General features: G+C 43.0%; 4 protein-coding genes across 10 annotated transcripts; 2 read left to right on the forward strand and 2 right to left on the reverse strand.

Annotated features, from left to right (window-relative positions):
• On the forward strand, positions 23767-46420 carry SIRT5 (sirtuin 5). 7 transcript variants are annotated; one of them, XM_018039215.1, is made up of 9 exons: positions 23767-23859; positions 28707-28856; positions 30495-30628; positions 31844-32069; positions 33780-33867; positions 34646-34699; positions 35997-36120; positions 36645-36760; positions 45908-46420. In XM_018039215.1, exons 2-9 carry the CDS (start codon positions 28742-28744, stop codon positions 45981-45983), a joined length of 933 nt encoding a protein of 310 aa, XP_017894704.1. In that variant the 5' UTR covers positions 23767-23859; positions 28707-28741; the 3' UTR covers positions 45984-46420. The 7 variants fall into 7 exon arrangements, with proteins under 7 accessions (XP_017894704.1, XP_017894710.1, XP_017894707.1 ...); XM_018039221.1 differs by having other exon boundaries at positions 23808-23859; positions 28724-28856; XM_018039218.1 differs by lacking the exon at positions 23767-23859 and adding an exon at positions 23870-23939.
• Positions 49919-54164, forward strand: NOL7 (nucleolar protein 7). The gene is made up of 8 exons (XM_018039010.1): positions 49919-50239; positions 50337-50397; positions 50997-51055; positions 52439-52470; positions 52854-52935; positions 53238-53359; positions 53441-53518; positions 53983-54164. The coding sequence occupies exons 1-8, from the start codon at positions 49977-49979 to the stop codon at positions 54057-54059; spliced, it is 774 nt and encodes a 257-aa protein (XP_017894499.1). The 5' UTR covers positions 49919-49976; the 3' UTR covers positions 54060-54164.
• On the reverse strand, positions 54857-126312 carry RANBP9 (RAN binding protein 9). The gene is made up of 14 exons (XM_018039009.1): positions 125613-126312; positions 112096-112207; positions 87663-87715; positions 86603-86770; positions 82494-82516; positions 77256-77440; positions 74659-74771; positions 73249-73357; positions 71332-71522; positions 70102-70246; positions 67028-67152; positions 65240-65391; positions 58156-58267; positions 54857-55851 (listed from the first exon to the last, which is right to left on the reverse strand). The coding sequence occupies exons 1-14, from the start codon at positions 126205-126207 to the stop codon at positions 55721-55723; spliced, it is 2214 nt and encodes a 737-aa protein (XP_017894498.1). The 5' UTR covers positions 126208-126312; the 3' UTR covers positions 54857-55720.
• Positions 181991-206690, reverse strand: MCUR1 (mitochondrial calcium uniporter regulator 1). The gene is made up of 9 exons (XM_018039134.1): positions 206134-206690; positions 198771-198890; positions 195272-195375; positions 194620-194721; positions 193624-193665; positions 191411-191482; positions 188801-188854; positions 186553-186667; positions 181991-185444 (listed from the first exon to the last, which is right to left on the reverse strand). The coding sequence occupies exons 1-9, from the start codon at positions 206570-206572 to the stop codon at positions 185389-185391; spliced, it is 1104 nt and encodes a 367-aa protein (XP_017894623.1). The 5' UTR covers positions 206573-206690; the 3' UTR covers positions 181991-185388.

Below are 235669 nucleotides of genomic sequence, written 5' to 3' on the forward strand. Positions count from 1 at the left end.
TCCATCCATCCATCCATTCAGTCTCCGTTTTAATTAACAACTTACAGTTAAATCTTTTGAGAATAACCTTTTCTTATTGAATAGTGAAATATTTCCAGAGTGACTGGCTGGACACTGGGCTTTGATCAGAAAGTCCATCATTTGTAGCTTTAAATTGGTGTTCACTTTGTATTATCTTTCTTGCTTTAGTAGCAACCGATTCATGCAAAACAGGTAGATTTTCAACACGGTTTTGAACCTTTGAACACGGTTTCAGGTCTTGGAAAGTTCAAGCGAAAACTTGTGGCTGATTTCATATATTCATTTGCTGCTTGTTGGACATCCGCAACGCATTGGCACTTTCCCAGAATTAGATCTATTTCCGATAAAGCAGAAGAGTGTGAACTTCTACTAAAGCAGTGTTTTCAAATTAAAGTTGGATGACTGAGGAAGGCTTTTCCTTAGTAATGAGGCTCTAAGAGTGGATGATGAATTTGGCCATGAACAGTGTGTTCTCCCTTCCACATAACTCAATTTCCTCTAGAATGATAACCTTTGCCTTCCCTAAAGTAAGCTAATAAAACTCACAGGAGTGGTTTCCTTCTACTGTACCTAATATTTTTTAGATTAGACTTCCAATATTCTCAAAGATTTATTAGAAAAGCATCACCATTCTAATAATTCTTGACATAGAAATTCTTGAACTCCACATAACCACTCAGAATTCTGGAAGAACAGTGTGTTTGTTTCATCTTTCCCTTTTTCCCTTTTAGAACTTGAAACTATTGTGCAAAACAGAAGTAACCCTAGCTACCATGCATTTGTTTTGTGATTAACTGAATTTTATTATTTCAGGAAATTATAAAATTGTTTTTCCATAAATGTGTTCTTTAAAAACTTGTTTCAATCTTAAGTGATTTTATTATGCCTCCAGTTCAATCGCTCAGTCGTGTCCGACTCTTTGCGACCCCATGAATCGCAGCATGCCAGGCCTCCCTGTCCATCACCAACTCCCACAGTTCACTCAGACTCATGTCCATCGAGTCAGTGATGCCATCCAGCCATCTCATCCTCGGTCGTCCCCTTCTCCTCCTGCCTCCAATCCCTCCCAGCATCAGAGTCTTTTCCAATGAGTCAGCTCTTCGCATGAGGTGGCCTAAGTACTGGAGTTTCAGCTTTAGCATCAGTCCTTCCAAAGAAATCCCAGGGCTGATCTCCTTCAGAATGGACTGGTTGGATCTCCTTGCAGTCCAAGGGACTCTCAAGAGTCTTCTCCAACACCACAGTTCAAAAGCATCAATTCTTCGGCGCTCAGCCTTCTTCACAGTCCAACTCTCACATCCATGCATGACTACTGGAAAAACCATAGCCTTGACTAGACGGACCTTAGTTGGCAAAGTAATGTCTCTGCTTTTGAATATGCTATCTAGGTTGGTCATAAGTTTTCTTTCAAGGAGTAAGCATCTTTTAATTTCATGGCTGCAATCACCATCTGCAGTGATTTTGGAGCCCCCAAAAATAAAGTATGACACTTTCCCCCCATCTATTTCCCATGAAGTGATGAGACCGGATGCCATGATCTTCGTTTTCTGAATGTTGAACTTTAAACCAACATTTTCACTCTCCTCTTTCAGTTTTATCAAGAGGCTTTTTAGTTCCTCTTCACTTTCTGCCATAAGGGTGGTGTCATCTGCATATCTGAGGTTATTGATATTTCTCCCGGCAATCTTGATTCCAGGAAATGAAAATATCCCGATAATAAAGTCTAGTGGGGGAAAAGATTATCTATTAAAAAATTCAGTACAGGCAACTTTGAACAAATTTATTCTTAAAAATAATAAGTGCCTTATGCTGGGGTGACTTGCCCTTCAATGTGGTCTGCTATTCAGTACTATTTTAACAAAGCTCCCCCTGGTGTTTAATAAAGTCCAGTTTTCCCCAATTCTTTTAGGACTCCAAGTGCTTCCAATTATCTTTCAGAGCTATCCATTGATGCCTCACAGATTATTACCAAAGCTCGAACATTTGGCCAGATTTTGAAAAATGCTGAGTAGGTAGTAATTCCTCAACAGATGCTTGTTGAATAGACTGGGATAGTCTTACCAACCTCACAAGATAAACCAGACAACCAAGGCAAAAACGCAACGGTTCTAAGCCTTCATCTCCTGGTTACGTGACCTTGGTCAAATTGCAACACTTCTTTATTCAACAAAATTCATTGATTGTTAGTCCATGCACAGTACCATCGCCCTGCCCTTCTTGGTGCAGGGACACAATAGTGGGGAGACAAGTGTGGTTCTCGCCTTCACAGAATATTTTTACTTGCTGTGTAACAGAATCACCCAGGGGAAATGCAAATTACCAGATGCCCCTCCCTGGACCTACTGGGGGTTAGAGGGCAAGAAGGGGAAATAGGGAGGTGATAGCTAAAGACTACAAGATTTCCATTTAGTCTAAAACTGACTCACAGACATAGAAAACATGCTTATGATTGCCAAAGAGGAAGGAGGGAGGGATAAATTAGGAGTTTGGGATTCACACATACACACTGCTATATATAAAAATAAGATAACAAACAAGGACCTACTCTATAGCACAGGGAACTATAATCAATATTTTGTTATAATCTATAAGGGAAAAGAACCTGAAAAAGAAAAATATATATTTATATTTATTTTTATTATATATATATATATATATGTATTTCTTTCTCAGATTCTTTTCCCTTATAGTGAAAGAGAAAGTCACTCAGTTGTGTCTGACTCTTTGTGACCCCATGGACTCTAGTCCATGGAATTCTCCAGGCCAGAATACTGGAATGGGTAGCCTTTCCCTTCTCCAGGGGATCTCCTGCATTGCAGGCAGACGCTTTACCAACTGAGCTATCAGGGAAGATCTTTTTCCCTTATAGGTTATAACTTATAACCTATAGGTAATAGGTTATAACATTTTCCCTTATAGGTTGTATGTATTTCAGGTATATATATAACTGAATCACTGTACTATATATCTGAAACTAACACAATATTATAAATCGACTATAGTTCAGTAAAAAAGAAATGTTATCAGGACTTTAGGGACTCCTTTGCGTCCATTAGGATCACATTCTCATACTTTCTCAGAAGTGTCATTATTCTGACTTTTATGATAATAATTTTTGGTTTTTTATTCTTTTATTTTGTATTTTGTAATTGTCATGCAGTAAAATGGATGCTTCTACTGTTAAAAAATAATTAAACACTCTCCGACATAAATCACAGCAGAATCTGCTATGATCCACCTCCCAGAATACTGGAAATAAAAGCAAAAATAAACAAATGCGATCTAATTAAAACTAAAAGCTTCTGCACAACAAAGGAAACTATAAGCAAGGTGAAAAGACAGCCTTCTGAATGGGAGAAAATAATAGCAAATGAAGCAACTGACAAACAACTAATCTCAAAAATATACAAGCAACTTATGCAGCTCAATTCCAAAAAAATAAATGACCCAATCAAAAAACAGGCCAAAGAATTAAATAGACATTTCTCCAAAGAAGACATATGGATGGCTAACAAACACATGAAAAGATGCTCAACATCACTTGTTATCAGAGAAATGCAAATCAAGACCACAATAAGGTACCATTTCACACCAGTCAGAATGGCTGCGATCCAAAAGTCTGCAAACAATAAATGCTGGAGAGGGTGTGGAGAAAAGGGAACTCTCTTACACTGTTGGTGGGAATGCAAACTAGTACAGCCACTATGGAGAACAGTGTGGAGATTCCTTAAAAAATTGCAAATAGAACTGCCTTATGACCCAGCAATCCCACTGCTGGGCATACACACCGAGGAAACCAGAATTGAAAGAGACACATGTACTCCAATGTTCATTGCAGCACTGTTTATAATAGCCAGGACATGGAAACAACCTAGATGTCTATCAGCAGATGAATGGATAAGAAAGCTGTGGTACATATACACAATGGAGTATTACTCAGCCAGTAAAAAGAATACATTCGAATCAGTTCTAATGAGATGGATGAAACTGGAGCCGATTATACAGAGTGAAGTAAGCCAGAAAGAAAAACACCAATACAGTATACTAACACATATATATGGAATTTAGAAAGATGGTAATGATAACCCTGTATGTGAGACAGCAAAAGAGACACAGATGTATAGAATGGACTTTTGGGCTCTGTGGGAGAAGGAGAGGGTGGGATGGATGATGTGGGAGAATGGCATTGAAACATATATACTATCATGTAAGAAATGAATCGCCAGTCTATGTTCGATACAGGATACAGGATGCTTGGGGCTGGTGCACGGGGATGATCCAGAGAGATGATATGGGGTGGGAGGTGGGAGGGGGGTTCAGGATTGGGAACTCATGTACACCTGTGGTGGATTCATGTCAATGTATGGCAAAACCAATACAGTATTGTAAAATAAAATAAAGTAAAAATAAAAATTAAAAAAATTTAAATTTTTTAAATTAAATAAATGAAATTGACTGAGGTAATAGCATATTCAAAAACAGAGACATTACTTTGCCGACTAAGGTCCGTCTAGTCAAGGCTATGGTTTTTCCAGGTAGTCATGCATCAATGTGAGAGTTGGATTGTGAAGAAGGCTGAGCGCTGAAGAATTGATGCTTTTGAACTGTGGTGTTGGAGAAGACTCTTGAGAGTCCCTTGGACTGCAAGGAGATCCAACCAGTCCATTCTGAAGGAGATCAACCCTGGGATTTCTTTGGAAGGAATGATGCTAAAGCTGAAACTCCAGTACTTTGGCCACCTCATGCGAAGGGTTGACTCATTGGAAAAGACTCTGATGCTGGGAGGGATTGGGGGCAGGAGGAGAAGGGGACGACAGAGGATGAGATGGCTGGATGGCATCACTGACTTGATGGATGTGAGTCTGAGTGAACTCTGGGAGTTGGTGTTGGACAGGGAGGCCTGGCGTGCTGCGATTCATGGGGTCGCAAAGAGTCGGACACGACTGAACGACTGAACTGAACTGAATAGTTGCACATATCTGTGACTATACTAAAATCTGATAAACTGTGTGTGTTAAGTGGGTGAACTAGATAATATGTGAATTATATTTCAAAGTTGCTTTTTTTTTTTAAAGGCACACACATTGTATAAGCAGATTCTTGAAAGATGGATGATGGTTAACCAGGCAGAAAGTGGGAGTACAGAGAGAAAGGAAAGGGGAGAAAAGGAAGAATGCTCCAGGCAGATGGGACTGTGAGAATGAAGTCCTGAACTCGAGGCATCTAAGAAAATAGAAGAATTTCCGTAAGTTGTCTCTTGGAGGGAGAGTAGGGCCAGGCCACAGAGAGCTTTGTTCTCCCTGCTTTGTTCACTCCAGGCCGGGGGCTCCCAAAATATGTTCCCTGGTTTGCAATCAACCAGAAGCAACTTGATCAGAGCATCACCTGGGAGCTTATTAGAGATGCAGATTCCTCACCCTAGCCTGGGATGCCCCACGCCAGACCTACTGAATCAGAACCCTGGGACCCAGCTATCTGAGTATTAACAAGTCCTCCAGCTGATGACCCTGAAGTTTGAGAACCTCTTCTCTTGAATTCTTACAAATCCAGCTTCCCTGCCACAGAAGCCAGTATTTTTTTTAACAGTATAAATGTAGGTATGGTACCCCTTTGCTTGAAATCCTCCAACCTTCCTCCGTGTGCTGGCTTAGTAGGCAGGGGGCTGACCCAGTTGGGTGTATACTTTGGAAGGCCCCTCTGGCAACCTGCTTCAGTATTCTTGTCTGGGAAATCCCAAGGACAGTGGTGCCTGGCAGACTACAGTCCATGGGGTTGCAGAAGAGTCAGACCCAACTTAGCGAGTGAATGACAAACAATAGGTGGCTCTCCTTGGAGAACAGATTAGAAAGAGTAAGGATGAACATCTGGCGAAAGACAAGGAGGCTACTACAATAATCTAGGTAAACACGATGGGGAGCTGGACTTTCCCAGCAGCCTTAAGGAAGGCAAAAGCACATCTACTTGAGAGAGGCGTAAATAGAACCAACAGGATTGGATTTTTGTTTCCAGGTGGCTTCCTGAATCTTTTTTATTTTTCATTTTTAAATTGTGGCATAATATACATAACATGGGCTTCCCAGGTGGCTCAGGGGTAAATAACTTGTTTGCTAATTCCGGAGACGTTAAGAGATGCCGGTTCGATTCCTGGGCCGGGAAGATCCCCTGGAGGAGGGCACGGCTATCCACTCCAGTATTCTTGCCTGGAGAATCCCCTGGACAGAGAAGCCTGATGGACTATAATTCATGGGGTCGCAAAGAGTCGGACATGACTGAAATGACTTAGCATGCACACACGCACGCACGCATACATAACATAAAATTTACCACTAACCATTTTAAGAGGGTAGTTCTCTGGCATTAAGTACACTCACATTGTTGTCAAATCATCACTGCTGTCCATCTCCAGAACTTTATCATCACCAGACAGGAAGTCCACATCCATGGCACAAGTTCCCGTTGCCCCCTTCCTCAGCTTTCTGTCTCTAGGAATTTCTCTGTTCTGGATAACTCCTATCAGTGGATTCAGGCAGTATTTGTCCTTTGCGTTTCTGGTTTGTTTCACTTAGCATAATATATTCAAGGTTCATCCAAACTGTAACATGTGCCAGAATTTCCTAATTATGGATGAATAATATTCCATGGTATGTTTACACCACCGTGTTATGTATCCATTCCTCTGTGGATGAACACTTGACTTGCCTCGATCTTTCGGATATTGTGAATGATGCTCTAATGAACATTGGTATAATAATATCTATTTGAGTCACTTCTTTCCCCCTTTTTTTTTTTTTGGTATCTACCCAGAAGTGGATTGCTGGGTCCTGTGATTATTCTGTGTTTAACTCTTTGAAGACCTGCAAACTTGTTTTCCCCAGTACTCCACCATCTCACATTCCCATTAGCACTGTATGAGTGCTCTAATAGCGCCACACCACACTAAGATTTGTTATTTTGCGTTTTGATAACAGTCACCATGATGGCTGTAATGTCTCACTGCAGTTTTGACTTGTGTTTCCCTAATGGCTAATGATGTTGAGGATTTTTGCATTGCTCGTTAGCCATTTCTGTATCTTCTTTAGGGCCTTTTTGAGTCTTTTGCCAATTTTTTTTTCTTTTAGAGATTTTTTGATGTGGACCATTTTTTAAAAAATCCTAACTGAATTTGTTACAACACTGCTTCTGTTTTATGTTTTGGTTTTTTGGTTCAGAGGCAGGTGGGATCTCAGCTCCTGACCAGGAGCTGAACCCGAACTCCCTGTATTGGAAGGTCCTGGACCGCCAAGGAATTCCCTCTTTGCCCGTTTTTTAACTGAGTTATTCGCAAGTTTTTCCTTTTGCTTTTGCTTTTGTGTTGTGAACATTATTTATACACATTATTCTGATGTCCATCCCTTATCAGATACATGATTTGCGAATATTTCCTCCTGTTCTGTGGGTACTCTTTTCCTTCTCTTGATAGTATCCTTTGACGCTCAATTGCACTCTGAGTGCCAGCGGTACCTCAGGACCTAAGGAAGCATTAGGAATTTAGCAGGAAGAAGACATAGGATGAGGGGAGAGGGTGGTGGATAAAGGCACTGAGAAAGTCACCCGTTAAGACCCTAGCCTGCTTCCCAGGGCTGAAATCTTGAAGCATAATCCTACTTGGCACATCAGAAGCATTGTCTATTATTTCTGTAAAATCTTCCAACTTCCCCAAAGCAAAAAGATACCTTGGGTAATGCGAAGGCCAGATTTTTGTTAGTTTTTGAGAAGGCAAATAAAGATCCCACTGCAGGCGCCACAGAATACGCGAGACCCCAGAGAGACCTGCACAGCTGATGGACCCTGGAGCTTAGATCTTGTTAGTTTCAAGGTCAGTCCGCCTCTGGCCTTCTGAGCCACTTGGGAACTTTTCCGAGGACAAAATCAAGGCTGCTCATCAGCATTGCCCAGAGGAGCTACAGAAGAGGAGGGATGGGTTTGGAAGGAGGGTGGGAGCAGGTCTTCTCTGATCAGTTGGGTCTCCTTCCTGAAAGGGGCCAGCCCCACTCTTTGTGATCATAGACCGAATGGTTAAGCCCTCCAGGTTACAGGAGTAAAAAGTTGAGGCAGGTAGGGGACAATGCTCATTACACTGCTGTTGGTCTGGTTCTAAGAGGACGGATTTTTCCATAAACAGTCTTCTCCCACCACCCGTTCATCCTCAGGGGAGGAGCAGACACTCATCAGACCGGTGACTCCAAAAGTCATCCCTTTGCCTTTTTCTTAGGGAAACCGAGTTCCTGCAGAAAGCACTCTCCTTTTCAGATATGATTCAAGGTCAAGCTCCACGTCTCCAAATGATGCTTCACTGCTGAGGGAAAATGTGCAACTGAGGAAAATTTAATTAACCATGCCAGAAGACGGGATTACTTTTCTATTCTTGCTACACAAAATATTAGAAAACATAGTTGTAAGGAGATAACAAAGAGTAGGTAGCTATATATATATACAGGATCAAACAATTGATTAAAAATAATGTTAATGTTGGTTTCTGGATTTGTGTTATTTGAGGTATATGTAAGCTTTTTAAAATTGTAATTTTTTATGATTTATTTTCTCATTCCAAATACAGAGATACTTTCACATATAATTTCATATTCACAATTTTGTTCTTTTTCTTAAAAGAGTCACATATTATATAAGTATGAAAAAACCTAGAGTTTGAATCTAGAATTGCATAAAACCTAGATTCATTTCTGGTTCCCCTCTCCAGTTAACTCCAAGATTCTGGAAAGCTAAAAACTCCTTTTCCTGGTCTATTTCCCATCCTAAGTCATCAGTCAGGTCATTCAGTGTCATTTATTAGAGGCTCCATCATGAGCTCAAACGGTATCATAATGATAAAAACATGCCAATAACACATTCCTCCTATCATAATGTCCACCATGGATCTGAAATCTGAAGGTTAAAATCTCAAAGAAGTTGAAGTCTAAAATTTTAAAATTCAAGTTCAAATGAATTAATCAAATATTTTTGCCCTTTCAAGTTAAGCCTGAAATTCAAATTCGTTAGGTTAATTTTAAAATGAGTGACAGTCTTTCCTCAGTTTCTTCTACTCGGTTCCAATTGGAGGGAATCTTGGTGCCTTGGGTAGATGGACAGACTACCCAAGGAATGGTATGGCTATTCTGTAAAGAAAGTAGGGATGTCTTTAATGTTACTTCTTGAAAAGAAAGAGTGGAATTCTCCCCTACCCCCTAGGATAGTAAACAGAGTGCCATGGTAATTAATTTCTATTCCCTTCTCAGGCTCTCAGATTGATCAAGTAATCAGTTCCCCAGTGAAAACTCCAAGCCTCAAGACTATGCCTCCAGTTTCTGGTATCTTCTGGAGAAGGCAATGGCACCCCACTCCAGTACTCTTGCCTGGAAAATCCCATGGACGGAGGGGCCTGGTAGGCTGCAGTCCATGGAGTCGCTAGGAGTCGGACACGACTGAGCAACTTCACTTTGACTTTTGACTTTCATGCATTGGAGAAGGAAATGGCAAACCACTCCAGTATTCTTGCCTAGAGAATCCCAGGGATGGGGGAGTCTGTTGGGCTGCCATCTATGGGGTCGCACAGAGTGGGACATGATTGAAATGACTTAGCAGCAGCAGCAGCAGCAGCTGGTATCTTCAAGGCAGTGGTTTTCAACTGGGAGTGGTATTTGTTCCCTGGAAATGCCAGCCTGGAGTGATTATGTTCCTACAGGATATCTGGAACGTCATCCATCACAGCACTTTTCAGAAGCGTTCACAAGAGGCAAGACTGTGGGTGGCCCTGGCCCCACACCTACTCATTGGCAAAGCAAAAATAAACACACACAAAAATCCAAGCAAAACTGTGGTCCTTAGGGCAGTTATCCAGGAAAAAATTATGTTCAAGAAACCATCGTGTTGATGTTGCCAATGACATCGACAGCTGAGTGTTGAAAGAGGGCAAAGAAAGTCGTCTTGTCAACCTGATCAGGGGAGAGAACCAGTTAATCCCAAGAATCTATGAGTTGTGTGCATGTTTCTTTGGGAAACTACTTCTACTGAGAAATTAATTTTGCAAGAAAGTAGGGGTGTTTTTAATGCTACTTCTTGAAAAGAAAGAGTGGAATTCTCCCCTATCCTTTGACGTAGTAAACAGAGTGCCATGGTAATTGATTTCTATTTCCTTCTCAGGTGCTCAGATTGATCAAGTAATCAGTTCCTGATGAAAACCCCAAGCCTCAAGACTATGCCTCCAGTTGCTGGTATCTTCAAGGCAGTGGTTTTCAACTGGGCATGATTTTTGTTCCCCAGGTAGGGTTGCCAGATTTAGTGAATAAAACATACAGGGTGCCCAGTCAAATGTGAACTTTGGGATAAACAACAAATAATTTGTCAGTATAAGTCAGTTCCAAATACTGCATTATTTATCTGAAATTCACATTTCACTGGGCATTCTATATTTTATCTGGTAACCTGGTGGCACCCAGGGGATGGTGCTGGCAAGGTCTAGAGACATTTTTGGTTGTGACAACTCCTGGGATGGGTAGAGGCCAGGGATGCTGTTAAACATCCTACAGTGCCCGGGAAAGTCTCCCACCACAAAGAATTATCTGGTCCAAAGGGTCAGTGGTGCCAAGGCTAAGAAATCCTGCTCTAAGGCAAACCTTTTCCTTTCAGCTTCCCCAGAAAATAAGGCTCAAAACTCCTGCCTGACATCCTGTGCCCGGAGCGGGAACACATTCATTTATTTTTAACATCTCAGCATGACCCACGTTCACAGCAGAGACGCAAGCATTCTTTCCTCTTCACTTTCTTCTATAGCTCACAAGCAGACCAAGGACATGCCAGCCAAGATAAGATAGCATTTATGTTCAGTTCAGGGGTATGTGAGGGCCTGGCTGTGCCTTGAGTCTCTTTTTGGGAAAGCCCCAGTGCAGAGCAGCCTCACAAAGCAGCCCCGAGGAGCTGGGAGTGGGGATGCAGAGGGCCCTGATCCATCTCATTCAGGCCAGACTTGCACCTTCCTGCCTGGGAGCCACGCAGCTGCACGTCTCATGAAGAGACTCTTTCTTTGCAGGGCCCAGGGCTGGGGGTGGGAGGGAGCCGACAGCAGAAGGTGGGGATGGTGTGACGCGGCTGTTAATCAAACAGCTTTTAAAAGAGCAGGAGAGGAAGGAAGCACACGGGTGGGGGAGGTTTTGGTTATGAGATGTGTATAAATTCACGGGAGGTTATCTGAGGATATTTATCCCGAGCCCTATTCACAGTTGTCCCTGAAATGAATACCAGAGCATTAGCATTCAGGGGTCATCGCTCCTTCTGCAGCAACCAGCCCTCATTCCCTTCCCTCCCCAGGGACCCGTGTGTCACACGTGTTGGCGTGTGTACAAAAGAATGAACACGCAACTTAGCCATACAAATTACAGACTTTCATGTCCCTAGGGAAAAAACTGCTTGTAGGTTCTTTTCCTTTCTTTGATTAACTTTTAACCTAAGGAATAAAAAAACTTTTTTTTTTTTTTAAGCCACTAATTGCTGACTCAAGGAGAAAGAACAGGGTTTTTTGAGAATTTAAAAATAAAACTCCATTTGGGTATTCATGAAGTCAAGCAAGATGAATCAGACTTTTGGTTGTATAAAAACTTGGCTCTTTATGGAAAATCTGTCTTTGCAGTTCTTTGATTGCTGGAGAAAAGAATGCAAGAAACCAAACATAAGAAGAGGGGCCGGGTAGACAGTTTGATAAACACCCGGTTAGCTTCAGACGTGGCCTAGCATGGTCTCAACAACAAAATGGGGAGACCGAGGACTCAGGGCTGGGTGGGAGGCAATGGCAACCTGATGTTCTCACTGGCCATTCATGCAGTTTGGGTCCAGTAAAGCCAAATTTAATGTCTGTAAATTCTCTCCAAGTTTTAGGGATTTACTGTATTTCTTCCTGGAAAGTATTACAAACTAAATTATTTATTTAATTGAAGTATAGTTGATTAACAATACTGCATTAGCTTCAGGTGACCAGCAAAGGAGATTCAGTTATATATGGTATATACATATACATTTTAGAATATTTTTCATTGTGCGTTATAATAAGACGGTGAATATAGTTCCCTGTGCTACACAGTAAATCCTTGTTGCTGATCTGTTTTATATATGGTAGTTTGTATCTGTTAATCCTATACTCCCAATTTATCCCACCCCTGTCCCTTTCCCCTTTGGTGACCAGAAGTCTGTTTTCTATATCTGTGAGTCTGTTTCTGTTTTGTATATAGATTCATTTGTATTATTTTTAGATTCCACATACAAGTGATAGTGTTAATATTTGTCTTTGTCTGATTCACTTCACCTAGTATAATATTCTTTAGGCCCATCCATGTTGCTGCAAATGGCAATATTACATTCTTTTTTATGACTGAGTAATAGTCCATTAAACTAAATTATTAGTTAAAAAAAAAAAAAAACTGGCCTCTTCATCCATTATAAAAGTAGTAGCATAACCAAGGGGAGAAACTCCAAAACATAAAAAACGTAAAAAGGAGAGAAAATAATAGTTGAATCATATTTGACTCATAATTGAATACTTACAGAGATGACCTTTGCTTTTGACCTATTTCTTTGCAAGTTTCATTCTAAGCTTAGATTTTGGCTTAAAATCTTGTGATGATGACTCTTTAAATCCAAGGTTATATCTCGTGTTCAAAAAATAAAAACTATAATTTATGGAACATTTACTATTTGCTAGTCACTTGGGTGAGCACTTTATGTACATAATTCCACTTAACGGTCAAAACCTGATAAAGAAGATAACTGTTGTTACTTACTCTTATGGATGAGAACCTGAGTCTGTTACTCACCATATAGTAAGCAGCCGAACAGGTATATCCTACTTTTTCCACTTAACATTGAGCATGATCTTTTCTGTATTAAAGTGAAAGGAAAGTGAAAGTGAAGTCGCTCAGTCGTGTCTGACTCTGTGCTACCCCATAGACAGCAGCCCACCAGGCTCCCCCATCCCTGGGATTCTCCAGGCAAGAACACTGGAGTGGGTTGCCATTTCCTTTTCCAATGCATGAAAGTGAAAAGTGAAAGTGAAGTCGTTCAGTCATGTCCGACTCTTTGAGACCCCATGGACTGCAGCCTACCAGGATCCTCTGTCCATGGGATTTTCCAGGCAAGAGTACTGGAGTGGGGTGCCATTGCCTTCTCCATTCCATATTAAAACTCTACTTAAAATTTCTTTTTAACTGTTGTCCAGTATTATGAGTTGCTATATCCCATTTTACAAAACAGTCACCTGCCACTGGACATTTGGGTTATGTCCAGTTTCTTGTGGTTATGGGTAATGTTGAACTTCTTTTATTTGTGACTATGGATAAGGCAGTGAATATTTTTGAGCAAAGCTATTTTTGGATTTAGATGTTTTTAAGGATAGATTTCCAAAAATGGAAATAGAACTACTAAAAATGTTTTGAAAGGAGCTCTTGCCTATAAGAGTCACCTTGATGTCCAAATGGGCAACTTAATTTCTTATCACCAATGGAAATTTTTATTGAAAAAATAGTTGATTTTTTATAGTACATTGACATTTTACAGTTGACTTATAGTACATTATTTATATTGAATTTTGCTTTATAAGGAATCAGGTCAAAAAATTTTTTTCATTCATTTGTTGGCCAGATATAAACCTTTTTAATGAATTTTTAATCCAATTATCTATTGGGGTTGTAATGTTTTTCTAACCAATTGCAATGAACAATTAGCAAATACTTTGTCATTGGTCATAGTCTCAGTATTGTCCTCAGATTGCTATTTCTTTTAACATTTGAATACCTTTTTCATAACACTTGAAAATGTTTATTTAAACCTCTGGGTGTTTTCCATTGTAACATCCTTCATGTAAAGTTTAGCTACTCACTTCTCTTTTCTCCAAGTAACCTGTTTTTAACTCTTCTGAGAGGTTTCTTGGTAGTATTTATAAAAATGAAGTTTCAAAATAACACAGAGAGAAAAACAACACCATCCTATCTTAACCCTAGCCTTACTTGGATAATTGGTTACTGTAAACTTCGCATCTCAAACCAGCCAGAACTGATTCGTGCAGGCCAGCCCCAGGCATGCTTCAGGCTTTGCCATCCCCCTGGCAAGCCAGCCTGGGATTAATGGATGCTCATTATGTGATGTCAAAAAATCTCCATTACAGCTACTTTGAAACTCTTCTTCCACGCAGATCCGTTTCCTTTGTTCCATCCTCAGTGGAGACAGAACAAGCGGGACATTGTTTCAGGCAAGGATTCCTCGTGAGTAGCACCAGCCCAGTTGTGCGGTGGGCTCTTGATAAATATTTCTGGGTTGAAGCTGATATTTAACATCACAAATCAGAACTATTCTCAGGCTTCCTTTCTCCAAGTTAAATGAGCTAATAACTTTTTTTTTTTTAACCCCTTGTATCATCTCTGCATCTCTTTCTTCTGGGAGCTCCCAGCCCTCTTGAAGCTTAGTCTCCAAGCTGAGACAGAAAAGTCTGTGTCCTTGGGTCACTCCTGCCCCACAGCTCTTAGGGGTGGGCTGAGAACCACTAGCACTTTCGCTGGCAGTTTGGCTCACCCAGCGATGTGGTGTAGACAGTCCTTAAGCACCTTTTCCTCCCTGTCATAGTTGCAGGCTGAGTCACAGATGTAAGGCTAGAAGGAACAGGGCTGCCTGGGGACAGAGCTGAGCCCTCAAGTCCAAGAAAGCCAGGCATGAACAATCACTAACTGTGGCTCACAGTTCAGCTCAGTCACTCAGTTGTGTCTGACTCTTTGCAACTCCATGGATGGCACCACACCAGGCCTCCCTTTCCATCACCAATTCCCGGAGTTTACCCAAACTCATGTTCATTGAGTTGGTGATACCATCCAACATCTCATCCTCTGTCGTCCCCTTCTCTACCTGCCTTCAATCTTTCCCAGCATCAGGGTCTTTTCAAATGAGTCAGCTCTTTGCATCAGGTGACCAAAGTATTGGAGTTTCAGCTTCAACATCAGTCCTTCCAATGAACACCCAGGACTGATCTCCTTTAGGATGGACTGGTTGGATCTCCTTGCAATCCAAGGGACTCTCAAGAGTCTTCTCCAACACCACAGTTCAAAAGCATCAATTATTCGGTGCTCAGCTTTCTTTATAGTTCAACTCTCACATCCATACATGACGACTGCAAAAATCATAGCCTTGACTAGGTGGACCTTTGTTGGCAAAGTAGTGTCTCTGCTTTTTAATATGCTGTCTAGGTTAGTCATAACTTTCCTTCCAAGGAGCAAGCGTCTTTTAATGTCATGGCTGCAATCACCATCTGCAGTGATTTTGGAGCCCAGAAAAACAAAGTCAGCCACTGTTTCCACTGTTTCCCCATCTATTTCCCAAGAAGTGATGGGACCAGATGCCATGATCTTCGTTTTCTGGATGTTGAGCTTTAAGCCAACTTTTTCACTCTCCTTTTTCACTTTCCTCAAGAGGCTCTTTAGTTCTTCTTCACTTTCTGCCATAAGGGTGGTGTCATCTGCATATCTGAGGTTATTGAGATTTCTCCCGGCAATCTTGATTCCAGCTTGTTCTTCTTCTAGCCCAGCGTTTCTCATTATGTACTCTGCATATAAGTTAAATAAGCAGGGTGACAATATATAGCCTTGACGTACTCCTTTTCCTATTTGGAACCAGTCTGTTGTTCCATGTCCAGTTCTAACTGTTGCTTCCTGAAATGCATACAGGTTTCTCAAGAGGCAGGTCAGGTGGTCTGGTATTCCCACCTCTTGAAGAATTTTCCACAGTTTGTGGTGATCCACACAGTCAAAGGCTTTGGCAGTCAATAAAGCAGAAGTAGATGTTTTTCTGGAACTCTCTTGCTTTTTTGATGATCTAACAGATGTTGGCAATTTGATCTCTGGTTCCTCTGCCTTTTCTGAAACCAGCTTGAACATCTGGAAGTTCACAGTTCATGTATTGCTGAAGCCTGGCTTGGAGAATTTTGAGCTTTACTCTACTAGCATGTAAGATGAGTGCAATTGTGCGGTAGTTTGAGCGTTCTTTGGCATTGCTTTTCTATGGGATTGGAATGAAACTGACCTTTTCCAGTCCTGTGGCCACTGCTAAGTTTTCCAAATTTGTTGGCATATTGTGTGCAGGACTTTCACAGCATCATCTTTTAGGATTTGAAATAGCTCAACTGGAATTCCTTCACCTTTACTAGCTTTGTTCGTAGTGATGCTTCCTAAGGCCCATTTGACTTCACATTCCAGGATGTCTGGCTCACAAGTTGGCATTACATTGAATTTTAGCCAGTTTCAACAATAACAGATTGTCATAGGCAGTGAAAATATTTGTCATAGATGCAAGATGATATAGTAAAGAGTGTCCTAGTGACTCTATGTAACTCTCAAAATGATTAAAATATATTCTGAGACTGGCATGCATTCCCCTTCCTTAAAATATCCTCAAGAGAAAAAAATCATATTAATAAAAATGATCATGTCATGAGCTTTGTCTCTGTGTCACTTTATATTTGAATAGTAAGATGGGCTTCCTTGTGGCTCAGATGGTAAAGAACCCACCCACAACGTGGGAGACCTGGGTTTGATCACTGCATGGGGAAGATCCCTTGGAGGGAGGCATGGCAACTCACTTCAGTATTCTTGCCTGGAGAATCCTCATGGACAGAGGAGCTTCACTACAGTTCTTGCAGTCACAAAGAGTCAGACACGACTGACCAACTAAGCACAGCACAGCACAGCCAGGTGGTGGAGGTTATCACTACTATTTTGCAATAAAAGAGCTACAGATTGGAAAAGAGATGGGTCTTAACTGACATCCGATGTTTTACTTCAAAACGGATGGTATGTGGTTTGAATTTTAAATCATCAGAAGTTTCTCTTTACAATGTTTCAAAACCTTGTTGTTGTTTAGTCGCTCAGTAACATCCAACTTTTCATGACCCCATGGACTGTAGCCTGCCAGGCTCCTCTGTCCATGGAATTTTCCTGGCAAGAACACTGGATTGGGTTGCCATTTCCTTCTCTAGGGGATCTTCCAGACCCAGGGATCCAACCCACATTTCCAACATTGGCAAGCAGATTCTTGGGCAGACTAAACGAGCTTAGAAGCTGTGCAGAAATCTTGGTCACAGGTGAAAGGGATCCCCAACAGAAGCCAAAAAGAGATTGGTGCCTTCAGTCTGGGGTTATGGCTGCTTATGAACGGCGTAGTAAGATCCTAGTTTTTAAGAGGTTTCAAAGTGGAATCAGGAAAAAGATATGCACTATTTTCACCAGAAGATGGTCACAAGAAAACAGCAGAAAGCATGCAATCGGAATTAAACTTCTGACATTTATTTTAAAAGTCTTGGAATCCTAAAACATTAGTGGTTACACATTTCCAAGTTTACTAATGACTCTTGTCAAACTTTACTCATATTTTGTGATAGTTAGAGGCTCTGAAGATAGGCCAAAATTAATACTAGTAATAACATTCTCACCACCTTTCTCTGTACAAAGTGCCCTAACAAATTCTTCATGTGTTATTTAATTTTATGAAACATGTATTATTATTCCCACTTTACTGATGAAAAAACCAAGGCTCAGAGAAATTCAGTAACTTAACCAAGATCACATAGCCAACATGTCTGATTCCAAAGCTTAGACTCTTAACCTTTAATCAGAGCTGTTTGAAGCCCGGATGAACCACTACCTACATGGCCTTAACTAAGTTTCTTAAACATTCTGAGCCTTATTTTCCTCATATATAACATGGATTTCTGTAGTGCCACCTGTTGTTTTTGTCTGCCCAGCATCTAATTCTCCTTTGATTTCCAGTAGCGTTTTAAATTTCTCCTGGTGGTCACCCTCTTCTATTCTTGTGTAGTACCTGTGACTCAGATGGGCTGATCTACCCCTCTGGGCCATAGGAGGACATGTGGCCCAAGTCTGCCTGACTACCCTCTTCCAGCCTCCTGGTCGCTGTTTCCACCTGCTCGGGGTCAAATAGCCACATACTTGCTTTCTCTAGAAAAACTGCTTCATGCTGCTTTGCAAAGAACTCACAGCGAAGAGCTGAGACCATCCATAGCTACCTACGAGGACAGAGGCAAGAGTGAACAAAGAAGTTAGTTTAGGCAGAAGCTTTTTCTACTCAGACTGAAGAATGAATCCATTTTCTTAGATTCTCTCACTAAATCACAATTGCTTAATTATAGGGATCTCTGGAAAGTCAAGGAAACTGAGTTTGAACTCGCTTCTAGAGCTTTCCTTCGGCCTTTCAGAGGAATGTAAGAAGGGAAATTGGAAGACAGGAAATCCTCTGATGCTGAAGCCTAGAAGAAGCAACTATTGATTTTACCTGGCAACGCCTGAGGATTCCTTTTAGTGCTTTTAACCTTCCCTTGCTGAAAAGTCCTACAAAACAGTAGAGCGTTCTTGCCAGATATATTTTAAATTGACCCTACTAGTAAGAAAAAATAAATAGAATATCAGCTACCCATAGCCTTTAAGAAATGACTACTACGTAAAGCTAAAATTCCTTCTTTTATTGTCAATTTTAGTGACCTTGGATCTAAATCACCTCTTCCATCAGTCCCTCAGAAGCTCATTTTTAGAACATGACTGTGAATATATAAAAATACAGGGAGAGACATCACAAGTGACAGTTTTAGTGTCTGTGGTCAAGGTGCTGAACTGGATTGATTTACAAGTCCTATCACAGCAAAGTAACTGACCCTTCCCTGGCTGGTACCCCTCTAAGCAAGGTTTGAAACAAACCAGCTCAGCATTTAATTCGTCTCTCCTTTGACTGTTAAAGTGGCCTGGGTTAAGTGTAGCCTTCTTCTGATGAATGATATAATGTTGGATTCTTTTCCTATTAAATTACACAGTCCCAGGTTTGACAGTGCCTCACCCCCTGACCTTGGGCCAGGCACTTAATCTCTACATCCAGGTGGCTGCTCTTAAAACGGAAGATGTTAACATTGACCTGAAGATTCAGGAAGGAATAACTTATTAATGATTGGAGAGCACTTAGGACGTATAAAACACTATAAAAATCCCTTCTGCAGTAATATACATATAGCATAAGCTAAGCACGTTGCCAGAGTAGAAATGAACCACTTAGGTGCCATTTTGGCATTCTGTAACATTTAAACAAAAGAAGATAGCCCTTTTCCACCAGAAAGTTTTTGCCAAAGGGAAATTAGTTCAAAGTAATGGCCACTTGTAAACTTTGCTTCTACGCATCCCCCTGTGGCTGTTCTGTAAGGATCTGGCGTGACCCAAAGCCTTTTTTCTGTGCCACACAGTCTGGGGCCTCCTCATTGCCTTTGGTTGTTTAGGTAGAACGCAAAGCTTTTATTCTCAAACATGTCAAAGCAGAAAATGCTAACAGGTTTGGAGCATACAAAGGTTTGCTCCACTGTAGTGGAGCATGTGGAAGAAGAGGTGGACAGACAAGTGAATATCTTGTCAAGCATCTTAGTGTTTTGATGTGTATTAAACACTTGCGAAGTAAATGTGGACAATTTCCTGTACTGGAATGTGAAGCATCTCTAGACCAAAAGAGGCCAGTTTAAGACAACACTTGAAAGAGATGGTACCCACTGTCACAGCGGACGTGTCATTCTTTTTGGCCACTCAGCATCTGTTCCCCATTCCAATGTTAGGGGAATCCTCCTGCCTTAGAGGTTTTGGTGGGAGGTAGAGTTTGCCTTTGCTCTAGAAGGTGAAAATGCAAAGCTACTTGGTTTCCCAAAGGACGACTACAGGACGGAGGCATGGCAGGCAGAGGCACCTACACCAGACTTTGAAAATTGAAGAAGTGATAAAAAGAACGAATCAGAAGGCCAAGAAGCAATGTGGAGGGGTCTCAGAAGAGACAGGTCCTCAAGCGCGGACCTTCTCCACTCAACTCTCTCCTCCCCCTACTCAACAAGTGTGAACAGCCTTCCATTCGCCACTGCTGCTGCTGCTAAGTCACTTCAGTCGTGTCCAACTCTGTGCGACCCCATGGACGGCAGCCCACCAGGCTCCCCCATCCCTGGGATTCTCCAGGCAAGAACACTGGAGTGGGTTGCCATTTCCTTCTCCAATGCATGAAAGTGAAAAGTGAAAGTGAAGTCGCTCAGTCGTGTCAGCGACCCCATGGACTGCAGCCTTCCAGGCTCCTCCGTCCATGGGATTTTCCAGGCAAGACTACTGGAGTGGGGTGCCATTGCCTTCTCCATCCATTCGCCACTAAACACTCATAAGTATGGAGAATTCAGACATCTAATTGAGGTTGGATGGAGGCATGAAAGGAGAGCTATATCTTAAGATAAAGATAGAAAGGAAAAGACACAATGGGGAAATTCTCATTGCATGAGTGTGGTCACTCTTTCAATTTCTTTAGAAAGATAAAAGTTATTGCACCCACCAAAAAAATCAACAATACGTTGGATGTTTTAAACATGAAAAGAAAGGACGAGACTCTCGGGTGTTAAGAATTCAGGGATGAGCTCCTCCACAGCCCATCCTCCAGCCCTGAAAGACTGTCCTTCTCATTGCTCCAGACTGTCTGATGCAGCCTTGGTCTCACTACCTTGTGTTCCTTACCGCAGAGCCTGCAAACACCTGCCACCCCATTTCCTGTCCACCACCACTCAGTTCAGCTCCTCCTGTCAATGTTACTTCTTCAGCCTGAGCTGTGTGCTTGGTTGCTGTAATATATGCAGTCACATCCTGTGCAGACGCACTGACCAGCTGCAGAGGGTAAAAGCCACAAGCCACAGTGCTGTGTGCATGGATCCCTCTTAGGGCAGGATCACATTTGGGGTTAGCTACCCGCTCAGAACTCATACTGAAACCCAAAGAACCTGAGGGCCTGCGCAGAGAGGGCCTTGGTCTCTTGCCTTCCTCCAAGAAGGACCCAACATGTTGTTGGGAGTGGCCATGTGGCAATGATGTTACCTTGGCATGGTCTTGTGGAAACAAGTTGGAGCTGGGAAATATAATAGAACCGAGTGGGGCTGGGCTTTTGCACAATTTCTGGATTGTGTTGTGTCTTTTGCAGTTTTGTGATCTTGATTCTTTTTTTCTTCTTATTCTCCCTTAGAAAGTTTTAGCCTTCTCCTAGTGTGTCAAAATCAATCAATCAATGAAAGACATCAAGCCTAGGGGTTTATGTCCAAGTTTATATTTGTATCAGAGGCTTAAAGAGGACAGTCCACCCCCGAGGGGCAGCATGACAGCCAGCAAAGCGAGTGGCCCCATGAGGATGGGAAAAGTCAGGGTGGGGGGAGACTGTCTTTCCAGAGGTATAGCTCGGCCTGTCTGCATTTCACTAGAGGAAGGAGGCAGTACCAACTCCCAGTATATGTGCTCCTAAACTCTTATATCACCTACCTGATGATGCCAGGAGACTCTCTGAAGATAGGGTGAGTTATTAATAAACTTACTTGCTTCTTTATTTTTTCAATTGTTTTGTCCTGCTAGGGACCCATAAGCAGCATGGAATAAAGTTGATTTGCTTTGCCTTCATTTTGGTAAAGATAGCCAAGCTGTTATCCTCTCAGTTCTGGGCTGCTTTTCCCGTGAGGCTGCTCATTCTTTTATTGAATACATATTAAATGAATTCATAAATTGAGCATCTCCTATCAGGCACCATGAGGGACTGGAAATATCATTGTGAGCACATGGGTCATCTTCAGGGAAACTCACAGCCTGGTGGGCAGATAAAATTTAATCAAATGAACAGAAATACATTTGAAGTCTTCATTGGGATAACTGCTATGGTGCTTTAAGAGCCTGCATCAGGACAAGGGATCTACCTAGTGGATGCTGGGGGAGATGGGGGTCAGAGAAGGCTCCTTGAGGAAGTGACGACTGAACTGAGACTGGAAGGACGAGAAAGGAGTTACTGTTACCGAGTCCAAGGTTGCTCTGCCTGCTGCACAACAGGCCAATGGACTGGAGAGGAGGTGTTGAGGCAAGGAATTACAACTTTATTCAGCTGACTGAGAAAGTGGTAGACTAATATTTCAAAGTAATCATCTTTATGGGGTCTGGATGCCAGGTATTTTTATGGATCACAGATGAGGGGAGATGAATGAACAAAGTAAAAAGGCCATTAATCTAGCAAATATCTCCTAGAATGGCAAACCTCAGGCAGGGGATGTGTTAATTTCTTCCATCCTGCAGTCTACAGGTGGACAGGGTTCTGAACAAAGGCACTTTAGTTTACAGTCAGATAGAGGGGCAGGATTCCCTGAGGCAGGCCATTATGTACAATTACAATTACAAAAGCAACGAAAAGCAAATCAAAGAAACAGTCTCAGCATGGAGTATGAAATAACTTTTCCCTGCAGCATTACTACTGAGGGAATGAAAAACAAATATTCCAGAAAGAGGGACCAGCCTCTGGTTTGTAAGGACAAGACCATCAAGAAATTAAGCTCGAGTTGCTCTAAGGATGGAAAGGATAGTGGTTGATGTTTCAAGAAGACAAAGTAGCCTGATAGCGGCAGAAGAGTCAGCTTTTCTAAGCCTGGAAGAAGGTATGTGGTTAAGGGATATATAACGGGTAGCTGTGGGCGGTGACTCCTGGGCCTTGATAGAATGTGATGTCCCAGAAGGGATCCAACCTGTGGCTGGTGCCATGGAAGTTTGCAGTGACTGGCACAGGGCCTCCCCCACACTGTGCCCTCCCTCCCCCCAGTGTCTGAATGAAGACAAGGATTGACACCTGATGACTAACATCAAAACCACAAAAAGCAGCTTAACATGTTAAGGAGAGGCAGTACAGGCAGTGGCGCAGACCCCTGTGGCTGGAGCCAAAGCATTTAGGCGGAAACCCCAGCTCTGCTATTCAACAGCCTATCTTGAGTAGTTACTTGACCGCCTTGTGCCTCAGTTTCCCTGTCTGTAAAGTGGGAATAACTGTATATCTTTTATTGGATGGGGAAGATTTTAACTGGTTAAGACACGTGAAGTTCTTAGAGGTGTCTGGTACAAAGTGCCATATATATGTTACAGAAAAAGTAGCAGCCAGACATAAGACCCTTCTCCAATTTTCCTGGGCCCCATAGGGCCCCCGGAGACTGATATAACCTGCGGGAGCAAGAGGGGTTCCAAAGCGGGTGGGACTTCCAGCCAAACTGAGGGGGGCGGTTGAGGTCAGAGTTGGAAAAACAAATGCTAACATCACATTCTATGCACCCAAGTTCTCAGACCACCTCCCTTTAGGATTACTGGTCAGTCCAGAAACAATTCTATTCTCGGAAAATTAGTTCTGGCTGTAAGACTGAATCAAAGACAAAGAAAGAGGACTGCTTTTAAGGGCGATCAGACGCGGGGAGTCACGGAGATCACAGAGTACTCGAGGCCTGGAAACTGGTCCCTTCCGACGCAGGGTAAGGCTCTCAGCACCAGCGCTCGTCATTGGTAGGCAGGCCTGGGAACCCCCGCTAACCTTCACTGGAAATAGCGTTTCGGGGAAAGCCACCCCAATATTTCACATGCTCTGTGGCTAAGTAGTGCGGTCCAGCTAGCTGCAGACTCAAAGAAGAAAGCAGCTCATCCGTCTTTCACGACACGTCTAGGAAGCTCACAAAGACGAGGCAACAGCCGGTCCCTTCCCCCGCCGGGACCCCCTCCCCCCGCCCCGCCCCAAGAAAGAAATGCAAAGAAACAATCTTGTGCGACAAGCAGGCCCAGGGACCAGCCTCCAGGGCTCGGGAGCCGGATCAGCTGTGGGCCTCCGGCAGGGGCCGCTGCAGCCCTGGGTAGGCGGCTCGAGCCGCTCCGCCCCCAGGCTCGTTGTCCAGCCCCCGCGCCCGGGATCCGCCGCGGTCCCCGCCTCCTACAGGTGCGTGGGCGCCGGGGCCGGGTCGTGCTCTCCGCCGCCTCCCTGGACTCCGAGGGTCGCGATCGAGCACAGGGGGCCGGGTGGGCGCCGTGGAGCGGGGCTCCCGGGGAGGGCGCGGGGTTGTGAGGGGCGGCCCACTGGGGCGCGCATGCGCGGATCAATTGCCTCGGCCGGTTCCGGGGTCCGCGAGGGTTGGAGGGGAGGCGAAAGGGCACAGGGGAAGTGGGGAAGGGGAGAGAGTGGAGGTGGGGTGGGGAACGGGGAGGGCGAGGCGGGGAAGGGGAGGGCGAGGAAGGGAATGGGGCGCGGACCCCGTTTCTTCGGGTGAATTCAGCTGGCAGTCCCCCACACCGCCGGCAGACACGCGTGCGGAGGCCGGAGATCGGGGGTCTTCCCGGCACGGCGCGGGGTGCTAGCTGCGGCCGGAGAGGCGAGGGAGGGGACCAGAAACGAGGTTGTAAAGTCAGGTGCCCGGGGCGGGTGGGCCTGGTAGGTCGCCGTGAAGGAGGGGTGGCCCTGGGGACTCGGGGTAGGGTGTCCCCGTTGAGTAGAGGCCCTCCGGGCCCTGCTGCAGGCCGAGTGGCACATGGGGAGGCCTGGACCGGATGGTGGGCGTGGGAGGCGCGGCCGGGTTGGGACACAGTTGTAAAGCTGCAGTTGCTGGGGGTATATCGGGTTGTGTGAGTGTGAGACTTGAGCCAAAGGGAGAAGTGGGGGCCAAGGAGGATGGCTACCTAAGGCTTTTGGGGGGACGTTCAAGAGTTGAGGCTTGACTGTGAGCTGGGAGCCTTGTGTTGGACATCCGAGGCGGGCACTGGTGAAGCCCCGGGAGGGTGAGCGATCCAGCGAGGTAGGAGGAAAACCAGGAGCAGCGAGAGGTTCCCCAAGATGTGATCAAAGGGGTCAGAGGCTGGACCTGATCCCGGTGGACCGCTGGGTTTAGCAAGGTGGAGCGGGCTGGTGACCTAGATAAGAGCCAGCGGTGAACTGGGGAGAGGAAGTGAGTCTCCCAGAGCTGATAGCTGGGGCCTGGTACTTCGCATTTGTTTGACTCATAGGTGTTCAAAAAGTATTTATTGAACACCCTTGGGAGTTTTTGTAGTTCCCTCTCGATGTACTTTCATGTTTTGTAAATGCTTTTTCTCTCAAATTCCTCATATAACCTTACATTTATTGTATTATTGTATTTTTAAGAATTGAGGTGCCCCCTTTCTCAACAGGGAACACAGAGACATTTTTCTGATTTTCTAATTGAGTAGGTGAGTTCCAGGTTTCCCAAAAAAGCCTGGTTAAGTGAGGATTGCCATTCACCGAGACTAATGTCAGTGTTTGAGAACCTATCCTGCACTCAGAAAGCTCCCAATGATTGGGATGAATGAGTTTATTTTCTTCCCTGAAGCCTTACTTGCCACCTGAAAGTCAAATCAGGGCCGGATAATTGGAGGCTTTACCCAGGGCAGTTTTCACCCTGAGGGCTTTTGGACCAGACAAACTGATGTCTTCCTCCTCTGACTCAGCATAGTGGGGGCCTTCTTACCCTCCCGATATTTGCTTTGGAGATATTTGCTTTGGCGTTTGAATTGGGTTGAGTTTGTGGCAGCTAGAACTACTGTCCATTCTGATCCCCCAGAAAAGCACATAAATATTGACACAGAGGATTCTTCTGATGAATACTTTGCAGTAGCATCTTGAAAATGTTTCTCAGGTGGCACAGTGGTAAAGAATCCGCCTGCCAATGCGGGAGACGCTGGCTGTATCCCTGGGTTGGGAAGATCGCCTGGAGAAAGAAATGGCAGCCTATTGCAGTACTCTTGGCTGGAGAATTCCATGGACAGAGGAGCCCAGCTGGCTATATATAGTCCATGGGGTTGCAATTGAGCGACTAAACAGCAACAACAAAGCATATTGAAAATAGACTTCTGTTCTGAGCATTTACAAATTGTGGAGATAAAATTCAGGTGGCACTGTTCTAAAACAGTGTTTATTAAAAAAATTTAAGTTTTTTTTTTAAGACCTTTCCTTTGTTTTCACATTTACTGAGAGACTTGGAGAATATCTTGTAAATTAATGGAAAATTTAGCAAAACAGTTCCCACATTCATTAAAAAAAACTCATTTTTTTTGTCTTGTAAATGTTTTTTATTTAACATTACAATTTCGACTTTCATCTAATTTCCAGTTGACAATCAGCAGCAGTTTGAAATACTCTAGCTTTTTAGTACCTTTTTAAGTTTTAACTATGAAACTAAAACTTACTGTTTTAGTTAAACTAAACTTGTAGTTTTTAACTACAAGGCTGAATAGTATTTCCCTGGATGAAATACAGCCAGTGATGAGCTATATCTGTTAATGGATGAACCACAGTTTATTTATCCATTCATAACTTGATAGGCCTTTGACATGCTACTATCTGATAGGCCTGTTGAACGTAACTAATTTCACAGGACACCAACATCAAACAAGGCTACACTGTAATCATGATGAATCAGGACAAAATAAGACTTCATAATTAGGTGTGACGTGAAATGAAGTTGCTCAGTCGTGTCCAACTCTTTGCGACCCCATGGACACCAGGCTCCTCCGTCCATGGGATTTTCTAGGCGAGAGTACTGGAGTGGGTTGCCATTTCCTTCTCCAGGGAACTTCCTGACCCAGGGATCGAACCCAGGTCTCCCACATTGTAGACAGACGCTTTCCGTCTAAATAAGAACTTTCTCTAAACCACGAAAATGACAAGACACCCTCCTATCCTGGCTAGTAGGAGGGCCTGTTGCCTCTTGACCAATCCCAGCTCAAGCTTTACTTCACTCCCTCCTCTTCAGATCATGTTCCTTGAAATATCCAATAAAAGGAAACTTTTCCCAGACAACATCCAGTGTAGATCAGAGCCTCCTTCCATGACTCTCCCTGCTGCTGCTGCTGCTAAGTCGCTTCAGTCGTGTCCAACTCTGTGGGACCCCACAGACGGCAGCACACCAGGCTCCTCCATCCCTGGGATTCTCCAGGCAAGAACGCTGGAGTGGGTTGCCATTTCCTTCTCCCACCCAGCACAAGCCCAAATCCTGTTCTGAGTCCTGACTTCATCGAGACGGGCTTCCCTGGTGACTCACTGGTAAAGAATCTGCCTGCAAGGCAGGAGATTCGGGTTCGATCCCTACGTTGGAAAGATCCCCTGGAGGAGGAAATGGCAACCCACTCTAGTATTCTTGCCAGGAAGTCCCATGGAGAGAGGGGCCTGGCAGACTACAGTCCATGGGGTTGCAAGAGACACACTACTTATCAACTAAGCCACCACCACCAAAGTCACCAATATGTCACCAATATGCCTGCAGCCCCTCACCGTGAGCTTCTCCCTCCTTGCACTTGCTCAGCTGCCCGTGTGTTCCTGGACTTTCCCCGGAGAGCTCTCACAATGCATAGAAACACATCTACTGAAAATCCTTGCTTCCACTCTCGTCTCCATACATCCTGATTCTCATCCTCATTCTTGTTACTAATGTCTTGGGACCATATTTTTTTTTTTTTAAACACATGCAAATAAGTACTCTTTGCACTCTAGAATGTCATACAGGAAGAATCATACACGCATTCTTTGTTTATAGCAACCATGCTGCGTATTGTGAATGTGTCCTTGTTTATTGAACTCATCCCCTGCAGATGGTCATGTAGGTTGTTCTAGACTCTTCCAAACAACAACTCTGTAGATACGTCATGTTGAAGGTGTGTGAGTCTCACTGTCGTAAAAATGTCCAGACGGGATTGCTAGGTCAAAGGGCAAGTGGATTTGTAATTTTGGTAAGTTGTCCTCCAAAGGGATTGTAAAATGTTGGCAAATGTGTTCTTTTTCTATTTTTCCTGTACCTACAAAACTTTAATCCTGAGTTCTTCCAACAATTTGCGTTCTTCCACTAGGTAAAAGTCAGATATGTCAGCTACCCTTTTGATGTCATGGATGTGAATATTGCCTTTCTCTGTGTCTTTGTCTTTCTCCGTTATCCCTGTCTAACTCCTCAGGGATAGATAAAGATTTAGTCAGTGTGCTTTAAGACTCACAGATTTCTTTGACATGATCTCATCTTAATCCCATTTGTTGTTACGGTACATATCTTTCCGGCCTCGTTCAGTTCTCAGTTAGAATTTACATCCTCATAGAAACTGTATTTTGACTCGAAGTCAAGCCAATGGCTCTCATACCTTTTTAAAAGTATCAGAACCTGTTTTTCAAATGAATTTTCCCATCTAACTCCTTCCTAAACCTCTAAGGCTGTGGTTCTCAAACTTGAGTGTTCATCAAAATCACCTGGAGCCAGATGGGGGCCCTGCCTGAAGAGTTCCTGGTTCAGTGGGTCTGGAGTGGAGCCTATGACTTTACATTTCTGATGAGATCTCGGGATGATGCTGGTCTGGGAACCATACTTTGTAAACCACTCTTCTAGGCACCTCAGAGCACTTAAGAGTCAGTCAATCAGTTCAGTCGCTCATTCATGTCCAACTCTTTGCAACCCCATGAATCGCAGCATGCGAGGCCTCCCTGTCCATCACCAACTCCCGGAATTCACTCAAACTCATGTCCATCCATGACTGGACTGCAGCCCACCAGTCTCCTCTGTCCATGGGGATTCTCCAGGCAAGAATACTGGAGTGGGTTGCTATGCCCTCCTCTAGGGGATCTTCCGGACCCAGGGATTGAACCCACACCTCTTTATAGCTCCCGAATTGGCAGGCCCGTTCTTTACCACTTGTGCTACGTGGGAAGCCCATATGGGTGTGTGTGTGTGTGTGTGTATATATTTGTAGAAATATGAACGTTTTCTGATTGTTTCTGTTTGTTTTGTGATTTTTCTAAAGTCCATCTCAATTGTTAGCGCAACACAGAAAACCTGATGCCACCTCTCTGGATCGTCCCAAACCGATTGTTTTCCCAGCTGTACTGTGGACTGAAGTCTCCAATCTCCACACAAACCAAGATTTGCCTAACAATGGCTCGGCCAAGTTCAAGTAGGTCTTTCATACACGGTGCCATCACCTCCCTCTGCAGCCCACTCTCTTCCTTCCTTCTCTCCATCACTGGTTTCATGTCTGAGGGGCGCTTGATTGGTCCAAGAGTTAGTTAGCCTTGGTCGCCACTGCCTCCCGGGGAGACCAGAGAGCCCACTCCGTCAACCGAGGAGCCTGCTTCTGGTCTTGCTCAAACCTTTAGTGCCTTAGCACCGATTGGCTACACTTGGAAGGTGGCCTGTGCCCAGCAGACCCTGACTGGGTGGCCTGGGCCAGCCAGAGGCAATGCGGGCCCACACTGGCTTCTCCCAGCGTGGGCATGGAGGGAGCTCCCACAGCTTGTGAACCACTCAGGCCCGGCCGGTTGGGATACAACCTTTCCTTATCCCGCATGCGAGGGCTGCAGAGCTGCAGCGCCCAGGACAGCGGGAGCCAGAGGCGGTGCCAGGACCAAGTCTCCGCTGCAGGAGAGAAAACGGCAGTTCCCAGTCTGGCTCTTGATCCTTATCCTGGGATGATGCTATTTGGCTCAGGCCACCTTGTGATGCCCAAGTGCTCGGCGCAGAGCCTGGACACAGGAAGCCCTCACGGAAGGCGAGCTGCTGCCCCCGTGGGTCTGAGCTTGGGCAGGAGGATGCCTGGAGATGGAGGGCCAGCCCTTGTGTCCTGGGGTGCACGCTGTGGGCAGTGACTATGACTCCCTGCTGCCGAGTCATTCTGTGCGTTCAGTCCCCTTCCGTTACCCCAGGTCTCTGGGGCCGTCTTGTTAAGAAGACCAAGTCTCCCTGGAGCTGTAGAGAAGAGTGTGTCCAGAGTGGGACGGAGCATTTGTTCATGGGGAGGGGCCCTTGTCCTCACCCTGGTAGTGATGCTGAGGGAAGCTGGAATTAGCAGGATCCTCCAAGGGAAGTGAATTTGGGGAGGAAGGGACGGCTTTTGGGGTCCAGTGGGCCTGAGGTCAGCCCTCACACCATACAAGCTTGCTTTTACTTTTAAGAAGGAAGATGCATTCCCACTCTGTGTGTGTGTGTGTGTGTGTGTGTGTGTGTGTGTGTGTGTGTGTGTGTGCTTAGTCAGTTTCAACTCTGCGACCCCATGGACTATAGCCTGCCAGGCTCCTCTGTCCATGGGATTTCCCAGCCAAGAAGACTGAAGCAGGCTGCCATTTCCTTCTCCAGGGGATCTTCCCAACCCAGGGGTTGAACCCACGCCTCTTGCGTCTCCTGTATGGCAGGCAGGTTCTCTACCTCTGCGCCACCTGGGAAGCCTTTTTTAATCCTCCCAGCAGCCCCGCTCTCAGGAAAGCACGCTTGTGCACATGAAACAGCTAAGGAGACCCAGACAGCAGAGGGTCAGCAGTTCACATAGGATCCCACTCGTGGGAGATGGTGGGGGTGGGGAGTGGGCAGATTGGGGCTCAGAGCTCGGGCAGTTCACCCCAGACCCCCGCCCCTTTCTGCAGACGTCGTTCTCTCACACAAGGTGCATAGGGCCATCTTCATCGCATCGGAAGATTTTTATTTGGTTATCTTAAAAGTATAATTTCATGCAAGGTCAAGTTTCAAAATATAAGCAATTGAACCGGGACGTAAATGTCCAAATGAAACACTGGATTGACCAAGATTTTCCTCTCTTTAGATATGGCTGACTTCCGGAAGTGTTTTGCAAAAGCCAAGCACATAGTTGTCATTTCCGGGGCTGGCATCAGTGCTGAGAGTGGGGTTCCGACGTTCAGAGGAGAGGGAGGTTACTGGAGAAAATGGAAAGCCCAGGTTGGTAATGTTTCCAGAACTCTGAAAGGCTCTTTCTGAATGAAGCCGTTTAACAGTTTGACTCAGAATCTCTATCAGAGGGGAATGTTTTGAAATTTTCTGTGACCCTTTTATCCTGTTCTTTTTGGCATTGACACAAAGTCCATAGGGTTATAACCTCAGCAAACCCGCCTCTTTTCTTTCTTTCTTGTTGTGTATTGATTATCCTTATTCAGATAGCAATTGGATTTCCTCTAGTAACCAAAGTGGAACCGGGAAACTTTGGTTAGCATAATTCATTACTTTTCTATTCATGTTGAAATTAAGAATTACACATTTTTAAAAAGTTCCTGTGAACTTTACAAATGAAAACCAGTGTTGAGTTGTTAAAGGCTTAGGCCTTGATGCTCAAAACTTTGTACAAAGGTCATTAGAATATAAGTTCTCTGGGGGCACGGAGTTTTTAAAATTCAGTTTTTATTAAGATATAATATACATGCAATAAAAATCACCAATTTTGAGTGTACAGTTCAGTGAGTTTTGACAGATGTATATATAGTGGTACAACTGCCACCACAGTCAAGGTGTATAACATTTCTTTTTTTTTTTTTACTGTATTTATTTTTATTTATTTATCTTGGCTACACTGTGCACAGGTGGGATCTTTGTTCCTTCATCAGGGATCAAACCCTGCATTGGCAGGTGGATTCTTATCCACTGTACCACCAGGGAAGTTTGGAGGAATCATACTTTTAAAAATATGTATTTTATATATCCTATTACTATAATGTATACAGCTTTTTTTTTTTTTTAATGTGTAGTTGTATGTGTGTGTGGACCTATAAAAACCGAGTTTTCCCACTATGGCCATTATAGCTCAGTTGGGCGTTTTGCATTTTACTTTTCCTGGATAAATGAGATAGCCATCATGTCATGTGGAGCTCCATGAAAACGTGGCTTCCAGCCTAAGTTACCTTCCCACGTGTTGCTCTATGTTCGTAGCTCACCTGAGTAGAAGATGGGACAGGTTACGATCTTGCTGGGGAAATTAAACCTAATTTCTCCAGGGCCCCATGTGAACCTTCCCAGGACACCCCCCGGAACTGTGTGCCTGCCGCCCACAGCCAAGGGCGCCTGGGAGTGTCCTCCCACCTAAGTCCAGTACCCCCTCGGCCCGGCTTCCAGAACATCAGCCCTTCTTTCCCCCCTAACCCCCGCCTCCTGCCTGCCCCCCAGGACCTGGCCACGCCGCAGGCCTTCGCCCGGAACCCGTCCCAGGTGTGGGAGTTCTACCACTACCGGCGGGAGGTGGTGCAGAGCAAGGAGCCCAACGCCGGGCACCTGGCCATTGCCGAGTGCCAGGCCCGGCTGCACAGGCAGGGCCGACAGGTGGTGGTCATAACTCAGAACATCGACGAGCTGCACCGCAAGGCTGGCACCAGGAATCTTCTGGAAATCCATGGTGAGAGGCCCTTGGTCTTCATGGGAGGGGAAACCAGACCAGAAAACACCTGTGCTGCTGGGGCCCAGCTGGGTCCACCGAGTCAGAGCAGCATGGTGCCAGGACCCCAGGGTCTGGCACGCAGACTGCCTGGCCTGGAGAAGCCGGTCTGCGTCCCTGCGTGCTCTCCCCTCCCCGGGGGTCCTGTTGTGGGGACCCTGTGCTCCCAGATGGTCCCCACCCCACCCCCACCTGGGCGCCAGGAAGCGGGAGGTTTGGGCCATTGAACAGCTAGGGCTCTAGCAGGATTCAGGCTGCGAAGGCCTGGCATCCCTGGGAGGTCCATTTACTCTCCCTGCCCTGCCCTGCCCCTGCACCGTGGGCACTGTCCGCTCCGGCTGTGTTCCTTCTCCACCCTGGAGCCTTAAGGGGGCTGCCAGCTCAGTGACCTTCCCTCCTGGGAGCCCACCGGGTCTGTGACACCGAGGAGCTTGTCTGGGGTCCCTCTGGTTTCTCTTCTCTGCTTTCACTGACACCCTCTTCTTCCCTCTTCTCACTGAAAATCTAATGAATTTGTTCACACGAGAGCATAAATGGGTATGCCAGAATTTCTTCCCAAGGGCATTGGATAGTCTGTGATGCTGTGTTGAGCCGCTCAGTCGTGTCCAACTCTTTGCTACCATTTGGACTGTAGCCCGCCAGGCTCCTCTGTCTGTGGGATTTCCCAGGAAAGAATACTGGAATGGGTTGCCATTTCCTCCTCTAGAGGACTGTCCTGACCCAGGGACTGAACCTGCATCTCCTGCATTGCAGGTAAATTCTTTACTGCTGAGCCATCCATAGAAGCCCTTTAATAGTCTACAAAAATTCAGTCCAAATAAATGCATTTCAAATTGCAGAATTTCCAGAAGCAGTGACCCAGTGGGGCTCCACGCTCCCTTCCTCCAGTTTAACCATCTCCTCAGAAAATAAATCTCTGGATGGCCTGACCCTCATTGTCCTTTTTGACCAAACACTACTGCTGGAGGGACAGTATGCCACAATTGGACCAGTCTGGAACTTGTGCCCCAGCTTGTATTTGGGGAATGTGACTGACAGCTCCATCAGCTTGGCGTGGGACAGAGGAGGGGGTTGGTTTCTCAAAGAAGGAGGCCTGGAGAGAATGGACCAGCGTGTGTCCCCTGCTGTGTGACCTGCTCAACGCTGACTATGTAGCGAACTGAGGTCACCTTCTATGGGTTAAGCTCAGTAAGTCTTTGCCAGTTTTAATGATTATTTTCTTCATTTATTATTTGATTATTTATTGAGCTGCTTTTGTAGAAAAGATTCAAGCTTTACTAAGTCAATATTAAGATTTTGTAAAACATCCCAAGCTACTGAGCCTCCATCAGGCGTATTCTCAGTAAATCCTGCCCTTAGGGTTAGGTTGTCTTCTTCTACCCTGTTGCACATTTGGATTCCACCTGAACACCTGGGTGATCAGAGAGCTCCTTGGTTATGCAGTAACTTACTTCCTGTCCCTCTCTCCTCTCCTGATTACGAAGTCCAGGAGGGCATGTGTTCTGGCTTTTTCCATCTTGCTACATGCCTTGAGGTTTCCCATGAAAGCTGGGATGGGTGCATTTGTTAAAGTGATGTATAGAAACTAAATCATTTTGTACTCGTTTAGACGTGGAGTCCGTTGCTCCCGATTATACTAAATTCCGGTCTTGTTCGACTTGGGTTTTTCAGGCAGCTTATTTAAGACTCGATGTACCTCTTGTGGAGTTGTGGCTGAGAACTATAAGAGTCCAATTTGTCCGGCTTTATCAGGAAAAGGGTGAGTATACTGCACTCTGGAATAGGTGTGTGCTGTTTTGCCTCTTCAGTTGACTATAAACATGAAGAAATTGAACATTCATCTATGACTCCCATGGATATTTATGAGACATAAAGCTAGAGACAGTACAGCTATATTGTAAGGGAAATATTTTGCTCACAGGTTACAGTAAGTGAAAATAACAGGCTCTAACTCTATACATTATGATCCCAGCTTTGTATTTAGAGACACATCCACCCTCACCATGTTGACGTATCTGTATGTAGATAAACGTCCAGAAGAAAATCAACAACATATTAACAGGGACAGTAGGATTATGGCAATTTTGATTTATATCTTTCTGAACCTTCCAACATGTCTATGATGAACATTTACTATTGTAAACAGTATAATTGGGGGAAAAATTAAGAGTAGACTCAAAATATTGAGAAAAATTCTACCTAGTCATTGGTATAAGTTGTACAAGTAACTTATTAATATAATATCATTGCAGGTGATTGAAATTGCAGTGACATACATGATGCAAATCATGAAACTCTCCTTAGCGCAACAGTACTACACCCCCTCTCCCGTACATATTCCCTCGCTTGAGGTAGAACCACTGATAATCAATTGTTTGTGTCTACCCTCCTCATCCTCCTATAAGCCAGTGTGTATTCATCAGAGGTTTTGTGCCATAGATGGCCAGGCAAAGAGACAATCTTACTGGGTTATCTTATTTCTTTGTTCTTTGATTACATCAGTAACATTCTTCCTTTTCTAATATTATTTACTTCAGGGCTCCAGACCCCCAAACTCAAGATGCCGGAATTCCAGTGGAGAAACTGCCCCGGTGAGTAAAAAGACTTTGATCTGTGTTTGGAAAAAAAAAATTAGTAGGAGTCCAAATCTAAGTTCACTTGGTGAGATGCCTCTGAAATATGCCAATGCAGAAACCAGCCCTGACCCATGAGGTCAAGGGTGAAAGGACAAAGGGTGAACCAAACCAGGCTTAAGAGAAGTACATCTGTCCTGTCCCTTTCTCCTCTGTGTAGTGGTGGGATCATTTGAGGTCTGGAACGTCTCAGAAGCTGCTGGTTGTAGACATTCCCCCGATGTGTGTGAAGCGTGGCTGGCATCCCGGACCTAACTGGTCAGGAAGCCTCAGCTACTGCCCTCCCCACTGTCTCCTCCTCATCAGTGTCACTAATCCAGGGCTATGGAGGCCGTAAGAGGTCTCACAGGGGTAAAGTTATGGGTCCGAGCAGAATTTGTGCAGATTAACAATAGCAAAAAAACTTGGAAAGATTTTTATGTCAGTGTTTCAAAACTTGACCTTAAAATGGCCTTTCCCAAAGCGTTTCATAGGGCAGTAGATCCGTGTGACGTTGGTAGGCACTACTCGGAGGAAAAAGATGTCACATGCCCAAATGAATATGGAACCACGAGAGTGAACCAAGTTTGAAGCATCTTGCTTTGCTGCAGAGCTACTCAGAGCACTGAATGTGTGAAAGTGCCTTGTTACTGCCTAATGACCAATTACACTAACATTTCCCTGGTTTACTGAACCTTCTGAATTTTTCTTAATAAGGATTTTCATTACTAAAATCAGAGTTTTGACCTAAAAGAGTAAGTTTTCATGACTAAATTCTAAAGTTTTGATCTAAAATAAACTTGATTAGGCAATTAATATGATCAAAATGGAGTTTGAGGGAGATTATTTTAGAACGTAAATAAATACGTTGACTAGAGATGACCTAGGTTAGTAGCTCGTGAAAGATGAGCGATTTTGGGAAATTGACACAGGAGAACTTGGCTACCAACAAGGCAAGAGAGAGGTGAATTTGAGAGAAGATGAGGGAAGTCATTGATGACATTAGCAAGTGGTTTGTGTGTTGAAGGAAAATCTGAGTTCAGTAGTCCTCCTGGGTCCAGCTAACCATGAGCATGTCTGTGCCTGAGTGGAAGGAAGTAGCTGGGAAAGAGAAAGCTATTTAGAAAGAGAAGGTCAAGGTTGGCTGAGACACATTCGCCAGCAAATCACCCCAGTGCATCCGGACACAATAGAGGCTACGATTTCTGCCGATCCACCTAGGCAGGCCTTCCCAAGAGTAGGTCTTGGGAGTGGGTTAAGGACGTCACTCTTACAGGTGTGAAGAGGCAGGATGCGGGGGCCTGCTGCGACCTCACGTGGTGTGGTTTGGAGAAAACCTGGACCCTGCCATTCTGGAGGAGGTGGACAAAGAGCTGGCCCTCTGTGACCTGTGTCTAGTGGTAAGTCACGGCCTTCCCTGATCTTTTCAAAGAGCAGAAACAATTAAAACTAATTTGGGTGATGATCAGATCATTTCTTTGCCACTCTTGCCACAAGCCCAGCTCTCTTTTTCATACCAGGTAACTGGTGGTAAAGAACCTGCCTGCCAAGGCAGGAGACATGGGTTTGATCCCTGGGTCTGGAAGATCCCCTGAGAAGGAAATGGCAACCCACTCCAGTGTTCTTGCTGGGAAATTCCATGGACAAGGGGAGACACGAGGGCTGCAGTCCATGGGGTTCTAAACAATCAGACATGACTTGGTGACTAAACATGAAAAATATCCTTCCTAAATTCTAGGGATCAGCCAAAGGGGAGCCTCCCCATGCCCTCTTGTCCCCCAGACATTCTCCATTTATCCCGCCCAGCTTACCTTCCCTCACACCAGCAGCCGCAGACTGGCCCAAGTTTCCGTAAGGTTTTCTGCAAAGACGCTGCTTCTCCACCGTGTGGTCACTTGTGCACGTCCGTTTGTCTGCTCTGCAGGTCGGGACTTCCTCCGTGGTCTATCCCGCGGCCATGTTTGCCCCCCAGGTGTCAGCCCGCGGCGTGCCAGTGGCCGAATTCAACACGGAAACCACCCCGGCCACCAACAGATTCAGGTACGGGGTCCCCGGGGTGGGAGGTGGACAGCGCTGAGCAGGTTTGGACGTGGTCATCCAAGCAGATTTTACCTGCTGTCCTGGTTTTGTAACAGAGTTCATGTTTTCTTATTTGGTCTGTAGTTGCATTGATGGAAGAAAACAACGTGCTATTTGTAGATTGATGGAAGAAAGCATTAACTGTAGATTGAGGTGGCCATGTCTTTTTACAGGGAGTTTGCCGTAGGGTTTTTGTTTTTCACATTTTGAAAGTTCTTCTTTGATGCTTTAGACTTTACTTTTATTCATGCGTTGAAGCTAAGTATAGTAATGGCTTTTCGATGCCGGTCAGCTGAAGACTCAGCACATAAGCCAGGGAGATACCCACATACAACTCCGTCACCCACTGTTCTCCGTGGGGCTCCCTGGGCAAATTCCTCTCTGGTCTTATTGCCAAGAATGCTTGTACTTGTGGCCATTTAATGATATTGATCCTGCCCCCCCAAATCTGTGTGGAAAGTATAGATTATTGTAGGATATTCACATGTCTGTCTAGGCTCCAGTTTACATCTCCTTTGTTTTGCTTTCTTTTTTTCACCCCTGCTTTTCTGTCTTCCCTTTTAATGTACTTTATATATTCTTAAGAGTCTAATTTCCTTTCCAGAATTAGGTAGACTATGAACTAATACATCAATATGAATAAGTAAAATGTAAAACGTTACTGAAGCATCTTGTCAATATTTTAGTCGGTGACTTTTACCTCAACTATGTATTTTTAAAAATGATGACTGGGAACTTCCCTGGTGATCCAGAGGTTAAGATTTGGCCTCCCAGTGCAGTGGGTGTGGGTTCCACCCCTGGTCGGGGAGCTAAGATCACACATGCCTCTTGGCCATAAAACCAGAACATAACAGAAGCAGTATTGTAACAAATTCAATGAAGACTTTAAGAATGGTCCACATTAAAAAAAAAAAATCTTAAAAATTTTTTTTTCTAAAATCTGATGACTGGGTACCACTCAGGAGATTCTAATGTAACTGGTGTGAGGTATAGCCTGGGCCCCCCCTTTTATATGCTTCCTGGGTGATTCTGATATGCATCCAGTGTGTACATCTTTACATGAAAGGAAAATGAACTTGGCAGTTTTCCCTGCAAGTTCAGACGAAATTCTTGGAGTGTAATGATATCACTTCATAAGTTGGGCCTCCCAAAACCAAAAACCTGCATCAGCTGCTACTCATCCTCAACAAAAATTCTTCAGCTTCCTATCCTGAAAACCTGCAGTGTTTCTGTTCAAATAAACAGGCCTCTCGCTGGTCTGAGACTTTGATCAGATCTGAACAGCACCAACTGTGAAGAAGGCTGAGCGCCGAAGAATTGATGTTTTTGAACTGTGGTGTTGGAGAAGACTCTTGAGAGTTCCTTGGACTGCAAGGAGATCCAACCAGTCCATTCTGAAGGAGATCAGCCCTGGGATTTCTTTGGAAGGAATGATGCTAAAGCTGAAGCTCCAGTACTTAGGCCACCTCAAGTGAAGAGTTGACTCATTGGAAAAGACTCTGATGCTGGGAGGGATTGGGGGCAGGAGAAGAAGGGGACGACCGAGGATGAGATGGCTGGATGGCATCACAGACTCGATGGACGTGAGTCTGAGTGAACTCCGGGAGATGGTGATGGACAGGGAGGCCTGGCGTGCTGCGATTCATGGGGTCGCAAAGAGTCGGACATGACTGAGCGACTGAACTGAACTGAACTGAATAGCACCAACCGCAGGAACCACAACAGATGCTCAGTGGACCTTTTCAGAAGCCAAGACTCTTTGTACCACAACATCTTGGAATTTTCCCAGATGAGTATAACTGATCAGTGAAGCCAGCGATGCTTTTATCTGGGCGTCATCAAAGCTGACATTTAGAAGAGGCGTGCGTGGTCATCTTCTCATCCTACTTGGGTTTTCAAACAGGGACCAAACCCAGAGTGACTGAGAAGCTGGTTTAAACATGCATCTTAACAAAGGCCGAAATTCCTCACATCTCACATGTAACAGATGTTGGCTGAACTCTAGCCTAGGTCAGATGTCAGCAAACTACTGCCTGCAGGCCAAATTCACCTACTGCTGCTGCTGCTGCTAAGTTGCTTCAGTCGTGTCCGACTCTGTGCGACCCCATAGATGGCAGCCCACCCAGACTCTACCGTCTCTGGGATTCTCCAGGCAAGAACACTGGAGTGGGTTGCCATTTCCTTCTCCAATGCATGAACGTGAAAAGTGAAAGTGAAGTGTCTCAGTCATGTCCGACTCTTTGCAACGTCATGGACTGCAGCTGACCAGGCTCCTCCATCCATCGGATTTTCCTGTCAAGAGTAGAGTGGGGTGGCATTGCCTTCTCCGAATTCACCCACTACGTTTTTGTAAATAAAGTTTTATTGGCACCCAGCCACAGCCACATGTTCCTATATTGTCTGTGGCTGCTTTTGCACTTAAACAATGGAAGTAAAGAGTTGCAGCAGAGACTGTCTGGCCTGCAAAGATGAAACAGTAAGTCTCTGACTGTTTACAGAAAACATTTTGCCAGCCCCAGCTCTAGGTTAGTAGGAAAAATGAAAATTGAAATGATACTGCCTTTTCACCTGATTTGTTACCTAAATAGGTTGTAGGAAATGATGCCTGCATTTTATGTATTTATTTATTTCTGCTTACATTTTAAATTTGGATTTCACAAGACTCCTTCGACCTTGCACAAATCCAATCCTTGTTTGGATTCTTTGCCCCAATTCTAATTTAGAAACAGAGTCATGGTATTTGCCTCCCATCGAAATGTATTAATATTTTCAAGGTGTTAATTGGTTCCTGTTTTGTTTTTTGTCATTTCCCCTGTCCCAGATGGTTATCTTGGATGATTTTCTGAGAAACCATTAGACTAGGTATTTGGGGATTTAAGCATCAGGGATTTGACTGTTTCTCAACCCCAGGGGTCTTTGGCATGTAAGGATCTGTATATTTGTTGAAGCAGAAATGGGATTAGTGCACCCAAGGGACTGGGGTGCAAGGCCTTCCAAGGACAGTGGGCCCCCCACGCCTTGTACCCCGAGTCGGGCAGCTTTCCATTTCTCTAAACTTTGGAATTTAGTCCAAGTCCACGAGTGTTTATTTAGCACCTACTATGTCCTAGACTCAGATATGCAGATGACACCACCCTTATGGCAGAAAGTGAAGAGGAACTAAAAAGCCTCTTGATGAAAGTGGAAGAGGAGAGTGAAAAAGTTGGCTTAAAGCTCAACATTCAGAAAACTCAGCTCATGGCATCCGGTCCCATCACTTCATGTCAAATAGATGGGGAAACAGTGGAAACAGTGTCAGACTTTATTTTGGGGGGCTCCAAAATCACTGCAGATGGTGACTGCAGCCATGAAATTAAAAGACACTTGCTCCTTGGAAGAAAAGTTATGATCAACCTAGATAGCATATTCAAAAGCAGAGACATTAGTTTCCGACTAAGGTCCATCTAGTCAAGGCTATGGTTTTTCCAGTAGTCATGTATGGATGTGAGAGTTGGACTGTAAAGAAGGCTGAGTGCCGAAGAATTGATGCTTTTGAACTGTGGTGTTGGAGAAGACTCTTGAGAGTCCCTTGGACTGCAAGGAGATCCAACCAGTCCTCTCTGAAGGAGATCAGCCCTGGGTGTTCTTTGGAAGGAATGATGCTAAAGCTGAAACTCCGGTACTTTGGCCACCTCATGCGAAGAGTTGACTCATTGGAAAAGACTCTGATGCTGGGAGGGATTGGGGGCAGGAGGAGAAGGGGATGACAGAGGATGAGATGGCTGGATGGCATCACGGACTCGATGGACGTGAGTCTGAGTGAACTCCGGGAGTTGGTGATGGACAGGGAGGCCTGGCGTGCTGAGATTCACGGGGTCACAAAGAGTTGGACACGACCGAGTGACTGAACTGAACTGAACTGATGTCCTAGACCTTGTTGTTGTTTAGTGACTCAGATGTGTCCAACTCTTTTGTGACCCCATGAACTTTTACCCACCAGGCTCCTCTGTTCATGAAATTTTCCAGGCAGGAATACTGGAGTGGGTTGCCATTTCCTTCTCCAAGGGATCTTCCCCACCCAGGGATCGACCCTGAGTCTCCTGCATTGGCAGGAAGAATCTTTACCACTGATACTGTTCTGAGTGCTTGGGATAGGATATTTTCGTAAACAAAATAAAAATCCTACCACGTGAAGATGGCCTCCTAGAAGCTTCAGAGGGCAAACAGTGAACAGTAAGATAATAAATGTGCATATTGCATGGCCCATGAGGAGTGGGATCAGGCCGTGGGAAAAAGCAGAGGTAGAAAGAGGCGGGGGGAGCAGGCGGGCCTGGGATCCAGTGGGTGGTGGGGGGCATCAGAGAGAAGAGGTCTGACCACCCTGGAGGAGGAGAAACGGTTCGCTAGGAGACCTCTGGGCCAAGAGCCTGCCAGGTGCGAGGACCACCTGGGCAAAGGCCCCAAGGTGGCAGCCAGCCCGGGAGGCCCAAGGGACAGCAAGGAGGCCAGTGTGTGTGGAGAGGGGGCGAGGAGGGGCGCTCCAGGAGGTGGAGGTGGTCAGTAGTGTGTGGAGGGCTCGTAACGTGTGTGCGGGGGACGTGTCCCCAGAGAAAGCGCCCTGCAGGCGGAGTTTGGACGTCTCAGGAACTCTTAGCTAGAAAACAGCTTCATAGATGGTTTCTTGTTTATGTTTGTACCCCTCAGGAGGGTGAAGAGGTTACTTGTAATTTATGGTTGGCCCATTTGATTGGGAAGGGCAATGCTCTGCCTGCCAAGATCATCAGGTAGCTGGTAGGACCCTGTTAGTCCATGCAGTGGGGCCCTAGTGGCCCCTTAACCAAAAAAGTCACTTAAAGCAAGAATAGTAAAAAAACGACACGTCAGCATCTCATTTTCATTTAAAGCATAAATGGGCATTCGTTTACTTTTTTTTTTTTTTTAATAGAGCCAAAGGCCTTTTCTTTGAGTAGGAATCTGCAGATTGGGGCTCACCTTTGTTGCATAAATCATACTCATAATCCTCCTGGCGGTGGTGGTTTCGTCGCTCAGTTGTGTCTGACTCTTGCGACCCCATGGACTGTAGCCCACCAGGCTCCTCTGTCCATGGGATTCTCCAGGCAAGAATACTGGAGTGGGTTGCCATGCCCTCCTCCAGGGGATCTTCCTGGCCCAAAGATCTATCCTGAGTCTCCTGCATTAGCAGGCGGATTCTTTACCTCTAAGCCACTGAGGAAGCCCTAGAAATAAGAGACCGACATTTAAAAGCAAAGCTGCCGTTGTCCTGGTTTTAATTGTATCCTGTGGAGTCTGAATGACACAGCAACTTGACACCCACCGTCATTATTTACAAAACAAATATGTAAGCGGGTTTTTCACAGTGAGAACCTTCACATTTTTTTCTTTTTCTCTTTGAACTTGTATCCCCATCCATCCTATTTCTATCACAGAAATTTATACTATATGTATTTTAATGCTTGAAAATCTTTTGACTATCATTTTATACTTCTGCTTCAAAGTATACGAATTATTTATTCTCAGTTTCCTTAAAAATTGTTCCACAGAAAAGCTCTTCTAGATGGAATTATCACCACAGTAATTTATCCTATGTAGTTGTTGAAAACAACAAATGATACATTTTGGTTAATAATTCTGTAAAAGTCAAACTATGGGAAATGCATCTCTTAGTAGATACGTGGAGCGTGAGGTTTTTGAATTAGTTCAAGTGTCCACTGGCTTCCCTGTTGGCTCAGACGGTAAAGAATCTGCCTGGTAATGCAGGAGACCCGGGTTCGATTCCTGGGTTGCGAAGATCCCCTGGAGAACGGAATGGCAACCCACTCCAGTATCCCTGCCTGGGAAATCTCGTGGACAGAGGAGCCTGGTGACTTACAGTCCATGGGGTCGCAAAGAGTTGGACACGATTGAATGACTAACAGAGACACACACACATCTACGCCAAGTATTTCGTACCATTAGGAGGAGGCAAAGTTCATGGTGCTGCAGCCCTAATACGCCTGTGGTCACAGGAAACAAACCTGCATCCTAAGAAGATCAGGTTTCCTGACTCACCGCAGCACAGGGGACCCCAGAGAGCCCTGCTGCGTGTCCCCAAACAGAGGAAAAGATGGAGTTACTGTAGCATGTGGAAGGAGGGTTGAGTTTCGGTGAAATTTCAGTGAAGCCGTTTTTTATCAACTCAGCAGCTAGCTGGACTGTGTGTGTGGAGAGGGGTTAGATCCGCTTTGGCTGCAACGTGGTCGCAGGGTCCTGTGACCTTGGAGGTGGGCGTGAAACACTGGGCCCAGACACCTCTCAGCTGTTTGCACCTGGAGCTCCACGCCTGGGCTGGAAGTCAGGGTGCTTCTCTGTGGCCACGTGACTGAGGTTCTCCAGGCACAGGAGTCTTTCATTTTTTACTGCCGTCATTTCCAACAGTGAAGTGTCTGATAGTGTATGATTTGAGAGGACAGACTTCCTTGGTGAGCATCAGAGCAGTGGTCGTTCGAAGAAGGGAGCTGCTGTGACCGTGTGCAGCTTGTCTTGGAGTGGGGCGGGGGGAATTGTGTTTCGAGTATCTGTGTCTCTAATTCCAGTCTGGGGGGTGGCAGGCCAGATTTTCCAAGCTAAACACTTACCTTTTCAATGTCAACTGTAATTCTTAGTTTTTGCTTTTTATAGAGAAAAGCAAAAACTAAGTAGTCATGTACAGATGTGAGAGTTGGACCATAAAGAGGACAGAGCACCTAAGGATTGATCCTTTCAAACTGTGGTGCTGGAGAAGACTCTTGAGAGTCCCTTGGACTGCCAGGGGATCAAACTAGTCAATGTTAAAGGAAATCAGTCCTAAATATCAATGCTAAAGCTGAAACTCCAGTGCTCCGGCCACCTGATGCAAACAGCTGACTCATTGGAAAAGACCCTGATGCTGGGAAAGATTGAAGGCAGGAGGAGAAGGGGACGACAGAGGACCAGATGATCGGATGGCATCACCGACCCAATGGACATGAGTTTGAGCAAGCTCTGGGAGATGGTGAAGGACAGGGAAGCCTGGCAGGCTGCAGTCCATGGTGTCGCAGAGTGGGACACGACTTGGCAAGTGAACAGCAACAATACCATACATAAAATACTCAGAAACCAGGGCCACATAAACCCCGGGCATGAAAGAACTTTGTTCTGGCCACTCAGATTTTGGACCACCTTCCATCTTAATATGCTGAAATATCCAGAGTACTCCTGAATCGACTTTAGTGATCTGTTTGGCAATTCTGTAAGAGCATCTTTCAATTTTAACTGAAAGCAAGAATGAAATGGCCCTGTTTGTATATATCACCCAGTCTTTAGAAACCGTTTGTTTTCTCAGATCCACAGCAGTGTTTCAAACATCCCTTGGTTTGGCAGCCCGTTAAGTTTTCACATTCTGGGGTAAGAGGCACCATGTAAGATTTGGGATGGGTGAGGTCAGGTGCAACTTGCTTTGGTAAATGGGAGGAGGATGAATGTGGAAAGGGGCACACGAAAGAACAGGTGCAAGTCGAGGGAAGTCCCTGAGTGCTCTCTGCCTGGCTGTGCTTCCTGGGAAGTCCTCAAGGGACTGTGCTGGGAGGAGCTTTCTAGTGGGCAGCCTTCCTCGTGCTGGGAGTGGTGGGGATGGGGTGGGGCTGTGGGAGGGGAGGCAGAAGGATCCGAAATGCCAGTTGGTCAGGGGCGTCCATTCATGGCACAGAGGGAACATTCTTGATCTGTGTTGTATCAAGAATAAGTAATATGACCAGATGCTTTTTTTTTTTTAATTTTAAATTGTCCTCGGTTGGTTTTCATTTATTAATAACACAGTAGAATTAGTTGGTTTCTTTTTTTCCTCCTGTCATAACTGGTTTCCCTTGAAGGAAGCAGAAATCATTGTTTTTTCTTCTTTTCTCTCTCTCTTCTTTCTTTGATCTTTCTCTTTTTCCTACTTTTTAACTACAGGTCAGGGCTAGTTGTGAATTTCAGTGATTGGTGTGGGCAAGCTGACTCAGTTAGGATCCTTATGGTCTGCATGGTGTATGAGGTTCATTTTCTCTTGTCCTTAGTACCAGTGAAGGCGGTTTTATGTAGTTGTATAAGAGTTTATAAAACTTACAATTATGAGTTTGGCAAAGCAGTCACAAAATACAATCATGTCTCTCCTTCCTCCTTAAAATAAAATTCTCATTTATAGGCACCTGAATTCTAAACGCAACATTAAAGAAACTAAGATCATGGCATCTGGTCCTGTTACTTCATGGGAAATAGATGGGGAAACAGTGGAAACAGTGGCCGATTTTATTTTTGTGGGCTTCAAAATCACTGCAGATGGTGACTGCACCCATGAAATTAAAAGACATTTACTCCTTGGAAGGAAAGTTATTACCAACCTAGACAGCATATTAAAAAGCAGAGATGTTACTGTGCCAACAAAGGTCGTCTAGTCAAGGCTGTGGTTTTTCCAGCAGTCATGTATGGATGTGAGAGTTGGACTGTGAAGAAAGCTGAGTGCCAAAGAATTGATGTTTTTGAACTGTGGTGTTGGAGAAGACTCTTGAGAGTCCCTTGGACTGCAAGGAGATCCAACCAGTTCATCCTAAAGGAGATCAGTCCTGGGTGTTCATTGGAAGGACTGATATTGAAGCTGAAACTCCAATACTTTGGCCACCTGATACAAAGAACTGATTTACTGGAAAAGACCCTGATGCTGGGAAAGATTGAGGGCAGGAGGAGAAGGGGACGACAGAGGATGAGATGTTGGATGGTATCACCGACTCAATGAACATGAGTTTGGGTAAACTCTGGGAGTTGGTGATGGACAGGGAAGCCTGGAGTGTTGTAGTCCATTGGGTCGCAAAGAGTCAGACACAACTGAGCAACCGAACTGAACTGAAATTCTAAGCAACTGCTTTCCCAAATTCCCTTGGGAATGAGGGTGCCAACCCATACTGAAGTATCTGCATTTGGCCTTGTCAGAAACTCGATGAAAGAACTGGGCTCCAAGATGCCTAGGACTCCTATGGGAATCGGGATTTTATTCTGGCTGTGACTAAGAAAGTTGACTTGCTGAAGCAGAATTCTCACTTTGCTCATAAGTTTGCTGTGTTCGTCCTCCTTTTTCAGGTTTCATTTCCAGGGGCCGTGTGGGACTACTCTTCCCGAAGCCCTCGCTCCTCATGAAACTGAAACTGTTTCATAGCCATCCTGGGGAAGGAAGAAATCTCAGCGCATCTACGTACCAAGCCACCAGCATGGGAGGCAGTCTTGTGGATGGTGAGCCAAATACTGGAAAGTCTGAAAATATCTTTTGATTGCTGGGCTGGAATCCAAACTGCTGATGGTTGATGGGGACTTGGAAGCAACAGTAGTAACCGTGTTTAGAAGGAGAAGTCACAGGACTTCTGAAGTCAGTTCCTGTTATTTGGTTTGATCCTGAACATAAGTCTGATGTGTTTGGTTGGTTACTGGGTAACTTTGTGATTAGATTGTCTAAAACAAAGTGATTCTCCTGATTGTGTTTCTGCTATTCGGGCAAAGATAGACATAGAGGGGTAAAACTCAGGTATTTCTGATTGTTGTGCAAGGTTTGGTGGGAAATAAAATCACTCCCTATGCAGGTAATTTATTGTATAAAAATGTTAGCCCAAGAGTTGTCTTTGTTTGGGACATTTTCTTTTCAGTGTTTACCTGTTTGACTGCCTTAACCTCAAGTTCGGGGTGGGGATAGCTTACAATAAGAACTCATGCAAGGATGGAAGAGAAAATTAGCAGCAAGGTAGAAAATCAGGATGAGAAAAAAGAATGATGCAAATGTAGGTTAAACAAAGCTTCCTAAAACTGAACACAGCCGAAGAAGAAAGGGAGAGGCTACCGTGGGCTGCTTCTCAGTGTCATATACACGGAAGGACATTTCTCACTGTTATAAACACACACCCTGCGGGCTCTGCCAAGCTTCCCCAGACATGGAACCTGGAAGGGAGTTTTTCCCATGGGACTTAAAAAGTGTATGCTCAGAGTACCTTTTTTGTAAAGCAGGAAGAAGACAGCTCCCCCTTCAACTCCCCCTACCTAATGCAGACCCAGGGCTGCCCGCTGTCAGCGAGCACCAGAGACCAACTCGGGGAGTGGCCGTCAGCACCCAGCGCTGGAAGATTGGACAGATCTAACTCCCTTAGACCAGGTGGGCTCCCCGGGGGTTATGCAGCTGGGTGACATCACTTCCGGCCCTTACAAAAGTGCATTTACTCTCACACCCTTGGCTTTCGGAGAAGCCACATGGTGACATAAAGCTTTGTGCTGCCTTTGCACGTCACGCCTTTTAATAAACGCCAAGGATCCTTTGCATCGGTAGGAGGGGATTTATAATACTTACAGTGTAGTTTCGGTATGAAAACGGGGCTTCTCTGGTGACTCCGATGGTAGAGAAGTGAAGTGAAGTGAAGTCGCTCAGTCGTGTGACCCCAGGGACTGCAACCTACCAGGCTCCTCCATCCATGGGATTTTCCAGGCAAGAGTGGGTTGACTGGAGTGGGTTGCCATCTGCCAGTAATGCAGGAGACACAAGGGACCCGGGTTCGATCCCTACGTTGGGGAGATTCCCTGGAGAAGGGAATGGCAACCCACTGCAGCATTCTTGCCAGGAGAATCCCATGGACAGAGGAGCTTGGCAGGCTACAGTCCATGGGGTCACAAAGAGTTGGACATGACTTAGCGACTAACAGTTAACACTTCTTTGTACATAATATACCATCATTCCCTTCTAAGAGGTTTGTTCTCGAGCTTTTCAACAGAGCACTCTATATACATTGCCCTGGTGTTAGCAGTGGTGGAAGCCAGTACGCTGGCGGAGGAAGCCTGACTATATTTTTAATTTGTAATTTCTATCTGACCAAGGCCCAGATATTTCAGAACTGTCCTTTGTAAACCCCTTCCTACTAGGCCATTGGTTCCTGTAGCTTTTTTTGGTTCCATTTCATACTTTTTGTTTGTGTTTTGGACTTCTTGTTTTTAAGCTAGGAGATGCTTCCACGAGAAAAGGAAAAGCTAATTGAAAATACTGCAGAATTTATGTGAGGAGGGATTATTCAATTTAATATTTATCGAATATCTACTCTATGATAGACATTAGAAATACAGTGATTAAGAGGGCTGTACCTTCCTTCAAGGAGTTCACAAGAATTTGGTTGGGACCACTGGCACAGAAAGTGTTACACATCACGGAAGCTACAGTAACAGAAAAAGATTCATAGGAGAGTGCAACTAGAGATGAGCAGGGTGGGGATGGGGTGGACATTAGGGTGTCTGAAAGGCTTTGAGAGGAACTCAGCCTGGGTGCGGGTTTTCAGTTATAAATAGGAGTTCCAAGTGAGGACTGTGTACAAGAGCATGTCCAACTGCAAGGTAAGCATGAAGTAGCTTGGTTTCTTCAGAGAATACAGAGAAGGCAATGGCACCCCACTCCAAGACGGAGAATCCCAGGGACAGAGAAGCCTGGTGGGCTGCCGTCTATGGGGTCACACAGAGTCAGACACAACTGAAGTGACTTAGCAGCAGCAGCAGTTCAGAGAATGATGAATCATTTGCTGTTGTATAATGGGTGTGTGCTTAGTCGCTCTGTCCTGTCCGACTCTTTGTGACCCCATGGACTGTAGGCCACCAGGCTTCTCTGTCCATGGGATTCTCCAGGCAAGAACACTGGAGTGGGTTGCCATGCCCTCTTCCAGGGGATCTTCCCAATCCAGGGATCAAACCAGGGTTTCCTGCATTGCAGGCGTTTTCTTTACTGGCTGAGCAGGTGGGAGAAAACACAAAGATCACTGAATGGCCACCTACACTAAGAGATGAAATAGGTGTAGTAGGGGCGGAGCGGGACATAAAAATACCCTGTACCCGGGTTTCAATCACTTAGTGGAGGTGCGATGGGCAGTCACTGGGCAAGGTCCCTGGGTCACAGCTGGGAAGTGGGGGTCCCTGCTCTCACTGAGCTCACGTTCTAAAGGTTGGGGGGGGGGAGGGGCAGTCTGGAGCGAGAGTCTGTGCGGACAAAGAACAGGCAGCGGCCAAGGGCTGGGCAGGGATGCCTGCGAGAGGGCGGCAGAGGTTGCCACACCGCACGCTTGGTGCCGAGATCGATGTAACTGTGGGTCTGTCCACCTTGTTTCTCCTCAGTGCCAACAGGGCTGCAAGGCATGGGGTCCCGCTGCTATGGCGCGCTCCCGCCTTTTGAAGCGGCACTTTTATGGGGAGTGTGGAGTAGAGGAAGCCGAATCTATATACTGATTTAGATCGACCCAGCGGCTCTCTGGGTCGTGTATGGATGAGAGAGTTGGACCATAAAGAAAGCTGAGCGCTGAAGAATTGATGCTTTTGAACTGTGGTGTTGGAGAAGACACCTGAGAGTCCCTTGGACTGCAAGGAAATCTAACCAGTCCATCCTAAAGGAGATCAGTCCTGGGTGTTCATTAAGGACTGATTCTGAAGCGGAAACTTCAATACTTTGGCCACCTGATTCGAAGAACTGACTCCCTGGAAGAGACCCTGATGCTGGGAAAGATTGAAGGCCGGAGGAGAAGGGGACGACAGAGGATGAGATGGTTAGATGGCATCACCAACTCGATGGACATGAGTTTGAGTAAACTCCAGGAGTTGGTGATGGACAGGGAGGCCTGGCATGCTGCGGTCCATGGGGTCGCAAAGTCGGACACGACTGAGCGACTGAACTGAACTGAGAGTCTCTCTGAGCGGAAAGAGGCGGCGACAGGGCGACCGGGGCTCGAGGTCCCCGGTTTCTTGGGCACCGGGCGGCGTGACCTGCACCAGCCCGCCCCGAGGAGCTCAGGGATCCAAGCAACAACGCTCTCGGCATCCCCGCTAAGGCGGCAGCAGCACGGATCGGCCCTGCCTGGACACAAGCCCCCAAGTCCACCGGGTCTCGTAACCGTGGGCGGGGACCCGGCACCCCGGCCCGCCGCGCGCAGGCTCCGGGTGGGGAGGAAGGGAACTGCCGGCGCTTTCCTTAGGCCACGCCCCCGTCCCGGCTCTGCGCATGCGCCTCCGTACCGCGCGGTGGGGCCTCCGAACCTGCAGAGGGCGGCAGAGCCCCGGCCGCCCCTGCCTTTTGCGTCACTCACCTTGTGCGTGCGGCTTCCGGGTCAGAGGTCAAGGCGGCCGCCGAGTCCCCGCAGCTCGGGTCATGGTGCAGCTCCGTCCGCGCGCGTCCCGCGCCCCGGCATCGGCCTCGGCGATGGTGGACGAGGGCCAGCCCGCCTCCGAAGAGGAGGCGGGGCACGGGCTGCTGCTCGGGCAGCCCAGCAGCGGCGCGGCCGCCGAGCCGCTGGAGGAAGACGAGGAGGGGGACGACGAAATCGACGACGAGGCCCCGGAGGAGCTGACTTTCGCCAGCGCCCAGGCCGAAGCGAAGGAGGAGGAGCGGCGAGTTCGGGAGACGGTGCGCAGGTTCGGAGCCCCGGGGGCCGGGCCGGGGGCGGGAAGCGCCACCTAACCGTCCCCCTTCTCTTTTCCGCCCACCCTGACTCGTCGCGGTCTCTTCCAGGGACAGAGCGCTTCTGAAGGAGAAGAGGAAACGGCGCGAGGAACTGTTCATTGAACAGAAGGTTAGAGGTTTGCAAAGAGGGGGGCGTTTCACGGGCCGGCTCGGGGCAGAGTTCAAGGCTGCTGGGGTCCGGGGCGGAGGACAGCCGCCGGTGGTCTCTTCCGACAGCACTAACATCCGCGTACTAGTGCTCCTCGCTGTCCACCGATTCAGAATAGGGTCGGGAAGAGGTGAAGTAGAGCCAGACCCACCTCTGACGCGCGGCGGAGGTGGTTTATGTGAACCTGGGTCGCTGTGTGGAGGCAGCGCTGCGTAAACGGAGGGCTGTGCAGAGGATGCTTGGTTCGCGCTCTGCTGTTCCGGAGATTGGCCGCAGGTGGACGTGCCTGTGAATTGCCCTCGGTGTATAACGTGACCCGAGGGTTAGAATAAACCGGGCACCTTTTCCAGCCTTCACGTCTTCCAAGTGAAGTGGGAGTAGGCTCTGAGTTGCTTGGTCCCCAGTTCTTCCCACAGCTCACAGGTAGTGGAGGGCAGTGTTCGGATCATTTATTTGCCTAGAGGTAGGGCTATCCTTAAAATGGTAACTTCAAAAGCACTTAAGGGCATGTTGTTACTCAGTTGCTTACTTTTTATGATTTTTTTTTTAACGTCTTTAAGAAAAGAAAACTCCTTCCAGATACTATTTTAGAGAAGTTAACTACAGCTTCACAAACTAGGTAAGTGGTGGATCTCGTTTTATTATTTGTTTACATACAGTGTTTCAATGCTGTCTTGGTACATTTGTCTGAACTCAAGTTTTCTAAATTAAAAAGCTACCCAGGAGATACTTGAATTTGGTGGGACAGGTGGAGGGAAATGTTCCACTTATTTTCCATCTGTGGCGGTTTCTTATTTTTGTTGTTCGCATGGGTAGCTCTAGCTTCTGAGTTGCTGATCTCAGTGAGTTCCTACAGTATGTCAGTGTACTAGGGGCAGGATAGATGGTGTGAATAAAACAGTGTTTTGAAGTTCATCCTTTAGTGGGGTGTGGAGTACTATTCTATTATCCATAGGCTCCTAAAACTCAGCTTGTCCCGTGCTTGCCTTACCTACTTCTCCCTCCTTGTTAAAGTGAAGTCAGTCAGTCCTGTCCAACTCTTTGTGCCCCTGTGGACTGTTTCCATGGGGTTTTCCAGGCAAGAGTACTGGAGTGGGTTGCCGTTTCCTTCTCCGGGGTATCTTCCCGACCCAGGGATCGACCCTGGGACTCCCGCATTGTAGGCAGACGCTTTACCATCTGAGCCACAGAATTTTTCCCTCCTTGTTCCCCTTTTCATTTAGTAGCTTTGCCATCCACCGTATGTTTAAAGTTCCCTTCTCCTCTGTGCTATGGCATCAGGTTCTGTACTGTACTAAATTTAGATTAAATATTTGCTTTTTTTTTTCCTGTTCCCCTTTGTCTCCTTTTTGCTTTCAATTTAGCTTAGCCCTGCTAGAACAGTGGTTCTTTTTCCGTAGAACTTTTCCAAAGTTACTCAGTTTCTGAATACATCATGGTGGCAAAGTCCCTTTCATCTTTGAAAACCAAGTTGTCACCTGTCCCTTCTTATTCCCTCTACCTCATCACTGCTCCCGCCGATTAGCTTTTCCACTTCTGTATAGACATCTCATTGTGTTCTGGCCTTTGACTCTCCATTAGACCACACTTCTTGAGACTACCATTGTTTGTCTCCATTCTTGTGTCTGAAGTGTTCAATTAATCCTTTCAGCTCTCTCCACATAAAGCGAGGCAGGCCTACCACCTTTCACTTCATGTTTCAAATACTGTATTACATAATTCTTAAATACTTTTTACTCCATCAACCGCAACAATCTGCTTCTTTGGAAGCCTGCTAATATACTTTCAGATTTTAAATTCTGATCCTACAAGCCTAGTATAGTTTGTTGATTGGGAGTTGTTGACAGTGCATTGGGGAGTGACTTTAAGGATGCTCAGTAAAAATTGAGAATGGTGGTAGTTAAAGAGGGTTATCTTATTTGTAAAACCAGCTGAAACTGTGTGGTAACCTGAGTCGTCGTTGCTCTCTATCCCAATCAGTGTTTTGCTTGTCCTTCCTTAGTGTGAAGAAATCACCGGGAAAGTTGAAAGAAGGTATGAACTATTTACGTAACCTCTCATTAAGTGTCAAGGGCATTTGCTGGTATTTGCAAATGTTGTTGACCCTGAGAAGGAGCATGGGAACAGGCCTGGTGGGCTTTAGCTTGTTTCTTTTTTCAAAAAAATAATTTATTTGGCTCTGCTGGGTCTTAGTTGTGGCATGCACATCTGTTAGTCTTGGCCTGTGGGATCTAGTTCTCCCAGTAGGGACTGAACCTAAGCCCCCTGCACTGGGAGCACAGAGTCTTAAATTTTAGCTTATTTTGTACTGTCACATACTAATTGGTGTGTAGTGGTTATTTAAAGTAAACTCCAGCATATAGTCTTGATTTATTTGTGCACAAATGCTAATGAGAAATATTAACTCAATTTTTTAGTTAATTTGCAAAAGAAAAATGAAGAACGAGAGAAAGGAAGTGACTCTAAGAAAGCTAAAGTGCAGAAAGTACAGACTGTTGGGTAAGGCGTCGTCTTTCTGTGTAGGATGTAGAGGTGACCTTTGAGGGGGGTATTACCTCAATTAGTAGCGGTTTCAGATTGGATCCTCTGTGGGAAATTTTGGGTATTTATATTTAAAAGTATTTGCTCTACTGAAATGTAAACGTTAGTTGTAAAATAGCCCTGTAATTTTATCATCTAACCTGTGCTTACACAAAATTAGGGATTTGGGGATTTTTCTCCACTATTTGAATCAACTAACAGAAATACTTTACTTTGAAAATAAGTATGGCCTCATTTTTACCTTTTGTATTGATCACCAGCCAGAATAAAAGCTACGTGGCTGTAAGGCTAAAAGATCAAGATTTGAGAGATTCAAGGCAAGAAGCTGCCAAAGCCTTCATACAAAATTGTTTATATGGTCCTGGAACCAACAGAACTACTGGTAATTTCCTTACAGACTGTTTTTTCTTCCTTTTCTAACTGTGAATTAAACCAAAAAATGACAAATAATCCTCTTTCCTAGTAAACAAGTTCCTGTCTCTTGAAAACAAGAGGTTACCGATGAAAAAGGCTGCAGCCCAGTTTTTGAATAATACTTGGGGTAAGACTTGGCTTTATTCTCTTGAATCTGAGTTTTATATATTGAACAATGTTTCTTGTTAAGGAGCTGGTAAATACTCATGAAGTATCTTTTTTTCTTAAGTGGCTTCTGTTACTGTTTTAAAGTTGCTTAGAGAGCAGGTCAGTGTAGTATATATGTGCATGTGTGCTCAGCTGTGTCCACCTCTTGTGACCCCAGGGCCTGTAGCCCGCCAGGCTCCTCTGTCCATGGGATTCTCCAGGCAAGAACACTGGAGTGGGTTGCCATGCCCTCCACCAGGGGATCTTCCCAACCCAGGGATTGAACTCATGTCTCTGGCATTGCAGTGAGATTCTTCTACCATTGAGCCACCAGCAAAGCCCAGTATATGTGTACATATAGCAAATTTTAGTTATGTAGAAAATTTGTGAATTGTTTCTTGGGAATTTTATTTATTCTTAACTGCACAAAACTTTTTATTCTAGGATCTCAGAGAAAACAAAATGCCAAGAGGTTTACCAAACGTTGGATGGTCAGAAAGATGAAAACTCCTAAGACATAAATCAAAGCTAGATGAAGAACGAGTACTTTGTATGTATAGAACTTAGTTATTTAAAGAATGTAATTTTTCTGGGAAAAAAATAAATCACTTATAAATCCTTCTGAAGAGTCATTTTAAAAATCTCAAGTCTCTCAGGGGCAGTACCTAGTCAACACTTCATCCACCTGGCGTGTAACTGTGCCTCCTAGTCTTTGAGCATCCTGGAAGCAGCAGTTTAAAAGGACTTGTCTTCCCTGTTTTTTCCTGTTTCTCCATCTTATTGACCACAAGCAGTACCCACACCAGGAGGGCACCTCTGCTACCGCCCGTCCCCGGTATGGCAGTAAAAGTCTCTCGCTGAAGCTCCCACATGTGTTTGTCTCGGGTATTTTGGTGCCACTGATGAGACTCTCAGAATATGTGGAAGAGTGCAGTATCCAAGCGTAGATGATCTGTTCTTTTAAAAGAAGGTTTAAGACTCAGTGTACAGCCAGCAGACACCTTTGCCAAACCAAAGGATATGGTCATTCTGTTGAAGAGCTTGTTTATATTTTACTTTTAACCAGTTTGGGGGTTTGCTATAAAACTGGCAAGTCACACGCCATACAATGATCATGAAAATAAGATCGACTCCCTGCTTTCTGCATCATCTATAGCATCAGGTTTGGCCCTGATCCAGGGAGGCCAGTAAATGCAAGGCAGTCTTGGGTTGCAGAGCTCAGATTTATAGTAGCAACCACTCATTTTACTTGTTCTAACTTTATATTAATCATAAGTATGCAAGTACCTAATGTATAAATTCAATTGACACTCTGGTATCTGTAGAAGTAAATTTTTAATGGCTGGTTAATTATATCACTACATTTTTATTGCAATATAGTACTCATTTTAAGCACTTAAAAATGGAAGGTGTACAAAGATTAAATTAAGACACAGTAAATTGACTAAATATTTGGTTTTTATATAAATAAAGGTCATAACCACACTGTTGACATGTAATACTGTTATAATACAACAGTTCAACTTGTGAGTCTACAACAGAAGTCATCTGTAGTTAAACAGGAAACAAAGTTGAGAAAGACCATGTTAAAACAAAACTACTGGGACTAACAGGTCGGGATTGTAAGTAGCAACAAACATATTCACTCAGCTCCTGAGTATTTCAAGTTTTACAGTACACATTAAAAATGATTTCTTCCATCAACACTATAAATTCAAACCGTCAGATGTTTATGCATTTTGCAAGTTACACTGATTGAATGCTTATATGGGAGCGGGGGTCAGAATACCTCCCAATTTGAAGTTTACATCACCCACATGCTAACACAAACACAACTTGTTCCGTTTCCTTCCCCCCTCTCTCCCCCCAACAACGAAGGCAGGACTTTTTGGTTTCTTTTAGGTAATTGTTTTAGAGGATTTGTGACGATCAATTTGAATGTCTGGAATTCAGTAATATTTAACTCTTAGACAACTAAGAGGCTAAAGATGGAAAATAATTGCTCCTAACACTAAGTTAGAAAATCATTTGCATCATGCTGTAAACTAGGAAGCAATGTAAAGCGACAAAAACCTGTCCCCAGTACATAATTAAAAAAATCTAAGTTTCAGATCAGCAGAGCTGGTCTACTTCCATGTCGTCTATATGCCGCAATGTAAGTGTGAGCTCCGAAAATGCATAGCTAATGTAGGTAGTCGTCCACTGTGGCAAAAGCACAGGATCCGATTCCTGATCGAGACATCAGTCCCAGACACTGGGTGGCCTGTCCCATGGCTAGGGCGAGTGGAGGTTGCTTTGGCAGATTGTGGGTTTCTGAGGAAAAATGATTAAAAGTGGAAACGCCAATTAGCAAGACATTTTAAACAGCATCTCTCAATCAGGAAAATACTGCATTGCTTACAAAATTACCAATGCCTGTACTGCACTTAACGAGCTAAGTAGCAAAGGTGGTTTTTAAGCAAACAATACCTTGGACATTACTTTGACAAGGTACTATATGGTCACTGGGTTTTCAAGTAGTAGTAAGTTCTTGCAGAACTAAGACTGTTAGATATTCAAAAACTTTTACTTCCATATTTACTATGATGGGAATGATGTAATTTCTTATCTAATGTTTATCTAATCTTGACATTACCAGAGAAAGAGGCACCAGGCTTTCAGTAAAGTTTTACTGATGGATTCTTCATCTTTCTGGGGATACGGCCCAACAGAGGCCACCTACTCCTCTCCAGGGCACAGTGGTGAATGCTATTTGGGTTGGTAAGCACATTGTTACACTTTTATTTTGGCCAAGGGAGGCACATCAGTTATAATTGTCCTTTAGATTTTTTTTGGAATACAAAACTTGCAGGCATCACATACAGTAATGTAACCTGAAGCCCCATTGAGACATGAAGCTCTACAATACAGCACAGTATACAAATACGCACACACACCCCCACGGCAGTTTAAGTCTGGTCATTCCTTTTGCAGGAATTATATATAGTTAATAAATTTAAGCACTATTTATAGTTGAACTACATAATTTAGGGCACAATATATAAGACTATATATATATCCCCTGGATAATGGTCCTAAGCAATTGACTACTTGAAATTTTAATTCCCCTGGAGAACATAAGATTCTTAACTGTCACATGAAAACTGGTCACTTTTCTTCAAAAATTCTGAATCTGAGCATTACCCAGATACAAAGCAATTAGGACTTCATGATTACCTATAATGTAGTCATTTCAAAAAGACAGTTACAGTAAACTATAATTTGCCCTACAATTCTAGCACTGCTACTGAGTATACTTATTTTTTATCAGTAGAACTAAATTAATTTTGAATAACCAAAGCAACACATTAACCAAAGAAAGTTCACATCATTATATACAAATTCTAAATGTGAGAAAATTATAACAATACCAATTCCTATGCCAAAACTTCACTATTAAGCCACAATGCAATTAATTAATTAATGAACTTTATCAGAGAAAAGAAGCAGATTAAGGCCCCAATGTCAGAACTCTAAATCGCTTCCCCTGGCTTTGGCTCGAGACTGTGTGCACGGCCCTCATCTAAGAGTGTCTCACATGTTCCTCAAAGCTCCCAAGCCTAATGGCCAAACAGCACACAACAGACTTTAAACTGGTAGCTCCCATTTTTCTTGAGGAATTACATTCTAAAATGGAAGGTGAAAGTCACTCTCATCCAAATTCCCTTTGAAAAAAAATGCCCAGGTGTTAAAATGTTATTTTATGTAAATAATCAACCCTATGTAGTTTATATTGGAGAAGGCAATGACACCCCACTCCAGTACTCTTGCCTGGAAAATCCTATGGACGGAGGAGCCTGGTGGGCTGCAGTCCATGGGGTCACTAAGAGTTGGATACAACTGAGCGACTCCACTTGCACTTTTCATTTTCATGCATTGGAGAAGGAAATGGCAACCCATTCCAGTGTTCTTGCCTGGAGAATCCCAGGGATGGGGGAGCCTGGTGGACTGCCGTCTATGGGGTTGCAGAGTCGGACATGACTGAAGTGACTTAGCAGCAGCAGCAGCATGTAGTTTATATATAAATGCATAAAACATGCAGTTACTGAATTCATTTAAAGAGCATCTGTTCAGTTTATAAGCACTGCACTCTGCTCCCAAGGAATGGTCACCAGTCGGGACAGCAAGTCCCGTTTCCCACTTTGGGCTCCCCTGGCTAAGCCTACGTACTGCTGCCCCGCCCCCCCCGCCCCCCTTTCACTTGCTAAGGCAAGTAGTTAAATCTTTAATGCAAACAGCCTGCGTCTCCAAGAGCTGGGGCTGACAGCACTCAAGAGCCCCCTGGAGGCCCCGAGTGATTCAGGCCAGGAATGCTGTGTCCACATTCACACAGACACTTGTTTTCCAGACTTGTTTTCTTATATCACAAGATACACCCCAATGTACTGTTTTTATTCCATTGGAATCCATTTAATCTGGGACTGAGATAACAGGAATTTTTCTATACTGTGAGGTAATTTTTTTTTTTAATGTAGAAAACATTTTCCTCAAGATTTTACCAAAGGATAAATGCCAGCACAAATACTGTCTCAAATACTCAAGAGACTAGTTGAAGCTGTGCTTTCTGGCTTCACTTACCTAATATTGCACTGTTAAGAGCTGAGCACACAGGTTCTCTCTGAATTGGGTCAAGCTGATTTCCAACTGGGCTGTTCCAAGGATCTGAATAGGCTAGTAAACTGAATGCATCCTGTTGAAAACAGCAATTTGATTAAGTCAGATAGTTCAGTGTCTGCTCACTATGGCTTCAACTTGAGAGACAGGTAAAATACAACCTTAAGGCACTGAATTAACACTTCAACTCATTTACCCCTGTGATCTGAGACTGTTTTTTAACAACTAGATTATGCAGCAAAGTCTAATCTGTTTTCCTATTTTTTACAAACAGCCATTTTCACCATCCACCACTTATACCTACAAAACATACAGGACAGAAATAAAATGGAAAAAACTCATTCTTGTGGAATGGGCTACTACTGTTTAAGTTAAAGACAAAACATTCAGATGCTCTATAATTAATGACCACTGATAGGAATGTGACATTAAAAGGATATGACCTGCCATATATTTAAAAAAAAAAAAAAAAGATGGGGGAAACTGGACACATCTTACTGGACGTCTTCTCAAACTCAGCGATCAAAACAACTAGCTCCCCTTCAGGAACACTCAGGCGTCCCAACCACCTTCAGACTGCCCCTCCTGAAGCAACTGACATCCAGCATTCTTTTCAGGTGATGGCTCTTGTCTTTCTGTGGGAGGATAGAACTACGGATGGAACTACGACGGTTTCAGACGTTGGCCTCAAGTGGAGCTGCATCACCAGTGTAGCCTTTGGCAAGAACAACCTTCCTAAGTATCAGTTTCATCATCTGTATAATGGGGATTGGGCTTCCCAGGTGGCTCAGTGGTAAAGAATCTGCTTGCCAGCGCAGGAGCCACAGAAGCTGCAGGTTCAATCCCTGGGTCAGGAAGATCCCCTAGAGGAGGAAATGGCAACCTGTATACTTGCTGGGATAATTTCAAGGACAGAGGAGCCTGGAGGGATACAGTCCATGGAGTTGCAAAGAGTCAGACACGACTGAGCACAACCCCTCCTCCCCCAACATCACAGGGATTGTAAGAGGTCCTATTTCAGTTTATGAGGACTCACTGAGCTAAAGAAATTAGCCATGTCAGTTCACGCTAATCTTTCAATGAATGATAAATTACTGTTTTGCCAGAAATCAACACCCCAATCCAGAATAATATGATGATGCAGATAGACATAGGACACCTTCCTAGTTCACATGGGGTACGTGGAGAAGTGCTGAGGGAGTGAAATCAGTGAATTCAGTAACAACACTCAGAATGCCGGTCACTGAAATGTGGAAGCCACATTCCTGAAGAATACTACTATCTTCCCAGGTAAACTGCTCCAGCATCCCTTGAGTCATCTTGCTAGTGGGAAAAGGCTTCCTGGTCAAGTCTGACCTTGTCCTTTCTCATCTGAATTGGCCTCTGTGTTGTGGCGACTAGAGAAGAGCTGCCCATTAAGCAGAGCTGTGCAGTCTGGGGTTGACAACAGGAATACATTAGGGTCCCCCATCCACTGTCCTACACGGCTGAGCATTTCATTCACATTAGACCTCTTGCCCCACCTATTAATGAAAGTTCTTTGAAGAACTTATACTATTGTTCCCCTGCAGTCCTCAAGATGCTGGATACAAAGGGGTGAAAAAAAAAAGGCTCATATACCTGTTGATTGCAAGACCTGCTGAACAGTACTTAAGATATCTTTTGCATCCCACAAAGCTACTAGATTCTGGTTCTCTCCCAATCCAAATTTATTCATGGAGAAAGTACTAATATCCTGTGAAGCTAACTGATCAATCACTATTTCTAAGGACTGAGCTTCGCTCAAGACTTAATTCACCCACATCCATCTCATGACGTGCCACCCCTATAGCGCACTTCAGCTCCGTTCAGTTGCTCAGTTGTGTCTAAGTCTTTGTGATCCCTATAGTGCAGATAAATTTTAAAAGACTGAAGAATCTGTCCAAGGAATAATCGCTACATAAAACTTTAAGCACAAGACTATGCTCCTGAATCTACATCCTGACTTGCTCCCCGAAAGGTGGGATGCTGCAGTTCCAAATCTCCCATCAAGACCATTCTGTCTACACCTCCTGGCATTTAAAATATTAACAGAAAAAGATCGTGATGGTAGTAACTTATTGTGCGCTAACACTGTGCAAGGAAGTGTTTCAAGGGCTAACGTGAACCATCTTATTTAATCCTCACAATAACCTTAGGAGCCAGATGTTTATGCCCATCTTAGAAGCAAACTGAGGCCGTGAGAGGTTACCACCACAGCTAGTACTTCCTGTACTTCTTTTAGTAAAAACAGTTTCTTTCAATTACCAATCTAAATATTACAAGCAAAAAAGTCTTAAGATCTTGGCCCAGTATTTTCAGTACGGTTGAACAAGTATTTATTGGACGAAGACGGGGATCACCAGGGCCTCGTAACTGTTGCAAGGACTCACAGTCCTGGGAGGAAGGCAGACGTGTGAGCGGTGGCGCGCCGGGTACTGCTTGCTAACAGTGTACTGTGTCACAAGCAGCAGCCGGAGACACAGGCTGAGAGGAGAGAAAAGCCCTGGATGGTGGGAGCCATGGGTATGAGCTTAGATCCTGAAACACCCTAGAAAACTCCCATTTTTTCCAGTGCAGCTATAGGAGCTGTTAGTCACTCGGCCGAGTCCCGACTCTCTGGGGCCCCAAGGGCTGTAGCCCGCCAGGCTCCCCTGTCCCTGGGAGTCTCCAGGCAAGAGGACTGGAGTGGGTTGCCATGCCCTCCTCCAGGGCCTCTTCCTGACCCCAGGACTGAACCCGTGACTCCTGCACTGGCAGTCTGGTTTTTTACCACTAGCACCACCTGGGAGCTGGAAATACATTTTTATGACAGTGAGGACAACACAAAATAGGATAACCACAATTACCAACCAGATAAAATATTAATATATGCCCATGCATTTAAGACAGAAAACTGAAAATACCTGTAAAAGAGCGTGGTATTATGGGTTACTTTTTATTTTAGAAAAAATTTACCTCAGTGGAAATAATTTCTGAGGGAAATACGACATTTAGGTAGGATTCTCAAACCGTACTTATATTTGGCTTAAAATCAGTAGCAGTTTCTAAGTAGGATGCGCCTAAATGATTCAATTTCTGCTTCCGTTACTAGATTAAGAGCCACTTGCAGACTGGGCCTGCATATTCTAACCTGACCCACCCAGCCCTCCAGCTTGACCCTCCGCTCTGCAAGGTTCAATACACAGCTGTTGAACAATTTAGGGCGCTCTCTCGGGAGCCACTGGCAGACTCAGGCAGGTCAGCAAGAAAAACAAAGACAACAGGAAGACAGGAAAGGACTGAGAAAATGAGAAAAAGGTCAAGCGAGCCCGGGTGCAGCAGGGACCCCCAACCTGTTTTCAGCCCAGCGGGGTGGCTACTCCAGGGGTCCACCGTGTGCCTGCTACTCCATGACTGAGGAGAAGCAGAACACCCAGGGGCCCTATGATCACTTAGGTAAACCTCACCTCAGCTTTTACTAATTCCGTCTCTCTCTACATACGTATATATGCTTCAGAAGCTTGTGCAAATTAAAAAAAAAAAAAAAAGATAAAAAAGCCCACTTCAGCTACCCATGACCTGAAGTGAAGAATAAAAAAAAGCACTAATTTCTAATCCTTCTTAACCAAGGCAAACCAAAGTCCTCTCTGTGTCCCCCTCCAACACAAATCCCTCAGCACTGTTCCCAGGTGCTGAGACACCCCTGGGCCAGTCACTTGGATCTACCTGGGAGGAGATTAAGCCTGGGGAGGGTGAGAAGCAGCTCAGAACGCTGAGACAGTAGTCAGCATCTGCACAAAAGTCAGAGGTGCAAAATCAAAGCCATCCGCGTTCCTTAGATGATAAATTACCTCTTCACTTCATTCAACATATAATCCAGGAGTATCTCTGAGAACAGGCCATGTAATGCCCTTTTCTGTGCTTCACACAAATTACAATCATAGAATAAGCCACGGAGTGAAATGTTAAATTTTCAAAGGGACTACATAAAATGATACTCAATTAGCATAAAGTTTTAACAAGAAAACACATTATCTAGTGTAAAAAGGTTTACGAGTTCTTTTTAAAAAAACATTCCCTATCTCCAAAATATCTCCTAAAACATCAGTTCTCTCCAGGGACAACTGTGGTCCAAGACCCTTTCATGGGCTCTTGTGAGGTCCACACTATTTTCATGATACTAAATTAAGATAGTCCTGGCTCTTTTCTCACTCCTATTCCCTCACAGCTCTCCCAGTGGGGCTTTCCAGAGGCGACATGATGTGTGAGTTCATGAAAGACTGAATGCAGAAGCAGGGACGAGAATCCAGCTTTCCTTTTATTAAACCTGGCATTAAAGATTTACAAAAATGTAAAGCAATGCCACTCTCTTCTCATTGTTTTATTTTAGAAAGATTAAGTAACACTTTTATGAAAAATACCCATGTAACGATTTGTTAGAGTGAATCAATAATTTCAGTATTAACTTCTAGTAGAGTAAAATCAATAAATATAACTCATACAAACAAAAGCCCTTTGGGAATCTTTAATCGGTTTCAAAGGGTTTAGATACCAAAAAGGATGAGAACCACTGCCCTAAAACAACCCAGTACCTAGTAAGGAAGTTTCCCAGATGGATAGCTCTGGAAACAGGAAGTAATAATAAAGCCTGAGAAGCAAGCTTCTTAGCACTGTTGATAGCTAAAAAGATTTTACAAAGTTGTAATAGGTTGATACAAAAGTAACTGCTGGTTCGGATGGTGTATTTTAAATCATTATAACGAGGCTCAAACACATCTTTATTAATCAAAATAGGAACCATTACAATCAACACATTTTTGCCATCGAGAATTAAGCCTGTTTATTCCTGTAGCATAAAAATCCATGCTTTGGGATTCGACTAATTCTTGGAAAGCATTTTCTGCCTCCTGCTGGTTGTGGAAGCATTTTCCCTGCAAAAAGTTGTTGCGGTGCTTGATGCGGTAGCTTGCTGGCAAGAGGTCAGGTGAATATGGCAGATGAGGCAAAACTTTGTATCCAAACTTGTTCAACTTTTGAAGTGTAAGCTGTGCAACGTGGTCAGGCCTTGTCACAGAGAAGAATTGGGCCCATTCTGCTGACCAATGTCAGCTGCAGGCGTGGCAGTTTTTGGTGCATCTCATTGATTTGCTGAGCATACTTCTCAGATGTAACAGTTTCACCAGGACTCAGAAAGCTGCAGTGGATCAGATGGGCAGCAACCACCGAACAGTGACCAGGACCTTTATTTGGGGCAAGTTGGCTTTCGGAAGTGCTTTGGAGCTTCTTCTTGGTCCAAGCACTGAACTGGTTGTCACCAGCTGTCTATATAAAATCCACTTTTTGTCACATGTCACAATTTGATCGAGAAATGGTTCGTTGTTGTTTAGTACAGTAAGAGAAGACGACAGTTCAAAATGACAATTTTTTTGATTATCGGTCAGCTCAAGAGGCACCTGCTTTTCAAGCTTTTTCACCTTTCCAATCTGCTCCATATGCCAAATGAACACAGAATGATCAACGCCGAGTTCTTTGGCAACTTCTCATGTAGTTTAAGAGGAACAGCTTCAGTGATGGCTCTCAACTGGTCGTTGTCAGCTTCCAGAGGCCCACTGCTCTCCTCACCTTCAAGGCTGCTGTCGTCTTTGCAAGGCTTCTTGAACCGCCACTGCACTGTGTTGGTTAGCAGTTCCTGGGCCAAATGCGGCTGCTGGTTTTGCAAGTTGCCTCCACTGCTTTACGACCCATTTTGAACTCAAAGAAAAAATCACTCGAATTTTCCTTTTATCTAACATTTCTATAGTCTAAAATAAGTCATTAGCAAAAAAACCAAAGTGAGAAATGCACATTAAAATGATGTATAACATAATCACAGTTATTTAAGAATGTATTCCAATATTATATGGCAAAGTTCAACAATGAAAAACTCCAATTACTTTTGCACCAACCTGATAGAATGATGAACATTTGCAATCTGGAAAAATCCAGTTATGCGTGCCTTTTTATCTGGAAGTGTCAAAGTGGCTTCTTGAACCTTCTTAGACAGGTACATTCTGCCTACTCAGGTGCTGTACTAAAGCTCTCAGTGCAGGTAGCTGGGGTGGTTATTTCCCCCTGATTTTACACATAGTTAGTGCTAGTCGCTGCTGCTCACTGGCCCTCTCTCAGTTCAGCTCGGGAAGGGGTGGCGATAGTCCTGAGGCTCACCCTCTCCTTTAGTACCCAAGGTCTCAGTGTCAAGGCCACTACGTGCCATTTCTCCTTCACTTTTTGGACTTATTTCAAAACACTGAGAAGAAAATGTTTCAACAACCTGACACCGAGGCCCAACCTGATGCAGGGCACACAAAACACAGCACACCAGCACAGTGGCTAGGTGCCTGTTTCACAGGCCTACAGGGCTGGTGGGACTTCTGGGACTACGAAAACAAATCCCGTCCCTAGCCGACTGCAGTGCTGAGTTAAGGGAGCCAAAACTCCATCTTCAGCTGCTACACAGAGCTGCGGCCAACTGACTGAAGTGTTTCCATTCTGCCTGTTATCACCACCCGGCACAGGCATCAATCCAGAGGAGGCCTGAGAACATGTCTTCATTCTTCTGCGGAAGACGACCCAACCCTTCGCCAACCACCATCAAAATAAAGGCCACATGTCGCACATTCAGTTGGCTGCAACCCTAAGCAATGTTTACTAAAATCAAAGTATCCCACATTTATAGTTTGATCAGCATACTCACATTTCTCCTAATGACTCTGCCAATTTTATAGCTGAGAAAATAAAACTAAGAAAGCAAGTTGGTAAGAGGCACACGACACTGGGAAGTGCAGAACTGGGGGCTAACCTACGTGTTTTACTGAAATCCAGCGCTTTCTCCAGCAGAGCCTGGCTGCCTCACCCCGTCGCACGTTTTCACCCTCGACTGGGCAGGAAGTCAGGGAGGAGCTCGTGTCCAGGTTTCCCAACATGAACTCCAGTACTGCTCAGTGCTTTACAAAACGACGTTCTAGTTTCATCCGCACATTTATAATTTTTCAAGGGAAAACAAATTTACCTTCAACATTTTTTTATTTGCTGTGTTCTTGCCACATTCTCTCCTTAGCTGTTCACTCATCGCTTGCAGCTCTCTTCCAAAGTGAATCATTCTTTCTATGGCAGCTTGACTTCCTCCACACAACTGGCGCCTTAACTGGCTTGAATCAACTTCTGTAAGCAAAACAAACAGGTATTTTACTACCGTACAGTTGGGATACAATGGAGAAACAAACATACATTGCTTACAACATTTTGGACATTTCATTTAGTAACTACTTCCTAATATTTTACCTAAATATGTGGTTTCTTTTTAATTTATTATAATATGGAACCTTGTAGCTACAAGGAATACTTTCTCTAGGGCTCATGAGTCTAGGATCCAATATCTGTCTAGCTTGGAGTTGAAAGTCAGGTGACAAGCTTTCAGTGTTATGATGTACATGTCTCAAGGAAAATGTTATGAAAAATTAAGCACAATTTTCTAAAAATATAGCAACACTGCAAAAAAAAAAAAAATAGAAAAGGAAAAAGTAACTACTTCCCAGGCTACTTTAACTGACATAGAACAGTTAGAAGGTAAGATAGTCTAAATGACTCCAATAAAAACACAGACGATACCACACCTAATCAAAAGGGTTAATTACACTACTTTTAGGAAAAAATTTTACAGTTTATATATCTTGACTGACAATAATCACTGATCAACAATGCAAAAAGTATACATCACTAGTTAACAATATATAAATCACCAATCATGACGGTAACAGTTAATGTTTATGAAGCACTTACAGGCAGTTATCATTACACCCATTTTACAGATGAAGAAACTGAGGCAAAGAGCTCCTAAGTAATTCACCCAAGGTTACACAGCTAGTAAGTGGCAGTTGCAGAATTCAAATCCAGGTGATCCAGCTCTAGAACTCCTGCTTTTTATCCCTAGGCACAAATTATTCTTGGAATATTGAGGCTGCTTGCTAATATTTGATAGCGTAAAACTAGGCTGCCTTTCAGTCATACTCCTTGCTTGACAAAGTGAATTATACATTGGAAGACATGATCCTAAACAAGAAGGTGGTTGTGTAAGTAATATTAAGTTTGCATTTATAAAATAGTTTCTAGCAATTTTAATAAATTCCCTTTAATATCAAAATATTATAAAATCAAATAAAAATTTATAAGCTTCAGTAATTTTCACTCTCCAATTGATGGGAAAGTTTGCTGCTTGTTTAACTTTATGGCACAATTTACTATACAAGTTGTCCACAAAGTAAAATTATGCATGCTAATACATTTTTCAGCCACATAATTTTGAGGGGGAAGGAACCAAGGGAGGGTGTCTAAACAGGCACCTACTACCTGCCAGGCACTGAACTATGAACAGTCGCATATATTCAGGTTAAATGAATTAAAGAAAATCTGATTAGAATTTATAAAATCATCTCTACCCATGGGGCCTATCTATCTTGGCTATATTGAAATAGGTACACAAACTTTTTGTATCTCCAGCCTTACCAATCCTTTCAAAGGATAGTGAACACTAGTAAGTTGGCACTGCTGCATGACTGAAAGCACTGCAGTTGTGCAGAAACAGTTCAGCAAAGAAAACTCCACAAGATGCTAAAAAATTAAGCTCTACTCTCTCTAGCAAGCCACTCTCAGAGACTTCTAAAATATGTTACTATCAAATCCAATGGCACACACATCTTTAAATTTGATTTATGTTCATCAGCTGTGAATCAGTACAAGTAAAAACATAACCTTGTAGTCATCAGTTTTTATTAAAAATGTAAGAAATATCACTGCAGACCCATTTCGGTGTCACAGTCCTCCATTTCGTGGTCATGTTTAGAGCTACCGTTTAGGAAGCCATTGGACGAAGCTTCTCCAACTCCATTGGAGTGGTGATCTGCTTCCATCATGTCTACATCATTACTGGAAATGAAAAAACAAACCTGATTTTAGAGACAGCACAGGTGCAGCTTAGTGTAATATCAATCAGTACTCGACTACAGAGCCTACTTATAAAACTGACTTCATAAGGCAACAGCAATCTGGAAAAAAGGTATTCAGTTAAATCTTGAATGTATTCAAAGCCAAAGATGTAGCTAACTTTTAACGAATTTGTAGTCCTGGAGATAAGGAAGGAAAAAGATACATGTACTAATATGTAGTGGCTTTAAGACTTCCTATCACTATGGAGAAATCATTTTTCAGCACATATTTCCCATTAACTTTCAAAATTAGATCTGCACTTCATTTAATCAACTCCTGCCCTAAAATAACACCCCCCTGCCCCAAGCATGTAAGGGTAAAACCTCCCTGACAAAAAACTGCTCCAGGGACCCACCTCATTTCACCTGTTTCCCTGCCCTCATACTCAGCTTGCTTCTAGACTACTTTTTCTCTAACAGTCTTGGCATTTGGACCTTTGTCCTTACTACTCAAAATTATACTCTTTCTCAAAGGTATTAAGTGATGCCATGAAAAACGACTACTCAGTCTCATCCCCTCAGCCCTTTTCAGAACCCAACACTACTTTTCTCTGACAGGCTTTCTTATCCTCAGCCCTTTTCAGAACCCAACACTACTTTTCTCTGACAGGCTTTCTTACTGGCTGAAGATTCTAAATATACTGCAGAGTCTTAATTTCTGAAATGCTGTTTTGGATCCCTAAGGCGTTTCCAACTCGCCCATTTCACACGGACTGGATGAACAGCATGTGCCAACAGCTCTAAGTTGGCCACGCTGAGGTTGCCAACATTTGCCCTTCATTCCATCCACACCCTGAGCAACAATATCTAACCTTCCAGATTTCTCCTATGAAGATCTAGGTAATGATTATACAGTCCAGAAGGAAACACTTGATGAAACTTTAGAAAATATTTATGTAAATAAAAACGATCATTTCTCGTTAAAAAAGCAATGCATATTCATTTGTAGTAAAACAACAACAACATCGAATGCAGAGAAGCAGAAAGCACTTTGTGCACAGTGCCAGCAAAGGCAACCACAGGTTTCCAGCCTGGGGAGCGGGTGCACACACTCTCTGTCCGTAAGACCATCAGGGCACATGGACACGCAGAGACCTAGAAGCACAGGGCGTGGCCCCAGCACATCTCCGCCAGTTAGAAAAGCTTGTGCAGCATCTTCATGAAATGTGAGAATTGGTAAGAAATCATCCTGGAAGAGGTTAACAACCGAAGTGGAATTCTACAGCTTGAGTAGAATCTGGGATGGAGGAGAAGGTGGCGGGGAGAAGAGCATTTCTCACGGGGAGTCTAAGGGAGAAGGCGCGAGTCTAGAGGTCAGACATCCTGGGAAGTAGTCACCGTTCTGCAACTTACTAGTGTTACTAATTATTCACCTTTTTTAAAAAGCCACTTGCTTCTCTGGTACTCAGCTCTACATCTGTAAAATGGTTTTCGTGGTTGGTTAATACCATCTTTGCCTACTTCACCACACTGGCACAAGGAAAGCCGTTACCAACTAGAAAATCACTGTTACTGCTTAACAGTTTAATGCAGTTTAAGAGCTTACTTTCTTCTATGCTGCACACAAAAGAGGATGCTGTGTCATCAACCCCTTCCGTTCAGCTTGGTTCCCTCAACTCAGGTAATTACAGGTCTCTTTAGCAACTTCCTGCCATGAGCATAATATTGAAGTGAAAAACTCAACAAAGTAACTGCAATCCTACCTTCAAACTATGGTAGAACCATCTAATAATCATAAAGTACCATTAATAAATACTATAAAGTATGATGATGCACTAAAGGCTTGTTTACATCGCCATACAAAATTTTTATTATGATATTCTAATTTCATATTTTAGTGTGTCATCTCCACTGCCTACCCTGACCTCCCCAGCAAGACAATCCCTTTTCCTGCTGCTGTTTTTGGATCATTTTTGTGGATTTCACAGCTGTACCACATAACGCCATTATTTCAGTACATATTTGTCATTTATAATAGATAACCTGGAAATTCTGATTAATCTCCAAATTGCTAAATACAGAGTTTTTACATGTACTTCTCCAGGAGCATATTTACACTGAGAGTCACTGTAAACATTAGGTGCTGTCTCCTTCAATGGGAGAATTTTGCACTGATGCATATTCCCCCAAAATGCAATGTGACCCATCAATTCATGTTCTAAGACCAAACCAACATCAATCAAATTGATAAAAATCCATAAGAACTTGCCCTCACACACTAGCATTTAATTCAAATGGTTGTATTTCACGATCCTTTAGGTTTCATGAATAGAAACTTGAGCATGTCAGAGCACCATGGCGGGACCACCTCTCCTCTCAAAGCTCTTCGAGTGGAGACCATACCAGCAGCACAGTGTCTGACACCCAGCAAGTCTCCAATCCCCTCCTTGCGCTGTATGTTTACTAAATGACTTAATTATATGCTTTATGCAAGCTGTTCAAATTAAAGGTAGGTTCTCATCAACAAATATTTTTTATAAAGTTAGTTATTTGTAACTCAGGAAACACTTATCACACTGAAAAACCCACACACAGAGAAAAAATACTTGAGAAAAAAATAGTTGTATATGTATCATATGTCAACTCCAGAGCTTAAATACACTACAGTGACTTAACTTGGAAACATTAACAAATAGCATTTCTGTGGCCACCGTAGGGGTCTGCGGTGGCAGGAAGGCAATAGAGAGCCTGGATCCGCCCCCGTCACCCTCCAGAGGGAGAGGGGTGCAGAGGAAGAGGACGGGACGCCACTGGGGAACTGACTCCTCACCCTTTCATTCTCGCAGACCCCCACAGTGGCCACCTAACTCCATTTTTCCAAACTATTTCAGACGATGCCACCCATAACGGAGGTTGCTCACAGTGATGCCGGTGCTGGGGGCCTCGTTACCTGGTGAAGCTGCTGGCCTGCTGCGACCTGGACGTGTTGATGCTGTTCAGCTCTGGTACGTTCAGACCACACAGCTGGTGCTTACTGTGGCAGTACGCCTGATGCGCTTTGTTAGATATCACACCGTTACTACAGCTTTCAAAACCTGGGGAGAAAAAGAAAAGACACTTTATAAACACAGAAACAAATCAGGCTGCGACAGATCTACCATGTTCTGATGATGTACTTAAACCTTTCATAATGTAGGAAAGTCAGTGGACTACTTAAATAGGAAACAAGTGGATAACTTCTCCGAAAGAACATCAGGATACTTAATTGTGAGCTGTAATCTCCTCCTGCATTTACTGAAGGCTTAGTTATGCATCTCATTTAATCCCTGCCATGAGGCCCAGCGTCACCATAACCCCATTTCACTAAGTACACAGCGAGACCAAGATCTGCCCCAGCCTGACAGGACACATGGTGTCCGAGGGGCGCCAACGAAGAACACAAGCGTGAGACCCCCACACACTGTGCAGGATGGTGATGGGAACAACCTGAGAGGCAGCAATGCAGAAAGGTGTTGCGTTGAGGAAGAAACAGCAAACATGAAACCACAGGAAACAGTATCTGAGTTGGGTTTTAGAAAGTTAAACGTCCAGAGGAAAGGTAAGACCTTGGGAAAAACAGAAAGAGACAAGCAGAGCAAAAAGACTGAGAAGGACCAGAAATAAATCTGTAGAAGAAAGAAAGGAGAGAACTTTAATTAAACCTCACCAAAAGCCTCCGTGAGTCCAGGAGGAAGCAGACAGGCAGACCTGACTTGTCAGTGGCTGAGGTGGGAAGGGAGGAGGGAGAGGCAGCCCCGCTAGGAGCCGTGCGTGGGGCCGGGGGCTTCCGACACCACGGCCACGTCACTGCCTTTACACGCAGACTTGACTAAAACACACCACTGCCTTCTCATTACCAGAGACCTCTGATTTGACTTCTAGAGACAAAACTCGAAAGTTGCCCTTCATTTATAGAGATCTGTTAGTAACCCATTCTTAGAAACAGCTCATCTTGAAGTTACTTTCTGGTACTAAAAACACACGAATCTGACTCGCCCACAATTTTTCTTCCAGAATCTCTTGAGATCTAATTACAAATGTGCAAAATGGCTGGCAGAAATGTCTACATTTTTTTTGTTGTTGTTGTTCAAAATCATGAAGAAGGGTAAAAACTGTAAGATAACGTAAGACTGAATCTCACCAGAAAAATGTGCAGTACTTCCTTTGCCCGATGCTAAACTGTGGATATTCATCCCATGGCTGGGGCTCATACTTGGACTACTAAACGGTCGAGGACTAACAGGATAACTGTCTTGAGACTTTGGACTTCGGCCTCCCAAACACCGTACTTCACTATCTGTACCATTCACCATTTCTATAAACTGACGGACTCTAAAAAGAGAAAACAAAAATTTATTTACATCATCTCCAGATTACTGTTCAGTTACCTAATAGCAGCGGATTTCTACCAGGAAACACTTTAATAGTCTGCATTTATCAGAAACTCTGGCCTTTAGATGGAATACTAAAAACACGAAATATGGCTCCATATACTGTACTGCCTAGAATATTATTTAAAAGTTTCCCGAAAAATGAGAGTATAATGCAAAGACATTGTATCACCTTTAATCAAGATTTACTAAGAAACTGAAAATCTGTCTGTAGCTACAGTAAACCAAAACGGACCTCATTTTTTTTTTAACCTAAAATAATCAAAATAATATTTGCATTTGGACGCAAATCAAATAGTACCTAAGAAGGACCTGATGTAGTTTTATGTACATATCTACCTTCACACAAAATAAGGGCTTACTCCCCACATTTCCTCACCCCTAGTCCCATCTGCGACCTCTTAATCAAACGGGCCACATTTAAACTTTTATTCTAAATCAAAGTAGTTGTCATCAGGTTTAGCATTTCTGATCTTTTTATGATCATTTCTGATCATTTTTTATCATTCCTGATGCTTAAAAGTTTAAATCTTAAACTTAATAACAGCTGAATTTAAGATAACAAAGATTCATACAACCAACAAAAAAGTCAAACAGCTATTATTTATTTAGAAAAAAAATGAAAGAAACAGAAAACAGTAAGTGTAAGTCAGGATGAAAAACTAGAATCTTGTCACTGTTGGCAGGAATGTAAAATTGTACAGGGCTATGGAACTGTGAGGACTAATTTTCAAAAAATTAAACACAGAATTATCCTATCTTCCACAATCCCCCTTCTGAGCATATATGCAAAAGAATGAAAGCAGAACTCCGACACAGACGTGCACACCCATTATGCTGAGGGAAGTAAGGCAGTGACAAAGGACATTCTATGATTCCATTTACATGAAGTGCTCAGAGTACCCAAACTCAAGTGTACAGAGACAGAGAGGAGAATGGCTGCCAGGAGCTGAGGGGAGAGAGAGAAATGCCGAGTCAGTGTTTAACAGGTACCAAGTTTTAGACTGAGATCATGAAACAGGTTCTAGAAACAGATGGCTGGTGGTGGCTGGAAACAATGTGAGTGTACCAGAAACCAGGTGACTATCAGAAAGCTGTGCACGAAGAAACGGCAGATTTTATGATGTGCGTATGTTTACCGGGCATCCCTGATGGCTCAGTTGGTAAAGAATCCCCCTGCGATGCAGGAGACCCCGTTTCGATTCCTGGGTTGGGAAGATCCCCTGGAGAAGGGAAAGGCTACCCACTCTGGTATTCTGGCCTGGAGAATTCAGGACTATACAATCCATGGGGTCACAAAGAGTCAGACACAACTGAGCGACTTTCACATATATTTTTACTGCAATTTTTAAAAATGCTGCAAACTTACTATAAGGTATTTTACAAGAGAAAAAATAGATAACCCATCTTCTAAGTAAGAGTTTCACATTTTTAAAATACAGGGATAGAATGACAGAAGAGCAAACACAAAGTAGAAAAATGCCTTCTACTTAAGAGTCCTCAACACAAAAGTGTATTCCCAACCTGGTACTTGAATGTGCCACATTACACAATTATGTCTAAATACCTGAAGCAAGGTGAAACAAAAATTAAAGCTATTAAAGCAAGAAAATAACTGTGGTTATGTAACACATATATATAATTAATATCACATTTATTAAACTCACTTTAATGTGAAAAGGAGATTGGGATTTCTTTCAAGTAAACTTGGATATAACTGTTGTGTCGTTTCAATGGCTTCTCCCATTCTTCCTGCTAACACCAATTTCTGAATTCCTATTTAGAAAAGGAAAGCAAAAGATAAATTTTATAAGACTAGAAAAGGAAACTTAGTAGACCCTCAAAAAATTAGTAAAAAATAATCTTTAAATTGTGACTGAGTCTGCACTTATTTTCTAACTCAGTTTCTATTTTAAGGAGTATTTTCAGACAAAATAACCAATTAGAAAAACAAATACTTTAATAAACTACTAAAAAAATTCAAACATATAAGTAATATAGGAAAAACAGCTGTTAAGCAATACTAATGTATTAAACACTGAGATGAAAAAGATGGGTATATTATGCCATATACTGTGGTGATGGTCTCACGGATATATACAAACTCATCAGGCTGTGTAGCCTAAATAGGCATCGTTTTTCATGTCAACCATATCTCAATAAAGTGGCTTTTAAAGAAAAGACCACAGGAGATATTAAAGAAGTAATATTCAAAATGTCTTATCAAATACTATATAGCCTTTTGAACCCAGTACTAAATGAAAATTAGCCTTTGAGTAAGACCTGAATTCACAGCCACTGAATGAGCATGCCCTGAGGTTAGAAGATGAGGATAGGGAAAGATTAAGCAGACACCGCCTGCTTGCTACAGCCTATACAACGCGGTGAGAAAGACAAGCATACCATCAGCTACAACACAACGTCATCCGTGTTTTCTAACAATCTCATCTATGAAAGTTCTGTTTGCGTCCCTCTTGTCTCGTTTTTTGTCTCGACACCCTCATCAAGCCACACTCTCCCTGAGGGACTGACAGCACCGATTTGAGGACGGCTAACTGCGGATCAGTTGTCATGCTGATTTGCCCCTGTTGGAACAGGCCCCACAGCACTGGCCACTAGCATTGGGACCTAAGCAATAAATACTTGAAACCAATACTATCTTAAATTTACATAGCAATTTAAGTGCAAACATCTCACACATTATCTCCACTAACATCTAATAATCATGGGACTACTTTACCTGTTGAAAAACACACACACACATACACACACACACATTCTTATTAAATGTTTACTTTCTGAAAGCTCAAGAAAACATTTTTAAAGAAAAAGTGGCAAACATTTTAACAAAAATTTCACCACAATTCTATCCTTCTACATCCAGAATACTACTACAGTCCTGTGAATTTTTTAAGGTAACCTTCAAAAATGTCAGTAAAAGACAATTTCAGAGGCATAATTTCAAATTAATAAATTTGAAAAAAAACTTTCATGAAAAAAATCAGGTTTCTAAAAGTCAATGTAACCAAAAACTGTAATCTGAAAACACATGTTAGCCATGCACCACAGGTCCTTACTTTGTCTATTTTTAATGGAAGCTAATTCTTCTAGAACGGTCTGGTCTGTAGATCTGGCAAAGGCCTCTGCTGTGGCACAGTACCCATGGTGGACTAAATAAGATGAAACCATTCTTAAAATAAAAAGAAGAAACACACAGCTTTTAGTCAAGAGAATACATGCTTCATACTACAATTTACATACACAAGGTCTACCCTGGTGTTACAAAACCAGTCTATGCCCTGGAACAATGAAGGCTTTAATTACCTCAGGTTCAAAATCAGTTCAAAATATCATTTTGTCTTATTCACAGAATTATTTCCAAAAAGAACTGCAAATGCTACAGTCAGTCTACTCTGCCTAAAAGTAAGTATTACCAGACGATCAAGGACAAGAAATAACTTTGATTCTTAGCACTCCACTATCCCCAAGTCCTTTCCTATTATTTCCCACCCTTACTCAATCGTACTAACCATAATTTCTATTTTACCATTATCATATGACTTACCCTAGTAAAGTGCTGGCATTTTGTAAAATAAAAAACAATAGATTAACTCTTCCTGTTCTGTAGTTTAACTCTTTGCAGTTCTGTCCACCAATTACATAAAACGGGTCACAAGGTGTGAAAACAAAAAATACGAAGGTGACCCCACAGACAGAATCTTCCGGAACAAAGTCTATGAGGGTGATCATATTAATCAGTGAGGAGTCAGCCTTCTAATCTAAATCAGGTGGTATGTTCGTGCACAGGAGACGAAGTCCTTAAACATGACTGATGAGTGAGTGACACTTCCAAAGAGCAAAACTGATTTTTTAAAAGCCAAGTGGTGTTTACAAGCATGGTATTTGGATCTAATGACAAAATGTTAGAAAAACCGCTGACTAAACAATATTAACTGAAATATCCAATATACCTATAAATATTCAACTCTTGAACCTGCCTCCATCTGGCGCTACTAAGGGCCCAGTAGAAAACGATATGAAGCAGTGGTTCGGGAAAGGGACCGAGCTGGCACGGGGAAATTTCTAACAAACGGATTTTTTTCATTCTATTTCATCTAAATGTCAGATTAATTTAAGAGGGTAGGGGAGAACGTTTTAACATGAACTTCCCCCAGTGAGGATATATCTTGTGAGGAATGGGGCAGGGGAGGGCGCTCTCCCCGAACCCTGGCTGCAGGACTAAGGTAGGTGATGCTTCCTCTGTAGCCACCCGCGATGCTCAGCGGGAACCACTGGAGAGCATGAAGAGACGGGACCCCAGAGAGCAGTCCAGCCCAGCTCACACTGTTAACTCACTGTGACCAGGGGATTCTGAGTCAGGGCCACTAGCTTTCCAACTGTGCAGGACAGAAACAGTGGTGTCGAGACCCTAGGTATCAGCTCCGGGGAAGAAGCTCGTTTTCGGAACCATCATCCTACCCCAAATTATCTCCTCCAAAAAACATGACAAGTTTTACGAGATTTGCAAATTTAAGATTGTTCAATTATATAGACATTTAAGATGAGCTGTGTCAGATTGAGGCTATTTTGAATTTTCTCAGGTTAGATTATGATAGTGAAAATAACTACTGAAACGTAACAGTATTTATTTTGAAGTCTGCACTATTTGGAGTTTTAAGAGCTACTGCTATTCAGTACGACTGACATTCACATGTCATCTCGAGCCTTTCAAACAAAGGCATAGTCTGAAATAGATGACTGTCACAGGGCTTCTATTTTCTTGCTGACTCCCATATCGAAATTCTACTTTTTCATAAAAAGCTGCCTAATAAAACGAATTGTAAACTGGGGGTAAAGAGTGAGCTGAGACAAAGGCCATTCATGTACAGTGCTCTCACTAACGCCCACTATCTGCGCTGCTGCTGCCTGTCCACCCTGTTACACTGACTTGCAAGCATTTAAACTGCACTGAGGAATCTAAGCTCCACACTCACGGTCTCTTGATTTGTATTCCCTTTCCCTCCTCTTAAATGTCTAATAGAATATACAGTAAGTAAATGGAGTTCTGAAAATTCTTTAGGCTGGAGATTTTTTGTCAGACAAAAAAAAGGGATCCAAGTAAACAAAAATAGCTGATAGCATTCTTACATAGTTACCCATTCACTGGAAAAATTAAGCCAAATCCTGAAAGGTGCAATGAGCACATCATGTCTGTACTGCACGATGTAAAATACACCATTATTGTGATGTTTATTCTCTCTGAGCAGTAATTATTTTTTCCCCTAAGTGTTTATACCACTGCTGAACAACACAGCCAAGTTCCTGCCCCAAAACCACAATGTGAATTCTACAGTCTAAATTATATTTCTAAATGTATCTTCTGCACTGGCACTATTAATAGCTGAGTCATGTTAACTTATGGAAACTGTTAAATCCCATTACTAAGGACAGCAAATGAATTAACCTACGCGATCTAGTGTCACTTTATTTCCTCCAGCAAATTAATAAATCAGATGAAATACAATTCGGGACGTGTGTCACCAAATCAAGCATTATTAACACATTAAGATCATTAGGACACATATGAAGAGATACACAGTCTTTCACACCGAAGGCTGAAATGTTTTACAAGAAACGTACTCTTGAAGACGTCCCTGCGCACCTCCCCACTCACTTCTGTATCATGGTCTGCCACTCCCCTTCCCGGTCTCCGATAGGAAAGCGGTCTATCTGTGCCTGCGTCTTCGTTCTCCACTCGCGCATGTAATCTTCTATATCGAACACGAAAGGGTGCTGCCCAAAATTAGCATCGACAACTTCTCCTGGTGTCTGGAGCCCCACGGTTGGATATAAATTTGGCTGTAAGACAACACAGTTCACTAAATATCCATCCCTTTTATGTTAAAAAAAAATTCATTCTTTCAAATGCTACCTTTAAAATTACAGAATTGCAAATCTGCTCCACAAAATATTTTAAGATCTCAATCAGAAACTAGTCGAGGAAAAACTAAAGCAAATGATCAAGAAAAATACACAGCAACCTAAGCTACGTGTTTATTCAGACCATAGGGCATTATACTTCTAGTAAATGGAGGTGCTTCTAATAAATAAATTCTTGCTCTTAAGAATGTGTCATACAGACTCAGGGAACTGAAACAGGGGCTCTGTGACAGGCTGAAGAGTGGGCTAGAGGGAGACAGGTGAAGGTCTGGGAGGGAGGGGACACGGGGATACCTATGGCTGACACTTGTTGATGTATGACAGAAAACCACACAATTCTGTAAAGCAATTATCCTTCAGTTAAAAAATTGGGAAAAAAAAAGTATGTCATACAATAGAGAGATTCAAGCATAACTCATGTTTATCCTCTTACGTACGATACTGTGATGCGCTTCTAGAAAGTACACGTGGAAGCTGATTCCCACAGAAGAACATCCTAACTGGGCATACACTATTTTAAGTTTACTAATTTCTATTCTCTCTACATCTGGAATGCCTTTATTAAGGAATGGTATAAGAACTTAATTATAAGCCAAACAGTGCCTTTAAGAATAGAGATTCTTTACATAAAAATAAAATGCACACATTGCCTAAAAGGATTTAAACATTCAAATTCATAAAGAAATGCATTTCCTCCCAAGATATACTCCAAGACTTGAGGGTGAAACAAGTTCAACAGCTTCAAAAATTTGTACAGGAAATACAGAAGTCCTTCTATTGGCCCTATCACTAGTTGTCACATCTGAAGGGAGAATAAGTTACTGAATGTCTACTAAATGCCCAGGTTTAATCATTATAATTACCCTGTTAAGTCATCATCATTGTTATTATTTGCATTGTGAGGATAGAGGAACTGAGGACTGGGGTAAATTAACGTGCTCACAGCTGTCCTATACTATGGCAGAGCTGGGACTGGAACACAGGCTTATTTAACACCGAAATCTAAGTTCAGTGTACCTTTCCGTAACTCCAAACCCTACTTCATCTTCAGCCTCTATATTTATGCCTATTTCGTTGCTTTAATGATTATCACAGGTATCTTCAGTACAAAATCAGGTAAAGATTAAGAGAATATCATGTGCGGAAATATAAGATGCTTAGATAGAATTTCACTGCAAAAAGCTTAGAAGGTATTTTTAAACTCCGGTGACCAATCAAGCAACCCAAATCAGAAACAGAAGGAGTACTGTGGTAATATATTGAGAAAGACAGTCACACTGGGTTAGGGAAATAAATGGTAACACAACACACACATATGTATTGATTCTTAATAATCAACAAAACTCACAAGTTAATAGAATTTTACGGTGAAGACAAGTGAGATACTCATTATAACCTTCTCATTTCACCAATGAGAAATGGAGATTTAAAGAGCTTGCACGGTGTCTCCAAAAGCACCAGTTTGTTAATGACACGCAGAAAGGGAAACTCATGGCTCCACTCCGAACACAGTATTTTCATTAAAGCCCGTTACAAAATTGTGACATAGTTTAAAACAAAAGTATTTTAAGCCAAAAACTCTATGTCAAGAAAAATGAAATTTATAGAAAAAAAAATCTGCCACACATTATAAGGACCAATATTCTAAATACAAAAAAATAATCTCAGAATATAGGAAAACAAAGACTACTAGTTCGTCTGCTCAATGTTGTGTGGCAGCCTGGATTTGAGGGGAGTTTGGGGGGAGAATGGATACATGTATATGTATGGCTGAGTCCCTTTTGCTGTGTACCTGACACTATCACAACATTGTTAATTGGCTATACCCCAGTACAAAACAAAAAATTAAAAAACAAACAAAATTACTAGTTAAAAATAATTTAACTGGCAATAGATACATAGGCAATTTGAAGAAACAAGATGATTAAAAATATAAAGAGATACAAATTGAATTTCTTAAATGCAAATTAAAATAAGCAGATTATTTTGCACAACAGATTAAGATTTTAAAAGCTGAGAATACCCAGTGTTGATGAAGGCTGAGAAAATAAGCCCTCTCATTCACTGTATACAGAAATAGGAATCAATATAACCTTGTAAGAAAGATATTTGGCAAAATCTATTAAAACTGACAAGACAATTTTACTTTACTTCTTTCTTTCCAATTTGAATTGCTTTTATTTCTTTTTCTTGTCTGATTTTGAAATTATAGATTCAATCTCCTTGCTGGTAATTAGTCTTTTTCTTGTAAGAAATTAATCCTACAGAAAAACAAACATGTGCAAAGATATATGTCCTGCAGCATTATTTTTAATAGCAAATAAAAAATTAAAAAGAATGTCCATTCACAGGTGGTATGATACACCACGATCAGGGAAGCTCAGCCCCCACTGACTATAAGATCTACCATCATTTTATGTGTAAGCAGAAACACTGTCCATTAAACTGGGACAGGCCATGGATTTCTAGGATACACCCCATTTCATAAATGTCAAATATGCAAAAACATACATCTTTAAATCCTTGCAGTGCATCTTACAGTAAGATATTATAAAAACAAGCAAAAAGAAAGCATTAAAAATGTGTATACTGACGCAGAAAGAGGCGCAATACACATTACTAAATGAAGAAAGCAAGCTATCAGAACAGTGCCTCAACTATGGCCCACCCTCTTCCAGCCGACAGTCACGGACGTCCTGGCTAACATAAGTTTAGAACAGATCTCAAAGGGCATATACTCAACACAATCATCACATCTAAAGATGGTGAGGTGAGTTGGGGAAGAGTGATCACTTTGACAAACATCTCCAGTTTTCAGAGATGTAAAGCACCCTCTGGTTCCATAAAAGGTAAGCCTTTTTTCTGTAAACATCCCCTCCACGGAGGCTGACTGCCATGACTGGCTAGTGAAGGATCACAGGTGGTGGGGACTCTAAGAGAAAGACTAACTTTTTCTTTCCTTTTTAAGTAGAAGAGTGATATTTTGTGTGTGGAAGTCCCAGAAGATCTCACAGTCACAAAAATGAGCTCTCAGAACCACTGTGTTATTAACAGAAAACTTACAACCACTACCCTAACCACCACTTTACCCACTGAGGCAGAAATGAACATCCCCCTTGGCTAATTACAGACAAGGCGAAAAATATAACTGGTGATTCTAAATGGGACAAAAAATGATCAGAAGGCAACCCCAAACATTCAACGTATCTACAACGAGCTACACCTTTTTCAAATGATCATCACTGTCTATCAGTGAGGAACAAAATCTGCTAACTGACAAGTTGATTTTACTTGCTTAGTGCTACAAAAACTGGGGGAAGAAAAAAAAAGAAAAATCAAACCAGCTACATATGCCCTTTCTCCAAATCCATGTGACACGGAGAGTTTGAGCAAAACGTCTGCAACAAGGCTGGGCTACGTGGGCCCTCGTACCCGCACCAACACCCAGCCGCCCCCACCAGACGCTCCTCTCCAAAGCCTCTCCTTTCCACTCACCCACGGGATCACCCCCTGTCCATTCAAGGGCAGGACCACGGCCACTTTCCCTCTGGATATACAACATCCCCTATTTCTCTTGCTACTGTATCATTCCCAACAGAAGGCAAACACCCTGCTAACCCTAACAAGGAACCCGCCGGTCAGTCCTCAGCCCCTGTGTCGCGATACATCTCAGTGGCATCTGACATGCTGACTTCTCCTTCCTTCTGGGTAGATCTTCTTCAGTTGGCTCTGAAGAAGGACACCCCATTCTTAGCCCTCCTCCTGCCCCACTCACTGGTCGCTGCTTCTTAATGTCCTGTTTCAGGCGTACAATAAGTGATACCGATCAAAAGTCTATTAATAGATTTACATATCTGAAGAGATCAGTGAATATAAACTGTCAGTCCTAAATGATAAGAAAGCGCTGTATCAGAGTTTATTAGTCCCCACGCCCTTTAGGGCTAGGTACGATGCATAGGACAACTGATCGAGGCTTAGATTTGGGGCGTAAGGGGTCTAGAATCGAGCCGCTCCTCCTGTCTCTAGATGCCGGGTCACCGGCATCTCCTGCCGGAGTTTCTGCAACAGCCCCTCGCAGTCGGCTTGTCTCTGTCTTTACTCCCCCCAGCTGCCGCCTGTTGGTCATCCCGGGGTGTCATGACAGCTAGCACTCTGCACTGCCAGTGTACTTCGTTCAGAGTAAACGCCCAGGTGCCCACCGTGGGCCCCACCCTCGGCTCTGACTCCCACCGCCTCAGCCTCTCTACCTCCCTTCGCGCTCTTCAGGCGCGCCCCCTGCGCTCCCGCCTGAGCGCCCGCCCCCTAACCGCTCCCTCTGCCTGGAATGTTCTCCGTGCCCTCGCTTCCTCCAAAGTGCCCTCGCTTCCTCCAAAGATTTTGCTCAGCAATTACCTTGAACAGTGGTGAGCAAACTGTACCACCTGGGTTCTGTCTTTGGTCCTCTCAAGTGCTACTGTTTTTCCTCCTTTAAAAAGTATTTAAAATTTTAAAAATATTTTTAACGCATTATTTATTAAGGTCCTCAACTTGAGTAGTCCGAAAGGACAGAAACCTCCATCGGTTTTGTTGAATAAAAGCAAGCACAGAACTCGCCACACAGTGGCATCAATAGACGCTGAATTAGTAAATGACTGTCATACAGCCGTTTACTAAAAAGCCCAACAATAAAAGAGAAACATATTTCAAATGAATCCACAGTGATACTAAAACGTGTCTTCTAAATAAACATTTCCGATTTGGTTCTCAGCCACAGCTAAGTTCCCCTGGGCAACAGTGCCCAGTGCAATTTTGGGCTTACTTTCTGATGGTCCACACCAATGGCAGCTCAAGAAAGGCATTCTGGTCTATGTGCAGCATGGCTTATAAACTTAATTATCAATAAGACTGCATTTTAAATGTGAGTAGTACTAGTTTCGATATACTTCTTTTAATTAAAAATACAAAACTACTTTTACAAGAAATTATGTCTTACCGGTAAGTCGGTGAAAGCGATACCTAAAAGGAAACGAAAACGGCATTAGAAGTCGTTTTTCAAAGGCAGAGTGTGGTGACAAGCTGAATTTCTCACCAAAAAGAAGGGAAGACATAGCAAAGGACGAAAAAAATTAAAAAGCTAAATATAAAATAACAAGACCAGTTTTTCTCTCAATAACACTTATACAGGTCTGAGTGAATGCCATCCTGTTTCAAGCTCATGACCCTTGTGTTAGGGACACGCCAATTTTATTTCTGGGGTACGGTTGTTGCCTCCAGGATTTCTGAAATGGTTTCAGATATATATTCAAAGCTATGTGAGGAACCACAAAAGAAAACTGGTTGCAAAATAATTACATTTAATTTCTGACTGACACCTAAGCTGCTTTATGCAGCCTTGTCATTTAAATCTTCCTTACCTAGATTTAGCTTTTAAATAATTTTAAGGGAAAAGGAGACTTTCTGTTACAAAAAGGGGTGAAGAGAAAATATAGTAGCCTTGTTTACTTTAAAAAATTCTCATAAAAATACATTCTCAAAGTTTTGATCACTCTAGAAAACAAAATTAATTCCTCCTTCAAAGGACAAAGATACAGTTGAGACTCTTAAATGCCCTCTGACAGTAATTTCAACAGTTATGTACCAAATACATTTGAACAATGGCAACATCACTGGAATAAATCTACTGACATCCCAAAGTGATGATGTAATCACCCTTTAAATATGCAAATAAATTACTTAGCTGAAAATAAGATAATAAACAAACCAGATATTTCTACAGGACCTCAGTCATATGTTTAAAAAGACTGAGCTCTATAATAATGGGAGGGGTGGTACTGTTGAGCTGGCTAATCGCAATTCTTCAGTTTAAACACACATTAAGACAAAATGAAACCATGCCAGCATCCCTCCCTCTATGGTGATGATCACCACCTAAAAGAATGAGGGCCCTTCTGTTGAAACATTATCTTTAAGGTCTCTTCCCAGTTGAGAGTCTGTGGCTCTAGAGCTGTGCTGTGCCACCAGAAAATACAACTACTTGACTATTCATTAAAGTGATAAAGTTAAAAGGCAAACTGACTATAAATCTCTACTGTATACGCCTTGAAATAAATGTAAAAATAGTGCTTTGTAATTAAAACACTGTTTTTATGACTGCTAAAAACCAGTAAACTCATACGTTAACTTGTCAAAAGTGAAAACGTTCAGATTACCTTTAGTTTCATTAATAAACAGAAAGTAAAGCGATTGTGGGCCAAACAAATTTGAGAATTTATCCTAAAAATTTCAGAAAACTAAAAAGAACAAAGAAAATAGCAAGAACAAATAAAACATGACCATACATAATTTTACCACCTTTCATAAAACAGCAGCCTAATCACTTTTCTTCAAAAATGTCTATCGATGAAGACTGTGTAAATTTATATCGTTTAAGCAAAAATTTACTTTTGTCAGTAATTAATGAGATCCTTCCTCACTTTACCAAAATCTCTAATGAAATATCCAACTTTATTCTATAGAATAACACTTTTGAACACTGTCAAATATATTAAACACAACCTATACATACTCAGACCACAAAAATGGCACTTTAACAAGCTGAACAATTATTTAAGTTTTACACAGAAAACAATTTTTTCCCAACTTCCTAATCTGATTATCAACAGACTTGCAGAAAAGTAACCGTCAACTGAAGAATGATAACAAAATTTAAAAATACAAATAAATTAACTTGCATACTGAAATACTTCTCCTTTAATTATTTCCTCAAAACCCTTTTTATTTCTCTCTATATGGTAAGTAAATATACATTTTGAAAACCTCCATGAGACAGAAACTAAGGATGTACCAAGCTTTGGGGCACAAATTATCCACTTTGTGAAATACGAAGGAAAAGTAGCTGAGCAATATTTTATCTTCTACATGCTAGAATCTGGTCCAGAGAGAAACACATTACTCTGTAGAGGGTCAGCTCTCTAGGCTTGTTTCAACTACTTAATTCTGCTCCAGTAGCAGGACAGCAGCCATATACAGAAAATAAATGAACAGGGGGTGGGGGTGGGGTGGGGGTGACTGTGTTTCAATGAAACTTTACTTAGAAAGCAGACCCAAGACTGATCTGGCCCATGGGCCATCACAGCTTGCTGACCTCTGCTCCAGAGGAATAATTTTTGCTCACTGCATCCCCAGCACCTGGGCCAGAGTCTGGCAAATGACAATAAACAACATTTACTGAGCACTCACTAAGTGTATGGCAATCACTTAACTTCACACACATCACTTCAGTTTGCCCTAGCAACCTCAATAAGGCACATGTTATAGTGATCTGGTTTTATGATCTGAGGCACAGAGATGTTTAAGTAACTCACCTAAGGTCACAAGCCCAAGCCAGGAGATAAACCCAGACAACTGAACTCTCATACTGACCACCGTCATCCTGACTCTCCATGTGTTTGATAAACACATATTAGGTTTATGAATGAATAATACCAAGTGTTTCAAACTGACAATTTTAGAACGTGATTCCATGAGTACCCTTGTTCTTAAACAGCATCTCATGTGCTGCAGTTCATGGGGTCACAAAGAGTCACACACAACTTAGGAACTGAACGACAACAACATATTTCTTCTCTGAAATAAAGTTTTTGTAAACTATAAAAAGACTCGTTTTGGTTTTAAAAATGTCATCTTTGCATTACTGAACCAAAGGACCTACCTAAAGGCAGACTTCTGGTTTAAGATCTTAAATACCTTAAGCAGCCAAGCCAATGAAGACTATCCCAGTTAACTGCTTTGACAAGTCAGACAGAGCCTGAAGAGCAACAACAAACTAAAAGGGCTGCCTCCTCCTGGAAGCCAGTCTGCCAATAACAATCAGATCACAAATACACACACTATATATACATGGCATCCTTTATCAACGGTCTTGTACTGAGAAGAATGTTAAGAATCTCTGTGGACTTGTGAGAGCTTTTAAGTTAGCCAGCACAGAACTTCAGAATCAACAGTAATAATCAGAAGGAAAAGTTTTTAGCCAAATGTAACTAACTATGACTAAGACAGTAACATTATATGAGGAGTATGTCGAGACACTAAAAAACCCAAATAACTATTACCAACGTAGCCCAAAATTTAGAATTCTCTACTATTAAATTACAGAATAGTGTTTGCATTATATTAAAGAGTATTTATTATATGTCTAAGCATACTATCTGCAGTTTAATTTTTAAATACTGTTTACAAGGAAACTGAATTTTCTGCCTTTGGGGATTAGTTTATGCCTTCTTTCACTTTATCTCATCAGAAATAACCTGCTATAAATCAAGAATGTTTTAAACAGTTAACCTGAAACTTTTTTAAAAAGCATCAACCTTGCTACCCTTTATACTTACTTTAATACAAAACAAAGACAAAAAAAAAATCTAAGAAAAGGGAGCATAAAAGTATTAAATCTGAAGTAGTATAGATATTCGACCAAAACCCCTAATTTCCTTGTTAGCCTTACAGCAGAGTGATTTTCTCATCCTTTCGCTAATCTGTTTATTTGCCAGCTGTCTTTTAGTTTTGTTATCATTTGCTCACTTTAGTTCTGCTCCTGTTTGCAGAACTAGCTTGTAGTTACAATCTTTATTAATTTTTGTTAGCAGGCCTGATTTTTCAGTATGTCAATGCCCTTCATTTGGCTGGGAGCATAAGCTTTTCCAGGCTCTCTCATTACCCTCATATTATACTAAAAACTGACGGCTTTTTTCTCAGCACCCAGTATCTAGAAAACTGGATCATACTGTAAAGGGCTTTATGCAAAGCAAAGCAGAAAACATGTAGCATTTCCATTACTAGAATAAATATCTGACCATGCAGTTCTTTCTAGTTAGTCCCACAGGTGTGATACGATGTGGCCTTCAATGTAAAAAATTAAGATTTTTAATTGAATATGTGCCCATTACATAATGCTTCAGATTTAAATTTTCACCGTTTTCTCAATTTCTACCTAGAAAGAACAAAGAAATAATTTCCAGAGGCATCTACTCATAAAGGAGGATTACATAATAAACATTACTACCATGTTGTAAGTACAATAACCATAACATCTGGTTATTTTAGTACCTAAACTATGTCCATTCTTGGTGTAGAAGCAGGTGTTGTTGATAAGGTTAACACAACAGCCAATGACATCACCAGTTGTAAAAGTTGGTCCATAAGGTTGTCCCGTTCCAGAAGAACAAAATGAATGTCCATCATCACCATGGTAACCATATGAATGTTTATCCCAGCCTAAAAGAGAAAGTTTCAGTGTATTTACAGTGAAAAGTAAGGTTCCCCCATACTAGAACTATTCAGTAAATTTATAACAAGACAAGCAAGAATAGTACAATCTCTGTAAATTTCACCTTTGCAGAGGTAAAATTCCCAAGAGTACATAAATTGTATTAAAACACTGCTTACATTAACAAAAATAAATCTGCCACACAGAACGCTAAACTATGTCATAAACAGAGAGGACTCTTAACAGAAAAAGCAAACAAACAGTAAGACGCAGTCTCCATGCATTTTTCCTTTGCTAATAGACCAAAGGAATTTTGCTTTGAATTGGTTTAAGCACACACGGAGTTTAAAATAACATACAAGATTTTTCTTTCAATTTTCAAGCAGTTTCCTCTAAAGTTAATTTTTAACATTAGTAAACAGAACATCAGAAAATATAATTGAAGAATCACTTTGGTACAATTAATGGTTTTAGGAAAACAGTCTACCATTGTGTTTCACACCTTCCTTACTTTGCCTTTTTTCTCCTTAGTTTACTTTTAATATCAGCCTAGATACCCAGAGTATTAAACAACTGAAAATGGGGAATTCCTAAAGTCAGGAATGTGTTGGGTAGGAGACAGAACCAACCACACTAAAACATCTAACCTAGTTGATATCACTATGTACTAGAAGTTCAAAATACCAACAAACAAAACAGAAACAAGCAAAACAAAACAAGGCATGGCATATTTTGCAAAATAGCATAAAATTTATTAGAAACATTTAGCTTCAACTCTGAACTCATAAAGAGATCAAAAATATAGAAGATTAATGTACTTAACTATCTCAAGTTATTATTACTCAACATTTTTAGCCAGAATTAGCACAAGACCGTACTGTAATTCAATTACAAGTGTACCTGGCAGTCTGTTCATGTTCACACCTTGAGCAGAAAGGCCAATTCCCATGTAACTGTTTAAAAAAAAAAAGGAAAAAAGAAAAGCTGGTGATTATAGTTATATATAAGTATAAATTACCAAACACTCTCAAACATTACCAGAATTAAGCCCAAGATGAAATGCACAGGGTAGCTACAAAAAAATTCTTCGAATTCATGAAAAAGCAAAAAGGGCAATATTAAGCAAACAACAAAACCCAAACTCACAGTAAATACCTATAGCTATCATTCATAAACATACCCAAAGAATTACTTATGTATTCTTACAATTATAAAAATCTTTCCAACTTATCTACACATACATATTTGGAATTAAGAATTCTAACAAAAAGTACAGAGGGGCATGTGGCTTTTAAAAGGACACAGTAAAAATCTAGTTCCTCTCCTCCCCTAAACAAAGACATGGAGACATATTTGAAAAAAATTCGATTCAGATAAAAGCATCTGCAATACCTAAATATCCTAAAAAGTATGCGGTACAGGGTAACTATGTATTGGTTTTCCGGAAGTATTTAGGCAAATTGACGATATGGACTTCAACATGAAAGCCTTAATTATTAATGTATAAAACATGAGAACAAAATTATCTCTACAAAAGAAATACTAGAGCAAAAGGTAATCATTAAAGTATGCGATTCATTTAAAAAAATTTTTAAATATTAATAAAGTCTGATAAAGGGAGTTCAAAATATAATGTAAGAGAAATATTTTTTAAGTATAAAGTACAAAAAAGTATAAAAAGTATAAAGAAATTCATTTACAAATATTGATGCAAAAAAGAAAACCTAAAAAAGCAAACTGAGTCCATTAGATAACAATTAAATCGCTAACTGTGCAAGATTTAAAATGGTATTTGATGAATTCAGCTACCACTCCTAATAAAAACTCAAATAAAAGGAAGTACCTAAATAAGACACACTTTTTGCCAGATCTAATACAACAAGCAAGGTATTCAACAGTGAAACACTTAAGTCATTTCCAGTAAAATCAGGCACAGAGATGCCTACAACTGTTAAACATTGTTTTAAAGGTGTTAGTTTAATAATAGAACTAGATAACAAGTATAAATATTATAAGATATAAAATTATATTAATTGTAGTTGCTCCGATTATATACCTTGGAAACTATGGAATATACTATAAGTTTTTAGAATTAACTAGGTATTTTCGGAAAATTTAAGATCCCCTGGAGAAGGTAATAGACACCCACTCCAGTATTCTTGCCTGGAGAATTTCATGAATAGAGGAACCTGACCAGCTACAGTCCAAGAGGTCGCAAAGAGTTAGGCACAACTGAGCAACTAACACACTTTTGGAAATTGACTGAATGTAAGAAAAATATTTTAATTTCTTTTCTAGTAATAATCAGCTAGAGAAAGGAAGTAGAATCTATAGTTACCAATCATAATAACTACAGACACTATAAAACAGGGGTATCATTAAGGATGGAGGCTTCCCAGGTGACTTAAGAGACACGGGATCGATCCCCGGGTCGGGAATATTCCCTGGAGAAGGAAATGGCAACCCACTCTAGTATTCTTGCCTGGAGAATCCAATGGACAAAGGAGCCTAGCGGGCCACAGTCCATAGGGTTGCAAAGAGTCGGACACAACTGAAGTGACTCAGCATGCACGTATACAAAATAGGAGTAAAGAGCTCAAGCAAAGCTCAAAAACGGTATCTTAAAAGTGATAATAAATGAGTATTTTAGTATCTGGATAACATAACAGCATAAGAATAGCAATCTTTCTAAAATCAATATATATGTGTACTGAGGTTCAAGATAAGGCTCCAAATGAGCCTATCTCTTTAAAACTAGAAAAGGTGATTTTAAAGTTCACATGTAAAAATAGAGAATTTTGGTCAAGACAAAGTTAAATAAAAAATAACTTGTGTCTGTCCTACTAGATATTAACATTCACAGATATTAGAATTCGCAAGCGCAATATGCCCAACAAGAGTTATGGGTCAAGGGACACAACAATGACATACCAAGAAGAAACATGTTGGATGTCCAGTCAAGACTCATTAAGTTGGTGTTCTGATTCAGCCCCTTTGTCCCAAATACAGCACACAATGTAATTATTTATGTTTAAAGAAAGTAGTGAGTTACAAGAGAACCTCCGAGAAGAAACACAAAGCAAGCAGGGACAGCTCTGGGCCTGAGGACACCCATGAGCGGGGAGGAGTTCCTCCTGAGGCACCAAGGGCTAACAGGCTTCCACAGTGGATCATCAGCTCTGCTCACTGCTTAAAGCCCACAGGGAAGAGGCTCCCCCTCCTGAAGGGAAGAAAACACAGATACCACCCGCGGCCTTGGCTAAAGCTCATCTGAGACTATGGCCTAGTTAAGCGGGAGGGAGAAGAACAGCCTCTTAGCTAAGAGCTGGACAAAGTTCCTGACTCCATCTGTGACGCAGCCTGTAACACTCACCCTGAACAGAGAACCTGGCAGCCCTAATGTAGACTGGCTTTTGACTGGGGGCCCAGGAGTTAGAAAGCAACTATAAACTGTAACCAAGAGAAAGTAGACAACTAGATAACAAAATGAAGAAAAATGTTTACCTTCCTAATTAAAATAATGCCACAAAAACAGAATTCTAAAATACACCAAAAATGTGCCATGTTTAATTGTGGCCAACTCTTTGTGACCCCATGGACTATAGCCCGCCAGGCTCCTCTGTCCATGGGAATTCTCCAGGCAAGCATACTGGAGTGGGTTGTCATGCCCTCCTCCAGGGGATCTTTCCAACCCAGGGATTGAACCCAGGTCTCCCACACTGCAGGCAAATTCTTTTTTTAAAAAATTTATTTAATTGGAGGCTAATTACTTTATAATACTGTAGTGATTTTTGCCATATATTCACATGAATCAGCCATGGAGTCCCCATCCTGAACTCCCCTCCCCCATCCCTCCCCATCTCATCCCTCCGGGTCATCCCAGTGCACTGGCCCTGAGTGCCCTGTTTCATGCATCAAACCTGGACTGGCGATCTGTTTCACATAAGGTAATATACATATTTCAATGCTATTCTCCCAAATCATCCCACCCTCTCCTTCTCCCACAGAGTCCAAAAGTCTGTTCTTTACATCTGTGTCTCTTTTGATGTCCCACATATAGGGTCATCATTACCATCTTTCTAATATATGCGTTAGTATACTATATTGGTGTTTTTCTTTCTGGCTTACTTCACTCTGTATAATAGGCTCCAGTTTCATCCACCTCATTAGAACTGATTCAAATGCCTTCTTTTTAATAGCTGAGTAATATTTCATTGTGTATATGTACCACAGCTTTCTTATCCATTCATCTGCTGATGGACATCTAGGTTGCTTCCACGTCCTGGCTATTATAAACAGTGCTGCGATGAACATTGGGGTACACGTGTCTCTTTCAATTCCGCTTTCCTTGGTGTGTATGCCCAGCAGTGGGATTGCTGGGTTGTACAGCAGTACTATTTCCAGTTTTTAAAGGAGTCTCCACATTGTTCTCCATAGTGGCTGTACTAGTTTGCATTCCCACCAACAGTTTAAGAGGGTTCCATTTTCTCCGTACCCTCTCCAGCATTTACTGTTTGTAGACTTTTTGACAGTAACCATTCTGACCCGCATGAGATGGTACCTCATTGTGGTTTTGATTTGCATTTCTCTGATAATGAGTGATGTTGAGCATCTTTTCATGTGTTTGTTAGCCATCTGTATGTCTTCTTTGGAGAAATGTCTGTTTAGTTCTTTGGCCCATTTTTTGACTGGGTCGTTTATTTTTCTGGAACTGAGCTGCATGAGCTGCTTGTATATTTTTGAGATTAATTCTTTGTCAGTTGCTTCGTTTGCTATTATTTTCTCCCATTCTGAAGGCTGTCTTTTCACCTTGCTTATAGTTTCCTTCGTTGTGCAAAGTTTTTAAGTTTAATTAAGTCGCATTTATTTTTGCTTTCATTTCCATTACTTTGGGAGGTGGGTCATAGAGGATCCTGCTGTGATTTATGTCAGAGAGTGTTTTGCCCATGTTTTCCTCTAGGAGTTTTATAGTTTCTGGTCTTACATTCAGATCTTTAATCCATTTTGAGTTTATTTGTGTGTATGGTGTTAGAAAGTGTTCTAGTTTCATTCTTTTACAAGTGGTTGACCAGTTTTCCCAGCACCACTTGTTAAAGAGACTGTATTTTCTCCATTGTATATTCTTGTGCAGGCAGACTCTTTACTGTCTGAGCCACCAGGGAAGCCCAAGAACACTGGAGTGGGCAGCCTATCCCTTCTCCAAGGGAACTTCCCCACCCAGGAATCGAACAGAGTCCCCTGCATTGCCGGCAGGTTCTTCACCAGCTGAGCTACACAGGAAGCCCCCCGCAAAAGGTGCATAAGACCAATGAAATACACAACTGGAACATGAATTCATTCTAGAAGAAATCAATGGAGAGTACGATTAAAAAAAAAAAAAAGCATTTAAAAAATACATACATTTAGGATTATGTTAAAAAAAATGGAATCATCATTATTAAAAAGGACAGTGGAACACCAATATTTACTGAGATAGTTTAGCGAGTGATTTCCCACAATTAAAAAATATTTTGGTTAAGTTGAAAGTGCACATCACACACACTGAGGAAGATAAAAATAGACTCACACACAAACACACTATAGACTGTCGATACAAACAAACTCCTAAAAGCTTCCAAAGAGAAAGGCAGATCAAGTCAGAAGGAATGACAATTAAAACGAAAGCTGACTCCTCTCCAGCAGCAGCTGATGACAGTAAACGATGGCACAAAGCATTGAGAGTAAAGAACTGTCAACCCAGCACTTAATCCCAGGTAAAGCCTCATCCAAGAATGAGAGCAAAACAAGGCATTCTATGGCATAATAAAGCTAATACTCTGCTATCCACAAATGCTCACGAAAGAACTATTTGAGAATAGACTTCAATAGAAAGTCCAGTGAAACCAGAAGGAAATGCATGAGACAGAGAAATGACAATTAGCAAAGAAAATTAAGAAATGTCATTAAACTCACTGAAAAATATTGTTAATTTAAAAAATTATAATCCAGTTACAATATGCAATTCAAAATTACCTGACATATAAAGACACAGTATAACATGATCCCTCACTGGCTTTCACACGCAAGGAACAACTCAGAGGTGTGCCAAATTTATAGCAAGGACTGTGTCACTGTGACTATTAGCATTCCGTTCTCTGTGCAGAGGGGCGGACTGGCACAGAGGAGGTGCTCAATGCACATTTTCGAATGAAGGGTTAGTTTGACTAAAAAATATTGCATAAATTAATGGTAGGACATTTTTAGAGTTCAGCATAGCTTATTGCTAAAAGCTAAATACAGACAGATAAATATATTCATCTAATAAAAACATCCTATTCAAGAAAAAGGGGAAGAAATAAATCTGACTTTATTTGTAAATAACAGCACTTTAACAAAAGATAAACACAAAATAATCAGTAAAGTTAATAAGTGAATTTAAATACAGTTGCATGATACAGAATTACTATATAAAAGTATCTATTGTATTTGTATATGCTGGCAGCAAACACTAAGAAAATAAAAATTTAAAAACAATTACATCTACGAAAGGACCAGAAAGCATAAAGTATTTAAGAACTGAACAAAAGACATGTAGAATTTCTCAGCTGAAAATTACTAAACAATGATGGGGAAATTAAAGAAGATGTAAATAAATAGAGAGATACATCACATTTATGGACTAGAAGACTCAATATTATTAAGGCTACAATTCTCTCCAAATTGATCTCTAGTCAATGCAATCCAAATTATACTCATGCTAGGAGGTTTCTATAAAACTGACAGGCTGATTCTAACATCTGAAATAAACAGGATCTAAAATATCCAAAAGAAAGTATAAGAAAGAATACAGATGTAGGACTTACATCATTTGACCTCAAGATTCACCTAGCATAAACCTGAGTAATCAGGACAGTGTGGTACTGGCACGAAGGATCAACAAACAAATCAACGCAATGGATTCAGAAAAAGACCCAAAAGAGTTCCACACTTATCCAATCATTTTTACAAGGGTGCCAAAACGGCCCAAAAGAGTAAGGAAGGTTTTTCTATCAACAGTGATAGAACTGATATCCATTTGCAAAAGTAAACATTAATCTCTACCTCACACGATATATAAAACTCAACTGAAAATGGATCACAGTCCTAAACACAAAGATTAAATGTATAAAGCTTCTAAAAGAAAACACATAAAAGTATCTTACTTACATGGGGATAAAGCAAATACCTATTAGGACACAGAAAGCAAGAACCATTAAATAACAAACTCATGAGTCAGACATCAACAAAATTAAACTCTGCCCCAAAGACATAAGACAATCTAATTTTTATAAATGAACAAAAGATCTGAATAGACACTTCACAAAATATCATAGAACACTGCAAATAAACAAGAAGCACACGAAACGCTGCACTGCAGTGACGAGTAGTCACTAAAAAGGGAAATTAAAGCCACACTGAGGTACCTCTATACACCCAGCAGAATGGTCACGATTTCAGGCTGACCACACCAGTACTGCCAAGAATCTGGTACAGTAAGAACTTTCGCACGCTGTTGGTGGGAACGTAAAATGGTACAACCCCTTTGGAACATGGCTGGCAGTCTCTCCTAAGTCTGAGTGTATGCTTACCCCAAAACCCTGCGGTTCCACTCAGAAAAGAAATGAAGGCAACATGTGCACCTAGAAACTTGCATAACCATGCTCCTGAGAACTTCCTTCACAAAAGAGAAAAAGCTGAAACAGCCCACGTGTCTATCAACAAGTGAACGGATTCACAAACTGTGGTATGTTCTACTCAGAAATAAAATGGAAAGTGAAGTACTGATACACACAACACGGATGACCTAAAAAATGTAATCCTGAATCAAAGAAATCTGCAAAAGAGTCTATGCTGTGTGATGCCTTTTGCAGACATACCTCATTTTACCCAGCTTCACAGATACAGCTTTAAAGCAACCAACTGAAGGTCTGTGGCAACCCTGCACTCACAAGGTCCATCAGCACCGATTTGCAAGCAGCAACTGCTCACTTTGCGTCTCTATCACGTTTTGGGAATTCTTGTAATATTTCAACCATTTCCTAGCATTTTTAGCAATTAAGTACTTTTAAATTAAGGGATATACTTTTTTTTTGACATAATGCTATTGCACAATGAACAGATGATAGTATAATGTTAACATAACTCATCTGTACTGGGAAACCAAAAAAACTCATGTGACTTGCTTTATTGTGATTATTTGCTTCACTGTGGTGGTATGAAACTGAACCTGCAATTTCTCCAAAGTATGCCTGTATATGAAGTTCTGGAACAGGCAAAATGAAAACAATGGCACTTCTGAGACCGTGAGGACAGGGCCTAACTGGGAAAGAGGAGGAGGAAACACTTCTACTCATCAAATGGTACACTGCAGACTTCACGGTACGTAACTTTTATAATTTTTAAAAGAGCAGTAAGCAAGTATCAAACTCTAGTTAACGCTATGCATGCCATAATCTTTAGGACTTAAGTCTGTTTACTTGGAAATACATTAATAAGATCGATGGCTGGGTGGACAGGAATGGGCAGATATGGGATAGAGCAATTACAGTCAGTTCTGCTATTATCATGATGTCTGAGTTCCTTAAAATCATTGCAGTTACAACATCATGCAATAAAAACCACAGAGCTTAAGGAGAAAATGGGTTTAAGAGCACAACATTCAAAAACTTCATCATATCTTTTTTTAAAAGGGTAAAAATCCAATTAAAAACAACCAAAATTCAATAACAATGGTTTTACACATGTGCAATTGTCAAGAAATACATAAATACTATAATAAATACGGCACCTTACACTGAGAAAGACCTAAAGGTTACTTGGGGAAGTTGGTGAAATAGAACTGCAGCTTGCGAGTTGCAAAGTGGTAGAAGGAGTGATTGGACAGGGGAGATTTGCAACACCAGATGTGCAGGGCTGTGGCTCACAATCAAGAGTGAACCAAGACAGCTGGCAGCTGTCTGAGGTGTTGCATGACATACAAAAACAAGCTCACACTCAACAGCAGTGAGGGAGTGAGAAGATTCGATGGACAAGAAGCTTATTGTGGTAGTATGTGCAGTAAGCCCCCTACATATGAATCTTCAAGCTGCGAACTCTAACAGATGCAAACGTGCGTTCACATGTCCAATCACGTAAGTTAGTCCACGCGTCTGGCGTATGTGGTCATGTGCGTGCATCTTCTACAAGTGGTCGGGCTTTTGCGCACAGTATCGTTATTTCAAGGGTGCTCAGAAGCAAGCGGAAAAGCAGCGGCGACGTAGCTGGTACTGCTGGGAAGAGCGACTGGTTATAATCTGTCAGAAAGCATCTGCATCACCTGTAAAGCAGTGAAGGGTTACTTGAAAATGGACTTAAGAGTGCTTGAAAACGTCTACTGCAACTCTACCAATAAAATTTTCTAAAGAACTATACATGCTATCTCAAGATAGAAGAGAAAATGCAATCATTTTAAAAAATGAACACTGAAGCGGGGAAAAGATTTTTAAAAAGCCAACAGGGAACAAATGCAATGGATAAAATAGTTAAAATCAAGGCTGATATCACGCCAGCTATAACAATAGTCATTTTCAATGTGAGAGGTCTAAACACAACAATCAAAAGAAACTGAAAGACTACTGAGAGAACAAGACCCACAGATGCTGTCTACAAGAAACCTATTTTACATTATAAAGACGCAGACAGGTGAACATGAAGGGATGGAGAGAGGTACACTATGCTAATACTATGCTAATACTAATCAAAAGAAGCTGGACCAGTTATATTAGTTTCAAACAAAGCAGATTTCAGAACAATTCTTAATGTTGATGCACCTAGTAACAAAATGTCAAAAGATGTGAGGCAAAAACTGATAGAATTACACAGAAAAGTAGTCAAATCCACTATTATAACTGGAGACATCTGTAACTGGCAGACAGAGCAGGAGGAAAACCAGTAAGGATATAGAGAACACCATCCATCAACTGGATTTCACTGACATTCACATCTAAAAACATCAGAATATACATTCTTTTCAAGTTCACAAAAACAGTCACCAGGAAAGATCAGATTCATATTTTTAAAAACTGAAATAATACAAGGGACACTCTGAAACCAATAATGAAGTTGAACAAGAACTCAAAAGCTGAAAAATCTCAAATTATTTAGTGATTAAGCATCACACTGCTAAATAACAAAAAGGTCACAAAGATTTCTCAAAAGAAATTTTAAAATATCTTAGACTAAATAAAAATGAAAATATAACATCAAAATTTGTGGGATGCAGCTTAAAAAAGGTACTTAGAGGAAAATTTATAGTACTGAACATTATAATAATCTAAAATCAATAATTTATGCTTCTATCTTAGGGAATCAGTAATTAAGAAAAATATAAGTCTAGGAAGAGAATAAATAATAAAAATCAGAGCAGAAATCAATGAAATTGAAAACAGGAAACCTGAGAAAATAAAAAAAATCAAACGCTGGTTCTTCACACTGTTAGTCATCAGGGAAAAGCAATCGAAACCAGAGTGAGCTATCACATCACACCTGTCAGAACAGCCCTCATCAGAAAGACCCCAAATAAATAATGGCAAAGATGTGGAGCAAAGGGAACCTTTGTACACTGTTCATGGGAATGTAAATTGGTGCAGTCAATTAAAAAATAGTTCTAAAAACAGACTACCATATGATAAAGCAATTCCACTCCTGAAGACAATGAAAACACTAATTTTAAAAGATACATGCACCCTAATGTTCACATCAGCATTATTTCCAACAGCCAAGATATGGGAGCAACTTAAGTGTCACATAAATAGATAAAGAAGATGTGATGTCACACACACACAGAGTGCTATGCAGCCAAGAATTCTGCCACTTGCAACGACATGGAGGACCTGGAGAGTATTAAGCTCAGCGAAATAAGTCAGACAAAGAAAAACAGATACTATATGTTATCACTTATATATGGAATCTAAAATATAAAAGGGATAAATATAACAAAACATAAACAGACTCACAGATACAGAAAACAAGATAAAGGACAGAGGATGAAGAGGTATAAACTACTATGTATGCACTAAATAAGCTACATGGGCATACTGTATAGCATAGGGAATATAGCCAGTATTTCATAATAACTTTAACTGGAGTAAAACCTAGAAAAAATACTCACTATGCTGTACACCTGAAACTAATATAATACTGTAAAGCAACTATACTTCAATCAATAAAGAGGAGGACTGGAAAGAGTCCCACCCCGCTCCCCCAGCAAAGAAATCTAGAGGCTGGCTATCCGAAAAACTCAATAAAAAGATTCTAGGAAAGCGGGAAGGGAAGGTCCAAAAGAGGTTAGTAATTAATTCCATCACTGCTCACAACAGAGAATATCTTTAAAGAGGAGACTACAGGTATTACTATAAACTAATTTTCTAAGCGTAAAAATACACTGATGCCCCACCTTTAAAAAAAAAAAACAAAAACAAAAAGAAAAGGCAAACAGACCACATCATAATAAAAAAAAACAAAATTCAAACGTGACGAAAATGTTCAAAGCTTCCTTTCTCTCCCATTTCCACATAACCACTTCCCCATATCTACAGGCAATTAGTGTCACCAGTGATTGTGAGATCCGTTCATAGTCTTCTCTGGCATATTCGCTTGTAAGTTCAAAAGGAAATAGTAGAAAAAAAACAAGAATCAGTGAAAATGGTTACCTATGGGGGAAGACCAGGGTAAAGGGGGGCCTTCTGTGAAGGGCCTTCTTGTACAGTTTTAATTTGTGAACAATGTAAATGTTCAGAAGTGTTATTTAAACAAAAATCAAAAAGAAAAAAGCAATCCCTATAAACGAAGGTAAATTTTAACAAGTGAAACTAATAAAATGTCAATTGGTGTGAAACTGTAAAAAAAAAAACCATGTGGTATTCAACATTCTTTTAGTAATAGTATTGGTATGTTCATTCAGAAATGTATAGTTATGTTCTAGGACAAAGCAAATAAAATCATGTCAATAGGATTACAAACAAGATTTTCAGACTAAGAAAAGAGATTCAAGTGTAAAACTGGAGAATTAAAACTGGTTTGGAAACTCTGACCTTGAAATGCATTTAGAAAAAAAAATAAAAAAAGTATTCCTGGATGGACAGATCTGGGATAAAGCAAATAGAGCAAAACCCTAACTCTAAACTTAAGGTGGTATGTGGGTGTTCACTGCATTAACTTTTCTTGGCACGAGGAAGGCTGCTGAGGTCCCGCACCACCTAAATCACAGAGCGGGCAGCCCTAGGATGAGGGGCAACTCCACGCCAGCCTGTGCTTCTTTCCCAGTTACTACTCTGTCATCACTTTAAACAACTCAACCAGCCCTCCTGAATGACCGCTCTAAGTGCCAAATCACCCAGAAAAAATCAGAAGGTCCAGGACTAACAGATCACATCTCTCTATTCTGGAACATTTACTTTTATGTAAGTGCTTTCAGCAGTAGGCAAATAGCAAGCATGCAATATATCTGAAATAAACATAAACGGACTGGTTACAAACTGTTTTCTGATTCTGTATAACTGAAATATGACTAAGTAACAATATATTCATTACGATGGTGATTGCAGCCATGAAATTAAATGACGCTTACTCCTTGAAAGAAAAGTTATGACCAACCTAGATAGCATATTCAAAAGCAGAGACATTACTTTGCCAACAAAGGTCCGTCTAGTCAAGGCTATGGTTTTTCCAGTGGTCATGTGTGGATGTGAGAGTTGGACTGTGAAGAAAGCCGAGCACTGAAGAATTGATCCTTTTGAACTGTGGTGCTGGAGAAGACTCTTGAGAGTCCCTTGGACTGCAGGGATATCCAACCAGTCCATTCTAAAGGAGATCAGCCCTTTGGAAGGACTGATGATAAAGCTGAAACTCCAGTACTTTGGCCACCTCATGGGAAGAGCTGACTCACTGGAAAAGACTCTGATGCTGGGAGGGATTGTGGGCAGGAGGAGAAGGGGACAACAGAGGATGAGATGGCTGGATGGCATCACTGACTCAACGGACGTGAGTCTGAGTGAACTCCAGGAGATGGTGATGGACAGGGAGGCCTGGCATGCTGTGATTCATGGGGTCGCAAAGAGTCGGACACGACTGAGCGACTGAACTGAACTGATTCATTACGACAAAGCTATACAAGCTTAACAGGCTTCCCTGGTGGCTCTGTGCTCAAGAATCCGCCTGTTAATGCAGGCGACTTGGGTTTGGTCGCCTGGGTAGGGAAGATTCCCTGCACAAGGAAATGGCAACCCAGTATTCTTGCCTGGAGAGCTAGAGTTATGGAGCCACAGAGTCAGACACGATTCAGGGACCAAACATGAACAACAAATACAACCTTAATGCTGTATTGAAAGACTGTGGGTGTCTTCAAGACATTATTAAAATGGGATTGTCTCTCAATTTTTAATTAAACTCATATTAAGTATAGGTAGTGATACACATGATTCGCATATATCTTAAACCAAATTTTCATTCTTAGACTAATGTTAAAATCTGTTTAAATAGAAGGAAAAAAGGCAGAATATACCCCAAAATATCAACTGTAGTTTAGTATGAGTGGTAGGACTGCAAACGCTATTTAAAATAGTTATGCTTTTTTCTACTTCACAGGATTTGTCTGATTTTCTCTTTTGCATAAGAATACACTACCAGGGGACTTCCTTGGTGGTCCACTGGTTAAGACTCCAATAGGCTTCCAATGCAAGGGGAAGAAGTTTGATTCCTGATCAGGGAATTAAGATCCCACATGCTGCATGCAATGAGATATATATATATACACACACACACACATATATATATGTATATATATATATATATATATACACACACACACACACACATATATATTCCTTGGAAGAATACATTACCTTACAACTGGAGAAAATGTTCTTTAAAAAAATCCACATGCATTTGCTGGGCATAAAATAAGTGATGGAGCAGACGTAGAGGTGACTTGGGATTTCAACAACACTGAAGACAGATAACCAACTCAAGAATAATTGAAGAAACGTGGTGGTTATTTATCTCTAGGGCACCTTTCCCACATTCACTAGGCAGTTGTTAAATAACACATTCCTCCTCACCATCAAAAATGCAGCTCCCAAGCATCTTTGGTGGTTTCAAAACGTAGGGAAAGAAGTATCTAAAACCCAAGCTTCCCCTTGTCCATTTTGTAAACACCAACACCTATACTTGGCGCGTGCCACAGGGCTGGGGTTTGCCGAGGAAAAGCTGTTCTTCTCGCCACCTGCACCCAGGCCCCTGTTCTGTGCCCGACATTGTTCTGTGCACTGAGGACACATTAGTGAAAAAAACTGTCCCCAAAGCCCTCCTCCTCCTCCTCACGTAGGCTCTCTGTCACTGGCGCACCCTGCCTGGCAGCTCTAGGAACGCCACCGCAGAAATGCCACCACACCTCCTCTCAAACCTCACGAGAAGCAGCAATCCTCAAATGTCTCCATTCTGCCTATTTTTTTGCTGGCTCTTTACTGATTTCATTTCTCCTTCACCCAGCCTGAACTAAAATTGTCTGTTTGAAAGTTCCTTCACCAGTAAACCTCAACTACTACAACTGTTCTTCTTACTTCCTAAACTGTAATTTTCCATTCTGCATCAATCATGCAATTCAACTTTCCTCCCCAGCCAGCTGAGTACATAGTGAAAAATAATGTTACATATGTAAATTGCTGTCACAACAAATTCATGGTTTTAGATCTCACAGTTCAACATTTTTACTTCTCTGATCAAGGTATATTTACTAAGTAACTATGAGTGGGACAACAGAGATTAAGTTGTAAAGAAGACAAAAGTCTGTGCTCTAGTGGAGCTCACACTCTAACAAGGAAGACAGATCTTACATAAATAATTATGAATATGATGAAATGCTATGACGGGGAGTAGAAGTGCTATGAAAGCAGATAAAAGGAGTCTAACCTAGTTTGGAGGTGCAAAGGCTGTCAAGACAGGCTCCCCAAAGCAGAGATGTTTCTCTTCTAATCAACTGCATATTCCAGCCCACATTCCTAACATATTTAACCCCTCGACCCCACTCTGTCAGTAAAGGAGCTTGTTTCCTCAACTTGCCTTGGATTCCCCAGTGACTCCCTCTCCTTAATTTACATATATGACCAAGCTTCTCCTACCCAAGCAGAAGTTGAACTCATTTTTCTAGAGAGTAATTTGGCCATTGCATCATGTATCTAAAAGTGTACATACTCCTTCTTTTGATACATTAATTCTACTTCAAGAAATCTTTCCTAAGAAAGATTTAAAAAAAAATCATTGAACACGAATACGCAAATGCAAAACATTTTTTAGAATATCGAAAAATTAGAGAAACAACTTAAATAACAAGAGGAGAACAGCTATGGATGGGCCTTAATACACATACAATAGATGATACTGCAGGAAAAAAATAAAGTGAAAAGAAGAAAGATGACCAAAGCTTTTAATCTTAAAGCAAAAGGCTTACACCTGTAAGCAGGTTAAAAAATACATAGTAAGTAAATCAATAATAAAAATAGGCTATAAAACTGTTTAAGGAAGAGTAGAGCTGTGTAATAAAAGTGTATATATAAACACTGGAAGGAAACAAGTCGAATCATTAATAGAATTTATACAAGATGTAATTTTCTTCCTATTTTTCTGAAGGGACAGAAAATGACTATTTCCCATAACAGCCACACAGCGAGGCAGCTCCATTAACTCCGTCCCATACTCTTAACTCTCTAACACAACGCACTCCCTCTCACCCCAACTTTAAGGAATTTGCTAGAACAAGGATTAACCACCTCCCCAGTGACCAACCAGCAGACACTTCAGTTCTCCTTTAAACTGACCTCCCTGGCTTCTAACACCCAGGACTCTTCACAACCTTCCTTCTGACTCTGACCATCCCTGCTCAGAATTCTTAGCTATTAACACTCTTCTACATTTCCTATAAATGAGGTGTTTCAGATGTCCATCCTCTGGCCTCCTCTTTTTTACCCCACATACTTGGACGATCATATCAATCCTCATGGCTTCAACAACTTACATTCTGAGGACTCTAAAATCCACTGACAGCTTTTCTCTCTCCTAAATCCCATTTATTTTTAGTCAAAGCCCTACTATTAATTCATCATCTGGATGTCTCACACTGTTCCCATTATCTGCAATTTCAAAGCTCCACTTCCCTCCAGTATTCTTTATCATGTTCAGTCACAGCACCATCTATCTGACTGACTGTCCCAGTCACCACACTTCATTCTTTGCTTTTGAACAGCTACCCTTACTATCCCCACTTCCTAATCAAGCCTCTTCGTTTTCTTTAAAGTCCTAAAGAGCTAACAAATCCATCTATTTTTGTCACTAACTCCACTACACAGATTAAGCCAATTCAAAATCATAATGGCCCAACTGGTCCTCTTGTGTCTCACAGACCTCTCTTTTCTGTAACAGAGTAACCGTCCCAACATGCAAATCCAATCGTTATCATTCCCCATTAAAACTAGCACCTAATAGGTAGAGATTATCCATTAGAGGTCCCTTCATGATAAACCCTAGACACATTCCTGCCACAAACCTTTGCGTTTCTCTTTCTCCATCGGCAACAGCAGCATCAAGGATTCGCAGCAGGCACTGCAATAGCTGCTTTACCCGAACTATTTCCAACCCTATGAGGTTGGCACTGTTTCCATTTTACAGAAAAGGGAAAAAAAAAGTTTGTCAAAAAGTATAAGGACACAGAACTAGTAAGTAGCAGAAAAGTGAAAGTGATGTAGTCGCTCAGTCAAATCCAACTCTCTGTACCCCATTAACTATGGGGTCCCAGTCCCAGCAGGCTCCTCTGTCCATGGGATTCTCCAGGCCAGAATACTGGAGTGGGTTGCCATGCCCTCCTCCACGGGATCTTTCCTACCCAGGGATCGAACCCAGGCCTCCCACACTGCGGGCATTCTTTACTGTCTGAGCCACCAGGGAAGCTCCGATTAGTGGCAGAGCCAATATCCAAATCTCCATCTTTCTAATCCCAAAGTACTTAACTGTATTTTAGCAAAAGTAACTAAATCAGCTTCTAAAGCAGCTATTTGTCTTTGAAAACTCTGCTCAGGGACGAACTCTGGAGGGATTCCTAGGAAACCGGTCTAAGGAGGGTGAGCAGGTGGCTGAAGGACAGGGAAGTGAGAGAGACTTGTGTTCGGCTTTCTTCCTCTTCCACAACTACATGCACTTTCTAGAGGCTTCCCTGATTGCCACCCCATCTTCCAACAGAGCTGGTCACTTTCTCCACCACACTTCTCTACTTTGTCCATACAGCTATTATTATACATGTTATAATGTGTTGCCATGCTCACTTCTCATCTTACCGACACACATCTGGAAGGCAGGGACCCAGTCTCAGCCAACACATCCTTGTAAACCCTGGGTTCCTAGCATAGCAGCTGGTACGTAAGAGGCGCCCAACAAGGGGAACTACCTCTTCTTCCTCTCTTCTTTTTAACCTCTATCACAATTCAATCCTAGGCAACACCCTCAGAGCCTCACTCCCGTCTCTGGCTCTCTTCCACACTGTATCCCCTCCCCACCCGGTACTGTTTTTCTAAACAGATAAAATATCACTGCCTGATTCAAGAAGACTGAAGGCCCTCTTCTGCCTACAGAGTATCCGCCCACAGAACTATCATCAAGGCTCTCCAAGATCCGATTCCAACTCCGCTCATACTTCTGTAAACTCTTCACTATAAGCCCTCAAGTCGCCACCAGTACTGGGTCAGGTACCTCAGCCAAAGACACCAGACGGTTCCATTCCTCCCACTTGGCACAGTCTGGAATATTCTTCCCCAACAAGGTGTCTCAAATTCTAACTCATTTTCTAAGGCCTATCAAATACTATTTCCCTTATAAATCTGTTTCCTGGAGCTAGAATCATCATCTCCTCAGTTTTCCCATATAGTCGCTCATTCTTTACACACTTAGTATGTCTTCACCTAGAGTTATTCGCACATACCTCTCCCTGCCCTGCACCACTGTCCCCTCCATATACTGAACTCTGTATTCCTTGAGGACACGAATCCACATTTGGCTCACTCAATGCATTTACTGGGCTGCTGCTGCCTGGTTCTCTACTAGAATCTAGGAAGAATGCAGAAACAAATAAGTTCTTATTTAAACTCACTCAGTTGCTGAGAGTGCCTGGTACACCATATATCACTCTTGTTCAGTTCATTAAATTCACTATGTTAATAAATATATTGCTCATTTGATTTCCGTCTGTGTTTCCCTTCACTGCTATCACCAACAGAAACTAGAAGGAAAGACTTTTTAAGGCTAGGTGGGGGAAAAGACCTTTGATTTCTTTTCTATTACCCCAGGAAATTATCCAGAAAAGTCAGGAAGCATAGAAGGAATGTTCTGAAGACTACATTTTATTATCAGCAGAATCTAGGAACAGAACAGAGACTGGATTACTTGCTGATTTCTCCTGAATCACACTGGCAGAATGGCATCAATATTTTGTTTGAAGAGCTAAAAATATCACACTCATAATAAATTATTCTAAAAATTTCCAAATAAAAATTTTATTATCTCTCACATTTATAATTAAATCTCCACTGCCTCTATTAGTATGCATAATTTAAAACCTGAATGAAATTCCTGAACTGAAAGTACATTCATGAGACAAAGTCTATTAGAAATTCATCCTATCAATAAGAATTAACAAGAACATAAAGTAAATATATACCCTTTAAATATGTCTCCTAAAAAATGATTTTATGCAGATAATGTGACTTAATTTTCTGGTTGCAAAGTGTGTTAGAAATTCATTTTAAATTAAAAAATCTAGACTGGTGATTCTGCCCTAATAAAGTAAGCTTATTTTGCTGAACATACAAAAAAATTACATTTAAATGAAAATAAACATTTAAATGAAATTGAAAATAAATGAAACTCCAAGGCAAGAAGCAAAACATATTGTTTTATTCAACAAGAGGAGCTTCCTTCAAGCCTCACTTCTTATGGAATGAAGAAATACAAGTAATAATCATCACAGTCATATTCCTAATTTTCCAAGGCAACCTAGAAATCATGCATTTTACAAATAAACTGAAGAGCAATTCATACCCAACTCCTGCCACTTTATGAAAAAGCCTCCTACAATGACAATTTCTCTTAAGAAAACTGCCGTCTTGGATCCAAATACTTATTTACCTTGGATAAACACATTGCTTAAAAAAAATTCAATTTTAAATTAAATATAATAAACTCTCAGATGAACATATATCACCGCAAATCAAAGAAAACTGACAGCAGCTCTTTCTGGTTAAATCTTCACAACAATGTTAGGATTTTAGGAAGGAATTCTTGTATCTCTTGATAACAGTTCAATGTATCTCCAGAAAGACCTTCAGTTCAGTTCAGTCGCTTAGTCGTGTCCGACTCTTTGCCACACTATGAATCGCACCACGCTAGGCCTCCCTGTCCATCACCATCTCCCGGAGTTCACTCAGACTCACATCCATCGAGTCGGTGATGCCATCCAGCCATCTCATCCTCTGTCCTCCCCTTCTCCTCCTGCCCCTAATCCCTCCCAGCATCAGAGTCTTTTCCAATGAGTCAACTCTTCCCATGAGGTGGCCAAAGTACTGGAGTTTCAGCTTTATCATCAGTCCTTCCAAAGGGCTGATCTCCTTTAGAATGGACTGGCTGGATATCCCTGAAGTCCAAGGGACTCTCAAGAGTCTTCTCCAACACCACAGTTCAAAAGGATCAATTCTTCAGTGCTCGGCTTTCTTCACAGTCCAACTCTCACATCCATACATGACCACTGGAAAAACCATAGCCTTGACTAGACGGACATTTGTTGGCAAAGTAATGTCTCTGCTTTTGAATATGCTATCTAGGTTGGTCATAACTTTTCTTTCAAGGAGTAAGCGTCATTTAATTTCATGGCTGTAGTCACCATCTGCAGTGATTTTGGAGCCCCCAAAAATAAAGTCTGACACTGTTTCCACTGTTTCCCCATCTATTTCCCATGAAGTGATGGGACCAGATGCCATGATCTTCGTTTTCTGAATGTTGAGCTTTAAGCCAACTTTTTCACTCTCTTCTTTCACTCTCAAAAGGCTTTTTAGTTCCTCTTCACTTTCTGCCATAAGGGTGGTGTCACCTGCATAGCTGAGGTTACTGATATTTCTCCTGGCAATCTTGATTCCAGCTTGTGCTTCTTCCAGCCCAGCGTTTCTCATGATGTACTCTGCATAGAAGTTAAATAAGCAGGGTGACAATATACAGCCTTGACGCACTCCTTTTCCTATCTGGAACCAGTCTGTTGTCCCATGTCCAGTTCTAACTGTTGCTTCCTGACCTGCATACAGGTTTCTCAAGAGGCAGGTCAGGTGGTCTGCGATTCCCATCTCTTTCAGAATTTTCCACAGTTTAATGTGATCCACACAGTCAAAGGCTTTGGCATAGTTAATAAAGCAGAAATAGATGTTTTTCTGGAACTCTCTTGCTTTTTCCATGATCCAGCGGATGTTGGTAATTTGATCTCTGGCTCCTCTGCCTTTTCTAAAACCAGCTTGAACATCTGGAAGATCATGGTTCACATATTGCTGAAGCCTGGCTTGGAGAATTTTGAGCATTACTTTACTAGCATGTGAGATGAGTGCAATTGTGCGGTAGTTTGAGTATTCTTTGGCATTGCCTTTCTTTGTGATTGGAATGAAAACTGACCTTTTCCAGCCCTGTGGCCACTGCTGAGTTTTCCAAATTTGCTGGCATATTGAATGCAGCACTTTCACAGCATCATCTTTCAGGATTTGAAAGAGCTCAACTGGAATTCCATCAACTCCACTAGCTTTGTTCATAGTGATGCTTTCTAAGGCCCACTTGACCTTACTTGGCCAAAATAAGCTACATGACTTGCTTTTGTTCCAAAAATGAACTGTTTGTTCTTCGCTTCCAAAAGCATTGGGTTGGACCTAAAACTGCACTAAGAAAGATCACCAGAAATAAACAAAATCAGACCAAAAAACAGGCGGTAGGTACTGTTTCCCGTCTATCCATTTGTTCATTCATATGAGGGCCAGCTAAAAATAAAGCCCTGGAATACAGAAATATAAGAGTCCCTTATCCTTGGATCAATAAGTGACAATTACAGCAGTATAGGTACTATAATTTGTCTGCCCTCAAAGGAAAGGAAGCATGATAAAGGCACGATCTTATTTCGGGAAGGAGAAAGTGCCACCAAAAAAAAAGTACCTGTCAACCAGACTGGAAGAGTATTAAGTTAGCTAATAAGCTTGGCAAATGGGGAAAGGGACAAGAGAAATTCATTTTTTAATTTCTTGCCAGGTTGACGGTTAACCGCTCTATCCAAAACTTGATTCCCTTTCTGTTCTCACCCCTCTTCCCCTCCAGAATGAGACGTATCAGAAAAAGGGAGACTGAAACCCAGGAGGTCCCTGTGAGGCCTTCCCGGGCACGAAAGCCCTTCCATGTTTCCTGAGTTCCGAAGAGCAGATTCAAGCAGTTACTAACTAGGGACGTGAGGGAATGCAGAAACAAATGAAAAGCGGTCATTCAGAAAAAGTAATGACAGCTTGCTAGTTCAGTGACAAAACAGAGCCCCAGTCTCCCTCAAGGGATGCACGTAACAATCTGACGAGTATCTCTGAGGTGTTCTGAGGCAACTGAGACCCCCCACCCCTCCCAGGAGGTGGATGGTGACTATGTGCTGACCCGGGACAGGCTGGAACCAGAAGGCTGATGATTAAGATTCCCAAAGCATCACCCTGTTATCTCACCACACCTGAGGAAAGCCCACAGGCTGAGCATACACCCTGCAGCCCTCGCCTCTAATGCTGCCTTTAGAAAACCTCCCCGGAAGCCACTGGGGAGTTTGGGTCTTGGGGCGTAAGCCGCCCATCCTCCTGGCTTTGTGCTCAAACTAAACACTGCTCTTCACCACAACCCGGTGTCAGAAGACTGGCACCGCTGGGTGCTGGGCAAGTGGACCCCAGTTTGGTTAGGTAACATTTTCTAACCTCCAGTGTGTCCCATCCCTCTCCTGTCGGGTCACTTTATATTGGCTTGGCTCTGTTCAACAGCCTCCTCTCTGTCTTCTGGGGCTTGCCCCTCCAAGCCCACACTGGCAGGCAAGTGGGAATGGAGAGTAACTGGGTGCCTCACTCTGAGGCCCTCCAGCTCAGGAAAGAGAGGAGAAATAAGGACCTTAAATTTAATCAGGGTGAAGGCTAAAATGAGACTTGCCCTAAGAAGCACTCCATTCAACTGTGCTCGCCAGTTCAGTGTCCTTTAGTGTATCTGTTACATCCTTTCTTAACCATGTCCATAGTTGTTGACAAGAAATTAATTTAAAATTAAGTGAAAGAATTATTAAGTTTGTTTAAAAAAAAAACAGGACAGATGAGAATTAATGATTCTTCAGCATCATTGGTCATTAGGGAAATGTCAGTTAAAATCACAAGAAACCACTAGGTATCTATTAGAATGGTAGCAAATTAAAGACAGACAAACAAAACGACCCTGACAATACCAAGGGCTTCTGCGGAGGCATGGCCCCCGGGACCCCACACGCTGCTGGTGGGAATGGAAGCCAGCACAGCCACACTGCAAAACAGCTCGGCAGTTTGTTATACAGTTAAAAAGACACTTAACGAACGAACGACCCAGCCATCCCATTCCTGTGTATTTACCCAAGTTAAGTGAAAACTCACGTTTATGCAAAAACCTATACATAAATGTTTCTAGCGCCTATATTCCTAGTTGCCAAAAAAACTGGAAATAATCTGATGTCCTTCAACTGAAGAGTGAGTAAGGACACTGGTTGGTTCCTCCATACAACCAGCGGTAACAAGAACTGATCTACCAATACATACAACAGTAGGGATGAATTTCACAAGCATTATACTAAGTGAAAGATGCCGGGCTTAAAAGGCTACTATACTCTTTACACTACATGACTCCATGTATATACCATCCTAGAAACAGCAAACTATAAAGGAAGAAAACAAATCAGTGCTTGCCAGGGGCTGGAGATAGGCAAAGGTTGCCTGAAAAGGGATATGGAGGAATCTGGGTGTTGGTGGGTGATGGAAATGTTTTATATATTGATTGTGGTGATGGTTACAAGACTGTACACATCTGTCAAAACTCACAGACCTGCACGCTAAAACAGTTTAAGATTTACTACATATAAAATATACCTAGTTTTAAAAAATGAAAGAAATTCTGGCCACAAAAAGATGAGACTAAAAACATCAGCAAGGCATTAGTCATACATCGTGAAGGATCCTGCTAAGAAGTTTTAGATTTTATTCTCCAAGTAACCAGTGTATTAAATAATCTAAAGAGAAGGACGGACACTTCAGTTCTGTATCAGGTGGAAGATGGACAACAGTTATAGACTGGAGTGAGAGCAAAACAGGGAGCACCTGGGAGGTCTCAGTCACTAAGGGCACAAACGACCGACACCTGATGGGCAGAAACTGTAGACGTGGACAGAGAAAGTTAAAGGCAGGAAATCTGCAAGTTTCTAGCTATAGTGAAACCATGAGCCAGGCTACGGTTGAGAAAAAGATTTTAAATAAGCTAAATTTAAATGCCTATGGGACATTCAAATACAAACACCTGGTCCAGAGCTCAAGGGAATATCCTGAGATGCAGTTTCAGATTTGAGACTCGTCAGGGTACCGGCAGCCATGAAAATGTAAGGTCAAGCTCATGCGGAGTATGTAGAATTAAAGGTAAAGAGAATTCTGGGAATTATCCTGAGCAACGCCAGCCTTATGGAGCTAATGATGTAATCTGAAGTATAAAGGAACTGGGTGAGTGTGCAGCAGAGCTAGAAATGGTTCCAGTTACGCGCCACTTCACTCTGGGGTCTCTCAACCACGTAACTCTTGGCTTCTCTGATTTTATCTTTGGCCTGATCACCCTGGGAAAACTGAAGCAGTGAAAAAGTTACTGTGGAATCCAAGGCTTCACTTTGTACTTTCCATACTGCTGACGTAGATAGTGTTCAGCAAATAAAGTAAGAAAAATAATCTACTGAACACACTTATTTAGTCAATTAAACCCATAAGAAGCACTAAAAGGGGTGAAATGACTCACTTCAAATACAGGTAGTTACACATTTTAGTAACCTCACCTTGGGAACTGGACAAACAACTCTAGAGATGCTTTAAAGGATCTCTGATACCACAATGAATTTATCAGGAAATACCACAGGACCAATCCAATGAGTCTATATAATCAGCTCTCATTCAGAGAGAGGTATGCACCGAAATTCCCTGTGGAGTGTCCTCAAAATGTCCATCATGTCCAAAGTCTACACCTGAAAATACTGATTAAGGAACTCGGGGGGTAAGACCCAAACTACTATATTTTTATTAGTCCCCTAAGTGACTCTGACGTGTATACACACAAAGAGTGGTGTGTATACTGTGTGTATACATCACAGGTGTGTACTCTGCTGTGTACACACCACACATCACTGATCCCAAATTGAAAAGCAATGATACAAAAGTTAGTTCCAGCAGCCACACGAAGTTGTCAATTGGAAGGCAATGGCACCCCACTCCAGTACTCTTGCCTGGAAAATCCCATGGATGGAGGAGCCTGGTAGGCTGCAGTCCATGGGGTTGCTAAGAGTCGGACACGACTGAGTGACTTCACTTTCAATTTTCACTTTCATGCGTTGGAGAAGGAAATGGCAACCCACTCCAGTGTTCTTGCCTGGAGAATCCCAGGGACGGGGGAGCCTGGTGGGCTGCCGTCTATGGGGTCGCAGAGTCAGACACGACTGAAGCGACTTAGTAGTAGTAGTAGTAAACTATATCCTAATCCTTGCAAACAGCTGAGAGTGTACTAACATACATTCCCTGACCTAAACCTAAAATTCTGAGTCTCCAATCCTATAAAATATCTGTGAATCACCTTTTGGTTTTGGTTAACTATCTTTGAGAGGATTTAACTTCTAGTGGAATTCAGAAAATGGCAGTGGAAGAAAGGCACGGAAAATAAGTCATTATCTCTCTATTGTTTTATTCCAATTCTCCGTTTTAACAAGAAACCTACCAGAAAAATCTGGTAATTTTATCAACTCAAGTGTTAACTTCAACGAGTATTTAAGCAGAACCAGATAAAACCTGCTATACTAGAATACTCAGATTCCACTCTTTCAATTATCAAAATTTTCCAAAAAATTCCGATCTCCCAATTATATCATAAACGGTTATGAATGAAAACAAAAATAATTATCCATAAACAAATTTTTCCCACCAAAATTTACACTTACCCATCTCTTCCCTTACTGACAATTTTTACTTCAAAATAATAAATCCCACAGGCTGCTGGTATTGGATGCGTGGCACGAACTGACGCCGCATCTTTTGGGGTTTTGCCATGACCTGCATGAGGAACAGGAAGAAAGACGATCAAGACAGATATTCAAACGAAAATCTTAACTCAGGAACGAACACAGCTTTTGAATGATATATACATTTCTACTCTCATCAGTACAAATAATCAAAGATTTAGTAACACACTTCTCACAATTAATCCAATATGCAAAATAGCACAAGTTAAACATGGAACTCTTCACACAGTTACTAGTTTGAGTGAAATTTCCGAATCTAATAAGCACGTTGAACCCAGTAATCCTTTTTGCAAATTAAATAAAATATTTTAAGGTAGACAATATTTTTAAGAGACAAAAGGACACACTTTAAGAAGATGATGAGAATGAGATTCATTTTATTAGATCTAAATTTGCATATAATTTGTAAAATTCCTAAACAACACATTTTTGCCAAATGACCTTTTTAAACCAGAAGCATCTCTATCATTGACTATTTTTTATACAATTAGATTGAATTGGTGAAACAGCTTTCTTACTTTAAGAATTTACAAAGCCGTTCTTTGACATACTTTGATCATTAATTCTATACAGAGGCTGATCCATAAGAGCTCTGTGGCCCATCACGGCCCACCGAGAAGCCTGTCTGCCCTCCAGCTGTCTTTTCTTGTCTAAGAAAGGAAATGAATAAGCCATACTATTGCTGACAAAACCAGGCAACGGCTTTTAAACTTTTACATATCAGATTTTCCTCAATCTAATCGCAGAGAATTTTATTCACTAGTATCACATTCCCCACTATGTCTATCACCCAAGACACAATTATCTTGAAAGCTAGCGTTGTGAACAAACCCATGTGAGCAAGAGAAAATATGCCCAAATATGCCCATTAAACCACCAGGAGAATAAAGACAGAAGCTGAAGCAGCATGTCAGAAAGTACTCAGAGTGAATGAGACAAGCCCCACAATCCCCAAAAGGGCTGATGAGAAATAAAGCTCTAAGTCATTACTCAGGTGTTCCAGTTAGATATGCTTCACCCAGTACAGTCATCAATCTTCCAGTCAGACTATACCACTACCTTCGTGGGTAGCAGAATTCCACTTCTTAAATTTAACATGATTGTTTTAAAATTAAACCTCTCTTTTAAGTCAAAAATTATATTGGCTATACAATAACCATCACACATCAATGAGATCGTATCTTTTCTTACCATATGCTCTGTCAAATTATCAATGCATATCCTATCATTAAACAGTTGAGTGTACACTTGCAGTGCAAATTAGCACATGGTCACATGGCCTAAAAGAAACAGAATGAACTCAGCCACTCTAGTCTACAACCATTCATAGGTGTCTGAAGTATACATATTATGTACACAAGTTTTCAGCCCAGGGGACAACTGAGAGGTGATCAACTTAGCTAGGAAGATAACAATGGAAGTGGCAATGTACAGATGCTGATAAAAATGCTTTAACATAAGTAGGTAATATTTACACTGAGCTAAGCGGAAGAAAAATATAACAGCACAAATCTCAAGAATGATATGCTAATCACTTTTTAAAAACTGAAATTTTATAAATTATCGTTTCAGCAAAACATCTTCCACAGTAAAATTATGTTCAAATAATTGAGCTGCCTGGGAAAAGGTCATGTAAAGAAAAAGCTTTTTTAGAATTTAGACAGCTAAAAATAAATCTAAGGGAAACCCCAATTAACCCAGGAGTCCTAAATCAACCAGCCTTTATTTTAGTTTTGGCTTTTCTGAAGAGGCGTGCTCAATAAGGGAATCTGAAACTATACTTAATAACAGTATGTGATAATAGATGACATATATTTAATACTATGTGAAAGGCACCATTCTAAAAGCACTGTATTGACATAGAAAACAAACTTACAGTTACCAAAAGGGATGGGGCTGGGGTAGATGTATTAGGAGTTTGAGATTAACATATACACACTACCATACATCAAACAGATAAACAAGGACCTATCGCATAGCACAGAGAACTATATTCAATATCTTGTAATAACTTACAATGGAAAAGAATCTAAAAAATTTATATGAACGTATAACTGAATTACATGCTGCGCATCTAACACACACACACAATGTAAATTAACTGTACTTCAATTTTGAAAATGGTGAATAAGCAAATAAAAGCACTGTGTTTATTAGCTCATTTCATATTCAAAACAACCCATGAAGTAGGTACTATTTATTACCATTTCACACTTGAGGAAGCCAAAGGAAGAAACTCAGGTCTCACTGCTGAGTGAGAGTCCCAAACCAGGATCTGCGCTGGGATTTTAATTCAAGAAGCCTGATCCAGAGTGAGCTCTGAACTCACAGGAAGGATTTAGTTACCATGGCATTCTGGGATCACTTCAGAAGTACTCCCACCTCCTATTTAAGCTACTTCTATGAGAAAAGAAAAAGAAAACTAATACTTGAGCATAAACAATCTCTCAAAGCATTAGGTGCTTTTGTATAGATTTTTCTCATTCAACATCTGTGAAATAGGTATAATTTAGGGCTGCCATCTATGGGGTCGCACAGAGTCGGACACGACTGAAGCGACTTAGCAGCAGCAGCAATCTCATTTTTAAAAATGAAGAAATTCTTACAGAGGTAATGTAACTTGCCCCGAATTGGTAGAATCATGCATTAAATCCATGTCTGAATTAAAATCCCCTACATTTTACTACTGTGCAAAAATAACTGTAAAGAATTATACAATCTTAAATCTCCAAGACTAGTATATTCATTATGTTTTACCAAGACACTATAGAAAAATTCTGTAAAGGTGAAAAGGATTTGCTTCATTTTAAAATTAACTTTAAAAGGTAAAGATCCAGGAGAAAGGCGCGATGTAAGATTAAAAGGATGCATACTATTTTTAGGTGAGACTAGTAATATCATAGGGCCTATTTCTAATAACATTTGTCGGCAGGAAATATATTACCTTAAATTTTGTGGTGACCAAAGTACAACCTCACACTACCGAAGTGCACATTTTAAAAACCACAGTCTTCAAGGTTAAGTGTTTTCTAGATGGTTCAAGAAGAAAATACATGTGTTGCTTCAGGATTCTAAGGCTAGCAAGGTCAGTTTCTCCCTTGCACACCACCTGCTGACTGCATTTAACTGGACCGTTCTGAATAAAGCCCCCACGCCTAGAATCCGCCACTCTCCAAAGAGCAGCTAAGTGCCGTTCTGAAAACATACCTAGCCTTCCTTGTACCACTAGCCTTCAGCACAACTAACGTCCTCCCCTTCCAGCCAAGAAAAAGATAAACTTCCTGAAAACCCTGTCTGACCTCTCCCTCCCTCTGCGTTTCCCACCTCTTCCTTTCAGCTCCAGCCACGCTGGCCAGGCCAGGCGGTGCCCACACAACTCCCTCGAGCTGCAGAGCGGTGCCCTTCCTTCTCAGCCTTTCTATCTCAGCTCAAGCTTTACTTCCTCAACTGTTCTGTCTCTAATCTCTCTGACTCAGTCTAACCTTGTTTATAGGCCCTCCATACAACATTCATACACATAACACTCATATGTGATTATTTTATTGTTTCTGCACTTCAACTCCTGGACCTCTCTTTTCCCCATGGACTTCCACTCTAATTTTGACCATTCTTCCTGGAGCCACGCTCTGGATTCAGACATCACCTGAAACTACTCCACGGCAGAAACATTAAATTCTAATAAAGTCTGTCTTGCTACTAAACACATTTCTTGAATACAAATTAGCTCACATGCACTTGATAAATATGGGAATGATGTCAGCATAATAAAGAAGTCATTCAGTTCATAACAGCTTTTCCCAGTACATTAATGAATTAAAGGGAAAATTTTAGCAATGTACAAAAGGCCCATAAAATCAAAAGAGCTGGGATTCCTCCAGAAGTGTATTCCTATTGTCCCTGGTGTTTGGTGGCTTCAGAAACTGCTATACTAACCACCATATTAAGCCATCTGGGAAAAATTCGACAGCAGCACAGACCGAAAGTGCCACAGTACCCCTTCTCTGTTTATATCCGCCTGGATTCCCGCATCTCACGCCTGCTTATTTTACACTTCGGGTCACAGTTCGAGGCCAGCTCATGCCCTCTGCTGCTCCACTAAGCCCCATTCAGCCACGGGGCGCCTCTCCAGTTGGCTGCTCTGGCACTCTGATACACCTCCATTTGTGTTTTGTTCTTGTTTGTTCCTTTCTGGCAATGCAAGATGCTGGAAGCTCATCTGGCTTATTTCCTGCCCCAGTCCCAGAATCAGTCATTTCTCTAAGGAGCCCTGGCTCCTCTTATGGACAAATGGCAGTAGAATCCAAGATCTAGGTACCAGGTATGCTCACTGCTGGGCTTCCCAGGCACAGCTGTAAAGAATCCACCTGCCAACGCAGCAGACACGAGACATGGGTTTGATCCCTGGGTTGGGAAGACTCCCTGAAGAAGGAAATGGCAACCACCCTGGTATCCTTGCCTGGAGAACCCCATGAACCGAGGTGCCTGGTGGGCTACAGTCCATAGAGTCGCAGAGTCGGACACTAACACTTCCATTTCACTATACACATCCATACTTTTTATGTAACTATCTGTGTAAATATTAAACTAGACAACCAACTCTAATCCATGACCACATCGATCACTCCAACCACTTCAATGCTGAGAAACCTAGCTCCCACTGTCCACCATCCATTGATTAATCGTTGAATTCCAGTTTACGTGGATAATAGTATCAGAACTGTTTTATCCCCCTGAGGTACAGCTTATCAACAAGAATTTGGCGCTTATCTACTTTCATTTACCTTTTTCAGTTTTACAGACTCCACTGATTTCCAGTAACTTGTTTATTCAGGTCAGCGCCTTTTCCCTCCTTTCCTGAGACTGTTCCATATATTTGCAATATAGCTAGATTGCTTTGTTACATTTCACATTCTATACTGGGATCCCCCAACCTTCCTCCCAAGTAATTTTTTAAAAATATGTACTAAACCAAAACGACAATGAGACATCACTTCACACTGCTCAGAATGGCTATCATCAAAAAAGCCACAAATAACAAATGCTGGAGAGGGTGTGGAGAGAAGGGAACCCTCCTGCAACTGTTGGTGGGAATGTAAATCGGTATCGCCACTATGGAGAATAACATGGAAGCTCTTTAAATAGAGCTACCATTTGACCTGCAATCCTATTCGGGGGCACGTATCTAGAGAAAAACATGATCCAAAAGAAAAACACGCACCCCAATATTCACTGCAGCACTGTTTACAACAGCCAAGACACGGAAGCAACCTAAACGTCCAGCGACAGAGGAAAGGATAAAGACGACGTGGAACAGATATACAATGGAGTATTACTCTGCCATTAAAAAGAACGAAACAATGCCATTTGCAGCAGCATGGTTGGACAAAGAGCGTCATACCAAGCGAAGTCAGTCAAACAGAGAAGGAGAAACACTGACTGACATCCCTTATATGTGGAATCTAAAAAGAAATGATACAAATGAACTTACAACACAGAAAGACTCAGAAAACAAACTTTTATGGTTGCAGCATGGGGGCTAGGAGAGTAAGGGACTTTGGGAAGCTCCTGTACACACTGCTATCCTTAACATGGATAACCAACAAGAACCTCCTATACAGCACGTGGAACTCTGCTCAACTTTATCTGCCAGCCTGGACGGGAGGGGGGTGTGGGAGAGAATTGATACATGTGTATGGATGGCTGAGTCCCTTTGCTAGTCACCTGAAACTATCACAACATTGTCAATTGGCTATAGCCCAATACAAAAGAAAACGCTTAAAGTCTGGGGGGGAATGCACGTATTAAGGTTCACCTTAAAAATAATACTGATTTTATTTATTATGTATTTATTTTCGGCTGTGCCGGGTCCGCACTGCTGCGCAGGCTTTCTCCAGCTGCGGAGAGCGGGGGCCACTCCTCAGGGCAGTGTGAGGGCCTCCCACCACAGTGGCTTCTCTTGCTGCTGCGCACAGGCTCCAGAGCATTCCGCCTCCAGTAGCTGCAGCTCCCGGGCTCCGGAGCACAGGCTCGGGAGTCGCGGCGCACAGGCTTAGTTACTTCAAGGCACGTGGGGTCTTCCCGGATCAGGGATCGAACCCCTGTCTCTGGCATTGGCAGGCAGATTCCTTACCACTGAGCCACCAAGGAAACCCCCAGATGCTTGCTTCTGATTAAACAGAAACTTACATCGCTAACAGGGAAGACCAAGCCTGCGGGTTGAACGCTAGGAGGGCTCAGCAGCCTGTGATATCAGGCACACACGGGAGTGGGAATTTAACCAGGCTTGTATTTTATTAGAACTGTTATTTCTGTAGTGCTCTGATTACAAAGTTCCACAGGTTTTAAATGGTCTGCCCCAGCCCTATTTTCCCCAAAAGCCCTGTTACTTTTAGTGTGTGACTCTGTGGAAAACATGAGGTTTTCCCAGCAACTCAATTCTGGCATTACAGCAGCAAGGTCGATGTCTTCCCCAGGACACACCCTCCTATCCTCTCCCCTTCCTAAAGAACTCACTTCTGCACTTCAAAATCCAGGGAACTTGAGCTCACTGAACTCTTTCTTGTTTGTTTTCCCTCTTTCAGGACGATATACGTGGTAATTATTTTAAAGCGCTCAAATGCCTTGATTTCCCTCATATGCCTACCCTTCCATCACAGGCAGCAAAACCACAGCCTAAATCAACGTTACAAGCCATCTTCCCCACTCCTGCCCCGGGCAGCTGGCCTTTGCCGAATACACGTCCAAACATCTTGCAAACAGTCACCTCTGTGAACAAATAACGTCAGCAGGGACCCCCACCGATATCCACACCACATAGACATCTTCAGAATGAGGGACATGGCTCACACCCTCACCGTTCACTTCAGGCTCTAAGTCCTCTATCTGAATTCAGTGAGCAAACTGCCTCGCCTCCTGTCTCACAAGACGGGACTCAAATGGGACTCCACCGTTATACGCGGTTATGTCCTCTCCACTCCCTTACTGCTAACTGGGGGCCTCTTTCACTGTTATCGAAGGGCCAGTGCGTATTTCTCCCTTCTTCAAGGCCAAGCATCTTCCGCTTCTGCACTACTTTCCTCCCTCCACATCCTCACTCTGCCAGCCTCCCAAGCTTGTATTTTCATCTTTCTCCTCTTTACTCTCCTTCCCTTCAAGCTCTAAGGGCACAGTGTCCCCCAAATGCATACATGTTTCATAAAACTACATGCCTCTGTGTTATAAGCCATTGTCAGTGACGCACTGGGGTTGGTGGTGAGTATTACGAACTTTCCCCCTAACTTTAGGGTAATAAAACCAGGTATCATTACTATTTATCTTATTTGTTAAAACACGTTAAATCCTGTAGACATTTACTGGGACTCCATACCTCGCACTAACATCATACTGTCACCTAACTTACGTCACTTCAGTTTTATACCCACAATCAGATTAAAATGAGACCTACTTAGAAATGACACAGTACTGTCCAAAGGACTCTTAGGGATAATTTTAATTATGTGGATTGTCATCGTATATGCTGATGTTAGAAGCTGATTTTCAGATATCAGTGAGCCACAATATCAGCCACAACAAAGAAAAAACAAAAAATCGGCCCTATCCTCCATTCCCCTCCAGGTACTGCCTAATCTCTTTCCTCGTCTACATTCCTCGAGAATAATTTGTATTCACCATACTTTCTGCTTGGTCCCTTCTATTCACCCTGATTTCTGCCCCCGTCACCCAATTCACACTGCTCTGCCTAAGGTCACAGTGATCTAACTTCCAAATCCAGTGGACACTTTCCTGTGCCTACTTCACTAAGCCTGTCTGTTGTCTTTGACGCCAAAGTTCACTTCCTCATTTCTGACACTCCACTTCTTTGCTCAGCTACTGTGACACAACCCTCCCCTCTGTGCAGGTGCCTCTTAACTACTTCTCCTTGGGCTCCCTCCAGCCTTCAATGTTGCTCTTGGCTCAGGATTCCAACTTCGGCCCACTGCTCTTCTCACTTTACTTTCTCTCTCAGACACTTGAGCTTCAACCACCGGCTAGCGGTGACTCCCAAGTCAGTCATGACCTCGACCTCTCCCCCAGGATCCCGTCCACGGTGGTACGTGCCAGCCCTTCCAAGGAGAAACTGGCCCCCACGCTGTCCCTACTGAAACAAGGGGGGCCACACGCCCCTTGTGCCAGGAGGACATCTCGTAACAACCATCACACCCCTACAGTTGACTCAACACAGACCAGCACCCACGAGAAGGCCACCAATTCGCACCACAGCATATAACGAAAAGATCTGTCCAACTGAGAATGATGGCCATTAGCTAGGCCAATCTGAAAAGGCTCTTGGGAATTTAAAATAGGAAAAAGGATAAACCAGCTAGTAGGGAAGAGAAGAAAACAACCAGAAACCAGCACTGTCGCTGAGTCACCTTAACATCACAATCAAGGGGAAAATCACGAGCTCCAGCTGTGCGCTGACACTGCACCTCCCTGACTCCAGAAGACCACTGGCTGTTCTTCTAATGCTATTTCTTTGCCTTCTTCTGGATTACACGAAGTCAGAGCACATGGCTGAGATTCACATTTTTACTTATCTCTAAATATACTGTAATATTTCCCTGCCATCATCATTTACACCACGATTCACTGCAAAAAACTGATAGGGCTAGACACCCAGCATTGGCCTTGATTTCTTTTTTTTAATCAATCCATCATATCCTGTTAGGGTGACTTCAATACAGATCACAGATATGTCTTTTTTTTTCTCTACACCCAACACTGACCAACCAATTCAGGTCCTTATTTCTTCTATGTATGCAACAGCCTTCTGAATGAGTCTGCTACCTTCCAGTCTTATGGCCCCTGAATCCATCTTCCAATTAGCTGTGTAATCTGACAAAGATGAAAATGAGCTAGTCCCCTCCTATTTAAAATCCTCTGATGATTCTTCATCTCCTACAGAATAAGATCCAAGCTCAATGAAATATTCTGTAAGGCCCTGCTGGATCTTTTCCCAGCTGTTCCTTGTCACACACTTACATTCCAACAACCTCATATTGCTTGCAGATCCAAACATTTAGAATCATTCTCGCCTCTACACTGTTGTTTATGCCTTTTCCCTTGTAATGTCCAGCCCCTCCTCCTCCCCTGTATCATATCCATCTTTTAAGACTGACCATTGGCCTCATCCCCTTCAAGAGGCTGTCCCTCACCCACCAGCTTCACCCCTGCCCACGCAGCCTGCAGTGGACACCCCTCCCATCTTCCTCAGCACTCGGTAACACACCTCCCCACTATATATACTGCACAAAGTCCTTTGAGCGCTTTGAATTCAAAGACAGTGTCTTACTCACCTTTGAATGCTCAGAACCTGGCACAAAGTAAATACTCACTAAAAGCTTGCTAAATAAATAGACAGTTGGGCTTCCCAGGTGGGTCGGTGGTAAAGAATCTGCCTGCAATACAGGAGATGTGGGTTCAATCTCTGGGTTGGGTAGTTCTGGAGAACAAAATGACAATCCACTCCATATTCTTGCCTCGGAAATCTTGTGGACAGAGAAGCCTAGTGGGCTACAGTCCATGGGGTCGCAAAAGAGTCGGACATGACTCAGGGACTAAACACAGCAAGCACTGCTGCTGCTGCTAAGTCACTTCAGTCCTGTCTGACTCTTAGTGACCCCATGGACTGCAGCCCACCAGGCTCCTCCATCCGTGGGATTTTCCAGGCAAGAGTACTGGAGTGGGTTGCCATTTCCTTCTCCACAACAAGCACTATATACATCAATTGCTTAATAAATCATCATTACAAAAAAAAATCGTATGATTATTAGAATCACTTAATTCTTGCAGTTATCAACAAGTACTCCTTAAAAAAAAAAAAAACAGATGTTCTTTGATGTGGACCATTTTTAAAGTCTTCATTGAATTTGTTACAATGTTGCTTCTGTTTATGTTTTGGCTTTTTGGCCCTGAGGCATCTGGGATCTTAGCTCCCAGATTAGGGATCCAACTCTGCATTGGAAAGGGAAGTCCTCTCAACTAGCATTCTTGAAGCAAAATTTTGGCAAAAAAGTTTTTGTGTGTGTGGAAAAACTTTTTAAATTCCTTGATTTTTAAAGAACATTTCCTGTATCACCTCCCATAAATCTCAAAAGACATTTGTATTGGTATGCAAGCAAATATGTGTTGAGATATTTGTTCTACCTAAAGTGCAAGAAACTGATAGGCAATTAAATTTAGGAAGTGTTAAAGGTCTAATGACTGGTGATACTGAGTGGGAGGGGAGTTGGGCATAAAAGTTCAACCTATTTGGTTACTGTTAATAATGCTTCAATTAGAAGGTGACACTCACTGTTTACTTCTTCCTATCATTCCCAACTTTCACATTTCTTCTAAGCTGCCCTAAATCAGTATAATCCGGGTATCTGGACTTTTCCACGGCATTAGTGTGCTCCAGGCAGCACTTTCCCCAGAGGGAGTACTTTCAACATCAACTACTCTTCAAAGTCAACTGTTCTCCAGAAAGTTCTAAATGTGATCACTGGATTTTATCTAGTTGAGACAATTACGTCTCATACACTCTGAAGAACAGTAAGCTCAGAGTGTGCGACCGTGAGTTTCCATTCCTGGCCTGCCTGTGGTGGGGGAGCTGTGCCTCCAGGTGCCCCCACTTCCTCGAGTCTTAAAGGAGAGCTCTACCACCCTATTCAAAACCAGTAACGTGCTCTTGGTGTATGTAGCTGAAAGCTTTGCAAAGTATCCAGACTGTGGTAACGCCACAAATACAAAACTCCAACCTGCAACCGAAACATCCAGAACAGTCAAACTTACTGTCATATTTGTTAAAATGCTTTAAACTGGAATAAATGTATCATTATGACTAAGTCTAAACTTGTCATATTTATTCAAAGCTAACAAGAATTTTAAAAATAAAAGGGGCCATGATTAAGGATTTCAACAGTTGGTGTATGACTGCTAAGCAAGAAGTCTTTTTAAAAATTTTAACAGAGTAAACACACCCAATTCCCCTGCAATCTAATCAACTTTGTCTGCATGGCTGGCATTGTTTAACATCAATTCCCTCAAACACTTAAGGAACCCCACAGCTTCCAAAAAGAGTTAATTCCTATTGAGAAGAACTACATCTTCAAACCAGAATACATTCAGAGCAAAAGAAATCTCTTTTTCAAAGGTAGGGAAAATCCTCACCATTCTGGAAAATAATTACCTTCAATTTTTTGAAATTTTACAGCATGCAAAAAATACTTTATGAACAGTAGTTTTCAATGTTATTTTGTGCCTTGAAGTTTGATTACCACTGCCTATGACACCTCTCCTTTGCTCAGATGCCCAGTAACTTCTCGCGTGGTCCACTCAGAAGCACACAGAAAAACAAGAGGAAAAACACACATGCACACATTAAAATCACAGGGCATGGGGGGGGGGCCTGTACATGTGACAAGGGGGGAGAGAGAGAGACAAAGGAGAGAAAGGGAAAGGGGGAGCAAAGGATGACAAACAGCAAAATCTTTTTTCCCAAAAATAATGGTTTATGTTTACAAAACAGTGGTTTCCAGAAAGTGAATCTTAGTATTACACAACAGAGTAATAAAGAGGCCAACAGGAAAAATAATTGAGACAGCAGTGTCATAAATATTCCAAACTCCAACCAATTTCACATAAGCTGTACTTTTCCCTGACCCAAATCAACAATTTTATGTCAAAGGAGTTAGTAAAACTAGTCAAGGCATGTTACAGTGCTAAATAAACTATAATCACAAATCTCAGATACCATGGAAATTCAGAGCTGGAAATTTCCTTACCAACCAACCACCTAGTTCAACTCTCTCATCACTCAGAGGAAGAAACTGAGGCCCTATCTGGTAATATGCCTAAAATCACAAACGATGGCAGGATTCAGAAAGCTAGAATTCTTTGTTCAATAATACCCTGTAACTTCTGTCTCTGATTTTACAACCTAACTATCAACCATAACATTTCAAGTTCTGTCGAGTCTAACAAAAAGCATTCTGGTGGTCTGATCAGAAGTGAACACTTCATTAGAGCACTGTTCACACAAAACACAAAATTAAGTAACAGCCTTCAGAGGAGGGTATTAACAAAATATCCTAACATAAAAAAACCAAAGGTCTGATATTTTGAAATTTTCAGTCACTTAGACCAAGAGCCATAGCATTTAAAATTGAAAGTTCTTCTCTGGATCTATGGATAAAAGGAAGAAATATTCAACAAGGCCTATTTTTGTGCATATTCTTTGCTGCCAAATCATTTGGAAGATTTCTGTGGCTATTCTCCTTTCTGATTAAATAGTAACTTATTTATCAAGGTTCTTCTCAAATTTCAGTCCGGTAAACTTTTAAGAATTTCACCACAATGGTTGTTTATACCCTCTATATCCATGTCACTAGGATCTGAGTAAGACCGTCCCTTTGAAGCCAATCAAAAATGAGACTGCTTTGAATGTAAAAGCAGCAGGTTTGGGGCCTAAAAAAATGGATTTGTTTTCAGATTGACTGATATAATGGATTGATTCCCTCCCCCCACCCAGACATGTAAACTTGATGCATGCTATTAATTTGGGCTACATTTCAAAAATTCCCATGGCAATTAATAATTTTATATACAATTAATCTGCTTAAAGCTTTGTTTTACATAGGAGAGATAGGTGAGGGGAGGAGGGACACAAGAGCAATAGCCTAAGGCCTTTTTTTTTTAAAACTGCAGGTGGAAAACAGAAGCCAATTTTATTTAAAACACTAAAAACCGTGTTTTTTTTTTAAAAAAACAAATTCCTGTTTTCCACGAGACTTTACGTAACGCCAACAACAAATATAGGGCATTTCCAATCGGTAGTGGTACGTTTCTGCTCCCCCAAGACAACACGTCTTCCTGAGGTTTCAACCTCTCTCACCCTCCAGTTGCTTTTATGGAGATAACACGGACGACAAACTTCGGTCGCCGGTCCTTTTGTCGTACCCCCTAGACAATCTCTGGCCTAATTTGGGGCAAACCCCACCACGGATCACTCCTCCCCCCCCCCATACATCCCTGCTCTCCCTTGATTAGAAATTAATACCCCAGAATCTTGCCTCTCTTCCCATTCCTCCCGCCGCCCCCCACGTAAGAGGAGAGCGCCTGACCCACCACCACCTGGAGAACAATGTAAACCCAACTGAGAACCCACAGATTTCCTCTATCTCGGCCCGACGATTTATCTCAAAAGGCAATCAGAAAGCGAGTTACGTCCTGTCATCCTGGATTCCCCCGAGGTGTCCTGCTCCCGGCCTGGGATTACCAGCTCCCACTCTACACGCAGGGAGCCTTAACGCTCACCACCCCCTCCCGCGATCGCCCCCCGTGGACCCCGAGCCCGGCCCCGGAGCAGCGGGCGGGCCGCGGGCCCCGGTTCCCTGCGCACGCCGCACGCCCCGCACCTTTGTAATGCACCCGCAGGTTGTTCTGAGACAGGCCGATGTAGCTGAACTTGTCCTTTGGGCTCCAGGACCGCGGCAGCGGCGTCTCCTGCTCGTCCACGGCAGGGTAGAGGCGCTTCAGCCGTCGCTGCAGCTCCTTCTCCTGCTCGTTCAGGGCCGAGTCCCCGTGCGGGAAAGGCGCCGCGGCGCTGCCGCCTGACGCCGGGGCCGGGGCCGGGGCGCCTCCGGCCGGGCCGGGGCCCGCGGAGAGGCCCGGGGGAGCGGGGGGCGCGCCGCCGGGGGCGGCCGCCGAAGCTGGCGGCGGCGGCGGCGGGGGCGGCGGCGGCGGCGGGGCCGCGGTGGCCGGGGGCGGCGGCGGCGGTGGCGGCGGCGGCGGGTGCAGGAGCAGGGCGGCCGCCGCGGCCCCCAAGCCGCCGCCCGCGCCGCCGCCGCCGCCGCCGCCGCCGGGCGAGCCGGCCGGAGACGAGCCGGCGCTGACGGCCGGGGGCGCCGGCAGGACTCCGGGCACCGGGGCCGCAGCCGCCGGCGGGGGCGGCGGGAGCTGCTGCTGCTGCTGTTGTTGTGGCGGCGGCGGCGGCGGCGGCTGCCCGGACATCCCGGCCGCGACTCAGCCTGCGGCCGCCTCCGCCTCCTCTCTCCTTCCTCCTCGGCTTCCCGGGGGCGCTGTGGCGGCGGCCGCCGGCACCAGGCGCCCAGTCCGCCCGCCCCGGAAGCAGGCGGCCGGCCGCGCGCCCAGACGGAGGGAGCGCGACGGTTGGGGGCTCGCAGCCGGGGCAGTGGGTGAGCGGCGGGCCCCGGGCTCCCGAGAGAACGTTAGCCGGAGCGCGGGCCCGGAACAAGGCGCCGAGGCCGCAGCGAGGCGGGGCGGGGGGTGAGAGCGCGGTGCCGGCCGCCGCGGCCGCTCTTCTCGCGGCTGTTTCCCTGCGGGCGGGCCGGGCCGGCGCGAGACGCTGCGCGCAGGCGGTGCTGCGAGGGGGCGGGGCCGGAGCGCGAGCGCGGCGCGGAGGGCGGGGCCGGGCGAGGGGGCAGGACCGGAGCGCGAGACGAAGTGCGCGGGCGGTGCAGCGAGGAGGCGGGACCGGAGCTCGAGGGGGCGGGGCCGGGAGAGGGGGCGGAGCCGCGCGGGCGGCGGAGGGCGGGCCCGTGCGGGTCCAGCCGCCGGGTCCAGGCTGCTAGTGGGACGCGCGCGGTCGGAGGAGGATCGCCGGCTGCCGGAGGGCCGGCCGCTGGCGTCCCCGCCTCTGCCGGGAGCTCGCCGTATCGCCCCGCCCGCCCGGCTGGCAGACTCTCCTCCTACCTGACTTCTTTTTGTTGCCGTCGCCCCGCCCCCGCCACCGTAGGGTCGCCGCTGGCGCGGCCGGGCCGTTTCCCATCCAGGCGAAAGCAATCGAGCCCCGCTGGGAAAGCCGCGAGCCCGGTCGGCGGACCCCCAAGACCAGCGGGACCGCCCCGGCTCCCTGAGCCCAAATCGGGTCCGTGAGTGAGCCGTCCGGGGCTTGCCCGGGTTCTGCTCGAGCTCGTGCCCCTGGACAGGGCCCTGTTTGCCGCCTCCCGCTTGATGACCCAACTGTTCCGCATCCTTCACAGTTATGTTAATATCTGTTTCTAAAGGGAAGGTCTCCCACTTAAACCAGAGAGCGTCTTATTAATTGATTTTATGAGGCCTTAAAAGTGAACCTCTGGTGGCAGAAAGTGTCACTAATTTATTAGGAGTGCTAATAAAGAGTGGCATGTCATCGGAGAGCAGGGACACGAAATTACAAGTTGTATTTAGGAAGGGCTTATGCTGCTGCTGCTGCTAAGTCGCTTCAGTCGTGTCCTACTCTGTGCGACCCCATAGATGGCAGCCCAGCACGCTCTTCTGTCCCTGGGATTCTCCAGGCGAGAATACTAGAGTGGGTTGCCATTTCCTTCCCCAATGCTAAGTCGCTTCAGTCATGTCCGACTCTGCGACCCTATGGACTGCAGCCCACCAGGCTCCCCCCTCCACAGGATTCTCCAGGCAAGAATACTGGAGTGGGTTGCCATTTCCTTCTCCAGGAAGGGCTTCTAGAGGCGTCCAAACACTTTGCAGACTCGTTAATTTTCATAACAAACATCTTTATTAGGTAGCAATGAATTATGCCCATTTTCAAAACAAGGAACTATTCACTGAGGTCAGCAGAGTCAAAAATAGGACTTCCTACTTTGCAATTCCCAACAGTGCTTTGCTTGGTCGACTGATTGGCACAACTGGTCAAGCGTTGCTCTCCGACCCCTCCCAAAGTTACTATTTTGTTTCCACCACTTCTCCTTAAGTTATCCTTTACTTAGCTGGCAAAATCGAGTTTTACAGCGTGTAATCTACACGATATAAATTCTAGTGTTTTGTTTACTTCCAAAGGTATTATGATGGTAATTGTTTGGCCAAATAAGCAAAGAACATTCCTTGCTGAATAGAGAATTATTTGTCTTGGAGAGAGTAGGTAGGTAAATGGTGACTTAATTGAAGGCCCTCAAGGGCTGGCCAGAACTAACAGTCATTCAGTCTAATTTCTCTCTCAATTACCCAGCCACTAGATGCCCTGTTGCTCTTTAATAAAAATACCCGAAAATTCTAACCTAGCACTCGATGACTTTTTTCAAGCCACTGCACTTTAAATTACATGAAGTCATTGTGTTTAAATTGTTCTAAGATTGTCATTTATATTACAGTAAGGAGTTAATTGTAAGCCAAGCTTTATTTAAATATTGGCTAGCCAAGGTAGAATAAGTGAGCTCCAAGTCTCATCCAACTTACTTAAAGTAGTCACCAAAGTTTTATTTACAAAGGTGTATTTTCTTCTGTCAGTACACTGAGAAACCATTTATAATTTTACATATGCTTAGGACATGGCATCCAGTCCCATCACTTCATGGGAAATAGATGGGGAAACAGTGTCAGACTTTATTTTGGGGGGCTCCAAAATCGCTGCAGATGGTGACTGCAGCCATGAAATTAAAAGATGCTATTCCTTGGAAGAAAAGTTATGACCAACCTAGATACCATATTCAAAAGCAGAGACATTACTTTGCCAACTAAGGTCCGTCTAGTCAAGGCTATGGTTTTTCCTATGGTCGTGTATGGATGTGAGAGTTGGACTGTGAAGAAGGCTGAGCGCCGAAGAATTGATGCATTTGAACTGTGGTGTTGGAGAAGACTCTTGAGAGTCCCTTGGACTGCAAGGAGATCCAACCAGTCCATTCTGAAGGAGATCAGCCCTGGGATTTCTTTGGAAGGAATGATGCTAAAGCTGAAACTCCAGTACTTTGGCCACCTCATGCCAAGAGTTGACTCATTGGAAAAGACTCTGATGCTGGGAGGGATTGGGGGCAGGAGGAGAAGGGGACAACAGAGGATGAGATGGCTGGATGGTATCACTGACTCGATGGACGTGAATCTGAGTGAACTCCGGGAGTTGGTGATGGACAGGGAGGCCTGGTGTGCTGCGATTCATGGGGTCGCAAAGAGTCAGACACGACTGAGCGACTGGACTGAACTGAACTGAACTGAACTAGGACAACTGAGAGAAGAAAAGTAGCTGATATTTTGTTGGAAGCTTTTTATAGGGATGACTAGTTACTTACCAAACAGGCAGCCTCAAGAAATTAATGATTTCAGTTGTGTAAATTTCAGGATTCTGTAAAGCAGGCCCTTCCTTATCCTGAAAGTTTCCAAAAACAGCAACATCGTTTTAGACAGCCACAAATTTATCATGTTTATGTGCTGTCCTTAGTTGCTTGAGTCGTCTCCAACTCTTTGCGACCCCATGAACTGCAACCCGCCAGGCTTCTCCGTCCTTAGAATTCTCCAGGCAAGAAGCCATTTCCTTCTCCAGGGGATCTTCCCAACCCAGGGATCAAGCCCAGGTCTCCCACATTTCAGGGGAATTCTTTACCAGCTGAGCCACCAGGGAAGCATCATCATATTTATAAAGAGACATAAAGGTGTTCATGCCTTTTGACATACTCCCACCAAAAAATTAGAACCAAGTAGCAAAATATGAAGTCTTGAAAAAATTAAGGCCTAAAAATGTTCAACAGGAAATACTGATAGATCAAACATGGAAGCAAACCAAATGCCCAACATGAAGGGACTAGTTGAAGAGATTCCACTCAAGGGAATCAGAAGCATATTTAGCAAATTTGTTAAAAAAAATTTTTTTAATGCATCCCCCCTGGGCAGTGCAATCTCCAAAAGAAGGTGGACAACTAGCGAGAGAACAGGCACGCCTTCCTCTTGAATCAGTCAGTAGACACAGGGCACAGTTCGTACCCAGTCCTTCCAGGCCTCTTGCATAAGCACAGCCTGAAGTAGGTATATACATTATTAAAGATGAAGACACAGAAAAGTGATTCTGACGTTCTAAATGGAAAAAGGCTATACAATAATTTGCCAAAATTATTACCAGAAAGACATGAGGAAAAAAAATCACAAAATTCTTCTACCATACACAATTATAATACAGTGAAAGTGAAGTCGCTCAGTCATGTCCGACTCTTTGCCACCGCATGGACTGCAGCCTACCAGGCTCCTCAGTCCATGGAATTTTCCAGGCAAGAGTACTGGAGCGGGTTGCCATTTCCCACTTCAGTGAGAGGTTGCCATACCCTTCTCCAGGGAATCTTTCCAAACCCAGGGATCGAACCTGGGTCTCCCGCATTGTAGGCAGACGCTTTTCTGTCTGAGCCACCAGGGAAGCCATAATTTAAAGTAAAGTTTTATTACAAAAATATGAGACTTTCATTTAGAGACCTAGATGGTAAAAACCTATTAGCCTTGAACCTGTCCACAATCATTTTACACCTATATTTTCAATCCTTCCCATGCATTGCTATGATACTGATACACACATGTGTGCTGAAGTTTTCAGTAGTAAACAATTAGGAGCCAATTCTGACTGTCTTAAGTGGAAGGAACTCATTGGAAGCATATTGGGTGGCTCTCAGGATTAACCAGAAGCCTAGACAACCAGGCCTAAAACAAGACCAAAAGGGGCCAGGCAACATAAGTAGAGTAGCCCCACCACTGGTTCCATCAGCCACCATCAGATGCTCCCTCTGCCACCTTTCTGACCCCCAATCTTTTCATCACTCACTCAAGCTTCAAAGTTGGCCAAACCTAAGTTGCAACCTCCTGCCAAGGGCTACCAATGAGTAGAGATTTCCAGGTTATAGAGGTGCTAAGTTACTGAAACCTTCAACTCGGGGTGGGACTGAAGTGGCTAGGGCCTGTGGCACCTTCTGGCAATGAGCAGTCACGTGAGTTCATAGAGAACTTAACACCTGTAATTCGTTTTCTTTGCTTGGCATGACATGGAGAGGTTAGAACACACTGCCCTAATGGGACCAGGACCACTGATATCCACAGTTAAGGATTTTCCAGTACCAAGAAAGAGGTTCAGACCCTGGCCCATCAGTTTCAGTAAATGTCCATGACCGTATCCTTCTAGGCCCTGGAAAATGGGATGGCAGACTGCGCCATCTGTCGTGTGGTGTTAGGGTCTGTATTAGTTTTCCATTGCTGCTGAACAAATTATCCCCCAACTAAGTGGCTTAAAATATGTATTATCATACAGTTTCTGTGGGTCAGAAAGCTCTTTGGGCGGGGGTAGGGGGAGGTGGAGGAGCTTCTCTGGAGATCCAGTGGTTAAGCTTCCATCACAGGGGCATGCCTTCTATCCCTGATCTGGGAACTAACATCCCACATACCAAGAGGTGCAGCAGAGGGGAAAAAAAAGAAGGCTCATGGGGATTCATGGTGCCAGCTGGGGCTGAAGGATTGATGGGGAAGCATCTAAGCTCACTCACACAGCTGTCTCAGGATTGGACTCTGTTCTAGAGACCGTTGGTCTAAGGGCTTGGTTACCTGCTGGGTATTGGCCCTCTATTCTTTGCCGCATGGGGCTTGCTTCATTGAAATATGCCTGCCAAGGAAGCACTAACCGAGGGACAGAAGTCACAGCCTTTAGTAACTGCATCACAGAAATGACATCCATTACCTTGGCCACAATCTGTTTGTTCAGAGTAAGTCACTAGGTCCAGCCTACTTTTAAGGGGAGGGTTTGACACAACAGCATGGATACCAGACAGCAGGGAATTTCCTTGCAGGGTGTCTGAAAACTGCCTCTTACAGGGTTGTTACAACTTCCAGTGACCCAGGGAGACTGCACTTGCCACACACACATCAACTATGTCTTCTCAGACCCGGAATTGGCCAACTTTTTCTGTAACGGGTTATGTAGTAAATATTTTAGATTCCATGCACCTGTTGAAACTATTCAACTTTGCCCTTGTGGATGAAAAGAAGCCACAGACAATACATAAACCAATGGACGTGGCTGTGTTCCAATAAAACTTCACTTACAAAAAACAGGCAGCAGGCTGAACTTGGTCTACAGACTGTGATCCCAGTTCTAGAAAACACCTCTTATAAACCATCCTCAGTACCAAATGGCAAGACCAAGCCACTAGCAATGAAATCCCAGAAGGCAGCAAGTTGACTTTATGACCAATGACATGCGCTTCACCCTAGGGTCCTGGACATGCCTGATGCCATACATGAACAGAGTCGGGATATTTCTGCCACAAACGTGTGGCAAATTGAACTGGATGGCAGATGGCAGAACAATGCTAGGAAGCTGCTGCAGGAAGGGGTTTGGAGTAATGCTCAGTCAGCATTTATTAAGCACCTATTACGTTTGGAACCCTGTGTTAGTTTCTGGGCACAGAGTCAGGGAAAGAATGAAGAAGGATTACAAAGACAAACACGGCAATATAGAATCTAAGCCTTCAGTGAACTGAATCTAGTTGGAGAGGCTGGAGTAGTACCCATGACTAACAACAGGGCTTCCCAGATCTGCAGGTAGGCATTTGCTGAGCGGCACCCTAGAAGCTACATTTCTAACAGGCTTCCGGGGAATGTCACTGCTGCTGGTCCATGGACCATCTTTTGAATAACAAGAAGTTAGAGAAACAGAGGAAGCTCTTTAGAGACAGAGGCTATAACTCACCTTCCTTCTGCGAGTTAGCCACCTATTTCCTGACATGTGGGCTGTACATCAGTCATCATTTATTTAGTGCCTACTCTATGAAATACACAGTGCCAGGCAGCATGTTGAAATTAAAAAGAGAGAAAGAGGGAAAGAGAGAAAGAACTTAAGCTCCTTAAGTTTTGTGGGAAAAAACATTACATCCACAGCCAGTTTTTCCAGGGTGGAGTATGAAAAGAGCCACAGTAGAGACAAAGAGCACCAGGGCTATTTTTCTAATATCCCAGGAGAAGGAAAAGTAATTCTCCAACCGAACCCATTATCACTAAAATGAATTTTCCAACGTGAGTTTCTTTGTATCTGGTATAGCATGGAGATAACTATATGTATATATGGGCTTCCCTGATGGCTAAGGCAGTAAAGCATCTACCTGCCATGCAGGAGACCTGAGTTCGAACCCTGGGTCAGGAAGATCCCCTAGAGGAGGGCATGACAACCCACTCCAGTATTTTTGCCTGGAGAATCCCATGGACAAAAGCTACATGGACTGGCAGGCTATAGCTCATAGACTCACAAAGAGTTGGACATGACTGAGCGACTAACACTTTTTACTGTATATATATATTTTTTTTCATACGTATGTATTATATATATTCAGTTCGGTTCAGTTCAGTCGCTCAGTCATGTCCGACCTTTTGCGACCCCATGAATTGCAGCCCCCCAGGCCTCCCTGTCCATCACGAACTCCCGGAGTTCACTCAGACTCACGTCCATCGAGTCCGTGATGCCATCCAGCCATCTCATCCTCTGTCGTCCCCTTCTCTTTCTGCCCCCAATCCCTCCCAGCATTAGAGTCTTTTCCAATGAGATAACTCTTTGCATGAGGTGGCCAAAGTATTACACATATATATATTTCATCATTATGGTCCTCAAAGAAGGTACAAATCCTAATTTGCAGTCTCAGTAAATATAGGAAGAAAGTAATTTAGTGAAGTAATTTATTTCACAATTCACTGTCTTTCATCATGATTCTATGTCATTTTATGCCTCATAATTAATTTTTAAGCATTTTTGCTAGTTTTTTCCTTAACTGCCTTTAAAGACATGCAAGGAAAAATATGCCCAGCAATATGTGAAGCTTTTAAAAATTTTACTATTTCAAAGATATCAGAACATCTGTATCTTAAAAACTGTTTCAAAGACTTCTTTAGTCTTTCTCTGCTTCAACTGCAATTATCCTAAGAATAGTCAAATTAGAAACAGATATCAATTGTTTAAAGAGGAGTCACGTTTGCTGTGGAATTACTTGTCTGTCTCCTAATGTTATCAACAGTCTCAGTCCCTCAAATATGCTTTATGCTACTGCCCACCTGAAATTCGCACATAGGTAATTGATCTTTGGCTATTCTTAAGAGGCCCAAGACCTTTCCAAAATCCTCAAACTCCTAATTCTACCATAGTGTATTATGCCACCCCATAAAACTCAATACATATAATGAGACTAATCTACATGATTAGAGAACACCAAAGTCACATGACATGGAGGCACTGAGTGGTGTTGGCTAAATCACTCAGTGACCAAGTGTGTACTTCCAAGTCACACTAATCTCATCACACAATCACACATGTGATGCACTTTGTGCTTGGGCACAATTATGAACCTGAATTACATAAAGAACTTTCTGGACTGCTTCTAAAGACTGTGGGTGTTCAATATAGTATGTAAGTACTTATACATAAGAGTGCAAGTTCTGCCCTGATCAGATACTTTCAATGTACGTGTCTCTCTTTATCTCGGTGTGATTGTGTCTGCACACACGTACACACTGTGACAGGCCCAAAAACGCCCCTTCAAGAGATTTACCTGCGAATCTGTGCACATGACCTTCTTGGGAGTGGGGGTCTTTGCAAATGTGATCAAGGATTTTGAAATGAGATAATCCTGGATTATCTCAGTTCAGTTCAGTTCAGTCTCTTAGTCGTGTCCAACTCTTTGTGACCCCTATGGACCGCAGAATGCCAGGCCTCCCTGCCCTCACCAATGCCTGGAGTTTACCCAAACTCACGTCCATTGAGTCGGTGATGCCATCCAACCATCTCATCCTCTATCGTCCTCTTCTCCTCGTACCTTCAATCTTTCCCAGCATCAGGGTCTTTTCAAATGAGTCAGCTCTTTGCATCAGGTGGCCAAAATATTGGAGTTTCAGCTTCAACATGACTCCTTCTAATGAACACCTAGGACTGATCTCCTTTAGAATGAACTGGCTGGAGCTCCTTGCAGTCCAAGTGGCTCTCAAGAGTCTTCTCCAACACCACAGTTCAAAAGCATCAATTCTTTGGCACTCAGCTTTCTTTATAGCCCAACTTTCACATCCATACGTTACTACTGGAAAAACCATAGCCTTGACTAGACAGACATCTGTTGGCAAAGTAATGTCTCTGCTTTTTAATATGCTGTCTAGGTTGGTCATAACTTTCCTTCCAAGGAGTAACATCTTTTAATTTCATGGCTACAGTCACCAAATGTAATGATTTTGGAGCTACCCAAAATAAAGCCAGCCACTGTTTCCACTGTTTCCCCATCTATTTGCCGTGAAGTGATGGGACCAGATGCCATGATCTTCGTTTTCTGAATGTTGAGCTTTAAGCCAACTTTTTCAACTGCTTGTTCACTTTCATCAAGAGGCTCTTTAGTTCTTCTTTGCTTTCTGCCATAAGAGTGGTGTTATCTGCATATCTGAGGTTATTGATATTTTTCACGGCAATCTTGATTCCAGCTTGTGCTTCTTCCAGCCCAGCATTTCTCATGATGTACTCTGCATATAAGTTAAATAAGCAGGGTGACAATATACAGCCTTGATGTACTCCTTTTCCTATTTGGAACCAGTCTGTTGTTCCATGTCCAGTTCTAACTGTTGCTTCCTGACCTGCATACAGATTTCTCAAGAGGCAGGTCAGGTGGTCTGGTGTTCTCATCTCTTTCAGAATTTTCCACAGTTTATTGTGACCCACACAGTCAAAGGCTTTGGCATAGTTAATAAAGCAGAAGTAGATGTTTTTCTGGAACTTTCTTGCTTTTTCGATGATCCAGCGGATGTTGGCAATTTGATCTCTGGCTCCTCTGCCTTTCCTAAAATCAGCTTGAACATCTGGAAGTTCATGATTCACATACTGTTGAAGCCTAGCTTGGAGAATTTTGAGCATTACTCTACTAGCATGTGAGATGAGTCCAATTGTGCAGTAGTTTGAGTATTCTTTGGCATTGCCTTTCTTTGGGATTGGAATGAAACTGACCTTTTCCAGTCCTGTGGCCACTGCTGAGTTTTCCAAATTTGCTGGCATACTGAGTGCAGCACTTTCACAGCATCATTTTTTAGAATTTGAAATAGCTCAACTGGAATTCCATCACCTCCACTAGCTTTGTTCATAGTGATGTTTCCTAAGGCCCACTTGACTTTGCATTCTAGGATGTCTGGCTCTAGGTGAGTGATCACACCATCATGATTATCTGGGTTGTGAAGATCTTTTTGTATAGTTCTGTGTATTCTCGCTACTTCTTCTTAATATCTTCTGCTTCTGTTAGGTTGAGACCATTTCTGTCCTTTATCGAGCATATTTTTGCATGAAATGTTACCATGGTATCTCTAATTTTCTTGAAGAGATCTTTAGACTTTCCCATTCTATTGTTTTCCTCTATTTCTTTGCATTGATTACTGAGGGAGAGTTTCTTGTCTCTCCTTGCTATTCTTTGGAACTCTGCATTCAAATGGGTGTATCTTTCCTTTTCTCTTTTGCCTTTTGCTTCTCTTCTATTCACAGCTATTTGTAAGGCCTCCTCAGACAGGCATTTTGCTTTTTTGCGTTTCTTTTCCATGGGGTGGTCTTGATCCCTGTCTCCTGTACAATGTCACGAACCTCTGTCCATAGTTCTCAGGCACTCTGTCTATCAGATATAGTCCCTTAAATCTATTTCTCAATTCCACTGTACAATCATAAGGGATTTGATTTAGGTCATACTTAAATGGTCTAGTGGTTTTCCCTACATTCTTCAATCAAGTCTGAATTTGGCAATAAAGAGTTCATAATCTGAGCCATAGTCAGCTTCCTGTCTTGTTTTTGCTGACTATATAGAGCTTCTCCATCTTTGGCTGCAAAAAATAAAATCAATCTGATTTTGGTGTTGACCATCTGGTGATGTCCATGTGTAGAATCTTCTCTTGTGTTGTTGGAACAGGGTGTTTGCTATGACCAGTGTGTTCTCTTGGCAAAACTCTATTAGCCTTTGCCCTGCTTCATTCTGTATTCCAAGGCCAAATTTGCCTGTTACTCCAGCTGTTTCTTGACTTCCTACTTTAGCATTTCAGTCCCCTATAATGAAAAGCACATCTATTTTGGATATTAGTTCTAAAAGGTCTTGTAGGTCTTCATAGAACCATTCAACTTCAGCTTCTACATAACTGGTTGGGACACAGACTTGGATTACCGTGATACTGAATGGTTTGCCTTGGAAATGAACAGAGATCATTCTGTCGTTCTTGAAATTGGATCCAAGTACTGCATTTTGGACTCTTCTGTTGACTGTGATGGCTACTCCATTTCTTCTAAGAGACTCTTGCCCACAGTAGTGGATATAATGGATTATCTCAGTGTGCTCTGAATCCAGGGGCTTATGAAAGGAAGAATAAGGGGATTTGAGACAGCCAGATAAGGAGGAAGCTGTGTGAAAATGGAGCAGAGAGATGGAACCGCAAGCCGAGGAACGCCAACAGCCACAAGATGCTGGGAGAGACAAAGACTGGAACCTCCCCCTGCAGAACTGAGGGGGAGTCCACCTTGATTTTGGACTTCTGACCTCCAGGACTTGAGAGAACAAGCTTCTGTTGTCTTAAGCCACCAAGACTGTGGTCATTTCTTATAGCAGTTGTAGGAAACTATTACACACACGCTGCTCAGATCTTTCGGGTCTTGGGGAGAAGAGTTGTACAAAGTTGTTAAAAAGATCAAGGGTACCAGTGGATTGTGGAAGCTACAGTGATACAGCACTGTATCTCTCCCCCATCAGAACTGCAATGCTTTTTATTGGAATGTACTTTTTTATAAGAGGCAGAGCTCATATGTTATATAAATTTTATGCATCAATAAAAGCAAATCTAAATTCACTGCTTGTCTTCATAATTTTATGGTTTTCTCTCTCTCTCTCTCTCCCTCTGGGTTCTGACCACTTTTCAGTAAAAAGGGGGTTATAAGCACTCTGGTTTGATGGAAAAGTAATTTTTTGATTAGGATATGAGCTGAAATTACTCTTCCACTGAGCAGAAACATAAATACCATAATGCTGCCTTAGCAACACTGCTAGTGGGTCACCACGGCTGCCAAGTTCAGGGCTGTTCCTTTTTATTTTCATTTTTTTGAGATTTACCTGTTTGTTTTATTTTTAGCTGTGCTGGGTCTTCATCGCTGCACGTGGGTTTTCTCCAGTTGCTGCGAGAAGGGGCTCCTCTTTGTCACAGTGCTCAGGCTCCTTATCACGGTGGCTTGTCTTGTAGTGGAGCACAGGTATGAGGTGCCTGGGCTCAGTAGCTGGGTCACATGGGTTCAGTTGTCTTATGGCGTGTGGAATCTTCCTGCACCAGGGATCAAACCGGCATCCCTTGCATTGCAAGGAAGATTCTTAACCAGTGGACCACCAGGGAAGCAGGGCTGTTACCTTTTAACCATTACCTGCCTAAATATCATCTGTGTTGTGCTTTAACTACCATTTAAACATCTGACTTTATAGGATAGGTCTTGTATCAGGTTTCCCGCAACAGACTCTGAGACGGAGTTTCTGATGCAAGTGACTTTGGGAGGATCATGCTCGCAAGTGAAATATGTTAGGGAATAAGGGGAGCAGGAGAGCCCAGGGGGAAAAGTCAGGCAAAAATCAAAGTTTAAGGAAGTCTGGCTTCAGTCTAAGGAGCTGGAGTGGGTGTAGCACTGCAGAATTCCCGGCCCCGCCCCCGGCAAGAGTCCAGGACTTTTGTAACCTGGATTAATCACTCATTAGCTTCCTCTGGGGAAAGCATAGCATCTTGAGCATCTCTGGGCAAGGAGGCTCCTTCTGGAGAGGACGTGGTGTGAGTCATTGGTAACCAGTGCTCATGGCAGCCTGAGACGGGCACACCAGCAGGTAAAGGGGAACTGATCAGGGTATCAGCTGCATCGAAGAATGCAGATTGTGCACGTGTTAAGTTGCTTCAGTCATGTCCAACTCTTTGTAACCCCATGGACTATAGCTCGCCAGGCTCCTCTGTCCGTGGGATTCTCCAGGCAAGAATACTGGAGTGGGTTACGATGCCCTCCTCCAGGGATCTTCCTGACCCAGGGATTGAACTCGAGTCTCTTAAGTCTCCTGTATTGGCAGTGAGGTATTTACCACTAGCACCACCTGGGACGTCCAAGGGTGCAGGGACTTTGCTTCAGATTGCGTCTCTAATCACACGGTTGATCATATTAGTGGCCACATCAGCTATCAGAGAACTCACTGAAAGAAAAAAAAATGCTTGCATTACGAAAGATTATTGGAATTTCATGAGTCTTTCGAATCATGTCATGGAGACATGATCAGCAAATATTTTCAAATCTTAATGGGAATAATGTGGGAAGAACGTCTTTTGTAAAGAAGTCGGTTGTTAGATTGCAGGAGCCCAGTCACAAGTCTGGCAGTGCTGCTATGGCCAGGGCTGAGTTGCATCATGTTTATTTTCATGATCTGTCAGCCACATGAATGTCTGTCTGTGTCAGTGTAGATTATTTCAGTCTGAAGACTCTTGAGAGTCCCTTGGACTGCAAGGAGATCCAACCAGTCCATTCTGAAGGAGATCAGCCCTGGGATTTCTTTGGAAGGAATGATGCTAAAGCTGAAACTCCAGTACTTTGGCCACTTCATGTGAAGAGTTGACTCACTGGAAAAGACCCTGATGCTGGGAGGGATTGGGGACAGGAGGAGAAGGGGACGACAGAGGATGAGATGGCTGGATGGCATCACCGACTCAATGGACATGAGTTTGTGTTAACTCCAGGCGTTGGTGATGGACAGGGAGGCCTGGCGTGGTGTGATGCATGGGACTACAAAGAGTTGGACACGACTGAACAACTGAACTGAACTGAAGGTTCTAGTGGGGACAGGTCCCAATGTATGTATTGTTCTCTAATGTTGCACAATTATCTGCTTAATTACTGCTTCTTCTTGTATTAAGTGTAGGTGTGTGACTATTTGCTTTGGTGGTGGTTCTTTAGTCACTAAGTCGTGTCTGACTCATGTGACTCCCATGGACTGTAGCCCGCCAGGCTCCTCTGTCCATAGTGTTCTCCAGGCAAGAATACTGGAGTGGGTTGCCGTTTCCCTCTCCAGGGAGTCTTCCTGACCCAGGGATTGAACCCGGGTCTCCTGCACTGCAGGCAGTTTCTTTACCCTCTGAGCTACCGGGGAAGCCCTATTTGCTTTGGGAAACAATGTTCTACTTAATAATTGCCCAGGTTTTAACCATGTGATTAAGACAGCCTCCGAAGCAGGATGCGCACACTCAAACAATTCCAGGAACCAGACAGACAGTGTAAAAGAGTGAAGCTGATGGTGCATAGAGCGGTGGAGATCAGTGGGAGCTGTCACAGACTAGAGACTGCAAAGGAATTCGAATCAGAAAGCGTGAAACACGACACGGGCCAAACAAAACACTTCTGTGGCTCAGACCTGGTTAAAATGTTACCGGTTAGTGGCCTAAAGGCTGATCGGAGCTCAGAGCTGGAAAATCAGGCCAATTACAGATGACCTGGATGGGCTCTGCTGTCTTACATTTGTCTGGCTCCCCGAAGAGTCAAAAACTATTATTATTTCAAAACTACCATGAGATATCACCCCACCCCTGTCAGAATGGCTATCATCAAAAAGTCCACAAATGACAAACGTTGACAAAGATGTGGAGGAAAGTGAACCCACGTGAATGGTTGGTGGAACTGCAAATTGATGCCCCCACGGTGGAAAACAGTATGGAGGTTTCTTTTAAAAAATGAAAAGAGAACTACCATCTGACCTAGAAATTCCATTCCTATGTATATAAACAGAAAAAACAACAATATTAGTTCCAAAAGATACATGCACCCCCATGTTCATAGCAGCATTATTTACAATTGCCAAGACACGAAAGCAACCTAAGCGTCCATCGGCAGCTGAAAGGTAAAAAAAGACATGGTACATATATATGATGGGATACTATTCAGCTATAAAAAAGAATAAGATGTTGCCATTTGGAGCAACATGAGTGGACCTGGAGGGCATTATGCTTAGCGAAATAAGTCAGAAACAGAAAGAGAAATACTGTATGATATCATTTATGTGTGGAATCTAAAAAATGCAACAAACTAGTGGATATAACATAAAAGAAGCTGACTCACAGATACAGAGAACAAACTAGTGGTTACCAGAGGGGAGGGGGCAATATAGGGCCGGGGAGGGGGTAGTACAAACTCTTGGCTGTAAGTCAGGCTCAAGGATGTATTATTGTACCATAGGTTGAATATAGTCAGTATTTTATACAACTCTAAACGGAAAGTAACCTTTACAATTGTATGAAAGTTAAACATTTTTTGGGAAACTGTTTCATTTGCCTCTGCCCACTGCCCCATGGGTGATTGGAAGAACCAGCGTTTTCAGTCACGCTTCTCTGCCTGTAAAACCAGATGTAGAGGTGATCTTGAGATACTTCCTGGCTTGCCAGGGAAATCTGAGTCATAGGTGTCCCATTTACCTAACAAGCCGCGAGAAACACCTCAAAAGAGCCATTTCCTATTACAGTGCCCTACATCTAGTAAGCCCTCCTTAAAAACTTCCTGATGCTCGAACAAACTAGTTTCATAACACTTGCTTCCACGTCTTTAATCCAGCGTACGGCTTTTATTTTAAGCATGAATTTTTTCAGTCTATTATGACGCAAAGATCACACGTACCGGTAGCGTATTGGTGAGGATGTGGAAAGTTGGAACGCTCATGCACTGCTGGTGGAAATGCAAAATGAGGCAGTCACTCTGAAAAAGAGTACAGTGGGTAAACATGGAGTCATCATATGACCCAGAAATCCCACTCCTGTTCCCAAAAGGAGTGAAGACGCATGTCCAGATGTTGCTGCCTTTATGTGCCATACGGTCTTGACCAATCACAGTGGTGTGTATTAAGGGGAGAGTTTTTTAAAGAAAGAGTCTGACTCAATCTTCGCAACTGTATTTACTGAAAAAAATAAGGTCAAATGTGAAATTCACTATAAGGTTTGTTCAACAGTATCTTTTAATATGGGGAAATCGTACTTAAAAGTATGTTTGTTTTACTATAAAATTTAAAATATACACTTATGCCCAGAAGGATCTGAATTGATGTTTGCTCTTTTAATTAACACATAATATACGGTTTTTCAATAGCCCACGGAACTTATGATGAAGCCATGCTTTTATGAATGATGAGACTAATGACAAGGACAAGGACATGTCCAGAGAATTTCCCGATGGCCCAGTGTTTAGGACTTCATGTTTCCGTGGGAACTATGATCCTGCAAGCCAAGCACTGTGGCGAAAACAACAACAAGATTTGTTCACAGATATCATAGCAGCATCATTCATAATAGTCAAAAGGTGGAAACAAGCCCAGTGCCCATCAACGGAAGAATGAGTAAAGTAGTGGTGGTGCCATGGTTTAGGCACTAAGCCGCGTCTGACTTTTGCAACCCCGAGGACTAAAGTAGTATATCCATTCAATGGAACATCCATGCAATGGAAGTCCATCCATACAATGGAACAGCATTCAACAATAAAAAGAAATGAAATCCTAACACATGCCACACCATGGATAAACCTTGAAAACAATCTGCTAAGTGATGAAGCCAGTCACAAAAGACCGCATATTTTATGATTCTATATGAAATGTCCAAAGTAGGCCAATCCATAGGGATAGAAAGTAGATGAGTGGTTGCCAGGAGCTGAGGGGAGGAGAGATGGGGGAGTGACTGCTAATAGTATAAGGTTTCTTTCTGAGATGATGAAAATGTTCTCAAGTTGATTGTGGTTGTACAACTTTTGAATATACCGAAAACCATTGAACTGTACACTTTCAATAGATGAATTCTGTGGTATGTGAAATATATCTCAATAAAGCTGTGATTTAAAAGAAGATTATATGTATTAGGGAGGGTTTTGTCCTAGCCACCAAATCCTGTGTATAGCAATGAACTACAATACAACTTCAAATGCTTTGCTCACTATGAGGTATATGGTAGGTGATCAAAAGATGCTTAACGAATAAATCTTGAATAGACTCCTGGAAACCTAGAATATTCAGTAAATTGGGTTAGGAGATTCTGATCAATTTTCAAAATTTCTGGAGGCTATCCTGAAAAATATGGATTTTCTTTCCTACTGGAAAGAACCTAGCATGAAACCTGGCATGTGGCATCCTCCCAGTAGAGAGCACTTCCTTTCTTCCATTTCCAAAACAGTTTTAAAATCTATTCGCAGTATTCCTCTTTCCTTACTTAGTACCAAGTTTGTCAGCTTCATAATGGATCATTAACAGAAAGAGAGGTTAGTTAGTGTTAGTTGCTCAGTCATGTCCAACTCTTTGTACGTAGCCCACCAGGCTCTGCTGTCCACGGAATTCTCCAGGCAAGAATACTGGAGTGAGTTGCCTTTCCCTTCCCCAGACCTTCTTGACCCAAGGATCCAACCCAGATCTCCCACATTGCAGACAGATTCTTTATCACCTGAGCCACAGGGCGGCCCAGAAAGAGAGGAAGGAATTTAAAAAGACCAATCTTACTTGTAGTCAACAGTTCGTGTATATTCAGCTAAAAACTGGCTTTTTGAATGCTATTTAGTACAGTGGTTCTCAAACTTTAAGAGTGCTTCAGAATCACCTAAAGGGTGGGGCTCAACAATTTGCATTTCCAACAAGTTCCCAGGTAGCCTTGCTGCTTCTGTTCTGGGGAACACATTCTAGGAATCCCTGGACTGGAATTTTTCTTTTTTAAAGAATTAAAAAAAAAAATTTGAAACAATCACAAAGTTACGAAGAAGTTACATTTATTGGAAGGACTGAAGCTGAAACTCCAATACTGTGGCCACCTGATGCGAAGAGCCAACTCATTAAAAAAGATCTTGTTGCTGGGAAAGATTGAAGGCAAGAGGCGAAGGGGACGACAGAGGATGAGATGGTTGGATAGCATCACTGAGTCAATGGACATGAGTTTGAGCAAACTCCAGGAGATGCTGAGGACAGGGAAGCCTGGCACGCTGCAGTCCATGGGGTCACGAAGAGTCGGACACAACTTAGTGACTGAACAACAACAAAGAAGCTGGAAATAAAGGACACAAATTTTTTTTTAAAAACTGATCTATTTGAAAATAAGTTACTGACATCACAGCCTATCACCTTCTAGAACTTTAGTGTGGAATTCCTACAAACCAAGATATTCTGCTACATCAGCTAAGTATGACCGTTGTGATCAGGAAAGGAACACTGATGCATTGCTACCACCCAATCTTTCCATACTACTCAAATTTTGCAAACTGCTCGAATAACATTGTTTACAGCCAAAGGATCCAGTTCAAAATCGTGCATTTCAGTGACTTGTCATGTTCTCACAGTCATGAACAGTTCCTAGGCTCTCCTCGACTTTCATGACCCTGACGCTTTTGAAGGTCACAGACTCGTTATTCTTGGAGCAACCCCCAGTTTGGATTGATCTGCTATTTCCTCGCGAGTAGGTTCAAGTTATATATCTTGAGCAGGAACCTCAAACGGATGCTTCTGTGTTCCTCTCAGTACAACCTCTCAGGCTAGGCTTCCCTGGTGGCTCAGAGGTTAAAGCGTCTGCCTCCAATGCGGGAGACCTGGGTCCGATCCCTGGGTCGGGAAGATCCCCTGGAGAAGGAAATGGCAATCCACTCCAGTATTCTTGCCTGGAGAATCCCACGGACGGAGAAGTCTAGTAGGTTACAGTCCCCGGTGTTGCAAAGAGTAGCAACTTCACCTTCACCTTCACCTATTAATGACGAGGTGAACTTCCATTGCGTAATGAAGCTGGTATCTGCCTCGTTTCTCTCCTCTTTGTCGTTAATAGCTATTATGTGAAGAAGTATTTTGAGCTGATCTAAATATCTCACTTCTTGTCAAATTTTCAGTTTATTCATTAGATTACTTACTTGTGTCTCTATGGACACGTGGCTTCTCGTTTCATTCAACAAATTCATAATCTGCTTCTATGATCATTCGCCCTGATGTTCAAATTATCCCTGACTTGGCTCGTGGGAACCCTTTCAAGTCAACCTCTATATCCTTTTGACATGCCCTGCTCATTCTTTGAGCATTTGCTTATTTTCTGGCACGAAAAAATGCTCCAGGTTCATTTTGTACTTTCTCTGCTGCAGTCCTGGAATCAGCCATCTCTCTAAGGAGCCATGGTTCCTTTTATTGAAAGTGGCCTTAAAGTCCAAATGTGGGCCCCAGGGGTGCTCACTGCTGCCGGAGTGCTGGTCCCTTAGGCATCCTCAGGGAGCGCTAAGGTACATAGACTGCCGTGCCGGTCCTCTATTGAGTGTTGACGAGTACTTGCTCAGTCGTGTCCGACTCTTTGCAACCTCATGGACCGTGGCCTGCCAGGCTCCTCTGTCAGTTCTCTATAGCTGCACAAATTAGCAGCTTACAACAACACGCAGTTACTATCATTTGGTTTCTGAGGTCAGGAGTCCAGCCATGGCTTACCTGTTCCTCTGCATCACAGTCCCCAAAACTGTCAGCTGGGGCTGTGTTTTTGTCTCCAGGCTCAACTGGGGAAGGACCCATTTCTAAGCTCATGTGATGGCAGAATTCAGTTCTTTGTGGATTTGTTGGGCAAAGAGCCTCAGTTTCTTGGAGGCTGTTGGCTAGAGGTTGTTGCCGTTTAGTTGCTCACTCAAGTCTGACTCTCTTGCGACCCCATGGACTGTGGCCTGCCAGGCTCCTCTGTCCGTGGGATTCTCCAGATAAGAATACTGGAGTGGGCTGCCATTTCCTTCTGTTATGGGATTGGGAGGGTCAAAGAGGACCCTCTCTTGTTCTGAGGACCCTCAAGGACCTCAGTTCTTGGTAAGAACACAAAGAATAAAGTTGCCTCCACTTTTTTTTTTTAAATCCATATGGGCCTCTCCACAGGACAAGTGACTAAACATAGCAGCTTGCTTTGTGAAAGCTGGCAAGGGAGAGAGTCTCCAAGCAAGACAGACATAATCTTATGCAATATAATTACAGAAATGACATCTTATTCGTTTTGTATTCTGTTGGTTGAGAGCAAGTCATTGGTCATGTCACACTCAAGGGGAGGGAATTAATTACACAAGGGGATGAGCTCCAGGAGGGGTGGACCATTAGGGACCACCTTAGAATCTTTAACCTTAATCACCTTAATAAGAGGCAAAGGCAAGGGAGAAACCCAGGCCTCCTAAAGTGCATAACTGGGGAGACCATAAGCTACAGTGCATATTTGCATGTGTACAGCTATGCCTGTATTTTTACCTGCCTAGTCTCTCTATCTGTCTATCATTTGTCTTTCTATCTTGAAAATCATGGTTCGTGGTCATACTTCCAGTTCCAGTCCAACACCACCATGTCCATTCTGGGTCTCTCCCTTTCCACATTTGTGACTCCTTTCTCGAGCATGAGGAACCTTCATAGATTTATGTATCTGATAAGTTCCGTGGGCTCACCTCCACCCCTCCCTCTTATAGATGCTTTCCTCTCTGCTCAGGCTCCAATACGCTCACATGAGGATGACTTGGTCACTGCGTTCACACTCTGACACACACGTGGAGCCAGCCCGTCTGTGGATGCCCTCCACCCTGATGAGCTCTGAGCCCCCCCATTAGACTTCCCCTGGCACAGAGGTCCTCTTTACCTAGAGTGGGTGCCAACATGCCACAGGTAACTCTCTCCCGCACCCTGAATGTCCACCTCTCTCTGCCCCATCTAATACTTTAGGATGACTGGATCATTTGGGAAGAGAAGGGAAGGGCCAGACAGGAAAAGAGCCACTTCTTTTCAATGATTCTTTATTTCCTCATCAGATGCGATGCTCCTTTATTCCCCCAAAAGATGGGGGAACAGGTACAAAACATTCCCTGAACAGATGGTGTAAAATACAGGTGGCTATTCTATAAATCTGCAGCCTATTAGCTGGCGTTGGGGGAACTCTAATGTGCAAAGCAGTAGGGGGAAAAAAAAAAAAAAAGAAAGAAAGAAGGACAAAGGTAAACAAGGATGCTCAGCCCTTTCATTTGAGCTCTAGGCTTTCCCTGAGCTCATCTCTCTTCCAGCCAGGGAAGCCCACTTTGCTGTCCTTTGTGTTAGTTCAATCCCTCACTTCATTCAAGGGCCAGCTCCCAAGGCTCCATCTTTCATGGAAGACGCTCCTTAACCCGGGCCCAGCCGATGTATCCCCTTTCCAAATTCCATCCATGCTCCTGTCCTTGTCATCAGGCTCCACTGCTTGATTCTGTATGACCTTGCATTGATCTCTAGCTCTTTTATGTAGACACATTTTTCTCCTAAACTAGGTAGTAAGTTCCTTAAAGATCTACTTCATTCTGTCTTTCACATGCTTGTTGAGTGATTGATACCAGCTGCCCTGGGTAGGCACACGCTACTGGGCTGACATGAGAAAAATGGGAATCTTTTCAGAAGAATGGCCACTAGCCCTTTCATCTCTTATTCCTTTGTTTAGTTCTGTCTCCAGGCGGAAGGCAAGCACAGCATCAAAAAGTTCAATAAATATGGACTGAATTAGAATTTAGTACACACAGTAACTATCTCTACAGAATATGTGGGCCCAGGAGCCACGTACGTCCTATTTCACCTGCCCCAGTGGTTGGTGGATGATGGTCAGTGTTGTCATTCTGTCACTAAATCTTGTTCAACTCCTGCAACCCCACCGACTGCAGCACGCCAGGCCTCCCTGTCCTTCACCATTTCCCAAAGCTTGTTCAGACTCCTGTCCATTGAGTCAGTGACGTCATCCAAGCATCTCATTCTCCGTTGTCCCCCTCCCCTCTTGCCCTCAATTTTCTCCCAGCATCAGGGTATTTTCCAATGAGGTGGTTCTTGGCATCGGGTGGCCAAAGTATTGGAGCTTCAGCTTCAGCATCAGTCCTTCCAATGAATATTCGGGGTTGATATCCTTTAGGATGGACTGGTTGGATCGCCTAGAAGTCCAAGGGACTCTCAAGAGTCTTCTCCAGTACCACAGCTCAAAAGCATCAGTTCTTTGGTGTTCAGCTTTCTTTATGGTCAGTGACATGCGTATAAAACTGGATAGATAGTTTTATTTATATCCCTGGTTTTCAGGACCCCATATATAACGTGAGCACCATAATTTAAAGAGTCTCACTGAACATGGATGCAAAATTACATTTGCAAACCACTGAAAGAGAGGGATCAAAGAGTCAGATCATCTTCCGACACAGTCTGAGTTAAGATACGCAGCAGCTTTGATTGCGATTAAAAAATACTAAGAAGAATTTTCTGGCGTGACGCGCACCCTCAGTCTTGGTTACGTCACAGCCATGGTGTTTAAGGCACTTGCTTCCTATGGAGCCTTCAGAGCTGCACATGACTTGAATTTCAGACTTACTTACAAACCAGAAGTTTTTCTTATAATAAAATCCCTAGTAACTGTGTAGGGGGTGAACATTAGTCATCACCGCAGAAATGTTAACTGGTTTGACCCAAGTCACTGAAAAGCATCAGACCTGGAAAATCTTGACCTTGTGACCGGAACACCTTCCAAGAGGCCTTGTGGATATCATTTTTTTTTTTTTCTTATTGGTGTTCATCATGAATAAGACAGTGGCTTTGGGTTGTATTTACTTGGTAGTCAAGTGATACTATCAAGTCTTTCCTAATCACCCTGATCTAGCACTCAGCTAGTCAAAACAGACCCAAAGAATAGCATCATGCAATCAGGACATGGAGCACACCCTCCTGCTGCCTGCCAGGGTGAGAGCCCCGGCTCCACACAGCTGCCCAAGGCTCCTTTAAGGAGTGGGAGCAAGAGAGAATGCCTGCGGGCTGCCAGAACCCGTGAGCCCGGCTAAGAGGATCCCAAACACGTGAAGAGGGAGGTGCAAAATGTAAACAGAGCACTTTCTCCTTGGCAAAAACAAGACACAAGAGACACCACGGGGGAGAAAGAAACAGAATTTTTAGATTTGCTAGTTATGACTGTTTTTAGAGGTTTTTTCCCCTGCAAATTCAAAAGTAGTTTTTTTTAAAAAAAATAGAACATTTGATTCTGGTTTTATAAAGTAATCAAAGACACATATACATACACACACACACCCACTTGCCCATGTAGTTGGCCAGGGGATGTCTGAAGAAATGCAACCAGCATTTTGACTCTGTTCTGGGTGCCAGAGGTCACAGTGGTGGCCTCCAAGTGTCTTTGTTCCTTGAGAAGCACAAAGGGAAAGGCTGCAGTTTTAGGAGAAGGTGAACATTTTCTTGAGATTCTCTGAGTCCTTTGTTTGTTTAATTACCATTTTAAATCAGCACACTCTCGTGATGGGAAGGAGACCTCTTGAAAAAAGGAGGCTGGACCCTAGCAGGCAGCATAAACTTCCTCAGACGCACGTGCAGCTGAAAATGTTCGCTAGCTGGAAACTGAAGGAGAAACGAGAAACTTTTGAGGTTCTGGGGTGAGTTTTTATGTTCAGCCAAGATTTTGGCTAGATATCAGACTCTCCAGTTATTAGATTTACTTAAATTCTACCTATATTAATCAGAATACTGTTTTAAAAACACTGGAGTTCTAAGCACTGGATGGCTGGAGAGTTCCTTCTAACATTTTTTTAAAGCCTTAAACTGAACCCAATATAAGACTCACTTCCTTGAACCAAGACAGAGAGGAAAGGTCAAGAAATATGGAAGTTCAGTGACATTTCTTACCAACCATTATTAATAGCATCTACTGCTCAGGATTAACCAAATGCCAATGATTTTATCCTCATAAGGTCCTCATAATATATGCATCCTCAGATGTAAACAATGTGTCCAGGGTTTTTCTTTGTTTCAAGCTTAGCTATTTCTTATCTAAGTTTTAAAGTGAAAGTGAAGTCATGTCCAACTCTTTGCCACCCCATGGTCTGTAGCCTGCCAAGATCCTTCGTCCATGGGATTTTCCAGGCAGGAATACTGGAGCGGGTTGCCATTTCCTTCTCCAGATGTTCTTGACCCAGGGATTGAACCCGGGTCTTCCACACTGCAGGCAGACTTTTTACTGTCTGAGGCACCAGGGAAGCTAAAGTAGAAGTTTTAAAGTAGAAACATTTATTGTTAGCACCTGTAGTCATTTTTAAGAGTGAATGTTTGTAAAAAAAATTATTTATTTGTTCATTAACACCATTGCATGTTAGACATTGTGCTGCGTGGGATACAAAGAGAAATTAAAGGTAGAATTCTGGAATGCTAAAGTTCTCTAGTCAACCTCATTTGTTATTGCTGTTGTTATTTAGTTGCTAAGTCATGTTCAACTCTTTTGCAACCCCATGGACTATAGCCTGCCAGGCTTCTCTGTCCATGGGATTTCCCAGGCAAGCATACTGGAGCGGGTTGTCATTTCCTTCTCCAGTGGATCTTCCTGACCCAGGGATTGAAGTCTCCTGCATTGGCAGGCGGACTCTTTACCACTGAGACACCTGGGAAGCCCCAGTATCTATATTTAAATGTTTTGTGAAGGTAGATGGTTAATCAGACTTTAGGGAAAGGAATTTTGTGTGTCACTTCCTCCTTTGCCCTCCAGGCATCCTCGGGGCAGGAACTCGATTGTTTCTATATCCTGTATTGTTCCTGTATTCCACAGCTAAATACCATGTTCAGTAGCTCAGTAAATACTGAGCAAACTGAGGGCCAGAGACCTGCATTCTCCCTGCCCTCGGCATGTTCTAGGTTGAGGTCTTGTGGCACACAGAAGGGGGAGCTGTGGGTACAATTACAAACCCCCAAGGATGGGCACTATAAAGCCTTTCTCAGTTCAGTTCAGTCGCTCAGTCCTGTCCGACTCTTTGTGACCCCATGGACTGCAAGACACCAGACTTCCCTGTCCATCACCAACTCCTGGAGTTTACCCAAATTCATGTCCTTCGAGTTGGTGATGCCATCCAACCATCTCATCTTCTGTTGTCCCCTTCTACAGCTGCCTTCAATCCTGCCCAGCATCAGGGCCTTTTCCAATGAGTCAGTCCTTTGCATCAGGTGGCTAGAGTATTGGAGCCTCAGCTTCAACATCACTCCTTCCAATGAATATTCAGGACTGATTTCCTTTAGGATAGACTGGTTTGGTCTCCTTGCAGTCCAAGGGACTCTCAAGAGCCTTCTCCAACTCTACAGTTCAAAAGCATCAATTCTTCAGTGCTCAGCTTTCTTTATAGCCCAACACTCATATCCATACATGACTACTGGAAAAACCATAGCTTTGACTAGATGGACCTTTGTTGGCAAAGTAATGTCTCTGCTTTTTAGTATGCTGTCTAGGTTGATCATAGCTTTTCTTCCAAGAAGCAAGCGTCTTTTACTTTCATGGCTGCAGTCACCATCTGCAGTGATTTTGGAGCCCCCCAAAATAGTCTCTCACTGTTTCCATTGTTTCCCCATCGATTTGCCATGAAGTGATGGGACCAGATGCCGTGACCTTAGTTTCTTGAATGTTGAGTTTTAAGCCATCTTTTTCACTCTCCTCTTTCACTTTCATCAAGAGGCTCTTTAGTTCTTCACTTTCTGCCATAAGGGTAGTATCATCTGTGAGTCTGAGGTTCTTGATATTTATCCCAGCAATCTTGATTCTAGCTTGCACTTCATCCAACCCAGTATTTCGCATGATGTACTGTAGATATGTTAAACAAGCAGAGTGACAATATGCAGCCTTGACGAACTCCTTTCCCGATTTGGAAGCATTCTGTTGTTCCATGTCCAGTTCTAACTGTTGCTTCTTGACCTGCATACAGATTTCTCAGGAGACAGGTCAGGTGGTCTGCTATTCCCATCTCTTTAAGAATGTTCCACAGTCTGTTGTGACCCAGTCAAAGGCTTTGGTGTAGTCAATAAAACAGATGTTTTTCTGGAACTCTTTTGCTTTTTCGATGATCCAGTAGATGTTGACAATTTGATCTCTGGTTCCTCTGCCTTTTTTAAATCCAGCTTGAACATCTGGAAGTTCACGGTTCATGAACTGTTGAAGCCTGACTTGGAGATTTTTGAGCATTACTTTACTAGCGTATGAAATGAGTGCAATTGTGTGGTAGTTTGAGCATTCTTTGGCATAGCCTTTCTTTGGGATTGGAATGAAAACTGACATTTTCCAGTCCTGTGGCCTGAGTTTTCCAAATTTGTTGGCATATTGAGTGCAGCACTTTCACAGCATCATCTTTTAGGGTTTGAAATAGCTCAACTGGAATTCCATCACCTCCACTAGCTTTGTTTGTAGTGGTGTTCCCTAAGGCCCACTTGACTTCTCATTCCAGGACGTCTGGCTCTAGGTGAGTGATCACACCATCATGGTTATCTGGGACATGAAGATCTTTTTCTATAGTTCTTCTTCACATTCTTGCCACCTCTTCTTAATATCTTCTGCTTCTGTTAGGTCCATACCATTTCTGTCCTTTATTGAGCCCATCTCTGCATGAAATATTCCCTTGGTAGCTCTAATTTTCTTGAGGAGATCTCTAGTCTTTCCCATTCTGTTTCTATTCTATTGTTTTCCTCTATTTCTTTGCATAGTAGTAAAGGAACACCAAACTCAAATTAGGTGACTTGGGACTACAAGATGGTGGAGTAGAAGGATGTGTGTTCATCGTCTCCTGCAAGAACTCCAAAATTACAATTCACTGCTGAGCAACTGTTGACAGGAGAGTGTTGGATCCCACCAAAAAAAGATACCCCATCTCCAAGAGCAAAGGTGAAGCCCCAGTAAGATGGTAAGAGGGGGGAAATCATGTTTAGAATCAAGCCCCATACCTTCCAGAGATGCTCAGAGGGCTCAAACAAACCTTGTGTGAACCAGGACCCAGAGACCCGACAGAGACTGAGCCAATGCTGTGCCTGAGTATCTCCTGCAGAGGTACGGGTCAGCAGTAGCCTGCCACAGGGACAGAGGTTCTGGGTGCAGCAGACCTGGGCATCGCATAAGCCCTCTCGGAGGAGGTCACCGTTAACCCCACCACAGAGCCGCCCCACTAGAGACTGACCAAGACTTGCCCGTGACTGTCCAGGAGTCTCTGGCAGAGGTTTGGGTCAGCGGTGGCCTGCTGAGGGTTGGAGGCATTGAGTGTAGCAGTGCCTGCATGGAACCTTTTGAAGTAATTATCTTCATTACCTCCACCATAGTTTGGCCTCAGGTCAAACAATAGGGAGGGAACACATCTCCATCCATCAGTGGAAAATTGGATTAAAGATTTACTGAGCATGGCCCCACCCATCAGAACAAGTTCCAGTATCTATGTCGGTCAGTCTCTCCCATCAGGAAGCTTCCATAAGCCTCTTATCTTTTTCCATCAGAGGGAAGACAGAATGAAAACCACAATCACAGAAAACTAACCAAACAGATCACATGGACCAGAGCCTTGTCTAACTTAATGAAACTATGAGCTATGCAGTTTAGGGCCACCCAAGATGGATGGGTCCTGGTGGAGAGTTCTGACAAAACATGGTCCACTGGAGAAGGGAATGGCAAACCACTTTAGTATTCTTGCCTTGAGAACCCATGAACAGTATGAAAAGGCAAAAAGATAGGACACTGAAAGATGAACTCCCCAGGTCGGTAGGTGCCCAATATGCTACTGGAGATCAGTGGAGAACTAACTCCAGAAAGAACGAAGAGATGGAGCCAAAGCAAAAACAACACCCAGTTGTAGATGTGACGGTGATGGAAGCAAGGTCCGATGCTATAAAGAGCAATATTGCATAGGAACCTGGAATGTTAGGTCCATGAATCAAGGCAAATTGGAAGTGATTAAACAGGAGATGGCAAGAGTGAACATCGACATTTTAGGAGTCGGTGAAATAAAATAGACTGGAATGGGTGAATTTAACTCAGATGACCATTATATCTACTACTGTGGGCAAGAATCCCTTAGAAGAAATGGAATAACCATCATGGTCAACAAAAGATTCTGAAATGCAGTACTTGGATGCAATCTCAAAAATGACAGAATGATCTCTGTTCATTTCCAAGGCAAACCATTCAATATCACAGTAATCCAAGTCTATGCCCCAATCAGTAATGCTGAAGAAGCTGAAGTTGAACAGTTTTATGAAGACCTATAAGACTTTCTAGAACTAACACCCCCAAAATATGTCCTTTTCATTATAGGGGACTGGAATGCAAAAATAGGAAGTTAAGGATACCTGGAATAACAGGAAAATTTGGCCTTGGAGTACGGAATGAAGCAGGGCAAAGGTTAACAGAGTTTTGCCAAGAGAACACATGGGTTATAGCAAACACCCTCTTCCAACAACACAAGAGAAGACTCTACACGTGGACATCACCATATGGTCAATACCGAAATCAGATTGATTTTATTTTTTGCAGCCAAAGATGGAAAAGCTCTATACAGTCAGCAAAAACAAGACCAGGAATTGACTGTGGCTCAGATTATGAACTCCTTATTGTCAAATTCAGATTTAAACTGAAGAAAGTAGGGAAAACCACCAGACCATTCAGGTATGACCTAAGTTGAATCCCTTACAATTATACAGTGAAAGTGACAAATAGATTCAAGGGATTCGATCTGATAGAGTGTCTGAAGAACTATGGATGGAGGTTCATGACATTACACAGGAGGCAGTGATCAAGACCATCCCCAAGAAAAAGAAATGCAAAAAGGCAAAATAGTTGTCTAAGGAGGCCTTACAAATAGCTGAGAAAAGAAGAGAAGCAAAAGGCAAAGGAGAAAAGGAAAGATATAAGCATCTGAATGCAGAGTTCCAAAGAATAGCAAGAAGAGATAAGAAAGCCTTCCTCAGCAATCAACGAAAAGAAATAGAGGAAAGCAATAGAATGGGAAAGAACAGATATCTCTTCAAGAAAATTAGAGATAACAAGGGAACATTTCATGCAAAGATGGGCACAATAAAGGACAAAAATGGTATGGACCTAACAGAAGCAGAAGATATCAAGAAGAGTTGGCAAGAATACACAGAAGAACTATACAGAAAAGATCTTCATGTCCCAGATAACCATGATGGTGTGATCACTCACCTAGAGCCAGACATCCTAGAATGCAAAGTCAAGTGGGCCTTAGGAAACATCACTATGAACAAAGCTAGTAGAGGTGATGGAATTCCAGTGGAGCTATTTCAAATCCTAAAAGATGATACTGTGAAAGTCCTGCATTCAATAAATATGCCAACAAATTTGGAAAACTCAGCAGTAGCCACAGGACTGGAAACGGTCAGTTTTCATTCCAATCCCAAAGAAAGGCAATGCCAAAGAGTGCTCAAACTACCACACAATTGCACTCATCTCACACGCTAGTAAAGTAATGCTCAAAATTCTCCAAGTCAGGCTTCAACAGTTCATGAACCATGAACTTCCAGATGTTCAAGCTGGATTTAGAAAAGGCAGTGGAGCCAGAGATCAAATTGCCAACATCTGCTGGATCACCAAAAAAGCAAGAGAGTTCCAGAAAAACATCTACTTCTGCTTTGTTGACTATGCCAAATCCTTTGACTATGTAGACCACAACAGACTGTGGGACATTCTTAAAGAGATGGGAATAGCAGACCACCTGACCTGTCTCCTGAGAAATCTGTATGCAGGTCAGGAAGCAACAGTTAGAACTGGGCATGGAACAACAGAATGCTTCCAAATTGGGACAGGAGTTTGTCAAGGCTGCATATTGTCACTCTGCTTGCTTAACTTATACACAGAGTATATTATGAGAAATGCTGACCTACTGGATGGATGAAGCACAAGCTAGAATCAAGACTGCCAGAAGAGATATCAAGAACCTCAGATACATAGATGACACAACCCTTATGGCAGAAAGCGAAGAAGAACTAAAGAGCCTCTTGATGAAAGTGAAAGAGGAGAGTGGAAAAAGTTGGCATAAAGCTCAACATTCAGAAAATTCAGCTCGTGGCATCCGGTCCCATCACTTCATGGCAAATTGATGGGGAAACAATGGAAACAGTGAGAGACTTAATTATTTTGGACTCCAAAATCACTGCAGATGGTGACTGCAGCCATGAAATAAAAGACACTTGCTTCTTGGAAGAAAAACTCTGACCAACCTAGACAGCATATTAAAAATCAGAGATATTACTTTGCCAACAAAGTTCTGTCTAGTCAAAGCTATGGTTTTTCTAGTAGTCATGTATGGATGTGAAGATTGGACTATAAAGCTGAGCAATAAAGCTGAGCATCAAAGAATTGATGCTTTTGAACTGTGGTGTTGGAGAAGACTCTTGAGAGTCCCTTGGATTGCAAGGAGCTCCAACTAGTCTATTCTAAAGGAAATCAGTCCTGAATATTCACTGGAAGGAGTGATGCTGAAGCTGAAACTCCAATATTTTGGCCACCTGATGCAAAGAACTGACTCACTAGAAAAGACCCTGATACAGAGAAAGTTTGAAGGCGGGAGGAGAAGGGACAACAGAGGATGAGATGGCTGGATGGCATCACCGACTTGATGGACATGAGTTTGAGCAGGCTCTGGGAGCTGGTGAAGAACAGGGAAGCTTGGTATGCTGCAATCCATAGGGTCACAAAGAGTCGGACTCAACTAAACTGAACTGAAATCAAATTAGCTCTAATATACACAGGGGGATTTTGTTCACGTAACTGAAGTTCCAGAGGTCTGATGTGACTTGGCCGGTTGACAATGCTGGGATTGGTGTGATTTAGCAACTTAATAATGTCTTCAAGGAGTTGGTTTCTTTCTCTCTACTTTGCCTTCTGTTGAGTCAGCTGAATTCTTAGTCAAGGTTCCCTCATGGTAGCAAAAAGTTTCCAACAGTTCCAAGCTTGTTATATACACACCATGGTATCCAGAAGAAGAGTATATTTGTGTCCCATGATTCTCAGTAAAGCTCTTCAGATTTGACACTGATTGGACCAATCCTGAATGAACTCCTATGGCCAAGGGAATGGCCAATGCTGATTGGTTAAGGCCTATATACTCTAAATAAATGAATGTAGCAAGAAGGCTTGCTTAGATCAATCAGGGTGTCCCCTGGAATTGGGAGTAGGGTCAGTCCCATGCAAATCACTCATAGCTGCCACCTGTTGGGAAAGGGCTGGAATGTTTGTTAAGGAACCACTACAATATACTTCTGCAATATTTAAATTTTCTGTCAATTCTCTAGATACTAAATCATCTAATACAGCCATGACTGAATGTTGAACTGATACAACAGGTTCAGTTTCAGACTACTGCAGTGAAGCAAACATTGCAATAAAGCCTGAATGTTTGGCTTCCCAGTGCCTATAATAGTTATGTTTACACGGCATTGTAGTCTTATTGTGTGCCACAGGAGTATGTCTTTTAAAAACAATGTACACACTTTAATTTAAAAACTGTTGTTGTTGTTTAGCCGCTAAGTCATGTCTGACTCTTTGGGACCCCATGAACTGCAGCACACCAGGCTTCCCCATCCTTCACTGTCTCCTGGGGTTTTCTCAAACTCATGTCCATTTATTCGGTAATATTATATAGCCATCTTATCCTCTGCCACCCCCTCTCCTTTTGCCTTCAATCTTTCTTTAAATATAAATTTAAAAATACTTTATTACTAAAAAAACCATCATCTGAGCCTTCAGGAAGTCAATCTTTTCACAATAGTACAAGATTACTGGTCACAGATCACCATTACAAATATAACAATAACAAAAAAGTGTAAAATATTGTGAAAATTACTAAAATGTCACACAGAGCCTTGAAGTGAGTGAATACTGTTGGGAAAATGGCACCGATATCAATGCAGGGTGGCCACAAACCTTCCATTTGTAAAACACACACCCACACAAGTATCTGTGAGGCACAGAATGCAAAGGGCAGTAAAATGAGGTACGTGTGTACTTTGATAATTATAAAATACAAGACTGGATTTTTTAAAGAAAATACATTGCAAATGTTTAATTTTACAAATGCTTAATTTCTCTGTCATGTTCAAATTATGTAGATAAACTTCCTGAATCAAGGGGATCAACTTAGGAATGTAATGTAGTATATGTAGAGGATCAGGGTCAGATTGGAATTTGGAGGCCTGGACTCAACTTCAAGCTCGGCCAGTAACAGGAAGATCTTAGGAAAGTCACAGAACTGCTCTGAGCTCAGTTTCCTCATCTGCAAAAAGTGCAGTTGGATTAGATAGATCATGAACTCCTTATTGCCAAATGCAGACTTAAGTTGAAGAAAGTAGGGAAAATCACTAGACCATTCAGGTATGACCTAAATCAAATCCCTTATGATTATACAGTGGAAGTGAGAAATAGATTTAAGGGACTAGATATGATAGATAGAGTGCCTGATGAACTATGGAATGAGGTTCGTGACATTGTACAGGAGACAGGGATCAAGACCATCCCCAAGAAGAAGAAATGCAAAAAAGCAAAATGGCTGTCTAAGGAGGCCTTACAAATAGCTGTGAAAAGAAGAGAAGTGAAAAACAAAGGAGAAAAGGAAAGATACAAGCATCTGAATGCAGAGTTCCAAAGAATAGCAAGGAGAGATAAGAAAGCTTTCTTCAGCAATCAATGCAAAGAAATAGAGGAAAACAACAGAATGGGGAAGACTAGAGATCTCTTCAAGAAAATTAGAGATACCAAGGGAACATTTCATGCAAAGATGGGTTCGATAAAGGACAGAAATGGTATGGACCTAACAGAAGCAGAAGATATCAAGAAGAGGTGGCAAGAATACACAGAAGAACTGTACAAAAAAGAGCTTCACAACCAGGATAATCACGATGGTGTGATCACTCACCTAGAGCCAGACATCCTGGAATGTGAAGTCAAGTGGGCCTTAGGAAGCATCACTACAACAAAGCTAGTGGAGGTGATGGAATTCCAGTGGAGCTATTTCAAATCCTGGAAGATGATGCTGTGAAAGTGCTGCACTCATTATGCCAGCAAATTTGGAAAACTCAGCAGTGGCCACAGGACTGGAAAAGGTCCGTTTTCATTCCAATCCTAAAGAAAGGCAATGCCGAAGAATGCTCAAACTACTGCATGATTGCACTCATCTCACATGCTAGTAAAGTAATGCTCAAAAGTCTCCAAGCCAAGCTTAAGCAATACGTGAACTGTGAACTTCCAGATGTTCAAGCTGAATTTAGATAAGGCAGAAGAACCAGAGATCAAATTGTCAACATCTGCTGGATCATGGAAAAAGCAAGAGAGTTCCAGAAAAACATCTATTTCTGCTTTATTGACTATGCCAAAGCCTTTGACTGTGTGGATCACAATAAACTGGAAAATTCTGAAAGAGATGGGAATACCAGACCACCTGACTGCTTCTTGAGAAACCTATATGCAGGTCAGGAAGCAACAGTTAGAACTGGACATGGAACAACAGACTGGTTCCAAATAGGAAAAGGAGTATGTCAAGGCTGTATATTGTCACCCTGCTTATTTAATTTATATGCAGAGTGCATCATGAGAAACACTAAGCTGGAAGAAGCACAGGCTAGAATCAAGATTGCTGGGATAAATATTAATAACCTCAGATATGCAGATGACACCACCCTTATGGCAGAAAGTGAAGAGGAACTAAAGAGCTCTTGATGAAAGTGAAAGGAGAGTGAAAAAGTTGGCTTAAAGCTCAACATTCAGAAAACTCAGCTCATGGCATCCGGTCCCATCACTTCATGGCAAATAGATGGGGAAACAGTGGAAACAGTGTCAGACTTTAGTTTTTTGGGCTCCAAAATCACTGCATGGTGATTGTAGCCATGAAATTAAAAGACGCTTACTCCTTGGAAGGAAAGTTATGACCCACCTAGATAGTATATTCAAAAGCAGAGATATTACTTTGCCAACAAATGTCCGTCTAGTCAAGGCTATGGTTTTTCTAGCAGTCATGTATGGATGTGAGAGTTGGACTGTGAAGAAAGCTGAGCACTGAAGAATTGATACTTTTGAATTTTGGTTTTGGAGAAGACTCTTGAGAGTCCCTTGGACTGCAAGGAGGTCTAACCAGTCCATTCTAAAGGAGATCTGTCCTGGGTGTTCATTTGAAGGACTGATGCTAAAGTTGAAACTCCAATACTTTGGCTACTTCATGCAAAGAGTTGACTCATTGGAAAAGAGCCTGATGCTGGGAGGGATTGAGGGCAGGAAGAGAAGGGGAGGACAGAGGATGAGATGGCTGGATGGCATCACCAACTTGATGGACATGAGTTTGAGTGAACTCCAGGAGTTGGTGATGGACAGGGAGGCCTGGTGTGCTGTGATTCATGGGGTCGCAAAGAGTCGGACACGACTGAGCAACTGAACTGAACTGACCTGAAAGTCCCTTCTATGGCAAACCTAGAAAACATATTAAAAAGCAAAGATATCACTTTGCTGACAAAGTTCTGCATAGTCAAAGTTATGGTCTTTCCAGTAGCCATGTACAGATGTGAGACTTGGAACATAAAGAAGGTTGAATGCCAAAGAATTGATGCTTTTGAACTCTGGTGTTGGAGAAGACTCTTGAGAATCCCTTGGACTGCAAGATCAAACCAGTCAATCTTAAAAGGAAATCAATCCTGAGTACTCATTGGAAGGACTGATGCTGAAGCTGAAGCTCCAATACTTAGCCATCTGATATGAAAAGCTTTTATTGGAAAAGACCCTGAAGCTAGGAAAGATTTGGTTGGATAGGATCAGTGACTCAATGGACATGAACTTGGGTGAACTCTGGGAGATGGTGAAGGACAGGGGAACCTGGAGTCCATGGAGTTAGAAAGAATCAGACATGACTTAGCAACTGAACAACAATGACAACAAAGGCCCCTTCTAACTCAACTATTCCTTTTCTTGTTTATCAGATTCTTCTATCTATCCTCTCATTTACTTAATTTTTTGGTAAAAATGCTATATGCCTAAGACCAAAATATTCTAATACAGAAAGTTACAACAATGAAAAAGTCAGTTTCTCCCCAACCCTTGACTCCTCCACTCCAGTTTCTCCCCACCCAAAGCACTCTTAACAGTCTGCTGTATATGCATTTGTTGTCTCCGTACCTTCCGTATACAAGCAGTAACATGCCACCCAGGTATTCTCCATTCTGCCACTCTCATATAACTACCTACAAATGGACCTTTTGGGTCTGAAGAGGTGTGCATTTCATATTTTGAGAGATATTGCTAAATTGCCCACTGAAAAGGAGGAATGCTTTTCTCTCCAATACCCCATCAACACTTGTCCTTATCACTCTTCCATGTTTGTTAGTCTGCAAGATTGTGAAACCACATCTCATTGTAGTTTGACTTTGCCTTTCTTCTATCACGTAGGTTGAAAGTCTTCATATGCTTAAAATCATCTGTTGGTGTACTTGGCCTTTTTCTCTTTTGCACAACTATAATTTTTTCTTGGATGCAGAAAATGGGACATCCTTAATACCCTTCGATGCGAAGATGGAATTTAAAAGGCATTGCTATTGAGGCCATTGGGTTACAGGTGTTGGAACAATGGCTGTGGGTGGAGTGGTCCATGAAGAACCCTCAGAGTGTGGCGGGGGGGACCCACACAGAGCAGAAACACTTATCTAAGAAGGGCTTTTAACATTAGACAAGGTTTTAAACAACAGCAGGCAAACAAACAAAAAAAAAAAACAAAGAATGTGCAGCGGGGACCCTGTGGCCCATGAAACCTAAAATATGAACCATCATCCCTTTTATGGAAAACATCTGTCAATTCCTGGAATCTGGGATGAAGAGAAAAAGAGGAGGCTCAGACGGTGGTGTCAGGGATACAGGTGGAGAAGCAGACAGACCGGCAGCTGAGAAGCCAGGAGTAGAAAGTTTTATTAGATTGGAGGAGTTATCAGTGTTGAGTTTGGCCAAGAACTCAGGTAAAATGAAGATTTAAGAGTGCTTTGGAATTGGCAATGAGGAAGCAGGTCACTGCGACCTTTGGTAGAGCAGGTTTGGGGAAGCCTTGATTCTTCCCTGGTGGCTCAGATGTTAAAGAATCTGCCTGCAATGCAGGAGACCCGGGTTCGACTCCTGGGTCAGGAAGATCCCCTGGAGAAGGACATGGCAACCCACTCCAGTATTCTTGCCTGGAGAATTCTATGGACAGAGAAGCCTTATGGGCTACAGTCCATGGGGTCTCAAAGAGCTGGACACGACTGAGTGACTAACACTTGAGTCACAAGAAAGGAAAATCAGAGAAAGGGAGGGAAGGCAGGAGAGAGAGAGTCAGAGAAAACAGAGAGAGAAGCCTGGTATAAACCATGAGCGCTTAATAAAAGTTAATTGAAAAAAAAACTAGCATGACTTCTTTAAGACAAATTATTTTTTTCATGAATGCAGATATCCTTCACTTCTTTAAAGCATTCCTTGGGCATGTGTGTTAAGTTGCTTCAGTTGCGTCCGATTCTTTGCGACCCTACAGACTGAGGCCTGCCAGGCTTCTTTGTCAATGTGGTTCTCCAGGCAAGAATGCTGGAGTGGGTTGCCATGCCCTCCTCCAGGGGATCTTCCCGACCCAGAGACTGAACCTGAATCTCTTACCTCGCCACTGGCAGGCGGGTTCTTTACCACTAGCGCCACCTGCAATCCGCTACGTCGGTCTAACCCCAGCTTTGCGTCTTCGTTTTCCCATCTCTTATTCTGTAAGAAAGTAAATCCCCAGTGAACATAAAAGCAGAGGGTGTTGGCACTGGAAGGGCCCTTGGGTGTGAACCAGTCCATCCCCCACCTGTTGCTGGTGAGGCAGCTGAAGCTCAAGGAGGAAAGAATATGTGACCTGCTGATACAGGGAATGCTGGCTTTTTAAGTCAGCTCTTTTTCTACTCTGTGGTTGCCATTTTTGTCTTCTTCGACAGCATCTAACATCTTGCTAACATATCCTCCATAGATGTTTCCAAATATATTCATTTCTGTATGAGTGTGCATCAGTCACTCAGTGGTGTCCGACTCCTTGTGACCGCATAGACTGGACCACACAGGCTCCTCTGTCCATGGAATTTTTCAGGCAAGTATACTGGAGTGGGTTGCCATTTTTCTCCCCCAGGAGACCTCTGGGGGAGATTTCTGACCCAGGAATCAAACCCATGTCCCCTATGTCTCTTGCATTGCAGGCTGATTCTTTGCCGGCTGAGCCATTAAGGAAACCCCTATATTCATTTCCAGACATTGTATTTCATTCATTTTCAAACTTCTACCTTGAACTCCGTCTTTTCATTTTTGCAAAATCAGTATTATTGAGGTATAATTTTTTTGTTGTTGTAGTAAAATATATATAATTCAAAATTTACCATTTTAGCTATTTTTAAGTGTATAGATCTATGGCGTTAAGTATATTCACATTGTTGTTTTAGAAATTCACATGAAGTACCATATATCACCACCACGAAAAAAGATGAACTTTTTCATCTTCCCCAACTGAAACTCAATGATCATTAAACAGTAACTTCCTATTCCCCTGGTTGGTGTAGAATTGACTTACGATAAAACTCATTCTAAGTGTATATTTTGTTGGATTTTGACAAATGTATACTCTTGGGTATTCTACCATAATCAAAATATTCTCTCAAGGTCCTTTGGAGTCAGTTCCTAAATTCCACCTCTGACCCCTGTTGCAGATTTGCGCTTTATTCAAGCACATTCCTTGGCTATCCTGAAGACTGAATAAAGCATACCTCACTGCAGTTTTACTTTGCCTTTTAAAAACTGTGCATGAGCTTGAGAATGTTTCTGTCATTGTAAATTCCCTTCTTCTTTTCTAGAACTTCATAAATGGGATCATAGAGTGTAGACACTTTGGTATCTGTTTTCTCTCACTCAGTGTAATGTTTTTGAAATTCACCCATGTTGGGTATTCCAACAGTTTGCTCTTTTTTAATTGCTGAGTAGTGTTCTATTAGGGGCTTCCCGGGTGGCTCAGCGGTAAAGAATCTGCCTGCCAAGCAGGAAACGCAGTTTCAATTCCTGGGTGAAGGAAATCCCCTGGAGGAGGGCATGGCAACCCACTCCAGTATTCTTGCCAGAAAAATCCCATGGAGAGAGGAGCCTGGAGGGTTACAGTCCATAGGGTCACAAAGAGTTGGACATGACTTAGTAGTCAAACACTCTAGTGAAACAAGTATTTCATTATATTTGGTAGAATATACCAAAACACATTTATTGACTCACTTGATGACAGACATTTTGGTTAACTTCAGTTTTGTTTTGCTTTTGATATTATGAATATAGCTTCTGCAAACACCCATGTGCAAGTCTTTGGGTGAACATATTCTTCATTTCTCTTGGGCACAATAAAAGGAGCAGAATAGCTAGGTCATATGATTAGTGTAACTTTAAGAAACAGTCCAACTGTTTCTCAGTGTGGTTGTTCCATTTTGTATTTCTACCAGCTCTACAGCCTTCCCAATACTTGGTGGTGGTGTCAGTTTTAAAATTTTGGTCATTCTAGTGAATTTAATTTGCATTTCTCTGATGAATAAAAATGCTGAGCATTTAGTGCTTAATCTGAGATTGTGAAAACCTTTTCCTATCATTTCTTTTAGAAATATCATAGTTTTAGCTTTTAGGTCCAGGTCTTTGGTTATTTCAAGTTAATCTTGGGGTTTGAGGTCAATAAAAGCCAAGACTAATTTTTTTTTCCATGCAATTATCCAATTTTTGCAGGACATTTTGTTGAAAAGATATCCTCAGCTCATTGAATTACGTTGGTACTTCTGTCAAAAATCAATTGGTTATATATGTGAAGATCTGTTTCTAGACTGCTTACCATATTCTATTAATTTGTATGCTTGTTCTTATACCAAAACCACACTGTCTTAATTACTGTAGCTTTATAGCCAGTATTGAAATCAGTTACTGTCATTCCTTCAACTTTGTTCTTCTATTTCAAAATTTTTTGGCTCTGTAATTCCATATAAATTTTAAAATGAGTTTGTCACTGTTTTCAAAAAACGTGCTGAGATTGTGAAAGAGAGTTCAGTGAATCTATGGATTAATATTTTTTTCACTTAAAAAAATTTCATTCTGATCTTAGGGACTCTTAAGCAGGAAGACTTGAATCCTTGTATGTTCTGAGATAGCTTTATTGTGACTTTTTTCCCTTGGAAAACTATCTCTGATAATTCATTGAAGCCTGTATTGAAAATGTGTTTATCAGAGATTTTTCATTCATTTTTTCCAGGCCTCATTTACTGCTCTGGCCTACATTGAACACAAATTCCACGTAGGATTTTTGGGAGAACCATGTATGTGAATTTCAATCTTAAATCCATGTAAAAATGAATTTATGACTGTAATTTATTCTCTTAAGTCTGGTTTCCTTGGAAACAGACCCTGAGACCTGATCTGAGTGCAAGTAGTTTATTTTAGAGGTGATGTCTTGGGTAGCCCCAGTAGGGCAGTGGAGAATTAGATGAAAAAAGGAATTGGATATGGTGTATTAATAAGATTGAAGTTACCGTTGGACAACCGGGACCCAGTTTCACTAAGCTCCTGTTGCAGATGGTACACAGGTACATTAGATGTGCCTGACATGAGGGGTGAGGAAGCTGGGGTATTTCTCTACACATTTGAAATCATCATTGGTTGCTCCCTGCGGGCAGTAGCTCCCTGCCTTCCAGACATTCAGATGAAAAGTGCTTGGGGAGCCAGGGAAGCCCTCAGTGGAACACTTATACTCTTTTGTCCAAGAGGAGTATTTCTTTCTTAGGTTCCTTTCCATTAGGAAAACTCAAGTAGGAAGTATCTCCAACACAAACATGCTTCTTTGCTTCATCATTAGTCTGTTCTCCTGTGATGATTAATTTTGTGGGTCAGCTTGACTGGGCCACGGGGACCCAGATATTTGGTCAAACATTATTCTGAGTGCGTGTCTGTGAGTGTTTTTGGATGGGATTAGAACACCTTCAACAAGAAAGTCCTTTACTCCTGAAAAACTATTTTAGCTAAATCTCATTTTTCATTACAGAAATATTCAACAGTAGGAACTGAAAAGGAGTAGTTCCCTGATGGCTCAGCAGTAAAGAATCCACCTGCCAATGCAGGAGACGCAGGAGACATGGGTTCAATCCCTGGGTCAGGAAGACCCCCTGCAGAAGAAAATGGCAACCCACTCCAGTAGTCTAGCCTGGGAAACCCCATGGACAGAGGAGCTTGGTGGGCTGTAGCACATGGGGTTGCAAAGACTCGGACATGACTGAACGTCTGAGCGTGAAAGCACAGTCATGTAACACTGAACCGCAATGCCACTGACATAAAAGATAGTAGTTCGTATTCTTTGGTTCCTGAGTCTATGATCTAAGAATTTTAGGCCTTAGGAGGAGATCAGGGTTGAAAGTATGACAATGCCACAATAAGGATATCGTATTGAGCTATATTACACACTGTCTTGTCCAATCACAATTAGGCTCTGAAACAGCCTTGCAGTGGGTCACCTTCCTTTCCTCATCTACATATAGAGACACTGATGCTCAAAGAAGTTCCATAAATTTCCTACGGTTACTCAGGTAGTAGGTTGCAGTCTTGTCACCAAAGACCGTTCTGAAAATTTCACTCGCTCATTAAACAAATATTTATTTGATCTCTCTATACCTGGCACTCTGCTAGGTGCCAGATGTTCAACAATGGATAAAGAGTGTTTGTCCTCTTCCTAGGCTCACGCAGAAAAATGTCCAGTGCTTATTAAATGGCACTGCACTGGGGGCCTTTGGTAAGGAGGCTTCTGACAGCCACTCATGTAAAGATGCAGGCACGGATCCTGAGGGGGACTTCTTAATTCCTCAGTGACTGCAAAGCCCTCTTTACCTGTTTTAATACCTGTGGATGGCGTTGCTTTCAAGGAGTAAACAAAGGGTGGCTTGGTGGCAGCTGGCATTTTGTGGCTGAGCCCTAATACCTAAAGTGGTAACAAGCAATAGCTTGTGGTCTCAGTGGGTGAAGGCAGTTGGCGGCTCCCTGGCCTTTTAGGAAGAAGCCTCAGGACCGCAAACCAAAGCCATCGGAAGTCCTTGGCTGCTAGGGTCTGAAGGGTCTCAGGCATGTTTGTCTCTGGGAGAGAAGAAAGACCCGGCAGAAATTCAGCAGGGCTAGGAGAGTTGGGTGCCCTGCTTTGTTTCAGGAGAAGGACATCTTAATACAGGCTCACAGCCTGTGTCCTGTCCTAATTATGGTGAGGGAGAGTCAGCTCCGCTGAGTGGCAGCCTCAGAAGATAACCCCCTCACCTCTCTTGTTCTTCCTCTTTCTAGCTGAATATTTGAAACAGCAAATGACGTGGCACCTCGTGAACTTTCTTCCCACAGGTTTGTTCTCTGCTGGTGCTTCGGTCAGAATCTCTTCAAAATTCCGCACAGGAAGATGGTCGTGAAGCAATGGGAAGTTTTAGGGGCGACCTCAACACAGATCAAAGTGCCGCTCAGCGATTTTTGGAATGTTTACCTGCAGGAAAGCCTTTGATCACCATCTAGCCAGGAGAGTGAGGGGCTTCATTGCGATATTTTCCCCAGCATGACTAGCAGACAGGTGGGCATCTTTTCAGGAACTGGGTAGGGCGCTGCTGAGATGCTCTGTCCCACGGAACAGGTGGGACTGACCTCAGATGGGCAGCTGGAGCCAAGGGAAACAGCAGCGTGTGAACAGGCTGCCAGAGCCTTGCTTCAATCCCAGTGTGTTTGTCACTCAGTCGTGTCCAACTCTTTGTGACCCCATGGACTGTAGCCCACCAGGCTCCTCTGTCCATGGAATTCTCCAGGCAAGAATTCTGGAGTGGGTTGCCATTTCTTGCTCCAGGGGATCTTCCCGACCCAGGGATCGAACCTAGATCTCCTGCCTTGCAGACATTTTCTTTACCGTCTGGGCCACTAAGGGAAGTCAATTAATCCCAGAGGAACCAGAAAATCAGGGCCAGGACAAGGTGAGACCCAAACCAAGAAACGGAAAAAAATCCAGGAGACCACAGACCACCTTCTGCTGCAGAAAAAGCAACAAAAGGAAATGAGGGGAAGTCTGGAAGCTTCCTCACCTGGAGGCTGGGGGCTGGGGCCTGGGATGTGATAGGCTGATCAGTGCCCAGACAGCCTGTTCTCCCTGTCGTCTGACATTGATTAATCCTCTTATTCATTCAACAAATATTTATTAAGCTCTTATTCCTCGCCAGGCCCTGGGGACACAATGGCAAACGATACATGCCCTGCCCTCAAGGGAAGGAGGAAGTTGGTCAATAAACAGACATGTGAAAATGCCAGGAGAAGCAGTGGAGAACCACGAAGGGAGCTTAGAGGGATGGCGATGGGGTGGCCTGGGTACATCTGGTATTTTTAGAGAGAGAGTTCAGGAATCCTCGCTCTGATGATGCTCAGCAGATTCAGGAGGGGCAGGCTCTCTAGACCTCTGCAGGAGGAGAGCTCTGTTGTTGTTGTGTTAGTTGCTGAGTCGTGACCGACTCTCTGAGACCCCATGGACTGTAGCCCACCAGGCTCCTCTGTCCATGGAATTCTCCAGGCAAGAATACTGGAGTGGGTTGCCATTCCCTTCTCCAGGGAATCCTCTCGACCCAGGGATGGAACCTGGGTCTCTGGCATTGCAGGGAGATTCTTTACTGTCTGAACCACCAGGGAAGCAGAAAGAGCACTTTGGGCAGAAACGTTACGGACCTCAATCCCAAGAGATGTGGAAGGGCCCAGAATATTATACTGGCCTCCAGCATCTATACAATTGACCCAGCTCACAAAGCATTGGTTCTGCCCTCAATGATACCTGATTAGAATGACATGCTTGCCTGCTTTAAAATTTGAATTTTCATTAAATTGCACAGAAAAAAATATTGGTAGCTTTCAAATTCACTGGTCTCACGACTGGATTTGGGTGGAAGGAGGCTGGCTGAGGTAAAAGGCTTTCCTGACCTCATGACATTTCAGATGAGACCGGAAGGATGAAGAGTCAGCCAGGGCTTCAGGGAAGGGCAGGTGGGCCATGTTCAGAGGTTACGGTGCATCAAAGGCCCTGAGGAGGCCCGCTAATTTTGAGGATCTCATTTCCAAGGTGGTCCTCTCCTGCCTTGAGTCTCTAAGCATGGAATGGGCATCCTCTCCTTAGTGCAAACTGAAGCCATCACCCCGTCTGCCCTGTAGCCATTCTAGGGTGTCTTCTGTTCCTTTGCCCCAGGCTGCTATCCAAGATCCTGTTTATATATTTGATGCTGGTCCTTAAATTTTTAGACAGCCCACCACCCCAGCATTGAAACCATTGCATATGTCTGCTAAGGTGCCTTTTATCTCCCTCAGGTCCTGGGGTGGACTGGCCTTTTGGTCCTGAACGCCTGTTCTCTTGCTTCAATGCCAGGCTCGGCTAGGTTTGCTCAGTGACATCTGGAAAATGACTTTCCTGCCCTGTGTTTCAGCTTTTTTCAAACTACATGCCGTTCTATCATCTGTATACTCGTAGCTCCATAAGGGCAAGGACTTCGTCTATTTTGTTCATGGCTATTTCCGTAGCAACTAGAATAGTGCCTGCCACACAGCAGGCCAGAGTTGCTCTTGCTGGTTCTGGTCATTGGCCGCTCATATCAATGAATGGCCAATGTCGTGCTCCCTGTGGGTTTCCATCTTGGCTCCTTTGATCCTTTTGATTCTGAGTCAATGCCTTCCTGGCTTATATCCTCTGTGACTCAGGGGCCGCCTTGTGATCTCCTCCTCAGTCTTTCTAGAGAGTGCAATCCTGCCTCTATGATCCATTCTCTATATATTTGCTATTCGCAGAGCAGGAATCTCACCTCTCACCCTCCGGATGTCATTGTATTAGCAATTCGTGGACACTCTCCTAAAAAAAGAAAAAATCCAAGTTCTCTTTCTCATCAATGTCCCATCCATGGTCTGGGCAGCCTTCCTCAAAGTCACATCCAAACTGTGAGCAGACCTTGCTCTTCTGCCTCAAAGAAGCATTGGAGGGCCGTGTCACTGCTGTAGGGAAAGAAGTTTGCATTTGGACAAGGACGGCCTGGGTGTGCAGCACCCCGGTTCTGTCACTTACAGTGGGGCACGCTCGGGCAAGCCCCTCCCTTCCCTATGCTCCGCCTTCTGCCCTTAGACGGCAGTCAGTGACGTCAGCCTTGCAGAGAGGCTGTCAACAATGCGTGCAGACCTGAAAAACGCAGAAGGGTCTAGCACACGGCTGGCAGTCAGCAAAATTCCTCCCAACTGTACGAAATCCTCTGAAACATCTGCTTCCTCGTGTTCAATGGAGTAGCACAGTGTCCCCAGCAGGGGACTCTCAGACCGGGTGGCTCTGTGTGCAAAATAAAGTATTTCCCGTGGGAAAACGTTCAGCATATCGTGAAGTTTCATGATCACTTCAAGCATATTGGAAAAACACAACAATAACCTGTGTGGCAAAATTATGTTGTCAGTTATGTTTACGAGGTCCAGGCATTGTCTCGGGGCAGGAAAGCCCAGCTTTACCCCCAGAGCATAGCCCTCAATGAACAAGTGGCACTAAAGCATGATGAATAGACGCGTTTCCCTTGCCAGCCTCACCTTTGCCACAGGGACTGGAAACATTTATCCTAACCCTTGCCAAATTCACAGAAGCGTTTCTAGTTCCCACCACTTTGCGACTCAAAAGGAAGGGAATGATCGTTTCCGTGGTAGGGTGTGGTATATTTAGCAGAGTGCTGAAAGCAAGTTCAACACAAATGACCGATGTTGGCAGATTGCACAATTCTCGAGTTATTTTTGTGATGGGCAATGTTTTCCTCCCTCTTGAGCTGGCTGATGATTTCCAGTGAATAGAAACGCATCCAGTGCAATCCAGTTAGCCCACACTGAATGTCAAGCATCCATGGGAGGTGCTGTGTTGACACTCTATTTTCACGGACTCCCAGTCTAGTGAAGATGGAAAATGACATGCGGTTGGGACATTCGTTTGTAATTTGCACTCTTGGTTTGGAAGTGGGTCATCCACTTAGCACAGAGAATATAAAAATACACCATAAGGTCACCACAGCTTCTGAAGTTGAAGCCATCATCTCTTGCGGAATCAAAATATGTGTAGTGTTTTGATCAAAATCATGAAAGTGTTCAATATTCTTTACGTGACCAGGCGTGGGGCTTCCCTGTCCAGCCTGGATGAGCTATCTCGGTTTGGCTTGGCAGAAACTCAGGTGTATGCCCGGCTCCCTGCAGTCAGCAGGTGGCAAATTCACCACCAGCTGCACTCTCTTTGCGATACTGCCAGCAAGAACGTGTTCAGTGCTACTATTGATTACTGTTGAATCTAACAGATATCATCTCTCCAGTCAACAACCTTTATCCATCCCAGTGGACGGGGCTGAGGACAGTATCCTTGATGATGAGTCACGTGCACCCAAGAAGGTAGTCAGATTCCATCTTCATATTCACTTTATGATTGTTTGGAGATGCCCCAATTCTTTCTGGGGAGCTGAGTGCAGAAGTCAAGGGGAGTTTTTTTTAAACAGTAGTATATTAAAAATATTTATTTATTTTTGGCTGTGCCGGGTCTTCGTTGCTGTGCACAGCCTTTTTTTCTAGCGGTGGCAAGCTGGGGCAAGCTGGGGCTGCTCTGCAATTGAGGTGCGAGGGCTTCTCATCACAGTGGCTTCTCTTGTTGCGGAGCAGAGGTTCTAGGGTACAGGGGCTTCAGGGGTTGTGGCTTCTGGGCTCAACAGTTTCTCCTCCTGCTCTAGAGGACAGGTTCAGTAGTTGTGGCGCACGGGCTTAGTTGCTCTGAGGCATGTGGGATCTCCCCAGGCCAGGGATCGAACTCATATTTCCTGCATTGGCAGGCGGACTCTTTAACCATTGAGCCACCAGGGAGGCCCCCCAAGAGGAATATCTGAGTCAGTGACTATTTTCCAAGAGAAGCCTTGGCACTGAATCACCAGATCTCATTTTTAGAAAGGATTACATGCTCATGGTAAAAAAATAAATAAATAAATAAACAATACACACTGAAGAATGAGTGTCCCTTAACCACTGAACCCCTAGTTCTCTCCCCCAGAGACAAGCACTGTTACCATTTTTCATGTGTCCTTCCAGACAGAAGCTACACACGGAAGAGGAGCTTTGATTTCTAAAACGCAGTTTCATACATCAGCTGAAGTGGTGCACAAGACACCTTTTCCAAATACCTCTCCATGGCAACGTAACTTGGGAACACACACAACACAGACTCGCACGCACGCAGGCAAGTACACACACACACTCACTCTCTTTAGCATAAAATGGAGAGGAAATGATGCAAGAGAAAGTGACTAGGAAATATATTACCATAAACCGCAGCGGTTAGTGATTCTCAGATGGTTCCAGACAGCTTTCTGTACAGAAATAGCCCAGCAAGAACACGCCAGCCCACTCAGACTACAGACTGAATCCCAGGAACTTGCTTTTTGTGCGACCTTCCCTGTGAAGTTCAAGTTTAAACACATCAGAGCTTGGCAGGGCTGCAGGCGTACATTAGCTGACAGAGGAAACACTCTAGGTCCTCAGGCTCCCCTGGTTTCTTCCCGGTGAACTGGTAGATTCTTCTCGATGGCACCTGCTCTTCCCCCATCCCCAGCAACATGCAGAAACCAAGAACCCCTCAAGTTACTCTGGGTCACAGAGTTGGATAAAAACCCACCTGACTCTCACACTCGGAAGGAAAGGGAAAAAACAACCCGGGAAGTAGCAAGTTAGGATATATATGTATATGTTTGGCAGAAATAAGAAAAACTGTTCTATCCACCAGACTATTCTGAAGCTAAGTGACAGGTACTGGGTGGTGGTTTAGTCGCTAAGGCATCTCCGACTCTTGTGACCCCATGGACTGTAGCCTGTCAGGTTCCTCTGTCTACGGGATTCTCCAGGCAAGAATACTGGAGTGGGTAGCCATTCCCTTCTCCAGGGGATCTTCCCCACCCAGGGATCAAACCCACATCTCCTACACTGCCGGCAGATTCTTTATCCCTGGGGCCACCTGGGAAGCCCAAGGGATGGGTAATGTTGTTCAGATTGGGAAGGTGTATTTGTCTCCAGAGTGGAGATGCCTGACTGGTACCTTGATAAGCTGTGGTTCTAGAGACTTGCCATAACTGAAATTGTTGAGGCCTGATAGAGGCTATGACTAAAATAGGCCGGAGCAAGCATCCCGGAAACAGCTGAGACACTGTCCAGGCGGGATCAAAATTACCCCCGCCAGTGACGAGAGGACTCAGCCTGTCAGCATGCTCCCCGTAGCCTGGTCTGTGCCAATCGGGACGAGGACAGAAATCTCCTAAGAAAGCCCGCGCGCGCGAAAATCTAGCCAATTAGTAGATGCAGAGAAACCCTTGTAACCAATCCAACCTTGCCAATTCCCTGTCTTTGTCCTAAATCGATAAATACTGCTGTAACCCAGGGCTCGGGGCCCTGGCTCTATCCCACTGTGTTGGATGTGGCCAGGGCCCTGGCTCAAGCTAGCAATAAATTCCCTTTTTGCGTTTGCATTGCCGTGGATGTCTTGTTCTCTCAGTTCTGGGGATTTGGACCTTGGGCATAACAAAATGTGAATGAGGACATTGGTGGACTAGCTTTTACCTAAGTACTACACAGAATTAAAAGAGCCTTCATAATTATTAGTAAAATCAGTCAATCTGTAGGAGCCTCATCAAAAGCCAGCATTCTAATACAGGAGCCACATGGAAGCCAATAGAAAGGATACCTTTCCACTGTATCCTAGAAATACTCATGAGTGCAGGTCTTATTCCCAATTAAGGGAATAGTTACTTATAGGCATGGTTTTGAGGGACTCTGGCAAGATCATTTTGTGAGAAAATGCTGCCTCACTTGCTGACTAGGACCTGAAAATTGTTTATTAGTTGAGAGAATCTTAAATTCCTCAATAACAGATCAAGTGTAAAAGCAAAGTTCCCTGAAAAGAATAGTGATAGTAATACTACTCATTTCCTGAGCACTGAATTACGGTAAGTTCTTCACTTACGTTCATACTCAAGACTTTATATTTTATTTTTTAAAATATTTTCCCCTTAAAAAATAGATTTTGAACTTCTGATTATAGGGGTCCATACGTTTTGTTATGGGCTGACTTTTTGGTTACTTGGTGCTGAAAGCACACTGCCAGGTATGGTGAGTGTTATGAGCTGTATGGCTCTTGGTGGCTCAGACGGTAAAGAGTCTGTCTGCAATACAGGAGAGTCGGGTTTGATCCCGGGGTCAGAAAGATCCTCTGAAGGAAATGGCAACCTACTCCAGTATTCTTGCCTGGGAAATCCCATGGATGGAGGAGCCTGGAGGGCTAAGGTTGAGTCGGACACGACAGGGAGACTAACACACACACACATACACACACACACATACACACACGACCTATATTTGCCATTGGAGAGGGAAGGTAATTTGCAATCATTCAGACAACTAGGAAGCAGAAGAGTGAGGATTTAAACTCAGCTCTCCTTGTTGTTGGGTTTCCCAGGTGGTGCTACCTGCTAATGGAGGAGATGATGCAGGTTCAGTCCCTGGGTTGGGAAGATCCCCTGGAGGAGGGCATGGCAACCCACTCTAGTGTTCTTGCTTGGAGAATCCCATGGACAGAGGATCCTGGTGGTTACGGTCCGTGGGATCGCAAGAGTCGGCACGACTGAGTGACTAAGTACGCACGCTCCTTGTAAAGTCTCACCTTCATAAGGCCGCCTCCAAAGGGTGAGACGTGCACTATTCCTGAGAGTAGATGGTTTGGGGTTTGGTTTTGGTGGGTTGGGGTCCTGAGAAAAGACGAAAGGAGTGGGCATCTGACAGCAGGTGGAGACCACGGAAGAAGAGAAGGCCTGGAGAGTGGGCGGCGGGAGGCGGGCAGAGATAATACATAAAAGACGGTTCTCACTGAGTTCTGTTCAGGACTGGCCTGGGCTCCGGTATTTCTTCATGTCCCTGAGTTGGAAGATGCCCTCTCTCTCCTCCTTTCCTTCCAAACAGATCGGCACAGCATGTTGTTTTGGAAGAACAATCCTGGAAGACGGGAAGGCGCGTGTTCCTTCGAGGAGCAGGCTGATTGGTCCAGGCAGTTCTATTAATATAAACGGCAACCGCCCACAGCGCGCTACTCCAGAGACAGTTTATAATCACAAAGGGAACAATCTGCAGGATTCCAGCTGTCAATGCTGCTGAGACGTAGCAGCAGCAGACCTTGCAAAGACACTCGAGCCACCACATGAAGTCAGGATTTTTATAACCCGGGGATCTCTGGGCTCCCTACCCCCTCCTCGGATGCCAACATCTGAGGGGGACCCTGGCCTCTATTCCCACTATGCCACCCACTCCCACCACATTCCCACCTCCTCTGGTCTTCAGAGAGGGAGGAGGCCAATTTTAACCTGTAATCTGAAGCCCTGTTTAGGGCAGTCCCGAGGTACTCGAGTGGCACAGCTAAAGGACACTGTCAGGCTTCAGGAGAGCAAGGCAAATGAGAAGCTGACAGCTCTTCTCTGCAACAAATATCCAGAGTTCACAATGAGTGCTCAATCGCTCAGTTGTATCCGATTCTGCAATCCAACGGACTGTCGCCCGCCAGACTCCTCTGTCCATGGGCTTCTCCAGGCCAGAACACTGGAGTGGGTTGCCATTTCCCTCCAGGGGATCCTCCCGACCCGGGGATGGAACCCTGCCTCCTGCGCCTCCTGCACTGACAGGCGGATTCTTTACCGATAGCGCCACCTGGGAACAGGGGCAGATCACCCTTGATAAAGATTTCATTGGTCGCTTTACCTTCATTTTCTCACTTCAGTTTGTTCCTGTGTCTCTGCTGGAAAAGGAAGTTCACAAGGTACCGTGACATTATGGGAATACTACAGGCTGGTAGTCGAAGGAACGGGATTCTAATTCTGGCTTTTATCATTAACTAGCTGAGTAACTTTAGTAAGTCACTTAACCTCTCTGGTTCTCATTAAAACCAAATGATCTCTTTCAGCCCAAAAAAAAAAAAAATCCAGTGTTGGACTTTCTCCTAATTTTAAACAGATTCCTGTAGGAAACAGCACATGCATTTAACTGAAGACTCTCCGTGGACTTCCCTTGGTGGCTCAGTGGTGAAGAATCTGCCCGCCAGTTCGATCCCTGGGTTGGGAAGATCTCCTGGAGAAGGAAATGGCAACCCACTCCAGTATTCTTGCCTGGGAAATCCCATGGACAGAGGATCCTGGCGGGCTACAGTCCCTGGGGTCTCAGAGAGTCCAACAGGACTGAGGAACTAAGCAACAACTGGGCAGTGCTGGGCATTATTTTGACACGGGGAAAGGACACCAGTTAGGGACCAGTTCTTCTGAAGATGTTTCTAAAAGTTCGCTGTGAGTCTGGAAAGGACAATAAAACCACCAGCTTCACCCTCCTTATTTTACAGACAAAGAAACTAAAGCTGAAAGCGATTCTGTGGTGCCCAGGCCAGCACGCCCCGGCCTCCTGATTCCCTGGGGAATTATGAAACGTTGATCTTGCCTACCCAGGCCTGGGTTAGTCCAGATTTGGAGGCGTGAGGATGGAATCACCGAACTCCTGTTAGAGCCAAGCAGTGGGGTCCACGAATGGTGGACGTCTCAGCCTTCCTGCCTGGTACTGCGCCCCCTTCTGGCCACACTCTGATTCGCTCCCTAGAAGAGGCCTCTGAGGTCGGCATGGGCGCTTCTCCACCCTCGCCGCCCACGTGGGTACCACCTCTCTCCGGCATCCTGGGGATGAGACGAGCAAGTCCTGACGCTGACTCTGGAGTACCCGGGCCAGGGGGTGAGTCCAGTGCTCTTGAGGAGACAAACTCACAAACGGGCGTGTTCCCGCTTCTCTCCCTGAACTGACCAGGAGTTGCCCCTTGTAAAACGTTACAAACAGAAGAAGGGTGACCATATTATGGCATCGATGAAACCTGATAAAAAGTGATTTAGGACTTAACAGCAACCAAAGCATCACCTCAGGAGACTAGTCAGGAGTCATGAGGCCACAGGAGGAGCTGGCCTCTCAGATCCCAGCCGGGCCGCCGGTCACAGCTGTGTGACTCATGCAGTCAAAGGGACAAGTCTCAGGCCTCAGGGCTTCATCTGTAAACCGGAGGTGTAGAATGGACATTAAAGAAGACCAAGAAGGAAACAACAACACAGCTTTAATGGAGCTAGAATGCAACTTGCAATTGACCCATTTAAAACGTGCCATCCAGTGGTTCTCCGAATCTTCCACGACCCGCACAACTATCACCAAAATTGGTTTTTGTTTTGTTTTTGCTTTTCCAACTTAATTTAGAAAAACAAATCCAGGTCTCAGTGCCCTTGTGCCCCCTGTCTCCCACCCTCAGCCTCTGATTTTTTTTTTTTTTTCAAAATTGGATGTTAGAATATTTTCATCAGTCCAGAAAGACAGCCTGTAGAATTAGCTCTCACACTTCATCTCCCCCCATCCTCAGCCTCCAGCCCTCGGCAACAGTCTACTTTCTGTCTTTATGGATTTGCCTATTCTAGTGAGGCTGTGTACATGTGTGTACAATACATACATATCATTTACAAAATTTAATCTATATAATTACATGTATATAATTTTTTTTTTAATGCACAAGAGATTGGGGTGAAAGCATAGTGTGACCTGTAAGGGTACCAATTCTTCCTCCCTCCTCTTTGAGATCTGAAATCTTGCTTGGCTTGAGTTTCCATGGAAAGCTGAGAGCAAGCAAGAAGGGTTTTATACAAATAAAATAGAATTCAGATGAGATGTGAATGTTCCCAAGGGGCCTGGGTCAGGATCTGGGGAGCCCAGTTTTCTGGGAAACTTTTGAAAAGAGGCTGAAATTTATTTTCTCATGTAGTGGTTGATGTTGTTGATTAAGAATGAAATATCCTAGTTAATGATCATGTCACAGAAAGAAGGGTGCTGAACTAAGCAGGAAGGAATTACCTAAGGCCCAAACATCAGATGAAGCTAAGGCTTGGACAGTGGGTGCCATGCCAACACCAATTCTTTGGTAGGAAGACCTCCAAAGAGAAGTATGAACAGTCACAATTACCCTGGGATTTATATGAAGGGCTGCTGTAGTATAACACTTATTTCCTCTAGATTCTAATCTACATTCCTCTAATATCTACTGCAATCTCTATACCAGCCATTCAAAGGATGACGATGTTCTTTTGCTGGGATATGGCATCGTCTGTCTTGGTGCTCTGGGGTGGTTGCTAGGGAGCATACTAAGGGGAATTTACTTGTTTGGGCGGTGGTGTAACTAATATGCCTAGTAATTACTACTAAGTGATTCCAGTTATCACACATGGACTGCATTATGTTTTCCATGAATGTATGGTTTTACAATTTACAGAACGTGTCCATGTGTTTGGCCTCACTTGATCCTCACCAAGTGCTCTCAGTTGGGTGGGGTCTCTATTCCTTGGAGTCGGGAGGCTTGGGCTTGATTCTGGAGTCACCACTTAGTAGCTGGGTGCTCTGAGACAAGATTTTCTCCTCTCTCATTCTTGATTCCTTCAACATAAAACAGAGATCATTATAATACTTACTTCCCAGGGATGCAATGAAGATAAATGGCAACCCACTCCAGTGTTCTTGCCTGGAGAATCCCATGGACAGAGGAGCCTCGTGGGCTACAGTTAACAGGGTCGCAAAGAGTTGGACATGACTGAAGCGACAGAGCATGCCAAGGTTTTAGAACTGTGCCTCTAAGACAGTAAATGAACCCCTAAAATTATTCCCATTATCATTATTGCTGTTGATGCTATTATTTTAGAAACGTGGGACTGAGGATCGGCAATGTCAGATGGCTTCGCCAGAGCAAAGCAAGTGGTAAGGCTGGAGGCTGAAACCAGGGCTCCTGACTCATCCTACCCGTGGTTGTGAAATGATCTGCCTGTAAAAACTTGTGTGTAGCGACCAGACCAAGATATTGTGCTGCCCTGACAAAATAATCGTGGTTTTATTCATTGGAAGGAAGACATCAGTAGACTTTTGTCTAATGTCTCTCACTTTTTCCCTTAGAGTTTTCTTAAACTCTGTGGACCTGCAGCTGCTTTGCTGGTCCCACTTGCTGGCGTTCACAGCCAAGTCAAGGCATTCACGTAAATATTTACGCAGAAAACCGAGAACTCACTGTCCATGCTTGGATCAAGAGCCACTTTTTTTTTTCGTTCCATGAGCCCCTGACCTTGTGATTTCATTGCATACATGCGTCAGTAGACTCTGCAGGTACACCTATCCTGGGTTGCAAGAAGGAATTAGATACACCAATAATTTGCAGTATTTCACAAAGGACATAGTGTTCTGTAGAGAGCAAGACGTCTTCTAGGTCCACCCACCCTGAACAAGCCTGAGGGCTGTTGTCTCAGTCATCCTTCCCTGACCTTGAATTCTACCAAATGTAGACTTATTTTTCACACTTCCTACGGCCACTCGAATTTCAGATCAAGCTGTCCTATGGCTGTCTTTACTGTGTAGCCTGTGTTTCATTAAATTTTCACAAACATTGTAAACAACACTGTTGAATGACAATCCAACAACCATTTCCAAACTCCTTCTTCCTTGCCCACCTCCTACTAGAAGGGCTGGAAAGTTAAACATTCCCTTCGGTAACTTGTCTGGCTACAGATGGCCATGTGACCTAGTCCTGGCCTATGAGACATAAGGGAATTTCTGTGGGAGGGGTGGAAAACCTTCTTCTCGGATTAAAAGGAGAGAGACCTTTTATGGGAAGAATGCTTTTATGCATCTCTCTCTTTTTGTCTTGGATGCTGTGTGAGGATGTGATGCCTGGAGCTGTGGCAGTCATATTGTGATCAGCAATCCCATGGCTGAAGTTGAAAGCTAATGTACAGTGACCCTGATGCTGGGAAAGATTGAAGGCAGGAGGAGAAGGGGACGGCAGAGGGTGAGATGGTTGGATGGCGTCACCAACTCGATGGATGTGAGTTTGAGCAAGCTCCAGGAGTTGGTGATGGACAGGGAAGCCTGGCGTGCTGCATTCCATGGGGTCACAAAGAATCAGACATGACTGAGCGACTGAACTAAACTGAACTAAAATGTACAGAGGAAGGTAAGAGTGGAAAGATGAAGGGTTAAACTGCCAGCCAGTCCTGACGATCACCTGCTTCTAGACTTGAGTAGTAAACGTCATGAGGTATAAATCAGTTAGTTTTATGCTACTTACAGTTGAAAGCATCCAACTGATACAAATGTGAAAAAACAAAACAAACAATTCTAAGTGCTTTCATGGGATCACTGAGTATTTTGATTCCCCCAAGCTTCCATCTTTTCCCCACAAAGTTTTACCACTGTTTTCAACAGGTAGCAGTTCTTGAGGTCTGAGCTAGTCACTGCCTGATACAGCACTTCAGGTTCATGCAGGCCATAAACTAGTCTAAGAGAACTAGTGAAAAATATCTCTGTGTTAGGTGGACACTAGTTTTCATGCTGAGGGACAAGAGGCTGCTAAGCAGTAGTTTTTCTCCTAGGGGAATGGATGTTGAGGAGTCGGAGATGGCCGAAGAGCAAAGTTTTTTAAAAAGCCTTCCCTGAGAGGTGGTAAGTGTAGAAACACCACGCTGACCTGAAGCTGTTGAGTGCAGCTCTTGGGCTTTATGTTAAGCTGACTTGGAACTTCAGAATCATGAACAATAGATCAGGGTTTATTGAAATACAAATTGCGTGCAAAAAGAAACAAAAAATAAAACTGAAAGGAATAGTTAGGACCTTATAAAATGTGAGCTTGTATCAACTTCTTACCCGAGTGTTGGCCTAAAAATAGTTCCCCATGTACCTGTGAAGTGCAAAACAGTGGAAGCTCACTGCTGCTGCTGCTGCTAAAGTCACTTCAGTTGTGTCTGACTTTGTGCGACCCCTAGACGGCAGCCCACCAGGCTCCATCGTCCCTGGGATTCTCCAGGCAAGGACACTGGAGTGGGTGGCCATTTCCTTCTCCAGTGCATGAAAGTGAAAAGTGAAAGGGAAGTCGCTCAGTCATGTCCAACTCTTCGTCACCCCATGGGCTGCGGCCCACCAGGCTCCTCTGTCCATGGGATTTTCCAGGCCAGAGTACTGGAGTGGGGTGCCATCACCTTGCTCCCTATTTAAAACGTAGAGATGCCGGAGCTCAGACCCTGTGGGACAGTGGCCACCACGGCCCCCTGCTGGGGTCCTAGTCCGGTCCTCCCTGGAAACTGCAGAACTAGGGTAGAAACACGGCTGCCAGCACAACGAGCAGCGAGACTGCTGTGGAATGCCAGGGGTTAGAGTCCAGCGACAGCGCTGTTTTTAGAAAACGTCTTTCTTTAAAACAATTTTCTTAGTTTTAAAGAAATCAAAGAGCCGTGGTAAAAAGCAGGTTTTTAGTCTGTCTGCGCACCACGGACGTGGAAGGGGGACTGAGGTGAAAAGGCGGACAGAAGACTAACGTCTGAACTTCTATGACACGGTTTTCACAGGAAGGCTGCGTCTGTGGATCACTTCGCGGCTCTGAGAAACTGGACGCCGCACCCCCCCACGCCGCCTCGAATCTGGCCAGTTCTTGGTGACTCCCTAACTTGAGGAAAAGGTTTCTGGTTGGAGAAAATGAAAGGGGCCCAAAATTGGTTTCCAGGCGCTCTCTCATTTATCCACTACCTCAAGCCATTCCCCTGCTTCCCTCTTGAGCAGGCGTCTGTCACACAGAAGCTAAGCCTGTGCGGGTGACTCAGAAAAGCCCCACCTTTCAGAGGTGGCATTTGTGTCGGACAGGTGGGTCCTGGGGAAGGAGCGTGGAGAACCCTCTCAGGACCCCTCCTCTGGTTGCTCCTGCAGCCGCCTACTTCAGTTTCTTCCTCCCAGGCCCTTTCACGGTGCAACTCTCCCATGCTAAGTCGCAGGGCGTGTGCTGGCAACTTCACCACCGTGAAGCTGGTCTGAGAGAACTACCCGCCCTGGTAAGCAGTGGAAGTGTGAGGTGCCGGGGGGTGAGTTCCCATGGTGCTTTCGTCTCACTCTTCCTGAATTTTGATCATCTAGGCCAAGAAAAGCAAACTCTTTGCTCAAGCTCATCTGATTCAGATTTCTATCACTTGCAACTTGACCTTCGGCTTTTGTAGAAACTTGCATAAAAACCACATTTTCCCTCAAACAAGGAGTTAAAACACTTCACTCCAAGCACGCTAATAAGAGAGTCTTTGGAATAAAAATTTATTTTTAAATCAGATAACCACTTTCAAATGTATCCTGTATGCAAATCCAAATGTTCAGGTTTTAGATTTTTAAAATAACACATCATTGTTATCATATACAACTGGAAGGAAAAAAACAGCAGAAACAGTGTAGGCATAAGCTGTTCTAGTTTTTCACAATGTGAACAAACAGAAGAGTACTCTAATCACAGAGAATTAAATATTTTATTTTAGATCATAAGAATATTAGGCCCCCTCTGTTATACAGTAAAATGTAACCAGATATTTGCTTAAGTAATGAAAGGGTTAAGAAATGATTTGGGTTATAAGGAGAGCAGCATAAGTTATAAATCCGCAGGAAGGTTGGTATTTTCCAAATGAAACCCTGATAAAAGGCTAAACAGGCTCAAACATTTCCTATAAAGAATAAATCACTCCTGATTAACATGTTTTTGCTCCAGTGTCAGCAAAGTCACAACACATGTGATGAACGTATGTTAAGAGCCAGTTTTCGAGACGTGAGTTCCATAGTGCTGTCTATACGACATTTGTTCAGGAATGACGCCAAAATTCTCAGAACACGGCATATCGGGGGGAGAGAGGTCCCTGCCAACGCTGACACAGCTAGTTAGCAGGAGGAGAGGCTGCGGAGGAACCTGGGACAGAAGGAAGAGCTCGTCACTCTGCACGGCAGCAAAGGGACACGGCCGAGGCTGGGCCACAGACCCTGCGGCTCAGGAGTTTGGTTTTCAAAGAGCTCAGAGCAAGATGGCTGGCTTGAGTCAAGCCTTTCTTCCTGAACCAGAGACTTCTCGACTGGTACTTGACATCCTTAAGCGGAAAGACGACGAAGACCTTCAGCTGTAGTTTTGTTAGCTATTGAGCTGGAAAAGTACTTAGAGGAGGGCTGAGACCAGCAAGGAAGTCAGAATTCACATTTTCTCTAAAGAACCATGCACACAAACAGGCTTGCTGATGAAGGGAACAGGAAAGGAGTCAGGCTGCAGTTTAAGCTCTTTTAAAAAAGATTAAAAGCAGGGGAGTGTAGAGAAGGTACGGAGGAACCTTCTGAGTGGTTCGTGCATGAACTGGAAATAAGGACTCAAGCCACTTGACATTCAGGGTTAGGAACCTGTGCCTGGAGGGGTGATCTTCAGGACCTCGCTATGGCCAATTCCCCCATGTGCTAGACGCAGGGAGTTTCATCAGGTATCTTCTCCCTTCTGAGTGCTAATACCGAATTTCCTCTAAGTCAGCTGAGCTTAGGAACTGTCGCACAGCATCCAGCCCCAGCCACTTACAGGCTCACAGACGGCTGGGTGAGCGCTGGCAAGGGTATACTTGCATTTCTGGCTCCTGTGCTTTCAAATAGAATATATGTGACTAAATAGAGAACACGGTCCCGAACCGGCAGTCCAGGCCACCAAGAGCAGAGTTCGTTTTTCCCCAAGGTTGGGGAGGCGTGGGCTGGTACTTTGGAGGAATCCACTGCAGCCAGTGACAGCCCGGACCAAGTGACAGGTGGGTACCGCCCACCCTCACTAGGAGGAATGTCACATGGAATACTTTTGGCAGAGGACAGAAAGTCATCCAGCTGAATGTTATTTAAACAATATTTTATCGGAATATAAGGTCACTTTGCGAATGCATTGGTACTCGCTTTGAAACAGGACTGCGGACAGTGCTTTTTCCTCCTGGGACTTTAGTTTGTTGGAGCGTGTGCTCCATCCTCCTTCTGGCTCTCCCTAATCAGTTATGTTGCAAAGGTGGGCTTAATGGGAGGTCACTTACTTCACTCTCTAATACTTAGGGCAATTGTTAAATGAACAGGATTTTCTGGAGAACCTTCTCTGAAAGGGAAAGAATATATTGATAAAGTATCTTTTGTGGCAGTTAAGACAACTTTGGATTTAGTTGAAAAAAGATTATTTTTCACTTTGAAACTGATACCACGAATGCCAAAGTATTTGATTTTCATACTAATCTGGAGCTCAGACTCTTTAAGTTACACAAATATTCTCAAACAAGGCAAAGACTTACAAAGTTTGGAAATGGCATCCAAAGGACAGAGGACAACTTAGTCACCACTGTGGATGGAAGAGTGATGATGGGCACGTTATTCTACCAGTGTGATCCAGAAGTCTCTATGAGGTTTTTCCACTGGACCACATACACACAGATATACACACGCACGTGTGAGAAAGACAGGAAGGAGACATCTGATGTCATCATTTCTTGAATGCTTATTCTCTTCATGTGCAGGTCATTCAAGTAAGACGAGAATGTGCATTTCCAAACCTCCCCACCCCCTAGCTGTATCTAGTAATCTGTTTTAAATGCAGAGGTAAGGTCGCTATGAGAATGTCTTTAACAACCAAAGAAATTAACCCACATTAGGCTGATACCTGGCAGGACAGTTCTCTAATTTCAAAGCGTATGACCTGAGCTTGTAATAGGCAAAGGCATCTTCGTTAAAGATATTTCTGAGCAGTACCTACACTGGCTAACTATCCCAGTATTGCTACAGACATTATGCCTTGTGCTGCCCTTGTATCGTGTACAAAGCTGATGAAGGCCATTAGGGTGACGATCACACACACTGAAGGTGACTTCCATGCTGAGAGTAAGCATGTTTTCTGGGGAGACAGTGTCATCCCTGGAGCATGATGATAGCTCTTAAATCAAGAGGGAGAGGAGGAGGGACCGAGTGAGGGGGAAGGAGGCAGAGGGAGTCTGCACACCAGGAGGCTGGGACAGTCTCCATCCTAATCATAATACTTCATTAGGCAACAAGATTTTCCAGCTGGAAGGCACATAAACAATAAGCAGAATAATAACGAAGATAATGGAAACCAAAAGAAAAAAATCTCTCTCTGGTGTCAAGTACAGTGTAGCATGAGGCTACCGACTGACTGGACTTGAAACACAGCCTCTAACACAGGGACCGGCTGATGTCAGGGTCTGGGTCAGCAGGTGAAGAAGATTCGATGCTCTTGGTTTGGTTACCATGATTCTTCAGCATTGAGTAAAGCTTCCGTGCCTTTACATGGAGACCCCAAATCCTTGATGAGACAGAAGATTTAAAATTACAGCGTTATACACATATTTACTTTTGCTACGTCCTGCAAGTTAGACTGAGTTCACTGGTCCAGGGGAGTGGAGTCCTCCTTGCCTTGTCCACCACTCAGAGCTATAAAGTTAACTAAATAGAAGAGATGAAAGAAGCAGTTTTGAAATTTCTTACTTCTCTGCCTTGGTTATTTGTCCATCATTTGCATAAAATAAATAATATACATTAAATTTAAAAATCAGCATTATAATTAGAAATGAGAAAAAAGTACAGCAAGAATCTGATGTTCTTAAGGCAGAACAATAGAATGCTCTTTAAATAGACACTTTATTATATCCACAGGCGATAAAATCCCAGAGCTACTGTTAGGCACGTAAATATAGATCCTGGAAGAAAAAGAACAATTGTGCACAGTATTAGTTCTATTAAAAGTTACTTGCAGGAACATCATTTTACTAAAAACAAAACAAATTAAAACAAAACAGGCATTTATCCTCTAAGAAAGTAAAACCCAAGAAACCTGGCTTGTCCACTGATGTGCCACGCTCCATGAAACACCTTCCTATTAAAAAGCCCCACATCTGATATCGTCATCTCTGAAGTACAAATGTGTTCAATATCCAAGGAAACTTCTCAATAAATGTATAGAATCACAAGAATTCTGTGGTCACAAAGTAAATGCATTGGAGAAGGAAACGGCAACCCACTCCAGTGTTCTTGCCTGGAGGGTCCCAGGGACGGGGGAGCCTGGTGGGCTGCCGTCTATGGGGTCGCAGAGTCGGACACGACTGAAGCGACTTAGCAGCAGCCAAGTAAAGGCACATGTACCACAGAGGGACGCACCCTTTAACTTTGTGAGCAAAATTCTACGTTTAAATACTCTTCTACTTCAAAATATTGATACAGAATGTTAAATTTCAGTTAAAATAATGGTTAGGTAATTTTTTTTTTGGTACATGAATCTTTTTCCCTCTTTTGGCTCAAAAATTCCGAAAGCAAAATAACTCCTTATAAGAAGTGTCACCCACTGAAGTAGAAAGATCACAACTTCACTATGTGTAAAATATTCCATCTTGAATGTCACTAAAAATAATTACCAATAACTACAGCTTGATGATAGCATCTCATCAAATTTAAGATGCCATGAGTAGTAGTAAAGAAAGTCAGGTACTTTACAAAGAAGGAAAAAAAAAATGACATTAATAGTATGATACTTTATCTATTGGAAACTGTAAGATGCCTTCTAATTTCAGAGATGCTAAAGCACGAAAAACGTGTCCTAGAATCAATGAAACGCAATATCTGTCTGTGACTTAATTTATACGTTTATCTTGGGAGTTCCCTAGTGGTCCAGTGGTCAGGACTCTGCATTTCCACCGCAGGGCACGTGGGTTTGATCCCTGGTCGGGGAACTAAGATCGTGTGTGGCTCGGCCAAAAAACTTTAAGATTTATTTTCAGCTCATTTTAACTATCTAAATGTAAGACGGCTTACCTGCTAAATATTTAATATTATCAAGCTTGTGCGACTCAAGCATGGTTTTCAGGCCAGCAACCTCGGTGTCTATCTTTCTGTCTGTCTGTGTGACGGCCCGATCCTGCTGGGCGTGCTTTTAAAACAAAGAGATTCACAGCATTAAACCACACTGGATTTGTCCTTGAGTCCCTTCCCGACAGGGTGCAATCAAGATACACCCATGGTCAGATTAAGGAGACCTGGGCTTTAGTCTTGAGTTCGAATAGCTTCATGCTATATTCTGCTAGTCAGGGCCTTAGCTATCTCTAGGCCTGTTTCCTTCAGTTTGAAACAAAGGTAAAAAGTAACATTGGCCCTGTCTTCACAAAGGCTGTTTAGAGAATCAAGTGCAATTACTGATAGAAGAAAGCTTTTATAAATTATAGGCAGCTTTACAAGTAAGATTAAGATTAGGAAGCTGGTCTGTTCTCAATGGCAATGAATATACCTCCTCCTTCTGAATTCCTCTCAATAAAAGGTATTCAAAACATGCTTTAAGGAACCCTCTTACACTGTTGGTGGGAATGCAAACTAGTACAGCCACTATGGATAACAGTGTGGAGATTCCTTAAAAACTGGAAATAGAACTGCTGTATGACCCAGCAATCCCACTGCTGGGCATACACACTGAGGAAACCAAAACTGAAAGAGACACGTGTACCCCAAGGTTCATTGCAGCACTGTTTACAATAGCCAGGACATGGAAGCAACCTAGATGTCTACCAGCAGATGAATGGATAAGAAAGTTGTGGTACATATACACAATGGAGTATTACTCAGCCATTAAAAATACATTTGAATCAATTCTAATGAGGTGGATGAAACTGGAGCCTATTATACAGAGTGAAGTAAGCCAGAGAGAAAAACACCAATACAGTATACTGACACATATATATGGAATTTAGAAATATGGTAATGATAACCCTGTATGCGAGACAGCAAAAGAGACACAGGTGTATAGAATAGTCTTTTGGACTCTGTGGGAGAGGGCGAGGGTGGGATGATTTGGGAGAGTGGCACTGAAACATGTATAACATTATATGTGAAACGAATCGCCAGTCCAGGTTCAATGCATGATACAGGATGTTCGGGGCTGGTGCACTGGGATCACCCAGAGGGATGGTATGGGGAAGGAGGAGGGAGGGGGGGTTCAGGATGGGGAACACGTGTATACCTGTGGCGGATTCATGTTGATGTATGGCAAAACCAATACAACATTATAAAGTAATTAACCTCCAATTAAAATAAATTAATTTATATTAAAAAAAACATGCTTTAAAAAATGAATGGAATCTTAGGTAGGTAATCTAAAAGCAACAGTGCTTGCTGACACTATTTCTATTCATATTTTTAAAAAGTTTTCTTCTTTTATAATTCAAATACCAAGTGTTTTATTATGAGGCATGGCTATACCAAGGGCCTTTATGAGTTCTTTCCCAAATATAATAGTTAAACCAGATACATAGTTAACACCCAAAGGGTAGTGAGTTTGGCTGTTATAAAGGTTTGTAACTCTTCATTAATGTGAATGCATAAAAGCATGGGAAATACTTCCTAAAAATCCCAGGGCAAGTAAGTAGTCCCCTGTGGTGAACAGTTCAGATAATGAATAAGGAAATAAACGCATGGACAAGTAAAATATTCCAGAGGATGAGTTTAGTATTCTCTCATGGAAGTCTCTTCCAGGTTTCAGAGGTCGCAGGTAATAAGGACAGAAAAGAAGTTATCCATGCCATAAATTAAAAATAAAGTAAAACAACAACAATAACAACTCCATTCCTTATTTATTCCTCAATTAAAATAAGTACTTTGTTAAGCACCAAAAAATTGCCATGATACTCCACTTCTGGGTATGTATACCCAAAAGAATTAAAAAAAGGGACTCCAACAGATATCCACAAGCCCACAATTAAAGCACTATTCACAATGGCCATAATGATAATCAAAATGTAGTATGTCCATACAAGGGAATATTTAGCTTTAAAAAGGAAGGGGATTCTGACATATGTTACAATATGCATGGACCCTGAGGACGGAAAGCTAAGCAAAATAAGCCAGTTACAAAAGGACAAATACTGTATGATTCCACTTACACAAGGGACTGAGAGTGGTCAAATTCACAGAGGCAGAAAATAGAATGATGGTAGCCAGCAGGAGGAAGAAAGAGCTACTGCGTTTAATGGGTAGAGTTTCAGTTTTGCAAGGTGAGAACTAAATCTTTTCTTACCAGTGACACCATTTCTGTTTTTATTTCCAGCAGCTTCCTTTCGTTTAACGAATACTGAAACAAACATGTAACAGGTTAGATTCTGATTTATTCCTTTATTTATTCCGTTCTTCCTTGTCTGGTACCTTAAATATTCTGGTCTCAGTACTTCCAAGAATATGTACCATGAGCAGTCACCCCTAGGATAAAGCAGCCTACCTGCTTTCTCCTTTTGACCTTTTTAAAATCTTGTTTATATTCACTCATTGCTTCAACATCTAGATTCCCTTTTGTCATCTTCCACCTCTCTCTCGGTTGGTTTTCACCTCTTTGCTGTGATGTCTCTAAGTCCCTCCCACTATTATGCTAGCATTGCCTGGGACCAATTTAGATGGATGCTGAGTCACAGGCTTTTCAGCTTTGGGAGGGTTGAAAAAAGTAGGGTTAACAATTCAATTTAAGCTATCCCATCTTAACTACAAACAAAATTGGCACTATTTGAAGCTTAGACAAAAGAGAAAAGACATAAAGTTGGGAAAAAAATAAATTCAAGGATTATTATTCTGTGACACAGATGCTGCCTTCTGATTATAAAACACTACATAAATACACAGATTCAAGAAATACACTACACCATCACATGTTAGTTTTAATTGAAAAAAACAAAAACAAAAAACAAAAGACAAATCCATGTGGGCATTGTCACAATCCAATGTTATTAAGGGAATTGACTAGTTCTACTCAGAATTAAAATGATACCTTGCCTTTTTTGCTATTAATGACTGTGTGATTCTGTCAATACTGAAACCAAAATCAGGCATGTTTCCTTAGTGGTAGGCATTAGGATTTGTCTAGGCAAATAAAAATTTGTAATTTAAGTGAAGAATTTAAAAAATCCTCAATAAACTAACACTTGTTATAGGGGGGAAATTAATGCTTTTGAAGTCTCTAGAAACTTTATAGCTATAAATGACCCCCTATGACTACCAGGGGGATAGAGTATAAAAACAGCATTGCTTAGGAGTTAAAAGAAACAACTCAAACCCCAAACCAAGAACTACTTGCAGGACCAAAGAATGCTCATCTCCAGGGTTTCAGAGAGAGCTATGCACCAGATTACCACCAGAGGGCAGGGTGGAATGGGATTTTCTGCATCCCTCAAAATTCCAGCCTTCACTAATACTGACTCAGCCACAAGAGGAAAGACTAAATCTCGACACTGCCATGATTATAAAAGTAGCATCTATCTGGACCCATCTCCCTCTACCCCAAAGCAGTTTATAGGCTGTACTGCATTTGAAACTGGCTGTAAATATCACCACAGTCAATGCTGTTGGAACAGTATTCTAAGCGTATTAAACAAAATGAGAGGGTTGGATAGCTCATCTTCCTCAGTGCAAGTTAAACTCATGCTAGCTGCAGACTAGTAGACTGCTGTCCTGCACTTCAGAGTAATCTGAATTTAGGATTTCCAAAAAGGACTTCTCAGCTAGGTTAATAAGTCACACAAATGGACTGACTTTAATCCATGCTCACAGCCCACATCTCCCGATCTCTGAGATCTAGTTCTTCCTGACTTCGTTGCTAAAGGCATCGTCCTACATCAAGCGGATTCAGAATTCCTGCTAAGCCTATATATAACCCTTAAGGGCAAAGGTAACCAAAGGAGTTTTTCATCTTCTAGAAACTAGTCATATGCTAGTGATCATTATATATTTTAGCAATACTAAGTGATTTCCTCTTCATGGTTAAAAGTGTTTCAAGACTAGAAAGGCAGGTAACACTGGCATAATAATTATTCTGCATATCATATGGGGGCTTCCCTGGTAGCTCAGTGGTAAAGAACCTGCCAGCCAATGCAGGAGACACAGGTTTGATCCCTGTGTCGGGAAGACCCCCTAGAGAAGAAAACGGCAACCCACTTGCCTGGGAAATCCCACGGACAGAGGAGCCTGGCGGGCTACAGTCCATGGGGTTGCAAAATAGTCAAACATGACTTAGCAAGTAAACAACAACAACAAAAAATATATATATCCCTTCTGCTTATACACAACCCATATTTTGTGGTATCTTTTTGGTAATGAAAGTTTTATTTTTCAGTTATTTTTCCTAACTAAAAATTTCAATTTAGCGTAACTTAAAGAATCATTTAGAATTTGCATTTCAAAACAATGCAAAAAACTCATTAAGATTTCTCTATTAAAAACACTACATGGAAACAGTTTTCAAACCCTCAATTTTTAATTTTAAAACATTATTTAATATTTATAATTTAATATGATCCAAGTCAGATAATCAACTTAACTTCTGCAAAATCAGGACCAGTGGAGATTTAAGTTAATATCAAAGAGATCAAGATAAAACAATTTATTCATGTCTAAGTGACAAATAGTTTAGTATCTCTGAAACAAACAAGATTCAAACTTGACTTGACCAAGATTTTAATTTTAATGTTACTTTTTAAAGTCCTAATCCAAAATACAGTTGAAATAAAGAAACACCATGTGTAACAATCATATACAGGTAAATATTTAACAGTACTTATGACCTGTAAATAACCTTAGACTTGACCAAATGTTCCGTCTTGCAAAGAAATTAATTTATGTTCTATTTTTAAATAAAGAAACATACCAGTTCTTTCACTCTGCTCTTTTCTAGATTGAAGTCTAATTTGGTATCTGTTCGGACTTTGATCACTTCATCCTAGTGGGAGGGCAAACATCAAAGACAGAAAGAAATCCAAAGTAAGAGATCCAAAGCCTGTGTGGACATGAGCCTGGGTCCACTGTCTCCACTACTTCACCGGAGGGGTCGAGGGTAGGGGCCGGCGGTGTGTGGAGAGATGGAGCTAGAGACGAGTCAGGTCAAGAGACTGGTTAAGCCACGTCTGTGGGGACTTCCTGGTTATTTATACAGATAATCCCCTTTTATGTTGAAGTCAGATGACAGCGGGTTACTATTGCTTTTAACATCAAGATTCCCAATACAGTCGTCTTGTAGAATTTATGAATCAAGCTGTTCTCTGGACAACTTTGGAAGCAGAGATGGACTCAAGTGAAATATTAGATTCTGGTTCAAATAAAGCTTTCTGACACTCATCAAAACCTTTTTCTTATTTAACACCAATGTTCTTTCCACTTAAAAAAATCAAGCAGCTGGCATGAGCCAGCTGCCGGGAGCCAGCATGAGGAATCCCGCCCATGGCAAAGGTCAAGAGGAAGGAAGCCTGACATATGAAAAGGCGTGATCTGGCTTCAGGGGTCCCCCTGGGTTTTCCTGAACATCTACCCCCCAAAACCAGAGTCTGCCTGCCTTAATGTACTGTGCTTTCCACTCTTCTGACATAACAGGGGCTGTCCCCGACCACCTTTCTCTGGAAAGAGTTAACTCAGAGCTCCAGTTAACAGTCTCCTGCATATAAAAAGAATGTCTCAGTTTAAACTCCTTTGATGGCTTTCTAACTTACCTGACCGGTCTGCCCGGACTTTTACAACTTGTGATTATTTACAGCCCCCCAACCACGAGAGGCACGAAGCTTAAAGCATCTTAAAGATATAGAGCCTTTTCTAAACAGCTAAGAATTACATTGGTGATGGGTTTTCATTGTTGAGTCAATGACTGCTGCCAGGCCTCCACATTCTTTATCTTTTAGGCACCTGAAGGATATTAATCAATGTAATTGGGATATAGAAAAAGGAATATAGTAGTTTTGATGTTAGTAACACTAGACTTTTCAGTTAATTTTCTCTTTGTTATAAATCACTGTATTCCTCTTTCATTGTTATAAATTGTTGTGTCCTTGCTATGTAAGAATGTAACTTTATTTAGTGCTTTCTGAGAGTGGTACCAGACTTTGGAAAGAACAACACTTTTAAGTTTTCTGGTTGACAGACCCTTATCAGAAAAGGGCCGTAAAATGTTAATTGGCCTTCTGGCCGGAAGATGATGTAAATCACCTAAGACTTGTGTATACAGCTAAGTATGCAGAGAGAAAGCCTGGTCTCGATAGCAGTCAGGGCTGCTGACGCTGCATAATTTTGTATTATCCATTGATCTTTATGTATAACCCAAAGTATAAAAAGCCTTTCCGGACAATAGAGGGGGGGCAAGTCACTGGAAAGACTGGGTTCCCCCGTGTCGAATCTCTCTCTCTCTTCCTCTACCTCCCTCTCCTTTTCAGGCTGAATTCCCATCTGGGGCGTGGAGGCTCTCTGAGTGTACTTACTTGCCCCGGCTTCTAAGACCCATGCGAGAGGGAGCCCAAGGCGGGGCACCCTCTGCTATCCAAGTGGGCGCCGGTGGCCTAACGTAGACGGTGCAAGTTCCTTGTCTTGGAACTTTATTAGTTTTCCACGTAAACCAAGTTATTCAGCCTCTTTTCTCCACTAAATTTTCCTACTATACTATTTCTTCCTAATCTCTTTTTATATTTCTAAATAAATAAGTTTTTCCTCGCCACGCCACCCCCACTTCGAATTACCCTGGATCCACTGGGGTTGGACCCCTGCAGTCAGCATTTTAAAATCACATGTAATTCTTCTAAAGACAGTCTCTCCTAAGAGAATGTAAGGATTCCATGTGGCTGTTTTAGAAAAATTTTATTTAAAAATGACTTCATTCCTTCTGGATCACAATTTTCTTAATGGATTTGGTTACAGACATCAGTAACTTATTCTTTGGCTATGTTCTCAGTCAAATCTTCCAATATGTACTTTTGAGACATATCACACAAATATTTAACACAGAAGCAAGTTTTTAAGAACACATAAATATTTTGGACATTATATTTATTACTGAACTTGTGTAATTATGAACGAGCAAGCAAACAGGAATGAGGATCTTACCGTTACTTGTTGTTTTAACCGATGGAGCTCAAGTTTTATTTTCTAAAGAAATATTAAAAAGAAGTCAGTCAAGGATATGTTTGGAAGGTTAGAAGAAAAACATAAAACTTGGTAATAAACATATATTACAACATGCATCTATGAGCAAGTTCTTCAAGTTCTTTCCTCTATTCAACATGAATTTAGCCACGTTTAGAACACAACGATAACTGAACAGTCTCAGAGGCAGAAACGATCACTGGTCGTGCCAGTATGGTACTATAGTCATGGTGTGTCTTGAGGGCTTTCAATTCATGTTGAAGGCCACATACAATTAGTAACACAACTGTCTTCAACAGTCTCATTTCCCTCCAGAGATGCTTTAGTATCTCTTTCAAGTTTCCTTTTAACTAATTCTGCCCTCAAATAAATGACTTCAAGACAGTTTCAAACTTTATCTTTTTTTTCTAGCAAAAGAAGGAATTGTTTGCTAGGTGGGTTCTTATAAGATCAAGACCAACAGGTGATAAATGAACTTCCTTCACGGGACTCTAAATAGGACTGAAAACAAAAGGAAGATGCGGAGACAGTACCTATTTAAACACTGATCTCATACGCCCACGTAAGACTTGAAGAGATATTTTACAGCAGCACTTACTCATAATAACCCCAAACTGGAAACAACTCTAGTATGGATCCCAGTAGAATAACGGAGCATGTTCTGATAATACTATGAACGATGGAATAGAGTAACCTATTGCTGCAAGACACACTTGTGATTCCACTGATAAAGTTCTGGAAGAGCAAAACCAGTTAATGGCCATGTAAGTTGGCCACAGTGATTTTGGCTGGGGGAGGAGTGACTACAGTGGGTGACGGCACGTCTTGGGGTGCCAGTCAAGGACCACTTCTTCATCTGAGGTGTACACTTCTTTGTACACTTTTGTGTACATGCATTATACCTCCATATCCTAATAGAAAAGCACTTGATAAATACGAGTGGCTCTTTAGTTTTACCTCATTTTCTGATCTGAGGGCTGAAAATTCACTCTTCTCCAAAATAATCATATCTTTTCTCACGTTAGCGATCTGAGACATTATTTGCTGAAGAGTGATCTCCTGGGAAAAGAAAAATGAAACATATAAACCTCATCTGGCCTAGGAAGTCCACCTCCTACCACCTCAACCTGAGATCATCTTAATGAGAAACCAGGACATGGGCACGTAGAAAGAGGTTCAGCAACGTCCTCCTCCGTCTCCAAATGAGAAAACAGGAAGAACTATAGGCCAGTATCAGCACCAGATGAGTCACGGTTAATAGCGGCAGTCAGAGGAACTGCCAGCTACAATTCGGGCTGCACTTCCATTTATGAAAGCATTCTGTTGTTCGATTGCTCAGTTGTGCCTGTCTCTTTGCGACCGCACGGACTGCAGCAGGCCGGGCTTCCCATCTCCCAGAGTTTGCTCAAACGCATGTCCACTGCATAGCTGACTAGAAGAGTTAGTTTTCAAACTTAATGATTCTATAGAAGTTTAACGAACAGCTCTGAATAAATATATTTTATGCCACTCTAGCCATTTGCCTCTCGTCTATATTAAAACTGCTATATGCTGGGTCTTCCCTGGTGGCCCACTAGCTCTATCTGCTCACGAGCCCCAGCAAAGCTACCTGCTGCATCTTGGTGACCATATCTTTGTAGATGATATCCATGTTGGCCTCCATGATCTTCATCAAGGCAGATACAACGACTTCTGCTTGTTGAGTAGTAAACCCTAGGCAAACACACAAAGACAATTACTCAGGAGACCATAGTTGTCAGAATCAATTAAAAAAAAAAAAATCCTTCATTGAAAGGGAGAAAAGACAAAGTTACACCTGCAGGTGAATGTCTGAATTTAGAAGCAGCTGGAAAGTTTAGCATGGCAAGAGGGTGGAGTCTAGTCACAGGCTGTGATCTATCTGTCACTTGGGACAAGTTGGACACATGAGTGTTTACATGACTGTTTCCTCATGTAAAATGAGGGGTGGGGCTGACTGAGCTCTGACGTCCCTCCTAGGGGTCAAAAACCATGTTTTCAGAGAATGTCTAATGACAGGAGATATCTGCTCTGCAAGGTCAAGTGAAAAGATGCAAGACTCAAAAATACAGATATTATACAAGTTATTACTTTTGTAACTTATGAAAGAGTCTAGGTAGCTGTTATTTTCTTCTGCATTGTCTTAATTTTCTACGATGGATATGACTTCTTCAATTTTAAAGTGTATATATTAGTAAAAAATAATTACATCAAGTAGAGAAAGTTTATTTCCAGCACAAATTGGGCAAGTCAATGGCTATATAATAATTCAGCTGTTAATTTAAAGACAAAATCAGTTCTTACATTTTTTCCTCCACAATCTTCCTCAATCACTAGCGAGGAAAGCCCAAATTGGAAAGAATATATTCTTTTATATTCAATAAATGATGCTGAACTGAATTATATAGACTCAACTTAGCAGTGCTACTATTCTTAATAACTATAGGTACTAACATATTTCACATTGAAAATTCTAATTAAAATGCTTAATTTTAAATATTTAAGATGCATAAGTACCTGGTATATAATTCTGTTAAATACTTTCATCTATAAGAACTTCAGAAGAATGTACTGATTCTTATAATTAGTTCATGGCATATTTGTCTGGATAAAGTTATACCTGATTCAATCTGGATGAGATTAAGCATGGGACTATACTGAAAAAGAACAAAGAAACAAATTCAAAGAAGACAAAAAGATCTCCAAAAACCTATTCTTTTCACTTTATTCAAAATCCTTTTATTTTTAATGTGTGGGTCATGAACAGCTAGCAAAAAAACATCACTCAAATGTTAACAGTTTAGCTCTGACTGGGATTCAGAGCAGTTTTTCTTGGCTCTTTTCTGTTTTCCTAATTTTAAAAAATCAACAAGTCTTTGCAATTTTTAAAATTTATTAATAAGAGTTCATAATTAAACATAATTAGGCTTGAGGATTATAAAGAAAAGAAAAAGAGAAACCAAAGTGGACTTACACTGATAAGAAAAGAGAGAAACTTTACAGCCTTATAATTTAGAACCACCTACAGGAGGAGAAAGGATAAGAATAGGGAGAAGTTAAGCCTGAAAACTTCTGGGATACCAGATCCAAATGAATTCTTTGTATTAACAGGAAAGGGAGGTGGGACAAAATCAGGGCCAGTGAGATTACGGACAGAGGAAGTTCTATGAATCAGGAGCCATAACTCCAGAGGGGATAAAAAAGGATAAAGGACAGAGCATTCCCCCAGGGGTCCTTCCTGCTCTTACCCTAACCCAGCCATCATCCAAGTAAGCACTTTCACATCCTACACCCACTGGGGTCCTTACATCGCTGGCTTTGAAATAGGCAAATGCTCACGGGCCAGGGTTTTAAATCAAGAAAAGTAGGAACTCCATATGTTGAAACATTCAACATCTATTATTTTTGTCAAAAATAAATAAATGGATTCTGAAAGGCAGGAGAAACAAACCCCACCTTTCATGGGAGAAAGGCTTTGGGTCCACAGCAGCTACCTGGCCACAGTCATGCTTAACAAAATAAATGACGTCCTCTTAACACGTCAGACATCTAGTCCATGTAGATACGCTCCTATTATCTCTGGAATGTCTTTTTGGTTGCTTCGAATACAAAAGATCCATGAAAAAGAAAAAAGGAAAGAAAAAGAAAAGTGGAAAAAAGACTTCTGCTTATCCAGATAATTTTAGATGCCCCTCTTACTTCTACTTTTCTTTCTAAAATTCTGAGTAGAAAGAAGTCGTGGTGGAAAAGGCTGACTGTTTCAAGTTTGAGATGAAAAAGCTGTAAAAATTATCACAGAGCCTGTGAGTTTTCCCAACGTGCATTCAGGACATTGCTTAACACTCACAAGGGCTCTCTGGAATTCTTAGTACACCCATGCTCCAGAGGTGGGCGGCTGGGAACTGAGAAGGGAGAAAGACTGTGAGGCCACGCAGCTGGAAGCTTACAGAGCCTGAAACCAGAGCCGCTAACTAACCCACGTACGCACAGAAGGACTCACCCCATCACCGTGTTCTGGGTAGATAAAGCACATTAACACAGGGCAGCTTTGCAGATATGAACATGCATAACCGGATAGATGACTGTACTGTAGCACAGACTGATGTATTTCAAAGGCATAAGCTATGGTATCTGAGATTCTGATTGTGAGAGTATATGTGTTCACGGTTTAAAGAATTATCAATATAATATGTATTAAACTTACATTCTGCATCTGTCTGCTGCTGCTAAGTCACTTCAGTCGTGTCCGACTCTGTGTGACCCCACAGACGGCAGCCCACCAGGCTCCCCCGTCCCTGGGATTCTCCAGGCAAGAACACTGGAGTGGGGTGCCATTTCTTTCTCCAATGCATGAAAGTCAAAAGTGAAAGGGAAGTTGCTCAGTCGCATCCGACTCCCAGCGAACCCATGGACCGCAGCCTACCAGGCTCCTCTGTCCATGGGATTTTCCAGGCAAGAACACTGGAGTGGGGTGCCATCGCCTTCTCCGGTGCATCTGTCTAGACAAGATTAAATATGAGACGGCTACCTATATACTAAGTGTACTTTCAATACCTGCCATACATATCAGAGTAATCTTTTACATCAGTTGGTTCAAGAGCAGTAAGAGAAAATGTCAGTCTGAATATTTTTTTAAAACCACAGTAAGCTGAAACGATCACTAACTGCTGCTCTGCAACATTTTAATTTCACAAAAGGTTTTAGAGCACACGAGATGCACAGGAATAAAACTGTCCCTTCCAGCCTTAGACAGCTGTCCTAGGAGCCATTCCTGAGTTTTGCTGGCTTGTGTCTAATTTTTAACCTGTAACACTAATCTTTAACTTCCAGAGTGATGTTATAAACATACACTTCACTTGGACAAAGAGAAAACGTAGGAGAAAAGTCTCAATTGTACTGATGAAGCAAAAATGCCCTTAAACAGAAAAAAAAAAAAAAAAACAAGGAACTTAAAAACATGGAGACTGATCAAAAGGCAACCTGTAGACTTCAAAGTCACAGAGAAATATGAGAAATTAGGTGAGACCATCAGGAAGCCGTGAGGTACAGTGTTTCTCGATGACACCGAGTGACCACTGGCAGAGGATTACCATTCTCCTCGAGCACACACACTAAGGCATGGGTGTCAAAGTAGAGCTTCCTGTTCCCAGAAGAGGCGAACTCTCTCCTTCTGCTGTCCAGCTGCAGATTCCCAGCACAGAGGCTCAGCTCTAGAAAGGAAAGGACACTGTGGTTCAAAACAGGACCTGATGGCAAACAAAGGCAACTCAGCATCAGGAAAAAAATAAAAAAAACCCACAAAAACGCAGGGGCACACCTCAAAGGCCTATTTTTTAAATTAACAACGGCTTTATTGAGACACACCTCACATGCATATGACTCACCCATTTGCAATGCATACTTCAGTTGTTTTCAATATATTTACAGAGCTGTGCAATTGACCCACAACTAACTTTAGAATACTTTCAGCGATCCCAAAGAAATCCTAGACCCTCTAGCTACCCTTTCTCATTTCCCTACTCCGTGCTCCCCAACCTCAGCAATCCCTTAATCTATCTTCTCTCTCTATGAATTTGCCTACTCTGGACATTTCATTTGAACAGAATCATTAAGTATATGATATCTCGTGACTGGTTTCTTTCACACAGAGTGGTATTTTCGAGGTTCACCCCACTGTGTTCTATGTCAGTATCTTTTTATTGCTGAGTAATATTTCATTGTACAGATATACCAGTTGTTTTTTTTTTTAACGTCGTCACCAGTTAAAGGACTAACTGTATGAAGGTTCTAATTTTTCCACATCCTCAACACTGTTATTATCTGTCTTTTTTAATTATAATTATCCTAGTGGGTGTCAAGTGGTATCTCTCTGTGGTTTTGATTTGCATTTCCCTGACAGTTAATGATGCTGAATATCTTTTCGTGTGTTTACTGGCCATCTGTACCTCTTTGGAGAAATATACTTTTAGACCCTTCACCCATTTTTTAAAAATTGGGCTATCTTTTTATTACTGAGAGTTTTTTTTTTTTTTTAATCTTAAGATAAGTCCAATTTATCTTTTTCTCTTGGTCCTTTTGTTTTTGGTGTCACAACTAAGAAGCCACTGGCAGATGTGAGCACAGAGATTGACATCTGTTTTCTAAGGGTTTTGCAGTTTTAGTGTTCACATTTAGGTCTTTGATCCATTTGAGACAGTTTTGTATATGGTGTGAGACGGGGGTTCAACTTCATCCTTTCACATGTGGATGTCCAGTTCTCTCAGCACTATTTTCTCCTTTAAACTGTCTTGTGACTCATCAAACATTCAACCGATCTTAAGTGGGTGCGTTTATCTGTGGACTCTCCAGTCTAGTCCATCGATCTGTATGTCTGTCCATCTGCTAGTGCCCCATTTTCTTGATTACTTGTAGCTCTGTGATAAGTTTTGACACCAGGAAGTGAGTTCTTTTTGTTCTTTTTCAAGATTGTCTCGGCTATTTTGAGTCCATTGCATTTCCATATAAATTTTAGGATTATATCGTATCAATTTCTGCAAAGAAGCTCCTTAGAACTGTGACAGAGATTGCATTAAATCTGTAGGTCAATTTGGGGAAGCAGTGCCATCTAAAAAATATTAAAGTCTTCCAACCATGAACATGGAATGTCTATTTATTTAGGTCTTTAATTCCTTTACTGTTATATATAATTTCAGAATATAACTTTTGTGCTTTTGTTGTTAAATTTAAGGATTTTATTCTTTTTGATGCTACTGTTACTGGAGTTGTTCTTTAGATTTTTCAGACTGTTCATTGCTAGTATATAAAAATACAACTGAGTTTTGTTTTTATAGAATTTGTATATTGATCTTGTATCCTGCAATCTTGCTAAATTTGTGTATTAGCTGTGAAAGTATTTTAATGAATTCATTAGAGTTTTCTATGTACAAGGTCATGTCATCTGTGAATAGTGATCATTTACTTCTTCTTTTACAATCTGGATGCCTTTTCATTTTCTTGCCTAACTGTACTGGCTAGAACTTCTGGCACCGTGTTCAGTTGAATAGTGAGAGGAGATCTTTGTCCCTGACCTTGGGGGAAGAAGAATCTTGCCTTTCACTATGAAGTATGAAGTTCACTGCAGGTGTTTCAGATGTCCTTAATCAGGTGAGGCAGATTGCTTCTGATCCAGATTTGTCACGAATGGATTATGGAATTTCATCAAATTCTTCATTTTTTTCCATGATTGTGTGGTTTTCCTCCTTTACACGGTGAATGTGGTGTGCTACACAAATTGATTTTCTGATGATAAGTGAACCTGCTGTTCCTGAGACGGAGGCCCACTTGGTCATGGCGCTGACTCCCTCTTACATATCGCTGGATTTGGTTTGCTAGTATTTTCATAACAGATTTTTGTCTGTAGTTTTCTTTCCTTGACTTTATAAAAGTCTACCTTTGGGCAGACATGTTCTAACAATTCATATATTACCTGTTACATGAATTTTTGTGTTTTAACCACAGATCCAACCTGTTTTGCAAATTTGTTTCAAGATGCTCATTTGATTTTTAAAATTTTTTTGGCCACTCCTCATGATATGTGGGATCCTAGTTCCCTGACCAGGGATTGAACCTGCAGCCCCTCTACATGAAGGGTGGAGTCCTAAGCACTGGACAGCCGAGGAAGTCCCTCCTGGTGCTCATTTGAAGGAGGCAGCATAGTAATGGTTTCCTGGTTTTTGTATTCCACAAACCATAAAAGTAGTTTTAAAATGACAGGGAACAACTGCAAAATGAACTTGTAATTTTTATCAAGAAAGGCCATTTAAACATAATAGTTTCTTATTCTTACAAGCCTACTAAAACTGACGGCAAAAGAGAGATGGACAATATAAAATAAAAATCTTTCAATTAAATGTAATAAACGTAGCTATATAAAAACCAGTCCATCCTAAAGTAAATCAGTCTTGATTATTCATTGGAAGGACCAATGCTGAAGCTGAAACTCTAATACTTTGGCCACCTAATGTGAAGAACTGACTCACTGGAAAAGACCCTGATGCTGGGAATGATTGAAGGCGGCAGGAGAAGGGGATGACAGAGGATGAGATGGTTGGATGGCATCACCGACTTAATGGACATGAGTTTGAGTAAGCTCCACAAGTTGGTGATGGACAGGGAGGCCTGGCGTGCTGCAGTCCATGGAGTCACAAAGAGCCAGACAAGACTGAGCAACTGCACTGAACTGAATATAAAAACCTACTACATCTTTGTTCTTACTTTCCTAAGATGCCAGGTATAGAAGAGCGAGAGAAGACAGAATAGTCATCTATTAATTCAGGGTTGAAAAGTTTTCTCAGTAGCTCTCCTAAACATCCGTCAGCTGATCAATTCTATTCTCATCCCCTAAACATTCAAAGGAAATTCCAAGTAAGCAAAAATGTGACATGGACAGGACCCTACAGATCTGATGCTTTTCTGTAAGAAAACAGCAGTGGTTCCCAAGTTACTGGAAAGAGTGGGGTGGCTGCAGTCACAGTCTGTACCAAGATAAGGACCAGAGAACCAATAATCACTTTGTACCAAGCACTGTTTGCAGACCAACGAAACATAAAATGCAGCAACTACTTTTGTATGTGTGTGTCAAACAGTAAAAACAAAACAAACAAAAAAACTTGAGAGTTGCTGAGATTCAAAGCAGCACTCGCCTACAGTATAAGGCCCTTGACAAGGCACACAAAGCTCATCCCAGTTTAGCCCGCTCACCCCTTTAGCCTTTGTTCTGGCCACCTAAGCTATTCTGTTTCCCACACTGTCAGACTCTGTACTCCATCCTTAAGCTTGGCTTGCTTCCCTTTCTCAACTGGTAAATTTTAAGCATCCCTTTTACCCTCTTCATCTAATCTGACAGTGTGGTCAGTTCAGTTCAGTCGTTCAGTCGTGTCCGACTCTTTGCGACCCCATGAACTGCAGCACGCCAGGCCTCCCTGTCCATCACCAGCTCCCGGAGTTCACTCAGACTCACGTCCATCGAGTCTGTGATGCCATCCAGCCATCTCATCCTCGGTCGTCCCCTTCTCCTCCTGCCCCCAATCCCTCCCAGCATCAGAGTCTTTTCCAATGAGTCAACTCTTCGCTTGAGGTGGCCAAAGTACTGGAGCTTCAGCTTTAGCATCATTCCTTCCAAAGAAATCCCAGAGTTGATCTCCTTCAGAATGGACTGGCTGGATCTCCTTGCAGTCCAAGCAACTCTCAAGAGTCTTCTCCAACACCACAGTTCAAAAGCATCAATTCTTCGGCGCTCCGCCTTCTTCACAGTCCAACTCTCACATCCATACATGACTACTGGACAAACCATAGCCTTGACTAGATGGACCTTAGTCGGCAAAGTAATATCTCTGCTTTTGAATATACTATCTAGGTTGGTCGTAACTTTTCTTCCAAGGAGCAAGTGTCTTTTAATTTCATGGCTGCAGTCACCATCTGCAGTGATTTTGGAGCCCAAAAAAATAAAGTCTGACACTGTTTCTACTGTTTCCCCATCTATTTCTCATGAAGTGATGGGACCAGATGCCATGATCTTCGTTTTCTGAATGTTAAGCTTTAAGCCAACTTTTTCACTCTCCTCTTTCACTTTCATCAAGAGGCTTTTTAGTTCCTCTTCACTTTCTGCCATAAGGGTGGTGTCATCTGCATATCTGAGGTGATTGATATTTCTCCCGGCAATCTTGATTCCAGCTTGTGCTTCTTCCAGCCCAGCGTTTCTCATGATGTACTCTGCATATAAGTTAAATAAGCAGGGTGACAATATACAGCCTTGACATACTCCTTTTCCTATTTGGAACCAGTCTGTTGTTCCATGTCCAGTTCTAACTGTAGCTTCCTGACCTGAATACAGATTTCTCAAGAGGCAGGTTAGGTGGTCTGGTATTCCCATCTCTTTCAGAATTGTCCACAGTTTATTGTGATCCACACAGTGAAAGGCTTTGGCATAGTCAATAAAGCAGAAGTAGATGTTTTTCTGGAACTCTCTTGCTTTTTCCATGATCCAGCAGATGTTGGCAATTTGATCTCTGGTTCCTCTGCCTTTTCTAAAACCAGCTTGAACAACAGGGAGTTCACGGTTCATTCATTGCTGAAGCCTGGCTTGGAGAATTTTGAGCATGACTTTACTAGCATGTGAGATGAGTGCAATTGTGCGGTAGTTTGAGCATTCTTTTGCATTGCCTTTCTTTGGAATCCATTATGCTCTGGGCGGGGCATTATGCTACCCTGAAAGGTTCTCTCTGCTAACTCCTCCCAGGTAAGGGAGCAGCCTGTATTCCTTCCTTATCTCTGTTCTCAGGCCAGGACAGACAACCCTATCATAGCACCTACTACATTTATTTCCATGTCTGTGTTTCATTCCAAGCTCCCCAAGAGTGTCCAGTCAGTTATTTTTGTATCACTAGCATTTAGCAGAGGTCCTGGTACATTGCAGGCCAGAAATAACTTAACAAAATATCCAACTGTATGAATTCTTAGATCCAGATCTACAAACAAAGTTTGAGATGAACTAATTTCTCCTCTTCATCTATGGTTTTCCCTTTTCACATAAGTGAGGTCACTTAAATCTGGCACCTCTTTTTTCATCCTTTATCTCTGCTGCCGCTGCTGCTAAGTTGCCTCAGTCGTGTCTGACTCTGCACGACCCCATAGATGGCTAGCCATGGGCAAAAACAGCCTTTATGAGAAGAGACCCGGACACAGAACAGCCCTAACTGGATGGCAGGTGAATGAATGAATGTACCTCTTACAGAGCTCTTTACAGGCCACCCCACCCATTTCAGAAAAGTGCTGGACTGTTCCATGGGTTAGAGAGCTCAAATATATTTGTGTCTAGAACTGGCTTGATACGATTATTCTAGTCCCAAATTCCTTTCTTCTAATAACAATAATCATTCATGTAATTTAAAACAATACTGCAAGCTTATTTTAAATAAATATTATTGGCTGAAAAATGGAGATGGCCTAGTTATGTGCCACTTGACCCTCCAACCCCGGCTGATGGAAGGTGAAGTCCATCTTGCCTCCATCACAGAGCAGGGCCTAGAGACACAGCAGTACTCTGGCACCAGAAGCAGCTCTGGCCCACTTTTCCTTCTTTATTGTGACAACAAATTGAGGTCCAAGAACTATGAATTCCCAGAATTAATAACCAGGAAACAAGGAAACTGAGCTATGATATGTAATTCTCCTTTGGGGACCTTCAGCACATCAAAAGCATACACAAAAGAAGCCCAAAGTTAGTCCTAGACAGAGGAAGAAGCACAAAGTTCCTATTCATAAATCACCCTTAGGTCTAAGTAGCTCTACAGAGAATCCTGGACACCAAACAGACCACTAGGCTGAAGACCAAGAAACAAAATTCTCATTAGCTGATGGGATCATGAGAGGAAAAGAAATCACAAGTTACTAGCTTGTCAAAAAAAGAGCAACAAAAGGCAAAGTACAGAAATGAAGACTCACAATTACTGCAGCACACTGACAGCTGACTACTCATTTCCCAGTCTCCTACACAACTCTCCTTCACGCTTTGCAAGAAACTAACCAGTTTCTTGCCCAGCCAAAGATATTCTTAAATTTCAGAAGCAACCAACATTTACCGAGCACTTCTGTTGAGGAAAACATTTTTCAAATAGCCATCAGTGTGGTTAGGAAGAGCTGCTGATGTATATGTATAGACTCCCCAAAGTTGGACTTTTGCTAATAAATAACGATTACCCCAAATGATATTTTTTTTAATCAACAGTTTTCAGTCTAGCACACTGAGTCTGCTTAGACTTTCCTCATCTCATGCAGGGGAGTGATTGATCTCACGTTCTCAAAGAATTTAATCAAATGCCAACTTCTCAAAGATTACGAGGACTCCATTTAAATGAGTAACTGGAGGACCACTCCACTTCTCAACCTTTACCCCCTCTATTTTTTCCGACACCATTGATCAGATGTTATTATATACATATATATAATTATATATGATACTTATGTATATTATAACATGTTATTATATTATATACATATAATCTCCTTTGCTAGAATTAAGCTCCAAGAAGGAAAAGAGTTTGCTGACCGATACACCCTGAGTACTTAGAAAAATACCAGGCACAGTAACGTACCCAAAAGAGGGTCTGAAATTAAACTGTGAAACAGTCCCTTCGTTTCCTGTAGCTTCGCGCCTCCCATCGCTAGCCTATTACACGCCGTGTGTGCACCCGACCCGGGGGATCTGAGGAAGTACGCACCGCCTTCCCGCAGCCATCAGTCACAACCTGCGCCAGACACCCGGCGCCCGCAGCCGGAGGGATCGGACCTTCCCGTCTGGGGAAGCCCAGGTTAGCGCGTGGCCCAGACAGCGTGACCGGACAGTCCCCCGCCCGGGAGAAGACCGGCGACCTCGGTCGGCCTGCCCAGCTCCCGCCGCCCCGGCCCGGCCCTCACCTCTCCTGGAGGACGCCAGGGCGGCCACCCGGCCGAGGCACCGGGGGAGCGCGCCCGCCGCACCCGCGAGGCCCGGGGCCAGGCCCGGCTGGCTTCTCCACACGCCGCCGCGCCCGGCCGGGGAGCCCGGGGACGCCGGGGGTCCGGAGCGCGGGCGCTCCCAGTCCGCCGGCGGCCGGCGCGGGGCCGCGGCCGCCCGGCGCGGGCAGGGCACCAGCAGGAGGAGGAGCAACGGGGAGGCACGTGCCGCGCCGCCGCGGACCGCCCGGGCGCCGGGGCGCAGCGCCCCGGGACCGCCGGGTAGCGCGGGCAGGAGGCGGCGCGCGGGGATGCCGCGGCCGCCCGGGCCTCCAGCGCGGCCGGCGGCCAGGAGGAGCAGGAGCCGCCGGCGGCCCGGCGGGCACTTCGGCCTCTCGGCCGCGACGGAGCCGCAGTCCATCCCCAACGCGGTCACTGGCCCGGGAGCGCGCTCATGCCGGTCACGCGCGGCCCCCGCCCGACGCCTCCGGCAGAAGCGAGCGCGGGCGCCGGCGCCGAGCCCGCCCTTTCCTGCCCGCCGGGCGAGGTTCGGGGCCCGCGCCGGGGGCGGGGCTGGGTGGGTAGGCGGGGCTCCAGGCCCGCGCCGGGGGCGGGGCAGGGCAGAGGGGCGGGTCTCCGCTCGGGCGCTGGGGGCGGGGCTGGGAGGCGGGGCTGGGAGGCGGGGCTCTGGGCGCGCGCTGGGGGCGGGGCCGGGCTCGTCAACCGGAGCCAGCGCCGGAAGAGAGCGGAGTCTCTCAGTTCAGTCGCTCGGTCGTGTCCGATTCTTTGCGACCCCATGGACTGCAGCACGCTAGGCCTGTCTGTCCATCACCAACTCCCGGAGTTTACTCAAACTCATGCCCATTGAGTCGGTGATGCCATCCAACCATCTCATCCTCTGTCGTCCCCTTCTCCTCCTGCTTTCAATCATTTCCAGCATCAGGGTCTTTTCTAATGAGTCGGTTCTTCGCATCAGGTGGCCAAAGTTTCAGCTTCAGCCATCAGTCCTTCCAATGAACATTCAGGACTGATTTCCTTTAGGATGAACTGGTTGGATCTCCTTGCTGTCCAAGGTGCTCTCAAGAATTTTCTCCAACACCACAGCTCAGAGTCTGTTACAGATCGAACCCGCATCCTGCTTCGTAACGGCGACCAGGGAGACCAGGAGGTGGTCGTGGGCCTTCACAGAGCTGGAATGAGCTCGGAACTGCCACGATTTGCGTATTTATTACACTGATGTCCTTATAAAGACATTAATTATCCTGGGGCCCTTTAGAATCTCGTGGAAAGTCCGCCGAACTGCCCTGGGTTTTCCTGACTTTCCCGGACCGAAGTCCCTCAGAGTGTTGGCGCCGGAGTGCATTTTAAAGATTATTAACAAGGTCTAGGGTGTAGCACTTAACGTAGTCAATGCATTTAAATCTAAACTTTAAGAGCTTTTGTTTCCGGATTAGTGGATCAAGTGAGAAAGTCAATCTGGGAATTTAAAACGTGGGAGCTTGAGTGTTAAATGAAACCTACTGGTATAAAAGGATATCTGATACTAGCAGTGTTCAGTTCAGTGAGCTTTTTGAATGCCCGCTGCACCTATCTCAGTTACTGGTCCATTGTGTGAACTCAGAGGTGTTCCTTGAACAAAGGAATGAAATGCCCAAGGCATCAGCCTAAGAGATATAAAAAAAAGAGATTGAAACCAACATTTTTATTTACATAAATCTATAAACTTTTTTTGTTTAAATCAGATAGAGTAATGTTTCTGTCTCTTATCCTAACAGAAATCTTAATAAACGGAAAGACTAGATACAGGGATTAAAAGGCCAAACGAAAAAGAAATATCTACAAATTAAAGCTTCAGGCAGGGACCAAACTACCCTCAGGGCTCAGAACTTTTCTGACAAAGTTGAATTGGAGAATATGTTTGGACATGGGGCCCTCCTGCTGTCTCCCTACAACTGGACCTGGGGACTTCCATGAGCCATTTTGGGTTCACAGAGCAGATGCTGTGAGATCTCTAAAGTGAAGTCACTCAGTTGTGTCCGACCCTATGCAACCCCGTGGACTGTAACCCAGCAGGCTCCTCCATCCATGGGGTTCTCCAGGCAAGAATACTGGAGTGGGTTGCCATTTCCTTCTCCAGGGGATCTTCCCAACCCAGGAATCGAACCCATGTCTCCCACATTGCAGGCAGACGCTTTAACCTCTGAGCCACCAGGGAAGCCCTAGGAAGTGAGATCTCTAGGCAGGCCTCATACACTCTGAGGTCGTCAAGGAGAAAAGAGTGAAGGGTGGCAGGGCTGTCCCTGGAGGCCCTGGGCCTGGCCAGTGTGTAGTTACCATGTGGTGACCTGAAGGTGACGTCTGTGTAATATAACTACAAAGTAAAGGGCAGGGATAAAGAGATCTTCATGGTGGTGAGTTTTCTACATTGCGCTTGAAGTGCTAATGTTAAAAACAATATGTACACTGTAATCCCTAAAGTAATCTATAAACATATTATCTGAAGAGACATAGTCCAAACACACAATAGGTAAAATGTAATAATAAAAAATATTCAAATAACCCAAAAAGAGACAGCAAAGGGAAAATAGATAAAAAACCAGAGGAAACAAACCGAAAGCAAATAGTAAAATGGTAGACCCAAATTCAAATATAGTAATAATCATATGAAATGTAAATGGTCTATACCAGAGAAAATCAAGCTAATATACTGTTAAATAAAATATGGTTTATCCCTCTTCCTTCTGAAGGGTAGCAAAATATGCCACCCCAAAATACACCACTTTGGCATGAAGGTTATATTGAACTGAAGGCTTTTGAAAAAAAGCTAATACAAGAGAATCTCTTTGTTCTCCCTTATTTTGGCCTAAAAGCAGGACATAAGTTTATAAAGGGTGTCCCCCTCCCCTCTCTACTGTGAAGGGCAGAAGGTAGTCACCAGAAAGAACTCTTAGCAGCCCAGAGACAGCATCTGAGGAATCTATATGATCAGTTCACTCAGACTAGCCCTAATTGACCATTCAGTTCAGTTCAGTTCATTTCAGTCACTCAGTCGTGTCTGACTCTTTGTGACCCCATGAATCGCAGCACGCCAGGCCTCCCTGTCCATCACCAACTCCCGGAGTTCACTCAGACTCATGTCCATTGAGTCAGTGATGCCATCCAGCCATCTCATCCTTGGTCATCCCCTTCGCCTCCTGCCCCCAATCCTTCCCAGCATCAGAGTCTTTTCCAATGAGTCAACTCTTCGCATGAGGTGGCCAAAGTACTGGAGCCTCAGCTTTAGCATCATTCCTTCCAAAGAAATCCCAGGGCTGATCTCCTTCAGAATGGACTGGTTGGATCTCCTTGCAGTCCAAGGGACTCTCAAGAGTTTTCTCCAACACCACAGTTCAAAAGCATCAATTCTTTGGCACTCAGCCTTCTTCACAGTCCAACTCTCACATCCATACATGACCACTGGAAAAACCATAGCCTTGACTAGACAGACCTTAGTTGGCAAAGTAATGTCTCTGCTTTTGAATATGCTATCTAGGTTGGTCATAACTTTTCTTCCAAGGAGTAAGCGTCTTTTAATTTCATGGCTGCAGTCACCATCTGCAGTGATTTTGGAGCCCACAAACATAAAGTCTGACACCCTTTCCACTGTTTCCCCATCTATTTCCCATGAAGTGATGGGACCAGATGCCATGATCTTCGTTTTCTGAATGTTGAGGTGTAAGCCAACGTTTTCACTCTCCTCTTTCACTTTCATCAAGAGGCTTTTTAGTTCCTCTTCACTTTCTGCCATAAGGGTGGTGTCATCTGCATATCTGAGGTGATTGATATTTCTCCTGGCAATCTTGATTCCAGTTTGTGCTTCCTCCAGCCCAGCGTTTCTCATGATGTACTCTGCATTTTCCATATATCGACCTTGCCACAATTTGCTGCCCTAGGTGCTCAAAGTCCTTTTCCTCTGTCTTGCCACTTCTCTGCAAAGTTATTGCTTTTTGCTAAGATGCTATCTAAGTCCGAGTTCTGACCACTCCTTTGTGTTACTCCTCTCTGAGTACTCCCGTGTGTATGTTCTGCGCACGTGTTAATAAGCTTGTCTGTTTTTCTCTTGTAAATCTATCTTTTTAATCAGCTTAATATACAGGGCCCTAGCCTATGACTCTAAGATGGAAAAACAGTTTTTCTTCCCTTACACTTGATAGATACACTTTCAGACTGGAAAAAATAGAAAATGTGTAAAACTTGATTTTTCATGGTTTTACACAGTTTTTACATAATTGAAACTTGGCAAAATATTAAAGATTGATGAATATAATTATCATGGGGCACATTGAGTTCCTGAACCAGTGGTGTTTAGATGAGTACTGAAACCCTTTCCTACTCTATGCATTTTTACCTACTCTATAAAATTAATTTTTCTTTCCTTCATTGCAACAAAATCAAATTATCTTGGTATAGTGGAGACTTTCACATAGTTCATTTTCTAGGATAGAAAAGATCTAAAGAATTAAAAAGCGAAATGTACTCACATTGAACAAAAGTTGAATGATTTACATCAAAAACATAAGGCAAATGCAAAAAATGTAAAAGTAGATTGCTTTGATAATTTATATATTTTCTTCAAAAATACTGGAATTGCTATTTTAAAAGAAAAATAATTACAATTAAAAATCAAATTTTTATCTCAAAATTAAAGTTGACAGTTTATTTAATTTGTACACATTGGAATACAATCACGTAAATCTTGTTGTATTGGAAAACTATTTGCAGTTTTAGTTTTTAGTGTCCACATAGTTACCAGTGTAAAGTATTAGAATCATGCCTCACACATGCTGTATCTTGTATATATGTGTGTATACATTTAACAATAATGTGTGAGTTGTTTACTATGGCAAAATAGTAAATTCCTTAGACACCATGTGCAGCAGTTGTGAATATTGTCAATCAGAAATGAAAAAAAAAACAAAACAGAAAGCCTGCATCTACATCTGACACCATGTAATGTCAACCAAAAAAACTGAGAAAGTCTGGAAATGAAAGTTTTGTTTTGTTTTGTTTTGTTTGCTGTCTTCAAAATTGCAATTTGGGAGACACTTTTTAAGCCTGGTGGGCTGCAGTTCATGGGGTCTCAAAGAGTCGGACATGACTGAGCGACTTCACTATTAAGGTAAAACCAAATGAGTGTTCCAAGGAAGAGAGTCAGAGGCTTATAAGGCAAGAGCCACAAGGCTGTACGCTAATATGAAGGAGACCAGGATTCCATCTCTGGGCTGGAAAGATCCTCTGGAGATGGAAATGGCAACCCCCTCCCGTACTCTTTTCTGAAGAATCCCATGGACAGAGGAGCCTGGTGGGCTACATACAGTCCGTGGCGCCGCAAAGAGTTGGACATGACTGAAGCAACTTAGCATTCACACACACATACTTGATGCAGGCAGCTCTAACCAGACCTTCAGTTTGCTTGGATGGTCTCGCCTTACATCTTTACTGATTTTCCTGTGAGACCTGTTTGTCTCGATGTCTGTACTTCAGCATGAGAGTGTAGTTCTTGGGCTCTGTATACTTGGCCATAGCCTGAAGCTGTAACACTCATGGGAGAGAGCTCAGCTGCTATTGCCTCCAGCCTTTCCTAGAGAGACTGTACTCTCAAATCTTTCTGAGATCTTATTAAGTATCTTGCAATAGACTTTGCGTCACCATAATGGGCTAGATATGAGAAAGAGGTAACAGAGGAGTAATTCTATTTCCATTAGAAGGAAACATTTCCCGGAGTGTATGTTTCTGTTCGAATGAGTCAGTCACACCTGGCTATGCAAGCTCTCATTTTACCTGCCTTCCCTCAATAGCCAGAAAATAGCATTTTTGGAAGATTAGTTTTGCATTAGTAGTCAAGATGGGTTGAAATGGAGGAGACTGGACTCAGGGAGATTAAAGAGGTAACTCTTATGGTAATGTTGGGGAGAAATGAATTAGGTTGAAGTGCTGAGTATATATAAAGAATAATATATATATATAGGTTACCCTAGAAGTACATGTATTAAAGTATTTAACAATGATTATTTCTGAAATGGGGTTTATAGATACATTTATTTTTCTTTGTATTTTTTCAAATTTTCTACAGATGAACATATGTTGCTTTTATAATAAAGAAGCTGCAAATAGCAAATATGGTAATATATAGTACTATCTTTTATGCAAATTGCCATGAAAAATTTTAAAAAGTTTCATTTTAAATCTTGACCAGAGAAACTTCAGTGATTTGTGCATTTCACATGTGGCTGGTCCAAACTGAGAAGAGCTGTAAGTGTAAAGTATAAAATGAATTTCAAAGACTTACTGCAAAAAAAAAAAAAAAAAGAATACAAAATACCTCCTGTATTTTTAGACATTGATTACATGTTGAAATGATAATTTTGGATATATTAGGTTAAATGAAATATATTATTAAAGTTAACTTCATGTATTTCTTTTTATTTTTTGAAAACATGCCCACTAAAAAAAGCCTTTAAATTACATGTGTGGTTTGCATTTGTGACTATGTTTTATGGGACATAAAAGCTGGTCTGTATTTTATCCAATTTTTAATAAACCAGTGAAAACCAACTGACTTAAGGTGCTCTATTTTTCCAGTATCACCCATTCAATAAATGGCATTATCCTCTCTGAGCCATTTTTACTCACATTTCTGACATCACAGGGCTGGGAATATTTTCCTCAACAGCCACTTTTTCCAACTCTCCAGATACCAACTGGATGTCTTAGAATTCAATCCAACAACTCTGGGAAGTTGGTGTCAGACAACATGCATTTCAGAGCTCAGTTTCTGAAGCTGATTTCAAGTCTCAGGTTGTTTCTTGTTTGTACTACTCCATTTTATACAAGGGACTTGCGCATCCATGGATCTGGGTATCCACAGAGGTTTCAGAACCAGTGTCCCGTGGATACCAAGGGATGATTGTACTTCTGACTAAATAAGTGGCTATGTTCACCAACCCAGATGCTGTTGGAATTCTGTCATTTAGGGGTTTTTATGGAGCTTTCATTACTTAGGCATGATTGATTAATTCATTGGCCACTGGTGATTTTTCTCAACCTCTATCCCTGCTCCCTTCTCTGGAGGTCAGGGGGTGGGGCTGCAAGTTCCATGCCTTCGTCTTTCTGGAAACCAGCCCCCGTCCTGAAGCTATCCAGGGGCCCCCAGCCTCCAGTGAGCTCAGTGCACAAAAGACACTCACCACTTTGGAGATTCCAAGGGCTTTAGGTGCCAAGAATTGGGGACAAAGAGCAAATCTACTTATTTCTTATTATATCACACCCTCTGTTCTATCTGCTGATAGCATCTAGTTCTCTCTGCCGCTTCCAAGGGTCTCCTGGATTTGGGACACACACAGAATTATTCCACAGCTCAGGTGGGTTTGCTGCTGAAACTTAGCATCTCATCATTGTTGGGAACAGTATTAATTTTGCTGTTGGGTCACTTCTACCTGCTCTTCCATTCCTTCTCCAAAACCGTGCTAATATGAGGCTGTTTTGACTAACAAATGTTTATGAAGTTTGAGGATTACTATAGCAAATGTAGAAAAGGACTTCAAATGATGTCGCTTTCTCTGTAAGCTTTCCCATCACTCTCAGCAGTGATGAGCAGGCTCTGTCCATGTGTGCATACCCCCGCTGACCACCCCCCACTCTTCTTCTGGAGTCCATTTCCCTTTTGTAGCACTGGCTGACAACTCCAAACCTTCCTGATACTTTATTGTGCACAGTGAGCTTCTCAGGTGGAGCTAGTGGTAAGGAATCCTCCTGCCAATGCAGGAGACAAGTGCTTGATCCCCAAGCCAGGAAGATCCCCTGGAACCCACTCCAGTATCCTTGCCTGAAAAATCCAATGGACAGGGGAGCCTAGCGGGCTACAGTCTGTGGGGTCACAAATAGTCAGACACAGCTGAGTGTCTGAGCACAATTGTGTATCTTGTCTAAAAGTTTTCCACATAGACTCTGCTTGGCCAATTTTGCATTTCGAAACCAGATGGGCCCCTTTGGGGTTTTCCCAGGGATTAAACTGCTCAAATTTTCACGAGCTCTTTACAGTAACCCCATTTTATTTTGTTACGTAGTTTTGTTTGTGGAGAGACGGGTGGTGTAACTCTCAGTATGAGCCAAGCTCTGTTATATTAACATTTCTCAGGTAACAGACAGACTTTTGTCCTGGAATGTTGTCTACCTTCTAAAAATTGAGATCTAATCACTAGTATTCCAAAAATTGAGAGCTATTTGCAAAATAGCACAGTGGTTAAGATTGGCATTTACTAACTGTATGACCTCACGTGATTTCTTTCTTGATCTCACACTGATTTATCCCATTCTTAAAGAGAATTCTGTCATAATAATACCATCTCCCTCTTAGGTAAGGATTAAAACGAAAGGTCAAAACATACTATCGTGCTTGGTCTGCAATATGTGATTAATGTATAATACTTATTTTGTTTATTAATATTAAAGCAGGCTAGCATTGCATTGAATTGTTCTGCAAGCACGCAAGAGGAATGGTGCCACCAGGAGCCCCACCTGGCAGCAGCTGTGGTGTCACCTGCAGGGCTACGGAAAGTTTGCAGAAGTACTGCTTGTAGACCCACCCTGCAGGGGTCAGAGGGAAGGGTCCTGGTGGTTAAGGAAAGGGGCACATTGATCAAAACCCCTGGGAGACTCCTGGCTAGATGGATGAGGACATCCTGTGAGCTCTGATCCAACCCTGCCAAGTGAGCCACTCAGGGAGGCAGCTGGGGTGTGAGTTCAGAGGTGAAAAGGAGGAGATATCCGGAAGATCAGAAAACAGGCTTTCCTGTCTTCTTTTTGTTTTCATTTTCCTTGCATTATTCCCTTGAAAGTAAAGCTCCTAGGAAATGGAAATCTCATGTGCAGACTTTGTGCAGACCAAAGCTAAAATGCCTTATTCCAGAAAAAGTTGACCCGGGCAAGACATACTTTTATACGTGTAGGGATTTGTCCCGGGGACGTCAGAACTTGACACAGGCATCCTTGGCACGTATATGCACTCAAGATGACTGAGCCAGTAAGTGGTTCCTACTTGCAGGGAAGGAAATGGCAACCCACTCCAGTATTCTTGCCTGGAGAATCCCATGGACAAAGGAGCCTGGTGGGCTACAGTCCATGGGGTCACAAAGAGTTGGACACGACTGAGCAACTAACACACACACACACACACACACACACATGCAGAGAACAATTCTTGGATCTGCATGGGAGAACTTTCTGGTATAGCAAGGGCATGAAATGACAGGGCATTCAATATACAAGGAGAACTGAATGGAGGCTTGTGATTGGCTTAAAATTGATAAGAACATTGGGGCTGCTTTTGCCATTTTCCCTTATGCGTCTCAATCCTAGGTGTGTCGGGTTGTTCAACCAAACTCGGGATTCGTGGATTTAGAGCAGGCTTAATCATGGTCCTTTGAAGGTAAGCAATGTGGTAGAAGCTGGGATATCTGACGCCTTTCACATATTGCCTTACATCCTCTCAGCCCCAACTCTGATGTCAGTAATGGCTAGAACAAATAGTTTCCTCTGGGCTGGGGCTTATTTCTTGCTGAGAGCATCTCACCTTGAGCATGAACTGTGTATCTTTTATTTTCTGCCTAGGGCTTCTCCAGTGCAATGGTCCAGGGTGACCATGAGTCTTTGCTCTGCATGCCTGCTTGGGAAACCCACCAGAGGGAAAAAGCAAGCTTCCTGAGTTACTACATGGAGGGCTGCCTACCTGAATGCATGGTTGGTCTGTGGTGTGAGTAGGAAGCAATGCCTCTAATATGATAAGCCTGTGGGATTTGGAGGATCCTGGGATATGTGTTAGCATACCCTGACTAATACACCCAATGTACAGCTCCTGGACTTTCCCCAGATACATATTTCCAGCCAAAAAGGGGGTGGGGGACAGTGAGGTCCCAGGCGAAAAGGAGCTCACAGACAACAAATTAAGCAAGCTACCCTTGTCAAGGAGATAATTGGTGCTCACCAAAAGTCCATGCGCTCATTTATCATGTTCCAGCTTTCCTGGCAGTTGGGTTGGGGCCATGTGACTAGCTCTGGCTAATGGAGTGTGAGTTCTCCATGGTAATTGGGCTACTGTTTTTATGACTTACAGTGAAGACCTCCAAGACGGTGGGGTTTCAGTGTGGAAGCAGCCTGGGTCACAGTCTGAGAAAAGCAACTGAAGTTGCCTGCAAGTGAGAAATAAAGCTTACTGTGTATTAGCTGCTGACATGTCCAGTATCACTTGTTACCGCAGCACATTCTACACCATCCTCTCTCTCTCTCTCTAGTTGCGAAGTCATGTCTGACTCTTGTGACTGCATGGACTGTAGCCTGCCAGGTTCCTCTGTCCGTGGGATTCTCCAGGCAAGAATACTGGCGTGGGTTGCCATTTCCTTCTCCAGGGGATCTTTCCGACCCAGGGATCGAACCTGAGTCTCCTGCATTGGAGGCAGATTCTTTACCGATTGAGCTACAAGGAAAGCCCATAGGAATTGAAAAAAATTGATCAAAAATTTAAAATAGAGAATATTTGGTAAATGACATAGGAATGAGAGGTTATAAAGGAGAATCTACTGAACATAATGATTATATTTTGAAAATGGCTAAAACATCCAATTTGAGAGCTAGGATACACAATAGAAAATATATAGCCAAAGAGCAAATTAGTGAACTGCCATAACAGATTCAGAAACACCCCCAGAGGGCAAGTTAAATTATAGTGAGGATAGGAAGTAAAAGGGAAAAATTAAATAAAACAAGAGGGGTAGGCAATACCAATAATTGATTATAATCAACTATAAATGGAGGATTATAAGTAACTTGAATCTGCAACTTTTTTTTTTTTTTAAGTAAAGTAAATGTGGGACAGGCATCCGGAAATTGGGATTCTAGCCTCAACTCTAACTTGCTATGTACTCTGGATAAATCATTCAGTCCTCTGAAGCCTCAGTTCCCCAGCCTACAAAATCTTAAAGAGAAAGAGTCAGACGGCCTGGAACGGAATCCTAGCTTAGTTGCTACCTTGCTCGACTTTCTTACCTTCTTTATATATTGATTTCTTTATGCATCCAATAAAGGTAACGCTATCTAATATTATCCTTGAATCCAAAAGGTACTTCCTATTCCTTCCATTTTAGAAAAAGGCTGCATTTGAAATTCAGACTCTAGTTCAACACAATTATTTCACAAGTGAAAAAGTTGAAACATGGAGCCATTAGAAAACACAGGAAGAACACTCACTAAGTGTCCGAACTGTAACTGGAGCTCTGTCGTCCTGACATGGGACTGTCAGTCTCTCTAGCAGTCACTGGTTGCTCACACGTGATGCTAAGTTTAGTCATTAGAAGAAATGACCTCCTTTCGTGGGAATTGCATCTTTTATAAACTATTCAGTTTCTCATTGAGCCTGATGGCATGGTCTAATTTCACAGTTAAGGAGCAAAGAGGCTGGGGAGGGTTTGCACCAGAGCACAGGGGAAGCCAGGGCCAACCATAGGGTGAGAACTTGTTTTTCCTTCAAATGAACCTGACAGTCGAGTAAAAGAAAAAATATGAATTTCTCCACCAAGCCAGTAATAAGAATGCTGCTGTTTCTTTAATTTCCTATCAACAGCACTGATGGCATTATTTCCCATGATGCAGGCAGTAAGAGGTAATTGAAAAACTGAAAACAATGAAAATATGCAAGGAAGAAAAATAAACACGAGCACCACCATCAAAACAACATTATTCTCAGCCCTGGTAAATTTCTTTCTAGTTCATTTTCCATTGAGACATCTGACTGCACACATTTGAATATATGATTTTATATCTTGCATTTACCCTTCCTATTATAATGTAAGGATTTCATGTTATTTCATAGTCTTCTAACACTTCTTATTAAAAGGTTGCATACTATTTTGAGAATGGCATTTTATTTCACTGTTTTTTTTCTGGTAACCACTCGGGTTGTTTGCAGCTTTCTGCTAATACAACAGAACTGTAATAGACATCTGTATAGATGAAGGTTTTCTGTATTAAAGATTACTGGACCAAAGAGCATTAACAATGCTTGCGGCACATGGTAACTCTCTAGAAGGATCATGCTCTGCTGACATATAAACTGTCATTGAAAACTTCCAGCTTATTAATTTTAAATTTATTATACCTACTTATATTTAAAATGAGACAGAAGCATTAAAAAATAACATAACGATAGGTAATGCTTATAAAAGTTTATAAGATACAGAGATGAATAAGGTAGAAAATGAAATTATACCATAATGTCATTTCCTAGAGTCATTACTCTCGATAGCTCATTGCATATTCTTCCAGATTTTGTGATCTGCACATACTGACCTTTATAGCTGTTATCATTAGTATTAGAGACATGCATAGTGTCTTGCATTTCCCTTTTTTCATTTATCGGTAGATGTTAAATATTGTCACCTTGGCACATGTAGATTGACTTCATCCTTTTTAATAGCTTCATGGTTGGAACATAACATGATCTCTTTATCTCATTTCCTTTGATAGACTTGTGGGTTAGCTTCAAGTTTTCTCCTCTGGCAAACAAAGCTGCCATGAGAATTCTTGTCTATATGGTTTATTTTTAAAGAGCATTTACTGCTGTGCTAATGTGACTTTGAAAACAATGACTGGCAAGATAATTCTCACTGTGTGTGGAACATACCATGTGTAAATGTCATTTAAATTTTGAAACTAGAATTGAGTCATTTCCATTAAAACCAGGTTAAAATCACAGCGATCTCTTTCTCTCACGTACGAATGAATCCTCTTGCTCCAGATGGGACATGAAACTCCTTAAATTGAAATTCAGTGCACAGGGGCTCTGATGGCCCTTAACAGATGGACGGACAATCTCATCTGGATGGTTATATAACTCAGTGATTCTCATGAAAGCCTTTGGAGAGCCTCAGACAGAAGGTGGACTGAGTTAGGCTTGGGGCAGAGGCAGGTGAAGAGGCTGGAGTCACTGGTTTCTTTGTGTGTATTTATTTGCTAGTGTCGATAAGACCGGGGTGTAAGATCTGAGCAGTATAACACAGTCTGGTCGAATGACTAATATTGAGACCTCAGAAATCTCCCATTTGGATACGATTTGAGTTGGAACTCAAAGTTTTCTGTTAAATGACCTTGGGATGATCATTCCATCTCTCTGAAGCCCTCATTCTCACTAATATGGAGATAATGCTTCCAGTAGGAGGGTATCATATTCCTATTTCAGTTTGGTTCAGTCGCTCAGACGTGTCCAACTCTTTGCGACCCCATGAATTGCAGCACGCCAGGCCTCCCTGTCCATCACCATTTCCCGGAGTTCACTCAGACTCATGTCCATCGAGTCGGTGATGCCATCCAGCCATCTCATCCTCTGTCATCCCCTTCTCCTCCTGCCCCCAATCCCTCCCAGCATCAGAGTCTTTTCCAATGAGTCAACTCTTTGCATGAGGTGGCCAAAGTACTGGAGCCTCAGCTTTAGCATCATTCCTTCCAAAGAAATCCCAGGGTTGATCTCCTTCAGAATGGACTGGTTGGATCTCCTTGCAGTCCAAGGGACTCTCAAGAGTTTTCTCCTACACCACAGTTCAAAAGCATCAATTCTTCGGCGCTCAGCCTTCTTCACAGTCCAACTCTCACATCCATACATGACCACAGGAAAAACCATAGCCTTGACTAGACAGACCTTAGTTGGCAAAGTAATGTCTCTGCTTTTCAATATGCTATCTAGGTTGGTCATAACTTTTCTTCCAAGGAGTAAGCGTCTTTTAATTTCATGGCTGCAGTCACCATCTGCAGTGATTCTGGAGCCCAAAAAAATAAAGTCTGACACCGTTTCTACTGTTTTCCCATCTATTTCCCATGAAGTGATGGGACCGGATGCCACGATCTTCATTTTCTGAGTTGAGTTTTAAGCCAGCTTTTTCGCTCTCCTCTTTCACTTTCATCAAGAGGCTTTTTAGCTCCTCTTCACTTTCTGCCATAAGGGTGGTGTCATCTGCATATCTGAGGTTATTGATATTTCTCCCGGCAATCTTGATTCCAGCTTGTGTTTCTTCCAGTCCAGCGTTTCTCATGATGTACTCTGCATATAAGTTAAATAAGCAGGGTGACAATATACAGCCTTGATGTACTCCTTTTCCTATTTGGAACCAGTCTGTTGTTCCATGTCCAGTTCTAACTGTTACTTCCTGATCTGCATACAGATTTCTCAAGAGGCAGGTCAGGTGGTCTGGTATTCCCATGTCTTTCAGAATTGTCCACAGTTTATTGTGATCCACACAGTCAAAGGCTTTGGCATAGTCAATAAAGCAGAAATAGATGTTTTTCTGGAACTCTCTTGCTTTTTCCATGATCCAGCGGATGTTGGCAATTCGATCTCTGGTTCCTCTGCCTTTTCTAAAACCAGCTTGAACATCAGGGAGTTCATGGTTCACGTAGTGCTGAAGCCTGGCTTGGAGAATTTTGAGCATTACTTTACTAGCATGTGAGATGAGTGCAATTGTGCGGTAGTTTAAGCATTCTTTGGCATGGCCTCTCTTTGGGATTGGAATGAAAACTGAACTTTTCCAGTCCTGTGGCCACTGCTGAGTTTTCCAAATTTGCTGGCATATTGAGTGTAGCACTTTCACAGCATCATCTTTCAGGATTTGAAACAGCTCAACTGGAATTCCATCACCTCCACTAGCTTTGTTCGAAGTGATGCTTTCTAAGGCCCACTTGACTTCACATTCCAAGATGTCTGGCTCTAGATTAGTGATCACATCATCATGATTATCTGGGTCGTGAAGATCTTTTTTGTACAGTTCTGTGTGTTCTTGCCACCTCTTCTTAATATCTTCTGCTTCTCTTAGGTCCATACCATTTCTATCCTTTATCGAGCCCATCTTTGCATGAAATGTTCCCTTGGTATCTCTAATTTTCTTAAAGAGATCTCTAGTCTTTCCCATTCTGTTCTTTTCCTCTATTTCTTTGCAATGATCGCTGAGGAAGGCTTTCTTATCTCTTCTTGCTATTCTTTGGAACTCTGCATTCAATGCTTTTATCTTTCCTTTTCTCCTTTGCTTTTCACCTCTCTTCTTTTCACAGCTATTTGTAAGGCCTCCCCAGACAGCCATTTTGCTTTTTTGCATTTCTTTTCCATGGGGATGGTCTTGATCCCTGCCTCCTGTACAATGTCACGAACCTCATTCCATAGTTCATCAGGCACTCTGTCTATAGGTGTTTATGAAGAATTGATGCTTTTGAACTGTGGTGTTGGAGAAGACTCTTGAGAGTCCCTTGGATTGCAAGGAGATCCAACCAGTCCATCCTAAAGGAAGTCAGTCCTGAATATTCATTGGAAGGATTGATGCTGACGCTGAAACTCCAATACTTTGGCCACTGATGTGAAAAACTGACTCACTGGAAAAGACCCTGATGCTGGGAAAGATTGAAGGCGGGAGGATAAGCAGACAACAGAGGATGAGATTGATTGGATGGCATCACCAACTCGATGGACATGAGTTTGAGTAAGTTCCAGGAGTTGGTGATGGACAGGGAAGCCTAGTGTGCTGCAGTCCATGGGGTTGCAAAGAGTCAGACATGACTAAGCAACTGAATTGAACTGATAGGTATTTATTCAGCTCGATGGACGTGAGTCTGCGTGAACTCCGGGAGTTGGTGATGGACAGGGAGGCCTGGTGTGCTGCGATTCATGGAGTCGCAAAGAGTTGGACACGACTGATAGACTGAACTGAACTGATCTCTTGTAAGAACTAGAGATACAGTTGTAAACGAGATAATCTATTTTCTTTTTCCCCTAAAGGGGAGGTTGTTGCCTTCCTCACCTGGAAGTAATCAGCTAATCTGCTTGAATTTTGTCAGTATACCACACTGAAGTTTAGCCTTCATGCATTACCTCTTCTTGGTATTGTAGGCTGATGGTGAAAGTGTTAGTTGCTCAGTTATGTGCAACTCTTTGCAGTCCCATGGACTGTAACCCTCCAGGCTCCTCTGTCCGTCCATGGGATTCTCCAGGCAAGAATATTGGAGTGAGTAGCCATTCTCTTTTCCCAGGGAATCTTCCTGACCCGGGGATCAAACCCAAGTCTCCTGTGATGCAGGTTGATTCTTCACCATCTGAGCCACCAGGGAAGCCACAAGGCAGGCTAAACTGTGGCAAACTTATTAGCCAAATCAAATGAACTTATCTGAACTTATCCGTTCAACAAGATACTATTCCTCCTGCCTTGTATCACGCCTGCATTGCGAAGTCAGCACTCTTCCTTTTTTAAAAAAAGCAGGGCGACCGGTCTTTCTTGCTGCACATGGGCTTTCTCTGGGTGCAGTGAGTGAGGCTCGCTCTCTAGCGGTGGTGTGTGGGCCTCTCTTGCTGTGGAACACGGGCTCTGGGCATGCGGGCTTCAGCAGTCGTGGTGCACAGGCCTAGTTGTGCCCTTAGGCCTAACTGTGCCCACAGTTCGAAAGCACCAGTTCTTCGGCGCTCAGCCTTCTTATGGTCCAGCCCTCACATCCATACATGACTACTGGAAAAACCATAGCTTTGACTATGTGGACCTTTGTTGCAAAGCGATATCTCTGCTTTTAAATGCACTGTCTAGGTTTGTCATAGCGTTTCTTCCAAGAGCAATTCTCTTTTAGTTTCATGGCTGCAGTCAGCATCCACAGTGATTTTGGAGCTCAAGAAAATAAAATCTGTCACTGTTTACACTTTCCCCCCTTCTATTTGCTATGAAGTGATGGGACTGGATCCACGATCTTAGTTTTTTGAATGTTTAGTTTCAAGCCAGCCTTTATACTCTCCTCTTTCACCCTCATCAAGAAGCTCTTCAGTTCTGCCATTAGAATGGTATCTGCCTATCTGAGGTTGTTGCTATTTCTCCTGGCAATCTTGATTCCAGCTTGTGATTCATCTGGCCCAGCATTTTGCATGGTGTACTTTTCATACGTCCCCTGTTAAATAAGCAGGGTGACAATATATGGCCTTGAGGTACTCCTTTCCCAGTTTTGAACCAGTCCCTGGTTCCATGTTTGGTTCTAAGTTTTGTTTCTTGACCTGCATACAGGTTTCTCAGGAGACAGATAAGGTGGTCTGGTATTCCTATCTCTTTGAGTATTTCCCACAATTTGTTGTGACTCACACAGGCAAAGACTTTAGTGTAGTCAATGAAGCAGATGTTTTCTGGAATTCCCTTGCTTTTTATATGATCCAGCAGATATTGGCAGTTTGATCGCTCCTTCCTCTGCCTTTTCTAAATCAAGCTTGTATCTCTGGTACATAGTAGGTGGGAAATAAATTTTGGGAGGCTAGATATCTAAAAATATTTATTGTCTAAATTTTAGGCACTCAGAATACCTTTGGTGGATAGAAGTACAAAATACTATTTCTGCTTTCAAATATCTCATATCTACTTAGAAGATAGGCATATTAACCAGAAATATGGATACTTTGAGAATTGTGTGCACAGCATCTTCCTCCATCGCCCCAATTAAAGTCACCATTTCCCGATTTCTTGTTCTATTCATCTACCCTATACTTTTAAATTTGCCTAAAATTGCAGACCAGATAAGCCAAAACATATTTTTGTTTCTGTTTTTGGTGAATCAGAGGTTACATTTCCCATCTTTTTCAAGGATATCTTTGGAGGCAGAACTCTTAAATGTTTTATACTTATTTGAAAAGCTGGTATAAATATTTCAGGACACAACTGAGCTTTTCTCATTAAAGCTCATTCTTCCCTTTCTGTATGCAGAAGTTTCTAGCTGTGGAGTGGAAGTACTATATTCAAATAATTGCGAAGAGCCTAATTCCATGGTAACCATGACAAACACACTTTTGCTATAATAGGTTTTGATGAGCTTATTTTAAATCAGAACAATGAAAAATTTTTAAACTGATCTGATCTGTTTTTCAACTTGTTCTCAATTAAAGGCTGTGGTGGGCTAGGCAAGTCAGAATCAATCTATTTTTCAAACCAATAGCATAATCTGTGAATCACTGTTCTCAGGTAGATTTGGTGATATCTGTTGTAGAGTTGGTAGCTATCTTTAATCTTTTTTCTTTTGTTTCTGCATAATGTAAAAATCAACAAATAAGCAAAAATCTTCCTTGGTACTTTCTGTAGAATTACATTTAAATGCACAGTAAGGGATGGGAGAAATTTTCATTTCCCCTTGGGTCACTTTTAATGTCCTACCCATAGGTGGCAGCAAGTGACTACTCTGCTAGAGCACTGGGCCTTTGTTGTTCAGAAGCTAAATTGTGTCTGACTCTTTGCAATGCCATGGACTGCAGTACACTGAGCTCCTCTGTCCTTCACTATCTCCCATAGTTTGCTCAAATGCATGTCAATTGAGCTGGTGATGCTATCTATCTCATCCTCTGCCACCCCCTTTTCCATTTGCCTTCAGTCTTTTCTAGCATCAGGGTCTTTTCTAATGAGGCAGCTCTTTGCATCAGGTGCCCAAGGTATTGAAGCTTCAGCTTCACCATTAGTCCTTTCAATGACTTTTCAGGGTTGATTTCCCTTAGGATTGACTGGTTGGCTCTCCTTGCAGTCCAAGGGACTCTCAAGGGTCTTCTCCAACACCACAGTTCAAAAGCATCAATTCTTTGGCTCTCAGCCTTCTTTGGGGTCCAACTCTCACATCCATACATGACTACTGGAAAAACCATAGCTTTGACTATGCAGACCTTTGTTGGCAAAGTAATATCTCTGCTTTTAGATATGCTGCCTAGGTTTGTCATAGCTTTCCATCCAAGGAGAAAGTGTCTTTTAATTTCATGGCTGCAGTCACTGTCTGCAGGGCCTTCTAGTCTCTTCCTATCAGCCCCAGGTTGTAAAACTCTGGAAAAGGAAAGAACGTGGAAGATGACAGATTACATCTCTGACGGATGCTTCATTTTGTTTTCTGAGATGTAGCCCTCGTCTTCAGAGCTGGAGAATTCCATTCTGTTTTGATTCTTCTTCTGTAGCTTTGGAGAAGAACCCCAGCAGCACTGAAGTAGCCGTCAAGGTCAAATAGGGAGGGTCAGGCTGGATGGGAAGGCCAAGGTCATCCAGGGAATGCATGTGGCTGAGGCCTTCCTTGAATTGCCCAGGGCCTCTGCCTCCTGCCTTGACTCATTCAGGTCAAGCCTTCTGAATTGGAAGTGCCTCTGACAATTCAGCATTGTCCATTGGTCCCTGTGGGTCTGGAGTCTCTCTTTTTTCTCAACCTCTCAGCAAATTGTGTTCTTGGGCAGCCCCTGACTCGAGTCCTGATGTGTATAACTGGTCCCTGGAGACTAGAGAGCCAGCATGCACATGCTTTTAGACAGAATAATGGATTTGTAGGTATATTCCTTTTATTCTGTGCTTATTATTTGACTAACACTGTGCCAAATATGATACATACAACTTCTTACTGTCCACAAGAGCTCTATAAATTAGAAATTATAAAGCTCATTAGACCAGTGTGGAAATGGAAGTGAATTAACTTGTTGAAGTTTATAAATCTGCTTTAAACTGCCTTGGCTGGTTTAAGGAGGGCCTTTCTTGAGATGTGGGAAGATTTTGACCTCATTCAGTACGTACAGATTACTTCCATGTGCATCGTGAAAGATGTAAAAGTTCCGTATCTTTGAAGGCTTTACAGTGGGAGGGCTCATACATTAAAAAGACATCAAGGCAGCAGAATTTGAGAAAACCCAAATTATGGTAAAAGTGGGATCTTGGGGAGATACTGGAATAAAAGAGTTTTCATAGAAACAGAAGAGGCCTGGGTAGAAATGTAAGCCAAATAGGAGACGTATTGAACACAAGATGAACTTGTCCTAGTCTTTCAGTTTCTTTTGATTGATATAATGTTTAAAAACATGGCTGGTATTCCCACCTGGCAAGGGCCAAGTTGTATGAGTAATCTGGATCATTTCAAAATCTCAGGAGAATGCAGGAGCTAGATCTGCTCTCAGAATATCTCTCGTGATGTAAGTTTCCTGAAGCACCAACAAGAGGTATTTTGTAAGAACTCATAGCTTACCAGTGGCCAATAAGCACATGCAAAAATGCTAAACTTCATTAGTTATTCAGTTCAGTTCAGTTCAGCCGCTCAGTCGTGTCTGACTCTTTGCAACCCCATGGGGTGCAGCACACAAGGCCTCCCTGTCCATCACCAACTCCCAGAGTTTACTCAGACTCATGTCCATTGAGTCGGTGATACCATCCAACCATCTGGAAATGGAAATCAAAGAGATACCATTTCCTACCCAATAAGGACGGCTAGAAACCAAAAGTCAGAAGACAGCAAATGTTGGTAGAGATGTGGAGAAACTGGAATGCTTATGCATTACAAATGGGAATGAAGAATGGTGTCGCCACTTTGGAAAACAGTCTGGCAGTTTGATTAAATTTAGAGCTGCAAAATGACCTAACAATTCCACTCCTGGGTTTATACCCAAAGGAAATGAAAACGTACATCCATACAAAACTTATACATGCCTATTTATACCAGCATTTTTTCATAATGGTGAAAATGTGGAAATGACACAGATGTCCATTAATTGATAAATGAAGATATCCATAAAATGGGATATTATTTAGCAATGACAAGAAACGAGGCACTGGCATATGTTATAATATAGAGGGACCTTGAAAACACTGCTACAAGTGAAAGAAGCCAGTCGCAAAAGACCACATGCTGTGTGGTTCCATTTATACGAGATGTGCAGAACAGGTACATCCATACAGGCAGAGGCAGAGTAGTGATTGCCCTGGGCTGGGGGCGGGGTGTGAGCGGACATGGTGATAGCTAAAGAGCATGGTGTTTCTGGGTGATAAAAATGTTCTAAAATTGAGTGTCATGATAGTTGTACAACTCCTTAAATACACTGATTCATACAATGGGTGAATTGGGTGAATTGTGTATATGTGAATTACACCTTAATAAAGGGAGAAATATCAATAACCTCAGATATGCAGATGACACCACCCTTATGGCAGAAAGTGAAGAGGAGTTAAAAAGCCTCTTGATGAAAGTGAAAGAGGAGAGCGAAAAAGTTGGCTTAAAGCTCAACATTCAGAAAACGAAGATCATGGCATCCGGTCCCATCACTTCATGGGAAATAGATGGGGAAACAGTGGAAAGGGTGTCAGACTTTATTTTTTTGGGCTCCAGAATCACTGCAGATGGTGACTGCAGCCATGAAATTAAAAGACGCTTACTCCTTGGAAGGAAAGTTATGACCAACCTAGATAGCATATTCAAAAGCAGAGACATTACTTTGCCAACTAAGGTCTGTCTAGTCAAGGCTATGGTTTTCCCTGTGGTCATGTATGGATGTGAGAGTTGGACTGTGAAGAAGGCTGAGCGCCGAAGAATTGATGCGTTTGAACTGTGGTGTCAGAGAAGATTCTTGAGAGTCCCTTGGACTGCAAGGAGATCCAACCAGTCCATTCTGAAGGATATCAACCCTGGGATTTCTTTGGAAGGAATGATGCTAAAGCTGAGGCTCCAGTACTTTGGCCACCTCATGTGAAGAGTTGACTCATTGGAAAAGACTCTGATGCTGGGACAGATTGGGGGCAGGAGAAGGGGACGACCGCGGATGAGATGGCTGGATGGCATCACGGACTCGATGGACATGAGTCTGAGTGAATTCTGGGAGTTGGTGATGGACAGAGGGCCTGGCGTGCTGCAATTCATGGGGTCGCAAAGAGTCGGACACAACTGAGCGACTGAACTGAACTGAACTGAACTGAAAGCTGTTAAAGAGAGAGGAAAAAAAAAAAAAAAAGAATCTATAGTCCCCTGTGGCTACTTATGTAAAACTTTGAAGCCTTTTCATAGGTTAATTTTCATGATCATCTCAAAAACCTCATGAGGTGGAAACTTTTAATCTTCTTTATTTTACAGGTGTGTGTTAGTCACTCAGTCATTTCCTACTCTTTTTGAGTCTGTGGACTGTAGCCCCGCAGACTCCTCTGTTCATGGATTCTCCAGGCAAGAATACTGGAGTTGGTTGCTATTTCTTCCTCCAGCGGATCTTTCCAACCCAGGGATCGAACCCAGGTCTCCAGCATTGTAGGCAGATTCTTTACTGTCTGAGCTTAACTGTAGACACAGAGGGAGGAAGGATACTGACCAAGGTTACTCAGCTTTCGAGAGGCTGGGTTAGAGACACGTGGGTAGAATGGGAGGCTCTGAATCTCTGCTCTGCATGGTAGGTCTCGCTGTCTGAAAGGGAAGTCCCTGGGTGTGGTCACCTGGTGGGGTTAAACCCTTTCTCATGTGCTGTGTGTGGTTAGTCACTCAGTCCTGTCCAATTCTTTGCGACCCTGTGGCCTGTAGCCCGCCAGGCTCCTTGGTCCATGGGGATTCTCCAGGCAAGAATACTGGAGTGAGTTGCCATGCCCTTCTCCAGGGGATCTCCCCCAACCCAGAGATCGAACCCAGGTCTCCCGCACTGCAGGGGGATTCTTTACCAGCTGAGCCATGAGGGAAGGCCATGAATACTGGAGTGGGCAGCCTATCCCTTCCCCAGGGGATCTTCCTGACCCAGGAATTGAACCTGGGTCTCCTGCATTATAGGTGGATTCTTTACCAGCTGAGCTAATATACAAGAAAAGAAGGCACACTTAGGGTGCAGCTGCCACATATGCCCCAGCTGGGGCTCTCCACCGAATCCCGTCACTCAGATACAGAAGGCCTAGCAAGGACAAAGTCTGAGCCATCTGCATACACAGGAAGACAGTTTTTTCTTAAACTCTGTATTTATTACTTTTGAATCTAGGGGGAGGTCAGACTGCATAGATGGTGTTGGAAGAGTATTAAATAGAAGAAAATGATGGAGCAGGCAATAAAATTGGTTGGGGATTTGGGAATTTATGAGAGAGAAAGTGAAATAATATGCAAGCATGTCCACGAAATAGTGCCTGTCTCATTCTTGATTATGTATTATCAGAGGATTTCAAGGCAACTAAATTTGCAGAGAGATCTTGCCTGAAGTTAGAGGGATTCTTTTTTATAGGAGAAACTCAGGTGTTCCACATGCCATTTCTGCTTCACTGTTAAATCTAGTTAGGAAGAGGGTGGGTAGCAGCAGGCTGTGGAGAAAGATGGGAGAGTGGGGATAAACCTTAATATCCTATTAAGTGACTTAAAGGCGTGTGTCCATGTTCAGTTGCTTCAGTCATGTTCAACTTTTTGTGACCCAATGGACTGTAGCCCACCAGGCTCCTCTGTTCATGGGATTCTCCAGGCAAGAATACTGGAGTTGGTTGCCATGTCCTCCTCCAGGAGATCTTCCAGAGCCAGGGATCGAACCCATGTCTCTTACATCTCCTCCACTGGCAGGTGGATTCTTTACCACTAGCACCACCTGGGAAGCCTGATTTAAAGGCAGAGAACCAATAAAAGCTTTCAGAATTAGCATATGATCAAATTCGCCATCACCATTCCTCCTGCTAACTATCTTTCTCTTATTCACTAAACCAGCCTCCTAGAACAGACCTCCGACAGCTCTTAGGTTCCCCTGTCTCTTTACAATAAGGGCAGTCATCTGGTCCAAGGTCTTCTGAGTTTCAGCTGAGCCTGAACTATCTTTCTGTTCCCTGGCATTTTCGTCCTCCTTGAATTGTTCAACTGCTCTGTCTGTTCCATCACTGTTTCTTGAAAGGTTCAAAGTGGAGCACAGCTTCAAAGAAGACTCTGATATTCGGAGTCTTACACTGGAATTGTGACCTTGACGGCTTCCCTTGGGGGAATGTCTGTGTCTGTGGGCAACGTTAGATTGCAATGTGTTCAGAAGAACGTGGCAGTGAGTGCGTGAATGCAAGACGCAAAGGAAGAGCCACCCACGCAAAAATAAAGGAAATAAATTTGAGGTGAGACAGAACCACTGAGGAAGAAAGGCTAGCAGGATGTGTCCTGGGAAGCAGCGATAAAAGGTAAATGACAGCTGTAGTTGGACTAGCAGGAAGTGTCAAAGGTTGGGTGACTCAATTTGAATGAAAGCTCACAGTGACATACAGATGGAGAGGAATTTTCCCACAGGTTGGGATAAGTCTCCAGGCCCAGTAATTATACATAAGCCACTACTTAATTTAGCAACTGATGTGAAAAGAATAAATAGTGATAGCCTTTCAGCTTAATTCAAGTAAACATAAGATAAATGTTTTCAGTAACCCTGTATAAAAATACCCAGGACAATAAAATAAACTATAGCTTAAATCAGGAAGACAGTCTTGGTCTTTAGATTCTGTTCTTTATCATCATCCTGTTTGATGATGCCGATAATTATAACAACAATAAAAATAGCAGTGGGCTATTATTAATATTTGATTTGGAGTAATGGGAAGTCCTTTCACTCTTATTAGTACTGATTGATTATCCACAAAAAATACCTTCTTGATTTTGAATAAGCTGAAGAGCCATGTACAGCACTTGGCAGGTAAAGTGGGCGGCCTACTCGATAACCATGCCCTGTTTTTCTTGCTCTCTGAACCCATTTCTGTTTTTATCTGACAAGGTGCCCGGCTCCTGCGAATGATATCATTGGCCTACACCAATCAGGACTTCAGGATTTCCCTTTAACAGTGACTGGTCCAGGGATGAACATGTGACCCAATTCAGTCCACCAAGACAAGCTACTGAAGAATTCTGGGAAAAGGTTTCTCTCTGATGAAAAGGAGCAGCAGGATGAGAAAGGCCTTTTGTCACACCCCATTTCTTCCTGTTTGGATGTGGTTGGGTGAAGACATGATACTTGCAGTCATGCCAGTCATCTGGGGACCCTGTTAATTACTGGGAGAGGGGAGCAAGGAGACAGCAAGAGTCCTATTCTTTGCTGATGTTAGAACTACCTTCCTGTAGGACTGCCTTCCTTTAGATGTCTTGTTTGATGAAATAAACACAATTATTTGGACTACTTTTACTAAAACATTTTTTTTTGGACCATGCCCCCATGGCACGTGAGGTCTTGGGTCCCCGACCAGGGATCTAACCTGTGCCCCTTGCATTGGAAGCGCAGAGTCTTAGCTGCTGGACTGCCAGAATAGTCCCAGGACGACTTTTAATCAGTTATTTCCTTCCTGTTAGTTGAAGGTGTCTTACTTGCTCTAAGTTGCTGCGGTCTGAATGCTCGTGCACCAGCCCCCGCTTCCCTACCACCACCGCCCGCCAAATTCTTACATTGAAACCTTCTGCCCCTATGTGATGGTATTAGGAGGTGGGGCCTTTGGGAGATGTTGAAATCATGAGGGTGAAACCTTCATGGATGGGACTGGTGCTTTTATAAAAGAGATCCCAGAGATAGCTCTTCTCCTTCTGCCATGTGAGGTTAGAGCAAACAGATGGTTGTCTATGAACTGGGGAGTGGGCCCTCGCCAAGAGGAATCTGCTGGCACCTTGATCTTGAACTTTTCAGCTTCCAGAACTACGAGACACAAATGTCTGTTGTTGAAGCCATTCAGTGTATGGTATTTTTGTTATTCAGCCTGAAAGGGCTTAGATACAGGTACTGTAATCACTCAATGTTTCGCTGCCACAAACGTGCGAACAGTCCAGATGAACATCTGGGGTGTATGCCGCTAGTTTGTCTCGGTGCCCCCTGAGACTGAGCTGTCTTTCTGCTCCCTGGCATTTCAAGCACTTTAATCATCCGATTTTGCACACACGCGTTTCAGTTTTTACAAATAAAGTCCCTGAAGAGAAAACAAAACCAAATTAAAAGTTTGCCTAAGCAAATTGATCCTATAAAATCCTTTCCGAGTAAAAGCTGACAAAACACACGTGTTGCTGGCGCTAGGGTGTTCTGGGCTGTTAAGCAGGGCAAAGGTCCAAGATGGGAAAGAACCTCCAACAAAGGAGCCCACGTGAGCAATTAGGGACGCAGGAAAGGAAGCTCAGATTGCTGTGCCAAAGCTGGGCTTCTGTGCCAGTAAGAGGCCCTTCAGGGCAGGGGTTTAGTTGATTTCCAGGCCACGTTTTACAAATGGGCACCTCTTCAGTTTGCTTTTGCCCCAAACCCCCAACAGCCAACCACTACCTCCTGCACAAAACGGAAAAATGAAACAAATCCTTGACGGGCACTCTTGTCTGACAACTGAACGCAATGCCACATGAAGTTACACCTGGGCTGGGAGTTCTATGTGGGATCAAGTACTTACGTCATTAAATCAACAGACAAACTGCCAGCAAGGGCAAGACACTAGGCGAGGGAGAGACAGGCCTTGCTAGGGGCTATGAGGGATTCAAAGAGAAGATATGCACTTTGTGGTTTGGGAGTTTTTATTCTTGACGTATGCAAATACCGGGCTTCCTTTGTGGCTTAGTGGTACAGAATCCTCCTGCCAATGCAGGAGATGTGGGTTTGATCCCTGAATTGGGAAGATCCTCTGGAGAAGGAAATGGCAACCCACTCCAGTATTCTTGCCTGGGAAATCCCATGGAGAGAGGAGCCTGGTGGGCTAGAGTCTATGGGGTTGCAAACGAGTAGGACATGACTTAGCGACTGAGCATGCTCACGCACCCACACACGCACACACAGGTGCGCATGCAAATACCACTCTGGCACAAAATGCCAGGTGATTAGCTCTATAAGAGAGATGTGAGGTCACAGGCTATGGGAGCTACTAGGTGAGTCCATCCCACCCAAAGGATGAGAGATTGCTTCAGTGAAGAGTGGGCATCTGAAGTCAGCATTGAAGGGTGGGGAAAGTTGGAGAAAAGGACGCTTTAAGCTGAATAAACCTGTCACTACAGAAGGACAGTATGTTTTAGTTCAGCTGAGGCATGAAGACAGAGTTGTAGGTATTACAGTGGGAAAGGTGAGTTAGCGCCAGAGCACAGAGGGTGAAAGAGTTGGGCAAGGATGTCTCTCTGTAGACAACGGGGAGTTACAGAGTGCTCAGGGGCAGAGCATGGCATGTCCAAAGCACTGCTTTAGGAAGACGGAGCCAGAAACAATGAGTCCGATGCTAACGGGAGACTGACAATCACGTGACCAGTTAAAACGCTATTGTGATATTTCAGATAAAGATATACTAAAGTCCTTACTACAGTTATGAGAATGAAAGTGAAGCAGGAGGGTGGGTTTGAAATTTAAATAAAAAGATGGAATTGACAGAATGTGGCAAATTGCCAGAAAGCAGAGGAAAAAGTTTACCCCGGGTTTCCTCCTTAATGTTTCTGAGAGGACAGAGTACCTCCCAGGCAACAGGTTTTGTTTTCATGAAAATCAAACTGTTCTAATGAATGTCTTTCCTGTTAAATGAGTGAACTGAAGCCCCTTGTGATGCTGTGATCCCCGGCAGCCTACACAACAGGCAGCTTTTGGAGGATTCCTGGCTCGCCACCTTCCCCTGGCAAGCTGTCATTGAGGAGGGCGACAATGGCGCTGGGCTTGGCGACACTGGATATCCATCCATGGGAACTTGGACTGGGACCAGCCGGCCTCTTAACTTCCAATGCACTTCATTATTAATCACACGCGGCTTTAATATTTGCTCAGCTCTTTTGAAGGCAGTCTCATGGAGAATGTCAAACAGCATTCAAGAAAGGATGTGTGTGTGTGTGTGTGTGTGTGTGTGTGTATGTGTGTGTGGTCAGCTAGAAAATAAAGTCCCAGCTCTCCAGCTTGGAAAAACAAGGGTCCCCCTGAGGCTTGTTAGTATTGAGTCACCAGGAGGTGGGAAAAATCCAGGAGGGAACAGAGGCTCTGCGAGTTCCGATTCACCAGGCAAGACTATTTTTCCAAGACCAGATTTTATCGTCTTGGGTTTTATTTGCTAAAGAAAATGATTTTTCCTTACAAAAGTCCATCCAGTCTGGTCTTTGCTACTGTCTCAGTATCATTTCTGTCATTGGCTCTTAGACACCCTGAATTCTGGCCACACTGAATCAAGGGCTCAGAACTTGATATCCTGGTTCAGCATCTTTGGCGCCTCGCACCTGCTGTTTCCTCTACCTGGAATGACCTCCTTCCTCCATTATCTCAAGATAATGGGAAACTTACCTCCTTGGTGGCTGTCAATACCTGAAGCCTGATCTGCAGACTGCTACAGCAGGCTCACCACCTGTGCTACAGGTATGCTCAGTCATGTTTGACTCTTTGGGACCCCATGCACTGGAGCCTGCCAGACTCCTCTGTCCGTGGGATTTCCCTAAGGCAAGGAGACTGCAGCGGGTTGCTATGGTGGGTTGCTATTTCCTACTCCAGGGGATCTTCCCGACCCAGGGATGGAAACCGGGTCTCTTGTGCCTCCTGCATTGGCAGGCAGGTTCTTTACCACTAGTGCCACCTGGGAATCTCCCATGCTACCATTACTGAGACTCTTATCTGCCCTCGGCACACTGCCTTCCCTCACAGCTGGGCTGCCCCTTCCCCTTCTTCATCTCTGGATCCCTGGCCTTGCTCAGAGATTGCACATGGAAGGAATAAAACCTTTGAATTAGCTAATATTCATCAGCAGTAAGACAGGCTAGTGTCTTACTTAGCAGAGTATTCTTCCCTTGATGTATCTGTCCTAATTTTTTTTTTCCCTCAAAAAAAGCTGTGGCTTTTCTTTTTATTAGAGGTTGATCTTTTTGGCACTTTTCCAGGTCTTTGTCCAGCCCCTCCACTGATTTAGATTTCTATGTGTATTCTGGTACAGCCCTTTTGTTGGTAAGGTCAAGAAGTCACTCAAATAAGATCAAGGAAAAGAAAAGATTCTTATGAGGACGTGGCGATTTTACAGCAGCCAAGGGTAGAAAGCAATTTATGGCTGGATCTCTGTGAGCTAGAACCTGGCACTGGGAGGCCGGCCAGATCAGAACTGACTCACCAGGTGTTCGCTGAGTGTCTGGCCATGCCAGGGGTTGTTCTAGGGGCGGAGGGTGGTCAGCCTGAAAGGGCCAGGCAAATCCCTGTGGTCTGGAAGCTTGCATTCTAGAGGCAGAGGTGGTGGGCGACACACATATGAATGAACGACAGTTTTAGAAGGTGGCGTTTTGAAAATATTAAAAGAAGATGCTGATATGATAATGAGAAACTGGGTGTTCTTGAAGATTGGTTGGGAAAGCCGTCTTTGAGTGGGTGACTTTTTAGTGGCTGGCCGAAAGACACGAGTGAAGGAGATCCGGGCAGGGGACTCAGACAGGAATAGACTTGATGTATTCAGACAACAGAAAGCAAGCCCATGAGGCCTTAGGTCTCTTAGAGGGTCACACAGTGATGTCTGTTTCTCTATTTGCAGTTGCTTGTCCTCCTCCGGCCCTGGGATGAACATGGCGGTCCACATTGGCCGTGCATCATATATCCCAGCTTTGTCCACTTCCACCCACTCATCCTCCTCTCTTCTTTCAAGAGAGAGAATCTAATTGGCTCAGGTGACCTCCCTCAGCACAGAACCTTTCATGGCCATAAGCCTAGAAGGCATTCTTGGCACAGTCCTCTCCTCCATGACTTGGAGGAGACCTTCTGAAGAGGTTTCTGTTCTTCCTCCAAAATGCCTCTTTA

This window comes from Capra hircus, chromosome 23 (genome assembly GCF_001704415.2).
Source record: "Capra hircus breed San Clemente chromosome 23, ASM170441v1, whole genome shotgun sequence".
Taxonomy (NCBI): Eukaryota; Metazoa; Chordata; class Mammalia; order Artiodactyla; family Bovidae; genus Capra; species Capra hircus.

What these genes read in the sequence shown, in the direction of transcription:
- SIRT5 (XM_018039215.1), top strand. Translation starts at nt 28,742, where the DNA reads ATGCCACCTCTCTGGATCGTCCCAAACCGATTGTTTTCCCAGCTGTAC. An exon ending in CCAGTGGAGAAACTGCCCCG is followed by an intron (nt 34,700 to 35,996) that starts GTGAGTAAAAAG and finishes TCACTCTTACAG; the next exon opens with GTGTGAAGAGGCAGGATGCG. An exon ending in CCGGCCACCAACAGATTCAG is followed by an intron (nt 36,761 to 45,907) that starts GTACGGGGTCCC and finishes CTCCTTTTTCAG; the next exon opens with GTTTCATTTCCAGGGGCCGT.
- NOL7 (XM_018039010.1), top strand. Translation starts at nt 49,977, where the DNA reads ATGGTGCAGCTCCGTCCGCGCGCGTCCCGCGCCCCGGCATCGGCCTCG. An exon ending in ACCGGGAAAGTTGAAAGAAG is followed by an intron (nt 52,471 to 52,853) that starts GTATGAACTATT and finishes TCAATTTTTTAG; the next exon opens with TTAATTTGCAAAAGAAAAAT. An exon ending in CAGAAAGTACAGACTGTTGG is followed by an intron (nt 52,936 to 53,237) that starts GTAAGGCGTCGT and finishes ATTGATCACCAG; the next exon opens with CCAGAATAAAAGCTACGTGG.
- MCUR1 (XM_018039134.1), bottom strand. Translation starts at nt 206,572, where the DNA reads ATGGACTGCGGCTCCGTCGCGGCCGAGAGGCCGAAGTGCCCGCCGGGC. An exon ending in TGGTCACCAAGATGCAGCAG is followed by an intron (nt 194,722 to 195,271) that starts GTAGCTTTGCTG and finishes TTCTTTTCCCAG; the next exon opens with GAGATCACTCTTCAGCAAAT. An exon ending in GGTTAAAACAACAAGTAACG is followed by an intron (nt 191,483 to 193,623) that starts GTAAGATCCTCA and finishes CCCTCCCACTAG; the next exon opens with GATGAAGTGATCAAAGTCCG.
- RANBP9 (XM_018039009.1), bottom strand. Translation starts at nt 126,207, where the DNA reads ATGTCCGGGCAGCCGCCGCCGCCGCCGCCGCCACAACAACAGCAGCAG. An exon ending in CAAGAATGGACATAGTTTAG is followed by an intron (nt 82,517 to 86,602) that starts GTACTAAAATAA and finishes GTTTCCTTTTAG; the next exon opens with GTATCGCTTTCACCGACTTA. An exon ending in TGGCAGACCATGATACAGAA is followed by an intron (nt 74,772 to 77,255) that starts GTGAGTGGGGAG and finishes TTTTATTTTAAG; the next exon opens with AATGGTTTCATCTTATTTAG.